The sequence below is a fragment of the Lissotriton helveticus genome, chromosome 3_2 (assembly GCF_964261635.1).
Source record: "Lissotriton helveticus chromosome 3_2, aLisHel1.1, whole genome shotgun sequence".
Lineage (NCBI taxonomy): Eukaryota > Metazoa > Chordata > Amphibia > Caudata > Salamandridae > Lissotriton > Lissotriton helveticus.
The window spans coordinates 218,236,923-218,525,280 of record NC_136062.1 but is presented as its reverse complement, the minus strand read 5'-3'; positions in this window follow the sequence as shown (position 1 = coordinate 218,525,280).

Below are 288,358 nucleotides of genomic sequence, written 5' to 3'. Positions count from 1 at the left end.
ATGGTAGGGGCATGTGCCAGTATAATGTTTCTGACGTTCAATACATCAGTGAGCCTTCAGAGTATTTCTTTTATGATATTCTGGAAATCGTCAGTGCACTAGAGATACCAAACTCAGTCTCTTGTACTGCCATAACCCCATGTGTGATGGCAAAGTAGTTATGTGTCATGAGTTGGGGTGCTGGGGCATCTTGTTGTACCCCACCCACAGGTCCAGTGTGTACCAATTTGAACCAGCTAGTTCCTCTATGATATAATCAATAGTGGGGGTCAAATGACTCTCATGTTTGGTTTCCAGGTTGGGTATCCTCATTTTGCACTTATTCTTACAGCCTCTGGTTGTTGTTTTTTTTTTAGCAACCACGATGAGGAAGTCCCAGGGGTGGGTCTGTGACTTTCTCAATAATTTCTGTGTCTTCAAGTTGTTTTAACTCCTGTTCGACTTCGGGTGCAGTTGGGATGCCACCCTTCAGTGACGGAGGACTATGGACTGGACTGATTTTTCTATGTGAAAGCACTCCGATTTGTTCTTTAGGCGCCTAATTCCTTGAAACCGCAAGGAGAACTCTTGCAACAATACATCTATCTCAACTGCATGGACGGAGAAGGAAAACTGGAAAAGACCCAGATCCTGTGCAGTTTGGCAGCTGAGTAGGGACCTCGTTCCTTCTTGTGATACGTACACCTTAGCTCTTGTGTTGGAGTCACCATGGCTGAGGTTAGCAGATATTTGCAGAGATATTGCATTTCCGAATGCATGACCCTTATTCTCGTGGGCTGGAGAGGTAGTGACGCATATTTTTCTGTGGCCATCAGGTTGATGGATCCCCCCGTATCTTTGAGGGCCATTACTGGGGCACACTGTAGGCGGAGCTGGCAGCTCGATGTGCACCAGGTGTGCTTGGAGCCTGGTTCGACTGCATGAATAACATGCACTACCTTGGTCATCATCATTCATATCACTGTCTTTTAAGAATTCTGGTGAAGCGTTGCCGGCTCGCACCTGCTTCTGGCAAGGTTTTGCTTACTTCTGGCTTAAGTGGCACACATTTCCAAAATGATTTAGCTTGCCACATGCCATGCATCTCTTTCCAGCCCCTGGGCATTTCCCCAGGTTAAGTTATGCACCGCCGCACCACGGACATGAGTGTACAGTCAAGGGTGTCTTGCTAGGCTGTGCTTGGGTTTTTGGGGCATCTTTATGGATTGTATTAACTCACCCGGTTTTCACAGACCGTTGTAAGACCGTTTACATGTGTGATACCCTGGCCTTGGACAGCTCTTTCGATCAACCCACTGCAAATATATCCTTCATTGGCATGTTGGGAGGTTGAAGGATATGCGCTCGGAGCTTGGATGGGGCACAACACTATATGAATTGAGCCCAGATCTCGTTGTCTTCAACAGGCAGGGTGCTGGTCCTGCCCAATTCTTTAGTTGTGGGTGAAGAAAACATGGATGGACTTCTCTGGACGCTGGCGTGCCTGGTGGAGGGGCATGTTAGGCGTTGCCACTGATCTAAATGTGGAGACCGGCAGAAGGTAAGCTTTGACAGGGCGCCACTGTCGGAGGAGAGGCCTGCTTGGTGTTGCAGCCATTGTCTCCCCCCTCTTTGCCGTATGGTATGGCTGGGCTATTGTTTTGTTGTGGTGTGATGAGGCTGCGTGGGCGGCCAGAAGTCAGGCAACGTGAGAGCGAGTGCAGGCACCAGCACTTGCTCAAGATGCAGAAGCACACTAGCCACCGTGTGTCAGGCTGTCAGCCGGCTGCACGAGCCAACAACTCCAGATTTGGATCCCTGTGGGCACCACAGCGGGTGTCAGTGGACCATGGTAAGGGCAGATAGTGTCGAGCAGAGGAGGCGTGTAGCCAGGCCTCCTTGCCACCAATGTAGAATGCGGCCTGGACAGTAGTTGCGCAAACAAACCAGACTCACTCCAGTATGCTGGTTTAACTTGCCCCATCTTGTGCCAGGGGAGTTTATTTTAACATCTTCAGGCAGTGCGTCAGGCCAAACTATAGCCAAGACGTTTTAGGGTGGGGTCATCCAACTCCACTGGTGAGGGCACACAAGTGGGGGAGACGTCTCCCAACTCTAAATGCGTCTCCAAAGGTGTGTGCCAGACTGCAAGATGAGAGTATTTGCGGTTCAGTGACTTGGCCATGCATTCAGTATGCTGTCTAACTAAGCCTCCCTCTAGCAACTGGCCATAGTCCGGACCCCATTTTAGACTCCATGCTGTACAGGTGGCACTTTGGAGTCATGCAGCCCAGCATTCATATATATGATATGTGTGTCCTAAACAGTGCTGAGAAGTTATTGACCTCACCCTGTGTCGCCTACAATAAAAAACAATCCTTCTAGACTTCATAAAGACTGCAAACCATCTACAGGAAGGACATCGGTTTATGTGGGTATCCCAGACAAAAATATCTGGTGGTTTCTTTCGTCCTCTGCCTCCCCCCCCCCACAACCCCCAAGGCTCCACTCCCTTATAACCAAAGAACCCTATCCCTTGCTAAGAAACAAACTGTGTAGTAATGCTAAATTGGTATGTGTTGCACAGTATTTATTACACTATCTCATTAATTCTCTACAGTCATTGCATACTTTTTTAGCAGCTAAGGCTTGGAATCAGCTACCTCTGGAACCTGTGTCCCTTGGGTCAAAATTGTTATTCGAGAAATAGCTCAAGACATGGCTTTCTCCCTGTGCTAAAGCTGTGGCAGAGGATGATTGAACTTCATATTCTTTAGCACGAGCCACTCTTTGGAGTAACTGCTTTCTCTACAAAACAACTTCATTCATTTATTTATTCATTAATTCATGCCAATAAGTGCCATAAAACCCACATAACATAGCATAAAAGTTGGTGTCTGAAAGTTGGACTACAAATTCCAGTTCTGAATTGCACCAAGCAAAGGATCCGGATGTCATCTGTGAGGTTTGGGCGTTCCCCCTTATAAGTTTTGATAACACAGTGCCAAACTGGGCAATTCACACCACTGTTCTCACGTATATTTCCTAAAAAGCCGTAGGATTTGAAAGGGCATTTTGTGAAATATTCCATTATTTTCATTGTCTGCCAAATAAGCCTGGCCATGCTGAGCCCCAATCCCAGGCAATTTGTGAAAAAATGGTGGTAATAATAGAAGATAAAAACAGTTTGACAGTCAGATATTTGTAATTCTTAAAGCGAAAAATGCAATTTTATTACATTTGTAGTAAAAGCTTCATAAGCATGGAGGTACCTGCTGGTCTCAAGCTCCAATCCCAGCAGGGTCAGCTCATTCTTCCATCCTTTTCAACCAATCACAGTATGTGTACAGAGCACTATTTACCCGTGAGGGTCTCAAGGCGCTGGAGGTGAGGGGGTGCTGCTACTGTGCGAAGAGCCAGGTCTTGAGGAGCCTTCTGAATGTGAGTAGGTCCTGGGTCTGCCGTAGGTGGGTGGGGAGGGTATTCCAGGTCTTGGGGGCGAGGAATGAGAAGGATCTGCCGCTGGAGGCTGCCCGTTGGATGCGGGGGGACTGCGGCAAGGGTGAGGCGGCGGAGCAGAGATGGTGGGTGGGGGTGTAGAAGGTGAGTCGTCTGTTGAGGTAGGCTGGTCCGGTGTTGTGGAGTGCCTTGTGTGGGTGGGTGAGGAGTTTGAAGGTGATCCTCTTGCTGACGGGGAGCCAGTGTAGGTGTCTCAGATGGGGAGTGATGTGGCTGCGGCGGGGGGTGTTGAGAATCAGATGTGCCGAGGCGTTCTGGATGCGTTGAAGCCACTTCAGGAGTTTGGCCGGAATTCCTGCGTAGAGTGCATTTCCATAGTCCAACCTGCTACTAACAAGGGTCTGGGTGACCGTTCTTCTCGTTTCGGTGGGGATCCACATGTAGATCCTGCGGAGCATACGGAGGGTGTTGAAGCAGGAGGAGGAGACGGCATTCACCTGCTTAGTCATAGAGAGGGTGGAGTCGAGGATGATTCCTAGGTTGCGTGTGTGGTCGGTGGGTGTTGGTGCTGATCCCAGTGTGGTCGGCTACCAGGTGTCATCCCAGGCTGAGGGGCTGGATCCGAGGATGAGGACCTCCGTCTTGTCCGAGTTCAGCTTCAGTCGGCTGTTCCTCATCCATTCTGCGACGGCCTTCATTCCTTCATGGAGGTTGGTCTTGGCAGTCTGAGGGTCTTTGGTGAAGGAGAGGATCAGCTGGGTGTCGCCAGCGTAGGAGATGATGTTGAGGTCGTGTTGTCGGGTGACGTGGGTGAGAGGGGCCATGTAGATGTTGAACATTGTCTGGCTAAGGGATGAACCCTGGGGTACGAGGTTGGTAAACAAACTACTATTAAATTCGGTAACTGGAACACTTGATCATTTGGTGCTAAGAAGTTACAGTTTGTGGAGTGACTTTTTTTAGGGCATTTGATCCACCAGCTTCTGGAATCTGACCACTGGAGATCGGTGTAGGAAGCTGATCTTGCTTCATTATGAAATAATACTCATTTCATGGATAATGTATACTTGAAACTAATTCCTTTTAGGTGCACAATCTTGTGGCAGATAGGTGAACTGAGAAAAATGCAGACAATAATTTGTCACAATATCTTTCCAGATTTGAACCTAGGTCGTCTTTTCTCGAGGTTACAGTGTAGAAGCTTGATGTGTATCTCCACCATCCGAAGATCCGCCATCCTTGTCCCTTTCAAGCTGAACATTTTGAAAGACACGAAAACGGCTACAATAAGTGAATTTCATATTTTTATGTGCTTTCCTCTTGATATCAAAGTTTTGTAATTCACAATTGTAAAATATGATATTTCAATATTGCTCAGCAATGCCTGTATGTTCTTGAAGCTAATAGTAGCTATAATGTATTTGGTAAAACACACACCACACATGTGTAAGTGCGCCATATTTTTCAAGTGAATTTCGTGTTTTCATTTTTCCATGGTGGGCATAATCTCTACAGGTGCAGAACGTTCAAATCAATCATGGAAGAATGTTTGGCAGACCAGCCTTGCAAATCCTTCTAAGAGTTTCTTGGCTTTTATGATCTGATCCATGTGGTAACTTGAATATTATTACCTTTACATACTATCATTATATGGACGTAACTATGATGTTCTCCAGACACTCTGTTGGTAGGGACTTGAACACCGGTATAATCACACACCACCTTTGTGAATCAGGTCCAATCTGTGTAGAGAAGTTATCTACACACACTGTCTTTATATGAACTTGAACATGCTTACCTTCACATATGATCTCTGTGAGGTCTTAAAAATCTTCATAACCACACACTATCTCTGTTGGGACTTGAACATCCTGTGTAACTACACACTATTACTGTGGGAAATTTGAACATTCCAATAATCACACACTATCTCTGTGGGGACTTGAATATTACTATAATAACACACTAGCTCTGTGGGGACTTGAAAATCCCAGAAACAACTAACTATCACTGTCGGGACATGAAATCCCAATAATCTTACACCATCTCTGTGGAGACTTGAACATCACTATAATAACACACTATCCCTGTGGGCACTTGAATACATTTATCTTTACACACAATCACTGTATGGACCTGGCCATGATAATATCCAAACGCTATGGGAGTAATTGCAGTAATTTCATGTTACTCTGCCCGTTCGCGTATTTATGGGTAATTTGCCACAGACATCCTGCCGCAGGAGCACCAGAACGACGAATATAGCAAGCATGAGTGGATGCGGACTGCTGCTGTTTGGTTTCTGATACATTTAAAACCATTTTTGTAGCTATTTTCTTAGCATGAAATGCATCCTCAGGTCCATTTTGTGCATTTGCCTTCTGAAAAAAGTGCTAAATGCTGGGATATGCTCCTTGTCCTTGCATAATTGTGTGTGTGTGTGTGTGTGTGTGTGTTCTCGTGTGTTCTCTTGTGTTCTTGTGTGTTCTCTCGTTCATGCATGCATAAAAGGAGGAAGTGCAGTGGACCGTAACAAGTCTTTTCCAGAAGGGAGTTTGTCCATGTGTTTAACTTGAAGAACTCAGCGTCTTAAAGGTCAAAAGAAGTCTCAAAGGTGGCAGGCAAAGAAGGATCGATCTGATTTATCATAATTACCAGTGAATTAAATGGCATTAAATTACTTCTTTTTGGTTTAACAATTTGCATCCATAAAGTTGTCCACATGGAAAGTCCTTGGAGTAAAACAACTTTTCGGATATCTGAGCATGGTTTGATTTTTACCCACTTTGCCTAGAAATTCCAGCATCACTGTTTGATGTGTTCCTAAACTTCACTCAAGCTTTGATTTAGTCTCTTGAGTAGTTCTGGTTGGAACTCACAGTTTTACTCCCGCTGAGTTGCATAAAAACTATAATACTGCTCCGATTCAGGACTAATAATAAACCAAAAGGAAAACACACATGTGAGCTCAGATCGCTGAGGACTCTTGCAACACATCCCTTTATATATGGGAGGGTAAAAAGAGTGTACTTAATAATCCGAGTAGCACTGAAGAAAAATCCTTTGTGTTGTACAAATCAACAGTGAGTGGTTAGCCCACATTACTAAGTTGGTGGTGCCGTCTTACCTCCTTCACTGTGAGCGTCTTGAGATCCAATATTCCTTTTGCAGCATCCTGGCCAACAATCCTGCTGGTCACAAGGTGGCCCTGGATGAAAAATGTTCTAGCTAACGCGACAAAGAATTTTCAATTCTATTAAGGACACGGAGGCGAGAATTATGTTTCCCAATCTTTACTACAATACAGCAGCAAAAGAGTTAAACTTTAAACTGCATACCCCGGAAGGACAACCCCCTCCAGGTCTGCACCAATCAGTATACAATGTCACAAATAAAAGATCACGAAGTTGTCGTCACTTCCTCTTTCTTTGCGAATGTCCATAAACTGTAACAAGACTAAACCCAAAATTGACGCCGAACCGCGTCAGCGACCATCCTGACTTGGTCGCCTGAAACAAGAAACACAGCCATAACACCAATGTCAGACTGAAAAGAACAGTCACAATTTGACAAATCGGGTGGGAAAAAGAAGAAATCAGAGCATTGACATTGAAATATGCAGTCAAGTATCATTATATAGATCATGAAAAACATAATGTATTAAGTAATCCTTCCTGGGTGGGATAATTCTTGCCTCCGTGTCCTTAATAGAATTGGAAATTCTTTGCCGCGTTAGCTAGAAATTTTTTCATTCTATGTCAGTCCACGGAGTGTTGGACCTGGCCCTTCTTCCAAAGCTAACCCCTGAACTTTACGACACATTTACCCTTTTCTCGAGCCTATCTGGGTTCCCTTTTCGACCTACCGGCACCCCTATGGTCGACCCTTGGGCAGGGCGCATTGTTAGTAGAAGGTAGGTCCTGCCCAGGTGCGGGTGGCATGACCTCGTAATATTTTACAGCCATCTTCGTTTTAGTAGCTTTTTGATTCATACCCCTTATTATTTATCTGACCCAGGGAACATGGGAAAAATACGAGACTAACATCCCTAAAATCAGAATTACTTAATACACTCTTTAGCAAGAGTGCTCTCCACCTCCTAGGTCTAGAAATAGGACTTCTGGGCCAGGACTGTTCTCCAAGCAATCTTGCTGGACGATAGATACTGCCAGGATGTGCATTCCCCGTCTAGAGATAGTGACAGGGCCTGGGGAAACTCCGCCATCTTGTGTCAGCTGTCTGCCCTTTAGATTAGAGGGGAGGAGTAATTTCGGGGCTGCATCCTGTCCTCCACAATACTGACGCCGCTTCCTGCTGGGCGGCTGACGACCCTGCCTTCCTGCTTCAAAGGATGAGGTGGCCCATGACGGGATCCACCCCCAACCGGGCCCAGGGGAGGGAAACTCCCAGCCTACATGAAAGGAGATCAAAAACATTGTCAGGAATAAAAGAAGGATGCTGGGACTAGAGAACCAGATCTGTTGGGGGAACCTCCGAAGGTGCACCCCGGGAGCCCTCCTAAGGCACGACGAGACCTGAGCCCTGCTGACGCTGTCGCGGCTCCAAGCTTTCGCCATCACCTGAGCCCTGCTGACGCTGTCGCGGCTCCAAGCTATCGCCATCACCTGAGCCCTGCTGACGCTGTCGCGGCTCCAAGTCTTCGCTATCACCAAGAGCCCTGCTGCCGCTGTCGCGGCTCCAAGTCTTCGCCTCCACCAGAGCTCTGCTGACGCTGTCGCGGCTCCAAGTCTTCACTTCCACCGGAGCCCTGCTGACGCTGACGCGGCTCCAAGTCTTCGCCTCCACCAGAGCCCTTCTGACGCTGTCGCGGCTCCAAGTCTTCGCCTCCACCAGAGCCCTGCTGACGCTGTCGCGGCTCCAAGTCTTCGCCTCCACCTGAGCCCTGCTGACGCTGTCGCGGCTCCAAGTCTTCGCCATCACCTGAGCCCTGCTGACGATGTCGCGGCTCCAAGCTTTCGCCATCATCTGAGACCTGCGGACGCTGTCACGGCTCCAAGCTTCTGCCATCATCAAGAGCCCTGCTGACGCTCTCGCGGCTCCAAGCTTTCACCATCACCTGAGCCCTGCTGATGCTGTCGCGGCTCCAAGTCTTCGCTATCACCAAGAGCCCTGCTGCCGCTGTCTCGGCTCCAAGTCTTCGCCTCCACCAGAGCTCTGCTGACGCTGTCGCGGCTCCAAGTCTTCACCTCCACCAGAGCCCTGCTGACGCTGACGTGGCTCCAAGTCTTCGCCTCCACCAGAGCCCTTCTGACGCTGTCGCGGCTCCAAGTCTTCGCCTCCACCAGAGCCCTGCTGACGCTGTCGCGGCTCCAAGTCTTCGCCTCCACCTGAGCCCTGCTGACGCTGTCGCGGCTCCAAGTCTTCGCCATCACCTGAGCCCTGCTGACGATGTCGCGGCTCCAAGCTTTCGCCATCATCTGAGCCCTGCGGACGCTGTCACGGCTCCAAGCTTCTGCCATCATCAAGAGCCCTGCTGACGCTCTCGCGGCTCCAAGCTTTCACCATCACCTGAGCCCTGCTGACGCTGTCACGGCTCCAAACTTTCCCCATCACCAGAGCCCTGCTGACGCTGTCGCGGCTCACACCTGTCTTCTACCCGTACTGACCAGCAGCTACATAGAGTGCGTTCCGCACTCCTGCCCGCACTGCTGAGGGCGCCACAAACTGTGAGAACCCAACCACGAGTACCCAGTGTACTCCTACCCGCACTGCTGGTGCGCCATGAACTTAGAGGATAGAACCGCGAGTACGAAGCATACTCCAGCCCGCACCGCTGGTGCGCCACGAACTTTGATAATAGAACCACAGCCTCGTTGAGGTACTGTGTGGATTATATGGTTATACACCTAATGAGAAAGTTATATAAAGAAGCCAATATTTTTACTAGAACTCTGTGTCATGTCTATTTTGTAGTGGGTCTCTTCTACTACCACGTGCAGTCCGAAATGCTTGGCACGCTAAATAGGGAATAAGCCTGCCTGCCCTAGCTACCATCCTACCAAGGGGAGCAGGCGTCATTTTGGGAAGGGCACCTCCCTTCCTTTACGTGGAAGTGGGGTTCCTACTGGACTGGGGTGCGACCCTCAGCCAGGGGGGATCCCATTTCCAACACGGAGGCTCAAATTATTCTAGTTTAAAGTTGCTCCACTACAACAGACGCAACATCCACAATATGTTTGTGGTAAAAAGTCTTAAAAGTGGACTCAGAGGACCAGTCCGCCGCAGTCATAATATCTTGTAACCTGGATCCAGTCGCTAAGGCTTTTGAGGCCATGGACCCTCTCACAGAGTGAGCACCAAAAATGGAGGAATCAATTCCCGCCTGGGCCAATAACCAGGTAATCCATCTGGCTAGAGTAGTGGAAGAGACTGGGCGGAAAGGTCTCTGAAGCGATATCAACAGTTGACCTGCCACATCATTCCTGAACTCTCTAGTACAATCCTCATAGACCTCTAAACATTGCACAACACACAGATTGCTATGATGAGGAAAGGCAGGATAAGAAATGCATTTAGAATGAGTCTTAGTACGACGCGAAATTGTGAAAGAAACTCCAGACGGAGTAAACACTCTACCTGCTAAATCCAGAGCACGTACGTCCGACACACGTCTGCATGAATAAGGCATAACAAAAGTGTCAATTTGGCAGACAATTGTTAGCGCGACAGCCCTTCATTGGCTGGCCATGTTTTCAAGTACCTTAGAACAATGGAAACATCCCATAATGACTGATATCTAGGTTGAGGGGGATTCACCAATCTGATACCCCGTACCACCTTACAGACCAGGGGGTGTACCCCCACTGGTTTACCATCAACGTGCGGATGTCCTGCCGAAATGGCCGATCTAAAATTGTTTACCGTCCTATAAGCCATGCCTGACTTAGCCAAGTCGGATAAAAAATTCACAATCACAAGGATACCAGATCCTAAGGGATCACTCTGCCGTTCACCACACCAATGCACCCATCGTCGCCAGGCGGACTCGTATCGTTTGTGCGTGGAAGGTGCCCAAGACTGAGAGAGAAAAAAGAGAGTGTCCTGTGAAACTCCCGGCACTTGCCAGCGTCGCCGGAAAGTCTCCATGCCATGAGATGCAACTGACCTTGCAGGATTAAGGGATGATGAAGGCCTACTGTATCCGTCAACAACCCTGGGAATGACCTGATCCGAACCGGTGGAGGACATGATAAACTCATTGCCACCGGAAACCAAGCTTGCACTTTCAACATGGGGACACTAAGATTAATTCTGCCCCCTGCCTGCGTGTCTACGCTAACAACCTCAGAATCATTACGAAGGGGGGAAAGGCATATAGAATGCCGGTCGTCCATGATTGAAGAAATGCGTCCGAGCTGATCTCCAACGGATCCGGACGCCAACTGTAAAACAGGGGAAGTTGTCTGATGAGTCGGGATGCAAACAGATCCAGCGCACATGGTCCCCATTTGGAATTCAATGCCTGAAACACGCTGGGATCAAGTCTCCAATCGCTGGAGCTCCTCAGAAATCTGGAATTCCAATCTGCCACCACATTGGACGAACCCGGAATGTATTCCGGCAACGCTGAAATGTGGTGAGCCAGGCAGTAGTGCCAAAAATCCTTGGCTATTTCCACTAGAAGTGGGGATCTGGTACCGCCCAGGCGGTTGATATAATGAACCGCGGACACATTGTCCAGACGCAGAAGAATACAACAACTCGCTCGCTGAGGAGACAGAGTTCGAATCGCAAAAGACCCTGCCAATAGCTCCATGCAGTTGAAATGGAGTCGCAGCTCCTCCTGGGACCCCCAACCCCTGGTCTCCATAGTCCCACAATGAGCACCCCAGCCCCATCGGCTGGCATCGGACTCTATGATGGCATCCGGACTCGCCGCAAAGATGGCCTTGCCAATCTAAGCGTCCATGTGCTCTAACCACCAATTCATCTCCAAGCGCGCCTCCCAGGAGATTGTGATCTGCACTGCATAGTGAAGACCTCTGCGGAGATGCAGAATCTTCAACCTCTGTAAGGCCCTGTAATGTAACGGGCCGGGATAAATCGCCTGAATGGACGCCGCCAACAAACCAACGAGGCGGGCTAACGTCCTCAATGATATAGTCTGAGAGGCAAGCGCTCTCCTCAATTCTTTCTTGATCGCTATCCTCTTTTTGAGAGGCAAAAGCAGTTGCGAGGTCAAGGAATTTACCTGAAAGCCTAAGAAGTCGATTACTTGCGAAGGTACTAAAAGAGATTTTGGAACGTTGAGGAGAAATCCCAACTCCTAGAGGAGTTGGATAGTCCAAGAAAGGTGGAGTTGCACCACTTTGACCAACTGACCCATGATCAGAATATCGTCCAGATAGATTATGAGCCTGACACCTCTCTCTCGTAACCACTGAACAACTGGTCTCATGAGTTTCGTGAAACACCATGGAGCGGACGAGAGACCGAAGACTCGAACCACTGATTGCGCCATTGAAACTGTAGGAAGCGCCGGTGATGCGGAAAAATGGCGACCTCCAGATAGGCGTCTTTCAGATCCAATCGAACCATCCAATCTTGACTCAACAACATGTCTCTCAAGAGATGAATCCCCTCCATTTTGAAATGGTGGTATACTACTCTCACATTGAAATCTTTCAAGTTCAGAACCAGACGAAAACATAAATCTTTCTTGGGAACCAAGAAGATCGTACTCACGAAACCGTGCGGATTTGGAGCCGTCTGCACAATTGCCCCTTTGTTCAATAGAGATTGAACTTCCTCGTCGATGAAACTCATCTCTACAGGGGGAAAATTTAGGGGTCTGGGAACCACTGTTTGCGAGGGAGTCGCATAAAATACTATGTGAAAACCTTGAACTGTCTGACGTATCCATGGGTCGGGAGTCAGAGCCTCCCATCTGGGAAGGAACTGCGCAATTCGACCTCCCACCATAACATCCCCACAATGTAAAATGGGTACCTGCATAGCTGGAATCTCCAGACTGGAACGGTTGGCCTCTGTAACCTCCTCGTTGTCCACGACCCCTGTCACCTCTGTTGCGGCTCGGATAGAACTTAGATCTTTTGGAACCTCCTCTATCCCGTTGTTCTGCACCTCTAGATGTCTGGTTACCACCTCGGCCGGACCCTCGACCCTGTTAAAAACACCTGAATGAAAAACACGTTTGATGTTGGCCTGAGCCTTATCCAAGGCAGAAAAAGTGGCCAAATATTTGCCCATCTTTTTGACGAAGTCATCGCCAAACAACATGCCATTTGCCAAGGAACCTGGTTCAGTAGTAGCCATCTCAGCCAATTGGGGATCGATACGCATAAGGAAAGACCTTCTCCTCTCCGTGGATAACGCCACATTGGCATTGCCCAGAAAACAAATGGCGCGTTGCGCCCATTCCATGACGTCATATGAATCCAGGGGAACACCTTTGTCTTTTGCTGTGAGAGCGGCATCTAATATCTTATTTTCGCATGAATGTCGCCATGTTAGGGTCCAATTCTGGCGTATCCGCCACCTTACCCAACAACGACAGTCGGGGACATTCTGAGCGTAAGGTGGCCCTGACCTGGCTCTCAAAACCCTGTTGTAAATTATTTTGCACATAGTGCGCCACCTCAACACAGGGAACCCGTTCAGTAGACCTAGGGTGAATTAAGTTCTGAGAATTAAAAAGCAGATTCTTTGGTGTCACATCCTCCTGTGCATCATAAAACATATGTTTTGTCTTTTTGACCTTTTTCTTGGGCTGCACTGATTCGTCCTCAGAATCCTTTGTATCCAGGGTAGCCGGAGAAAAACTCTCCTTGCGTATCCCTGCCTGCCAAGGAGCCATGGTCCATCAGAACATTCTTCGCCATATTAATCAGGACTTCAGCCGAAGCCTGTGAGGTAGAAGTGTTCTTACTAGAAGACCTAGACTTTTTTTTGCCAGAAGATTTAATGGTTTTTGTCAGGGGCGTCAATGCCTTGATAAGCGCCTTATTCACTAAACCCTGGACGTGGGTATCCTGGGCTTCCACAGGTTGCTCCTCCAATTCTTCCTCATAAGGCTCCTGATATTCCTCATATTCATTGTACTCAACCCACTTGTCATCCTCCTCGGCGTAATACGCCATAATACAGTAAAGGAGGTGTGAAGGAGATTCTAGGGGGGGAGTAACCCAAGGGCAAAAGACCCCCTAAAGTATCACTGTCAATAGAAAATACCAGGGTCCCAGCAATTATGTGGATAAAATATAAGAAGAAGAGAGAAATGAGAAATATTTTAAAGTTTAACTCTTTTGCTGCTGTATTGTAGTAAAGATTGGGAAGCATAATTTGAGCCTCCGTGGACTGACATAGAATCCGAAAACCCCAAAATGTATCCAAACAGTCCCTGGCGATTGGCTCACCTCGCAGGCCCAGCAAAACCAATCACGAAGGCAGAAACATATTCTATGAGAAGCGAGGAACCCTGATGACGTAGTATTAGTTAAAGGGACGTCTCATAGCATAGGCAAGCGCCGTTATTTATTTTGGCTCATTGGCTGTGTGTTATGCAATAAGAAATTGTAAGGAACTTGTGGGTTGGATCAGAAAATGCTTGCCGGTTGTTCATTGGCTGTGGCTCTCCAGTCCCTATACACTGGTCTTTCAACCAGCAGAGAATTTGCCTCTTAAACTTACTGTTATTTGCCAGCAATCTGCTATAATTTTGGAGTGGAGATGGCTTCGGTCAAATTGAGTTCTTTCACCAGTAAATGGTCACATTTTTATATTTGTGTAAAAAATGTGCAGACCGAATATTGGTCTGGGTTTCTGAGGTAAGGTTTCTAATTAAAGGGCTATGGACTGTGGGATCTATCACGTAATGCATATTTGATCGGATTGCAGTATATGGCTTTTTTTTTTGGTCCATGGCATGGAGGTGTTTTACCATTTGCTTTTCCCCTTGTGCTCCTCTCAACACACAAGACATCAGAAAGATGAAAACTGATAAGGGCAAAATCTGTCAGTCATTGCTGTACTTCTTTGTGAGATATATCATTTCGATGACAATGTCACATTTTGTGAACTGCCAATAAAATTATTTCCATAACCCGAAGATGTTGTTAAAGTATACTAAATTGTTTTAATGGAAGGCACAGTTTTAGTTCGATCCTTAATTGTAAAATGAGAAATGGTAAAATCGCAGAAGGAAATGAGGCTTAGCTGCAGGGCTGCTGCCGATGTTGGAGATGGGGGGCCAGGTTTGAGTCATGGCATCGGCTCAACATCCTGTCATTATTGGCAAATCATTAAGCTTCTCTTTGGCTAAAAAGAAATGAAACTGACCACCTGGACCACCAGACACTAATGCACACAAGCCACTGAGCTGCATTGTCCTCAATGTACGCTCCCAGCACAGACATGCTGTAGAAATCTGGGACCTCCTCAACACTCACACGCCCGACGTTGCCTTCCTCACAGAGACCTGGACCAAAGCCAGCTCTGCACCCGACATCGCTACCGCCATCCCCAACAGATACAAGATCCGGAGAAAAGACCGTCCCAACCGCCCAGGAGGAGGCCTCGCCATCATCCACAAAAGCTCCCTCCGACTGACAACCACCAACTCGGACAACACCTTGCCCCCCATGGGACATATCCACTTCCAGATTCAGCCCAACGCCAGAACGTTGCTCGGCGGAACACTCACCTCCGGGAGCCCACACCCCCTTCACCTACGTCATCACCGACCACATTCACCCCTCGTCTCTACGGACTACATAACACTCAGAGACCTGAACTTCCACCTGGACAAACACAGCGATCCCAACACCACCGCCCTCCTGGAGAACCTCACCAACATAGGACTGAAGCAACTTGTCTTCACCTCCACTCACACAGCAGCACACACCCTCAACCCCATCTTCGCTGGAGGAAACAGCATTCCATTCAGCCACTCCACAGAACTGCTCTGGACAGACCACCACTGCATCCATTTCTCCTTTAAAAAACTCACTGCACAGAAGCACAGTGCCACCTCCCATACAGAAGCAGGAACAAAGTCTCTGAAGAACACCTCACCTCTGCCATCACCAGCACTCCTCCCCCAACTACAACAGACGTCAACACAGCGGCAAGCAACCTCCACCAATAATACTGCGCCAACACTATCACCACCCTCACACCACGAGACAACACAACAAGAAAGCCAACCGGCTCACCATGGATTTCTGAGAATCCAAGCGCACCTGCTGACGACTGGCGAACACATGGAGAAACAGCAAAACCCTGGAAACACACTCCGCCTACAAAACAGCCATCACAGCACACCACCAACTAATCAAATCAACAAAGATAAACTTCATCCAAGACAGAATCCTCTCCAACGCCCACAACTCCACGGGACTCTTCGCCATTATACAGGAATTCGCCAAACCCAACAGCGAAAGAATCGACATCCCTCCCTCCCAAGACCTCTGCAACAAACTCAGCTCTTTCTTTTCAAGACGCTCTACGACAACTTTGACGACTAAGACCACGGCACCACCTCAACTCCTACCCCCACCACCCCCATTCAACAGACCCTTTTCACCTGGACCCCTCTCACCATGAAAGACACCTCAAAGACTATTAAGAACATCCACTCCGGAGCACCTTTTGATCCCTGCCCGCCACACATGTTCAACAGGGCCGCCACTGCCATTGCACCTAAGCTACGCCGAACTATCAACTGCTCCCTCTTGACCACCACATTCCCCAATAACTAGAAGTGCGCCGAAGTCAACCCCTCCCAGAAAAGCCCTCCGCAGACCCAACGGACCTCAAGAACTTCAGGTCCTTCTCACTGCTTCCTTTTGCAGCCAACGTCATTGAAAAGGCAGTCAACACCCAGCTAGCACACTGCATAAAAGCCAATGGCATCATAGACACCTCTCAATCTGGATTCCTCAGCAACCACAGTACTGAGACTGCCCTCCTCGCTGCCACCGAAGACATCTGCACCCTCCTCAACCAAGGCCCCACGGCAGCCCTCATCCTCCTGGACCTATCAGCAACCTTCGACACCATCTCTAACCACACACTATTCATCAGACTCCACGATGCCAGCATCCAAGGAAAAGCAGTGGACTGGATAAGTTCTTTCAGGCAGAACACAGACAATAAGGCTCCCGCCCTTCCTCTAAGAACCAACAGAGATCAGATGCGGAGTACCCCAAGGACCCTCCCTCAGCCCCAAACTCTTCAACGTCTACATGGTCTCCCTCTTAACCAGCGTCAGAAACCAGGGGTTCAACTTCGTCTCCTATACTGATGACACCAAGCTAATCCTCCCCCTCACCAAGGAAGCCGATATCACCAGGCGTAACTTCCAGGAAAGGATGAAAGCCGTCTCGGCCTGGATGAGCAACAGCTGCCTAAAGCTCAATTCAGAGTAAACACAAGTCCTCATCCTCGTCTCCACCCCCTCCACAATGGACATCACCTGGTGGCCCCCCCACCCTCCGAAACCCACCAACCCCAACGGACCATGCATGCAAACTCGGCATCATACTTAACTCTTACCTCACCATGAATCACCAGATGACAGCTATATCCTCTGCATGCTGCAACACCCTCCGATTACTTCACAAGACGTTTAAGTGGATCCCCCCTGACTCCGGGAAAACCGTCACCCACACACTCATCACAGCAGACTAGACTACGGCAATGCCCTCTATGCCAGAATCTATAAAAAACTCCTCTACAAACTCCAGACTGTCCAGAACGCCACAGCCAGACTTATCCTCGACATCCCACGATACGACCACATCACCCAACACCCCCGCGACCACCACTGGCTCCCTGTCAAAAGAAGAATAACCTTCAAGCTGCTCACACATGCCCACAAAGCCCTCCACAACATCTGACCCCAATACCTCAACGGCCGAATCTACTTCCACACCCCAAGAGAAACCTCCGCTCCACTGACCTCGGCCTCAGTTCGACAGGACCAGATCAGGGGAAGATACTTCTCCTACCTCGCAGCAAAGACCTTGAACAAACTCCGCCTTCCCCTCTGACGAAGTGCGACACTACATCCATTCAGAAAGGACCACAAGACCTGGCTCTTCGAATGACCCCAACGGAGCTGCTCACACATACCCCTGCTCAGCGCCTTGAAACCCTCACGGGCGAGTAGTGCTCTCTACAAAACCCTGTGTTACATTCTTTATTCACTTGTATATTATTATTTCTGTACCAACACCCTGATTGATGTAATGTAATCTGGTACTCATTAAAAGCGCACCAATATCTAGTGTTTATAACAGTGCACAAATTAAAAAATCCTGCAGGGTAAGGTTTAGGCAGGCAGATTATGTGAGGTTTATAGGGCCGTGAGTTGTCTTTTTTAGTTTGCGGTTTGCTGTAGCGCCTGCTCCTCAACCCCCACCACGCCCCCACTTGGGCAGGTATATAATTTGAGCAAACTATTTTCTTGCGTGTTTTAGTCAGACACGCCTCAACTGAAGTGTAAATCATATAAGGGGGTTCATATTCTAATTATATTAATAAAACTAAAAAGTCGCTGCCCTCGGATAAGAGGGAATTGCAAAACTATTCACTATTACTGCTGTTTACGGAGTAAAGAAATTCAAGTTGTTTTAGTAGGGAACGAGTTGGAACTGCCCTACAAGGTTTACGAGAGCAATTCGGAACATGATTCATGTGCATGTTTATACTTTCTGTTCATTTGGTTGGGTTGGTTGAGCTAGTTATACAATGCTTTACGTATCCATCTTTTTATGAGTTAAATCCTCACAAGTCACAACCCATATTGAAGGTGACCCGCAGGCCACGAATTTAAATCCCCGCAAAGCCTGTTCATCCTTCGGAGGGGGGTACATTTCATAATATTAACGGATGTTATTCACATATCTTAGCAAAGCACAAGTGTGATAAGAAGTGCTACATCAAAAAACACACAGTAAGAAAATTTACTAAAATGACCACTAAAAGGCAATTGGGGCCATATGTACAATGAAGTGGCGGAGAGAGGCGTTACCCTTCCTGGCTTAACGCCTCTCTCTGCCACTTCTGAAACGCAAGGCTGCACCATATTTACCAGAATTTGGTGCAGCCTTGCGTTTCCACCTAGGATGGCGCTAAGTTTAGCAACTTAGCACCAATGCAGGCAACCTTGCACCATAGGGCAAGAGTGTCTGCGTGCAGGGGAGGATTGTTTATGTGTAGGAAGGTGCCCCTTCCTGCCCATAAACAATCCTAAAATGCCATTCTGTCACATCATGTGTGCTGCTTCATGCAGCACACATGAAAGTGACAAAATTGCATATTCTTGAAAAGATTGTTTATGTACAGGAAGGGACACCTTCCTGTACATAAACAAACTATGGCAATTTGCTTTTTCCATGTGTGCTGCACAAGGCAGCAAAAACGAGGAGAAATAATTCATTTCTCCGCGTTTCGGCAACTTAAGACCAGTATTTACCTGGTCTTCATTTCGGCGCTGCCTCCTTTATACTCCACCCTTCTACATAGGGGGCAGCATCAAAATGAATGGGTGTTGCCGACGAATGGCCACCGCAACACCCACTGCCCACCCCTAACCATAGCGTGAAAGGGGGCCTTATTTACAAGGCAGCGTTAAGCCACTTTAAGTGGCTTAACGCTGCCTTGTACTTAAGGCGCAGCCCCTATTGCCACCACAATGTTGGTAAAAGTGACGTTATGGTGGCGATAGGGGCTTGTACATATGCCCCTTGGTATCTGAAAAGACCATACTGGCGATGGTTCAGAAAAAAAGTGGTATTTTCTTCTCACTTGGATCTAAAACTACTCCACAAAATCATCACTTATCACAACTCACACAGAGTGTGGCAGGTGCAGCTGGGATAAGAAAACAAGAACGTGCTCTATAAAGACAACAGTTACAACAAACATCGCTAAAATGGGTGAAAAATGTAAAAGTGAGTTATATACTCGAATCTTAGGTGTACCGAATCACCCTCCCCACCAACACCAAGAAATCATTTGTCCGAAGTACGGAACCAAGGGGCATATTTACAAATAAATTGGTAAAGCATGTCCTTAAGCCTAGAAGGCTAAGGACACACTCCGTCATTTTAGAAATGCATGGCTGCACCATATTTACAAGAATATGGTGCAGCCCTGCGTTTTCCCCTTCGCTGGCGCTAAATTTATCTGCCTAGCTCCAACGCAGGCACCCTTGTACCACAGTGCAAGGGTGTCTGCGTTGAGGGGAAGAATGTTTATGTGAAGGAAGGTCTCCCTTCCTGCACATAAACAATCTTTAAGTGGCGTTTTTTAACTTTTATGAGTGCTGCTTAGTGCAGCACACATATAAGTTGCAAATCGTTATATTTGTTTGGGATTGTTTACAAGCAGGAAAGGTCACCTTCCTTCACATAAACAATCAATGGCAATTTGTTGTTTCTATTTGTGCTGTACAACGCAGCACGCATGGAAATGGCAAATACTAGAAGAAATAAAGCATTTCTCCTCGTTTTGCCTGCTTAAGAACAGGTTTTCCCTGGTCTTAATTTTGGCGCTGCCTCCTATTTACGCCACCCTTGTAAAAAGGGGCAGCGTCACAATCAATGGGTGTTGCAACACCCATTTCCCTCCCCTTTCACGCTGAGTACAGAGTGAAAGAGTGCCATAACTACAAGGCACCGTTAAGCACCGTTTAGCAGCTTACCGCAACCTTGTAAATAAGGAGAAACCTCTATTGCCAACACAACGTCACTAAAAGTGACGTTGTGGTGGTGGTAGGGGCTCGTAAATATGCCCCCCAATTGATTAAGTGCATTTTTCAAAACAACTAGGTGTCCTCGGGTTGTGTACATGGAGTTGTGGTGTTGATGGGCTTTCGATCTCAAGGCAATACGGATAGAAACAAAATAAATGCAAACCAAAATGCAGATAATAAATCTAAATCTAAACTGCACCAAGAATCAGTGCCATACTTCAGCGGGAGGCAGCTCGTACAGCTGTGCTTACAACCTGAAAGTCATACTGAAAGGTCAGTGCATCGAGTGCCATTTTAGTTCATATTTAAAACAGCTGCCATTAGTGGACTGTACACATGCAGTTCAGATTGCTTCACTTGCAGGCTGATATTTTACAGGTCTTGTCTGGTCAAGTGTCACTTTTTGGTGAGGGCGTGTTAATTACCTACACAGTTCTGACTTTCCCAGGCTTCGTGGGCTCCTCTGAGATCATACACAGACCAACGCTGACATCTACAGGGGTGGCCTGCGGTAAACTCCAACATGCGGCTGTTTGCTGAACATCGCACTCCAAGCGGAGAGGCAAAACTTTGCGCACACTGCAGGCAGTGCGGAGTTTACCGCCCACTAGTGAGCAAACTGGCAAGTATGGCCAGAGCTCTTGAAAATTGAGGGACTCAACAGCTCAAGTCTGAATACGTTCAAACAGATCAAGGGCAAATACATTTACAACAAACTATGGAGTGAAACAGAGTTGCACCCTGTCCCCACTTCTTTTCAACCTATACAAAACATTAACACCAAACTGTTGGGAGCTTCTTACAATGTCCCGCTAATGCCGTACCTGAGTAACTCAGTATTACTCGCAAGAACAGAGAATGCTCTTTGCCATCAATTATACCCCATGGAAAATTAGGCATCAAACACTTCTAGTCATCAGCCATCGAAATCTAAGCTGAAGATTTCAGTGCCAGGATCAAAATGGAGACTAAGAAGACCAGCTATCTGGAGAATGCTACTAATAACGGACATCAACAATATATTGGCATAAAAATATTGAGGACAGACTATTGAGAGACAAAGTATCGAAAGGTAAGAGTTTAAAGGGAAGTATACAGGCCCGGACTGGCCGTTGCGGGCACCGGGCAATCCCCTGGTTCACCACAAGGGTGGGGGCCGGTTTTGGGCCACTGGGGGCCGTTTTTTGTTAAAGGGCCTTAAACGGCCCTGTAACAAAATAGGCCGAAAACCGGCCCTGGCAAAGAGCGCGGTCCCCCTGGGGGGTGGGGGGGCCGGCCGAGCACTTTGCCAGGGCTGGTTTTGGTTCTCAGTCCGGCCCTGGAAGTATAGATGTACTATTCACAACAACATACCACAAACATATATGCACTGTGCACATATATATGTGGAGCTGGGTATGGAAAATCAAAACTTACCTTATGATATTTTCTTTTCAATAATCTGACCTTGATATTCTGTCCCATCGTTATTGTTAATTCGATATTGAGGGGACACACCATTTGGAGAATAGTCTGGCAAAGGCACCAGGCCAGCGTAAAATATAAGAAAACTCGAAACATGGCAATGTGCATCGAAAAATCCTGAAAAGAGTCATCAGAGTTAAAATCCGATTGAACCATACTATGAAGCAGAAATCTGAGGAATCTGAGCAATATACCATGGCTGCCCTGAGAGAAGCAGTTGAAGACATACACATAGTCTTCAGCAACCATCTACATCATGTACTCTTGAATAAGACAGAGGGTATGGAATGATTGAAAGAATCTGTCTAAGCAATAAAGTAACAGTTCAGCACATCAGACCAGCTGATGGACAATTTACGGTTAAAGACATTTGCAATTTCTGATTAACAGATAATTGATGTTTAATGACATGAATAATTTGCAGTTGAAACTAAGCTGTTACACTTAACAGAACCATGTTTTCCTGAGTTGGCTAACCTAGGCCCCAAGTACGTTTTGAATTTAAAATATGACCATGTTTTCATTCTTACTGTTTCAAAATGTGCAGTTGAGCTAATGAAACATTATTGAATGTAATATGTATTGTGATTCTGTCGTTATCGTTCACAATAGGTTGTTTTTCTTTGTAAACTCTAGAGGAACCTCTTGTCTCACAATGTTGCTGTTCAAGGTTCCTGTTTGATGCTCAGTGTGCCTTTTCACTTCATAAGTGATTGTTTACGTGTTACAAGATTCATACTGTTACATCTGATGACATCAGGGCAAATGGGGACTAATTATTTTTCATTTAGGGGATGGTATTACATATTGTTTCATTTTATTCTGTACTAGCCTTCCCGTCACGTGTTGCTGCGATCTCAGAAGAAAGGAAATTTAAGGAAACTTGTTATGATAACGTTCAATTTACATTATGTCATTTTTATTGAAACTTATTCATTTTAATATGGAAAACATTTTAAAGTTTTGTTTTAATTCTGTTTATTTATTCGAGTGCTTGTGGATACACAATATTTTTTTTGTTTTTCCGTCTGGTGCGTACACGAATAAATCAGAAGGGTTTTCCGACGCGTGAGCTGGCCACATACAGTTGTCCATGTGATAAGCGCGGATTCTCCAAATCTAGTCCACACACTTGCAGCGATTGTCCTTGTGCTTTGTTGATGGTCATTGCAAAAGCGAGTCACACCGTAAACTGTAAACGTTCAGTATTGGAAAGATTATGAGGGCCCTGGGTGGCCGGGGGGCCGATATTTAACATATTTTTCTTTTTTTTTTTTTTCTTTTTTTTTGCCAGAAACCTTCGCGGGAGTGTACTCAACAACCTTTAACACATTTCTTTTTTTATTATTTTTTTAAACTTTTTTCTTTTTTTTTTTTTTTAGCCAGAAACCTTCGCGGGAGTGTACTCAACAACTTCCCAAAGTTTCATGCCAATCGGATGTACAGTGTAGTAATACATAAAGGACAAACGGACATACTTTGTTTTTTATATATATAAATTATGATTTGCTGAGCCTATGTTTTGTTTGCTTAACTCATATTGACTACATGCTTCTACTGTGTATATTGCCATAAAAGACGGTTCGTTTCAGTCCGACTTCATGCTGAGCTCTATGCTAATCTAATATGTGATTATTATGATTTTGACAGCAAAACTATATTTTGACTTCTATAAAAAATGTTAAAAATTTAATAATCGTTCATGGTTTTTAACTTCATCTTTCTTCAACAATTATTTTCATTTCTACTATTCGATTTAATGACAATCCTAAACTATTTAGGAGCACATCATATTTTCCGAAGGGCAACACCGCCCCTTATCCTGAATAGGTGCTTTATCTTTAACTTATATCCTAAAATAGCATCAAAACCATCAAATCTAGAAATCTAGAGACATTACTCTCAAACTATGAGACAGACTTGCAGGTCTAAACATGGATCACCTTTAGACCACATGGATGATGATAATGATAACGGCATTATAGGGTGACATCTTGCTGCAATGCTGGCTTGAGAATATAAGAAGATTGACTCCTGCTAAAGTGTACTTCAGTGTTTGACTATATACTGTTTAGCATGATCAACATCTTTCCAAGGAATACTAACAAAGAAAGCTATGATTTACTATGTAATTGTCTAGTGATGCGGTGTTGAATACGTTGCCGGGCTCCTTATCACACTCAACAAGGATGAAAATGTGGTCATTAAAACATGGCACAATGGGTCTTGCATAGTGCTTTAAAGTCTTCACTCGTCGTCACTTATGTGAGGGAGTCAAAGTAAGGTGCGCGCTCCCTTCCACTGACCCTCAAGACGTCATGCGGCATCATTTTGATCTCTGGCACGCCTTCGCCTTTGGTAACTGATGGTGTTAAGGGCAAACAACAGACAGTGGTGCGGGTGGGATGGGAAGAGAACCAACATTGTAGGAGGAGGGCCGGGGTGAAGGAGAGGGACAGCAGACACATACACTCTATAAGAGTTAATATGCAAAAGTAAAAACAAGTACTTGTAGGAGCCTGCGGCAAGTTGAAGGATAATGGCCGCAGACATGAAGCTGTGCTTGGTCCGTGCTCCATTTCAGGGACACAGAATAAGAGTAGGAAGCCTGAGACGCTGACCAACAGTAAGCACGGAAACAAGAATGACGTGGAAGACAACCAATGGTAAGTAAAGGTTATTTTATTTATTTATTTGCGAGTTTGTACCGCGCTGGACTCGACTCCCGAAGGAGTATCTCCGCGCCTTTGACAGCTACAGCATAAAAAGGGGGGACAGACCACTGAGTGGCATACAGACAATATTTATTTTTATATTTGTTTAAAAATAGGAAAGTTTTAAGCTGTTTTCTGAAAGGGAAGTGCTCTCTGCATTGTCTGAGAGACTTTGGGAGGCTGTTCCATAAGGAGGGTCCTGCCACAGATAAAGCTCTGGTCCCCTGTCTGGCTTTCTTAGCCCTGGGTACACAGAGCAGGCTTTGCTCACTTGACCTTAGGGAGCGGGTAGGGACATAGGGGATGAATTTATTTGCCAGATATGCTGGCCCTAGTCCATGGATGCTTTTGTGTATTATACAGCATATTTTAAATTTGGCTCTCTGTTTAACTGATAGCCAGTGTAGTTTCACCAGCAAGGGTTTAGATGGAGTTCGAGGGGGGGCGTTCAGTACCAGGCGGGCAGCGGTGTTCTGAACCACCTGGAGCCTAGCCATCACTCCATCACTTGCAGACAATAGTAGGCCGTTGCAATAATCTAGTCGGCTCGGGACCAGTGCCTGTACTAATGTCCTTCTGGTGGAGTCCGGAAGCAATGGAAACACTTTCCGTAGCAAGCCAATGATGTGAAAGCAGGAACCCACCACCTGATTGCCATGTTGTTTCAGTGAGAGCTCCTGGTCCAATCGTACTCCCAGGTTTTTTACTACCTGTTTGGGCTACCTGTTTGGGCTCAGGGACAGGTCTAGCTCTAAGCTCCTTTTGAGATTTTTTTATGTTACAAGAGATTTGCCAGCAAAACCCAAAAATAACCACTGACTGAGGTGTAGACAGTCCCTCATATTCTTTGGTCCCCGTGCCACTGCCCCGACTGTACCACTGATAGCTACGCCCTGGCTTCCACAGCCAAAGATAAAGGCTTTTGCAGTAGGCTGGCCTGCCAGAGTTGAATTGATCAAAAGTTGGTTGTCTCTCACTTTCTGTGGGAAAGGCAGACATGATATCACCCTCCGACAATATGTGCAATAGAGAGAAGCAAATAATTACAACTATCCTGACCTGTTACTCCCAAGATCGGATTTGTGATGATGGCAGAAACCAGCAGCGCTGTCTCTCTATGGTAGCGGACTGTTCTGTGGTCGGCAGGCTCTGTTCTCCTACCTTTAGCTGCCTCAGCGAGGGCAAATCAGGGATTCAAGGGTGTAACCTGCGCACGCTGGCGGCTCCTCCACTGAGGCAGAGGAGCAACGCCCCACTGCTTTTCATCAGAGTAAGGAAAAACAAAATGATAATAACTCATTATTATTATCATTTAATTTTTTGCAGTTGTGCAAGGCAGGCGGGGCTGCTCTGCTGACAGAGCAGGGAAGGGGAGGAGTGGTTTTCACTCCCTAAGTGAGCATGAATGTTTGGCCGGCCGTCATGGGTTGGCCAAACTTTCATGTGCACATAGCAGGTTCTCCACCAATATACCCAGGCTCCCAGTCCTCATCTGTGCGCCGAACCATGGTGCTGAGACCAATAGACCAATCACAATGCTGCATAGCAGAGTTATGATTGGCACAGGGGAGCCTGGGTGCTTCCTGGGTGTTTCCTATTCTGTATTTCCGGCCGAAAAGGAGAGATGCAACAAGGAGGACACGGCAGAGAGGTAAGTTTAATTAAAATTTGTATTTATCCCCTCCCCTCCTGCTTCCCCGCCACCCCCGATCCGTGCCGGCCGCCACTGCTGCCGCAAGACAACACACAGGGCATTCACCCAACGACCCGTTAGAAAAACGAAAGCTCCTGGCAGTCCCCTCTGTTTCTCTTCAGGTTTTAGCTGTAAACAAACGTATGAGTGTTGCAAATATAGCGGCTTTGATTTCAGTCCCTTTTGGTAGATGTTTGTTATTCCAGAGCCTGGGCTTCTCGCTGCAGCCCACGGACTTTAAAGAGCCCCCTCTGGGTGCTGGTGAGTTTTACCATGCACCGCTCAGCAGAATTTCATCAAAAAGAAAACACCATGGGTGCTTTATGTTGTTTCTGCCTTTGTGTACGACAGCCATCAACGAGGTCTCTTGCTTGATTCAGCGGGAAACGGCCTTTACAACGAAGCCGTTTCCACGAAATCTTTAACCACGCATGCAGTACAACGCATGCGTGGTTACCACTAATGCCTTTACCACGCATGCCTTTACTACGATGTTTGTAGTAAAGGCATATGTGGTAAAGGTAAAAAAAAAAGGGGGGGCTCGGGGGGGTCTCCCCCCAATAAAACAACTCACCAGAAGTCACGTCGGCATCAGAGTCGTTTAAGAGAAATCGGGAAAAAATGCCGTTTTCTCTTAAGACGTATGACGTCACCACGCAAATAGTCGAGGAAATGTTTATGCGTGGTAAACGAATTCCGTTGTAACGCATGCGTGGTAAAGGCATGCGTTGCAACGGAATTCGTTGTATCGTCATATATTCGATTCAGCTTTCTGTGACTAACCTCCCCCGCGAGTCATGTGCGTAACGCAAAATGAAGGGGCCTCCCTGCAGAATAGGATGCGGGGCGATATTATACAGATATTCATTAACCTTCAGTAAATTTGAGACCCACCTGTGCTGCAGGGGCCTGTGTAATGCCCTCCCTATATAGACAGTGAGACTGTTTCTGTGCAGGCCTGACTGCAGGAGAACAACCCCCCACCCCCCGACAGTGATGGGAATTAAGAGGAAGCACATGCAGCATATAACAAATTACATCCCTAGCACAGTACTGCAGGGCCGGGAATGCAGCACTGAGTAACAGGCGCCATCCCCAGCAGAGCTGCACCCCTACCACAGCACTGTAAGGCTGAAGGATGCAGCACTATATAAAAGGCATCTTCTCCGGCAGTACTGCACCCCTACCACAGCACTGTAAGGCTATAAAATACAGTACTGAGTAAAATGCGCCATCTCCAGCACAGCTGAACCCGTACCACAGCACTGTGAGGCTGAAGGATGCAATACTGTGTATAAGGCAGCTTCTCCGGCAGTTCTAAACCCCTACCACAGCACTGTGAGGCTGAGGGATGCAGCACTGTGTAAAAGGCACCTTCTCCAGCAGTACTAGCCCCTACCACGGCACTGTAAGACTGAATGATGCAATACTGTGTATAAGGCAGCTTCTCCAGCAGTACTGAATCCCTACCAGAGTACTGTAAGGCTCTAAAATACAGTACTGAGTAAAATGCGCCATCTCCAGCAGAGCTGAACCTGTACCACAGCACTGTGAGGCTGAAGGATGCAATACTGTGTATAAGGCAGCTTCTCCGGCAGTTCTAAACCCCTACCACAGCACTGTGAGGCTGAGGGATGCAGCACTGCGTAAAAGGTACCTTCTCCAGCAGTACTAACCCCTACTACAGCACTGTGAGGCTGAGGGATGCAATACTGTGTATAAGGCAGCTTCTCTGGCAGTACTAACCCCTACCACGGCACTGTGAGGCTGAGGGATGCAGCACTATGTAATAGGCATCTTCTCCGGCCGTACTAAACCCCTACCACAGCACTGTGAGGCTGAAGGATGCAGCACTTTGTAATAGGCACCTTCTCCGGCAGTAATAAACCCCTACCACAGCACTGTGAGGCTGAGGGATGCAGCAATGTGTAAAAGGCACCTTCTCCAGCAGTACTAACCCCTAACACAGCACTGTAAGACTGAAGAATGCAATACTGTGTATAAGGCAGCTTCTCCAGCAGTGCTAGCCCCTACCACCGCACTATAAGGCTGAAGGCTGCAGCACTGTGTAAAAGGCACCATCTCCATCAGTACTAAACGCCTACCACAGCACTGTAAGGCTGGGGTGTACGGCACTGTGTAAAAGGCACCTTTTCCGGCAGTAGTAAACCCCTATCACAGCACTGTAAGGCTGTAGGATGCAGCCCTATGTATTAGGCACCTTCTCCGGCAGTAATAAACCCCTACCACAGCACTGTAAGGCTGAAGGATGCAGCACTGTGTAAAAGGCACCTTCTCCAGCAGTACTGTACCACAGCACTATGAGATGCAGCACCGTTTAAAAGGCTCCTTCTCCGGTAGTATTGAACCTCTACCACAGCACTGTAAGGCTGGGGGGTACGGCACTGTGTAAAAGGCAGCTTCTCCGGCAGTACTGAACCGATTACACAATACGGTAAGACTGGGGCTAAGACATGGTGCACAGGACAGTTTCACCGGCAGTATGGAACTCCTAACAACACTGTAATGCTGAGGACGCAGCACTGTGTAAAAAGCATATTTTCCAGCAATACTGAACCCCTAACTGATCACTGAAAGGATCGTTGTGGGGGACAGCTTCTTCAGTGGTACTGAACCGCTCTTAGAACACCATAGGGCTGGTGGAAGATGGAACACTGTGTACAGGGAAACTTCAACAGCAGTACCGAAGCCTTATTACACCATTGTAAGTCTGGGGACAGGGCATTAAGTAAACAACAGATTCTCCAGCAGTTCTGAGCCACTAACACAGCACTGTAAGGCTGTGTACCCCGCCTTTTACGCCTCCAGGGGCATGAGCCATCAACCTGTACTCGCCAGTCACATCTGTCCTGGGCTTTTCTTTCAGTCTAACTCCTTGTGTAACCCATCTCCTTGCATTCAACCTCGAGGTGGAGCACTGTCTGAAAGACAGCTTCTCTGACAGCCTACAAGTTCCTGCCACCATGCTGCTGTTCTGAACGTGCCCCAAACGTGAAGAGCAGCTTTTTAAATTAACAAATGGCATAACAAGGTAAGATCTCTTCGTGAGCATCAGCACTATTGGACAAGGGATACTCAACGCCACCCTTATGGACATTGGGGCATGGTGCTTGTAGTGTTCCGGCGCGTGAGGTGGTGGTCTAGCATACCCGCGCTGCCGGAGTGCGCCAGCGCTGACGCGTGATGTCAGGCGCTGGGAGGTTAAATAAAGGGGCGTGGCCTCAAGGAGTTAGTCGGAGCCGCGTGTGAAAACCAACTACCGGCTCCTGTCCTCTTTAGCGTTACCGCGCCGCTAACAACCAGCGTGAGCGCCCATAAACGCTACACTGGCGACGAGGGTCGTTTTGAGCCCACAATGCTATGTGCACATCCCCTGCTGAGCTGTAGGTGTTTCTCTCTGGATCTTGGGTACTCGGGCCTTTAAGAACACATGTGGGCCCTGCTGGGGAGAATGCTGCTGAGACTGCTGAGGTGAGGCATGAAGTGCAATTACTGGGCCCCTGAAGCCTTGCCCCACGCCAATCAGTGGGCATGAAATGCACAGGACACTGCCGTCCCACACCACGAGGCAACTTTACGGCCAAAAGCGCGTCAAGGCCCCTGCAACCTGGGCTAGACACCTTGCAAGCACCCACTGTTCAGGGGGAGAAAGGAGACAGACCACGCAGGTGAAGGGCATCGTCTATCAAGCCATCCCCTTACCGCAAAGGAGGGAAGCGAGACACGGCCTACGCAGCGCGCTAATCACGCACCAAGATGGCGTCGATTCCCGCCCTAGAGCCATTCATCGTCAACGGAGCCCCATCGTCCCTTGCCCCGCGCTGGAGGGATTGGACCAATCGTCTCCAGATTTATTTCGAGGGGGCAGGAATATTGCGGGAGAGGCGCAGAGCCTTACTGCTCCACTTAGGAGACAAGGATATCCACCGCATTTATTAAAACACTTGTAGAAGCAACGCCGAAAACATACCACACGCTCCTGACTGCCCTGAATGCTCATTTTGAATCTATGGCGAATAGAGATTACGAACAGTTCATCTTTCGCCAAGCCAAGCAAGAAGCCGAAGAGTCGCTAGTCGCATTCCACGGCAGACTGAAGGAGCTGGCCAGCATGTGCGGGCTCTGGGACGAGCAGGAGGAGATCCGAGGACAGGTCATTCAAGGTTGCTACTCATCCAAACTTAGAGTCACCATCCTCCAAGAAGATGCCAAGCCCCTTGCGGACATACTCACACTAGGCCGCTCCAAAGAACTGGTGCAGGCGAGAGCATCCCACATGGAAGCAGCCCTACACCGACCCATCAAGACAGAACAAGTCCACACGACGGAGAAGGTGAATGTGGTAAGACCCAAAGCGAGGCAAACCGGAGGGAAGAGGCAGCCAGACAAGAAGAGGGAGTGTGGGTATTACGGAGGCCAGCCCCACCGCATGCAAGACTGCCCAGCAAAAGGAAAGAAATGCAGCGCGTGTGGGTAGATGAATCACTTCGCAGCAGTATGCAGGTCCACAAGAGTCAAGAAGGAGGCCGCACACGCAGTACAGGAAGAACAGGACAGTGAGGACATGGACGATGATACAGAAGACTACCCAGTCCACTACTTGTTCACAATCGACTAGCCACAAAGGAAGAAATGCCGCCTCCCGAAATGCCGCATCAATATTCACCAACAAGAGGTGAGAGCCACTATCGACACGGGGGCATCCATTGAGCTGATGGCTGCTAATGTATACAACCAACTGCGCACAAGACCTCCTCTACGCGAGGCAAGAATCCGAGTATTTGCGTATGGCCAAAAGACACCCATTCCACTGATAGGGTGCTTCAAGACAGAACTGCAACACCAAGAGTTGAAAATACCCACCACCATATACGTCACGAAAGAGGGCAGTGGCATGCTATTGTGTGGACAGTCAGCCGAAGATTTGAAGCTCATATCGTTCGCCATGGCAGTGCTGGAGGAGGAGCTGGACACCATCATGGAGGAATTCGGTGAGGTGTTCAAAGGCATCGGGTGCCTGAAAGGGAAGGAAGTGTCCCTCCATATCGACCCGTCCGTCCAGCCGGTTGTGCTGAGGCACAGGTGCATTGCTTTCCATTTGAGGAAGAAGGTCAAAGAGGAGCTGGAGGCACTGGAAAAACAAGGCATCATAGAGAAGGTCAGTGGACCCACTCCGTGGGTATCCCCGATCGTAGTTGCCCGGAAACCAAAACAGCCTGGACAGGTCCGCATCTGTGTGGACATGCGCCTCCCGAATGCCGCAGTAAAGAGAGAACAACACCTAACCCGCACCATAGACGACATCCTGGGGGAGCTGAATGGTGCAAGGTGGTTCTCAAAGAAGGACCTTCGTTCCGGCTATCATCAGTTGCCGCTCCACTCTGACTCGAGGTACATAACCACCTTCTCTACCCATGTAGGCCTCAGACGATATCGGCGCCTCAACTTTGGAATATCAAGTGCCGCAGAGGTATTTCAGAATACAATTAGAGAAGTCCTCAGTGGGCTTCCAGGAGTCTTGAACGTAAGCGATGATCTGCTAATATACGCATCATCAGTCGAAGAGCATCACCAGAGGCTGAGGGGAGTAAGCATGGGCGGATCTAGCGGATCTCACGTACGCGAAATTGCGGATTTACGGATTCGCAATCCGCGAAGATACGCGAACTCTAGCGGATTTGCGGATTTTCCCGTTTTTTGTGTTGGCGCGCGTTCGCGACGATTTTGGGACAATTTCGCAATTGCGAACTTACTTTTCGGCACGCAACGGCCGCGACTATGTTGTTTCTACGTCTGGTTTATCATCACAGGTTCACAGCACCCTCTGCATCACCACTGCCACCCTCTGGGACACCCATGCCACCCTCTGGTACATCCTCACTGCCACCCATTAGGTTTGTTTATCACTGTAGTTTATGGGGGGTGAAAAAAGCAAGCACACCTCCCCTACTTCAACTGCCATGAATTAATTGGGGGTTGATTAATGTGTCAGTTATTTAGAAAGTTCCAGTCTGGCTGGCACCTGCTTCCTTCCTTATCTGTAATTTGCTTTCTGTTGCAGTGAATTTTTTTTTTCACAGGACCTTTATGGTCTACTTGTAGCTATTCTATGAGCCTGCTGTTTGGGTCATAGCAGGGTCATAGAATAGTTGCAAACTCTGGAGGGGCCCCTCAGGAAGCACTACAGTGAATGTTACAAATGTTAAGTTTGAACTTTTGCACCTGCTCATTGCTTTCAGTTTAGCAAAAAACGTTTTTTCTGCAATTTCGCGCGTTTTTTGGGGCGCGAATCCGTGCGAGATCGATTTCGGGAGCCGCGAATGCTTGCGAATACACTTTTTTTTTTTTGCGACGTGTATGTTCGCGGGCTTTTGCGCGTGTTCGCGAGGCGCTTGTAGCTATACGTTTGCCAAGTTATCCTAGCGGTCGTACACGGGCGCGGCCATCTTGTTTGCGTGACGTAATTCCGTTTCCGTCCGCTATGTGTAATCTCGCAAACTGTGCTGCTCGCTAGTACAATTTCGCGCGTGCTCGCGAGGAAAATCTCGCGCGAAGTTACCCACGCGGTTGTGAACGGGCGCGGCCATCTTGTTTCTCATTCATTGCTATGGTTCTGAGCATGCTTTCTGTATCCTCTCTGAATCTCTGCCATCCTTTGCTTGTTTGACGTTTATTTAATCTATTTTACTTATTATCTATCCCTCTATTTTTCTAGTTGTATATTTTTGTGTTTTCTGCTACTTTTAGTTACTTTTAAACTACTTTTTTAAACTCTTTTCTTTTCTACTTCACTATACTATTTCTTCTTTATCATTTAAGTTTATTTCTGCCCAGACCATGGTAAAGGGAGCCGGGAAGCACCCTGAGAAGGGGAAGGGTCCCGCACCCCGTGCCCGGCTCCCGTGCGGGCGTTTGAGGGGGGAGCAAGTGGTGCCGCGGGAGATCTTCAGCGCGGAGGAAGTGGCGGCACTCATCTTCCACGTCCAGCGCCGCCTCCCCAAGACGATCCTGGGAGGCGGCAAGATCGCGACTGGCTATGGCATCCGGGAGCGCCGGAAGCGGTGGGAGAAGGTGTGCCGGGCCATGTATAAGCTCTCTGGGGTCCGGCGCACATATAACCAGGCCACCCACCGCTGGACCGATGTCATGGACCGGGAACGGGACTTGCTGGACGCGCTCGGCGTAGAGGTCCCCGGGCTTGGTGAGTAGTAGTAGCTATTCATCACTACTCTGTTTTATCCGGCTCTGTTATTTGCAAATCTTTGTTCTTTACCAAGAGCAATAATGCTGCCGATTACATTGTAGGTAAATTATATTTCAAAATCTTCTATGCATTTCAGGTGCACTGCTCTCCTTCTCAGTAGCCTTGCTTGCTACTATGCTTATTTGTTTTGTACATTGTGTTCATTTCATTGGCCTGAGAAATTATGTATGAGTGTAGTGTAAAGATAAGAACTGCGTAATGCTAGACACTAAGGGTCATATTTTCAATTAACGGCGCATCCCTGCAAAGTAGCAGGGATGCGGCAGTAATTGTGTGCCATGCCACCACCACCACCCATTGGCCCAAAACGTCACAGAAGCCTTACGCATCTGTGCCGTAAAGGCGGCGCATTGCTGGAGTTACGTGCCAACGATGGCGCAGCTCCAGCAATGCTCTGGGGTACCCTATCTCCCCAATGCTGCATCAAGCCGTACGTCGGCTTCAAGCGCGCAGGGTTTGACTCATGCATCATTGTCTTAAAAGTGACTGATTGACATCTTGTAGATTTCCCTCAGCCACTTTTAGGATTCGTCCCTGCGCAGGTACGCCCTCCCTTGCGCTGGAACGCCCCCTGATGGCGCAGGGCTTTACAACGTGATGCATCGCCCATAATTTCTTTTTTTTTAATATATACGCCGCACCAACACCATGGCGAGTCTTTTGTTCTGCCGCAGCGTCACAAAAGTCACGCAACAATGGAGGAAAATGAGCCGCAAGGGACTTCTAAATCAGCCCCAACAGACTGAAGTCCACTCCTTCCTTTAGACACATGGCTATAAGAAGAAATAGTGGTGGTGGTGGGTGGATTGATAGTTTGAGTATTCACTGATCTGCAAGCAGGATGGACTTTGTCTGTCACTTCGCGTGCTGCGGACTGCTGCCTGCAGTGCCAGGCCTAGGCAAACCTCTTTAGTAGTCTGTTTATTGAGTTACATAGGAACTTTCTAAGTCAACGTTCCGCAAATCAGGCAATACGAATAACGTAGTATACCACATGAGATAGATTTTTTTATTTTTTTTTATTTTATTTTTAAAAATTTATAAAGCGCGGCGTATACCCGTGGGTGTCTTGGCGCTATAATTTTGCTGAAAATCCCAGAATAAGGTGGTATCTTTCTTCAAACGTATCGTTTCTGAGCGGATTATTGATCGAATAACCAAGTTTTTACCAGTTTTCTAAACTGAAATAACGATGGTGCCAGTTTTATTTCCTTTGGGAGCATGTTCCAGATTTTGGCTGCGGCATTGGTAAAGCTTCTGTCGCCCCATGTCACCGTCCTGGTGCGTGGCACTACCAGTAGGTGGCTATGTTCGGAGCGTAAGGATCTTTTTGGTGAGTAATATTGAAGTTTTCGTTTGAGAAAGGCTGGTCCAAGACCCTTGAGAGCTTTGTAGGTGAGACACAGGGTCTTGAATCTGATGCGATTTCTCACTATTAGCCAGTGGAGATTTCTAATCGCGTGCCTGGTGGACTGAAACTTAGGAATGCCAGCTAGTAGCCTTGCGGCCGCATTTTGTATAAGCTGGAGTTTGGCCACCACCCTTGCCTGGGCGTTTACAAACAGTCCGTTACAGTAGTCGAGTGAAGAGAGTACTAAGGAGCTCACCACTGTTTTCTTAGCACTCTCCGGGAGATAGGGCAGGATTTTTTTAATTATCTTAAGCTTGTAGAAAGCAGACGAAGCAACCTGGTTGGCATGGTTGGAAAAATTAAGATTGTCGTCAAATATAATGCCTAAGTTCCTGACCTTTTTTACTGGTTCTGGAGGGGCTCCAAGGGGTGTCGGCCACCAAAGAGTGGACCACTGTGGTGATAAATTTCCAAAGATCACTACCTCGGTTTTCTCCGAGTTGAGGCGCAGGCAGTTTTCCGACATCCATTCCTTGATGGCAAGCATGCCTTCTTGGAATCTGGTGGCAACCTCCTCCCCGTTGTTCTTAATAGCGATCACCAATTGGGTGTCGTCGGCGTAGGAGGTAAGGCTCATCCGGTGGTTCTTAATCACCCTTGCTAAGTCCGACACATAGATGTTAAAGAGTGTCGGACTTAGGGATGAGCCTTGCGGGACGCCACATGGGAGGGCGAGCTGAGGGGATTGAAATGCGCCCAATGTTACTGCCTGTGTTCTGTTGGACAGGAATGATGCCAGAAGCTCTTTGGCTTTTGAGCAAATGCCCATCTCCTCGACACGGTCAATCAGAACGGTATGATTGACCGTGTCGAAGGCCGCCGAGAGATCCAGTAGGACCAGTATAGCTGTCCCTCCTTGGTCCCTAATGGCTCTGATATCATCGGCGGCCTTAATGAGGGCAGTCTCCGTCCCATGAAGTTTCCGGAATCCAAACTGCGATTCGTCCAGGAGACTGTTTTGCTCAATATATTCGGCTAGTTGAACGTTCATTGCTCTTTCCACTATTTTAGCCAAGTAGGGTAGGCTAGCAATGGGTCTGTAATTTTTGAGAATTGTTTTGTCAAGACCAGTTTTTTTCAGTAAGGGTTTCAGCAAAGTGTTTTTTAACTTATCCGGAAAGATCCCGTGGAATAGTTGTCTATCTATTTGCTATTTCTCCAAAAAATGTTGTTATTGTTCTTTTGAAATGGTTGATTTGGTTGACAAATCTCATCCATGTTTTCTGGTCTTTCTTTCTTTCATGTTGTACATCAGCTCCCCCCAAGGGCAAGAGGACACAGGAGGAGGAGGGTGCTCAGGATGCAGGCCAGGATCGGGCAGGCGAGGGCTCCTTTGCTGGCCCCAGTAAGTTTTAATTGTAATAAAGAGTACCTATTTTTTCCTAGCGTTCCTCATTCGATTTTTTCTAAATCGTCTTTGATCTTCTTGTACACTGGATATAAATTCTTATCCTGGCTCTAATATGACTCCCTGTGGTATTACTAGATTATTCTTATTAGTCTGTCTGTGTAGCTAACTAAGATTGGACATTTGGCAATTCCATTGGACTCCCATTCTATTCAGCAATAGCTCTATGCACTGTCTCCTTACTGACTAGATAGTGTGGCAGAGTCATTCAGCTCTGTAGTCACCGATTATTGATCCCCAATGATCTCTAGATTATCGTACGCAGGACAAGAGAGTACGGAGTCACAGCACAGTCAAGAAGTGTCAGAGGCACTCATGCTTGCAAAAATTCCAAAACCTTTAGCTCATCCACTCTAGTCTGGAGGACCAAAAACCACAGAGTCTATTTAAGTTTAAAAGCTTTATTAAAAGTAAACACATTTATTAAAATCTACTTTGTCATAAAACTATTTAACTGAAAACGGAAAAGTGGTTAGTGCTGACGATTAATTGGACACATTTCTTGTGGTCGAGCCGAGCTCTCACCTGGTTTGAACTTGATCCTGGTCGTGTTCTTAGGAGTCAAGCTTCTGTCTGTTAGGAGAAAAAGTGGTGCGTGTTAAAAATAAAAAGCAAGCATTCATCAGTTGTGCATAAAAGTGCAGCAAGACAACAGCCTTCCCTGGAAAAAGGGACATTTTTACTTTGGAGTAGACAGTCACAAATTATTACATTGTATTCAGTTTTTTTAACATTTCTCCTAGACCAAATATTATATAGTAGTGAGTGGTGTATTCTAACATTCTTAAATGTACTTTGTAGGTGTAACATCTGGTGACGGGGCCAGCGCGGAGGTGGCTGTGTTGGGCGAGGACTCGGAGGACTCTGGGGAGGAGGCGGTGCAAGAGCCGGCGGACGGTCCTGTGGGGGTTCAAACGGTGGTGGCGGAAACAGGTAAGCTATATATTCCTTACTTATTGAGATTGAAGACTGCATAGTGTGCTTTCTGCACGGGTGTATTACAAATCAACCAGGTAGTAGCCTCCTCGAAATGTACTTCGACTTAGCTGTGAAGTTTTTGGTGAGAAGAATCCCAATAAGTTCTTAGACGAACGTGATGGATGGGATGAACGAAAAGCGAAAGAAGGGTGTAAGTAAGTGGGACACGAAATTGTATGATGGCTGGCAAAGAAGAACGATATGTGTTTGCTTGGCCCCCGAGGTGGCTTGGAAGGAAAGAATATGGTATGGTGCATGGCTGGGTCAATGATGAAGCAAGGATGGGTGGAAGGACAGCAGCCTGGGTGGGTGAAACAGAAACTGTATGTGTGCGTATACTTTGACTGAATGGATGCCTGGAGCATGGTATTCTCTGACTCTTAGATAGCACATGTGTATCTAGAGAGAGTAGATGGTCACCAGATGTACTAAGTGTTACCTTGAAGAGCATGTACCACCGCACCCGCACGTCCGTTCCAGTGCAGGGAAGGAAAGGAAAAGGAATTGTAAATGTGTCCAATACTACCATGAATAGTAGCAGTACTTTGTATTGCGTCTGCAATCACAGCATATATCTGGTTATTACGGTGGACACTCCGTACCTCTCTTAATAACTTTAGTTTGCTTGTAGTACGTCATTCATGTGTGGGTGTATCACTGTTCACTCAATATTAAGCAAAGCACCTAAAGTCATCCCATATGTCATCAAATACGTCCCATGTGAAGTGATAGATAATCAAATTAGTTAGCTTCTTCATTGTCCTTTTCTAGTACTCATTTGCACTGTAGGGTGAAAGGTAAATTAATTAAGCAGTAGCCCTTGTAACAGAGTATTCTCAGTGCCACCCGTAATAGAAAAGTAATAGCTTCACCACCTGCATGTACTGGACCGGTACAGTAACGCAAGTCTGTCTCACTCATCATGGTGTGCAACTTTTTTTCTCGGGTGCAAGTTCACTGTGCTGTCCATGTCATTCTGCCGGCTTGCCTAAGATAACGTACCAATTTTCCTAAACAAGAGAGAAGAAGAAGAATAAGACTGGTGTACTGTCATAGTCGACTGTAATGGAAGTCCATAGTGGTCGTAGAATTTGTTCATTAAAGTACCACTAATGTTAGAGCAAGGATGCAGGAGTGGGAGGTTACATAGATACTGTCCTCAATAGTTATGTACTGTGCTTTCAATTTGCTACTTGTACTGTGACCCAACTTTCGGCTCAATCACTTTGTGTTATTAATGCTAAGGAGCATTGGTTACAGACTATGTCTTTCTTTCTTCATATAGTTGCTCCTTCCAAATCAACAACACGGAGGGAGCAGGCTAGAATGGCCCGGCAACGGAGGCTGGAGGCCACTGTCGCCGAATATCGGCGGCTGGTGGCCCTGGAGGAGGAGGAGGACACGCAGTCGAACGGTGCAACAACAACATCCTCGGCTGGGACCGCTGCATCCTCCTCCAGGTCCCGCAGTGCTCCAGCGGGACCGAGCCGGGCTAACAAAGCCAACCGCCACCGCCAAGCAACAGAAAAACCAGCTGCCCCCCACAGGAGCTGCAAGGAACGCCAACGCCGCCTACGAGTCCGAATGTCCAACCTGGAGCAGGAGGTCCAGAAGTATAAGAACTTGGTGAAGGGCCTCCGCTCCGAGCTTGCCACCCTCCGCAAGGAGTATGATGCCCATGCGGCAAAATGCACCAGCCCCAGCACCCTCCAGTAGTGGAGTGTCCCTTGCCCTTTTTTTATAGACTTTTGGGGGGTGGGATTTGGGAGTTGGGATCGTTTTGGGACGTTTCAAAGACAATCGTTGGGGTTAGGGTGGGTCTTGAGGGAGATTATTTTGTTAGGGCTACATAAATATACATTTTTAAACTTTATCTGACCATACCTGTTTTTTACTGCTTTTCAGTCTGGTGGGTGGGGGACGGGGGTGTAACAGTAACTTTGTTTTCCTGAACAGTCGTAGGACTTTAGTAGTACAACCGTCAATCTCTTGTCTACTCCGAAATAATACTCCATTATACTACCTCCCACCAAACGCTTATCTTACCTGTAATTAGTGTTAGAAATTAGGGCTAGGCCCAGGGCTGGCTCCACGTGAAATGGGGATTAACGTTGTCAATCCTGGGCGGGTGACATTTCCTCATTGCGGTGGTACTAGTGGTGTGACACAGTGGCAGTTGCATGCCTATGGAAAAAAAGAAAACGAAACCTTGTTTGTCCTTACTGTAGCATTACAATGGTTACGGTACGATCGAGAATATAGCAGGTGACAGTACACTAGAACAGTGCCATAATGTAGCCTAACAAATGGTAAAGTATTTGCTTGCAAGTATAACTAGTACTTGCGTTGAATTTATTTGACATTGGCTACTACTACTAGAAGATATAGTACTGAAGCTGAGTAAGTCTAGAAGATATCCTCGTATTCCTTCACCAGCCTGTTGCTATGACCTTATCCTCCCCAGCAAGTGTGTGGAATTATTGATGTCATTTTAGTCAGACATCAAGCAAAACAACACAGCCCGGGGGAAGAGGGTTAGGGTTTGTAAAATGGATGGGAATGGGGGTTTCTTTTTGGGTAGGTTTTGTTGAGAGAAGAAAAAAAAAGCAGAGCATGGACAAACAATAATTGAAGATAAAGACAATCTTTGGTTACAAACTAAAGCTAAGCACATGCAGTCACACTCATAGAATAAAACAATGGATACTGTATCTGTATTGCGTATGTTGTTGGAGTTGTCCTGTTGAATTTGGTAAGTAAGTTGCATGCAGCAAACAATTCCTCTTATTGGCGGCACTCCTCCATTCCAGCTGACGCTTCGTCCATCAATGTTGGTGACCACTGACAGAAGACACCCTGTCCACTGCCTGCCTGGCGGATGTTGACTGAAACCCGGCCTGTAATTATTGAACGGAAAACAGGAAGTGCTATTACAATACCACTGATAAATAAATAAAAGGTATGTACGCTGTGTGGTTCAAAAAGTGACACTTTGATTTCCCTAATAGACAGTACAATATTTTTGAAATTGCGTGCTCTGTCTGAGTCACCTTTTTAAGGATAAATAAGTATGGCCAAAATATTATAGCGGATCTTTCCCCTCAAGGTAGGTGTACTGTAAACTGTGTTTTAGAACAAAATTTGACCTTCCCAGCAATGCTCCCACCAAGACCCTTACTAAAGCCAGTCGCAAAAATGTAGAAGAACCCCAATCAGATCTCCAAAAACGATGCCTAGCAGAAAAATGGTTACAAAACGTACTTTGAAAGTAACAGTAGGCCCAAATACAGACCGTGCATTGTATTCAAACCACTTGCAAGCAAGCAAAAGTATCCATAGCCAGCATCGCTCCAACAGTGCTCTACAACACCAGAACTGCGTTGCAATAGAACCCCCCGAAACACATGCAATCCTGCTGCTAGGGCTAACCCTAACGAACCCTAACTTACAAAAAGTGCCAAAACTGGTGTTTCCTTATGGATTTTGTCCAAAACACTTCTATCCGGTATTAGACCTTCCCAGGAATGCCCCAGGCAAGACCCGCCAACCCACCCGGAAAAAACCACCCGACAACACCCCCAAACAGCGAAAAAGCTAAATCTCATACTTACAATATCTCTCGGCCTTCGGTCCAAACGCGGCGCTGTGCAGCTAGGTCATCATCATCAATCATCATAACTCCTGTTTTCCACCACGGATTTCCTGAAAAGCAAATGCAATCAAGATTAGATTGTCGCAGCAGTGCTTCGACAGAGACCCTGGCCGCAACCCACCCACGAACAGCAGGAAGCCCCCCAAAACGCTACATTGAGCAAGATGACAGAAGAAATAGCAAAAAAAAGGCTGTTCCTTAAGGATTTTGTCCAAAACACTTCTATCCGGTATTAGACCTTCCCAGGAATGCCCCAGGCAAGACCCGCCAACCCACCCGGAAAAAACCACCCGACAACACCCCCAAACAGCGAAAAAGCTAAATCTCATACTTACAATATCTCTCGGCCTTCGGTCCAAACGCGGCGCTGTGCAGCTAGGTCATCATCATCAATCATCATAACTCCTGTTTTCCACCACGGATTTCCTGAAAAGCAAATGCAATCAAGATTAGATTGTCGCAGCAGTGCTTCGACAGAGACCCCGGCCGCAACCCACCCACGAACAGCAGGAAGCCCCCCAAAACGCTACATTGAGCAAGATGACAGAAGAAATAGCAAAAAAAAGGCTGTTCCTTAAGGATTTTGTCCAAAACACTTCTATCCGGTATTAGACCTTCCCAGGAATGCCCCAGGCAAGACCCGCCAACCCACCCGGAAAAAACCACCCGACAACACCCCCAAACAGCGAAAAAGCTAAATCTCATACTTACAATATCTCTCGGCCTTCGGTCCAATCGCGGCGCTGTGCAGCTAGGTCATCATCATCAATCATCATAACTCCTGTTTTCCACCACGGATTTCCTGAAAAGCAAATGCAATCAAGATTAGACTGTCGCAGCAGTGCTCCCAGACACCAAAAATCACCCACAAACACCCGGAACCCCGCCAAAGAGCACCCCAAAGGCAAGCAAGTCAGCAAAAACGGCAAGAAATTTCCACCTCATATTTGGTCCAAAACACTTTTGTCCATTATTAGAGCTTCACAGCAATGGGCCCAAATCCGTCAACTCACCCGCAAAGAAGTACAACACCCCCACAAGTGCTGAGTCTTTCTTCATTGGGCGTAATCCAGCACTCTGCTTTGAGGGAAATCGCAGTCTGGAGGAGGAGGATAGAGGAGCATGTTCTTCAGAACTTGTGAACCTGAGGAATGTAGACTGCGGCACCTTCAAATCAATAAGCAAACAAGTGAAGACAGTTCTGCTGATGGTCTTGTTTTTGGGATTAGGTGATTAAAGTTTGAATTAAATTAACTGTGCAAACCAAAGAAAGAGAGACAAACAGGAATAAAAGTGAATAAGGACGAAAAAGAAAGTTCTTGATTCATTGTCTCATTTTCAGGGCTCGGTGTCAGGGAATAAGAAGAAGATTTCGTCATCATACTCTGCGAATTCAGGCAGGATGAGGTCAGTGCCACCGAACAGAGAACAAATCCCCTCATCTACGTTGCCGTCCTCCTCGTCTTCATGCGGCGTGCTTTCTCGTACTTTGTAATCTGGTGGTATGAGGTGCTGATTCATCTTGATCATTGTCAGCTGCTCCACATTTTTGGGCGAGAGGCGGCTCCGTTTGGGAGTTACAATGCCACCAGCAGCACTGAAAACACGTTCAGAAGACACACTTGCGAGTGGGCAAGACAAATAGTTTATAGCCAGGTTGGAGAGCTGTGGCCACAATTGTTTTTTGCCATGCCAATACTGCAATGGCTCATCATTAAGAAAGACCTCTGTTGAGTCATTCATATAGTCCTGCACCATCGACTCAAGGTCATCAACGGTTCCTCCACTTTGCTTACTTTTTGCTGTGCCTTTGACATTTTTTCGAGAACCATACCCAAGCAAACTTAGCCAATCCTCTACAACAGCCACTGATACTGTTGTGTGTGGTGCAGATGATCCAGTTGCCTTTAAAGGCTGAGAGGTCACTTGTGCCCCAGCCACAGGTGCAGAAGTGGATTCTTGTGACTGGGGATGGCCTGCTGATGCTGATGCTGATGTACTGTCTTCTCCTTCAATAACCTGCCGTTCTTTTTCAAACCTCTTGGCTGACAAGGCTAACCAATTTTTGTACTTTTGAACATCTGCATCAGCAAAAGGAAAGAATGCTTCGCCTGCCAGTGCCTTTTTGTAGCGTGGATCCAGAATAGTAGCACAAATGTAATGCTGTTCTGACTTGATGTTTTTAAGACGTTCATCACCACGTAGGCGCTCTAATAATTTCTCAGACAAAATAAAATGGTCTTTTTTTTTTCATCTTTTTCAAACTCAGAAGACACCGCCATCAGTTGGTGCTCCAGCATGCACAACAATGGGATAGCTTTTCCCAAATTACAGTCCTCCTGGCTGACTGCACGCGTGAAGAACTCAAAAGGACGAAGCATGTCTGTCAGGCTTTTAACTATGTCCCATTGCGCCGCACCCAACCGCATGTCCTCCTTCTGAGATGTACCCTCTGTGAAGAAATAGTGATCGAGTACCGTATACTGCTCATACAGACGCTCAAGCATGTAGAAGGTTGAGTTCCAACGTGTTGCCACCTCCTGGATGAGTGCTTTCACTGGCATTTGACGTTCAAGTAGCAGTCTCCTCAGATGCTTCCGGGCCTTAAAAGAATGGCTGAAATGGTTGCACATTTTGCGGCAGGTGGCCATTACCTCGAACGCTGGACTGTGTTTATCACTCAAGAATTTTTGAACTACCAGGTTGATACAGTGCGCCAAACACGGCACTCTAAAATAGTCACCCTGCCACATGGCCTTAACTACATTGGCGCCATTATCCGTGGAAACATAACCAATCGTGCGTTTTTGGGGGGATAGCATTTTCAAGACCTTTTTGTTAAACTCTTCCAAAAGGTTTTCTGCTGTGTGACTTTTCTCCAAGCCAAACATGGCTAGTGTTGCATGTTTCCGAGCAGCTTTAAAAACTTGGTCCGGGTCAACACCTGCGTTTAGCTTTGCTTTAACACCTGAAAAAGAGACCCAGTGTGCAGTGATGCACATGTAATCAGCGCCTGCGCCACTGGTCCACATGTCTGTTGTCAGATGTATTGTGTGAACAGCACTCTTCTGCAAAGCTGCCCCAATCGCCTCCAGCACATCTTCATGTAGTGCTGGAACCGCAACTCTGGCAAAATAGAACCGGCTAGGAACCTTCCATTTAGGGCAGAGCTTTGCCACTAATTCTAGAAAACCTACCGCTTCTACAAAAGAAAAAGGGAGAAGGTCCACAGCTAGCATTTTAGCCAGCTTAGTGTTATACAGACGCGTCAGTGGGTGGTTGCGTTCATATGGCACGTCTGAAGTAAGCATTGTTCTAATGTTGCCCAGGACCAAGCATTTACGGGCTGATAATGACTTCGTTGACCCAATTTTGCTCGCTGGTGAACTTTTGTGCGTTGGTGTCTCAGTCGCTCCAACACTCTTAGTGTGCCTCACATTGGGTGTGCTGCTGACAGGGGTACTGGGTGTAAGGGAAGTGTTTGACACGTCTTCTTCCTCCTCGTCGTCATCAGATGAAACATCAACGTTTCCTTGAATTCGGCCTTTCTTGATCGCATCTAGGTGCGCAAACCATTTGACAGTGTGCTGTCTCCTAAGATGACCTCTCTGGCCTCCGGTACCATAGTTGGTACCTGGCTTACCACGACTAACTGCTTGCTTACAAATGGTACAAATGGCAAACTTTGGATTTTTTGGACAAACAGTAAAGAAGTCCCAAACTGGGGACTTGAAGTGTCTGTGGGACATGGAGGAGGCGGCGATACTGGTGGTGGTGGTCATGAAGCTAATGCCAGATGAAGTGGAGGATCTGGATTGCCCAACTTTTGTACGTTTTGCACTTTCACCGCCACTAATTAAGGTCGAGGTTGACGGAGGTCTCTTCTTGCCAGAAAGAAATATGGAAGCGGGACGAGTTGGTGTACTACTTAACTCCAATGATTGTGGTGTTTCCACTGCCTCCTCATCGACAACATCATCATCATCATCACGCTCAGCAGCTCTTCGGGCTAGGGTCAAAATGTCTGTTTGCTGCATGCCCGCTGGGGCTGCAGTGACCTTTATGATGACTGGGTCGTCGTTGGCAGAGTCTTCATCAGCAGCAGTATCCGCCACTTCTTGTTGAGCCTCATCACACTCCATAACTCTGAGACTTTGGACGAGCTTCCTTTTACGCTTAACTACCTTTGTCGGATCATGGTGTGCCTCACTCTCAGACGGCTGTGGTGCTGGTTCCCAAGTTTGATCCGTATCATCAGAAGGAGGTGTGCTTGAAGAAGATGTAGACACCACCCTTGATCTCTTCCTTGCTAGGGGTGTGGAAGACAATGAAGGATCATCAGGAGGAGTGGCTTCCTCAAATGATACCTCGCCTTGATTGTCGATTTCCTGATGTGCCCCTACTTCGGGAGGAACAACTATTGTGGCCACTTGTGACCCTCCATGCACCTCTGCTTGCGCATCTCCTTGCGCTGCCTCTCCTTCCACATGTACTTGGGCTTGTACTTTGCACATGTGATTGTTGTTGCGGCTGTGGTTGTTCAACACTCGTCAGATGAGCTACAACAACCTGTGTTGATTGAGGGACATTGCTGCTGCTTTCTTGCGATGAGCCAACATCACTGGTCGATGGTGATTGAAGAACTATACTGGCTGCCTCTGCAGCACTCAAGGGCTTGGACTTAAGTTGGAGTGGTGGTGGTGGTGGCACTGAGCCCAATGGAGCGGGGGTGCTGCTGCCAGCTTGGTCCCCAGCAGATCCCGCTGCTGCTGCAGGCATACTTTTTTTTTTACTCCCAAAAAAAGGGGCGGGCGGCACACCAGTGTCCTTGGTAACTTGCTTCTTCTGCTCCTTACTGGCACCTTTCTTGCTAGAGGAGCTACGGGTTACTTTTTTTGGGGCCATCTTCTTCAGAGCAGGTCAGCAGGCAGCAGTTGCACGAGTTGCAGAGGGTTCTGTGTCCAGACGTGACGTCGCGTGACGTTATGCTGCACACACACACCGCTGCAGGACTTCTTCCTGGCACTGGTGGTTCTCTTGAGTCTTCTTGTGCACCTAAAAGCAATGGAAGACAGAGGAACATCAGTTCAGTTATACACCCCAAAAAATGGACAAAACACAGAAAAATGAGCACAATCACATGCCATCCATGATGTTTACATTGAAGACACCCCACAGAAAGACTAGGGACATGCAAGTATGCAACACTCACTACCCCTGGGCATAATGGATGAAAAGTAGGCAAAATAAGTGCATGCCTCAGACACTGCCTCTCTTCAAAATGGCCCCTTACACCCCAAGCACATGTTGCCTGTACCAGCCAGCACTCAAGATGGCCACCACCACCACCCACATGGCCAGTCCACATCAACAGTACACCCCCAATAAACAGAAAAACAGCCAGAAATCACCACAATCCAATGCCATCCATGATGTTTACATTAAAGAGAGTGAGACCAGACCACACCACAGGCACACTCAGTCCATGCACCACCACCCCTGGGCAAAAGGCCACACCAGCAGCCCCCAAAAAACGACAAAAAACAATAAAATAAGCACAATCCCAGCCCATCCATGGCCTCAATTATGTTTACATTCAAGAAGACACCCCACAGAAAGACTAGGCCCATGCAACACTCACCACCCCTGGGTAAAGGGCCCTAGCAGCAGGCCCAAAAAAACGACAAAAAACAATAAACTAAGCACAAGCCCAGCCCATCCATGGCCTCAATTATGTTTAAATTCAAGAAGACACCCCACAGAAAGACTAGGCCCATGCAACACTCACCACCCCTGGGCAAAGGGCCCCACCAGCAGGCCCAAAAAAATGACAAAAAACAATCAAATCAGCACAATCCCAGCCCATCCATGGCCTCAATGGTGTTTAAATTCAAGAAGACACCCCTCAGAAACACTAGGCCCATGCAACACTCACTACCCCTGGGCATAAAGGATGAAAAGTAGGCAAAATAAGTGCAGGCCTCAGACACTGCCTCTCCTCAAAATGGCCCCTTACACCCCAAGCACATGTTGCCTGTACCAGCCAGCACTCAAGATGGCCACCACCACCACCCACATGGCCAGTCCACATCAACAGTACACCCCCAAAAAACAGAAAAACAGCCAGAAATCACCACAATCCAATGCCATCCATGATGTTTACATTAAAGAGAGTGAGACCACACCACAGGCACACTCAGTCCATGCACCACCACCCCTGGGCAAAAGGCCACACCAGCAGCCCCCAAAAAACGACAAAAAACAATAAAATAAGCACAATCCCAGCCCATCCATGGCCTCAATTATGTTTAAATTCAAGAAGACACCCCACAGAAAGACTAGGCCCATGCAACACTCACCACCCCTGGGCAAAGGGCCCCACCAGCAGGCCCAAAAAAACGACAAAAAACAATCAAATCAGCACAATCCCAGCCCATCCATGGCCTCAATGGTGTTTAAATTCAGGAAGACACCCCTCAGAAACACTAGGCCCATGCAACACTCACTACCCCTGGGCATAAAGGATGAAAAGTAGGCAAAATAAGTGCAGGCCTCAGACACTGCCTCTCCTCAAAATGGCCCCTTACACCCCAAGCACATGTTGCCTGTACCAGCCAGCACTCAAGATGGCCACCACCACCACCCACATGGCCAGTCCACATCAACAGTACACCCCCAAAAAACAGAAAAACAGCCAGAAATCACCACAATCCAATGCCATCCATGATGTTTACATTAAAGAGAGTGAGACCACACCACAGGCACACTCAGTCCATGCACCACCACCCCTGGGCAAAAGGCCACACCAGCAGCCCCCAAAAAACGACAAAAAACAATAAAATAAGCACAATCCCAGCCCATCCATGGCCTCAATTATGTTTAAATTCAAGAAGACACCCCACAGAAAGACTAGGCCCATGCAACACTCACCACCCCTGGGCAAAGGGCCCCACCAGCAGGCCCAAAAAAACGACAAAAATCAGCACAATCCCAGCCCATCCATGGCCTCAATGGTGTTTAAATTCAACAAAACAGTTGTATCATGCACCCCTAACCAACCCTGGTCCTACTGGATACTGTGGCTACCCACAATATAATTTATTTAATGTTCTGAAAAAGTTCCAAAATTTTACTTGCAGCAACTGTAATGCCCCAAACAAACTTACTTGTGAAAGTTGATTTCTAATCCAAAAGTGATCCAAAGACAGTCAAAAAGGCCTCAAATCCAAATATCCAGCAGCACCCACAAAAAGTAATCCTTCCAGCTCCAGATCCAAATGAAAGTGACCAGGAGATGGACAAATCACTGGGAGGAGCCTGCTGGACAGGAACAGGAAGTTGGAGACTGTGGGGCACTTCCTTCCCACCCCCCCCCCCAAAAATGGACTCCTTGCAAAAAAAAAGGCCATGCAAATGTCAATCTGAGGAGTGATTCTGATAAAAATCATAATTTTCTGAAGGTTTATCCTGTTTGCTGGTGATTTTCTTGTTCAGAATTGCAAAAGCTCTATTTCGCGAGTGCGAGATTGTTCCTTTCCGCCGCAACTACGTGTTCGCAATTGCGAACTCTCGCGAGGTGTGCTGTGCAAGGTGGCAAGCCGCGATTACGTATTCGCGGGCGCCAAACTCCCGCGGGATCACGCAGCAAGATCCAAAATGGCGCGTCACTCGCAAAGAAAAACAACTCGGCAAACGCTAAATGACGGAAAGTGAACACCGTGCACCACGCCGCGCGCCGCAACCAAGCAAAAAATCCGCCGCGAGCGGATTCACGGATTTTCGACAAATTCGCGAGAGTTCGCGGATTGCGAATTTGCCGAAAATCCGAAAAATCCGCGATCGGAGCGGATTTTACGCCCATGCTTAGAGGGGAGTCCTCCAAAGAATCAAAGAGTCTGGCCTTACCCTGCACCGGGAGAAATGCTAATTCCTGCAGAACAAAATCAGCTTCTTTAGGTACACATTCTCAGACCAAGAAGTAGCCCCGGACCCCGACAAAGTGAAGGATGTCCAAGAAGCCCCCGCCCCAACAAACATTTTGGAAGCAAGAAGCTTCCTGGGTATGGTGAAGTTCTGTGGACGCTTTATCCCCGACCTCTCCAACCTCACAAAGCCTCTCAGGGAACTGACAAAATCCGCTGCCACGTGGCAATGGGGCCCAGAACAAGAGCAAGCCTTCCGAGCAACGAAAGCAGCTCTGTCCGTGGATACCACCCTGTCATACTTTGACCCAGCCAAGCCCACCAACGTGGCAGTGGACGCCAGCCCCTACGGCTTAGGAGCAGTGCTAGCTCAACTTCAGAGCAACGGAGAATGGGCACCCATCGCCTACGCCAGCCGTTCCTTAACCGACATGGAGCAGAGGTACTCGCAGATAGAGCGTGAAGCCATCGCCATTCATTGGGCCTGCCGACATTTTCATGTCTATGTCTATGGCCACTCCTTCACAGTATCGACGGACCACAAACCCCTCATACCCCTGTTCCAGGGCTCGGTGTCAAGACCGTCACAGAGAATTGAGAAGTGGATACTCCAACTGCAAGGGTATGATTACCGAGTTGAATACAAGCCAGGGTCCACAAATCCGGCAGACTATCTGTCAAGGCACCCACGAGAGGCCACAAAAGAGGAGAAAGAGGTGGCTGAGGACACGGAAGAGTATGTCCGTTTAGTGACAGAGAGGTCACAGCCTCTCCCAATGAGTCTAGCCACCATCATTGAGGCGTCCCAGAGCGACGAGTGCCTTCAACTAGCCGCAGACGCAGTCCGGTCAGGAGACTGTCGCCCCAACCAAGACTCGTTGAGCCGTAGGACACCGCACGCCCGAATGACACTGGAAACCATCCTGAAAATAAAAGGGGTACTGTCCCTCGACAGCCAAGGATGCCTTCTACGAGGTCCCCGCCTTGTCATGCCAGCCAGCCTAACCCAGCAGGCAGTGGAACTAGCACACCGAGGACACCAAGGCATGGTGAAAACCAAGAGCAGGTTGAGAGCTAAGGTGTGGTTCCCTGGAATGGACGCAATGGTAGAACAGACTGTGAGAACCTGCAACTGGTGTCAAGTGGCGGGGCAGGCAGATCGACCCCACCCAGTCGTGACCGAGGACAACCCCCAGAGACCGTGGGAATGTGTGAGTGCTGACTTTGGGCACCTCCCTGATGGACGCTATGCCTTAGTAATCATTGATGACTTCACCAAATACCCAGAGGTAGAGATCGTGGGAAGCCAGACAGCCACGGATGTCATTGCCAAGTTTGAAAAAACCATAGCCACTCATGGCATATTTGAGGTGGTCAAGACGGACAATGGACCCCCTTTCCATGGTCAGGAGTTCGCGGAATACCTGAAGAGCTGGGTAATTCATCATTGCAAGATAACTCCACGCTGGCCCCAAGCCAACGGAGAAGTGGAAAGGTTCATGCGAACACTCAACAAGACTATACGCATTGCCCTAGCGGATGGATCCCCCTTGGAGAAGGCCATCTACAGCTTCCTGAGAGAGTACAGGATGACCCCACACCTCACAACTGAGGCAGCGCCGGGACCGGCAACCATGGGCCGAATAGTAAGTGACACACTCCCACACCACCCAACCTAGGTCCAGGCACAAGCCAATGAGGAGAGGACCCTAGCTAATCGGACTCACTCAAATGACCAAGCCAGCAAACGGAGAGGGGCCAGAGAGTCCAACATCCAACCGAGGGATCAGGTAAACGTCAAGGATCGATACCCCGGAAGCAAGTTCCGACTCCCGTTTGAACATCAACCATGGACTGTCACCCGCCGGACTAGCACTATGGTGACCGCCCAGAGAGGAGCCGAGACTATCACCAGGGATTTATCATTTTTCAAGAAAGCACACCCCGGAACACCACCTCCTCCAGGACACGATCTTGTGCGACCGAGACCGAGTCAACCGAGAGAGGAGGATGAGGTGGATCAGTACCCAGTGGATGGAGAAAACCTGATGGACCAAGACATCCAACCCCTACCAGCCTCCCCCGTGGGAAGCCTGCCAAGCTCTCCCTCACCCATCGGGGGAAACATCACCTCTACTCGGATGACCTCGGTGGTGGCCCTGTCCAGAGGTGGACAGTCCCGATATGGTCTGCGAGGAAATCCCGCACCATCTTCGCAGCTAGCCGACTATCTGGTGTAATGATCCCAAGAACTGAGACTGGCAGACTGGTAACAGATCCATCGATTTTTTCGTTACTGTATTTTGATATATTTGCTGTTTGATTAAAGGTAAGAAGGAATGTAGTGTTCCGGCGCGTGAGGTGGCGGTCTAGCATACCCCCGCTGCCGGAGTGCGCCAGCGCTGACGCGTGACGTCAGGTGCTGGGAGGTTAAATAAAGGGGCGTGCCCTCGAGGAGTTAGTCGGAGCCATGTGTGAAAACCAACTAACGGCTCCTGTCCTCGTTAGCGTTACCGCACCGCTAACGACCAGCACGAGCGCCCATAAACGCTACAGTGCTCATGATGAGGAAAGCTTGCGATGCCTTTCAGGGTGCACCGGGGGTCAAGTCTTTCTTCGATGTTGTTCATTCTTTGCATGTAGCTACTGACGGATCTGATCATCGAGTATGCCGATTGGGGTTGCCACTTGTCCGTGTTTGATCCGACAACATTTAACGGCATCAGTTTGGTCATTACAGTTCTCAGTAAGAGATCAGTAGGAGCCACAGATGGCCAGCATCCAGCCAGTAGTGAGAGATTGTTTTCATGGATTCAGAATCACTCCACTAACTAACCACCCATGCCAGATTCTGCCTAGTATTGGCTTGCCCTTAGTTAGCTTCCATGCCCACTTAATGGCCCAGCAGTATTCCTTGGTGTATGGAGAGGCTGATTTTTCCACATGTTCTACATGTCCTATGTTAGATCCCATGAGGGCCAGTCTTGTGGGAAAGACCGCCATTGTTTAACAGGACTTTGTGTTCAGTTACTCTGTGGTTAAGAAGGTGGAGGCTGCTTTGAAATGGTGGTAAGCTGCTCTCGCCTGCTGGTGAGGGCAGGCACATGCATACTATACCCATTCCCAAAGTTAAAAGGTTTTTACTATTGATTTTCAGTGGCAGAAGGATTGTTTAGGGATGCTGGCTAACATGTTGACACAGGCGAGGAACATATCCAATGTTTCCTTCAAAAGCATGCGAGGTACAGTGTTGATAACAAGAACTAAAGTGGCATACCAAATGTAGGAGGGTAGGATCTGCTTACTATGGTTACCCCCACTTTTTTCTGGTGTTTCACAGTTTTTCAACTTTAGTCTGGCTGGGGCCCTGCTATCCAGGACCCCAGCCTAGCTGCTTCCTCTCTAAATTGATTGCATGTTCTTTAGGTACACTCCAGTTTGGTTACTGGGTTACCCTTGTGAGTCCCTAGTATATGGTACACTAGGTACTAAGGGCATAGGTACCCCGGAGGCCTACCAGGGGCTGCAGCATGTATTATGCCACCCCTGGGAAGCCTTCCAAAATGGCAGCACAGGACTGCTACTGCAGCCTGGGTAAGTTGGTGCATGCACCCCTTACTTAGATATATGTTACCTATATCTACTTTTAATCATTGACACATATAAACCTATCAGTCACTCCTATGGCAGGACTTATCAATCCTGAAGGCGGAGTGCTTGGTCTTCAGTGAGAAGGTGCCCATGCATGAGCTGGGCCCCTCTGCAGCTTTCAGAGCCTAATCTCTGAGGCTGTTCTGTGATGCAGCCAGACCATATACTCTTAAGTGCATTATAACCTTGCGGTAAATGCTAACTTTGGAATGGCTGCATGGAAACATGTCTTGTTTGGTGTCAAACACTTTGGAATCCTACCCAAACCCCCCCCCGCCAGTCCTGGTGGTGGAGGTAAAATTTCACCATTCTAGAGGGAGAGACATGTATGCACTGGTCTGCCCGGTAATAGTTTAAAAGAGCCCTGGCATCACAAAACGGATGCTGCATCCACAGACACAAGTCTGGCCTCCTGCTGCTGACCGAAACTCCGGCTGGGGAGGCCTGGACAATAGGTTTCCTGTCACAGGGAGGTGTAACCACCTCCCAGATAGGCTTTAGTGTATTGGGGCCGGGTGGGTTTGAAGTCAGCACTGGGGGCACATTTGGTGTCCCTGTGCATAGCCCAGTTCAAACCGGTTGCAGGGGCTTCCAGCCCCGGCTTTGGCACGAAACTGAACAAAGGAAATGGGTGTAGCCACCCCTCTTTCCAGACCTTGCCCTAGATGGGTTACCCAGAGTATGTCCAACCCGCTTTCTTAGTATAAGTAAGGGGCCCCTGGCAACAGGACTTTAGATTACACCTGGACGAAACTCTGAAACTGAATCCTGGAACTTCGACGCTCTACTAAAGACTAGAGGATGGAAGAATCTCCCTTGGGTCAAGGAGTGACTCCCCTGCTCAAGCAGGCACCAACAAAGCATCTGGCCAGTCTGCATTTCCGAAGCTCCCGCCAGACTCTGAAGTATGTTCAATACAGGAAGAGGATTTCCAGAATTCTCCGAGGCCGACCCGAGTCTGCAGCAAAGCTGGGACACGCAGCCCTCATGAGTGACATGGAACTGGAACTCCTGGACACTGTGCACATTTGCTAGTGCATTGACTTCTTGATGTCTCCTGGAGTTGTGATCTGGGTTTTTTTTTCTTTTTTTTTTTTGCAGAGTTTTATATAGCGCGAACTAGACCCAAACCGAATCAGGTATCAGAGCGCTTTACATATTTTCCAGTTACGTTACATGAGGACACACTTTCATTTTAGGCACGGGGAGATTAAGTGATTTGCCCAGAATCACAGGAGGTTTTGGCGTCGTTAACGAGACTCGAACCCAGATCCCCAGGTCCGAGGTCGAGCGCCCTAGCCGTTAGGCCAACTCCTCTCTGGGTTGCTTATAGCCCAAGCCCCGAGCACCATTTGCATCAAAGATTGTGAGCCTACACTCCACGAGTGTTCCGTGAGCCCACTTCTTGCATTTCTGCTTGAGGCCCCTTCACGATCCGTGGTCTGTCAACTGGTGGGTACCTGTGAAGGCAACTCTGATTTTCCTTGGACTTCCCTGGTTGCTCCAGACATGCCCTGACTCCCCACTGAGTGGTGAGTCCCTCAAACCTTGCCAGTCTGCACCGAAGCATTTCTTTGATTCCTGCATGGATTGCTGTTGCCAAGGCTTGTTGGGTCCAATCCGGGCACCAACACTGCAGCACTCAACATCCTTTGTGGGAAGCACAAATCTAGCTCCTGGTTGTCGTTGATGCCTTCGTGTCGTCGTGGTTGATGAGTCAAGCTTCACCTTCTTCACCTTCTTCACCTGACATCTGAGGGCATTTGACTGTCGTGCCCCTAGTCACTGGCTAGTGACCCAGACTCTGTCCCTCTGCTTTCAGGTTCTTCTCATCTTCAATCCAGGCTTAGATCACACCGGACACTTTCCACTTCTTTGGCAGCAGCACTTTGAAGCAGATAGCCATTGAAAACAACGACGAAACCCGACACCAAAGACACCCATGCACCCGGCTTCCCTGGGTGAGGTAACTCGAGTACTCTGGTGCTACCATGGGTGTTGGCTCTAGAACCCCATAAGTCTAAAGGGGTTTGCTCAAAGTCCTCTCCTAAGTGTTCTTTATCTTTAAATTTCCAACCGCGACTTTCCCCACAGAAGTTAATGGTGATTCGCGGCTGTGTTTAGACACTGCACGCATCCCCTCTGTCACTACCTTGGGTGGTTCCTGGTGGCCCCAGCGATTCTATAGGTTCTAGGCCTTGTATCTATGCAAGTCGTGATACTTATACCACTTTCTTAATATATAGTTTGGTACGCCCCTAGGGCTCAACGTATATTGTGCTAATTTACTGTGTGTTATTAAGTTTACTGAATGTACTCTTGCCTATAGCTTCATAAATAGACTAGTGGGATGTGTTTAGAATAAATACATATATTTTATATATATACCTCCACAGCTACCACTCGGATACCTTTCTATAAAGGGTGTCTTTAACCTACCATCAATAAGGTTCGTTTGGACTGGTGCAAAGTGCCCACTAGAATAGTGGACAGCATATGCCAGGCCAACTTCTCACATTGGTGTGCAGCGTGTGGGATTCCAGCTTGCCATTGTTTTATCAGATAATCTCAAGTGATTGACCAACTGAAAACCACTAAATGTACCAGAGGTACATATAATATAAGCTTAAATACAGTAAGTTCTACTGAACTTAGAGTTGTGGGTTAAGGGCTTAGCACACCATTTCTACAACTCAAGAGAGTTTAGTAGGTACAACTAGAGTAGGTAGGTGCATACACCACACCTCACTAGTAATGCCTTTAAGGCCTGGAACCATTGGGTCCCTGCCAGATACCAGTATGTTACAGACATCCAAGTATGACACATTCCCGTTCCTAGAATTGAGAGCCTTGTGTACTATGAGGAAATTGAAGACAGGCAAAAGTGCCAATACCAAACGCCTCAAGGAGGTACTACTGTTAGATGATTTAGAAAGGCTTCAGAACCTGAGGGGTCAGGCAGTTGGGATGGGGCAGCAGACAAGGGTCGAAGCAGACCAGGACCAGGACTCTGATGCTGGCCAGGAAGGTGCCAATGACCTTGACCTACACAATGAAGCTCCTCTTGGCAATGAGGATGAAGGCCAGGGAGGCCCTCTCTTTATTATCACAGGAAGAGCTGGGGTATACCTAGAAGACCCACATCTCCTTCTCAGGACTCTGATCATTCTGGTGTATCTGAATGGATCTCTGTCTCTTCTCATAGGAGGGATACCTCCCAGGAGAAGAGAGAAAGGCAGATGAGAATTGAGGAACACCAGCTGAGGATTAAAAGACAGCAGGTCGTCTTAGAAAGGTAGTCCCTAGAGCTTGAAAGAGCTAGAAAAAAGATGGGACTAGAGTCCCATGGTGGCAGGAACTTCCGTAGTGGTAGAGAAAGATCTCATGACCATAGGAATTTAAACAAGATTGTCCTTCCCTACCAGAGTGGGGATGACATCCACAAATGGATAACTGCACTGGAAAGGGCCTGCAAAGTTCAGACGGTCCCCCAGGAGCAGTGGGAAGCTATCTTGTGGCTCTCAGTTGCAGAAAAGGGTAGAGACAAGCTCCTCACTGTTAGAGAAGTAGATGCTGATGATTATACAGTCCTGGAGAGTGCTCTGATTGAAGGGTTTGGCCTAACCACTGAACAATACAGGATAAAGTTCAGAGATACCCAAAAGGCTCAGACTCAGGACTGGGTTGACTTTGTTGATTGTGCTACTAAGGCTCTGGAGGGCTGGTTACTTGGCAGTAAGGTGTGTGATTATACAGGATTGTACAACTTAATTATGAGGGAGCAGATGCTTAATAATTGTCAAAATCAGCTTTTGCATCAGCACCTGGTAGCCTCTGATCTGACCTCTCCCCAAGAATTGGGAAAGAAGGCAGGCAAATGGGTCAGAACCAGGGTGAAGCAGAAGGTTCAGAACCAAGGCGGTGACCAGAAGAAGCAAGATTCTAGTAAGGGTGGGAAAAACGGTAAAGGCCAGAAGTCTTCTCAAGGTCCCCAAAAATCTTCAACTGGTGGGGAATCCCAATCATCCAAGAAGAAAGGCCAAAAGAAATCATGGTGTAAAACCTGTAAACAGAATACCCATTGGACTAGTGATTGTACTAGGCCCAAAGACTCAACTTCTGACACCATTGCCCCTAAGGCAACTGTTCTCACTTCTCACCAGTTCAGCTCCAAGTGGTGGTACTCAGAATAAGGCTGTAGTAGGGTTAACCCTGGGTTCTGTGATGGACTCTGACCTAGTCAGAGTTCCAACTCAGGCTGTACTGATTTGTAATGGAGGCATGGATATGGCCTGCTTTGTGAGTCCCAGGAACTTGGGAAAATACAGACAGCAGCATTTGATCAATGGAAAGGAGGCTTTGGCCTACAGGGACACAGGGGCAAGTGGCACAAGCAGATCATACTTGGTGAACTTTACCAAGTGACTAATGCTAGCAATGTCAGGACTAACCATGCCCTGGCAGTTGTTAATTTCTCCTGGGGAGGGGTAACTGGTCTCAAGAAGGTTGTGGTAAATGCAGACCTCCCTGTTGAATGCTTGCTTGGCAATGATTTAGAGACTTCAGCCTGGTCTAAAGTGGAGCTCAGGACCCATGCAGAAATGTAAGGTATCCCTGCACATGTGTTTGCTGTGACTAGGTCACAGGCCAAAATGTCAAAAGCTGAACAGGCCCTGGATTCTGGAAGAATGGGCCAGGTGCCTTCCAAGAAAAGGAGCAGTAGGGTAAAGGCAGTGCCTCCCCCCCGCCCTGACTCAGAATGCAGATCAGTCTCTTGACGGAGATGATTGTAGTCCTGAAGAAGAAACTGTCCAAGATGAGCTTGAGCCTGATCAGGTTGAGTTATTGAGGACAAGGGCCCCTTCCAGGGCAGATCTGAGCCAGGAGCAGTTGAACTGCCTTCTCTTGAACTCCTCAGACAGCAGGCTGCTGCTGAAGCTGCTGGGAATGCTAGTGGAACCCATACGATATATTGGGATGATGTACTCGTGTATTCAGAGAGTAGGGACCCCAGGCCTGGTGCAGCCAGGAGGTTGGTTATACCTTTTAAGTTCAGGGGCTTCCTATTGACACTAGCCCATGATATTCCCTTAGCAGGTCACCTGGGCAAAAACAAGACTTGGGACAGAATTGTCCATCACTTCCATTGGCCCCACATGTCTGAAGACACTAAGGAGTTTTGTAGCTCCTCTGTCACCAGTCAAGCCAGTGGTACGGCAGATAGTACAACAAAGGCTCCCCCTGATACCTCTACCTGTGGTGGGGGTTCCCTTTGAAAGAGTGAGGATTTACATAGTTGGTCCCATGGATCCTAAGACAGCCTCTGGGCATAGATTTATCCTGGTGGTGGTGGACCGTGCCACTAGGTACCCAGAAGCCATTCCCCTTATGACCACAACTGCACCTGTGGTGGCAAGAGCCCTATTGGGAGTGTTCTCAAGAGTGGGTTTTCCCAAGGAGGTAGTTTCAGATAGAGGTGTACACTTTATGTCTAGTTACTTGACTGCAATGTGGAAGGAGTGTGGGTGAATTATAAATTCACTATACCCTATCACCCACAATGCAATGGTTTAGTTGAAAGGTTCAACAAAACCTTAAAGAGCATGATCAAGGGTCTCCCAGAAAAGCTTAGGGGGAGATGGGACATCCTTCTGCCCTGCCTTGTGTTTGCATACAGGGAGGTTCCTCATAAGGGGGTTGGTTACAGCCCTTTTGAATTTCTGTTTGGGCATCCTGTAAGAGGCCCATTGTATCTGGTGAAGGAGGGGTGGGAGTTACCTCTCAAAACCCCTAAACAGGACACAGTGGACTATGAACTTGGTCTCCGCTCCAGGATGGCTGAGTATATGAAAAAGGCAACCAAAAACCTTGAGGCTAGCCAGGAATTACAGAAAGCCTAGCATGACCAAAAGGCTGTGCTGACTGTTTACCAGCCAGGATAGAAAGTGGGGGTGTTGGCGCCTGTGGCCCCAGCAGCCCAGGACAAGTGGAATGTCCCCCATACAATTGTTGAAAAGAAGGGAGAGGTTACCTATCTGGTAGACCTTGGAACTCCCAGGAGCCCTCATAGGGTACTTCATGTCAACAGATTCAAACCTTATGTTGACAGGGCAGACATGGGCTTGCTCATGGCTTCTGATGAGAGACAGGTGGAAGAGAGTGATCCACTCCATGACCTGTTCTCACAGAACCCTGATGATGGGTCAGTTGATGGTCTAGCCTTGGCAGGCAGCCTCACTGCTGAGCAACAAGCTGATTGTAGACAGGTGCTCAATCAGTATAGGAACATGTTCTCTCTGACTCCAAGTCAGACTACCTGGTGCATTCATGAAGTGGACAATGGGGGCACTCTGCCTGTTAAAAATAAGATGTACAGGCAACCTGACCATGTCAGGGACTGTATCAGGACTGAAGTCCGGAAGATGTTGGATTTGGGAGTTATTGAACCCTCGGATAGCCCTTGGGCTAGTCCAGTGGTCTTAGTACCTATTCCTCACACCCAGGGTGGTAGAAGAGAGATGAGGTTTTGTGTACACTACAGGGGTCTCAATGCAGTCACTAGGACAGATGTCCATCCAATCCCAAGAGCAGATGAGCTTATGAAAACTTTGGCCTCAGCCAAGTTTCTGAGCACAATTGATCTTACAGCTGGCTACTGGCAGATCAGATTAGCTGATGATGCAAAGCCAAAGACAGCATTTTCTACCCCTAGTGGGCACTATCAATTTGTGGTAATGCCCTTTGGTTTGAAGAATGCACCTGCCACTTTTCAATGGTTGGTGAACAAAGTACTAACAGGCCAGGAAGACTATAGTGCAGCATATCTAGATGTTATTGCTGTCTTTAGCTCCACATGGGAGGATCACCTGGTCCACCTGAGAAATGTTTTGGAGGCCCTGCAGAAAGCAGACCTAACTATCAAGACTACTAAGTGCCAGATAGGGCAGAGTCGGGTTGTGTACCTACTCCAAGGAATTCATTGTCCAAACTGTTGGGGGTAGGGGCTGTGCTGTCACAATTGAATGATGAAGGCCAGGACCAGCCAGTAGCTTTTATTAGCAGAAGGCTGACCCCTAGAGAGAAACATTGGTCAGCTATTGAGAGGGAAGCCTTTGCTGTGGTTTGGGCTCTGAAGAAGCTGAGGCCATACTTATTTGGCGCTCACTTCACTGTTCAGACGGACCATAAGCCCCTCTTAAGGCTAAAACAGATGAAGGGTGAAAACCCCAAACTTTTGAGGTGGTCCATTTCCCTACAGGGGGAACATAGACCTGGGAGTAACAATGCCAATGCAGATGAACTCTCCCGATATTTCCACTTAGAACATGAAGACTCAACTGGTCAAGGTTAGTTTAATATCCCTGCGTTTGGGGGGGGTGTAGGAGAGCAGGATCTGCTTACTATGGTTACCCCCACTTTTTGCTGGTGTTTCACTGTTTTTTTACTTTAGTCTGGCTGGGGCCCTGCTATACAGGGCCCCAGTCTAGCTGCTTCCTCTCTAAATTGATAGCATGTATTCTAGGTACACTCCAGTTTGGTTGCTAGGGTACCCTTGTGAGTCCCTAGTATATGCTACACTAGGTACTAAGGGCATAGGTACCCCAGAGGCCTACCAGGGGCTGCAGCATGTATTATGCTACCACAGGACTGCTACTGCAGCCTAGGTAAGGTGGTGCATGTACCACTTTCTAAGATATAGGTTACCTATATCTACCTTTAATCACTGACACATATAAACCTATCAGTCACGCCTTTGGCATGCCTTATCAATCCTGAAGGCAGAGTGATTGGTTTTGTCTGAGAGGATGCCCATGCATGAGCTGGGCCCCTCTGCAGCTTTCAGCCAGACTATATACTCTTAAGTGCATTATAACCTCGCTGTAAATGCTAACTTTGGAATGGCTGCATGGAAACATGTTGTGTTTAGTGTCAAAAACTTTGGAATCCTACTCCCCCCCCCCCCCCCCCCCGGCAGGTCTCGGCAGCGGGGTAGAATTCCACCCTTCTTGAGGGAGAGGCACGTACACACTGGTCTGCCCGATAATAGTTTAAAAGAGCCCTGTTATCACAAAATGGATGCTGCAGCCACAGACACGAGTCTGGCCCCCTGCTGCTGACCAAAACGCCAGCAGGGGAGGCTTGGACAATAGGTTTCCAGTCACAGGTAGGTGTAACCACCTCCCAGACAGGCTTTAGTGTATTGGGGCTGGGTGGGTGCACTCTGAGAGTGCTTTGAAGTCAGCACTGGGGGCACATTTAGTGTCCCTGTGCATAGCCTAGTTCAAACCGGTAGCATGGTCTACTAGCCCCAACTCTGGCGTGAAACTGGACAAAGGAAATGGGTGTAGCCACCCCTCTTTCCAGACCCTCCCATACGTGTGTCCCCAGAGTATATCCAACCCCCTTTCTTAGTATACGTAAGGGACCCCTGGCAACAGGACTTTAGATTACACCAGGACAAAACTCTGAAACGGAATCCAGGAACTTCGACGCTCTACTAAAGACTAGAGGATGGAAGAATCTTCCTTGGGCTCAAGGAGTGACTCCCCTGCTCAAGCAGGCACCAATGAAACATCTTGCCAGTCTGCATTTCTGAAGCTCCCGCCGGACTCCGAAGTATTTGCAACACAGGAAGAGGATTTCCAGACTTCTCCGAGGCTGACACGTGTCCACAGCAAAGCTGAGACCCGCAGCCCTCGTGAGTGATGTGGAACCGGAACTCGTGGACACCGTGCACATTTGCTAGTGCATTGACTTCTCGATGTCTCCTGAAGTTGTGTTTTGGGTTCCTTGTAGCCCATGCCCCAAGCACCATCTGCACCAAAGATTGTGGGTCTACACTCTACAAGTGTTCCGTGAGCCCGCTTTTTGCATTTCCAGTTGAGGCCCCTTCTCGATCCCTGGTCCATCAACTGGTGGGTTCCTGTGAAGGCAACTTTGATTTTCCTTGGGCTTCCCTGGTTGCTCCAGACGTACTCTGGCTCCCCACCAAGTGGTGAGTCCCTTAGTCCTTGCTGGTCTGCACCAAACATTTCTTTGATTCCTGCATGGGTTGCTGCTGCTAAGGCTTGTTGAGTCCAATCCGGGCACCAACACTGCAGCACTCGACATGCTTTGTGGGACAGCTTGAATCCATCTCCTAGTTGTTGTCGACACCTCCTGGTCCTCGTAGATGAAGAGTCAAGCTTCACCTTCTTCACCTGAAATCACCCGACATCGGAGGTCATTCGACTATCGTGCCCCTGGTCACTGGCTAGTGACCCAGACTCTGTCCCCTCTGCTTTCAGGTTTTTCTCATCTTCAATCCAGGCTAGAATCACACAGGACACTTTCCACATCTATGGCAGCACCACTTTGAAGCAGATCCCCATTGAAAACGACAATGAAAAACCTGACACAAAAGACACCTATGCACCCGGCTTCCCTGGGTGAGGTAACTCGAGTACTCAAGTGCTACAATGGGTGTTAGCTCTAGAACCCCTTAAGTTTAAAGGGGTTTGCTCAAAGTCCTCTCCTAAGTGTCGTTTATCTTTACATTTCCAACCGCGACTTTCCCCATAGAAGTTAATTGTGATTCGCAGCTGTGTTTAGACACTGCATGCGTCTCCTGTGGATCCCCTGTATCACTACCTTGGGTGGTTCCTGGTGGCCCCAGCGGTTCTACAGGCTCTAGGCCTTGTATCTATGCAAGTCGTCGTTCTTATACAACTTTCCTAATATATGGTTTGGTACACCCTTAGGGCTCAACGTATATTGTGCTAATTTACTGTGTGTTATTAAGTTTACTGAATGTACTCTTGCCTATAGCCTCAAAAAAAGACTAGTGGGATGTGTTTAGAATAAATACATATATTTTATATATATACCTGGTGTGGTTCTCCTTTCATTTGGTCATTCACAAGATTATAGACTGGTAAAACAAGCTGCTTTACATTCCTCCAAGACTCAGCCCGAAGGCTGATCTCCACAGCTACCACTAGGATACCTTTCTATAAAGGTTGTCTTTAACCTACCATCAATAAGGGTCGTTTGGACTGGTGCAAAGTGTCCACTAGAATAGTGGACAGCATATGCCAGGCCAACTTCTCACACCAAATGCATGCCTGTCCGAGAGACAGGCTGATCAATCCCCTCAAGAGTTTTTTATCTGAATGACTTTACTATGCTAGAATTTGTTTTGGAATCAATAAGAGGAACTGTTAGATAATCTCTTCAGAACAGAAGCACATACAGCCTCCCAGGGCCAATTCGAGGTCACATATTGGGAGATATTCTTTTTCCATACAACAGTCAACAATATTCTGCTCCTCAGGCTCACACCCTTCCCTAACAAGTACAGGTTTAAGACCATGCCTTTTATGGTTGGGGCTTGTAAAAATACCTACACCTCTCCACAGATGGATTGGAAGTTCGAGACAGCCTACAAACTCCTCCTCCAGGTCAGGTAGGGGAACGGATCACCCCAAGATTTGGTGGGCGCTAAAGAGGAAAATGTTTTCCCTTCGGAGAATAATTAAACAAATACATGTGTGTGCATTAGGCTCTGTCCCGTCCGTGCATGGAGGCGAATAGGAGCTTACCAAAAAGTCAGTTGACATTCGGAGAATATATCAAATATCAAAAAGAGGAGGTCATAATTGGACATATAGTCCAGTTCAAGGTGTGTTCTATGGTGATAGTTACCTCTGTCATACTACCTATGGTACAAATCAAGGAAACAAATGGAAGAGGCACAACAGCCAAACAATCCAGGGTGCAGCTTTTTGTTAGACTCAGATTTATTGGTTTCCTAAATCATGTGATGACAGAGATAGGTAGATTCTTTTATACTCTCACTTTGCCATAATGATGATGTGTCAGATGATATTCCTTTACATTTTCTCCTTTTATTGTATTTAAAATTAGTTAAGGTTGTATTAATATGGTATTACCCTTCTGACTGCTTGTGCGCCATGCGCTCCTACCCCGGGGAAGGAGGCAGCTCCCTCGGTGTTGACGTGGGTGCGTGTCAGAAGGGTAATACCATATTAATACAACCTTAACTAATTTTAAATACAATAAAAGGACAAAATTTACAAATTATTGATAACTGTACAGCCAACACGAGTTTTACAACACTTGTTTCTTTTTTATGGTCCAGCAGTATGTCTACACCCATTAGGAAGAACAATCCGGGCCGGCACTGGTAGTGTATTCCAGAGACCCACGGCCTGATTCACTAAGGGCCCCGCACAAGTTGTGGGGGAGTCTCCGCTCTGGGGCAAAATCTCCGTAATGAGAATAGCTGAAATTTCGCAAAGAGCTGAACCCCCCCCCCCGCCCATGACTGCGGGGCTTCCGCCACAAGCGTGGAGGCCCTTTGTGAATCTGGCCACTTGAGTTTTACGTCGTAGCAAGAAATGAGAAAAGTTTGAACCCCTAATATTACAACATGGATGATTTAAAAGTTAGGGCCCTCTGGAACAGTGGCGGCTCCTTCATATGGGCATTTGGGCGCCACCCCCCTGCTTTCTCTCAGTGCGAGAAGGCAGAAACATAAATGGTAATTACTACCATTTATGTTTCTGCCTTCTCGCACTGCGAAAAAGCAGAGGTGCCTGGTTGGGGGTGAGCGGTCCTGTTTGCGGGCATGGCGGAGTGGCTTGGCCACTGTTGTGCATACGGACTGTTTGGGCAGCCTGAGTCCGCCCAAACAGTCAGTATGAACAACAGTGGGCAAGCCACTCCCCCCCTGCCCTCGAGGAGGACCGCCTAATCTCCCTTTTCTCTATGTAGGAGCAGCCTACATAGAGAAAATGGCCCAGGTGGAGCGCGCTCAGATTTGCCTCACCAGTTCTGATTGGCGGAGGGGAGGGGAGGAGAGGGGAGCTTTTAATGATGACGCGAGAGCTGCAGCCGGCTGGTGCCGAATTGAAAAACGCACAAGTCAAACGGCGGGAGTCGGGACGCATCCTGAAGATGGCGCGGCGCGGTAAGTTTTATTTTATAAATATTTTTCCATTAAAGCTCTCCTGCCTCCCCTTCCACTCCCCCGCGGTTTGACAACCCTATTTCAAATTCAACCCCCCAACCCGCCCGTAATGCAGGCCGCCACTGGCAAACGGTTGTTTGTTCCAGGACAACGCACCAAAAACAGATACCACCTTATGTTTTCTTTCTTTGCATAACATATTTGGGAAATACATGGTCTACATTTTTCAAATGTGAATGATTGGGCTATGGTGCAAAAGCAGTTACATTGTATTTCTATTACATAAGTAGAAGGAACAGTGCAATATGAGTTTTCTCTTTTTCCCCCTGAGTTTCTTCGTCACGTTGTCTGATTAATGTAAACCGTACTATGTGCAAAAATGTGTCACATATATTCAAAAAGTCCCCAAGTGCATATTCTCGATTTTTGCCCTGTCGCATAAACCTTTATGCAATCTGGACTGAAACATGCAGTCTGTTCTCCATTCCGCGTTACACAAACAGCAAGATAGTGCAGAATGGCCCAACCTTGTTATTTCACCGGTGCAAAGTTTCTATAACAAGCCCCCCTGTTCGTACCTGGGCATGGATCACCCACGGTTTCCCTTTTGCAGCGCACAGTGGTTGTTGGCCACTGATACTCCACCCAGGTTGGTCAATCTTAAGTTTTCATGAACTGGCCTTTGAGGCTTTTTGTCCTCGTTCTTGATGGAGGAACCGGAACCTGTATTTACATTTTGGGAGATAAGTCTCAGAAAGTGTCTGCTGTGCTGTTGTTTGTGCACATGCTCAGTGCACTGTGCACTAGGGTTACCAACTGCATGGGTGCAAATTCAGGACGGTCAGTGTAAAAATTCAGGACAAAGGGTCAAAATTCAGGACAAAAATTCAGGACAGAAGGTCATAATTCAGGACAAAAATTTGGGACAAACATAAGTTTTACAGACATATCAGAGGAGGTGGCACAATAATATATAAGAAAGTAAATAGACAACCAAAATAAATACGAGTCAAAATAAGTTTATATAAGGTTGAGGCAATCGTAAACTTCACAGTTTTTCTGTATGCACGCAGCTTAGCAAAGCGACATCTGGTCCTTTCTGTAGTCAAGATTTGTGCTAGTAAAAATAAACATTAATAAATAGTATCTTTTTATTTGTATGTTGAAATCTGTCTTTTAAATGTACAGTGAAAACGCTGTTAGTTCTTTTATTTTTATTTTCTCCAGCATGGCGCCAAGACAAAAGCAGAATGCTTTGCCCTAGTCCCATGCAGGAGAAGGCACACCACATGCTGTCAATACAATTGGGCCCATTGTCATTCTAAAGTGCTAATCAGCTGCAGTCTCAGGATGACAATGGGCCACTCCAAAGTCTGCACGAGGGAAGTCAGGGAGGGGCCTCGCAGGCAGCCTCTTCAGTTTAAAAGATAACTGCAAGAGGCCCCAAGTTAAATCTTTTAAACTCACGGGGCCTCTCACATGGGAAACAGCATTCCTGACTGAAATTTCCCATTTCAACTTTAGTATGATGTCTGTAAGGCGTCCGTAATTGGACGCCTTGTGGACATCATACTAAAATGACGGACGGTCCGTGAAATTTACGAACGGTTGGTCACCCTACTGTGCACTCGAATTGTCTATGTGCAGAAATGGGAGCGCCATGGCGCAGAGGCAGTTACGGACTGTCTGAACACTTTACAACCGGCACTTTTTCCCACCCTCGCCGTGGGTCGCTGGTAAAATGGCCTTAAAGAAAGCAGCAACAGCTTATTAGCATTTCAACATCTACATCGCACCGTGAAATCAACAAACATCAGGCACGGAAAAAGAGGAGGAAAGGGGGGGAGAGAAGGTCTTACACAAACATAATGTTGAAGAGAGAGACAGCATGCGGAATATAACATATTACACATCAGCATTTCCTATATTACTCACAATGTCCGCACATGACAGAGCAGTTTCAGGGCGGGGGGCCCAAGCACCATGGCAACACCAACTTTACATAAGAACATGTTATCGTACACTATTGATACAGGGGCTGGTTGTATCACACCACTGGGATTAAAGGTGGGGTGGGAGCTCGTGTACACAGGAACGATAGGACTGGATCCCAGATGAACTTCGGGCTGGACTGTGAAGGCATCATCTCTCAGAAGTGGGCCAGCTGATCCTGACAATAAGTAGCGTCACGCACCCACATCGACACCGAGGGAGCTGCCTCCTTCCCCGGGGTAGGAGCGCATGGCGCACAAGCAGACAGAAGGGTAATATATACAAAAAGGCCAGGTTGCAGCTGAGCACAGTCGCAGTGGTGCACAGAGCACCATCCATCGTACAGAGGTAGATTCATTAATCTGTCCGTGCCCACGGACTCTAGGAGCCTCTCCATAAAGTACTATACACACTGCTCTCCTCATAACTCTGGATAATGTGGGTATTTCCTGCGCAAAGTGCACTTCACAGCTTTGCAATGCTATGGTTAATAGCACATAGTCACAGGTTTGGACACACCGAGATCGGCCAAAGCGGTACAAAAGGGGGTGGTGATGGACAGTGCATCTGAACCAATCAAACACTCACACCCAGTCAAAAGATCTGGGTTTAATCCATCACCGTTCTTTAGCCCACTCTGCCACCCCAGTTCAGACATGGCTATATGCAAATCAGTCTGACCCTGTGCCTCATGGGAACAGTCCAGCCCGAACTGCCAAGCCATGCCTTCCCTGGACCGGAAACAAGCTTCCGAGGACTGGTTTCTGGCATTCCAGCCTTCTTCAGCCCGGCTTGCTTGAATCCAGTGGCAAAGTGAGCAAGGGACTCACGTCTGAGCATACCCTGCCACACTTATGGCGGCCAAAGCGGTACAAAAGGGGGTGGTGATGGACGGAGCATCTGAACCAATCAAACACTCACACCCAGTGAAAAGATCTGGGTTTAATCCATCACCGTTCTTTAGCCCACTCTGCCACCCCAGTTCAGACATGGCTATATGCAAATCAGTCTGACCCTGTGCCTCATGGGAACAGTCCAGCCCGACTGCCAAGCCATGCCTTCCCTGGACCGGAAACAAGCTTCCGAGGACTGGTTTCTGGCATTCCAGCCTTCTTCAGCCCGGCTTGCTTGAATCCAGTGGCAAAGTGAGCAAGGGACTCACGTCTGAGCATACCCTGCCACACTTATGGCGGCCAAAGCGGTACAAAAGGGGGTGGTGATGGACGGAGCATCTGAACCAATCAAACACTCACACCCAGTCAAAAGATCTGGGTTTAATCCATCACCGAGATCGGCAGCAGCTGTCTTTTTTTGCCTCTGCTAAAATAGTGCCGTAGTGATGCTTATGTTTGTCTCCCTCTGGGTACTGAAGGCAGCGGTTTTGCAATATTTTGGTTTCTGAAGAAATTAAGAAAATGTTATGTTTTGACTATTTCAATTTCAGTCACTCATGAGCATGATATTCTTGCAGTCTGCAGAGCACTAATATTAGCTGTATATACGTTAGACTGAGAATGCAGTAAATGGAGTGTGGGTGCTTCTGGGTGGAATGAGGTGGCCGGGTATCGTGATGGGACAGGTGGCCTCGAACAGTCTGCACGTCTTCCATCTCTTTACCACAGGACAGGAAACGCAGATAAAGGATAGCCCTTGTAGCCGTCTTTCTACAGAGTTAATGTTAATTGAGCAATATTTTATTGTCCCCTCATTATCCCACTGCACAGTAAATCAGCCGTGGCCCAGCGTATGTAACCCAAAGCAGCCGAGTGGCAGTCACCACTCACTATTGGACACTGCTAGGGCCCGGCCCTGCCACATCCGAGAATCGAGTGACGGAAAGTAGTGCTCCAAAGATGAACGTGTCCAGCATTTGAGATGTCATCAGTGATGTCATCAGTGATGTCACTGACCATGTCATGAATGATGTAATATGTGACATCATCAGCAGTGGATTGCGGGTGCGCGATATATAGTTAGTGCAACTAACTATATATGGAATTTCAATGGTTTTGTGTGAGTAAAATAAGGTTTTTTAAATGCTAATTCCTAACTATATATGGTCTATAACCTATGGTTTTTTCAGTGAATTTTCAAGGTTTTGTAAATGCTAATTCCTAACTATATATGGTCTATAACCTATGGTTTTTTCAGTGAATTTTCAAGGTTTTGTAAATGCTAATTCCTAACTATATATGGTCTATAACCTATGGTTTTTTCAGTGAATTTCAATGGTTTTTTAATAGCAAATATCATAAGCTGTCGAATGTCAAGTACGTGGTAAGTAAAAACATTTTCGTGTTTATGCACACTGATCTGCTTTGAATGCTGCCCCCCACCCCTCATTTCTATTAGGAGTACTCTCTCTTTGCAGATAGTGAAGGGTAGTTAACGCAGCCCTTTGCCCCCTTTGTAATCCGTCGTGCCTGCTTCTCTCTCCATTTGATTGATTGTTCTCTTTGGTTCATTCTCTATTTACAAACAAGCACAGAGTCGCAATACTCTGTTTAGTCTTTGCAGATAGCGAAAAATCGTGTAAAAAAACAAAAGGAATTGAGCAAAATCAGTAGGCCACTAATGGGATCTCTTTTTGACCTCGCTAAAATAGAAACATTAGGAACAACCTGTTGAAAATAGCAATGCGTATGTATATAAGCGGCGTTCATTTGTGTTCACAGTACCCCTTGTTGATTGTTTCAATCGAGCATTGAATTGTTCGAAGTTAATTCTCTTAAGGATCTTCTCTACCTGCAAACGAGGAAGAATAGGAATATTCTCTCTCCCTTTGCAGATAGTGAAGGGTAGGTAACGCAAGCCTTTAACACGTCGTACCTATTTCATTCCTCATTGATTGATTGATTGTCCGAACATTGACTGTTTGGGAATTAGTTCTTTTTGGAGGTATTCCCTGTTTGCAAATAAACGTAGGAAAATCTTTGCAAGTAGTGAAAGGGTACGTAATGCGGACCGTTCTCCCCCGTTGTAATCTGTCATGCCTATCTACTCCCCACTGATTGATGCACCTTTTTCACCCGGACCATTTACTAGAGATACGTCATCTGGCCCGACCAGAGAGCACCCCTAGTGAAAAGGACATATGCAATAATAACGAAGTGATCACTGTATCCTGTTAACAGAAACTTTACCATGAAACAACCTGGAAAGAAAAAAATAGGAAAACGAAAATCAGTAGGCCACTGATGAACATGAACTTTTATTAAACAACGAACAAAGAAACGATAACATAACATAATGATAAAACCTATTAATGTCCTAGAAACAAGAAAACGTTAAAATATGCCAGTGGTGAGAGACCAGAAAAACAGTAAGAGAAACCAAATCACCCCTCGCTGTCCCACCGCCTGCCACGCCAAAAAAATCGATAGACTAGGGAAAATGCAAGTCAGTAGAACATCCACCCCCACTCTGGAAACTTCCACGGTGGGGCAGGGTTCCGGCTACGCCCAGCCGGGAGCAGCCCATATAAGGCAGGTCCTGCTGCCACGCCTCGGCCAGGAGATCCTAACGTAGGGTGTAGCCGGAGGAGAGGCCGAGGCCAGCGGGACCCGGCCAGGGGATTGCCTTTACAACGCTGAACAGTTGCAGGGGGGGGGAATGTCTCCTCGACCCTCCCCTCTCTCTCCCAGTCCGGCCGCAGTGGCCCTTGAGAGTTGCAGGTAGTCCCGCCACATGCTCTTCCGGTCCGACCACCAACGGTCGGGGGGCCGAGGCCGACGGGATCCGGCTGCAGCCGATAAACCAAGAAACCCGTTCATGGGGCCAGAGCCAGGGGCGTCCGGCCGACATCCACCGGAAGCCCGGCCCGAAGACGGACGGGACACTTCTTTCTTTTATAATGGCTGCGACAACACTGGGGGGGGATGTCTTGCACATGCCTCCGACCCCCCCCCCTCGTCCTCATCGCCTGGTCCGGCCATAACAAATCTCAAGCGAGACGCCGTGGGGTGCACTGGGAGGGAGAGACGGTGCGAACAGGCCTCTCCCGCCTCCCCAGGTGGAGGCTTCCCAGCTGCACCCTCAGCGCTCCAGGCGCCCGGAAAAGGGTTCTTCCACTGTGGCCATGCTGCAACGTCTCGCCCGGCAGGGTGGAGCCCGTCCGCTCATGTGACCCCGCGATCGCCGGTAGCTGCCGAACTCTCAAAATGGCGGTCGACCTGGCAAGAGCGGGCCCAGCATAAAGAAATGGCCCGGTCACTGGTTGACTCCACCACCGTAGTCCTCCACGACCTTGAAGATTCTAGAGGAGCCGCGGGAGTCTCCGACCCCCGATGGGGAATGACTGCCATGATCGCCCGTGGAGTGACGAAACTGTATCCGCGGGACGTCGGCGCTCCCATGCTGGCGCCAGCCTCACTTTGAATTACTAGAATCCTGCAGACCTCACTTCCGGTGAAAGCACAGTGTGACCCGGTAGGAAAAATTATTGCACCCCCTCCCCTTTTTGACTGATAGTTCAAACCACCGATCCTTTCCTTTGCCCTTTTAACGGAACTTTGGACTGCCTCCCCCTCTTTTACATTTTCTAGAGAAAACAAAACATTAACCACTACATTAGCATAGCAGTTGACACCAGAACTGTTTTCAAATTGAAAACCAACAACATCTTCAACAGAATCCTTTTTGTTTCTGCTGTGACTCTGCTACAGCACAGGCATTGTCCCCAGCAGTAATTCTGCAATGCCGGTAAGAATAGCTGTGGTGCCTACTGGACTCACTCACCCCCGCGGCGCCCCACGCCGTTTTTTGCTGGGCGGCAACTTACTAGACATCACTTTCGTGCCATCTAGATTTCAGCGCGTTCTGCTGCCTTGGAACTATTCGCACAACAGACCGCTACTGACAAGAATATTTCATTATTGGTGCTGTCAATTTCAATAAATCTATTGGATAATTCAAAAGAAATTGCCACGGTCTCTTCGTTGTTTAAATGTTTTTACTGTTTTTGTTTTCTTGTATATATTTATATGTTATTAAAGTTTTATATTCCTACTACTTTGTTGGAGTGCTATATATTTTTAATGTGACACATAATTGTAAAAACTTTGATGTACAAAGAGTCATTCCTGGAATCTTCCGCTTCAGGCTCGGTCCCCTCCCCAATCACAATACAGGATGGTTTTCAGATAGTAGGAACACGTGTGGTGTGACGGATCTCATCGGGTGTGGGCCTTGATCTACTATAACTCCTTTGAAGAGGGGTGATTCTTTACAGCTGGGGCCATAAACTACATCTGCAGGGCTAGCTGATAGCCTGGACAATCGGACACAGAGAAAGAGGAGTGTCAGAGGGTGCGGTAGTGAATAGGGCGAAAGGGAGGTGTCGGGCGGGCACAGAGTGTGATTCTCAGGGAAGAGCAGCGCAGATGGGGGGAGGTTTATTGCCCATGCATAAGACAGAGAGCGGTGGTGACCAGTGCCTAGGGAAGATGCTTGCGTGGGTGAGGAGCCATGCTACGAATCGACAGCGTGCAGAGAGTGGGTCTGGTCAAGACATCTAAAATGGCTGCCGTGCACGACAAAAGTGTGGCATTTCAAAAAAGGCAAGATGGCGCAGACAATGTTTTTCAACACTTCCTCATTTCCTTCGAATCGAACGTTAACAGACGTTGGGGCATATTACCAAAGTTAAGCGATATTTATCGCTAACGATGCTTACCAACCAATTTTTTACCACTAAGCATCGTCAGAAATTATCGAAGATAAACCTTGCTATTATCAAGGTTTATCGCAAATGCGATAATAAACGGCCGCAATGCATGAATATCGCTAAAAACTCAGCGATATTCATGCATTACCGAGCTAATGCTCTTAGCCATGTTATCCACCTCCCATTGGATAACATGGCTAAGAACTGCTCAGGGCAGGTGTTACTTTTTGGAGATATTCGCGCTTAGCGCGAATATCTCCAAAAGTTGGTAATAGGAGATAGATATCTTGCATGTTGTAATGCAAGTTATTGTGGTATATGGAACTCATACCATAATCTCTCAGGAAAGCAGAAACTGATCCTTTTGGGACCGCCTAAAAAGGCCTAGGGGGTGAGGAGTACTCTACTTTGCCCCCTTTTCACGTTCCGAACTATTTTATTTTACTCTCTTCTGTAATTACACAAAATAGCAGCGATAAGATGCATCGGAGACACACAGTGAGAGAAAGGAGGCCGGAGATGAAGAAGAGATGTCAAATACACATTGGAGATAATATAGTGGCAGAAGGGAAGTAAATATGAGTAAACTTACCATGTAACATAAAAATGTTGCACTCTATACTATAAGTCTCATTTTATACTACAATCACTTCGCTACAACCTCATAAATTAAAAATAAAAATGAATAATGTCTCAAACAATTTTTGATTTCTAAATATAAATTTATTCTTCAGAATTTTCTAAATTTGAAAGAACTAGTAACATGTCCTCATCAGCAATGTCCTCATTAAAAGTCTCCAATGATGATTCTTGTAACTCTATGGTCTCCAAACACTCGATAAATTCGCCATCAAGAGATTGATCAAAAAAATCATTCAAGTCATCTCCTCCTTGTGACAATATTTCATTATTGGTGCTGTCAATTTCAATCAATGTAGTGGAATCATTCAAGTCATCTCCTCGTGACAATATTTCATTATTGGTGCTCTCAATTTCAATCAATGTAGTGGAATCATTCAAGTCATCTCCTCCTTGTGACAATATTTCATTATTGGTGCTGTCCATTTCAATCAATCTAATGGAATCATACAAGTCATCTCCTCCTTGTGACAATATTTCATTATTGGTGCTCTCAATTTCAATCAATGTAGTGGAATCATTCAAGTCATCTCCTTGTGACAATATTTCATTCTTGGTGCTGTCCATTTCAATCAATCTAATGGAATCATACAAGTCATGTCCTCCTTGTGACAATATTTCATTATTGGTGCTCTCAATTTCAATCAATGTGTTGGACAATTCAAAAGAAATTGCCATGGTCTCTTCATTGTGAGCCATTTTATTTTGAAATTGCTTGCTGTAAATTGCAGAAAAAAATAATCACTTTCATTTATCGTTTTTAGTAATACATAATATAAAACTAACTTTATCAAGTATTTAGTATAACAGAAGGACTGCAAATAAATAACAGAAAACATTTTTCAAATTATCTTCAAGTGTACAACATAGTTCCCCTTACAAATTAACAACTCACCTTTTTAAAAGTAGCAGAAGTGTTAGTACTGTGTAAATCAAACACCAGAAATTCACCACCAAAAATTCCTCACAAATGTACCTCAGACAGTAGTATCACAAAATGGCTGTGGTTTCCTCTCATTTGACATATATACATAACCAATTAACTTTCATCACACACAAATACAAAACCAAAGTAACATTTTAATTGGTTCTAAATTTCAACACTTTCAAATGTGTTTTCCCCATGCAATTTTCCATAGGACATTTACATACGTCTACAGCCTGAATGGCTGAACGGAATTACACCAAACTTGGCAAAATGGTACATCAAACCTAAGAGGTCAGGAAGGATCTACTATGCCCCCTTATGGTCATTTCCCCCTTCGCTTTGGCCTCCTCTTGTCTCTCAATCCTACCGAGAGACAAGATGGCGGCCGCTACGGACTGTTTGGAATGTTGACAGACGCCGGAGAACCAATCAGCTTCGCAAAGCTCCGTAACGCGAAAAGTACGCGAAGCGGAGCGCTGTTAAAGATATATATCTTTTTTTGAACGTTAATTTCTCAAAATCCACTGGAGCACATATATTGAGACCTAGCAAAGGCACATCGGGCTACCAGTCCCTAATATTTTGCCAAGTTTCGTGCAAATCCATTCAGCCGTTCGATTATTATTATTTTGTTTTTTTTTTGCCCCGCGGGGCCCTTTTAAAACCTCCACATCAAACCTAGGGGGTCAGCGAGGATCTACTATGCCCCCTTATAGTTATTTCCCCCTTTGTTTTGACCTCCTCTTGTCTCTCGATCCTACCGAGAGACAAGATGGCGGCCGCTACGGACTTTTTGGAATGTTGACAGACGCCGGAGAACCAATCAGCTTCGCTTCACAAAGCTCCGTTACGCGTAAAGTACGCGTCCTGGGACGCTGCCAGGTCCGCTGTTACAGATATATATCTTTTTTTAAACGTTAATTTCTCAAAATCCACTGGAGCACATATATTGAGACCTACAAAAGGCACATCGGGCTACCAGTCCCTACAATTTTGCCAAGTTTCGTGCAAATCCATTCAGCCGTTCGGGCTAAAAGTGAGGCCAACCGCCCTATGGAAAACCCAATGTTAAAAACACGTTTTGGGACCCCCCTTTTTTCTCGGCCCCCCCTTGACGAACCCCCCCCCAAATTTTCAAGGGCTGCTCAGAAACAATATGTGCCATTTTCCTGAAAATTTCAGCCAATTCCGTCCACAAACGCCAAAGTTATTAGACATAGAATTTTCAAAAATCCCATAGAGAAAAAATCCTAACTATATATACCTACTGGCGACCGCCAGTAGGTAATATATATATATATATATATATATATATATATATATATATATATATATATATATATATATATATATATATATATATATATATATATATATATATATATATATTACCTACTGGCAATAGCCAGTAGGTATATATAGTTAGGATTGTTTTCCATAGGGAAATCGCAACATTCTATTGGGAATAACTTTGGCGCCGGTTGAGGAATCTTCCTGAAATTTTCCTTAACTTTGCCTCGCGGAGCTCCGGTCCTTCCCTGAAAGTTTGGGGGGGATTCGTCAAGCAGGGGCCGAGATAAAAGGGGGGTCCCAAAACGTGTTTTCCCCATGTTAATTTCCATAGGGCGGTTGGACTCACTTTTAGCCCGAACGGCTGAATGGTTTTCCACCAAACTTGGCAAAATTGTAGGGACTGGTAGCCCGATGTGCCTTTGCTATGTCTCAAGATATGTGCTCTAGTGGTTTTTACGAAAATTAACTTTGAAAAAATATATATTGGGCTACATTGGGCTATATATATGTTAGAGCCCAAATGTAGCCCAATGTAGCCGAATGTAGCCCAATGTAGCCCAAAGATGGCCACCAGAGACAAAAAAAAACAAATGTAGCCCAAATATCAGCCAGATGTAGCCCAACTATAGCCCAATGACAGAATGTCCCAGAGTGTTCTAAAGAACAACTAGAGCGCTAACAGTCTTACTTATGACAAAAGTATGGCACACCTGAAGTCATCTTGATTGGAATAAAGTGTTAACACTTAAAACATTTAATTTGGAAAGGAACAAAATGAGGGGGTTCATTTTGCCATAGAAATTATGATTAGTGATGAAGAAAGAAAAATTAGGGCACATTTTGAGTGACTTCTCAAATCTTCTTCTATTTCATTAAAGAAATTCTGACATGCAGACTGAAACATGCACTTTGAATACCAGCAGCAGACTTCCATGGTGAGCAGTAGCTTTACTACAGTGATCTAATGAGCAACTAGAGTGCTAACATTCAGAATTTATGGCAAATGTGTGACACATCTGAATGCCTTCTTGATGGAACCAAACAAGCATTGAAAATGCAATAGATCTCGCCCTCATTTAAGTTAAAGCCATTCTGTTTGTAATGAGGTGGCTTTTTAGCTTTGCTTTTATTAGTGTTTTTAAAACTTTCATGTAAATAACATGCATATGTATGCATATATGTATATGTATGCATGCATTTATATTTGTATTTATATGGATATGCAGATTATATATGTTTATATATGTATATATATATATATATATATACACATACATATATAAATGCATATGCATATATATGCATATATATATGTGTATATGTGTGCGTGTAGAGAGAGGTAGAGAGGTAGAGGTGTAGAGGTAGAGAGGTAGATGGCCACCAGAGACAAAAGAGCCTGTGCTTAAAAACTCTGTTAGCAAAGCAGGCATTTCAGATTTAAAAAACGTTTTAATATATAAAAACGTTATCCGCTAATAGAATTAGCATTTAAAAAACCTTTGAAATTCATTGAAAAAAAACATAGGTTTCAGGCCTTATATAGTTAGGAATTAGTATTTAAAAAAACCTTGCAAATTCACTGAAAAAACCATAGGTTTCAGGCCTTATATAGTTAGGAATTAGCATTTAAAAAACCTTTGAAATTCACTGAAAAAACCATAGGTTTCAGGCCTTATATAGTTAGGAATTAGCATTTGAAAAACCTTGCAAATTCACTGAAAAAAACATAGGTTTCAGGCCTTATATAGTTAGGAATTAGCATTTAATAAACCTTTGAAATTCACTGAAAAAACCATAGGTTTCAGGAGTTATATAGTTAGGAATTAGCTTTTAAAAAACCTTTGAAATTCACTCAAAAAACTATAAGTTTTAGTGGTGTTATAGTTAGCTGGACGTTTTACTCATACAAAACCATTGAAATTGCTCCTATATAGTTAGTTGTACTAACTATATTTCGCGCACCCGCAATCCTCTGCTGATGATGTCACATATTAGATCATTCATGACATGGTCAGTGACATCACTGATGACATCTCAAATGACATCACTGATGACATCACTGATGACATCATCCACGTGACAATCACATACACCTTTTCATACACTATTACAATTTTTCATCACTCTTTGTAAAATACAGAGTATCATATTTAAATCCATTGTCACAGCAATACAAGTATCTAAAAATCCACTCAGTGATTCATAGATGTATACACACATCTAATCACTCACCTATGGATTCACTCATACATGCTGTCAATGAACAATATAACTCTATCAGGCAGGGCTTGCAGAATGCCCTGTCAAGGTTCGAGAGTTTCTGCAGCGAACATGAGCTGGAGGTGAACGTCTCCAAAACCAAATTTATGGTTTTAAGGGGGAGAAAGTTAATAAATGCCAGGGTCACCTTGGGGGGTATCCCCCTGGAGCAAACAAAACACTTCACCTACCTGGGTGTTACTTTTAGCGACACTCTGAGCTGGACTCACCAGATTGAACTAATGACCATGAAACAGAAACAGTTAGGCGGAGCATTGATAAAAGAGCACAAAGGGTCATTTACTAGGCCAATGTCTCCGCTCATTAAGATCTATGGTGGCAAGGTTCTACCAGCGATTCTTTATGGTGCCTTAATTATGGGGTGGCAGTAATCTGGATTCCTTAAAGCATGCGCACAACAAGTTTTTAAGACAGGCAGTAGGGCTTCCTCTGTCGACTCCAATAATCCCCCTCCTCTATGATCTAGGTTGTCATCCGGTGGTAGACCAGGCAAGACTCCGTCCCCTTACTTTCTGGCGCCATTTATGGACTACGCCAGAACTCCATTACTATGCAGAGGCTTGTTTGGAGGTTAAGAATAGCCCTGGTGCCTCTAACATTGGATGGTTTAGAGACCTTAAGTCTACCCTATTGGCCCTCGGTTATGGTGATCTGTGGTCCTCGCCCGACTCAGCCATTTTCCCCTCTAAAAGGGATCTTAAATTTAGTTACTGGAACTGGGTGACCCACAACATGTACATGGAAACTAACTCGTGCAGCCTCACTGGCTTGTTTATTGTACATAAGGATATACCCAAGCTAGAGGGGTTCTGGGACATCATTACTAAACCCCTGGACCGCAAATTATTTTTTCAATTTAGATGCGGTTCACTTCCCATCGGGGAGTTTACAAGAAAATGGGGAACAGTTAGTTCTGGCTTTTGTCTTAACTGTCAAGGTATCAGGGAAAGCGTAGAGCACCTGTTATATGTGTGCCCCCTATATTCTGCCCCCAGAGTCAAATGGCTAAAGCCTGTGTGCAGGCATCTAGGAACTAGATTGGCTGTCGAAGCCACAAGATTGTTAAAAGTTACCCTGGATCCCCTCATTGTTGTGGGGGTGGCTAAATTTCTCGGGTGGGCATGGGCGCTTAGAAGCAGGTCCATCAAAAACAATTGTATTGTGACCGCATAGTCTTCTGTAACATGCTGATGTTGGTTGTCTATGTGTGTTTATTCTTTTCTTTTAATTGTATAATTGTTTAAGAAGCTGATTAGTTTACTACTGATTCAATACCTGTATTAACTGTTTAATATGTATATATATTGTATTTTTTATTGTCTTTTATGATTGACTAATCGAATAAAGACTTCTTGAACTAGAACTCTATCAAAAATACTTATACATCTATATCGACATTAAACAACAGCACGCATCCTATTCACATATGAAGTCATCCTACTCACTTATGCAAACAATGGATCATACTTACATATTTACTTAGCAAAACACTTATACAAACACCACTTCTTCTATTCATTTAGATAGTAAGTCATACTTAGTGAATTATAAAATCATTATTACAAGTATACAGTTATCCATACAGTCACTCACACAATCATTGTGTCTTATGTATACTTATTTATATACAACAACTGACACATACACTGCCTTTTATTTTTCTAGTTTGTTGGACGTGTACCATTGAGAAATATATTTGCTCATCACCACACCCATAAAGATATTCACTCACCCACACAACTGTTAGAACATGTAGTTTTAACTTCATATATCTACTGAATCAACTATTCACACATCTTTGGACAGTCACACACCCCCCACCGAACCACACACACTTTCACACTCCCATACAAATACTCAGTTAACTAATCAATAACTAATATAGACTTTCACATAGCTAGTAACCAACTGTAGAATCAGTTTACACAACAACTGACAAAGTGATACAGATATCCACACAGTTTAGTCACTATGCACTATATTTAGTGAGACATTATAAATTGGTCAAGTAAACAGTCAATTACACTGCTACTAAATCCTCCATCCAAATATTTATTTATATATATCCACTTATTCTTCAATGCAAATTGCTATATATATAATGCATATTTAAATAACGAAGCAAACCACATTCACTGGATGATGTCATCAGTGATGTCATCAGTGATGTCATTTGAGATGTCATCAGTGATGTCACTGACCATGTCATGAATGATCTAATATGTGACATCATCAGCAGTGGATTGCGGGTGCGCGAAATATAGTTAGTACAACTAACTATATAGGAGCAATTTCAATGGTTTTGTATGAGTAAAATGTCCAGCTAACTATAACACCACTAAAACTTATAGTTTTTTGAGTGAATTTCAAAGGTTTTTTAAAAGTTAATTCCTAACTATATAACTCCTGAAACCTATGGTTTTTTCAGTGAATATATTTGTATATATATATATATATATATATATATATATATATATATATATATATATATATACACTTAATAGGTAGGAATCAATTTCATATTGAAGCTTATAAATTTGCACGCTTTAAAATATTGGTAGAAACATTTTCAGCGAATTCTGTCGACGTGTTCAATCTAATGGACTTAAGATCCACCACATTGTGAGTATTTTCATTGTACCAGACTTTCATATTCCACAGTAGTTACGGCTTTGTATATTATCCCTCATTCGGATTTTTAGGGCTTAGTTGTTATCGGTCAATTATCAAAAGATTTATTGTGGACAATATCAAAAGTTGCAGTGGGGCTTTAGGACAGCCCACTGCTTACCACTGATTGACCTGCATTTCAAACTCATTTACTTGCTTCTTATTTGAAGGTCCCATGTTCTCATCCAGTGTACATTCAGAGTGCCTGAAAACATTGGTGGCCTTCGTTGACATCCAATGATGACATTTCACAGCCCAGCAATCTGCAGTTCAGTACCACATTGGGAAACATGAACTTCATTGGCTCTCTTAACCGCTTCCGGGCTACCGCGATTTACCGCTGTGCGCTGATTTTTGAAAAACGCGCGGTTTGTGACAAAGCCAGCTCGTCATCCGCGTAGCGCAGGTAACGCCCATGACGAGCTGGCTTTGTCATTAGCGCGGAAGGGGTTAAAGGTGAACAATGTACCTTGCAGCTAAAGCCATAAAACCTTTCACTAAGAAAGTCTGCGACAGTGTTATCCAAGTATCATGACAACCCCTTATGTCAGGAGGCGCTGCTAGTACCAACATGTCAAATGGATCTGGTCCCTACCCGAAGAAGAAAATGATGCTGCGTTTGACATGTTGGACCCAAACTGCCAGGGAACTGCACCTGACTGACTGAAGGGCTGCCGAGGATGCCTACCCCCAATCACTGATAAAATCCAACTTACTGCGGGGCATATTATCAAGCCCCTTTTCGCCGCGTTATCGGCACTTTTCTGCCGATAATGCGGCGATATTTGCATCGCCCTATTACCAAGACAGCGTTAAGTTAATTAACGTGGCTTAAAGCCACGTTAATTGACTTAACACTGCCTTGGAAATAGGGCCCCTTTCACGATAAACTCATCGTGAAAGGGGGGCGTGCAGTGGATGTTGCGGTGGGCGTTCCAGCGCAACACCCATTCACTTTGACGCTGCCACCTATTATCAAGCTTGGCGATAATAGGTGGCAGCACCAAATGTAACACCTGAAAAATCCTGGTGTTAAGTTGGCCAAGTGAGGAGAAATGCTTCATTTGTCCTCGTTTTTGCTTTTTTCATGTGTGCTGCCTTGTGCAACTTTGTTGGGACTTTTGGTGATTACAAATACCCATGATACAAATAGCAGCTTCTGAGCAGGTGGAGGATACACTAGACCCATGATTGGATTTGATATTAGCTGCCTTGTCCTCAGATAATACGCAGTTGAACATTCGGTTCACCAAATTTGTCACCAGAGCGGCCAAATTGCTGGAGAAAAACAGGGCTTACAATCTTCCTCCCTCTGGCTGCACTGCTAAGTCACCCTACAATTATCTACGATCTCCTGATTATCCAGAATAGTTTACACGGACATTGTTTCTTGCCTAAAATACTTGCTGTTTACACTTTTCTACATGGCTTCTAGAAAATTGATATCTATCTGTTCCCCTCCAGTTTTTAAGCAACGCTACAATGGTTTTGTCAACTAAGGTTTTTATCATAGGCAACTAATCAATAGTTGGTTATTTTAATCACACTCTATTTTTTAGCATTTTTAGCAAGATTATTGTACTATGTTAGCAATAATGTTGTGCTTCTTAATTACTTCGTATTTTGGAGACATGAATTACGTGCTTTAAAACAAAATGTGTTATGGTTTTAAGTAATCACAAAATAAACTTGAAATTAAATTTTTTATTGGATTCTAGTTGTTGTTTCATACCCAGGTTACTAGAGTCAGCTTCCACATTAGTACAGCACACTCTAGCAGCGCACTAAGGATCCAGAAAATTCTGTATATGCTAGGTATGTAGGACATAATTTCCTTCAGCGCAGTCCCCTCTTACACTACATGTGGCTCTAGGAGATTTAAAAATGCTTGGCCATATTCTCAAGGATTTATTGCAGAGCTATTTGCACTTTATCTCAGCCAAAGTGGCGATAAATATACCACCCCATTCACAAGCTGGTGCTAACAGCCATATCACAAGTTTACCTGCGATAGCAGCCGCAAAAAAATAATGCCACAGATGACCCCGGCAACTATCGCTAATGAGATGCAGAGTAGGCGTATCCGTGCAGAAAAGCAGCAACAACACCACTTCACAACATTCTCACCGACCAGCAGTTTGGCAATAAGATCACAAAATAGGCGATAAAGCGCGTTAGCAGCAGGAATTTGACACATGCTCTGACCTGGTGTAAAGTCAGATGACAACCTGCACTGGTAAAGGGAGCCCAGCCAGAGCCACACCTGAAGAACAACAGATGCCATGGAGCTACTGAACATGCATCCCGGAGCCCCAAGAGGGCAACAACACCCACTGCCACCACCCCAGGCCCCCACCCCAGGGTCCTACCCAGGTCACCCCCCACCCCACCCCTGGACAAAGATATGTAACCTCAATGCCACAAAAGCATGCACAAAACAATTTGCATGACCTTGCACAATTAAAACAATAAACATGAATGTGTGTTCAGAAAAAGGAGAATCACTCATTCATATTTGAATCACCAAACAAAACATTGTATTCAATAAAAACCCAAAACAACTTTTATGAAGAGTAATAGTGGGTCTTCTCAGGACAATCTGTAGGTCACAGCCTGCAAGACAAAATACTAGATAAGAATGTGTGTCCTGCGCTTATCAAAGAACAGAGAGAGTGAGCGAAAGAGATAGAGAGAGAGAGATAAAGAGAGGAAGAGAGAGAGAAAGAGAGGGAGAGATGGATCGAGAGAGAAAAAGAGGGCGAGAGAGAGACAGTGAAAAGAAGTGAGGGAGAGGGAGAGAAAGTGCCTACACTGCAGACCCAGGCATCACTGCTCACCTGCTGCCACCGGTGTGTTTCCAACCACGTGCCAGTATACACTGCACTCCACCAGGTCTCTTATCTGAAACAGAGTCCAGATTTATGAACGTCAGAGTCCATACAATTGCACACATATCATCGTTGCCTGCCCCAGCGCACCCAGGCTGAAGCACCCCAGCCCATCCCACTGCCCAGCAGTGACTGCCCACCCCAGCGTACCCAGGCCTCACTACTCACTGTCTGCCCCCTGAATTGTCTCCAAGCGAGACACCACGTACTGGGGCAAGCCCCAAGCCCGGGCCAGTGTACGTGGCACCCTCCACATCAAGTCTGTGCCCCGCAAAACATGGACCCTTTATGATTGAGTCCCATGGTGCGGATGCCATCATGTCACCTCCGGCACTGGGGAATGTGAAGTGGCAGGGCCCTAGGCCCTCATGCATGAAAAATAACCTCACGGATACACCCAGATAGAGAGTTGAAATGGCGCAGAGCATGTGCTTATAGGCAGGTTCACATGTCTTGTGACAACACGTGTGCTGGATGGGTGTGGTGTGGGTGCAAACCAGCCGTGCGGGAGTGGCTGTGGCATACTGACACCTAGACCTGTGATCGGCAGATCACTACAGGGAAGACCGGGGACATGTAGCGTTGTTGTCTTCCCCCTGCCCTGTTAGCGTAAGTGGAGTGGTCTGGCCTGGCGTATGCCAGTACAGCGTAAGGGCGTAAACAATGACCCCGGGGCTCTGGGCATGGTTCCGTCCTGGACTGGACAAGGAAGTAACTAATGCATGTGTCACTATTGAGGTGTCAGCGCCACCCGGACTGCAATAGCCAATGTGCCACCCTGTGACCCAAGTCCCACAACATGGGCAACATGGACGTAAGCGGGAATCACTGACCCTACATTTATCCATTCTTCCACACTTGAAAGATCAGAGTCCTTACACATTGGCGTGAATAAGAATGTTTAATGCATATTCAGTGGAGTGTTGTAGCTGGAGCAGTACAGGGCCATGCAAACCTCACTTTACATTGATAGCCCGTGGAGGGACAGCCAGAGTCCTTCAGGGAATGACAAGATGCAACGGAAGGGGAAGAGCTCAGTCCGCAATCTGATTGCTGTGTCATTGGTGACCAAACAGAATATGGCAGTACATGTCGAGGTCCAAGGTGAGTGTCGCAGAGTATATCAGGGGATAGTGGAAGGTGATGATGCAGAAAGCAGAACCAAGCAGAAATAGGCCATATGGCGGAGATGAATGCTACTGCATCCTTCTAACCAGAAAGGCATATTCTTCCGCATCTTCGTCCTCTGCAGTTTTTATGTGCCTCATGCCCTATATTTGGGGGGCCCCCAATGCGGTGGTTACGAGACTCTAGATTGTTCAGAACTCTGCGGCAAGACTGCTTACTGGTACTGGTCATCGCTGTTCTGCAAATCCAGCACTGCGCTCCCTGCCCTGGCTCCCGGTGCAGGAGAGAATCAATTTTAAAGCCATCTGCATGGCCCACAAGTCTCTGGAAGGGAACGTACCACCCATTATCAAAGCCTTGATCCGACCTTGTGAAGCTTCCAGAAACCTTCACTCTGACACACTCCATCTGGCGCCAGTACCCAGAGTCAAGAAAGCTAGAAGCAGGGGCAGGCTTTTTTTATATAATGCTGCTATACTTTGGAACACTCTCCCACTTCACCTCCGTAGGGAACCTAACCATCTAATTTTTCGTAAGCGTTTGAAGACCTGACTCTTCCCATAATCTCTAGTTACCCACTCTGGTTCTGCTCAGCGCTGGGATGCTCTCGGGTAGCCATGCGCTTTATAAGAACCCATTTCATTTCATTTCTTCCTACTCTTCATGTCCTTACCCTTCCCTGACCCCGAGGTCCCAAGATGGTCCTCCGGGGGGCTTGTGGGGTACTGGTTAGCCTCTGTACTCGCTCCGGCTACCTCCATTGTGCTCCGTGGTTTTTGGGATTTTGTTTGTATGTTTTTTTCTACTTTTATAGTGTTTTTTCCAGCATGCCGCTTGGGAATTGCAGGCCTGTTACTGGTTTTCGCTGATTTTTGTATCGCTATTGGCCTCATCGCTACTATTTTCGCGTTCGTGTTTTGTGTTTTTTCGGCATCGCGTTAATTTCTACGCGCCCATTTGAAGCGTCGGCGTGAGACTATCGCATGATACCGGCATGTTGAGAATAAGACGTTAACACAGCATTATTTTCCCACGATAAACTGCGATGTGAAGAGTTGCGTTAAGCTAATTTTGCTGTAATTATCACACGTTCTTGAGAATATGCCCCAAAGAGTATTGAGAGCAGTTTCCTGCAATGTGTAGCACATACTTTAGCATTATGGTGAGACTCTTGAAGTTGCTACATAGGCATTGCATAAAGAACAGAGTCCCCATCTGTGTAGCATGCTCTAGGAATACACTGGGATGTTAGGAGTGAGGTTATGTTAAAAAGATTTGTAGATCGCTCGTTTACCCAATAATATCTTGGCGCTGTTACATATTCAACAGGATCATTCTGAAGCGATCATTCAAAAAGCCAGCGCCCAGCTGGATGTTTGCCCTCCGAATATTGTAAGGCAGGTGGCCAACTTTTTAAAGCTGCAGATGAATTCAATATTTCATCTTTCCCTAGAATCTTACTCTGAGCCCACTAGTTGGAAAAAGGCACTGGTGCTTCAACTTATAAATATATTTAAAACAAGCATTTGCAATGCAATAGGTCCCGCACTTGCGAGAGTTTGATCTATTTTTATTGTAAATGACATTGCCTTTTGTTTATGTTTTGGTTTTTGAAACATAAATGAAAGCCATTGTCATTTACAATGCCAATTGGTCAAACTCGCGTAAATGCGAGACCTACTGCATTGCAAATGCTTGTTGTTTCCGAAAAGCCCTTTCTACAGCAAATACTGGCTCTTTTAACATTTCTCACAAAAACAAACAAGTACAGGTAAAGCACGAAATGGCTTTGTGTTACCAAAAACACAATACTCCAGCACTGGAATGAACATAGTGGCAGAACTTAAATCCCAATGGCAGGAGTTAGGAGGCCTCACTAGGAACATATTAACCTGTAATAATGTGCTAGAATCTGTTGGAGGAATATGGTTAAAGACCAGTGTGCAAACCGATGAGAGGCATGTGAGTCTAGGACAGTGTCTCCTATGAAAGAGCTGTGCGGACCCTGAGCAATAGTCTCTTAATCATGCAGTTTTGCCATCTGCACTAGTCCTGTTATCATCAGCGCTATTCTTATTGTTGTCATCAGCACTAATCTAGTTGTCATCGGCACTAGTCTTGTTGTCTTCGGCACTAGTCTCATTGTTATCATCAGCGCTATTTTCGTTGTTAGTATTGTCATCAGCAACAGTCTCAATGTTGTCATCAGCGCTATTCTCACTGTTCTAGTTAGCACTAGTCCCACTGTTATCATATAGCTATAGTCATTGTTATCATCAGTGCTATTCTCATCGTTGTCATGAGCACTAGTCCCATTTTTATCATCAGAGCTATTTTCAAAGTTATCATCACCACTAGTCCCGTTGTTATCAACAGGGCTATTCTCATTGTTGTCATGTTGTCATAAGCACTAGCCCCATGGTTATCAGTGCTATTCTCATTGCTGTCTTGAGCATTAGTCCTGTTGTTATCATCAGTTCTATTCTCCTTGTTGGAATCTGCACTAGTCCCATTGTTATTATCAGTGCCATTCTCATTGTTGGCATCTGCACTAGTTCCATTGGATTCATCAGCGCTATTCTCATTGTTGGCATCGGCACTAGTCCCATTGTTATCAGTGCTATTCACATTGTTGTCATGCGCACTAGTCCCATTGGTATCATCAGTGCTATTCTTAATATTGCCCTCGGCACTAGTCCCATTGGTATCATCAGCGCTATTCTCATTGTTGTCATGGGTACTAGTCCCATGGTTACCAGCGCTATTCTGATTGTTGGCATCAGCATTAGTCCTATTGTTATCATCAGTGCTATTCTGATTGTTGGCATCGACACTAGTCCCATTGGTATCATCAGCGCAATTCTCATTGTTGTCATCGGCACTAGTCCCATGGTTATGAGTGCTATTCTCATTGTTGGCATCGGCATTAGTCCCATTTTTATCATCAGTTCTAGTGTCATTGTTGGCATCAGCACTAGTCACATTGTTATCATTAGTGCTGTTCTCATTGTTGTCAGGAGCACAAGTCTCATTGATATCACCAGCGCTATTCTCATTGTTGTCACGGGCACCAGTCCCATGGTTATCAGTGCTATTCTCATTGTTGTCATGGGCACTAGTCCCATTGTTATCATCAGTGCTATTCTCATTGTTGGCATCGGCACTAGTCCCATTGTTATCATCGGTGCTAAACTCATTGTTGGCATCAGGACTAGTTCCATTGTTATCATCAGTGCTATTGTCATTGTTGGCATCGGCACTAGTCCCATTTTTATTATCAGTGCTATTCTCATTGTTGGCATGGGCACTAGCCCCATTGGTATCATTGGCACTATTCTCATTATTGTCAAGGGCACTAGTCCCATGGTTATCAGTGCTATTCTCATTGTTGGCATCAGCACTAGTCACATTGGTATCATCAGCGCTATTCTCATTTTTGTCCTGGGCAGTGGTCCAATTGGTATAATCAGCGGTATTCTCATTGTTGGTATGGGCACTAGTCCCATTGGTATCATCAGCACTATTGTCATTGTTGGCATCGGCACTAGTCCCATTGGTATCATCAGCGCTATTCTCACTGTTGTCATGGGCACTAGTCCCATGGTTTTCAGACTATTCTCATTGTTGGCATCAGCACTAGTCCCATTGTTCTCATCAGCGCTATTCTCATTGTTGGCATCAGCACTAGTCCCATTGTTATCATCAGTGCTATTCTCATTATTGGCATCGGCACTAGTCCCATTGAAATCAACAGTGCTTTTCTCATTGTTGGCATCGGCACTAGTCCCATGGTTATCAGTGCTATTCTCATTGTTGACATCGGCACTAGACCCATGGTTATCATCAGTGCTATTCTCATTGTTGTCATGGGCACTAGTCCCATTGTTTTCAACAGTGCTATTCTCATTGTTGTTAGGAACACTAGTCCCTTTGGTATCATCAGCGCTATTTTCATTGTTGTCATGTGCACTAGTCCCATTGGTATCATCAGCGCTATTCTCATTGTTGGCATCCGCACTAGTACCATTGGTATCATCAGCGCTATTCTCATTGTTCGCATCGGCACTAGTCTCATTGTGATCATCAGCGCTATTCTCATTGTTCGCATCAGCACTAGTCCCATTGTTATCATCAGCGCTATTCTCATTGTTCGCATCGGCACTAGTCCCATTGTTATCATCAGTGCTATTCTCATTGTTGTCAAGAACACTAGTCCCATTGTTATCATCAGTGCTATTCTCATTCTTGACAGGGGCACTAGTCCCATTAATATAATCAGCGCTATTCTCATTGTTGGCATCAGCAGTAGTTCCATTGTTATCATCAGTGCTATTCTCATTGTTGGCATCGGCACTAGTCCCATTGGTATCATCAGTGCAATTCTCATTGTTGGCATCGGCACTAGTCCCATTGTTATCATCAGCGCTATTCTCATTGTTGGCAACGGCACTAGTCCCATTGGTATCATCAGCGCTATTCTCATTGTTGTCATGGGCACTAGTCCCATGGTTATCAGTGCTATTCACATTGTTGTCATGTGCACTAGTCCCATTGCTATCATCAGTGCTATTCTAATTGTTGTCATGGGCACTAGCCCAATTGGTATTATCAGCACTATTCTAATTGTTGGCATCGGCACTAGTCCCATTGGTATCATCAGTGCTATTCTCATTGTTGGCATCTGCACTAGTCCCATTGGTATCATCAGCGCTATTCTTACTGTTGTCATGGGCACTAGTCCCATGGTTATCAGTGCTATTCTCATAGTTGGCATCGGCACTAGTCCCATTGTTATCATGAGCACTATTCTCATTGTTGGCATCGGCACTAGTCCCATTGGTATCATCGGCGCTATTCTTATTGTTGTCATGGCACTAATCTCATGGTTATCAGTGCTATTCTCATTGTTGGCATCGGCACTAGTCCCATTGTTATCATCAGTGCTATTCTCCTTGTTGTCATGGGCACTTGTCCCATGGTTAGCAGTGCTATTCTCATTGCTGTCATGAGCAATAGTCCCATTGTTATCATCAGTGCTATTCCCATTGTTGGCAACGGCACTAGTCCCATTGGTATCATCAGCGCTATTCTCATTGTTGTCATGGGCATTAGTCCCATGGTTATCAGTGCTATTCACATTGTTGTCATGTGCACTAGTCCCATTGCTATCATCAGTGCTATTCTCATTGTTGTCTTGGGCACTAGCCCAATTGGTATCATCAGCACTATTCTCATTGTTGGCATCGGCACTAGTCCCATTGGTATCATCAGTGCTATTCTCATTGTTGGCATCTGCACTAGTCCCATTGGTATCATCAGCGCTATTCTTACTGTTGTCATGGGCACTAGTCCAATGGTTATCAGTGCTATTCTCATTGTTGGCATCGGCACTAGTCCCATTGTTATCATGAGCACTATTCTCACTGTTGGCATCGGCACTAGTCCCATTGGTATCATCAGTGCTATTCTGATTGTTGGCATCTGCACTAGTCCCATTGGTATCATCAGCGCTATTCTTGTTGTTGTCATGGGCACTAATCTCATGGTTATCAGTGCTATTCTCATTGTTGGCATCGGCACTAGTCCCATTGTTATCATCAGTGTTATTCTCCTTGTTGTCATGGGCACTTGTCCCATGGTTAGCAGTGCTATTCTCATTGCTGTCATGAGCAATAGTCCCATTGTTATCATCAGTGCTATTCTCATTGTTGGCATCGGCACTCGTCCCATTGTCATCATCAGCGCTATTCTCATTGTTCGCATCGGCACTAGTCCCATTGGTATCATCAGCGCTATTCTCAATGTTGTCATGGGCACTAGTCCTATGGTTATAAGTACTATTCTCATTGTTGTCATTGGCACTATTCCCATTGTTATCATCAGTGCTATTCTGATTGTTGGCATCTGCACTAGTCCCATTGGTATCATCAGTGCTATTCTTGTTGTTGTCATGGGCACTAATCTCATGGTTATCAGTGCTATTCTCATTGTTGGCATCGGCACTAGTCCCATTGTTATCATCAGTGTTATTCTCCTTGTTGTCATGGGCACTTGTCCCATGGTTAGCAGTGCTATTCTCATTGCTGTCATGAGCAATAGTCCCATTGTTATCATCAGTGCTATTCTCATTGTTGGCATCGGCACTCGTCCCATTGTCATCATCAGCGCTATTCTCATTGTTCGCATCGGGCACTAGTCCAATTGTTATCCTCAGTGCTATTCTCATTGTTGTCAAGAACACTAGTCCCATTGTTATCATCAGTGCTATTCTCATTCTTGTCAGGGGCACTAGTCCCATTAATATAATCAGCGCTATTCTCATTGTTGGCATCAGCAGTAGTTCCATTGTTATCATCAGTGCTTTTCTCATTGTTGGCATCGGCACTAGTCCCATGGTTATCAGTGCTATTCTCATTGTTGACATCGGCACTAGACCCATGGTTATCATCAGTGCTATTCTCATTGTTGTCATGGGCACTAGTCCCATTGTTTTCAACAGTGCTATTCTCATTGTTGTTAGGAACACTAGTCCCTTTGGTATCATCAGCGCTATTTTCATTGTTGTCATGTGCACTAGTCCCATTGGTATCATCAGCGCTATTCTCATTGTTGGCATCCGCACTAGTACCATTGGTATCATCAGCGCTATTCTCATTGTTCGCATCGGCACTAGTCTCATTGTAATCATCAGCGCTATTCTCATTGTTCGCATCAGCACTAGTCCCATTGTTATCATCAGCGCTATTCTCATTGTTCGCATCGGCACTAGTCCCATTGTTATCATCAGTGCTATTCTCATTGTTGTCAAGAACACTAGTCCCATTGTTATCATCAGTGCTATTCTCATTCTTGTCAGGGGCACTAGTCCCATTAATATAATCAGCGCTATTCTCATTGTTGGCATCAGCAGTAGTTCCATTGTTATCATCAGTGCTATTCTCATTGTTGGCATCGGCACTAGTCCCATTGGTATCATCAGTGCAATTCTCATTGTTGGCATCGGCACTAGTCCCATTGTTATCATCAGCGCTATTCTCATTGTTGGCAACGGCACTAGTCCCATTGGTATCATCAGCGCTATTCTCATTGTTGTCATGGGCACTAGTCCCATGGTTATCAGTGCTATTCACATTGTTGTCATGTGCACTAGTCCCATTGCTATCATCAGTGCTATTCTAATTGTTGTCATGGGCACTAGCCCAATTGGTATTATCAGCACTATTCTAATTGTTGGCATCGGCACTAGTCCCATTGGTATCATCAGTGCTATTCTCATTGTTGGCATCTGCACTAGTCCCATTGGTATCATCAGCGCTATTCTTACTGTTGTCATGGGCACTAGTCCCATGGTTATCAGTGCTATTCTCATAGTTGGCATCGGCACTAGTCCCATTGTTATCATGAGCACTATTCTCATTGTTGGCATCGGCACTAGTCCCATTGGTATCATCGGCGCTATTCTTATTGTTGTCATGGCACTAATCTCATGGTTATCAGTGCTATTCTCATTGTTGGCATCGGCACTAGTCCCATTGTTATCATCAGTGCTATTCTCCTTGTTGTCATGGGCACTTGTCCCATGGTTAGCAGTGCTATTCTCATTGCTGTCATGAGCAATAGTCCCATTGTTATCATCAGTGCTATTCCCATTGTTGGCAACGGCACTAGTCCCATTGGTATCATCAGCGCTATTCTCATTGTTGTCATGGGCATTAGTCCCATGGTTATCAGTGCTATTCACATTGTTGTCATGTGCACTAGTCCCATTGCTATCATCAGTGCTATTCTCATTGTTGTCTTGGGCACTAGCCCAATTGGTATCATCAGCACTATTCTCATTGTTGGCATCGGCACTAGTCCCATTGGTATCATCAGTGCTATTCTCATTGTTGGCATCTGCACTAGTCCCATTGGTATCATCAGCGCTATTCTTACTGTTGTCATGGGCACTAGTCCAATGGTTATCAGTGCTATTCTCATTGTTGGCATCGGCACTAGTCCCATTGTTATCATGAGCACTATTCTCACTGTTGGCATCGGCACTAGTCCCATTGGTATCATCAGTGCTATTCTGATTGTTGGCATCTGCACTAGTCCCATTGGTATCATCAGCGCTATTCTTGTTGTTGTCATGGGCACTAATCTCATGGTTATCAGTGCTATTCTCATTGTTGGCATCGGCACTAGTCCCATTGTTATCATCAGTGTTATTCTCCTTGTTGTCATGGGCACTTGTCCCATGGTTAGCAGTGCTATTCTCATTGCTGTCATGAGCAATAGTCCCATTGTTATCATCAGTGCTATTCTCATTGTTGGCATCGGCACTCGTCCCATTGTTATCATCAGCGCTATTCTCATTGTTCGCATCGGCACTAGTCCCATTGGTATCATCAGCGCTATTCTCAATGTTGTCATGGGCACTAGTCCTATGGTTATAAGTACTATTCTCATTGTTGTCATTGGCACTATTCCCATTGTTATCATCAGTGCTATTCTGATTGTTGGCATCTGCACTAGTCCCATTGGTATCATCAGCGCTATTCTTGTTGTTGTCATGGGCACTAATCTCATGGTTATCAGTGCTATTCTCATTGTTGGCATCGGCACTAGTCCCATTGTTATCATCAGTGTTATTCTCCTTGTTGTCATGGGCACTTGTCCCATGGTTAGCAGTGCTATTCTCATTGCTGTCATGAGCAATAGTCCCATTGTTATCATCAGTGCTATTCTCATTGTTGGCATCGGCACTCGTCCCATTGTCATCATCAGCGCTATTCTCATTGTTCGCATCGGGCACTAGTCCAATTGTTATCCTCAGTGCTATTCTCATTGTTGTCAAGAACACTAGTCCCATTGTTATCATCAGTGCTATTCTCATTCTTGTCAGGGGCACTAGTCCCATTAATATAATCAGCGCTATTCTCATTGTTGGCATCAGCAGTAGTTCCATTGTTATCATCAGTGCTTTTCTCATTGTTGGCATCGGCACTAGTCCCATGGTTATCAGTGCTATTCTCATTGTTGACATCGGCACTAGACCCATGGTTATCATCAGTGCTATTCTCATTGTTGTCATGGGCACTAGTCCCATTGTTTTCAACAGTGCTATTCTCATTGTTGTTAGGAACACTAGTCCCTTTGGTATCATCAGCGCTATTTTCATTGTTGTCATGTGCACTAGTCCCATTGGTATCATCAGCGCTATTCTCATTGTTGGCATCCGCACTAGTACCATTGGTATCATCAGCGCTATTCTCATTGTTCGCATCGGCACTAGTCTCATTGTAATCATCAGCGCTATTCTCATTGTTCGCATCAGCACTAGTCCCATTGTTATCATCAGCGCTATTCTCATTGTTCGCATCGGCACTAGTCCCATTGTTATCATCAGTGCTATTCTCATTGTTGTCAAGAACACTAGTCCCATTGTTATCATCAGTGCTATTCTCATTCTTGTCAGGGGCACTAGTCCCATTAATATAATCAGCGCTATTCTCATTGTTGGCATCAGCAGTAGTTCCATTGTTATCATCAGTGCTATTCTCATTGTTGGCATCGGCACTAGTCCCATTGGTATCATCAGTGCAATTCTCATTGTTGGCATCGGCACTAGTCCCATTGTTATCATCAGCGCTATTCTCATTGTTGGCAACGGCACTAGTCCCATTGGTATCATCAGCGCTATTCTCATTGTTGTCATGGGCACTAGTCCCATGGTTATCAGTGCTATTCACATTGTTGTCATGTGCACTAGTCCCATTGCTATCATCAGTGCTATTCTAATTGTTGTCATGGGCACTAGCCCAATTGGTATTATCAGCACTATTCTAATTGTTGGCATCGGCACTAGTCCCATTGGTATCATCAGTGCTATTCTCATTGTTGGCATCTGCACTAGTCCCATTGGTATCATCAGCGCTATTCTTACTGTTGTCATGGGCACTAGTCCCATGGTTATCAGTGCTATTCTCATAGTTGGCATCGGCACTAGTCCCATTGTTATCATGAGCACTATTCTCATTGTTGGCATCGGCACTAGTCCCATTGGTATCATCGGCGCTATTCTTATTGTTGTCATGGCACTAATCTCATGGTTATCAGTGCTATTCTCATTGTTGGCATCGGCACTAGTCCCATTGTTATCATCAGTGCTATTCTCCTTGTTGTCATGGGCACTTGTCCCATGGTTAGCAGTGCTATTCTCATTGCTGTCATGAGCAATAGTCCCATTGTTATCATCAGTGCTATTCCCATTGTTGGCAACGGCACTAGTCCCATTGGTATCATCAGCGCTATTCTCATTGTTGTCATGGGCATTAGTCCCATGGTTATCAGTGCTATTCACATTGTTGTCATGTGCACTAGTCCCATTGCTATCATCAGTGCTATTCTCATTGTTGTCTTGGGCACTAGCCCAATTGGTATCATCAGCACTATTCTCATTGTTGGCATCGGCACTAGTCCCATTGGTATCATCAGTGCTATTCTCATTGTTGGCATCTGCACTAGTCCCATTGGTATCATCAGCGCTATTCTTACTGTTGTCATGGGCACTAGTCCAATGGTTATCAGTGCTATTCTCATTGTTGGCATCGGCACTAGTCCCATTGTTATCATGAGCACTATTCTCACTGTTGGCATCGGCACTAGTCCCATTGGTATCATCAGTGCTATTCTGATTGTTGGCATCTGCACTAGTCCCATTGGTATCATCAGCGCTATTCTTGTTGTTGTCATGGGCACTAATCTCATGGTTATCAGTGCTATTCTCATTGTTGGCATCGGCACTAGTCCCATTGTTATCATCAGTGTTATTCTCCTTGTTGTCATGGGCACTTGTCCCATGGTTAGCAGTGCTATTCTCATTGCTGTCATGAGCAATAGTCCCATTGTTATCATCAGTGCTATTCTCATTGTTGGCATCGGCACTCGTCCCATTGTTATCATCAGCGCTATTCTCATTGTTCGCATCGGCACTAGTCCCATTGGTATCATCAGCGCTATTCTCAATGTTGTCATGGGCACTAGTCCTATGGTTATAAGTACTATTCTCATTGTTGTCATTGGCACTATTCCCATTGTTATCATCAGTGCTATTCTGATTGTTGGCATCTGCACTAGTCCCATTGGTATCATCAGCGCTATTCTTGTTGTTGTCATGGGCACTAATCTCATGGTTATCAGTGCTATTCTCATTGTTGGCATCGGCACTAGTCCCATTGTTATCATCAGTGTTATTCTCCTTGTTGTCATGGGCACTTGTCCCATGGTTAGCAGTGCTATTCTCATTGCTGTCATGAGCAATAGTCCCATTGTTATCATCAGTGCTATTCTCATTGTTGGCATCGGCACTCGTCCCATTGTCATCATCAGCGCTATTCTCATTGTTCGCATCGGGCACTAGTCCAATTGTTATCCTCAGTGCTATTCTCATTGTTGTCAAGAACACTAGTCCCATTGTTATCATCAGTGCTATTCTCATTCTTGTCAGGGGCACTAGTCCCATTAATATAATCAGCGCTATTCTCATTGTTGGCATCAGCAGTAGTTCCATTGTTATCATCAGTGCTTTTCTCATTGTTGGCATCGGCACTAGTCCCATGGTTATCAGTGCTATTCTCATTGTTGACATCGGCACTAGACCCATGGTTATCATCAGTGCTATTCTCATTGTTGTCATGGGCACTAGTCCCATTGTTTTCAACAGTGCTATTCTCATTGTTGTTAGGAACACTAGTCCCTTTGGTATCATCAGCGCTATTTTCATTGTTGTCATGTGCACTAGTCCCATTGGTATCATCAGCGCTATTCTCATTGTTGGCATCCGCACTAGTACCATTGGTATCATCAGCGCTATTCTCATTGTTCGCATCGGCACTAGTCTCATTGTAATCATCAGCGCTATTCTCATTGTTCGCATCAGCACTAGTCCCATTGTTATCATCAGCGCTATTCTCATTGTTCGCATCGGCACTAGTCCCATTGTTATCATCAGTGCTATTCTCATTGTTGTCAAGAACACTAGTCCCATTGTTATCATCAGTGCTATTCTCATTCTTGTCAGGGGCACTAGTCCCATTAATATAATCAGCGCTATTCTCATTGTTGGCATCAGCAGTAGTTCCATTGTTATCATCAGTGCTATTCTCATTGTTGGCATCGGCACTAGTCCCATTGGTATCATCAGTGCAATTCTCATTGTTGGCATCGGCACTAGTCCCATTGTTATCATCAGCGCTATTCTCATTGTTGGCAACGGCACTAGTCCCATTGGTATCATCAGCGCTATTCTCATTGTTGTCATGGGCACTAGTCCCATGGTTATCAGTGCTATTCACATTGTTGTCATGTGCACTAGTCCCATTGCTATCATCAGTGCTATTCTAATTGTTGTCATGGGCACTAGCCCAATTGGTATTATCAGCACTATTCTAATTGTTGGCATCGGCACTAGTCCCATTGGTATCATCAGTGCTATTCTCATTGTTGGCATCTGCACTAGTCCCATTGGTATCATCAGCGCTATTCTTACTGTTGTCATGGGCACTAGTCCCATGGTTATCAGTGCTATTCTCATAGTTGGCATCGGCACTAGTCCCATTGTTATCATGAGCACTATTCTCATTGTTGGCATCGGCACTAGTCCCATTGGTATCATCGGCGCTATTCTTATTGTTGTCATGGCACTAATCTCATGGTTATCAGTGCTATTCTCATTGTTGGCATCGGCACTAGTCCCATTGTTATCATCAGTGCTATTCTCCTTGTTGTCATGGGCACTTGTCCCATGGTTAGCAGTGCTATTCTCATTGCTGTCATGAGCAATAGTCCCATTGTTATCATCAGTGCTATTCCCATTGTTGGCAACGGCACTAGTCCCATTGGTATCATCAGCGCTATTCTCATTGTTGTCATGGGCATTAGTCCCATGGTTATCAGTGCTATTCACATTGTTGTCATGTGCACTAGTCCCATTGCTATCATCAGTGCTATTCTCATTGTTGTCTTGGGCACTAGCCCAATTGGTATCATCAGCACTATTATCATTGTTGGCATCGGCACTAGTCCCATTGGTATCATCAGTGCTATTCTCATTGTTGGCATCTGCACTAGTCCCATTGGTATCATCAGCGCTATTCTTACTGTTGTCATGGGCACTAGTCCAATGGTTATCAGTGCTATTCTCATTGTTGGCATCGGCACTAGTCCCATTGTTATCATGAGCACTATTCTCACTGTTGGCATCGGCACTAGTCCCATTGGTATCATCAGTGCTATTCTGATTGTTGGCATCTGCACTAGTCCCATTGGTATCATCAGCGCTATTCTTGTTGTTGTCATGGGCACTAATCTCATGGTTATCAGTGCTATTCTCATTGTTGGCATCGGCACTAGTCCCATTGTTATCATCAGTGTTATTCTCCTTGTTGTCATGGGCACTTGTCCCATGGTTAGCAGTGCTATTCTCATTGCTGTCATGAGCAATAGTCCCATTGTTATCATCAGTGCTATTCTCATTGTTGGCATCGGCACTCGTCCCATTGTTATCATCAGCGCTATTCTCATTGTTCGCATCGGCACTAGTCCCATTGGTATCATCAGCGCTATTCTCAATGTTGTCATGGGCACTAGTCCTATGGTTATAAGTACTATTCTCATTGTTGTCATTGGCACTATTCCCATTGTTATCATCAGTGCTATTCTGATTGTTGGCATCTGCACTAGTCCCATTGGTATCATCAGCGCTATTCTTGTTGTTGTCATGGGCACTAATCTCATGGTTATCAGTGCTATTCTCATTGTTGGCATCGGCACTAGTCCCATTGTTATCATCAGTGTTATTCTCCTTGTTGTCATGGGCACTTGTCCCATGGTTAGCAGTGCTATTCTCATTGCTGTCATGAGCAATAGTCCCATTGTTATCATCAGTGCTATTCTCATTGTTGGCATCGGCACTCGTCCCATTGTCATCATCAGCGCTATTCTCATTGTTCGCATCGGGCACTAGTCCAATTGTTATCCTCAGTGCTATTCTCATTGTTGTCAAGAACACTAGTCCCATTGTTATCATCAGTGCTATTCTCATTCTTGTCAGGGGCACTAGTCCCATTAATATAATCAGCGCTATTCTCATTGTTGGCATCAGCAGTAGTTCCATTGTTATCATCAGTGCTATTCTCATTGTTGGCATCGGCACTAGTCCCATTGGTATCATCAGTGCAATTCTCATTGTTGGCATCGGCACTAGTCCCATTGTTATCATCAGCGCTATTCTCATTGTTGGCAACGGCACTAGTCCCATTGGTATCATCAGCGCTATTCTCATTGTTGTCATGGGCACTAGTCCCATGGTTATCAGTGCTATTCACATTGTTGTCATGTGCACTAGTCCCATTGCTATCATCAGTGCTATTCTAATTGTTGTCATGGGCACTAGCCCAATTGGTATTATCAGCACTATTCTAATTGTTGGCATCGGCACTAGTCCCATTGGTATCATCAGTGCTATTCTCATTGTTGGCATCTGCACTAGTCCCATTGGTATCATCAGCGCTATTCTTACTGTTGTCATGGGCACTAGTCCCATGGTTATCAGTGCTATTCTCATAGTTGGCATCGGCACTAGTCCCATTGTTATCATGAGCACTATTCTCATTGTTGGCATCGGCACTAGTCCCATTGGTATCATCGGCGCTATTCTTATTGTTGTCATGGCACTAATCTCATGGTTATCAGTGCTATTCTCATTGTTGGCATCGGCACTAGTCCCATTGTTATCATCAGTGCTATTCTCCTTGTTGTCATGGGCACTTGTCCCATGGTTAGCAGTGCTATTCTCATTGCTGTCATGAGCAATAGTCCCATTGTTATCATCAGTGCTATTCCCATTGTTGGCAACGGCACTAGTCCCATTGGTATCATCAGCGCTATTCTCATTGTTGTCATGGGCATTAGTCCCATGGTTATCAGTGCTATTCACATTGTTGTCATGTGCACTAGTCCCATTGCTATCATCAGTGCTATTCTCATTGTTGTCTTGGGCACTAGCCCAATTGGTATCATCAGCACTATTCTCATTGTTGGCATCGGCACTAGTCCCATTGGTATCATCAGTGCTATTCTCATTGTTGGCATCTGCACTAGTCCCATTGGTATCATCAGCGCTATTCTTACTGTTGTCATGGGCACTAGTCCAATGGTTATCAGTGCTATTCTCATTGTTGGCATCGGCACTAGTCCCATTGTTATCATGAGCACTATTCTCACTGTTGGCATCGGCACTAGTCCCATTGGTATCATCAGTGCTATTCTGATTGTTGGCATCTGCACTAGTCCCATTGGTATCATCAGCGCTATTCTTGTTGTTGTCATGGGCACTAATCTCATGGTTATCAGTGCTATTCTCATTGTTGGCATCGGCACTAGTCCCATTGTTATCATCAGTGTTATTCTCCTTGTTGTCATGGGCACTTGTCCCATGGTTAGCAGTGCTATTCTCATTGCTGTCATGAGCAATAGTCCCATTGTTATCATCAGTGCTATTCTCATTGTTGGCATCGGCACTCGTCCCATTGTCATCATCAGCGCTATTCTCATTGTTCGCATCGGCACTAGTCCCATTGGTATCATCAGCGCTATTCTCAATGTTGTCATGGGCACTAGTCCTATGGTTATAAGTACTATTCTCATTGTTGTCATTGGCACTATTCCCATTGTTATCATCAGTGCTATTCTGATTGTTGGCATCTGCACTAGTCCCATTGGTATCATCAGCGCTATTCTTGTTGTTGTCATGGGCACTAATCTCATGGTTATCAGTGCTATTCTCATTGTTGGCATCGGCACTAGTCCCATTGTTATCATCAGTGTTATTCTCCTTGTTGTCATGGGCACTTGTCCCATGGTTAGCAGTGCTATTCTCATTGCTGTCATGAGCAATAGTCCCATTGTTATCATCAGTGCTATTCTCATTGTTGGCATCGGCACTCGTCCCATTGTCATCATCAGCGCTATTCTCATTGTTCGCATCGGGCACTAGTCCAATTGTTATCCTCAGTGCTATTCTCATTGTTGTCAGGAGCACTAGTCCCATTGTTATCATCAGTGCTATTCTCATTTTTGTGAGGGGCACTAATCCCGTTGATATCATCAGCGCTATTCACATTGTTGGCATCGGCTCTAGTCCCATTGTTATCATCAGCGCTATTCTCATTGTTGTCATGGGCACTAGTCCCATTGTTATCATCAGCGCTATTCTCATTCTTGGCTTCGGCACTAGTCCCATTGGTATCATCAGCGCTATTCTCATTGTTGGCATCCGCACTAGTACCATTGGTATCATCAGCGCTATTCTCATTCTTGGCTTCGGCACTTGTCCCATTGTTTTCATCAGTGCTATTCTCATTGTTGTTAGGAACACTAGTCCCTTTGGTATCATCAGCGCTATTTTCATTGTTGTCATGTGCACTAGTACCATTGGTATCATCAGCGCTATTCTCATTGTTCGCATCGGCACTAGTCTCATTGTAATCATCAGCGCTATTCTCATTGTTCGCATCAGCACTAGTCCCATTGTTATCATCAGCGCTATTCTCATTGTTCGCATCGGCACTAGTCCCATTGTTATCATCAGTGCTATTCTCATTGTTGTCAAGAACACTAGTCCCATTGTTATCATCAGTGCTATTCTCATTCTTGTCAGGGGCACTAGTCCCATTAATATAATCAGCGCTATTCTCATTGTTGGCATCAGCAGTAGTTCCATTGTTATCATCAGTGCTATTCTCATTGTTGGCATCGGCACTAGTCCCATTGGTATCATCAGTGCAATTCTCATTGTTGGCATCGGCACTAGTCCCATTGTTATCATCAGCGCTATTCTCATTGTTGGCAACGGCACTAGTCCCATTGGTATCATCAGCGCTATTCTCATTGTTGTCATGGGCACTAGTCCCATGGTTATCAGTGCTATTCAAATTGTTGTCATGTGCACTAGTCCCATTGCTATCATCAGTGCTATTCTAATTGTTGTCATGGGCACTAGCCCAATTGGTATTATCAGCACTATTCTAATTGTTGGCATCGGCACTAGTCCCATTGGTATCATCAGTGCTATTCTCATTGTTGGCATCTGCACTAGTCCCATTGGTATCATCAGCGCTATTCTTACTGTTGTCATGGGCACTAGTCCCATGGTTATCAGTGCTATTCTCATTGTTGGCATCGGCACTAGTCCCATTGTTATCATGAGCACTATTCTCATTGTTGGCATCGGCACTAGTCCCATTGGTATCATCGGCGCTATTCTTATTGTTGTCATGGCACTAATCTCATGGTTATCAGTGCTATTCTCATTGTTGGCATCGGCACTAGTCCCATTGTTATCATCAGTGCTATTCTCCTTGTTGTCATGGGCACTTGTCCCATGGTTAGCAGTGCTATTCTCATTGCTGTCATGAGCAATAGTCCCATTGTTATCATCAGTGCTATTCCCATTGTTGGCAACGGCACTAGTCCCATTGGTATCATCAGCGCTATTCTCATTGTTGTCATGGGCATTAGTCCCATGGTTATCAGTGCTATTCACATTGTTGTCATGTGCACTAGTCCCATTGCTATCATCAGTGCTATTCTCATTGTTGTCATGGGCACTAGCCCAATTGGTATCATCAGCACTATTCTCATTGTTGGCATCGGCACTAGTCCCATTGGTATCATCAGTGCTATTCTCATTGTTGGCATCTGCACTAGTCCCATTGGTATCATCAGCGCTATTCTTACTGTTGTCATGGGCACTAGTCCAATGGTTATCAGTGCTATTCTCATTGTTGGCATCGGCACTAGTCCCATTGTTATCATGAGCACTATTCTCACTGTTGGCATCGGCACTAGTCCCATTGGTATCATCAGTGCTATTCTGATTGTTGGCATCTGCACTAGTCCCATTGGTATCATCAGCGCTATTCTTGTTGTTGTCATGGGCACTAATCTCATGGTTATCAGTGCTATTCTCATTGTTGGCATCGGCACTAGTCCCATTGTTATCATCAGTGTTATTCTCCTTGTTGTCATGGGCACTTGTCCCATGGTTAGCAGTGCTATTCTCATTGCTGTCATGAGCAATAGTCCCATTGTTATCATCAGTGCTATTCTCATTGTTGGCATCGGCACTCGTCCCATTGTCATCATCAGCGCTATTCTCATTGTTCGCATCGGCACTAGTCCCATTGGTATCATCAGCGCTATTCTCAATGTTGTCATGGGCACTAGTCCTATGGTTATAAGTACTATTCTCATTGTTGTCATTGGCACTATTCCCATTGTTATCATCAGTGCTATTCTGATTGTTGGCATCTGCACTAGTCCCATTGGTATCATCAGTGCTATTCTTGTTGTTGTCATGGGCACTAATCTCATGGTTATCAGTGCTATTCTCATTGTTGGCATCGGCACTAGTCCCATTTTTATCATCAGTGTTATTCTCCTTGTTGTCATGGGCACTTGTCCCATGGTTAGCAGTGCTATTCTCATTGCTGTCATGAGCAATAGTCCCATTGTTATCATCAGTGCTATTCTCATTGTTGGCATCGGCACTCGTCCCATTGTCATCATCAGCGCTATTCTCATTGTTCGCATCGGGCACTAGTCCAATTGTTATCCTCAGTGCTATTCTCATTGTTGTCAAGAACACTAGTCCCATTGTTATCATCAGTGCTATTCTCATTCTTGTCAGGGGCACTAGTCCCATTAATATAATCAGCGCTATTCTCATTGTTGGCATCAGCAGTAGTTCCATTGTTATCATCAGTGCTTTTCTCATTGTTGGCATCGGCACTAGTCCCATGGTTATCAGTGCTATTCTCATTGTTGACATCGGCACTAGACCCATGGTTATCATCAGTGCTATTCTCATTGTTGTCATGGGCACTAGTCCCATTGTTTTCAACAGTGCTATTCTCATTGTTGTTAGGAACACTAGTCCCTTTGGTATCATCAGCGCTATTTTCATTGTTGTCATGTGCACTAGTCCCATTGGTATCATCAGCGCTATTCTCATTGTTGGCATCCGCACTAGTACCATTGGTATCATCAGCGCTATTCTCATTGTTCGCATCGGCACTAGTCTCATTGTAATCATCAGCGCTATTCTCATTGTTCGCATCAGCACTAGTCCCATTGTTATCATCAGCGCTATTCTCATTGTTCGCATCGGCACTAGTCCCATTGTTATCATCAGTGCTATTCTCATTGTTGTCAAGAACACTAGTCCCATTGTTATCATCAGTGCTATTCTCATTCTTGTCAGGGGCACTAGTCCCATTAATATAATCAGCGCTATTCTCATTGTTGGCATCAGCAGTAGTTCCATTGTTATCATCAGTGCTATTCTCATTGTTGGCATCGGCACTAGTCCCATTGGTATCATCAGTGCAATTCTCATTGTTGGCATCGGCACTAGTCCCATTGTTATCATCAGCGCTATTCTCATTGTTGGCAACGGCACTAGTCCCATTGGTATCATCGGCGCTATTCTCATTGTTGTCATGGGCACTAGTCCCATGGTTATCAGTGCTATTCACATTGTTGTCATGTGCACTAGTCCCATTGCTATCATCAGTGCTATTCTAATTGTTGTCATGGGCACTAGCCCAATTGGTATTATCAGCACTATTCTAATTGTTGGCATCGGCACTAGTCCCATTGGTATCATCAGTGCTATTCTCATTGTTGGCATCTGCACTAGTCCCATTGGTATCATCAGCGCTATTCTTACTGTTGTCATGGGCACTAGTCCCATGGTTATCAGTGCTATTCTCATAGTTGGCATCGGCACTAGTCCCATTGTTATCATGAGCACTATTCTCATTGTTGGCATCGGCACTAGTCCCATTGGTATCATCGGCGCTATTCTTATTGTTGTCATGGCACTAATCTCATGGTTATCAGTGCTATTCTCATTGTTGGCATCGGCACTAGTCCCATTGTTATCATCAGTGCTATTCTCCTTGTTGTCATGGGCACTTGTCCCATGGTTAGCAGTGCTATTCTCATTGCTGTCATGAGCAATAGTCCCATTGTTATCATCAGTGCTATTCCCATTGTTGGCAACGGCACTAGTCCCATTGGTATCATCAGCGCTATTCTCATTGTTGTCATGGGCATTAGTCCCATGGTTATCAGTGCTATTCACATTGTTGTCATGTGCACTAGTCCCATTGCTATCATCAGTGCTATTCTCATTGTTGTCTTGGGCACTAGCCCAATTGGTATCATCAGCACTATTCTCATTGTTGGCATCGGCACTAGTCCCATTGGTATCATCAGTGCTATTCTCATTGTTGGCATCTGCACTAGTCCCATTGGTATCATCAGCGCTATTCTTACTGTTGTCATGGGCACTAGTCCAATGGTTATCAGTGCTATTCTCATTGTTGGCATCGGCACTAGTCCCATTGTTATCATGAGCACTATTCTCACTGTTGGCATCGGCACTAGTCCCATTGGTATCATCAGTGCTATTCTGATTGTTGGCATCTGCACTAGTCCCATTGGTATCATCAGCGCTATTCTTGTTGTTGTCATGGGCACTAATCTCATGGTTATCAGTGCTATTCTCATTGTTGGCATCGGCACTAGTCCCATTGTTATCATCAGTGTTATTCTCCTTGTTGTCATGGGCACTTGTCCCATGGTTAGCAGTGCTATTCTCATTGCTGTCATGAGCAATAGTCCCATTGTTATCATCAGTGCTATTCTCATTGTTGGCATCGGCACTCGTCCCATTGTTATCATCAGCGCTATTCTCATTGTTCGCATCGGCACTAGTCCCATTGGTATCATCAGCGCTATTCTCAATGTTGTCATGGGCACTAGTCCTATGGTTATAAGTACTATTCTCATTGTTGTCATTGGCACTATTCCCATTGTTATCATCAGTGCTATTCTGATTGTTGGCATCTGCACTAGTCCCATTGGTATCATCAGCGCTATTCTTGTTGTTGTCATGGGCACTAATCTCATCGTTATCAGTGCTATTCTCATTGTTGGCATCGGCACTAGTCCCATTGTTATCATCAGTGTTATTCTCCTTGTTGTCATGGGCACTTGTCCCATGGTTAGCAGTGCTATTCTCATTGCTGTCATGAGCAATAGTCCCATTGTTATCATCAGTGCTATTCTCATTGTTGGCATCGGCACTCGTCCCATTGTCATCATCAGCGCTATTCTCATTGTTCGCATCGGGCACTAGTCCAATTGTTATCCTCAGTGCTATTCTCATTGTTGTCAAGAACACTAGTCCCATTGTTATCATCAGTGCTATTCTCATTCTTGTCAGGGGCACTAGTCCCATTAATATAATCAGCGCTATTCTCATTGTTGGCATCAGCAGTAGTTCCATTGTTATCATCAGTGCTATTCTCATTGTTGGCATCGGCACTAGTCCCATTGGTATCATCAGTGCAATTCTCATTGTTGGCATCGGCACTAGTCCCATTGTTATCATCAGCGCTATTCTCATTGTTGGCAACGGCACTAGTCCCATTGGTATCATCAGCGCTATTCTCATTGTTGTCATGGGCACTAGTCCCATGGTTATCAGTGCTATTCACATTGTTGTCATGTGCACTAGTCCCATTGCTATCATCAGTGCTATTCTAATTGTTGTCATGGGCACTAGCCCAATTGGTATTATCAGCACTATTCTAATTGTTGGCATCGGCACTAGTCCCATTGGTATCATCAGTGCTATTCTCATTGTTGGCATCTGCACTAGTCCCATTGGTATCATCAGCGCTATTCTTACTGTTGTCATGGGCACTAGTCCCATGGTTATCAGTGCTATTCTCATAGTTGGCATCGGCACTAGTCCCATTGTTATCATGAGCACTATTCTCATTGTTGGCATCGGCACTAGTCCCATTGGTATCATCGGCGCTATTCTTATTGTTGTCATGGCACTAATCTCATGGTTATCAGTGCTATTCTCATTGTTGGCATCGGCACTAGTCCCATTGTTATCATCAGTGCTATTCTCCTTGTTGTCATGGGCACTTGTCCCATGGTTAGCAGTGCTATTCTCATTGCTGTCATGAGCAATAGTCCCATTGTTATCATCAGTGCTATTCCCATTGTTGGCAACGGCACTAGTCCCATTGGTATCATCAGCGCTATTCTCATTGTTGTCATGGGCATTAGTCCCATGGTTATCAGTGCTATTCACATTGTTGTCATGTGCACTAGTCCCATTGCTATCATCAGTGCTATTCTCATTGTTGTCTTGGGCACTAGCCCAATTGGTATCATCAGCACTATTCTCATTGTTGGCATCGGCACTAGTCCCATTGGTATCATCAGTGCTATTCTCATTGTTGGCATCTGCACTAGTCCCATTGGTATCATCAGCGCTATTCTTACTGTTGTCATGGGCACTAGTCCAATGGTTATCAGTGCTATTCTCATTGTTGGCATCGGCACTAGTCCCATTGTTATCATGAGCACTATTCTCACTGTTGGCATCGGCACTAGTCCCATTGGTATCATCAGTGCTATTCTGATTGTTGGCATCTGCACTAGTCCCATTGGTATCATCAGCGCTATTCTTGTTGTTGTCATGGGCACTAATCTCATGGTTATCAGTGCTATTCTCATTGTTGGCATCGGCACTAGTCCCATTGTTATCATCAGTGTTATTCTCCTTGTTGTCATGGGCACTTGTCCCATGGTTAGCAGTGCTATTCTCATTGCTGTCATGAGCAATAGTCCCATTGTTATCATCAGTGCTATTCTCATTGTTGGCATCGGCACTCGTCCCATTGTCATCATCAGCGCTATTCTCATTGTTCGCATCGGCACTAGTCCCATTGGTATCATCAGCGCTATTCTCAATGTTGTCATGGGCACTAGTCCTATGGTTATAAGTACTATTCTCATTGTTGTCATTGGCACTATTCCCATTGTTATCATCAGTGCTATTCTGATTGTTGGCATCTGCACTAGTCCCATTGGTATCATCAGCGCTATTCTTGTTGTTGTCATGGGCACTAATCTCATGGTTATCAGTGCTATTCTCATTGTTGGCATCGGCACTAGTCCCATTGTTATCATCAGTGTTATTCTCCTTGTTGTCATGGGCACTTGTCCCATGGTTAGCAGTGCTATTCTCATTGCTGTCATGAGCAATAGTCCCATTGTTATCATCAGTGCTATTCTCATTGTTGGCATCGGCACTCGTCCCATTGTCATCATCAGCGCTATTCTCATTGTTCGCATCGGGCACTAGTCCAATTGTTATCCTCAGTGCTATTCTCATTGTTGTCAGGAGCACTAGTCCCATTGTTATCATCAGTGCTATTCTCATTTTTGTGAGGGGCACTAATCCCGTTGATATCATCAGCGCTATTCACATTGTTGGCATCGGCTCTAGTCCCATTGTTATCATCAGCGCTATTCTCATTGTTGTCATGGGCACTAGTCCCATTGTTATCATCAGCGCTATTCTCATTCTTGGCTTCGGCACTTGTCCCATTGGTATCATCAGTGCTATTCTCATTGTTGTCAGGAACACTAGTCCCTTTGGTATCATCAGCGCTATTTTCATTGTTGTCATGTGCACTAGTCCCATTGGTATCATCAGCGCTATTCTCATTGTTGGCATCCGCACTAGTACCATTGGTATCATCAGCGCTATTCTCATTCTTGGCTTCGGCACTTGTCCCATTGTTTTCATCAGTGCTATTCTCATTGTTGTTAGGAACACTAGTCCCTTTGGTATCATCAGCGCTATTTTCATTGTTGTCATGTGCACTAGTCCCATTGGTATCATCAGCGCTATTCTCATTGTTGGCATCCGCACTAGTACCATTGGTATCATCAGCGCTATTCTCATTGTTCGCATCGGCACTAGTCTCATTGTAATCATCAGCGCTATTCTCATTGTTCGCATCAGCACTAGTCCCATTGTTATCATCAGCGCTATTCTCATTGTTCGCATCGGCACTAGTCCCATTGTTATCATCAGTGCTATTCTCATTGTTGTCAAGAACACTAGTCCCATTGTTATCATCAGTGCTATTCTCATTCTTGTCAGGGGCACTAGTCCCATTAATATAATCAGCGCTATTCTCATTGTTGGCATCAGCAGTAGTTCCATTGTTATCATCAGTGCTATTCTCATTGTTGGCATCGGCACTAGTCCCATTGGTATCATCAGTGCAATTTTCATTGTTGGCATCGGCACTAGTCCCATTGTTATCATCAGCGCTATTCTCATTGTTGGCAACGGCACTAGTCCCATTGGTATCATCAGCGCTATTCTCATTGTTGTCATGGGCACTAGTCCCATGGTTATCAGTGCTATTCACATTGTTGTCATGTGCACTAGTCCCATTGCTATCATCAGTGCTATTCTAATTGTTGTCATGGGCACTAGCCCAATTGGTATTATCAGCACTATTCTAATTGTTGGCATCGGCACTAGTCCCATTGGTATCATCAGTGCTATTCTCATTGTTGGCATCTGCACTAGTCCCATTGGTATCATCAGCGCTATTCTTACTGTTGTCATGGGCACTAGTCCCATGGTTATCAGTGCTATTCTCATTGTTGGCATCGGCACTAGTCCCATTGTTATCATGAGCACTATTCTCATTGTTGGCATCGGCACTAGTCCCATTGGTATCATCGGCGCTATTCTTATTGTTGTCATGGCACTAATCTCATGGTTATCAGTGCTATTCTCATTGTTGGCATCGGCACTAGTCCCATTGTTATCATCAGTGCTATTCTCCTTGTTGTCATGGGCACTTGTCCCATGGTTAGCAGTGCTATTCTCATTGCTGTCATGAGCAATAGTCCCATTGTTATCATCAGTGCTATTCCCATTGTTGGCAACGGCACTAGTCCCATTGGTATCATCAGCGCTATTCTCATTGTTGTCATGGGCATTAGTCCCATGGTTATCAGTGCTATTCACATTGTTGTCATGTGCACTAGTCCCATTGCTATCATCAGTGCTATTCTCATTGTTGTCATGGGCACTAGCCCAATTGGTATCATCAGCACTATTCTCATTGTTGGCATCGGCACTAGTCCCATTGGTATCATCAGTGCTATTCTCATTGTTGGCATCTGCACTAGTCCCATTGGTATCATCAGCGCTATTCTTACTGTTGTCATGGGCACTAGTCCCATGGTTATCAGTGCTATTCTCATTGTTGGCATCGGCACTAGTCCCATTGTTATCATGAGCACTATTCTCATTGTTGGCATCGGCACTAGTCCCATTGGTATCATCGGCGCTATTCTTATTGTTGTCATGGCACTAATCTCATGGTTATCAGTGCTATTCTCATTGTTGGCATCGGCACTAGTCCCATTGGTATCATCAGCGCTATTCTCAATGTTGTCATGGGCACTAGTCCTATGGTTATAAGTACTATTCTCATTGTTGTCATTGGCACTATTCCCATTGTTATCATCAGAGCTGTTCTCATTGTTCGCATCGGGCACTAGTCCAATTGTTATCCTCAGTGCTATTCTCATTTTTGTCAGGAGCACTAGTCCCATTGTTATCATCAGTGCTATTCTCATTTTTGTGAGGGGCACTAATCCCGTTGATATCATCAGCGCTATTCACATTGTTGGCATCGGCTCTAGTCCCATTGTTATCATCAGCGCTATTCTCATTGTTGTCATGGGCACTAGTCCCATTGTTATCATCAGCGCTATTCTCATTCTTGGCTTCGGCACTTGTCCCATTGGTATCATCAGTGCTATTCTCATTGTTGTCAGGAGCACTAGTCCCATTGGTATCATCAGCACTGTTCTCATTGCTGTCATGGGCACTAGTCCAATTGTTATCATCAGTGCTATTCTCATTGTTGTCATGGACACTAGTCCCTTTGTTATCCAATTCCAATTCCAAAAATTCTTTATTTCGGCCACATGGGCCATAAAAGATGCAATAAAAATACATATAAATAAAGCACAATATATACAGTAAAAAATCCTACTGGTTCTGCAATGTTAGAAAATACAGGGTAATATGAATTAACCAGACATTTTCTTCCTTATAATCCATGCTGCCATTAAGAATTTGGAAACCGCAAACACAATGTGGCCCAGGGTGTTATTTGTCATAACCCTGTAGGCCTGTAAATACTTCCTGAAGCCCAGGTTCCGACATAGAGGAGCTAACCAGCGCCTCCTCGGGCTCCGATAGGCATGGCAACAGAACATTATGTGCAAATCGTCTTCATCATTAGCTTTACAGCATGGGCAGAGCTTGTCACCCCCTAACGACCATTTATAGGTAAAAACTTTAGTAGGGAGCGTGCCAAACCTCCATTGCAGGAACAGTTTCCTCGCCAAAAGAGGATAAATAAAATCCATAAAAGGTTCAAACACATAAGAATTTTTGGATACCATAAAACGTCCCGTCAAGGTGCCACTATCATAAGCATTGTCCATATCAACAAGGCTTTTGTTCTTATAAAGCTGTGCAAGGGTTTTACGCGAAATCTTTCGGCAGCCCTGAGCTGGGTCATCCCATAAATCTGGCAAATTCAGGCTAGACAGTTCCGACTTAATAAATGCCAGCCAAGGGATCTTGCCGTTAACGTCCAGCCTCATGACGTGTATAAGGTCCTGCCTATAGTGATACAGTTCCTCGGTGGTCCATATCCGGTGCCAGAACTTCACAGGTTTCGAGCGTAGGTCCTCTGCAATTGACGGAAGGCCCAGGTCGAGTCTTAAGGGGAGGAGTGGTGTGCCTTGCGGGAGAGCAAGTAAGCGTCTGAGAAAACAATTTTCCACCCCTGCCATGACCTTCCCAGCTTTATGACCCCACAGCTCACTGCCGTAGGTGGCTGCTGCCTTCGCCTGGGTCCTATACGTTTCCAAGGCCGGACTAACAGGCTTGAAGGTGGACTTATTGGACACCCTCAAGAGTGCGCCCGATAGCTGGGAAAGTTTCAACCTAGATCTTGCTACCTGGGAGTCCCATGTCAGATTTTCTTGGAGTGATACTCCCAGATATATAAAGGTCGAAACCCTTTCAAGGCTAGTTTCCCCCAGTTTTGGATTGGGTCTGGTTTTGGTGGGGGGGTTGAAGATCATGAACTTAGTTTTTTCCGTGTTCACCTCCAACCCATGTTGTCGACAGAAATGGCCAAAACCGTCCACAATCCTCTGGATCCCCATGGGGGATTTGGAAAGAAGGAGGGTATCGTCGGCAAACATAATTGCCGGGACCCTCCTTCCTGCCAAAACTGGGGCATCATTGTCCCCAACAGCGTCAAGATGTTGAATGACGCTGTTAATGTACAGACAGAACAGTGTCGGAGCCAAAACACAGCCCTGTCTGACACCTCGGCTAACCGGGAATTTGCCCGAGGGCTTACCATCCCTCCCACACCTCACTTGCGCAAAGTTGTTCTCATGCAGCCTAATGATGATACTGAGGAGGTGGGGGGGAACTCCTAGCTTCTGCAGAACCTCCCATAACTTCCCCCTAGGGACCAGGTCAAAGGCTGACCTCAGGTCCACGAAGACCATGTACAGTCGACCTCCCTCTAGCGTGACCGTCTTCCAATACAGGAGAAGGAGGCGAAGAATTTGGTCCATGGTCGACGTGTTCTTCCTGAAGCCAGCCTGGAGGGGGCTCATGATGTCATTATCCTCGACCCAGTCTAGGAGATGGTCTAAGATGAGGCGCGCAAAGAGCTTTTGGGGCACATCTATAAGGCTTATAGGCCTATAGTTGGCGGGGAGCAGAGTAGAACCCTTCTTATGGATGGGTACAATCTCTGCCCCCAGCCACGACCCAGGGATCGCCATACCTCCAAGAATGGCATTGAAGAGAATAAGAAGGTATGGGCCCCAGATATCCGGGTGATGCCTGAATAGATCCCCGGGTAACCTATCCAGTCCTGGCGCCTTCCCCACTGGTAAGCGTTCTAGGGCAAGCTCCACTTCCCCCAGGGATAGTTCCATTCCAAAATCCTGAGTACCCAAGGGCAGTTGCAACTCTGCGTCCGGGCAGGAACTAGTATCTTGGTAAAGAGCCCCAAAGTGGGCCTCCCAGACCACGGGGGCTATATTGGGCTCGATCGCTTTACTGAATTCCCCTGTCCCATTGTTTACAAGGGCCCAGAATTTCCGGGAGTCCCTGACTTTTAGGGCATCGTGAAGATCCTGCCAGTGGTTCCAGTCCCACTCGGTCCTTGCAGTCGCCAGCACTGATTTATAGTGCTTCCTAAGGTTACGTACATTGGCCTTATCTGACCCCTCTTTTATTGCTGCAATGAGCTCAGATTTTACTGCCCTGCAGTCTGAGGTGTACCAAGAGGGAGTAAGGGTCCTTTTCTTTCTGGTTGGGACCTCCGGATGGAATACCTCAGCCAGATCCCTCACTAAATCCTGGTGTATGCTTCCCAGTTTCTCGTAATAATCTGGGGTTCTTACTTCATTCAGGAGAGCATCCACCTCCATGAAGCTGGGGAGTGCCAGCTCATATAATTTCTTGATGGACTCTTCCGAGCTCACCAACTTTCCCCATTTGACCCGGCGCCTATTTGTTGTGAGGAACAAATCCCCCGGATCTTCCCCTTGGCCAACTGGGGATGAGTCCGTCATAGGCAGGGGGCACAGGATATTTAGGCAAAGGGCATTGTGATCACTATCAGACCTCTTAATTACCCTGAAGTCAAGCACTTTAGGCCAGAGTGTAATGTCCACCATGATGTAATCTAGCCTCGACTCATGGCCCCTCCTGTTGAAAGTACACACTGAGGGGGTATCGGAGGGGGTGCGACCATTACACGCCCTCAGTGCGCAATTCAGGGTAAGGGACATGAGTTGTAATGCTAGAGGGGACCAGGCTTTAGGGTGAGGAGAAGATGAGGGTGGAACCCCCCAGTGGTCATCCTCAGCCGTAAGGGCACCATCCAGTAGACCTTCCAAAGGTTCAAAGTGGCAATTGAAGTCTCCTCCAAGCACCACCTTGAGGTCACCCGGAAGTTGGCCCAAAAAGGAGGCCAAATCATTTAGGGTTGGTGATTCGTTTGGCGAGGCCACTGGTCGCGAGTAGACGTTGACAATGGCCCACGGAGTTTTACCAGGCCATGTGAGCCGCACACACTGGATGTCCTGCGAACACGTGTAAACCTGCTCCGCCTGGCACCCAGTGTGACTCGCAATCCAGATTGCCAAGCCACCTGATGGCCTCCCCCTCCCAGCCCATTTGGCAGGGATTTCGAATACTTCAAACCCTCTCCTAGACTTGGTGGCCCTCGCCCAAGTCTCCTGGAAGAGGAGTATATCACATCCACCTACCAGGCAATCCCATTCAGGAGAGCCTTCCTTGTTTGCGATTCCTGCCACATTCCAGGAGAGAATTCTCAAACCTGGATCAGGTGGCAGGTTGCCCTGGGCTCCAATGGGAGGTTGCGGAGTGACCATGGGTGAACCAGCGTCTAGGGTGCCACTTCCGCAGACCGCGATAGCGGCAGGCCCAGCCAACTCCAATGCCCCTGTTTGCAGAATATGGGCAGACCCGGTGTTAGGTGAGGGTCCCAGTTGGCACAGATTGTTGTCCGTGTCAGCCCCTCGCTCATTCACAGTATGCAGCCGGGTTAGTTCCGTCATAGGGACTATACCCGATCCTACCCGTCTTTGCACGTCATCCACCATCTCCCCAGGACCAGACAGGATTGCCCTGGTTTGTGGTCAATCGACCTGATCCAAACAGGAAAACCTGTTATGATGTATGAAATTTGCCTGGGCAGTTGGTAAGGAGTGCCTTGGTCTGTAGCGGGAGCCATCCACAGCAAAGCCCACCCTAGTCCACCCCTTCTCACTCCCTCCCACCGTGTTGCTACCACTAGGATAGAAATATGAGAGGGGTACAAGTTCTATTTTGGACTTATCAGGCCTTACAAGCCAGTTGCAGATATAGTTTGCAACGTGTGGGCTCTTAAAACTTAGAACGATACAGTCCCCTGCCCTGTTCTTTATAGTAGGGCCAATCCATGGAATCCTCCTTACCATCAGAACCTCACCTTTCAAGTTTGGAGGCAGCGGCCTATTAATGCTGAGCCAGCTTATAACCTTATTGCGTAGGGAGTCTTGAGTCTCCCTAACACCACCAGTTAGCTCAGGAACTCCCACCATGATTGCCGTATATGGGACAGCTTCTGGGGGCAGGTTAACCACCCTGCGCCTATCAGGGCGGGGGGCAAGACCATCGCTCGGGGCATTTGTAGGACCCACTGTCGCCCTTGACTGCGGCGCAAGTTGCGGCGCCGGGGGTAACTTGGATCTCCTGGGAGCCGGAACAGGGGGCCTAGGTGCTGGAGGTAACAAAGTGCGCGTCTGAGAAACAGACGCACCATTTGTACTCAGCGATACCCTACTGGAGACCTGGGGCAATGTGGAGGGAAGTGAACTATTCCCAGGTGGTTCCCCGGTAACTATAGGAGCATTTGTAGCTATACCAGGGCTTTTCCTAGTATAGTTGTTTTCCCGGGACTGGAGTAGATTCTCTATAGCCTCTAGTCTAGCTGAGATGGGGGTTAACAGATTCTTAATAATAACTGTAAGCGAATTAATTATTGTATCTGTACTATTGGAGGATACCCCACCAAAGATAAATGGACCCGCCGCTGCTGGTGATAACACAGGAGCTGGCGAGGCCACAAGATCCGGCCCAGACCCAGATAGAATAAGCTCAGGGGAAACCGAGATGTCTGTGCTTTCTTCGAGGGATGATTCAGTTATATCAATCTTTGCCCTTTTTGCCCTCTTTATTTCCCTGGGCCTTTTCCTTTTTAAGGGCTGTACCACCCCACTATCTACAGGGTCTGTTAACAGGACCGCTTGACCCGCTTCAGGCGTGTTTGATCCCATGTTGTCCAGAACAGCAGAATGATCAAAAGTCCCAGATGGCCGTGAGGAATTTCGATCCCTCTGCGTTACAGGAGTTCTTAGCTGCTGAAGGACCGACTCAATAGTCTGGTCAATGCTGTCCAATAATGACATATGGGTAGCGTCCATAGTGATGGGTGTACTAACATCATTTGAGGCGGATTCCCCGTGGTCCAAGAACACACTTTCAGGACCCATCTCAAGGTGAGAGTCCATGGTTGAATGACACTTACTAATTTGGGAGCTCGCCTTGGGGAAAAAATTTTCCAAAGTACTTGCGCCTTGATGTACAGTCTTACTCCTTAAGGCTCTGGACGCCATACAGGGGTAACTGATGGGGTAATTTAGTGGGGGCGTTAGAGGAGGGGCCCGGTCCGGTCTCTACCGGCCTCTAACGGCCTAGAACGGCCCGCTCTTTGCCCGGTCTTCGCCCCGGTGACCACCCCGCGCGCGTCCCGCTGCGCGCGTGAGGAGGTTCTCCTAAGTATGACAATGGGGCGTGGCACTGGGAGGGGGCGCGAGGCGCGGCGGGAAGAGGAACCAGCTGGCGATGACAGATGGACTACTGGTCCTCGCAGTCCCGCTCGCCTGCGCCTCTCACCTCCGCTGCGGCCGGACTTGCAAATAATGGTCCCCCAGATGGCGTAGGCTCCCAACCACTCCTGTGGCGAGCAAAGCAGGAAAGCAGAACAAACTCCTCACTCGAGCGGCTCCCGCGAAGCGGGGGCCGCGAGGAGTAAAGAGCACTTGCAGGCAGGGAGGCGTGGCACTGGGAGGGGGCGCGAGGTGCGGCGGGAAGAGGAACCAGCTGGCGATGACAGATGGACTGCTGGTCCTCGCAGTCCTGCTCGCCTGCGCCTCTCACCTCCGCTGCGGCCGGACTTGCAAATAATGATCCCCCAGAGGGCGTAGGCTCCCAACCACTCCTGTGGCGAGCAAAGCAGGAAAGCAGAACAAACTCCTCACTCGAGCGGCTCCCGCGAAGCGGGGGCCGCGAGGAGTAAAGAGCACTTGCAGGCAGGGGGGCGTGGCACTGGGAGGGGGCGCGAGGCGCGGCGGGAAGAGGAACCAGCTGGCGATGACAGATGGACTGCTGGTCCTCGCAGTCCCGCTCGCCTGCGCCTCTCACCTCCGCTGCGGCCGGACTTGCAAATAATGGTCCCCCAGAGGGCGTAGGCTCCCAACCACTCCTGTGGCGAGCAAAGCAGGAAAGCAGAACAAACTCCTCACTCGAGCGGCACCCCATTGTTATCATCAGTGCTATTCTTATTGTTGTCATGGGCATTAGTCCCGTGGTTATTAGTGCTATTCTCATTGTTGGCATCGGCACTAGTCCTATTGGTATCATCAGTGCAATTTTCATTGTTGGCATCGGCACTCGTCACATTGGTATCATCAGCGCTGTTCTCATTTTTGCCATGGGCACTAGTCCCATTGGTACCATCAGCGCTATTCTCATTGCGCATCGGCACTAGTCCCATTGGTATCATCAGTGCTACTCTCATTGTTGTCATGGGCACTAGTCCCCTGGTTATCAGTACTACTCTCATTGTTGTCATGGGCACTAGTCCCATTGTTATCATCAGTGCTATTCTCATTGTTGTCATGGGCACTAGTCCCATTGTTATCATCAGTGATATTATCATTGTTGTCATGGACACTAGTCCCATTGTTATCATCAGTGCTATTCTCAATGTTAGCATCGGCACTAGTCCCATTGTTATCGACAGTGCTATTCTCATTGTTGGCATCGACACTAGTCCCATTGTTATCATCAGTGCTATTCTTATTGTTTTCATGGGCATTAGTCCCGTGGTTATTAGTGCTATTCTCATTGTTCACATCGGCACTAGTCCCTTGGTTATCAGTGCTATTCTCATTGCATTCATGAGCAATAGTCCCATTGTTATCATCAGTGCTATTCTCATTGTTGTCATGGGCACAAGCCCCATGGTTATCAGTGCTATTCTCATTGTTGGCATTGGCGCTAGTCCCATTGGTATCATCAGCGCTTTTCTCATTGTTGTCATGGGCACTAGTCCCATTGTTATCATCAGTGCTATTCTCATTGTTGTCATGGACACTAGTCCCATTGTTATCATCAGTGCTATTCTCATTGTTGGCATCGGCACTCGTCCCATTGTTATCGTCAGTGCTATTCTCATTGTTGGCATCGGCACTAGTTCCATTTTTATCATCAGCGCTATTCTCATTGTTGTCATGGGCACTAGTCCCATTGTTATCATCAGCGCTATTCTCATTGTTGGCTTCGGCACTAGTCCCATTGGTATCATCAGTGCTATTCTCATTGTTGTCAGGAGCACTAGTCCCATTGGTATCATCAGCACTGTTCTCATTGCTGTCATGGGCACTAGTCCCATTGTTATCATCAGTGCTATTCTCATTGTTGTCATGGACACTAGTCCCTTTGTTATCATCAGTGCTATTCTCATTGTTGGCATCGGCACTTGTCCCATTGTTATCGTCAGTGCTATTCTCATTGTTAGCATCGGCACTAGTCCCATTTTTTATCATCAGTGCTGTTCTCATTGTTGTCAGGAGCATGAGTCCCATTGGTATCATCAGCACTATTCTCATTGTTTCATGGGCACTAGTCCTATGGTTATCAGTGCTATTCTCATTGTTGTCATGGGCACTAGTCCCATTGTTATCATCACTGCTATTCTCATTATTGTCATGAGCACTAGTCCCATTGTTATCATCAGTGCTATTCTCATTATTGGCATTGGCACTAGTCCCATTGTCATCATCAGTGCTATTCTCATTGTTGGCATCGGCACTAGTTCCATTTTTATCATCAGTGCTATTCTCAATGTTGTCCCCGGCACTATTCCCATTGTTATCATCAGTGCTATTTTCATTGTTGGCATCGGCACTAGTCCCATTGTTATCATCAGTGCTATTCTCATTGTTGTCATGGACACCAGCCCCATGGTTATCAGTGCTATTCTCATTGTTGGCATCGGCACTAGTCCCATTGTATCAACAGTGCTATTTCATTGTTGGCATCGGCACTCGTCACATTGGTATCATCAGTACTATTCTCATTTTTGTGATTGGCACTAGTCCCATTGGTATCATCAGTGCTATTCTCATTGTTGGCATCGGCACTAGTCCAATTGTTATCATCAGTGCTATTCTCATTGTTGTCATGGGAATTGGCCCATTGGTATCATCAGTGCTATTCTCATTGTTGGCATCGGCACTAGTCCAATTGTTATCATCAGTGCTATTCTCATTGTTGTCATGGGCACTGGTCCCATGGTTATCAGTGCTATTCTCATTGTTGGCATCGGCACTAGTCGCATTGGTATCATCAGTGCTATTTTCATTGTTGGCATCGTCAATAGTCACATTGGTATCATCAGCGCTATTCTCATTTTTGTCATGGGCACTAGACCCATTGGTATCATCAGCGCTATTCTCATTGTTGTCATGGGCAGTAGCCCCATGGTTATCATTGCTATTTTCATTGTTGGGATCGGCACTAGTCCCAATGGTATCATCAGTGCTACTCTCATTGTTGTCATGGGCACTAGTCCCATTGTTATCATCAGCGCTATTCTCATTGTTGGCATCGGCACTGATCCCATTGTTATCACCAGTGCTATTCTCATTGTTGGCATCGGCACTAGTCCCATTGGTATCATCAGCGATATTCTCATTGTTGTCATGGGCACTAGTCCCATGGTTATCAGTGCTATTCTCATTGTTAGCATTGGCACTATTCCCATTGTTATCATCAGTGCTATTCTCATTGTTGGCATCGTCACTAGTCTCATTGTTATCATCAGTGCTATTCTCATTGTTGTCATGGGCACTAGTCCCATTGTTATCATCAGTGCTATTCTCATTGTTGGCATCTGCACTAGTCCCATTGTTATCATCAGTGCTATTTTCATTGTTGGCATCGGCACTAGACCCATTGTTATCAACCGTGCTTTTCTCATTGTTGGCATCGGCACTAGTGTAGTGTAGTTCCGATATTCCCAAAAGGCTCTGCGCAGTGGAATAATATATCCTATAGATGTGACGTAGGACTTACGTCTACTAGGTCTCTATCGAATATATTAGACTTAATTGTGAGTGCCAGCTAGCTCAGAGGTCACTAGAAACTTTCTCAAATTCACAAGAAGGGATTAGTTTCTGACAACCACATAAACATGACAACTTTGTTTCCCCAAGATAAAACTGATCTTCAGAGTCATTGAAACAATAGATAGATATTTTACTCTGTCATTTGTGCATGCTTTGTTTCACTAGAGGTGCAGAGAAATAGAGAGACGGGTCTTTTCAATAAAAATATTTTATTGAACAGTTTTCTTTCTCATGCAAAAGAAATGAACTGCTACAATCGTAAGACTGGCTGTAAAGTGTACTGCGTACAGAAAGAAGAGTATTATAATATAATCCTGTAAAAGCATGGTATGGTTTCTAAGCCATAAAATACATACATCAATAAATAAAGACTAAAAGTACTCATCTGGGGATTCTAAAATACGCCTACCCCGATGTACCTAACCTAAGTCTAGTACAAGGAAAGAAGTATGTGTGGTGTAGCATAAGTTTAGTATTCTTTTGCCAAGAATCTATCCAAGATTTCTCTTAGGGTCTAATTAGCTCCGTACCTTGATTTAGAATGAAGGAGGTCTGGTATCTCTCTGTCTCAGTACTCGATTTCTTCACACCTCGCAAGGGGAGCTTGGAAACATTGGAGCTGGATTTCTCGGCAAGAGAAAAGACAGCGTCTCTCTCAGTGCGTCTGCTGGAGGGTCGGCTTCCTACGGCACTTGCTGTAGCGAGATGCTTCGGGCAAGTAGATAGTCGAACTGCCCCAAACCACCGTGTGTTTGCTTGGGCAAGTGTGGGCATATTTATACCTTGAAAGTGAGAGTTGAACCACTTCGTTAAGTAGATCAATCGTACACAGATGAGAAGCATCACCGTCAGTGTCAGTCGCATTAGCAATGTTCGCAGTAGATGGTACCTGTGTGCCTGTTGGTCCAAGTATCCCACCCTCAGCTGGAATTGCTGGTGATACCTCAATGAATGCCGTCATCAGGATTAGTAGCCATTGGGGACAACACAATGCATGAGCCGTTACCGAACCAAGCAAAGCGTCAACATCCGTTGGCAGTGCTGATGGAAGTGTCAGACAAATATCCAACACGCATTCCTCTCCACAAAGCAGGCATCGTAGAACAGGTAAGATGCAATCTTGCCAGATTGGTCTGAACGATAGGAACCACGTGGTATTCAGATCTCTCAAACGAGCCAAGTCAAGAATCCGTGTTATGCGCTCACGATACTGCATTGCCAGAAGAGTGTTCTCCATGGTAATCTGGGTATCGCTGGTGACTGGACTTGCCATATCGGAGCAGAAGGAACACAAATAGTACCCCCGCTACAAGTCCCAAGATGAGAGGCAGGCCGCCGAACACAGAGTGCACAAAGTTTGGAAAAATGCCTAGGACTGCTCAAAAGGGTGCTAATAGTCCCGAAAAAATTGTCTTAAATACATGTACAATCCCACTGGTATGAGACATGTTTAAGATATGACCTAACATTTCCGCGAAATGTATGGGGCAGTTTGTTGATAATAAGGCATGTATCTCTGCAGAGGACCTTGCAACTTGCAGATCATACGTTTCTCTGGACGAGGTCAGTGGCACAGTTTTTTGTAAAATAATGGCTTTCATTCTGCTTAAGGTATCAATTTGTATAGAAGAGATGTTCAGTGAAGGCCGTAGCGTTGACTCCCAGTCTGTCTTAGTTTTTGGAAACAATACTTGCATACAGCAAGTGACCCTGGCTGACACACTAACTAGATAGGCTATTCCTGGCATCATTCCACAACAGCTGTGATCATTCAACAATATGTAGCTCCCATTGGATAGCTGCCTAAAAATTGGATCTATCACTGCTGCCGGGGAACCCTGCAGGTGGCATGATAAGTTGGTTGAAGAACCATCACAGGCTCCATGTAAATTTATACCCTGACTTGGAAGTGTATCGCTCAATGTGGTTTTGCAACTTTTACCACTAAAAAATACCTCCTTTTCTCCACTCCAATATTTGTGTGTGTATGGTAAATCCCAGGTCGACTTTATGTATTCTTTACCCTTACCCAACCTTTCATACAGGTCTGCTGGTATGTGTTTTAAGCAATACTGAAACTGAAAATCGTCACCGGTATTGTGATGGTGCCATGTATTATCCATTCCACAGCTGGTTTCTCAGAAACGGTTAATGGTAATCTTTCCAGTTTTTCTATGCTCAGCACCGTATAGTCTGCTCCCCTCTGTACCAAAGAGATTTGTTTATCTGTAAGGTTAAATCCAGTAAACAATGACGTGGTGTTGATTAGACGCCAAGGCACATAGCCTGAACGAAGGTTTTGTAACATCCAGCCTAGCAGCATTATAGAACGCAATTGAGACGGTCAATGTTGTAACATGAGCAAGTCCTGTTCCATTATGTCTATGGCAGAGGACACAATACTGTCCAAAGAATAAACTCTGGATGACAGAGTTGTTAACCCATTGTCAACTACAGAGAGAGCTTTCTCTAAATTAATTCGATCAATTTCTCTTATTCGTTCTGCAGTTTCCATTTGCGTGACTTTCCATGCTTCATTATAAGCAGCCTAAATACCGGCAAATATGGAACGTTTATGACGTTGTTTGCGTGGTCCTAGTAAGAATTCTCTCAAATCAATGCCATCTTTAAGTAAAGTTAAGTGTTGTTTTATATCTGGGAGTGTGGATTTTTGTAGCCACTCAAGGCACAATTTTCCTACACTGTAAGTTGTTACTACCCCTCGATGTTGTCTCTGGATAGATCTTGGATCTGGCCTAGTTACTGTAAACCCTTGTGTCTTGTTCAGGAATTTATCTTGACAGTTATTCGTGTCTGTGGGCCAGATTAACCATTTCTTCCAATCAGGATTAGTTCTGTTCTGTTGTAAAATATATTTTAAGTCTACCTCCTCATCTGTAGTTCTATTACTATCAGGTGTGGGCTTAGGTATGGACGGTTTATTTAAGTCTTTTATCTTAGTCAGGCCAAGACAAGATGTCTGTTGTACAGTTTTCATTTCAATCTTTATTCGGTTTAAAAAACCTTATAAGATACAATACATTCAATCATAATACATGATATCACAATTTTAAATACATAAAAATAGCGAGTAAATAAAAATATCAACACACTTCCTTTGTATATAATACATAGAATTCAATTCATTTCCCAGTTTGTCCACTTGGGGGTGGCTTGGTCCTAGTTAGCCCCTCTAATGTACAAGAACACTGAATAAATATACATAATAATAAAACAATAGATTAAACATCTGTTTTTGTTAAAAAAAAAAAAGTGTACACCAGAACATTAAAGCAGACAGCACTTTAGCATTCAACAGGTGACTCAGTAACATGGTAAACTAGCCTATTTCCTTACGTTTTTTGGTCTTTCATCCTCCTAATCAAGGCTACGCATAAGAGGAAACGGCTCAGGCTGAACACAATCGGTTGGGCAGTGTCTCCCTTAAAAATTCTAAGTCCAACCTTAATTTGTCGGAGACCTAACTTTTTACAGATTGGCTTTAGCCATTTTTTCCTGGCTTTAAGATATGCTGGGCATATAAATAAAACATGGGATACATCCTCTTTCAGCCCCATCTCGCAAAACTCACATATATCGGATCCGTCGGCCCCGACCAACCCCTTATTGCAGTTCCAGCTAGATGTCCTTTCTTTTAATTGCAAAATACCATACCGGAACTTTAAGTATAGGCTTTTGGCCAATGGAGGGTAAATTTCATCCATAAGGGGCTCTAATTGCATGGTCACTTTAAATTCAAAAAATTTCGAGGTTAGAGTCCCTGTTCTGGGGTTTAATAGCACTGAATCTCTAATATAGTCCCAGTACCTTTGTTTCAGGATCCTCTTTGAGCTATTTGTAAGAGAATCAGGGTCAAACCAAAAATCGCTTAACCCTAGCTTTTCGAACCATTTTTTGACGTACTCTAACCATGGCAAGTGCGTGATATTCCTTATAGCCAATATCTCTTTCAATGCTTCTCTGTAATCAGTCAGCTCCTCAATGGACCATAAGCGGACCCAATAGAGCAGCGGACGGAGAGAAGCATAGTCATCTGTACGACGAAAATTAAGGTCCCATAGTACGGGTATCAGTGGTGTTGACCCAGGTATCCCTAAGAGTTGCCTAATAAAGGAATTTTCCCTCACTCGGAAAGTATCCTTTAAAGCATAGGCCCAGAGATCCGCGCCATAAAGTGAGGATGATTGCACTTTGTACTTAAATAGTTCAATGGCTGGTGAGACTGCTTTAAAATGGCTATTCTTATGCCTCTTTAAAATCGGACACTGGTTTTGAGTCAGCCTTAATTTTGAGTTCTCCAATTGTGTTTTCCATGTAACTTTACTGTCTAAAATGATACCCAGGTATTTAAAATTGGGGACTTCTTCAATAGGTTCGTTATTTATCTTAAAAACTTTGCTAAAACCTTTGTGAGGATTGATTGTCATAACTTTTGTTTTTGAGGAATTAATTTCTAGTTCCTTGTCATGACAATACAAGCTAAATTTATTTAAAAGGTTTTGAAGCCCCCTGGGTGTCTGAGAAATTAAAATAGTATCGTCTGCAAACAATAATGCCGGAACGGCTTGCCCACTCAATTTGGGAGAGTCATGCTCGCAGCCCAAAAGAGTGTCGGGGATGTCATTGACGTATAAGGAGAATAAGGTAGGTGCCATTACGCACCCTTGCCTTACCCCTTTCGCTATTTTTATCTTCTCACTGACTTCTCCGTTTGGTCCCCATCTAACTCGTGCGTAAATATTCTCATGAAGTCTAATTAAAATTTGAAGGATGTTCCCGGGGACACCCATCTTGTTTAATGTCTTCCATAGTGCTAACCATATCAAAAGCTGCCTTCAAATCGACAAAAGCCACGTATATATGGGAACTTCTTATAATCGTATATTTCCAGACTAAACATAAAAATCTAAAAACCTGGTCTACAGTGCTTATCTTTGATCTAAAGCCTGCCTGGTATTTTGTATAGATAGAGTGTTCTTCAATCCAAGCTGAAAGCCGGCTAAGGACTTGGCGGGCAAAATTTTTTTGCAACACGTCAATTAAGCTGATAGGCCGATAATGCGAAGGATTTGACCTGTCACCCTTCTTGAACAGTGTTACAATCACCGCCCCCTTCCAGGTTTCTGGGACAGGAGCTCCTCTAGCAATATCATTAGATAATAAATTGATATAAGGAGCCCAAATATAGTTCTCGTGCTTCCAAAGATCACCTGGTATTCCGTCAGGGCCTGGCGCTTTCCCTGGCTTAACTGCCTTGATTGCTAGAATTGTTTCTGTCAAAGAGAAGACAAGAGGTGTGTCATGCGCATCTAAAAGAGGCTGCAAGCTGTCCCAACCTTCAGCCTCGCCAGAGCTTTCACAAGCATATAACAAGGTGAAATGCTTGACCCAAATTTCCTCCTCTAAGAATCTATCTTTGCATTCAGTCGTCCATCTGGTGCCTCTAGCGATGAGGCTCCAAAAGGAGGTCTGATCTTTACACTTACATGCATCCAACAAATCTGACCAAACCCTTTCGTCCCACTCTTTTTTGGCCATTATTAATGTTCTTTTGTACTGAGCTCTCTTAATTCTCACCATGTCCGCTGAATCCCCCCTGACCGCTGTAATTAGGTCTGTTTTGGCTCTCCGGCATTCCTGGTTATACCAGGTGATCCCTATTTGTTTACTCTTTTGGGCGTTATATGATCTTTTTACCGCCCTAGTTAGGATCTTGCCAAGTTGATCGATTAAATGATCATGGGATTCTATCAGACAAGGATTTTGGGTAACAGTACTAATTCCTAAAAGAGGGGACATGTGCCTCACAAATACATTATAGATTTGACTAATGATTGTTATGTTACCCAAAACCACTGGCCACTTCAGGGATCTACGGTTATTTGCCACTAGAGGGTCCTGTGGTAAGGAAACAGTACTTTTAGCACTTTTAACAAGGGTTTTAAAGATCTGAGTCTGGACAGATAGAATCAATGGAAAGTGGTCGCTTTCCGTGCGGTCATCCACCATTAGATCGATGATCATGGGCCATACATTCAGAGAAACTATAAAATAATCTAAATGGCTAGGATTCGCCCCTCTGGTAAAAGTTGGTTTGCTGGGGCAATCTGAGGGCAACCGCCCGTTGCAAGCACATAGGCCTAACTCGAGGGTCAAATTCAATAGTTGTAAGGCACTCACTGTACAAGGTGCTTTATAATTTGTGTCAACCATGGGGATATTATTAGCACTGTCCTCGTCTTTGTGGATGTCTTCTAGGCCTATTATAGGTTCGAAACCTCTATTAAAGTCACCACCTATAAACATTATTGCGTTTTGGTCAAACCCCGCCACAGTATTACTCAAATGGGTTACAACTGATGATTCTTTACACGATCGATGTGGTCTACTGTAAATATTGATCACGTAAATGCTACAACCCCTGGTATTTTTTAACTCAAGTAATAAAATGTCGGGATTATTTGTATCAATTTGCCTAAAAGACAGACCACCTGTAATTTTCACCCATATTGCTAGGCCGCCAGAAGGTCTTCCCCCATTTGTGTTGACTGCGGGGATGAAAAAGGATCTATAGTCAACCTTAAAATAATTCTCGAGCCCCCAGGTTTCCTGGAACATGATTAAATCCCCACTAGCCAAATAGTCATGCCAGGCCGGGTCTGAAAGGTTTTTTTTCAAACCTGCAATATTCCAACAGATTATTTTTGTTATTTCTGGAACATCTGGTTTCCCTGTTACCTGCTGTTGTATAATAGGCCCATTTGCATCTAAATGTGGTGTTTGTGCCATTATGTCAACATAGTACTGTGGCTGTTGAGAATTTTTAACAAGTGCAATCTGCTTTGGTACAACTTCAGGATGCAAGCTAGGATGTGTATATTCTATGCCACATGACATTGCCAAAGCCCCACCATCAAGTCAATCGCAATCAACTAAGCCAGCTAGGGCCTCAAACCTATTTGAGGTACTAACTCCCCAATTATAAGATGGGGCCCCAAGACCCCAACCATTTACTGGTACATTCCATCTAGGTACAGGGGTAATAGGATATGCTGGATTCAGATGAGCACCCAACCATCCTCCGTTATGGTTGCCATTGCCTATGGGTGCAGGAGTAATAGGATATAATAAATTCTGCTGCACCCCTGGCCATCCTCCATTGTAATTGCCATTACCTAAGGCCCCACAGTTGTTGACAAATGTGCCCGGCCCTCGTCTGCCCATTAGATTCCAATTTTGTCCTGGAGTGGTGGAACAGGGAATGTTATGTTGGTTAACTTGCCATGGGCCGGCCGTATTTTTAACAGCATAGTTCGTATCAAACATTTTAGATCCCGCACCCCATCCATTATTTCTCACTAACCAAGCTGGCTTCAGGGGCTTATGATTGTTGGCTTTTTGCGACTCATTATAGAAGAATTCTAATGTAAGGGGGATTATAGAACTACTTCTTCTTTGTGGTGGAAGAATGTTGGATAGAATATCGGGAAGAGTAGCTGGGTTAGAAAGATTTAATATCACACAGTCGCCCTTCCATTTTTTTTGCTTATTTCCTATCCATCTAACCCTCCTTGCCATTTTAATTTCATCAGCCAGCCGCTGTTCACCCCCCTGTGCTGTCCGCATATTATTTGACAGCCAGTATAGAGCCTTGCTTTTTAGTGACGATGTTGACTCGGTTTGACCCGGTGATAGGATTGGTGTATTAGCTAAAACTAACACCAATGGCGATGCTTCAACTACAAATTGTGTTGGGTCTTCTTCAGAACTAGGGGGCACTGTAGCATGTGATGGATCAATTTGTTGAGCAATTGGGGTTTCTAATGGCAAATCGTTGATAATGGGGCCAGTTTGCGGGCATTCCGGAAGAGTTGGCCCTGGTGGAGTAGCATCTGATGTTGACCCAGATTCATTATCTTCCTTTGGACAGTCATGGCCCTTATTAACATTACTTAAGACAGTTCCTATCACATCTGCTAATGCATTTTGTGTACCTCCCAATTTCTTTATGTCCGCAGAAAATTTATCAATCTTGCTAATAAGTGGCTTAATGAGTGTCTGAATTTTTATTTCTAACAACTCTGCTATTCTTGACATTAGGTCCTCATCCGATATCTCCCTCGAATTGTTCTCCTCATCGTTCTGGCGAATATTTTTTCTCTTTGGTGGTGACATAACCTTATTTTTTCCAGAGCGTGCCCCCCGCGTTTATTTTGTAATCTACGACAGGCTCTAACTGCCCTCGTGGTCTGCTTTGCAGATGGTTCGTCCTCCACTTCTTCTTTTTCTTCAACCACAATGACGGCCTGTGCATCTGAGTCATTGTCCACATGTGGCTCGGTATCCGCCACATTTGCTGCACTGGTATCCGTACTAACATTTACTGGGGAGTTTGTTTCATGGGCATCATTGTTAGAGTCTATTAGCAGAGACACATTTGTTTGCGAGGAAGTAGATGGGCTCATGGGAGGGAGAATGGGTGACTGGGACAGTCCCAACGACTGTCTGCGCTCACTGTTTATCTTATTGACCACTTGAACAAGATAGTTTTCCATGGTGTTCTTTGGTGTTTCAGATCCCATGTGATTATTTTTTTTAGGCATAATTATACAAAGGGGTGTGATAGTCTTATACCCACAACTCAATAAAATGACAAAATATAAATCTCAAAGTTTAAACAAATGTCTTACTTCAGCGCCTTATACAGGTATCCAGCTGATTTATTCCTACTTCGTGGTGGTGTTGTATGTGCTATCAACTTCTCACCGAGGGCCCCCCTCCTCTTTCCAAGCTCCTGGGCGATTCGGTGGCAGCTTATACAGGCTACGTACCGACCCCCGTCTGGTGACTAGGACTTTGGAGGCGATCAACCAAAAGCAATAGCACTTCCACTGGATGAGCTGGCTGGAGCTAATCCCTGATATTCAGAGAAGATTTTTAGGGAGGTGGCCTAGCCTGGTCTACTCGTGCCGATGAGGGCCGTAGAGGGCCCGCCCTTTGCCCGGGCTTAGCCCGGCGCAGACCCGCGCGCGATCCCGCGACGCGGGGGCGGCAGTGATTTTATAGCGCCTCCGGGCGCCAAGCAGGCAGAGTTGCTTCCGGTGCTGGGGCGCTAGGGAGTCTGGTACTTGTGGTCTCCCTCCGCTCGGCGGCCGCGGGATGACGTGCTGCGGCGGCGGGAGGGAGACACAGCAAAGCGGCAGATTCACCGAGGGGCCAGGGATCCAAAAAAGTGCAGCAACAGGTACGTAGTGCCCCCAAAGATTCTCACCACCCGCTCCGCCGGGGCGGCAGTGATTTTATAGCGCCTCCGGGCGCCAAGCAGGCAGAGTTGCTTCCGGTGCTGGGGCGCTAGGGAGTCTGGTACTTGTGGTCTCCCTCCGCTCGGCGGCCGCGGGATGACGTGCTGCGGCGGCGGGAGGGAGACACAGCAAAGCGGCAGATTCACCGAGGGGCCAGGGATCCAAAAAAGTGCAGCAACAGGTACGTAGTGCCCCCAAAGATTCTCACCACCCGCTCCGCCGGGGCGGCAGTGATTTTATAGCGCCTCCCGGCGCCAAGCAGGCAGAGTTGCTTCCGGTGCTGGGGCGCTAGGGAGTCTGGTACTTGTGGTCTCCCTCCGCTCGGCGGCCGTGGGATGACGTGCTGCGGCGGCGGGAGGGAGACACAGCAAAGCGGCAGATTCACCGAGGGGCCAGGGATCCAAAAAAGTGCAGCAACAGGTACGTAGTGCCCCCAAAGATTCTTATTTAAAAACATTATTTGTTCTGGGATGATACAGGCTCTAAAAAAGGCTTCTAAACCTTGCACCTGCCAGTCTTTTGTGCTCCAGACATTTTTTGTCTCAATGTTGTCTTTCCAAAAGTCAACACCTAGGGGCTCATTAGGATGGCGGACGGAAGAGCCACCGCGGCCCTGGAGTAGGCGGAAAAAGCCCTTTCCGTGTCCGCCAGCCGCGGATACTCCGTCCGCCATATCAGGATAGGAAAACGTGTCAAGTTTCCGTCCGCGACGGAAAAGAACGCACCGCCGCCGAACTACACACGACCACGTGGCGGACGGAACACTCCCGGAGGCCCCGCCGTACGTACTGACGTCTAAGACCGTCCCCCAAATCAAGATGGCGGAAACTCCACATAAAACCGCAGCGGAAAAACAACCTGACTGAACACGGCGGAATCCACACAGCGAACATAGGTGACATAGCAGAGATACCCACCGCAAGCTGACCACCACCATGGACCCAGCGCTACACGCTTTCCCGATGCTCTTCGCGATCCACCACGTCCTAGTCATGGCCCACTATGGACGACGACGCAGGTAAGGCACAAACCATTGGCTGTCTGGAGGGGAATACCAGCAAGGGACGTGACGTAGGGAGGGGGAGTGTCATGTTACCGAAACCACTGATGAGAAGCATATTCGAATACACATTTGTAGTACGCAAGCAGGAATGACAACGACAGACCACGAGACTTGATAGACTACCTTTATTGTACAAAATAGGGGAATAATCACAGTGTATGCGTGAGCATGGGCAAAGTGGGCACCAGAGCAGCGACATCATAGGCAGGTAACGAGAGGGCAGAATGCAGTATCAGAGCATCAACAGGGCATTGTAGAGTACAGAGCAGGTACATCATAGGCAGGTAACGAGAGTGCAGAATGCAGTATCAGAGCATCAACAGGGCAATGCGCAGTACAGAGCAGGTACATCATAGGCAGGTAACGAGAGGGCAGAATGCAGTATCAGAGCATCAACAGGGCATTGTAGAGTACAGAGCAGGTACATCATAGGCAGGTAACGAGAGGGCAGAATGCAGTATCAGAGCATCAACAGGGCATTGTAGAGTACAGAGCAGGTACATCATAGGCAGGTAACGAGAGTGCAGAATGCAGTATCAGAGCATCAACAGGGCAATGCGCAGTACAGAGCAGGTACATCATAGGCAGGTAACGAGAGGGCAGAATGCAGTATCAGAGCATCAACAGGGCATTGTAGAGTACAGAGCAGGTACATCATAGGCAGGTAACGAGAGGGCAGAATGCAGTATCAGAGCATCAACAGGGCATTGTAGAGTACAGAGCAGGTACATCATAGGCAGGTAACGAGAGTGCAGAATGCAGTATCAGAGCATCAACAGGGCAATGCGCAGTACAGAGCAGGTACATCATAGGCAGGTAACGAGAGGGCAGAATGCAGTATCAGAGCATCAACAGGGCATTGTAGAGTACAGAGCAGGTACATCATAGGCAGGTAACGAGAGGGCAGAATGCAGTATCAGAACAGCAACAGGGCAGTGTGGCCAACAGAGCAGGTACATCAGAGGCAACATATGAGAGGGGCAAAGTGCATCAACAGTCCATTGCACAGAACAGCTCCATCAGAGGCAGCACGTGAGAGGGGCCACGTGCATCAACAGTCCATTGCACAGAACAGTCACATCACTGGCAGCACATGAGAGGGCAGAATGCAGTATCAGAACAGCAACAGGGCAGTGTGGCCAACAGAGCAGGTACATCAGAGGCAACATATGAGAGGGGCAAAGTGCATCAACAGTCCATTGCACAGAACAGCTCCATCAGAGGCAACATATGAGAGGGGCCAAGTGCATCAACAGTCCATTGCACAGAACAGCTCCATCAGAGGCAGCACGTGAGAGGGGCCAAGTGCATCAACAGTCCATTGCACAGAACAGCTCCATCAGAGGCAGCACGTGAGAGGGGCCAAGTGCATCAACAGTCCATTGCACAGAACAGCTCCATCAGAGGCAGCACGTGAGAGTGCAGAATGCAGTATCAGAGCATCAACAGGGCAATGCGCAGTACATAGCAGGTACATCATAGGCAGGTAACGAGAGGGCAGAATGCAGTATCAGAGCATCAACAGGGCAATGCGCAGTACAGAGCAGGTACATCATAGGCAGGTAACGAGAGGGCAGTATGCAGTATCAGAGCATCAACAGGGCATTGTAGAGTACAGAGCAGGTACATCATAGGCAGGTAACGAGAGGGCAGTATGCAGTATCAGAGCATCAACAGGGCATTGTAGAGTACAGAGCAGGTACATCATAGGCTGCACAAGTACGTGTCCCTACCAACCCGTCACAGGAACCACAAGAGTGCCACGCAGTTCTCAATGGACACACCATGTGAAATAACATTTGAGTGAAGTGTTCAGCACCTCACATCACAGAATCAGGGGGACTGCGTGAACTACCTGCCTCGGACACACTGCCAGCACCAGCAACAGGAGTGTGAGACACAGCCACAGCCCGAGTGACACACACATGGGCCACGGAACCAGACACACTGGCAGCACCAGCAACAGGAGTGTGAGACACAGCCACAGCCCGAGTGACACACACATGGGCCACGGACCCAGACACACTGGCAGCACCAGCAACAGGAGTGTGAGACACAGCCACAGCCCGAGTGACACACACATGGGCCACGGACCCAGACACACTGGCAGCACCAGCAACAGGAGTGTGAGACACAGCCACAGCCCGAGTGACACACACATGGGCCACGGACCCAGACACACTGGCAGCACCAGCAACAGGAGTGTGAGACACAGCCACAGATGTAGTCACTGACACGTGAGCCACTGACCCAGACAGACTGCCAGCACCAGAAACAGGAGTGTGCAACACAGCCACAGATCTTCTAACTCACACGTGAGCCATAGACCCAGATACACTGCCAGGACCTGCAACAGGAGAGGGCACAACTGACACTGTGCCACCATCTGATACATGAGAATCAACTGCACCAGCGCCACTGGGACAACTGAAATGATGAGCCACAGGGCTGTATGGGCCAGGAGGCAGGGTGGGCCTGGGAGCTGGGGATAGCTGACCTAGAGCCAAATCGGGGTTGGCAGGTGTCAATGGTGTGTGTCTGCGTTTCTTAGGGATGTGTGAGTGCACCCTGGACAGGACAGGACTGGCAAGTGGTGGGGACTCCAAAGAATCACCACCCACCATAGGTGGAGCATCTGCAGCCGGGGATCTGGTTTCTGGGGACGTGCTGGAGCCTGCTTGTCGTTTGCTCTGTGCCTGCCGCCTGGACTCGGAATCATGTGTAATGGGGGATGCAACAACAGTGGACACCCTCCTCTGCTTCTGACTGGCCTGGATGGGAGTGGAGGTATGGGGGGACTCCGCCGCGGAGACATCTGTTTGGCGTTCAGTAGAAAACATCAGCCTCAGTGCAGCCAGGGGTGAAGTATGCCTGTCCTTGATTGCGCCAATTTCCATGCTAGATGCCTTGTCTGTCGGATGTGCCTTATCCTTAGGTGGAGTGTTGTCTCTGGATGTAGCCTGTGCCCTGGTTGCCGCCCTGTTCCTGCCAGCAGACTTGTCGTCTGTGGTGCACCTGTCTCCAGTAGACACCTGCTCTCTGTGTGTGTCCCTGCCCTTGGGAGATGGACCTTGCTCTGCTGTGGGCCTGCCCTTGGGAGTCTCCCTGCTCCTAGGAGGTGCCTTTGTCTTGTCACTGTCCTTGGGAGTGTCCCTTTCCTCTGCTGTGGGCCTGCCCTTGGGAGTCTCCCTGCTCCTAGGAGGTGCCTTTGTCTTGTCACTGTCCTTGGGAGTGTCCCTTTCCTCTGCTGTGGGCCTGCCCTTGGGAGTCTCCCTGCTCCTAGGAGGTGCCTTTGTCTTGTCACTGTCCTTGGGAGTGTCCCTTTCCTCTGCTGTGGGCCTGCCCTTGGGAGTCTCCCTGCTCTTAGGAGGTGCCTTTGTCTTGTCACTGTCCTTGGGAGTGTCCCTTTCCTCTGCTGTGGGCCTGCCCTTGGGAGTCTCCCTGCTCTTAGTAGGTGCCTTTGTCTTGTCACTGTCCTTGGGAGTGTCCCTTTCCTCTGCTGTGGGCCTGCCCTTGGGAGTCTCCCTGCTCTTAGTAGGTGCCTTTGTCTTGTCACTGTCCTTGGGAGTGTCCCTTTCCTCTGCTGTGGGCCTGCCCTTGGGAGTCTCCCTGCTCTTAGTAGGTGCCTTTGTCTTCTGACTGGCCTTGTCCAAGGTACAGTCCATGGACATGTGAGTATCCCTTGCCTTGGGAGTACCTTTTGTGTTGAATGCCTGTGTAGCTCCTGAAGGCATGTCCCCCAACAACACTTGTGGATCCTGTGTGTGTACTCCAGTGTATCTGACGTCGTCTACGTGAACAGATTTAGCTGATCTAGGGGATGGGGTCTGTGCCCTGCGTGCCCTGACGTGCTGTCTGACGCTGCTTCTAGTGCAATAACCTGTATTTGAGTCCTGCTCAGAATAATCACTACCCCCTGAAACATCCAGTGGTGTAGATGGGGAAACAGAAGTAGCACCCTGTTCATGCGACTGTACTATTGCAGACGACACACTGCTTGCCAATGACTGCACTGTCCTGTGTAGACCTGCAAGATCGCCATGCATCCCTTCCATGAAAGCCACCACCTGGCCCAACTTCCTATCATGGTCCTGGAAAGCATTTGTCATATTGGTCTGCCCCACACACAGCTGTCGCAGCAGATCAACGGCCTCAGCACACAGTGCATTTTGGCTCACCGTGGCAGGGGCAGCGGTGCCTGCACCGAACGCCACTCTGCTCCCCCTACTCCTCCGGCCACGAACAGTACATGGTGCAGTTTGTGGAAGTGTGGGCCCTGTGTGCTGTCTTCCGACAGAAGGTGAAGAGTGCCCACTCCCAGTCTGTGACAACAGTGCAGGCTCACCAAGAGTGTCCGACGAGGAGGACGATGGTGTCTCCACATGCGAGTCCTCAGGGACGGTCCTGTCCCCATCTCCGGCGCTGGCCTCCTCTGTGTCAGTCTGCGTGTGTGCGAAGTCTGAGCCGGACTCATTTCCTCGACTACTCTCCGCCGTCTGTGGCTGAGTGTCCTCTGTCATACCTGAAATGCACATAAAAGATGTGTGAGTCATGGGCAGACTGACGTACAGAAGGAACAGGATTGCCAAATTACATAGCTGACAAAGATTTTGTAGCCCTCATCCTGCACATGGCCCACCTCTACCAGTCATCCTCACATTTCCTGCCATGGGGCCATGGACCACTAGGGGATGTGCCTCAACACTCAACTACTAAGCAAGTGGCGTGTCAACATGGCGGACCTGGATGTCAAATGAGAACCACCCAATGGGACCAAAATGGCATCACAGACATACATACGCAACACGGAACTCAATAGTGTGTCTGTGCACCAATACATGCATAGCACTCACAGGTTTCCTACACAGACAGTTTGCTCACCGCTAGTTTGCTGTTGATCGGCACTCAGACGTTCGGCCAGTTCAGGATGCGTCACTGCAATGATACGGTGCATGAGAGGGGTCATGGAGCGTCGGGCCAGACGGGGCGTCCTTGGAATCAGGCCCAGTGTTACTTCCGCTACATTCTTGCTTAGCCTGGAAATGTCGTCCCAGCGTTTGTGGCAGTGTGTATGTCGTCTGTTGCACACCCCCAATGCCCGTACTTCCCGTGCTATGCTCCTCCACAGGTCCTTGCGAAGGTGCAGCTTGACCTACCATGATGGGAGACAAAAGGGTTTAAGTCAGTGGACAGGTGGCCTGTCACACACATAGGGGCAAGACGTAACTGTCAGCAGCCATGCACAATCAGGAACATATGTCTAGCCCACACTACACAGCTAAGATAGGAATAGGCCACATCATTTGGCCCCCTCACGCACACCAACATGTCCCACACTGCACTTACCACCCGTCCTGGTGCGCCGTAGAGGCGTCCATAGTTGCGGAGTACACCGTCCACGAGGACATCAAGCTCCGCGGCGGTGAAGGGTCGAGACCGGATCTCTTTGCCTCCCGACATGGCAAGATCACGGAGTATGGCACTAGTGCAGCAGTCGGTGGTCAGCTCAGCAGCAGCAGCAGGTCGAGGTGATGGTCACAGGCAGCAGTCGGTGGTCAGCTCAGCAGCAGCAGCAGGTCGAGGTGATGGTCACAGGCAGCAGTCGGTGGTCAGCTCAGCAGCAGCAGCAGGTCGAGGTGATGGTCACAGGCAGCAGTCGGTGGTCAGCTCAGCAGCAGCAGCAGGTCGAGGTGAACAGGCAGCACTGGTCCCCAGGGTAGGAAGTGTCATTTTGGCCAACACACATATATAGGGCCCTCAGCACGTGTCAGTGGCATACGTCGCCAGCAATTGGTCAGCCCTGGAAGCGTGATCGTGAGATGGGCCAATTACTGGCCCTGTTGTTGCGGTGCCCAGCTTCCGCTACTTGCGATTTGCCATATGCGGCCAGCGGCCCTCTTCCCATTGGCTGCATGTGCGGGGACCGTCACGGGCACACATCGGCAACCGCACGTGCAAGCCTCAGGCACGGATGCTTCAGTTGCAACAATGTTCCATCACTGGCGCCACCATGGCGGTGCACGTACTCAGCGGGGGAGGTGCAGGCCTATACACCCTGTAGATGTACGCAATGGACATGCCAGGTCATGACCCCCCTTACAGTCACCTTGCATCGTCCACCGTACACCGGCCGGAGCGGCCGGGCCTAGGACGGCCGTGGCCGGCCATGAACACAACCGCCGTGGCCGGCCATGAACACAACCGCCGTGCCCGGCCATGCGGTTGTGTTCATGGCCGGGCACGGCGGTTGTGTTCATGGCCGGGCACGGCGGTTGTGTTCATGGCCGGGCACGGCGGTTGTGTTCATGGCCGGGCACGGCGGTTGTGTTCATGGCCGGGCACGGCGGTTGTGTTCATGGCCGGGCACGGCGGTTGTGTTCATGGCCGGGCACGGCGGTTGTGTTCATGGCCGGGCACGGCGGTTGTGTTCATGGCCGGGCATGGCGGTTGTGTTCATGGCCGGGCACGGCGGTTGTGTTCATGGCCGGGCACGGCGGTTGTGTTCATGGCCGGGCACGGCGGTTGTGTTCATGGCCGGGCACGGCGGTTGTGTACATGGCCGGCCACGGCCGTCCTAGGCCCGGCTGCTACGGCCGGTGTACGGTGGATGAAGCAAGGTGACTGTAAGGGGGGTCATGACCTGGCATGTCCATTGCGACAGGGTGTATAGGCCTGCACCTCCCCCGCTGAGTACGTGCACCGCCATGGTGGCGCCAGTGATGGAACATTGTTGCAACTGAAGCATCCGTGCCTGAGGCTTGCACGTGCGGTTGCCGATGTGTGCCCGTGATGGTCCCCGCACATGCAGCCAATGGGAAGAGGGACGCTGGCCGCGTATGGCCTTTGGGAAGTAGCGGAAGTTGAGCACCGCCATGGCGGCGCCAATTATGTTATCTTGTCAGACGCTGCACCGTGATGTGTTGTGTGCAGTTGCGTCATGAGGGATGTGAGCGTGATAGGGAAAGGTCATATGTCATACAATGTAGCATGTGTGTCCATGCAATGCCCATCGGTCGGCACACAATGGGCAACAGATGTGCATTTGTACGTGTTGACGTCGGGTGTGACCCTACATACGTTCTTACATCTTCACAACTACACAGTACATCACGGCTGTGTGCCCAAATTATGCATCTGTTGTCTGTGTCTTGTTCTGGCGAGGTGACTACAGTGGTGGTGGTACACATGCATTCCGTGTATGAGTTTTGTACGTTGTGTCACCATGCATGTAATTACCGTATGTACATCATTCTTGGTGTTGGCATGTGTGCTTGATGACATGGCGTGTGTATAATTATCGTTTGTGTGCATGCAGTTGCATGTGTGTCTGTGATGTGGCTACTAAACATTAGGGTGCAGACTGAAGTATTGTCAGTAAGGTTCACATGTGATGGAGTTGTACACGTATGCGTCGTTTGCAAGTTGACCTAAGTTACATCTCTCTCCCACACAGGAGGGCTCCAAATGTGCATCGGCCATACACTGTGCTGGAGGATATGGTTGACGAGGAGGTGATTCGGAAATTCCGGCTGGATCGACGTCGGTTGCTGGAGCTTGTGGCTCAATTGTCTCCTCATCTGCAGCCACGTAGGACGTATCCTGGGTCGATTACACCCACTGCAAAGGTCATGGCGGTACTCCATTTCTTTGCTACTGGCACATTTCAGTACACAGTTGGACATGCCGGGGGGATGTCACAGGCCATGTTCAGCACGGTTCTTCGGGATGTCTTAACAGCTATGATGCTGTACAAGGATGACTACATACATTTCCCACGTCCGGAAGAGTTGGCAGCTGTCAAAGCTGATTTTTATGCCCTGGGCCACATACCTCACGTTGTGGGCTCAATTGATGGCACACACATCGCAATCATTCCACCACGGGCACGGGAACAAGTGTTCAGGAATCGCAAACACTTCCATTCGCTGAACGTGCAGGTGGTGTGCCTGGCAAACAACATCATCTCACATGTGTGTGCAAGATTTCCTGGATCTGCACATGACGCCCACATCATGCGGAGCAGCAATGTCCCACGACTCATGGCTAATCTGCGACCCGGTCAAGCGTGGCTTGTTGGTGAGTGTGCAGTGGGGACTCTTGTGATCTCTGTGTTGCATGGGGTACCCACCATATCTTGTTGTGATTTTTGTCTCTGTCATCCCCCTACATAGGCGACTCGGCTTACCCAAACCGGCCCTGGCTCCTCAGTCCCCTACGTAATCCGAGGACAGCGGGTGAAATGCGGTACAATGATGCACATGGAAGGACACGGAGAGTCATCGAACGTACCTTTGGACTGCTAAAGTCTCGGTTTCGGTGCCTCGATAAGACCGGAGAGGCCCTGCCTTACTCACCAGGAAAAGTATGCAGGTTCGTGATTGCCTGCTGCATGCTCCACATCCTGGCAGTACGCAATGACATTGAACTGCTGTTGGACCCTGAAGACGAAGGAGTTCCTCGGCCTCCCATCCCACCCATGTCGACTGATGAGGATAGTGGTGAGGAGGAAGGTGTGGACCAGAGGCGCCAGCTCATAGATCGCTACTTCCCTTGAATGTGAGTTACTACCTCTAGTGGCGGTTGACAATGCCTCATGTATGTTTGCTGGTGTTGTGTGGATGTGGGGTTAATCAGCTGGGTGTTCTTGTTTGTGATGGTTGCTAATGTGTGTCTTCATTTCTTTGGACATACAAGTCTCCATGATGTGTGTGCTCTCATCCCATGCTTTTGTGATGGTTGTCGTTTGTGTAATGTTGCTGTGCATTGTGTTGTGATGTGTGTGAATCTGTTTCCTGACGTGTGTTTGCTGTCTCTGATTTTCTCTAGGTCACTCCCGCAGCGCCATGATCATGTACGATTGTCATCCCTGAACCTGTTTACGTCTGTTTCTGAAGGCAATCATGTGAATAAACATGGAGGCAAAACATCATTGTGTGAGTAAGTGCTATTTATTTACAGGTTGTGCTTCTGTGCTGGTGAATATTTACAAGTAAGTGGGGTGGAGGGAGTTGGAGTTGAAGGTAATGGCAGATGAAATGTCCGTGCTGACACCACATTGGGGGGTGTCAGGGTAGTCCAGCAGACCAGTGGGAATGATTGTCTGTGGGACAGGATACTTAGCTGGGTGAATGTCTGGCACAGGCGGTGACATTGTCATGGTCGTCCCCTCTTGGAGCGTGTGGATGGCGCTCCAACACTGCTCTCAGCCACTTCCTGCCTCGGCCGGCCCCTCCGTCTCTGAGGTGGTACAGAGTCAGCTGGGAGGGCAGGTTGTTGAAGGGCCACATCCGTCGCCAGGGGCACAGGTGGTGGTGGCGGCGGTGGAGGCGGAGGTGACGGTGGCGGTGGAGGCGGAGGTGGCGGTGGAGGCGGAGGTGACGGTGGCGGTGGCGCTACGACACTTGGTGGAGGGGGGGGGGGTTGTTCCGGGCAACCCATTCCCTCCACATCGTTGCCTGCTGGCCCATGATCTGCAACATCTGGCCAAGGATGCCACAGATTTCGCGCTGGATGTTGTTGTTGTCCACCGAGTCCTGGTGTGCACGATCTGCGTTTGCCTGGGACCGGTCGTATGACGCCTGGCACCTGGCAAGGGCTTGTAGGGACTGTGCCACTGGCTGGGGTAGCTGTCCTTCCTCTGCACGGCGGTGTGTGGCTCGCCTGATTGGCTGATGTCCCGTTGCCTGTGTCTGTGGCCCACTCACCCTGCTTGTGTGTGGGGCCGATGGACCAGCGTTGTGCGCTGGGTCATGCTGGGCGGCACCGGCAGGAGTCGTGGTGCTGGTGGTACTGGTGGTACTGGTGGTACTGGTGGTGGTGGGGACTGTGCAGATCACAGAGACAGGTGTCGCTGGAGTGACACTTGCGACGTTGGTCGGTCCCGGGAGTCCCTGTGAGCCGGATGGCCCTGGCTGCGTGCTTGGTCCCGCTCCATCCTCCGCACCGGAGCTGCCTGTGTCCTCGTCACCAGAGAGTCCTGTAGGTGTGGGAGGCGAGGCTGGCGGCCGGGTACTGGTTTCCCCAGTCAGTTGACGATCACCTGAGGGACAAGATAGAGCTGGTCAGTGATGTGGACATTACATGGTTATGTAGATTTTTAGACATTTCTGTTTCCTGTCGCACACACCCCACCCTCCACCGACACCACCACCACCAGCACCCTCCCCGTGTGCATGGGGGCCTGTTGGGAGTAGTAGTTTGGGCCTCTCACACACCCTGCCCTCCACCACCACCACCACCCTCCCCGTGAGCATGGGGGCCTGTTGGGAGTTGTAGTTTGGGCCTCTCACACACCCCACCCTCCACCACCACCACCACCAGCACCCTCCCCGTGAGCATGGGGGCCTGTTGGGAGTTGTAGTTTGGGCCTCTCACACACCCCACCCTCCACCACCACCACCACCAGCACCCTCCCCGTGAGCATGGGGGCCTGTTGGGAGTAGTAGTTTGGGCCTCTCACACACCCCGCCCTCCACCACCACCACCACCAGCACCCTCCCCGTGAGCATGGGGGCCTGTTGGGAGTTGTAGTTTGGGCCTCTCACACACCCCGCCCTCCACCACCACCACCACCAGCACCCTCCCCGTGAGCATGGGGGCCTGTTGGGAGTAGTAGTTTGGGCCTCTCACACACCCCGCCCTCCACCACCACCACCACCAGCACCCTCCCCGTGTGCATGGGGGCCTGTTGGGAGTTGTAGTTTGGGCCTCTCACACACCCCACCCTCCACCACCACCACCACCAGCACCCTCCCCGTGAGCATGGGGGCCTGTTGGGAGTAGTAGTTTGGGCCTCTCACACACCCCGCCCTCCACCACCACCACCACCAGCACCCTCCCCGTGTGCATGGGGGCCTGTTGGGAGTTGTAGTTTGGGCCTCTCACACACCCCGCCCTCCACCACCACCACCACCCTCCCCGTGAGCATGGGGGCCTGTTGGGAGCCATGGACATGTTAGTGAGTTGGTGTCCAACGTGCATGGGTTGGGGCATAGGAGATGTTTCTTCTCAGTTGTGTGAGCCTGACCATGTCGTGCTGATCGTGGTGCTTGGTTTGTACTCACCAGTCTCTTCTCCTTCGTCAAGTCCGTCTAGGCTCTCTGGGTGTAGTATCACCAGCACCTTCTCCTCCCAATCGGTGTAGGGTATGGGCTCCGGGGGTGTGCCACCGCCAGTATGATTGGCTCGGGCAAAGTTTTTAGCTCGGATGCCCTTGACCCTGGTCTTCAGGTCATGCCACCGCCTCTGGATGTCATGCTTGGTCCTCGGCACAGTCCCCGAGGCATTCACCCGAGTGACGATCCTGTCCCACATGTAGTTCTTGTGCGCCACGGACGTCTGCTGGACTTGGGCCCCGAAGATGTGGGGCTCAACACAGATTATTTCATCTACCATTACCCTCAACTCTGTCTCCGTGAATTTGGTTTTTTTTTTGGGTGCCATGGTGTGTGGTGCTCAGTGTGTGAGTTGAGTGAGTTGGGGGGTGCAGGTGTGTGGTGTGTGATGTGTAGGATTTGTGTGGTGGGTGTTTGTGTGGTGGGTGTGGTAGGGTGGTGGTTGTGTGTCTTCTATGTGAGTTTGCAGTATCTCGATTTTGGCCTCTTGCTAGCAGCAATGCTGTGATGCAAAGGATTGTGGTAGCGTGTGTGTGTCATTTTATAGTCGTGTCTCAATGGTTGTTGGCAGTCAGGTGGTAGGTGGGCGTGTTGACTAGTGTGCATTATTGGATAATTGGGACGTGTCATGGCGGCTTGTGCTTGATGTTGGGGGGGGGCATTGTCAATGTTGGTATGTTTGCTTTGGACTAGCGGTAGGCTTCCTGACATTTGTTTGCCGCTAGGGATGTTGTGCGTGTTGGCCTTCCGCAGTGATGCTGTGGTTATCGTAGCATTCTTTCCGCCGCGGACGTGGATGGCTGTGAGTTCCGTGGTCCGGGCGGATTAATCCTAATTGCGGCCACGGAGTATTCACAGGTATGGCGGTACATGTGTTATTTTCCACGGTCATTTCCGTCCGCGGCAGTGGTTGTTCATTGGACTCCGTCCGCCGCGGATGGAGTTGGATGTGTTCCGTCCACCGCGGACGGTGTTGGTTATGATCCGTCCGCCGCGGTCGGAGTTTCGTGACATGATTATCCTAATCCCAAACGCGGAATCTACGCGGCGCGGCCGGGAGTAAAATTTCCCCCACCATGGCGGACAGTACCCATTTCCGTCCGCCATCCTAATCGACCCCTTTATGTGGACAATCGAGCATAAAAGGCCACAGAATAAATTTGCTTAGTATTAGTCAACATACTTTTCATTCCTATCTTATTAACATTTTTAAAGTAAAATGTTTCCGGATTTGTGACATTAAAACCTGAGAAGTATGAACATTTTTCATACAATGTTTTAGAGCTTTGGACAATGTTCCCATTGTTTATAAGTTAAAATATTTCTAGGGTTTGCAGATTTGTGCAAATAATGGTGACCATAATTGTTTAAAACAATACATTTGTTCATAATCTGATGAACCTTCTAAGTATTTATGTTTTGTAAATTTCGCTGACATTTCTAAATCTGTCATCATGTTACTAACAGTCTCAAAGTCCCAATCATCAGAAAATGTGCAGGGTAAAACAAAATTACTCAAGGAAATCTTAAATTGGTGTGGAATCTTCAACAGCTCGACCGGACCATAAATGTCATAATCAGTTCTGTCCCATGTTATACCACCTGGTAGGGGAACGGCTGTGATGTTCACTGATGACAGGTCTCTTTGTTCATGATGAGATGATTTGTGTGGCTTCAGGAGCAAGTTGATGTTCTTACTTGCTGTGTCCATTTTACTATATTTTCCATCTATCAGCTTTCCCAAACTAAAAAACAAGAATGAGCCATAGTAGGAGAAAAAGTGCACCTAACACAATCCAAAATTCAACCCATGGTGAGACTAGATATTTATTTGCAAGCTGGTCGAAAAGTTCTTTTGTCTTGTTCCTTGAAAGTTTTATTTGCTGGCATCGTTTCGGGCTCACTGGGATCCTCAGAAAAGGTATCAAAGTTGATGAAATAGCCAGAGCCAGTTCTGTCAATTGTTGGAATTGCATCAGGATTTTTTGAAATCACTGGGGCTACCGGATCCTTTGTCATATTAGTATAGTCCGATGCTACATCATTGTAGACAGGAGTGTCTTGACGAACTGTTATTTGGGATTCAAGAGGCACAAGTTCCATAGCTTTATTGCTTAGTCCTTTATTTTGTGCTGCAGAGTCTTTAAATGTTATCAGTCTCTCAGTCTGAACCTCTTGGATAGTAGCAAGATTTGGTCTTCTGCTACATCTTTGGAGTCCACTGAGCCTACTACTTATTACCGGCCATATCGTGTGGTTTGACCAGGTCGATGGGCACGAACCTGTTCTCTTTTCTTCCAGCAAGGGGCGGCAGTAACACTGTTCTTGATCCGTGGATTGCTAGCACAGGTACTGGTTTTCTGTAAGAAGGCCCAAATTCCTGCTTATCCGCGATCTTTTCTCTGAATGGATCCCCTATCTTTGGAATCCAGACAGGTCTTGCTGGGACAGGTGGTTTTTCTTCAGTGGTCGTTGGCTTCTGAATGGTGTTGCTTAGACTTCTTCTTGTTTCATTTAAGTCGTGCAAAACAGCTAAACAGTCTTTGATATCAAAGGGTTTTTGTTTTACCACTGAAGTATGACGATCGAGGTCTTCGACAATCATTCTAGTACCAAAAAGAATTTCATATGGAGTGATTCCACCCAGAGATTTTTTGGGCAGATTGTTAAGACTATGTTAGACACTTACTAGATGTTTTACCCACCCGTCACCCGAACCTAATACCCTAGCTAATATAGATTGCTTTATGTTAAGTTTTTTTCTTTCCACAACCGAATTTCCCTCTGGATGGAATGAACTAGAGTACTGCAATGCAACGCCCAAGCTGGCCATGGCCTCCTTGTAAGCTCTAGAGCTAAACGCAGGACCCTGGTCAGAATGTAGCGTGCCGATTGCGTATGTGCCGATAAAGACTCGCAAATCTTTTATAACAGTTCGGGCGTCAGCCGAGCGCTGAGACCACCTCCAAATGAATCTTGTCCTAATAGTTGTGGGACCACTTTTGTCCATAGGGACGTCTGAGCGTGGATAGTCTAATGCTATCTAACAATGGTATGGTAGGGTAAAAATACCTCTATCAAAGATGAGGGAAGAGGATTTACGGTCCATTCAGTTCCCCTGGCTAGATCCGGAGTTAATCAAAAAAAGGAATGGACACTAGTGTCTACTGAATCATTGGTTCAAACTTGACAACCCTCATAGGCAGCCTGATTCAATCGATGCGGTGTATCTTTTATCCGCCCCGTCAGGTGTCATGGCATATTCATAGGGTAGTCAAGAAGCGTGTGGTATGCCTGCCTCACCCGAGGCTACCTCTGGTCCAGGTAGAAGTGTCCAGGAATAACAGGGAGGGTAAATTATTATAAAAGGCAGTGTATCTCCGAAAAAAAATTTTTTATGAAAAAGGGGGATGACACTGTCGGTTAAGAATAGTCGATATATATATGTAATCGAGTAACTAGATTACCATATATCTATGTATATATGGATGCGTCAACATGTTTCAGCTCCTTAGGCCCAGCCGGGTAAAAATACCTTCAAGGGGTTTTGTTATTGTACAATTCACATAGACTTTCCAACAATGTTTGAAGTCCTTATATGTATAAGACCAATAGTGCAAAGCAACAATCTCAAATATTCATGCAATTTATATCGGTCACTGCAAGTGATCCAAAATAGAAGAGAGGGAGAAGGTGTGTATGAAAAAAGTTCGTATTTAATACTCCAGAAATAAATTAGCAGCACTATAAGCTTGTTTTCCCCCAATTGTGTGCTGTGCTGATCCGTCTGTATAAATTATACATCTGTAATGTTCTAGAGACAGAAGCTCAGTGGGCAGAGGATATTCTTGTTCGTATTGTAGAAATTCTTGAGTGTTCAAGTAGGGGTCAAAAACGTATTCAACGTCTGTTGCCGGCAAGAGAATTAACCCATTGTATCCATCTCAGATGTAAAGCTTTTGCATTTGGAATGCTCGCTTTTGTCACTGCCTCTAAGGCAGGTACAGGAGTAACAACCTTTATGCGTTTTCCCTGCCTGAGGGCTCTCTCTTTTGCTACTGCACTTTGAACTGCTGTCAGAATTTTTTCTGTTGAAGTGAATTTCATTTCAGCTTGTGTGTACAAGTGTGATTTGTAAGCTATTGGTACCTTTTCACCTTCATTAAAGATTAGGCATGTGAATCCGCATCTCCCTGGGATGATTCAAATGACAAGGTTGCGTTTGTTTACGTGTGTCTGTTAATGGGTTGTTGCTAACATGTCTGTTTGCACTGAACGCAAAATTTCTGTGTGGTTTTCAGTCCAATTAGTAGGTTTGAAATCAGGTTTGATTAATTTGTAGACAGGTTTAACCCTTTCTGCATAGTTCAGAATGTAAGTTCTTCCGAAATTCAGGAATCCTAGAACTGACTGTAGGTATTTCAGTGTTTTTGGAGGTTGCAGCAGTGCACATTTTTCTAAAAAGTTTGCTTCCCGGCTTTTGCCTTCACTTGAAAGTTCGTATCCTAAGAATAGGACGTTGAGGTGGGCAATTCTTGATTTCTTAAAATTGAACTTGTACCCTTCAGAGGTGAAGCCAAGTATTATGGTGTTCACCCAGTTCAAGTGCTTGTTCAAATCATCGTCTGTAAGATAGATGTCATCGACATAAGATAATGCCTCATCATCATACGTTTGTAGTAACTCTGTTACTCTGGCTGAAAATAACCCTGGACTATTCTTGAATTCCTGGGGGAGACAACAGAACTGACGCTGTGTCCCCATAATTGAGAAAGCGGCCAAATACCTGCTTTCAGGTGCGATATTTTGACAGAAGAAACCGTTTGAAATATCTAATGTCGTTTTATATTTTTTGCACACAATGTTACTCATCAGTGCTGCACTGTGTGCATTTTGTACTGCAAAGGTTTTGCAACAAGAATTTAAATGTCTGTAGTCCAAAACTGGACGATATGTATTGTCTGGTTTGGAGACAGGAAACAAAGGATTGTTCATGGACGTGGTGCATGTTTCAATCACCCCTTGGTATTCAAGTTGATCTAAGATCTCCATGACCTGTTTCTTAGCTTCTTGCTTAACTGGATACTGCTTCTGAGCAGTAGGTTGATTTTTTAACTGGATCTTATAGTGAGGAGAGTCCTCATCCCATCCCACATGATTTTTTTATAATGCTGGAGCCTGGGCCACAGCCCATTTTCTGGCATAGGTGTATTTTTTATTAATAGGAATATGATTGGAGAAGGCTGGCATAATGATCTCTTCGCCATGTGGGCACTCCCTGACAAATTCTGGTGGCCAGTCTTTTTCAGCCAGAAGGATGTCATAACTCTTAGATAGTTTTTCCCAAAAGAGTGCTTTTATTTTTCTAGTAATGACCCTCTCTATCAGGAGTGTTACTACACATAACTTACGGGGTACACTAACCCTGGTATCGGCAGTTTCAACTTGAATGTATTCATTCAGGTTCACTGTCTCCAGATGATCCTTCAGGATCTTGCGAGCTATGGTAACATCTGCTGCACTGTCCAGCATTGTCTAGGCCCACTCCCCGTTCATGAGTTGTGTCCTCAAGATCCTCGGCATGTCTGATTTTTAGACTTGCTACCTTCTTCTTGGTGAATTTAGTTTTCTTATTTTTTGGAACGTGTTGATCGTCTTTGGACTTGATGCGTTCTTCCTTTTGTTCTGATCGTCCTCTTCTTTCCGATTTCTGTGAGGAAGTCTGCAAGGTACGAGAGGAACGTGTATCAGCATCTTGATATCTATCAGGTTTTCTCAAATTATCCCTATTTCTGAGGTTATACCTATTTTCAGAGGGCTCCTTTTGAGGAGACGTACCTCTGGATTGAGAAAGCTTCTCCTTAGGAATTGTCTGTCTACTATTTTCCCACTTCTTTTTAGGAGTAGTGAGAGTGTTTTTAATAAAAACTTTTTCAGGATTTTCTGTTAGTTCCGGTTTTACTGGTATCCCACCCAAACTGTCTCTTCCTAGTACTTCATAGGATTTTTCTATTATTCTGGCCAGTTCATATGGCTGCTCAGTTATTTTAGTTTTTGGCAGATTGCCACCAATGCTGCTTCACCTTTAATATTTAATGAACAAAAACAGTGCAAATGCCGCAAATTTCAAAATTAACCATTTGTTGTATAAACATACGAGTGAAACAATGTGTTTATTGAATAAGTTCAACTGATTTTTAATTTCTTTATATTTTCAATTTTTCCACTTCTATTTAGATAGTGATTTTCACAAATCTTATACAAATATTAAAAAACCTGGTGTGCACAACAATTATTTACAGTGCTTACAAACTCATTGTTTGTATATAAATGACACAACCTATTCACCATTCAGTCATCATTCATACATCACTCATCCCACTACAAACCACAACAACTATTTCTGCGTCAATTATTCATTTTTGAATATATTTGGCTTCTAGTAGCCAAATATATTAAAAAATGAATAATTGACGCAGAAATATTTGTTTATATTCAATTTATTGTGAAGAAAACATTGGCTTTAGTTGCTGTTTATCTTATGTTGACAGCATTTATCGAATCATTCACGTTTTGTTGTGAGTTGTTGTGGTTTGTAGTGGGATGAGTGATGTATGAATGATGACTGAATGGTGAATAGGTTGTGTCATTTATATACAAACAATGAGTTTGTAAGCACTGTAAATAATAATTGTTGTGCACACCAGGTTTTTTAATATTTGTATAAGATTTGTGAAAATCACTATCTAAATAGAAGTGGAAAAATTGAAAATATAAAGAAATTAAAAATCAGTTGAACTTATTCAATAAACACATTGTTTCACTCGTATGTTTATACAACAAATGGTTAATTTTGAAATTTGCGGCATTTGCACTGTTTTTGTTCATTACATGCTTGTGGCAAGCTATGCCGGTGGGAGCCCATACCCAGTGGTTTTGTTTTCATCACCTTTAATATTAGCTAATATTATAGCTGAGACCTGTTTGAAATCCCAACACTAAGCGATAAGAGTCACCTATTTTGTACACTGTGAGGAATCAAAAATACCTTTCACTGTCTAATAATAATTATTCAGACACTCAACTTGGAACGGCCCTCCACGAAAGCCACTAAAACTAAGAATTATATACAAAACCCAAGGAGTATTTAAATACTCCTTGGGTTTTGTATATAATTCCTGTTTGAAATCCTTCAGTAACTTCATACCGAGATTTAAAGCAGGTTCTGCCCCGTATTCTTTTTTAATCTATTTCAGGACGTCTGGTATTACCGCCATAGACGGAACACCATGTGTTTTTGTGTGAATTGCAGCAAAGACTATACCCCAAGTGTCACAGTCCGCCAGGTGTGGTGCGAGCCCCATTGGTAAACAGATTGTTAGAATACTGTGTTTCTCATGAGGTGTACTCTCGGGCAATACTGCCACGATCTGAGTAATTTTTTGAGCTAACCAGAGTGGAATCTGTTGCCTTTTTGTTGTTAATTTACCAATGACTGATTGTCTAGTCTGTGGTGTAATTTTGTTTGTGTTCCCTTGATGAAGGGTTTGCTGTGGAATCCTGATAGTCGGTTGGACTGTTAAAGTCCGCATGACATATTGAACCAATTGTCTATGTATTTTAATTAATTGTTTTAGCTGAGCTAACAGTTCTACATCTGACATTCTTTCAATGTCAGGATATGGTATATAGCTGGCTAGTACCGGCCATGTTTTTCCTGGTCTACCTAGTGGACCGAGCCTGGTAATGTGATTTTGATGTTGTAGGGCACCTTTAAACCAGAGCTGATGCTCTTGGTAAGTTAGTTGAATTTCAATGTCCTCGAAAAGAACGTATTCCACTGGAGGTTCCTCTATCTTGTAGAAGTGGAACACATGTGTTCTTGAATTTGCTTCAGGGAAGATAATCTATGAATAGAATACCTCTGTCTGCCGATATTCGTGTGCCTATATGACAAATATAACTCTACCACCTCTTGGTGATAGGCCATTTTCTATAAGCTTTATAGCTATTATTTTCCGTACATTTTCCGGGATGATTATAGCATCCGGGTCGGTTTCTTGGAACCCAGTAGCGTTAAAACCTGGCAGGGCATTATTGCCTGCGGGTCCACCGTTCTCGTCGTCTCTCATTTTGTTGACTGAAAGTTTGCAGAGCAAGTTTCAAGGAAACAAAGATAAGGTGCGCAATATTTTGGAACACTGTATCCTTCAACGTTGAACAAACTAAAAACTAATGCATAGGATTTTTCGGCCTACTCCGTTATGGCGGATATTTTATCCTTTAACCCACTCCAGACGTCTATTGGAGTATTTTACAGGAAAAAGGGGTCTCTGTGAAAAGTACGAATGAGTTACTCTAGTATCTAGTGTTAAATTAGTGCCTTACCAAACGTTGGGCGCCATGTAGTGTAGTTCCTATGGGCCAGATGTAGGTAGAACTTATTTACCGATTTTTAATTACCGAATTTTACCGATTCGGTAATTAAGAATCGGTAAATAAGAAGGGGGGGTATGTAGGAACATCCAGATGTTCCATTTACCGAATCGGTAAATATCTGTATTTACCGATTCGGTAAATTCCGACCGGTAATGCTCCATTCATTCCTATGGGCTTTGAAGCCCATAGGAATGAATGGGGCATTACCGGTCGGTATTTACCGAATCGGTAAATACCGATTTTGACAAGGGTGCAGGGGGTGTCACTTTGACACCCTCTAGCACCCCCAAAAAAGGTTCGGGGGCCATGTGGCAGGCATACCTGCCCTAAGGGCAGGTCTGCCTGTCATATGGCACAGGTGTGCATGCACACATGTGCATGCACACCGGAATCGGTATTTTACCATCAAATATATTTGATGGTAAAATACAGATTCGGTAAGGGTTGTGGGACTCAGAAGAGTCCCACCTACATATCAAATTTATCGAATAGGTAAAAATACCGATTCTGTATTTTACAGATTCGGTAAATTTACCGATCGGTAAATTTACCGAATCTGTATAATATGTGTCCCTACATACCAAAGCTCAAATACCGGTCGGTAACGGCCGAAAATACCGATTTTCGGCCGTTACCGACCGACTTACATCGGGCCCTATATTCTCAATAGTCTCTGCGCATTGGAATAATATATCCTATAGATATGACATAGGACTTATGTCTACTAGGTCTCTATCGAATATATTAGACTTCATTGTGAGTGCCAGCTAGCTCAGAGGTAACTAGAAACTTTCTTGAATTCACAAGAAGGGATTTGTTTCTGACAATCGCATAAACATGACAACATTGTTTCCCTAAGATAAAACTGATCTTCAGAATCATGGAAACAATAGATAGATATTTTACTCAGTCATTCGTGCATGCTTTGTTTCACCAGAGGTGCAGAGAAATAGAGAGGCGGGCGTTTTCAATAAAAATATTTTATTGAACAGTCTTCTTTCTCATGCAAAAGAAATGAACTGCTACAATCGTAAAACTGGCTGTAAAGTATAATGCATACAGCAATAAGAGTATTATAAAATAATACTGTAAAAACATGGTATGGTTTCTAAGCCATAAAATACATACATAAATAAATAAAGACTAAAAGTACTCAAAAGGTACTTCTAAAATACACCTACGCCGATGTACCTAACCTAAGTCTAGTACGAGGGAAGACGTAAGTGTGGTGTAGCATAAGTTTAGTATTCTTTTGCCAAGAATCTATCCAAGATTTCTCTTAGGGTCTAGTCAGCTCCGTACCTTGGTTTAGAATGAAGGAGGTCTGGTATCTCTCTGTCTCAGGACTCAATTTCCAAACACCCCGCAAGAGGAGCTTGGAAAGACTGGAGCTGGACTTCTCAGCAAGAGAAAAGACAGCGTCTCTCTCAGTGCATCTGCTGGAGGGTCGGCTTTCTTCGGCACTTGCTGTATCGATTTGCGTCGGGCAAGTAGATAGTCGAACTGCACCAAACCACTGTGTGTTTGCTTGGGCAAGTGTGGGCATATTTATACCTTGAAGGTGCCAAGTTTGACGTAAAGGTGGATATAATAACGTCATCAAAGAGTCTCAGTTCTTTGAAATCTCCATGAGTTCTTGGACAAATCAATATTCAAGCAAGGGGAAGTCCATAACTGCTGAAGCCGAGTTTTCCGAGAAATCGTTGTGGATTTTTCGGAATTAGTGGAAGTAGACATGCCGTATTGGGACTGCATAGGCTATGTCTAAATATGGTTATGATTTCTATAACTATATAAGGACAAGGTGATTTATACCTATTTAAGGGCATGAATCGGGAAAATTACACTAGGGTCCTAAAATGCTATACAACACTAGTCCCATGGTTATCAGTGCTATTCTCATTGTTGACATCGGCAATAGTCCCATGGTTATCATCAGCGCTATTCTCATTGTTATGATCGGCACTAGTCCCATTGTTATCATCAGCGCTATTCTAATTGTTGGCATTGGCACTAGTCCCATTGTTATCATCGGTACAAAAGGGGGTGGTGATGGACGGAGCATCTGAACCAATCAAACACTCACACCCAGTCAAAAGATCTGGGTTTAATCCTTCACCGAGATCGGCAGCCGCTTTGGCCGCCATAAGTGTGGCAGGGTATGCTCAAGCGTGAATCCCTTGCTCACTTTGCCACTGGATTCAAGCAAGCCGGGCTGAAGACGGCTGGAATGCCAGAAACCGGTCCTCGGAAGCTTGTTTCCGGTCCAGGGAAGGCATGGCTTGGCAGTTGGGTCTGGACTGTTCCCATGAGGCACAGGGTCAGACTGATTTGCATATAGTCATGTCTGAACTGGGGTGGCAGAGTGGGCTAAAGAACGGCGATGGATCAAACCCAGATCTTTTGACTGGGTGTGAATGTTTGATTGGTTCAGATGCTCCGTCCATCACCACCCCCTTTTGTACCCCATTGTTATCATCAGCGCTATTCTCATTGTTGGCATTGCTACTAGTCCCATTGTTATATTAGCACTATTCTCATTGTTCGCATCGGCACTAGTGCCATTGTTATCATCAGCGATATTCTCATTGTTGTCAGGAGCACTAGTCCCATTGTTATCATCAGTGCTATTCTCATTGTTGTCAGGGGCACTAGTCCCATTGATATCATCAGCGCTATTCTTATTGTTGACATCGGCACTAGTCCCATCGTTATCATCAGCGCTATTCTCATTGTTGGCATTGACACTACTCCAATTGGTATCATCAGCGCTATTCTCATTGTTGGCATTGGCACTAGTCCCATTAGTATCATCAGCGCTATTCTCATTGTTGTCATGGGCACTAGTCCCATTGTTATCATCAGCGTTATTCTCATTGTTGTCATGGGCACTAGTCCCATTGTTATCATCAGTGCTATTCTCATTGTTGGCATTGGCACTAGTTCCATTGTTATCATCAGTGCTATTTTAATTGTCATCAGCACTAGTCCCATTGCTGTCGTCAAGGTTACTCCCATTCACTTAGAACAGGTCTTGAAAACACTGAAATGTGGTGCCTGTTGCGGTTGCTGTTGTCTTCCCGCAGATTTTGAAAAGCCCTTGCTGTTGACTTTACTTAAAGAGCAGATCTGCGTTCCGAAGAATCAAACTCAGTCTGGGTATCTGCTACAGGTGATTCTGGAAGGAAGCCAGGCGCTGACCAAAGCAACCTCCATGGGTGACAATGTATATGCTACGAATGTTGTCTGCTGTGAAGCTTAACAATTTCACCGTCTGCCAATCACATAAAAATAGGTAGACTTTGTTTATAAACATCCTACTCTGGGAGGTGTGAAAGTGGCGCAGAACAAAACACGGCTTCTTTCATTTAGTTGCTTCTCTGAGAAATGGATCCAAAAATGAACAATCTCGTGAGTGGTGCGACAGGCGCGCCACTGTGAGCCATGTGGTTTCAATTATCGCGCCCGTGTCTGGGCACGATAATTAAACCACATGACGGCCGGTTGCGCGTAATAGACACCAATAGGCCATGGCGGAGCAATGCACGTGCTTTTGACCTATTGTGTGCTCTCTTGGTAAAAAACACGCACGCAAGGGCCAAAAACGTGCCACAAAAGGAAAAGCACACGCTTGTGCGCGTGCCATTACGAGGACAGTCTCCTAAATCCCATTTTTAGGTACTAAATGTTTCACGCTGCGCACTGCATTGCTAGGCGCGAGGCCTAAAAACAATTCTAGATCCACTCACCTGGGCAAATACAGACCCACCTCCTTACTTCCTGCACTAGGGAAGTTCTTAAGAGTCTTGGGTCAATCACCAGGTTTATTGATGAGAATAGTTTTCTACACCCCTCGCAGTCTGTGCTTCCGGGCTGGTTTCAACATGGAATCAGTCCTCTTAGAGGTGACACACTTCATCAAACCTCGGCTTGACCTGGGGAGGGTGCCGGGGGAATCGATTGTAATACTACTTGACTTATAGGCCGCTTTTGACATGGTGTCTCATGACTTCTGGTTGCAGTGGCTGGAAAAAGCTAGCATAGATAGTTAGCATTGTTTGGAGCTGGATAAAATCCTTTCTTTCCGGCAGAAAGCAAGCAAGCAGCATACTTACATCCCTACGTCTCGAGATACAACAAAGTCAATTGCCACGTGTCGCAGGTCTCAGCCCTCAGTCCAACTCTATTTAACTTGTCCATGACCCTTCTTGCCTCCATTGTACAATCATGCGGCTTCAACGTTGTGTCCTATACAGCTGAAGTATGGTTTCAATCACCTGGATGCCTTTTGAGAGTATCTGAAGGGATGCATTAGAGCTGCCTCTGCCTGAACTCAGATAAATCGGAGATCTTGGTTTTTGCTACACCCTCCACATTTGACATAACTATAATTTGTCCTACGGAGTTGGGAAAACCTCCAGCCCCCACAGACGTCACAAAAAATCTGGGGGTAAAAATAGGTACTGAACTTTCTTATAAGCCCCAAGTCAAGGAGACTACCGAGTCGGTTTCGTTGTGTTGAAATGACTAGAAAGACTCTCGTATTTCTGTCAATAAGCTGTCGGAAGGTCATTATCCATGCCTTAATTACATCATGGCTGCATTATGCAAATGCCTTCCTTCCTGGGTCTCCCCAAGAGCTGATCAACAGATTACAGCGAGTACAGAACGCAGTGGCCCGACTTGTGCTGAACATTTCACAACATAATTCAATTAGGAAGGGCCTGAGAGCCCTCGAGGCTATCTATTAGCCAAAGAATAAACTTCAAAGCCCTCTTATTAACGTTTAGGGCGAAGCAACAGACAGGCTCGGTTTATATTCAATACAAAATCAAAAAGTACCGACCCTTTAGAAATCTATGTTTAACTCACCAACATCTGCTTTGCTTCCCCAGGGCGCAAATATTAAGAACCGGAGGTCGCTCTTTTACTTTCCTGGCCCCCAAGTTGTGGAACTCTCTTCCTGAACACCTCCGAGGTATCTCGCTCGACCCAGACCACCTTCAAGGCTCTCTTATAGACACACCTCTTCAAAGAGATATAACCCTGGGATATTTTTTTTATTCCTGTGACCGGCTTGGATCAGCTGCCACGCTTTATAAAACACATTCATTCATTCACGGGCACAACGCAGGCCCCTGCACCCTGTAGGGCACAAGGGGACTCCAACCCTTCAGAGGCCCCAACCCTTCAGTGAGGTCCCTATTCCCCCCAAGGGCAATGAATATTTGTGACAAGTGAGAGGCTCGGGGGCTTCCTCATCACATTTTGCAAGGGGGGATTACTTTGTGTTACGTCACTGATAGTTAGGGTAGAACCAACAGCTTCTCAAGTGGTGAAGTGCACTCTAGCATCACTCTGGGGCTCGATGAATTGCTACATAGTCAAGGCATAGAGAACAGCTTCCCCTACCCATCAATGCAGGCGCTAGAGCACTACAGTGGGACTCCACAAAGGGCATAAAGAACAGCTTCGCCATCAGTGCAGCACGCTCTAGCACCACGGGTCGCGGGGGAGGATGGGGGCTAGGCTCTCGAGGGGTTGTTTATTTATTTTATTTATTTATTTAATGCGATTTTTAGAGCGCGCAAATACCCGCGAGGGTGTCTCGGCGCTAGTGCTGCTGAACTCACTCATGAGGTGAAGACGGATTAAGACGAAAATAGCCAGGTTTTCAGATTCTTTCTGAAATGTAGTAACGTAGGGGCAGTTTTAATGTGGAGTGGTAGTGTGTTCCACAATTTAGCAGTTCCTATGGTAAAACATCTGTCTCCCCAGTTGGTCCTCCTAGTCCGTGGAACCATCAGTAGGTGTGCTGAAGATGATCTTAAAGTTCTAGCATGCTCCAGGGGACGGAGAGCTGTTTTTAAAAACTGTGGGCCAGGACAATTAATAGCTTTATAGGCTATACATAGAGCCTTGAATTTGATCCGACTCCGTATGGGGAGCCAATGTAGCTCTCTGATGTAGGAGGAAGTGGGGGTGAATTTGGGGATGGCCAAAAGGGCTCTGGCTGCAGCATTTTGTACCGTCTGTAGTTTGTGAAGGACCTTTTCTTGGGCATTTAACAGGAGGGCGTTACAATAATCTGTTCTCGAGAACACCAAGGAGCTAATTAGGGTTTTGCCCGCAGACGGCGGTAGATAAGGTAATAATTTTTTTATCCTTTTTAAGATGTAGAATGATGAGGATACCACCGCGTTGGCGTGTTGAGCAAAAGTCAGTTTGGTATCGAAGATTACTCCCAGATTGCAAACCTTGACTACTGGTTGAGGGGGGTTCCCCAATTGGGGAGGCCACCACTGCGGGGACCAGCTGGGTTGCAAGTTCCCGAATGTCATCACCTCCGTCTTATCGGAGTTTAATTTAAGACAGTTTGATGACATCCAGGAACTTATTGCCTTCATTCCCTCCTGAAAGTTGGCAGCAACTAGAGTGCCATCGTTATGTACAGATAACACTAACTGAGTGTCATCCGCATAAGTTGTGAGGGCAATTCCATAAGATTTTATTACCCTCGCCAAGTCCGATACATAGATGTTGAAAAGCATCGGACTTAGCGAGGAGCCCTGCGGCACTCCGCAAGGGGGAGAGAAGGTCTGGGAGGTGTAGTTGCCCATCTTAACTGTCTGAGGACGGTTGGCCAGGAATGAGGCAAGAAGATCTTTAGCTTTGCCTCTTATTCCTAAAGCCGAGACACGGTCGATCAAGGTGACGTGATCGACCGTGTCAAAGGCGGCAGAGAGATCCAAAAGTATAAGAACTGCGGAACCTCCCTTGTCCATCGTAGCTCTTATTTCGTCTGCTGCCTTAAGTAATGCTGTCTCCGTTCCGTGGCCTTGTCGAAAACCGAACTGGGTATCGTCAAGGAGATTGTTATCATTAATGAATTTCGAGAGTTGAGTGTTCATTGTTCTCTCGAAAATCTTGGCTGGGAAAGGGAGACAAGCAATAGGCCTATAGCTGGCCGGAAGGAGAGGGTCAAGAGTTGGCTTTTTTAAAAGGGGCTTAATTATAGCCTTCTTCCAGACAGAAGGGTAAATGCCTGTTGAAAACATTGCATTGCAAATTGTTGATAGGGCCGGAGAGATTGCTTCCGGGATGCGGTTAAGGATTGCGGGAGGGCAAGGGTCGAGAGGGGATCCTGATTTAGTACGGGCCACAAGCTGTTGAATTTGCTGCTGCGTGGTTGATTTGAAACATGAAAAACTCGGAGAGTTATTATTGATGGGAGGTGCCATAGGAGTTGGGGAACTGATGGAGTGGCAGAAGGTCAAAAAGATCGAACTAACCTTATCCTCGAAAAATTTGGCCAGGGAGTCAGAAAGAGCTTGTGATCCTTCTAGGCGTGGAGCAGGGGGGTTAGATAGATGGGTAACTACCTGAAATAACTGCCCTACCGAATTTTTTGCCTGGTTGATTTGGGAAGTGTAGTAAAGCCTTTTTTCTGATATTATGAGTTTTTTGTAAGTAAAAAGAGCATTTTTATAGGTCAGTTTGTCGGCAGGGTTGTAATGTCGACGCCACTGCCTTTCCATGTTCCTGCAGTACTGTCTTTGAATTCGCAATGGCTCTGTGAACCACTGTGCTGAAGGAGATTTCCTACTCCGATGAGAGGTTTTAATAGGGGCTAATTTGTAATAGGCCTTATTGAGATTACTTAGGTAGTTTAAGGATGCTGAGATAGGGTCCTGTTCGTCGGGGATGTAGCTATCTTGCATCATTTCCGCTAAAAGGTCCAGGTTAATATGTTTCCAGTCTCTGTAGGAAACTGGAACCGAAGATGTGGGAGAAGGATTAACGGAGGTGGTTTCAATAGAAAACAAGCATTGGCATAGCCAATAGGTTTCGCTTTTAGGACCTTATAAGTGTTTAGCCGTGCAGCACATTATCCTGGGTGCTGTGCCGCCAGGGATTGAAGTGCTATACAATTACTATACACTGGGTCATGCAGTCTGATTCAGGAATACATGCTTGATCTGTTGACGCTGATCCCCTGGGCATAGTTTTTACTGCATTCAGTTTGTCTGTCCTTCCAGTTTTTGACCTTCATACACCAACTCACTTAACAGCAGATATAACCACATTGCTATTTATAATTCACTCCATCCATCTATTGTCTACTCCCAAGCATCCGTACCAGACAGCAGACTTAAAAATAAAAGTTAATAGGCAGCTGGGTTGTTTCATAATTATAACCACGAACCCAGCACTGCCTTCTCAAGACCCCACCCATCAATCGATAAGAGCAGGATATCCAGGTGCTGAACTGTTCAGTGGGGATTAAACAGTCCACTTACATTTTTTTTTGCTTATTTCATAGTGCATTTTTAAGTGCTTGTGTAGCGCATGGGCACCAATAATTTGCTTCCACAGAGTACATTTTGTCTTTTTTATTTGTGCACTAAATATAGAATACCACATTTACATACATTGCAGTATTGATTAATTTAGTTCATTTCAGTAATGGTTTTTGTGGTTGGTAAAGCTGTGCTTGCCAGCGAGACTATTCCTGAGCGATCAAGTGACCTGGCACCAGTTACGGAGAGCACACCACTTACACAAGGTAGTATTCCATGATGCAATACTACCTGGTAGGCATGCGTCTTTTGGTGCACACAGTTTAAATTCTTAAGATGTATTTGACTGTGCCTAGAAGTACTTCCAGAGCTCTGAGTACATGAACCGGCTTTGGAGAAGTACACTTGCCTGCTAACCCTGAACGAGTTATAATAACTACTGGGTCAGTGCAATGCCCACAGCAAACAGCGTGTGCTGGTGTGATGCAGCGGTAGGCATTCTTGGCAGAGTGGTGCAGTGGAAGGTCACCACGAGCGCAGTGTGACAGGCAAGAGAGTATGTCACGAGTACAGCACCCACCATGGAATTAAAAGCCTCTGGACACAGACTGGGCGAAGAAGCAGTGACGTTTTCAGCTGTGCATGCGGGTGCTAGGGGTGGGTTGGGCTGAAGTCTGCCACCTTCCTTACTTGACTTTATCATGTGATCTTGACCCTTTTCTGGCATCAGTTTGCCTCTCAAGTGAGCATGGGAGTGCAACATGGCACTGTTGATCCATTGATTGCACGGGCAAGGCTCGGCTCACAGGTCACACAGGCTATTCTTGGCAGAGGCCTGCACACATGAAACCGCAACCCTCTGACGTCAGCATGGTCTCCCGACCACGTGGAGTAAAGTATGTCCACCACACAGGAGGTTTCCTGGAAAGCTCGCAGGAAAGCTGAGCCGCCCCCACGGAGATATCCGAAGACAAGGATGCAGGGGGAGCGGAGAAGGTTAATCCTTCCAATGACTACAACAAGACCCTCCAAGTACCCATGTTTGACAAATGAAGCCAAAATGTCTGAAAATATCGCAAGACGCAATGAAACTACAAATAAAATATGCCCAAGAACCCATGCTGAGTTGGAGCATATTCGCAAAGTAGTATTTTTATGTAAACCTAACATTATTGGAACTCTACAACTACAGTGCGTCTAGTGAAAACAAAGCTCCAAATCATCAAAACAAAGCACTTACCTCGGAAGAAATATGACATGCAAGGGATAGCTGTCGCACTGGCCACATGGGCCTGCTGGCCGCGGGCGGGGTTCCTCTCCTCCTGGGCTCTCCTAGATGCAGCAGGGCTCCCTCGCATCACGGGAGCCCTGCAAACCGGCCGCCATGCTTCTTCTTTCTTCCCCCCGGGCTGCGGGGGGCGGGCACTTCCGGCCGGCCGCGCTGGGATTGGCCGGCCGGCCAACCACTTCCGGGTCGCTGCGGGCAGCGCAGCGGCCCTTCTCCTTAGGTAGGCAGGCGGGGGCTGATTTTTACGGGCAAATGCCGGGTGGGCACCGGCTTTAGATAACCATTAATCGGGGCGGGAGTGGACACGGACGGCGGGAGGGGGCGGGAGTGGACACGGACGGCGGGAGGGGGCAGGAGTGGACACGGACGGCGGGAGGGGGCGGGAGAGGACACGGACGGCGGGAGGGGGCGGGAGAGGACACGGACGGCGGGAAACGTGCACAGGACAGCGAGGGGGGCGGAAATGGACAGCGCATCAGTGAAAGGGGAGGGAACGGGAAAAAACGTAACTCCGCCCTGGGAAAAAATCTCGGGAACGCCCCCGAATCTGGTCCGGCCTTGACGGACAGATGTCTGTTCCAATGGCTAGCCTCCATTTATGGAGCTAGCCAATGGGACAGGGGGGCGTTTTCCATTTTCCTTACTGGAATCAAGAGATTTCTCTGGAGGCGGAGCTAAGAGCTCCGCCCTCCAGCGAAACCTAAACAGATGGCTGTGTGATCCGTCCAAGTCAAGGGGATTACCTGAGTAACAACAATATGTGGATAGTTGGTAAACAGGCCATCTAGAGTGTGGCCCGCTTGATGAGTAGGTTCTTTTACCAGTTGCAACAGGCCGACAGCCGCTAAATCGGTCGTTAGCTGTAATGTGTCCGGGTCATTAAGGGATTCCAAGTGAAAATTAAAATCTCCTAGTAAGGTAAAGTGTGGAAATCCTACTGAGATTTCTATCATATTGCCTATATTGGCAAGGAACTTGGCACGCGAGCCGGGCGGGCGGTAAATTAGCATACCCTTAAATGATGCTTGGGCGAAAGGCCTATAGTAAAAAGAAAGGCCTCATACTCCGCACAATTGGCTTGCGTCGTGGTGAGTTTAAGCTGATCGCTATGAATTATTGCTATGCCTCCACCCTTCTTTTTGGGTCTGTCCAGTCTACAGACACTGTAATTGATTGGAGTGGCGGCTGTGAAATCAGGTCCAGATGATTCATCCCCCCAAGTTTCTGTAATAAAGAGCAGATCTAGCTTATGTGAGTCGATCAAGTCGGCTACTTCCAATTTATGTTTGGGAAGGGATCTAGCGTTTATTAGTGCAGCTACCACTTGTTTTGTGGCAGTTTTGATGGAAGGTGGATGAACATTTGTACAAGTTGGGCATTTGTGCGGGCCTAAGGTAGAGTTGGTATATCTGAGATGTGGCGGAGCATGGGGAGTTTTCCCTACCTGTCTGAGTTTGAGTAAATCAGCGGATGTGTAGACGAGTCTCACTGTCTCGACCTGCAGGGATGGGGGTACAGCAGCAGGGGAGGTGGCCCTAGGCCCGTCCTCGGCGCGGACGAGCGCAGACGAGCTTGCCTTAGGCGCGCCTTCGGCGCGCAATCATCGCGCCCGCTGCGCTCGTCCGCTGCCCTTCCTGTTGCTGCACATGATATATCTTGCAGCAGATGGCGCGGGAGGGAAGGCGTGGTCAGCGCGGGTGGGCGTGAGCGCAAGCCTGAATGGCGGCGTTGCCCTAGCAACACTAGTCTTCAGCTGGCTTCAGTGGGCTAGGCGAGTGTGACCAAATATCAACAGTAGCCTGGAAAGTGCTTTAAAATCAAGTCAAATTACACAGTAAAAACGAAATACAGCTCCCGGCTATTTGCCTCAGGAGTAGGTGCAGTGAAACGCGCGCAAAATATCAAGGGTATAAAGAACATCATTACCATCAGTGCAGTGTGTTCTTGCAGCAAGATGGGACTTGTTGTTACATACCAAGGGCATACAGAACAGCTTCCCCGTGAGTGCAGCTCGCTGTAGCACCGCAGTGGGACTTTAAACAACAGCTTCAACATCAGTGCAGTGCGATGTGTGTTTGTGTGAGCTCTGTGTGTATGTGTGTGTGTGTGTGAGGGGGGTCAGACTCTAGAGTTGTTACATACCGAGGGCATAAATAACAGCTTCCTATCAGTGCACCGCTCTCTACCGCCACACTGAGGGCGTGAGAGATACTGGATATCTGGGGTAGGGAAGACCGACTGCCCTTCATCATACCCCCTCGAGCACGCGCAGCCTTTATGAGACGTTACGTGTGCAGAGTACGAACGTCATCTCCCTAGGCTGAGCTCTGAAGGCGACAGGCTGCGATCCAGGGAGAGTGAATTAGAGAAATCAATCTGCTCTTTATTTCTACTGCGAGATTAAAGGCAGGTGCGTCGTTTCAGTGATTCGGACAAAGATACAGAAGAACAGGAGGGGCCGCGGGAGGGATATCGCTGAGAAAGAAATTTTAATTACTTAACTTTAATCAGCCAGCTTGCAGCCCCCCGACTGGGCCGAGTGGCCCACAGGAGCCCCTCGATTTCTATTAACCTCATTAAGGAATAGTCTAAATTCCAAAGACTCCCTCCGCAGTCACCCTCGGTGGATGAGGAACCAGGGACGCCATTATAAAGCAAAGGCTGTGTTTTATTAAAAAGCCAGGCACAGTTGGCATTTTAGTTTTTCTACATGCATACATTAGCATGTAGAGAATCAATGATTATGTAAATGCCAAGAGTATTCTTGCAACAACAAAAATTGTTTCTTTCTATAAAGATATTTCCTAGGAGACAGTACCGACGAGTGATTGTTTTTTTTCCAATGAGAATACGCTGCAAATACAGAAGAACCAATGAGTGTGGCCTGTGAGAAAAAGGAAGAGGAATTAACATCATCCATCCTTTGACCTTTGATGACGCCACAGCGTTGAGTACTTGTCCCACCTTCAGCTCTTCTCCGCCTCCTATTTGTTACTGAAAAGCTAAAAAAAAACTGGTAAGGCGTAGAAACTAAAGAAAACAATACATAGCAGTTACAGCCCTATTTATGTTTGGTTTGTGTGGATGAGAACTTGACCTCTGAGTAAAGGGCTATCAAACGAAGTCACATGGTACCAAAGGACAAGTCACTTGTGGCGACTAGAACACCCATAGTTGACATGCTTTCTCACCCAGGTGTCATTGTGAATCTGCTCTGTTATAATGTGTTTGCGTGTCCCAATTCCTGAGACTGTAGGTTGAACAGGAAATAAGGGCTTTTCCACACATACTTGGAAAACTAAACATGTATGTATCCAACAGAATTCAATGACCCTATGACAGGTAAATGATCATGTCCATAGTAATGGGCATAGTTTTAACAGTAACCCAGCTATAGTACGCATAGGAGTAACAAAGCAAGAAGTAGAAACAGGCACTGGTAAAGCCAAAGGTCTTGCTTACGCAAGGTGTTGGATTTGTTTTTTTGTTTTAGCCAGCCTGCAAAACTGCCAGGCTGATGTGCAGCATGGTGAAAAGTTAATAAATAGGCTTTGGTTTTCCTTATGTTGCTGGTAGGAGGGCGGGTGGGGCAGAAGGCAGCACGGAGGGAGTGGGAAACAACATTGAAAGTGGAGAGTGTGTGGGGAAAAAAATCCTTATAATGCATCCTTATGACGCAATCAGTGGTGTCCACATCCTAGTGTTTTTTTCTTGTTGTTATAACAGATATAGGGGGGAGAGCAACACGGACAATTCAAGTCAAGTCAAAAACATTTATTAAGCACACATATCACCCAGGGGTCTCATGGTGCTGGCGTAAAAAGTCCTTTAAAGGGACGAAAGTCAACTGAAACAGAGAGGGCCATTATAGATGATCAAATAGCCAGGTTTTTAATTCCCTGCAGAACAGCTTGTGGCCCGTGATAATGCGGAGCTGTAATGGAAGCTCATTCCAAAAAGCAGGAGCAAGGTGGGAAAAGGATCTACCACCATTCCTGGCGGTGCAGATCCTATGAGGGGTAAAGAGAAATTTGGTACTTGACCTAAGCGTCCTATTGAGCTGATACCAACTGAGTTTTTTTGGCAAAGTAGCTTGGCTCAGTCTCATACATGTTCTTGTGTGCTCCAGGCAGAGTACTTTGAAACAAATTCATTTCCTGATGGGGAGCCAGTGGAGGGTCTTCAGAATGGACACAGATGGAGATCACAAAGGGAGGTTTAGTACCAGCCGAGCAGCAGTATTCTGCAGGACTTGAAGTCTGGAATAGTACACCTCATTAATGGATGCCAATAGGGTTTTTCCGTAGTCGAGCCAACTTACAATTAGTCCCTGGATCAGTGTCTTCCTTGATTCGATTGGAATCCATTGAAAGATTTTACGTAAGCTACGCATTACTCCGCAGCAGGTACCAGTTATGTGATTTATGTGATTTTTCATGGATAACTGGTTGTCATTCCTTACTCCAAGGTTCAGCACCATAGGCTTAGGAGCAGGTCAGTGACCTAGGCTCTAAGCCCACCAGCCGTTTGACCAAAATTCGAGTGCCTTACTAAAGAGGATGACCTCTGTCTTACTAGCATTGAGTTGGAGATGGTTAATATGCATCCAATTATTAATGTGCGTCATACAATTTTTGAATCGGAGCCTCGTGACGGTAGGGTTGGGGCCAAGAGTGATGAGTAACTAGGTGTTGTTAGCATACCACACCACTTCAAACACGTAGGACCTGATCCCTTTGGCCAAAGGTGTCACATAAAGATTTAAAAGCATGGGATTTAGAATGGATCCCTGGGGTTCTAAGCCAGTCTAGAGATGATCCCCTGACACCCATCCCCCAGAGCCGTTGTTCTAAAATACCCTGAGTGATGTTGTTGAAAGCAGCCAACATGTCCTACAGGACAAGCATTGCTGCCTGCTCGTTGTCCTAGGCAAGTCTTATATTGTCGACAACCTCCACCAGCGAGGTTTCAGTGCTATGGGCAGCCCTAAAGCCTGATTGTAAAGGCTTCAACAATCCATGGCTTTCCAAATGGGTGGTGAGATGCTTGTTGGCCAGGGACACGAGTTCCTTTCCAAAGTAAGGAAGCAGAGAAATTGGGCGATGGTTACTGGATTCCTTAGGATCGGTAGAAGGTTTTTTTCAAAATGGGTTTAACCTTTGCTGCTTTCCATCTGACAGGGCCTGTTGCTTGAGCTAAAGACATGTTAAATAGATCGGTGATGTTCTTGCGGAGTAAGGGGGCCAGGAAAGAAAAAAGATGAGGCAAGTTCGGATCTACTGGGCAACCCGACTTAATTTTAAACAAGGTAGTTGAAACTTCATCTGAGGTAAATGAAGTGAACTCTTCCAAAAGGGGGATGGTAGGTTTAAGGTTGATGTTAGGATCAATGTCAGACTTTTTAATATCATGATGCGGGAAGGAACTATGAATAATATTGATGGTTTCCTAAAAAAATTGGACCACGTATCCATCCTTTCTTGTGAAGATGGATTACTGGGCTGACATGGGGAAGGGTTTGTACCTTCCTTTAGTATTTTAAAGAGTTCCTTGTTAGAGTTGGCAGCTTTATCGATCCTGTTTTAAAATATTGTTTTTTGGCTAGCTTGATATTGTCAAGGTAACCTCGGTGGGTACGTTTATACCTTTGTCGATATTCAGTGCTTTTGGTTTTTCTCTATTTCCGTTCGGCTATCCTACTGGAATGTATTTCAGTTTTAGTAAATCGGTAAATCAGGGCGATAGCTTTGGCTGAAACATAACCCTAGACAAAGGTACAATGGTATTCAAGGTCAGTGTGATTGCTGCATCAAAGGCCGTTGGAGCAAGGTTGATATTCTCAGTGCTTAGTGGGGGCGAGAGACTAAAATGGGCTCTAAAGGATGCAGGGGTGACTTTCCGCCACGGCCTACTCCATCTGTGCTCACTGTTAAAATTATTTTTGATGGCGACTATTTGTAAGGAACATTTCAGTAGGCTGTGGTCAGACCAGAGCAGAGGAATGGGGGACTCCACTTTGACACTGGCTGTATTCGTGGTTAAAAGGTCAAGGGTATGACCTGCCAGGTGGGTGCATCCTGACACTATTTGAACTAGTCCCAGTGTATTTAGATTAGAGATCAGTTGACTTGTATCAGTGTTTGAAGAGAGTTCCGTATGGTAGTTAAAGTCTCCAATGAGGAGAAAACTATCAGCTGCAAGTACATGTGGGGCAATTGTCTCAGTCAGATGGTTTACAAAGTTGTTTTTCGGGCTGGGAGGTCTGTACACTAACCACCCTCACCAAGTTCCTTTGGGTTGTTTTTTAATTCTAAAAATGCACAGTTCGGACCATTCCACGTTAGTTGTCTCCAATATAGTGATCTCCAGTCCAACCCTGGCGGCTATTGCTATACCGCCTCCTCTCCTGATGTTTCTCTCTAGTTTGGTTAAATGGTATTCAAGAGGGAACTCGTTTGCCACATCAGGGTGGGCAAACACATGGAGCCAGGTTTCAGTGATGAAACAAGTGTCTGGCTTTTCTATATCCAACAGGCTCCATTGCATGGTTGGGGATTGTACGGGCATTAAAGTAGAGCTCTGTTAGTTGATTAAGTGTCTGAGGAGTGTCCAGGCTGTTATGTTTTTAGGCAAGGGTTCGGGCCGGTGACGAACGGATTAATGTTGATTGGTTTCAAGGTCTACTTAAGGAATGAGTGTGGGTACAGGGGTTGCCATGCACCCTTCAGACAAGATGGTTGTATGAGATTTGTTTAATGATTTGAGCTCTTGACTTGCATAGCGAAGTGCAGTCATTGCCTGTAGTAGGGGGAGCTGATTCTAGCTAAAGAAAAAAAAATAAGTATTAAAAAAACAGACAGGGGTCCTGCTGATTCTCTATTAAATTACTAAGAAAAGGCTGAGGTCGTGGAAGTTTGACCTTCAGCGAGGAGTCCGCTGCGGATCCGTGCCCTTTCCTGCCTTAAGTAGGTAGGCCGGGAGGGAAATGTGGAGGCGGCAGAAGCTGAAACGCTGACTCTCACTTTCGGTACACACACTGGAAAGACCAGGAGACCATGCCCTTCAGCTCAAGCGACACAGGCCATGGCAGAACGGGGATGTGTCAGGAAGGGAATTAAGTGTGGGAGGTGAGTGAAAGCCGCAATTAAAAATTTGTCACAGAAGACTGCTGGTATTGTTTCAAAAAGAATTAACGAATTAGATGAAAAGAAAAACAGTACCAACATAAACAGGCAGGTTCCTGCCGATTCTCTATTAAATTACTAAGAAAAGGCTGAGGTCGTGGAAGTCTGACCTCCAGCAAGGGGTCCGCTGTGCGTCTCCGCAACGGACTCCTCACGGACGGAGGGTGGGGGCAAGCCAACATAGTCAGAGAATAGAGAGAGGGAAAGAGGGTAGCACTAAGCCAACATGGACAACAAACAGAGGATCATGAGGGGGCAAGCCAATATAGGCAAGGGAAGGAGTAAGGGGAATGGTGGCAATCCAACAATGACAACGAACTGAGGAATGAAGGGTGGCGGCATGACAACTGCACCTCCTGGACCATTGTCAATCTAGTTTCCGCGCGGGCCATAGTACAGAGTCAGCGTTGACGCACATCGTAGAGGATGCACTTAGAATGATGGACCATAATGAGGCCTGCCTTTTGATCCTTCTCGACCTGTTGTCAGCCTTTGATACGGTCAAACACAATAACCTAACTGACCTCCTGGAACACAGGATGGGGTTGTCTGGGCCTGTACTTAACTGGTTCTCCTCTTTCCTTCACAATAGATCACAACGCTTCAAGGTGAACCAATCCCTGCCTCACCCGACCCCAGTTACTCTTGGAGTTCCACGAGGGTCAGCACTATCTCCCACGCTCTTTAACTTGTTCATGGAGCCTCTGACAGAAATCTTGAAATCATCCAACATTCATTATCACAGGTACGCGGACGATACTCAACTTTACCTGAAGATCGCTTCCGCTGAGGACGTTCAATCCCTCAACTTAATCCTGTTGGAAACACAATGCTGGATGACACGCAATCACCTGTAGCTTAATGCTTTAAAAACGGAGTTCCTCCTAATCTCTCCCCAGAAAAAATCTATGGACATGGACCAATGGCTGTCTCAGATTACTGCCTTGAAATGTAGACCTCACCTCGTAGATTCAGCATCCTCTCTGGGGATCATTTTAGACAAAAGCCTAAACATGCAGAAGCACATCAGTTCCCTCACTAAAGGAGCAAACTTCCAACTCAACATCCTCAGAAAACTCAAACCCTACCTTCCTGCTCCTGACCTTAAGGTTGCAGTGCAAGCCCTAGTAATTTCAAAGCTGGACTATGGAAGTGCTATGCTGTGTGGCTTGCCCAGAGTGAAGACGGCTCCTCTTAGGGTTGCCCTCAATTCTGTTGCTAGACTCATAACTGGCACAGAAAAAGTCAACCATATAACTCCGGACCTGTTAGCCCCTAATTGGCTTCTTTATGAAGACTGGATATACTTAAAAATTGCATGCATTGATCACAAAGCCATCCACTACCAGACTGCGCAATACCTTGAGCAGAAATTGGAGCCCTCATGTGGTTCGAGAGCCTCCAGAAGTGCAAGCTCCCTATTACTCAAACCCCATAAATTTAGGAAGAAAAAGACCTACAATTGTGCCTTTTCTGGTATGGCTCCAAGGATCTGGAACTCTCTCCCCCCCCCAAACTCAGGACAAATCCTTCCATGTTCCTCTTCAAGAAAGAAGCCAAAGGGCTCCTAATGAAGAAATTCTTACCTCAGTCTGGCCTCGCCACTTGATGCCGTGGCCTAACCGTTGATCCGTGGTCCAGAGGCTTGGACAATTTGAATGCTCAAACTTTTCATGTCTGTGAATTTTTGCTTTGTATATTACGGCCTTGACATTTTATGACTCAGGAGAATGTTTGATAACTTTTGACAGTGAAATTTTCGCTGTGTTTACCATGTTGTACATTTAAGGGTCATGAGGATGTTCGGACATCTATGACTGTGCACTTATCACTTTGTTTATTTTCTCCTGCTGTGATATTTGTGTATATGATTCCCTCTCTTTGGTTACTCTTGGTTGTTTACATGTACCCTCTTTCCACATATATTGTAAAGCACTCTGATACCCCGGTGGTCATGTTCACGCTATATAAAACTTTATAAATAAACACAGACAACCGAAGGGTGGAAGGTGGGTGGAATTAAGAGCAGGCGGAGATGGAAGGAATAGAGAGAGAGGAGGAGTACAGAAGGGAGCCATCTGGAAATCCAAAGAAAAAAGAAGCACCAAAAACAAATGAGAATTGGAAATGTCAAACTCCCAAAGCCATGCTCTATTTTGAGCACATTAGGTTATTCTGTCTGCCTTTAGTTCACATTCAGCACGTCATTATCTTTTGCGGAACTCATGAAAAGTGTGAATTAATTTAAGCAATGACTTTGCTAACACATAAGGCGCCACACGTCTCCTGCATTTGGAGGTCCGAATAGTGAATATCTAAAATGCAAAAAAAGTTACTTACCTGTATACTGTGGTTCTCCAGTTTTGATATTTTTTATAGATTCACATGCTTTTCTTCCCCGTCATCATGGTGGGAGTCCCACGGTAATAGTATAAAGAGCAGTACTGAAACATTGCCATAGACCTCCATAGAACTGAAGCCCCGCTTAACTAACCTTTCAACCACATTTTATAACATCCAAAGTTCAGCCAAACACAGAAGAGACCTCAGAGTACCCTTACCCTACAGAGGCACTATTCCCCAGATTTCGAGCACAAGTGTAGATATATAAAACTGTGAGGTAACTGGTGAGCCTAATCGGGGAGGAGGGAGGGTTTCATGTGAATCTATAAAATATATGAATACTAGAGTGTAGGAGAGTAGGGTCTGCTTTCCTATGGTCACCCCGTTTTTTTGCTTTTTGCTTCACTGGTTTTCAACTTAATGTTGCTGTGGGCCTGCTAATCAGACCCACAGCCCTGCTGTTCTCCCTCTAAATTCACACCATGTACTTTAGGTACATCACCAATTGGGAAAGGGTCACTCTTATGAATCCCTGTACAGTGTACCATAGGTACCCAAAGCATAGGTGCACCCATGGCCTACCAGGGGCTGCAGCATATCTTATGCCACCCCTGGCTGGCCATCCAAACTGACACAACTGGCTGATCACTCAGCTGGGGCAAGGTCATGTAATCACCCCTTGCTTAGGTATAGTATTCCTATACCTACCATTATATATAGACACATATGCACCTATAAGTCACTCCTATGGCAGGCCTTAACAATCCTGAAGGCAGAGTGCTTGGTTTTATGTGAGATGGTGCTCTAGCATGAGCTGAGCCTGCCTGCAGCTTTCGGAACCATGTCCTTATAGCTGTTCTATGATATAGCCATACCATATACTCTTAAGTGCATTATAATCCTCGCGGTTGAATGCTAACTTTGGTTTGGCTTTATTAAAACATGTCCTGTAAGGTGTCATACGCTTTGGAATACTACCCCCTTGCCAGTTCTGGCGACGGGGGTAGCATTCCACCCTTATAGAGGGAGAAGACATGTTATTCCTACTAATCCTGGTTAAAGTTAACCAGAGCCTCAGCATCACACAATGGATGCTGCTGCCACAGACACAAGTCTGACCACCTGCTGCTGGGAGTCCTTCCAGTGAGGGAGGCTTGGACAATAGGTTTCCTGTCTTGGGAGGTGCTAGCACCACCCCAGACAGGCTACAGTGTATTGGAGCAGGGAGGGCTGAATGAAATAAGACACTGCCTGGGGCACACAAGGTGTCCCATGCATAGTCCAGTTCAAACTGGTGCTGGGACACTCCAGCCCCAGCTCTGGCATGAAACTGGACAAAGGGAAAGGGATGTAACCACCCCCTTCCTGGGTCCCACCCATAGGAGGGACCTAGCAGGTAATCCAGCCCCTAAATTTGGTATCTAGGTAGGAGCTGAGTCCCAAGACTTCAGATTTAGCCTGACAGAAACTTTAAACGAAACTCTGGACCTTCGACATTCCACTCGACATAGAAGACTGAAGAATCTCCCTTGTGGTCAAGGAGTGACCACCCTGTGCAAGCAGGCACCATCAAGCGATCAACGGTTTGCTTTGTTGACGCTCCCGCCGGAGCCCGAGCACAAAGCCTGACAAGACCTGGACTTCCAGACTTCCATCAGCTCGATCCACAGTCACAGCAGAGCTGAGACCCGTGGAGGTGACGAGAGACGTGGGACTGGCCATCTTGGAAAGCCAGCGAATTGCTTTCCGTGCAACTTCTGAGGCACCCTCGAAGTTGTGCACTAGGGATTGAGAAGCCCCAGCCCAGAGCACCAACTGCACCGAAGATCAGCCCTCCACACACGAGTTCTGTGTGGGACCCTTCTGCATTTTCCTGCTTGACGCGTCTGTCCGGTCACTTGCCCGTTGGCTAGTGGCCTCTGTGACGACAAACCCTTTGCTTTACACCACTGGTCTGGTTGCTCCAGACTGGCCCTGCTTTCCTGAAAAGGAGAAGCCCATCAGACCTTGCTGGTCCGATCAAGAGGCCTTCTTCGATTCCTGCGTGGGTTACCTTTGCCAAGGCTTGTTGACTCCAATCCGGAAGCTGACACCGCCGACAGCGAGAGCCTTTGTGGGACAGTCCGTATCCAGCTCCTGGTTGTCATCAACACCTCCTGGTCCATATGGCTGCAGAGACAAGCTTCACGACATCACCTGATTGCTTTGCGACATCGCCTGGTTCCTTCCTGGCTCCTTCCTGGTCACTGGCTAGTGACCTAGACTCTGTCCCCTCTGCTTTCAGGTACTCTTCATCCTCAATCCGCCCTTGGATCCACCCGGACAATTCTCTCCTGGTCGCCTGCAGCATCTTTCTCCAAGGCTCCATAGGAATCAGCTACGAAACCCGACACACTTTGACACCTATGCACCCGCTTCCTGTGGGTGAGGTAACACAGGTATTGCGGTACTCCTGTGGGTATTGACTATCCTAGTGTCCTAGTTTCAAGTAGCTTTTCCCTAGTCCACCCGGAAGTGTCCTAAAAGAATTAGTTTCCAATTCTTTTGTTCCCATTCTAACTCTATGGTAACTTGCGTACGTGTAAAGACACTGCACGTGCATCCCGTGGGCCTCCTGCTCACTATCCTTTGGTAGTACAGCGTAGCCCCAGCGATTCTCCAGGCCCTAGGCCTTTCCTTGTCCGTTACGTGGTTCTTATACCACTATTTTAGTATATGGTTCGAAGTGCCCCTAGGGCATTACTGTATATTGTGCAACTTATTGTATTTTAATTAAGTATCTTGTTATGTGCTGGTGCCCCTGACCTCATATAGAGTTCAGGGGATTGTGTTAGAAATAAATACATATATATTTTGATATACAACCTGTGTGGTGTCCTTTCACTTGGTATTAAAGGGGTTACATATGGTAAAACAGCTGGCTTCACATGCCCTCTTGAGTTTAGCCTAAGACTGCTTTGTCCATGCTACCACTAGGATAGCTGGTCTATAAGGTTGACTTTACAACCATCACTATAAGGGTTGTTTGGACTGGTGCAAGGTGCTCACTAAAATAGTGAACATCATATACCAGGCCAACTTCTCACATAGAGAACCAGTCTACAAGTAAATAACTTATTTTATCTCCAGTATTGTATCTTTTATAGATTCACATACTTGAATCCGACTAGTAAGCAGTTTACCAGCAATAAAACAAAAGAATGGCAGTGGGTAGGCGAACTGTCCCACCGTGATGTAAAATAGGAACATTGTACAACAACAACAAGAAATACAGTTCAGTTATATGTATATATATCCCAAAACCACGTCACAAACTCCAACTCCTCGGAAAAGCGAGCGTGGACCCAGATAAGTGCTGCAATTATTTTATTTTGCCATTGTCTGCCGTTACGCGTTTCAGCCGAACAAGCGGCCTTGATCACATGACAATGCTCAGATTTTACCACTGCTATTTAAAGTGCCAGTGCTTCACATAAATTCGATTTGATTTTTCGGGACCACTTGGTGACCCGCAGTATAGGTGAGCTAACTTGTTGATTGAGCACACATAGACTATTGTATACTTGGAGATGATTTTGATATTTGAATCCTGATAGGTTACAGGGTTCTACACATCTCATCTACGTGCCATCTCTGATCGTGTTCGAGACCACGATTGAAGAGTCCATTGCTGCGTTTATACTTAGCTACCTGCATTTTTAGGTGAGCATCTATCTGATTAAGTGCATATTGACTTAAGTATACTAGATACCCCTCAGATATTAAATCCTGAATTATTACAGGGTTCTACATGTCGGATCGATGCGCCATTTGTCCAGTAGAACTTAGGATTGATATTCACCAGCACGAGGTTAGTACCCCATGTGTGGCGTGTAAATCTATTGATATTGAACAGCAGAACAGCAGAAATAGTGACGCTCATCATTTTTTCATTTTTAGAACCGCAAGCAGTTCTTCTGCAGTGTCGTGGTGTATATGGTCGATACTAATTGGTATGTCATTCATGTATAGCTTCAAAAAATATGTGTTGATTATTCAGAATGGTTTTTCATTACAGTTTATTTATTTATTTATTGCGTGTTGTTAACATTGACAGATGGTCTGGTGAGACCCCCTACAAGAATTCCGTAAGTGTTGTGGACATACAGAGACACTTTATTCACTGGTGGTGAAGGTAGAACAGTCGACTTCCTTAATGTGTACGTCTGTTTGATACTAACAATGCATGTGCATCTTATGAATACGCTTCCTTTTTCTTTTCCAACAGAAAACCCCTGACGAAGGGACCTAGTGTCCCGAAATGCATTGGGTTGAAATCAATTTGGAATATCTATGTCTGGATATGAATACCTTTGTATTTTCATTTCTTATGTTGATTTAATGATGGTCATCATCACAATGTAATTTGAGATATTATGATGAAAATTGGTTTATTGCGTTTGTGAATAATTTGAAATTAAAGTGGTTGTTCAAACATGATTATGGTTTAAAATTGTTGGTGCGTGTTGGAGTCCTAGCTGCCATCACGGGGCTAGGCCACTTTCATTTATTCACATAAATCATGGACATAGAAAGTAGACATTATCACTTCAGTAGAATTCGTGCTTAAATGCTCATTTGAAACAAAGAAGACATAACATTCCAGATACCATACATAATAGACGTAAAATACCATGGTATTTCAGAATATTCCGAATTAAATGTCTTTCCATGAAGTCCCACCTATTTGTTATCCATGCTTAAATACTGAATCAAATGAATCTTATTTCCAGTCCAAAATTCAGAAATAAAGTGAACATAAAAAGTGCCCACTCATAGATGTGGGAATGAAAACGATAAAAAAGAAATTAATATTTAAAATAAAACAATAGGTGCATGTTCACCCTGTCACTTAGTGCTTTGGAATAACAAATAATGGGATTTTAATATATTCCAGGAGTTATACAATAATGAAAAAATACCAATTTCTATTGTATAAGAAATTCCTAATATATTCTGCGGGTTTCCTTATATTCAGACCCTACAGTACAAAAAACCCTGCTAATTTCCTTTGCACATATAAACTGACTCAGTGCTACAGTACCTAATTACAAAGTGCCTAAATCTCATAACGTGCATAAGTGCTAGGGGATCCAGAGGCTTTTAATGTGCAAATGTTCAGAGGCCATATATTCAAATATAATGTGTCCGTTATAGCAAGTACTACAGGGATATCTAAAACATCGACAACATTATGAGTCTTAAAAATCATCAATAAATATCTTCCTAATTTAATTTAACCATAAAAACCCTGTTTCAATGATTGGCAATACGACACATAAGATAAACCAATATGCCCTAGACCAATCCTAAAAACAACGTTAATATATAAATATGTACATTAATATTGATAATACCCCATAAAATCTGCTAATTTAGCATACAGAAAAAACAAATGTACCAATTTGTTAGCTACTACAGATTACAAGTGACCTAAACAATTATTATCTTAAAAGAATTTTCTTCAATTTTCTTCAATATTATAAAAAGGTGTGAAGATCTTCTGTGGTGTTGAGACCACCTGGATGCTTAGAATCGAACTTCAGTATAAAGCTAGTTTCCAGGCGCCTCAACTTAGCTTCTCTATCACCACCTTCTTTTGTAATGGGGATAGCTTCAAATATTTTAAATGTCTTGGATTCCTGCATGAGTGGTTTGAAAATGCCTGGCAACCGCTTGTGGATGGACAGTATTATGCTTCTTACATATTTAAGGTTGCAACTACATTCCAGAACATAAACAGAAAACACATGTAAGATGTTGTTTAATCTTTCTAACTTTAGTAGAGAATGCAGTTGTATAGGTTATGACATTCAAGCCAAATTGACAAGCTTTACACGAAAGGCATTTAAAAAAAAAACTTTCTCGCCGTTAACCACATATCCTTGTGACGTTCCTCATGACTATTGCGCACCATACTCATGGTTTTTCTAAATGTGATAGAGGGATAGGAAGGCACCAACCTCCTAATCACTGGATCATCTTGAATAAAATGCCAATTACACCTTACTATAGTTCTTAGGTGCCTTTCCTGTCTAGAATACGATAACATGAGTCTGGTAGGCTGGGGGACTTGAGTTTCGTTGTTTGCATCATCATGTGTTGTTTCGACCTTATATGTTAAAAGTTCCTCCGTGGCCCTTGCTTTGGACCTTCTAATGGCGGCATTCACAATTTCTGTCCTGTACCCCCAGGCCAAAAACCTGGCCCGACTTTCTGCCTGCTTAATCTCAGCATCCTCATTATTGCTGCAAATGCCTCGAATGCGTAACATCTCCCCATAAGGGATACTCTTGATTAAATGGGGAGGGTGAGCACTTGACGCATACAGAACCATATTTCCTGCAGTTGGCTATCTAAAAAGGGTAGTAGTTAAAACATTATTCTCAACCAAGACCTGTACATCTAAAAAGGTCACTGTATGCCTGCTGATAGTAGATGTAAATTTCAATTTAATATCATTGTGGTTAATCTGATCAATACATTTCATGGCGCTTTCCTCACTTCCTCTCCACACAATAAATAGGTCATCGATAAAATGTAACCAGGAAATAACTTTAGTATCATAAATTTCCTCAGATTGCCGTATGAGGACCAGCTCCACCCACCAGCCCATAAACAAACAAGCATAGCTAGGGGAGAAGCTGGCCCCCATTGCTACTCCCTGAATCTGCTGAAACATTTGGCCATTAAAATGGAATAGATTGTTTTCCAAACAAAAGAGCAGCATATCTAATAATATTTTTGTGTGCTATGCATAAATAATAGGTCTAGTGCGTAAAAAATACTCCACAGCTCGTACCCCATCCTTATTTCGAATGCACGTATATAAGGAGAACACGTCTAAAGCTATGAGCAGATACTCAGAGTTCCAGTTTAAGTCCTTTATCTTATTCAAAAACCGCATGTATCCTGTACATATGACTTTAACTTTTTCACACACACCTGCAAAAAATAGTCAACATACCTGGATAAGTTCTCTAATGGACCATCACAGGCTGCGATAATAGGCCTGCCCGGTGGTCTATTGATGTTTTTATGAATTTTTGGTATAAAAGAGTTCACCGGAACCAAAGGATACTCTTTTTTGATGAACTTATACTCCTCCCAACTGAGGAGCCCCAGACTTTTTCATGCCAGTAGGTGTTTGAACAAAGAGTCCTGAGTATTTTTATATTTTAGTGGAAAACATTTTCTATAACACTGTTGGTCATTTACTTGACTGTATGCCTCTTTCATATATTCCTCCATTAGCCATAGGACGATATTGCCGCCCTTATCAGAGTTTCTTACGACCACATTTTCCTTTTGTAGTTTGGCAATTAGTTGATTGTATTTCCTTTCTCTATTGGTATATTTTCTATCGAATCCATTCATGACGAAGTTCAATTATTTAATTTGAATCACAACATGCTCGCTGAAAACATCCAAGTTAACTCGGGCCATTATTGGGACAAACTTAGATTTCATCTTGAAGGGGGTCACAGGTCTTGCATTGGCTCCCAAGGGGGGTGGAGGTAGGTCCTGATTGCCACCTTCCATACCGCTTTCTAAATCACACGGATCCTGACATAAGCCCATATGAAAGACCATTAGGCCAGGGGCGCCGTCACTATTTAATACAGGTACCACAGTGTTGATTTGATCCGATGTGGACCTTTGCTGATGAAATTTCCGGAGTTTTAGTTTAGTAATATACTGGTAGATATCAGCTCTAGTCCTAGTATATTAGAAATTGCATTCAGGGCAATGAGACAGTCCTAAAGATAATAATTGGGCCTCCGATGCAGATAAATCAATATTAGCCAAATTATTGATGGTATTAGCATCCTGCTTGCTGGCTCCATTTCCAGAACTTGTAATGCCCTCACCGATAGAATCAATTATTGACGCTTGCCTCAGCCACGACCCCGTTTCTTGGCCTCCACGTCTCCTGCAGGCCTGGCGTCTCCCCCTTATCCTTTGTGATTCGGTTTTGCGAAAGGAAATGGAAGGATGTATTAAAGAATGGAATGAAGTAAGTAAGGATGTAAGGATAGAACAGGAGAGAGAAAGGTGGAAGAATGGATCAATGAGAGGAAAGGTGGGAGGAAAGATTAAATGAAAGATATAAGTCATATAAAATGCTATGAAATGCAATAATATGACCTACATGCGATGACGCCTCTTCTCTGTGCTTGCTTATTGCCATTCAAGGTATGGTTCTGAATTGGTGCTATTTTATTTCTCTGGCTTCTCTCTTAGCATTGGTCCAAATGTTTCTATTTCACTGGCGAAAATGGCTGTGTAAAATTCTCTGACACAGGTTCAATCTGAAATATATATGATTACATCTTATATAAAAGAATTCCCAGGAACCCTTCGGTGGGGATAGTAGCACCACCATTGTGTTTGTGTGTGTGTTTTTTTAACCAGTGTTTGGAGAGCTTTAAAATGACTGTTAGGACACTTCTCAGCACTATGCCTCTAAACAATAGTAACATTAAAAAAAAAAACACTGAAAAAAACAACTCAGGTCTTAGTTGACAGATGACTCATTTTGAAGACAAACAGTGGCCCGGGAATTGACGGAGGCAGGTAGATATGCAGTGTGTGGGAGGAAACCTCCCCGGGCAGAGCGTCAGCAGGATCACAGCACATAAAAGCGCAGAGCCAAGAATTTGAGTTACCTAGCACCTTCCAGCCAGCGCCTCAGCTCCTCAGAGAAGAGTGTGCGCGAGGGAGAGCAGGCGCGCAGGTCACTGTGTCACCAGCCCTCTGTTGATGATGGCCCCTTGCCACTTGCCAGGAGACAGTGACTTTATTACAGGCTCTCATAAGCTATAGAATGGCGTGCTTTAATTTTCCCTGTCGTCGTGGTGGGAGTCCCACGGTAACAGTAGAAAGAGCAGTACTAAAACATTGCCATAGACCTCCATAGAACTGCAGCCCTACTTAATAACCTTTCAACCACATTTTATAACATCCAAAGTTCAGCCAAACACAGAAGAGACCTTAGAGTACCCTTATCCTACAGAGCCACCAAACCTCAGATTTCGAGCACAAGTGTAGATATATATTAAACTGGGAGGTAACTGGTGAGCCTAATCGGGGAGGAGGGAGGGTTGCATGTGAATCTACAAAATAAATTAATACTAGAGAACCACAGTATACAAGTAAGTAACTTATTTCATCACCAGTATTGTATGTTTTATAGATTCACATGCTTGAATCCTACTAGTAAGCAGTGTACCAGCAATAAAACAAAAGAATGGCAGTGGGCAGGTGAACTGTCCCACCATGACGTAAAATAGGAACATTGTACGACAATTCATATATATAATGGAAGTATAAAATAGCCTATCAGCATATGAAGAAAAGGAGGCTAACAGCCGCATACCTTAAGCAAAGAGGCATCGAAGTGCATCTTGCCCAACAGTTATATTTGCCTTCTTCCAACCATTGAGGCAGTAATGCTTTGTGAATGTGTGAGCGTTTGCCCACATTGCCGCCCTGCAGATGTCAGGGACAGATGCTCCTGCAAACAGGGCAAAAGTAGTTGCCTTTTCCTTGTTGCGTGAGCCTGCATTTTCACAGGGAGTGAACGGCCAGCCTTTTCATGACAGAAGACAAATATTGAGGTGACCCAACAAGTAATACTGGCCCATGTTAAGGCCTGTCCTTTTCCGGGTGCAGAGAATGAAATCAACAACTGAGAGGATTTATGAAAGACCTTCGTTCTTTGTGGATAACATTTTAAATAATGTTTAATGTCCAATGAATGCAGAGCTGTCTACGCCGCTGAGGATGTATTAGGAAAAAACGTGGATAAGACAATAGGCTCATTGAGATGGTAAGTTGAGGGCACCTTAGGTATAAAAGAAGGATTAGTGCATAGGTTAACCCTGTCGGGTAGAAACCGAAGACATGGTTCTTTCATGGTGAAAGCTTGGATGTTACTGATACATCTAGCTGACGTAATGGGCAAGAGAAAAGCCACCTTTCAAGAAAGGAACTTCAACTTGCATTTGTGCACTGGTTCAAATAGAGGACGCATTAGCTGCAACAGGACTGTATTCAGTTGCTACAGTACTGGAAGAGATTTAATAGGGCGAAAGCTCTAAAGAGTCCTTTCATAAATTCTTTGATGAGTCGATTGGATCACAAGGAAGATTGATCTGAACCTCTCCAGTATCTAGAAATTGATGCAAGGTGAACATTTAAGGAAGAGTTTGAAGCCCTGACTAGGCTAGGTGCAGGAGATAAGGTAGCACCTTAGATGAAAAGGGATACAATGTGTGAGAGATATACCATGTACAGAATCTCTTCCATTTAGCTGTGTAACATTTGAGCGTGGAAGGAGCTCAAGACTTTGTAGTATTAATTTGTATTCCTCAGATGGGCTCAAGTCTCCAAATTCAGGGGCCGATTAGGATGGAGGATTTTCCACCTCCTCCGGGCCGGCGGAAGCCACCTCCGGCCCGGAGGAGGCGGAAAATCCTCTGCGGAGTCACCAAAGACCCACCGCCGCATTACGATGGCTGGTGGGTCTTGGTTTCTGTCCGCTGCTTTTCCGCCGCGGTCGGATTACAACCGCGGCGGAAAAGCTCTCATTTGGCTGGCAGTGTCTATCAGACACCGCCAGCCAAATTAGGAATCATTAGTAAACATGCTTTTTCTCGGCGGTTTTTCCGCCGTGGAAAAGCATGTGTACTTTTGATTTTGGGGGCCCGTTGCGGGCCCCCAGGGTGTTGGCGGGTGGGGAGTGCACATGGGGGGTACCTATGGTACCCCCCTGCAAATGTATGCAGCAAGCGGCAGGCACCGTGCGGTGCCTGCTGCTTGCTGCATACATTTGCAATGTATGCATTTTTAACATTGCGGCGGATGCAGCTTGAAGCTGCACCCGCCGCAATGTTAAAGATTGAGGATGTGACCGCCTGCCTGGCGGTCACATCCTAATTGCACTGGAGGGACCGCCGCTGCCCCTGCGGACGGTCCCTCCTCCTCTAGGGTGGCGGACGGACGCAAGTCCGTCCGCCATCCTAATGAGCCCCTCAGTGTGGTGAGGAGCCAAGCTGACAAATGAAGAGAGGGAATTTGCAGATAAAGTACTTCGCTTTGGATCATGCAGAGAAGATCCTCCTCTGGGTGAAAAGAGAATCGGAGCACGCTCTAATAGGCGTAGAAGCACAGTGTACCAGAATTGTCTTGCCTACTCGAAGGCAATGAGAATGAGCCAACATGGCTCCTGCTTAACTTTCTGGAGGACTTAGGGGATAAGCGGAAACTGGGGAAAAGCGTAGGCAAAGATTCCCGCCCAAAAAAACTGGAAGTCATCTCCCCATGATTTCGGGTGAGGATTCCTACTTGCGAAAAGAGGGCACTATTTGTTGAGGGACATTGTGAACAGATCTAATTTTGGATAACCCAGGACTGAAAGACCACCTGCAACTGCTGGTCGTTGAGCTCCCATTTGAGGCATTGCTTGGGAACCCTGCAGAGAGAGTCAGCCTGCTCATTGGAGACACCTGGCCCATGTTCCACTCGCAAGGAGATGTGGTTGGCAAGATGTGGTTGCCAATTGTGGTTGGCTCAAGGTCTCATGCCACCTTGCTTTTGAAGGTAAAACGTTGTAGTAGTATTGTCCATCCCGACAAGAACCGACAAACCCTTCATTTGAGGCAATAAAGCCTTTAGGCCCAGGAATACTGTCTTGAATGTGTTTGTGGCTCTCCTACCCCTATTTGGACCATTTGCTGTGAACCTGTAATTCCTGAAGGTGAGCCGCCATCCATCAACACATCCGAGGTTATCATTACCTGCAGCACAGTCTGAATAAAAGAGAGAAATTGCGAAATGTTTTCCTCAACAATCCACAAGAAAATTGCTGCTCTCATTGCTGCTGAAATCTGAACCTTGTAGTTGAATGAACCTTGAGATTGAATCCACTGCTCATCGAGCAGCTCCTGCAGCAGTCGCATGCGGAGATGGTAGGTAGGGATTAGCGGGCTGCAAGAGGACATCATACCCAACATGGACTAGTATTGTCTCACAGAAACAAGCTTTTCTTTTGAGAGAAGCCTTGTTGTATCTTGATTGCGCAATATTCTTTTGTGAGTGAGAAAGACTTTGCTGAGATCCGTGTAGAAGCGTGCACCTAGAAAAGTCAGTGACTTGGAAGGAATGAGGGACGATTTTTCCAGATTAAGGTAAAGACCTAAGGACTGGAAGAGATTCCAACAGGCTTTTGTTGAAATGTTTGCCGCCTGAAAAGTCTGAGTTTTTATGAGCCAGTCGTCCAGGTAGGGAAACACCAGGTGACCTTAATGTCTCAGGAAAGCTGCTATTGGTGCCATGCACTTGGTGAAAACTCTGATAGCAGATTTTTAACCTAATGGAAACACATTGAATTTGTAATGGCACCCTGCCACTTTGAACTTGAGAAATGTTCAATACTTTGTGGATGTGAATATGAAAATAGGCATTGAAGAGATTGAGAAAATCCCCTTTTTCAATGAGCAGAAGAATCTCTTGGAGAGAGAGAGCATCCCGAAAGATTGTTTCTTGATGAACCTGTTCAGCATTCTGAGGTCTATGACCTGCCTCCGTATTCCGGTCTTTTTCTCGATGAGGAAGAAGTGTGAATAAAATCACTTCATTGCGCTGGCTGGGGGGTATTAGAAGAAGACATTTTATCTTCTTTTTTGGGATGCGGAAGATGACGAAGCTGAACTTTCAGCGGTGGAACATTTGGAGGATGCTGAATGAATTCCAGGGTGTGACCGTGCTGGAAGATGTCTAAAACCCATTTCTCTGAAGAAACGGTGTTCCATTTGAGAAAGAATTTAGAGTAAGGCAGATCAAATTGTCCTGGGACTGTGGTGGCAGGGGCCTGGCGTATTTTATTGCCTCCTATTTGAGTCCTAGGATTTTCCGGCATAGTGCTGCCTCTTGGTGTCCTGTTGGTCTTGAATAAGAGTGAGCAGTTTTGGGTTGAATAATTCGGCTGATAGTTATTCTGCGGATATGGCTTGTACCACTGTTGGAATCGTGGCCAGGATTAGTACTGCCTCCGAACTCTTCCCTGAAAGGACTGAAAACAGCATTGCTGGAGACTGCCATGAAGCTTTAGCCGTGCCTGTGTCCCATTTTATGGACTGTAGTGCTTCGTCTATGTGCTTCCCGAACAAGCACTCTCCGTCAAATGGCATATCAAGTACTTTAGCTTGTACTTCTGGACAGAAGGTGGCCTCCCTCAGCCAACCCTGATGACAAAGCACCACTGCTCCTGCCACCTGGCGAAAAGCAGTAGATGAGACATTCATGGTGGCAATCTCAATGAGCACTGAAAATACACTTTTCCCTTCCAACAGACTGTCCTTAGCCTTTTTCTTTTTTTTATCTGGAAGATCCTCCAACAGTGCAGAGATGTCTAACCACATCTGTAGGTCATATCGCCCTAGGATGGTCATAGTATTGGAGGCTCTAACGGAAGTGGCGGTGGAGGTGGCCACCAGTGCACCAGTGCCACCTATGTTGTCAAGGTGGCATCCTTCCTTGTCAGGGTGAGCTGTGCTTTGAGTCACAAGGGGGCATATTACCAAGGGCCTTATCGCCGCTTTAGCGGGAATCTTTCCAGCTAAAGCGGCGATAATTTAATCGCCCTATTACCTAGCTGTCGCTAACACCAGTTAGTGACAGCTTATAGGCGATAGCGGGCATTTAGGGGCCCACTTTGCATGTCAGCGATAGTTATCGCTAATGACATGCAAAGTGGGCGTGCCAAGATGTTAGCGACTGGAAACAGTCGCTAACATCGCTATCCCCTATTACCAACTTTTGGAAATAATCGCGCTAAGCGCGATTATCTCCAAAAGCTTACGCCTGCCCAGAGCAGTTCTTAGCCATGTTATCGAATGGTAGGTGGATAGCATGGCTAAGAGCATTTGCTCGGTAATGCATGAATATCGTTGACTTTTCCGCGATATTCATGCATTTCGGCCGATTTTTATCGCTTAGGAGATAAACCTTGATAATATCAAGGCTCCTAAGCGATGAAAATCGCCGAAGCTCGGCGATATTATGTTGGCCGCTAACCAAGCTTAGCGATAATTATCGCTATAGCTTGGTAATATGCCCCAAGATTCTTGGCTGTCCTTTGTGCTGCCTGCATGTTGACCGAATCTGGCCTCGGATAACCAGTGAGGCATGTGGGTGAGTGGTCAGGGGCCTTGTACTTTTTATGCAGTTTTGGAATCACTGCTGGAATAGAAGCAGGCGTGTTCATTAGCTTGAGACCTTCTTGCCATAAAAAATCGACTATAGGGATTGCTCTGTGCCTGGCTTGAAATCATATAAAAAAATTCAAAGCACCACTGCTCCTGCCACCTGGCGAAAAGCAGTAGATGAGACATTCATGGTGGCAATCTCAATGAGCACTGAAAATACTCTTTTCCCTTCCAACAGACTGTCTTTAGCCTCTTTCTTTTTATTGTCTGGAAGATCCTCCAACCGTGCAGAGATGTCTAACCACATCTGTAGGTCATATCTCCCTATGATGGTCATAGTATTGGAGGCTCTAATGGAGGTGGCCACCAGTGCAGAGAACCTCTTTCCTATGTTGTCAAGGTGGCACCCTTCCTTGTCAGGGTGAGCTGTGCTTCGAAACACAAGATTCTTGGCTCTCCTTTGTGCTGCCTGCATGATGACCGATCTGGCCTCGGATTACCAGTGAGGTATGTGGGTGAGTTGTCAGGGGCCTTGTACTTTTTATGCAGTTTTGGAATCACTGCTGGAATAGAAGCAGGCGTGTTCATTAGCTCGAGACCTTCTTGACATAAAAATCGACTATAGGGATTGCTCTGTGCCTGGCTTGAAATCATGTAAACAAATTCAGTTTGCTTAGCCGGCCCTGGCAGATTAAAACTCCTGGAGGCATTCTACAAAAGATCGTGAAATCCACTAATGTTTGCAGGAAGAAAATCCACAGAAGGTGGGATAGGGGATGGCGGCATGGGGGCATTGTAGTCATCCAATTCATCATGGACATCTGCAGTGAGAATTTCGCCTTCCTCTATCTGTTGCTGGTCTGCATCCTGGATGTCCACTGTGATGATTAATTGGAGGAGGCAAAAACCTTTCCCTGGTGGATTTGGTAGTACTTTTGACAGGGAGATTACTAGGAGCCTCTTGAGGAGGCAGAGGCCTTTGAGGAGCTTTAGCATCTGTGAAATGTCTATAATAATCGTTAATCATATTCGTAAATCTGACATTAGGGAAACTGGAACGTTCAATGCTGGTTCTCAAAAAGGCATTGCTCCTCCCGATCATCATATGGGTAACCCTCTTGAAAGGAATCAAGCTGCTGCATAGAAGGAGGATCTCTATCCGTAAAAGAATATTTCTCTGTAAGGTGAGAAGATGGATCATTGGTCTCAATGTCCTCATCATCTGAATCTTCGTACTTGACCCTTACCTGTGATGGACTGTATCCAGGGCCAATCAAATCTTCATCCTCCGACTCTCGGAAATCCAAAAGGCGAGCTATGGGCAAAGGGGAAATCCTAGTGAAATTCTGTGTTTGCATGGGAAGAAGAAAGCTGTTTTTTCCTTCCGCAAACAGGCCTATTGATGGGCTCGATATAGTTGTATGTGACACCGTTGATGCTATATGGGCGTTCTTCGTCTGCGGGGCCCTCGTCACCAGAGTCCTCGACGGACCAGTGATCGACGATGAAATTTCGTCAACGATGAAGGGCTCATCGACGATGACGATGTCACATTTGAAGCATTCCCGCCGACGTTGCTGCTGTTGACGTATTGACCATCATCGTAGTAGCTATCGCCGGCGAGGCGGCTGACAGTGCAGAAACCTCAGGTTTTCTTGTGGAAACTGAAATCTTCAACAATGAAGCCATCTATGGATGAGATGACTTGTTCCTGACAGTAGTCAGAGGAGCAGGAGCTGAAGAAGATTTTGAAGCCTCTGTCTGAGGTTTTTTGTGGTGTTTCACCACAAATTTATCCTGGGACTTGGTTCTTTCTTAGTCCACATGATGGGAAGAGGATCTGTCTTCCTTTCTCTTTCTTGAGGAAAAATTAGATTTTTCTTCAGGCTCAGACTCCAAATCTGAGGCTGCATTCTTCTTCTAGAGACAGAGGAGTAGCCTACCCTTGCCTGTCCTTGAGGGTTTTGGCTGAAAAAGTGCAGCAATATTTGCATTCCCTGGGTTTGTGGTCAGGGTAGAGGCAATATAGGCACTGTTTGTGGTGTTCTTCAGAGAACAGCCTACACTTCCCACAGGTCTTACAGGGCCTAAAAAGTCCTTTTTTAGGCTCTGGCGTCTTAATAAAAAGGAGAGGCAGAAACAAAGTCCAGAAATACCTTGAAATTAACCGCAGCTGGAACTGGAGGTCAAAAAAAAGTTGAAGATAGAACACTGTAACTGAGCAGAGCTCAGAGAGGCTCCCTATCACACAATATGTGGTAAGAAATGTGAGGTTTGGTGGCTCTGAAGGAGTAGGGTACTCTGAGGTTTCTGCTGTGAATGGCTGAACTTTGGATGTTCTAAAATAAGGTTGAACTGTAACTAAAGTGGGGTTTCTGTTCCATGTTCAAGTTCTGTCCATAGCGTTTACAGAGATTCACTCACAGTGCCCGTTAGGCACTCTCCTGTTCTTACCCCTTGCCTTTGTAAAGCACTCTGATATCTGCAAAGATCTTGTTCGCGCTACATGAAACTTTCAAAATAAATAAAAAAACAGATGTTAAAGCAATCAGAATTGAATGTTACAAATAGTAATACATGAACGATTGTGATAACTGTACATAGGTCGTAGAACTCACAGTCCATACATTACGTACATAGAGAAGCATGAACTTTCATTGAAACAACTCAACCATGGCATGCTGTCACCCGCATCCAGGTGAAGTGGGTCAGGGGGAGAGGCATGGGAAGGATGATTAATGCTTGCTGGTGTGGAGATGTTGACATGAGTGTCATATAGGTAGGAAATTATTATTACCGGGTCTGCAGTCTGGGTTGTGTGTCTTTCCATCTATTGAAAGGGAGTGGGTTTAAGACCAGTGTCCCTGAATCAAGCATAGCATTTCAAGTGCTCAGGGTGGCCTGTCGTCAGACTTGGCCTCCACCCTCCCCAAGTACTTTTGCTAACCCGGGATTGTGGGGTGGGAGAGGCACCGAACCCCCATATCTACTGTTAGGGTAAGAAAAGAGGAGGAGCGGAGACGGGCGGACGTGGACCGTCTCGGCTCCCGGTCCGCGCGATGCTCCGGCCTGGAGCCCTGCATCCTAAGGAAGCCCTCCGCGATGTGCACGCTCCCTAACTGAAGCGGAAGGTGTGGGGCACCTGCAGGACTGCCCCGATGGCTGCTGGTGCCACCGGAGCGGCGTTGATTGCTCCCGATCCCTGCTCCCGATCCCTGCCTCGGATCCAACATGGCGGCCGCCCGTTACCAGCCCGGGCTCAACAATGACGAGGAGCGGAGCCTATGGCGTCCTGCCGGGGGCAAGTCTGACAGGCGCTGGACACCCGAGCGGTACATAGGGCTCTAGCCGCATCCCCCGCTGCCACCCGCCGAGACTCTGCAGTATTCCAGGGGCACACCAGAAAAGGGCCAGTGATTGACGGCGGCGCCCTCTGCTGACGACGGCGATGCCTCGAGACCATCTTCACTCACCAGCTCCGGGGGCCATACCTCCGCTCTCCGCGACAGACGGGCCTGGGCCCGAGGGCAGAGATGTGCCCCCCCCTTGCTGGCCGCGCTGCTTCGCGCCAACGGTGCCTGACTCCAAGATGGCGCCCTTGGGGACACGCTTCCGACGACCAGCAGCCACAGGCTCCAGGGTCATCAACGCATGCCAGGGCCGATGAACCCACACACAACTCTCCGGGAACCAGCGCGACCGCATCCATAGCGTCAACACGGCCTTCACCCCACACGCTGAACGCCACCACCCACATTGTGCTTAACTGGGCTCTGGTGAGAGGCCCCTCCTTCCCTTCAAACTTTGCTGCCTCCCATCTCTGCCTGGGTGTCTGTGGTCTTTCTCCCCTGACCCTCTGGTCTCCGGATTGATCTCCTCTGCCCCAGCTCCTCTTGAACGATGAGGCTGCGACTTTGCTGCGGACTGCCCTTCTCCCCCTGGTCCTGCTGGCTATGTCAGCCCTCTTCCTGGACTTTCGGACTTGGACCTTTGTGCTCCCCGCCATTTTCTCTGTATGACTCGCCTCTTCTTCTACCTTTCTCCTCCGCCATTTTAGCGATCCTGACCTCCCCCTCTGTCCTTTCGACTTTCCTATTGTCTCTCCTGTTGCCTCTGACACACTCCTCACTGTCTTATTCACCACTATCTGCTTCCCTCTCTCGTTTATCTCACGTGCCTGCCCTTCTCTGACTCTTAGAGTATATCCAGTCCTTTCCCTTCTCTATGTATATAGAGATAACTCTAATCACTAGTATATGCTGTAGACCGTTGTGCTCTCCACCATTCCTATGTGACTCTTAGAGTATATCCAGTCATATCCCTTCCCTATGTATATAGAGATAACGCTAACGACTAGTCTCCTATGTGACTGTTAGAGTATATCCATGTGTATCCCTTCCCTATGTATATATAGATAACTCTAACGACTAGTCTCCTATGTGACTGTTAGAGTATATCCATGTGTATCCCTTCCCTATGTATATAGAGATAACTCTAACGACTAGTCTCCTATATGACTCTCAGGGCCAGATGTAGGAGCCATTTACCGACCGGTAAATGGGTTTTTGGTATGTAGGGGTACCTTTTTACAGAATCTGTAAATTTACCGATTCTGTAAAATACCGAATCGGTATGTTTACCGATTCGGTAAATCTCAGATGTAGGTGGGACTCTTCAGAGTCCCAATGGCCCTACAAATTCGGTATTTTACCACCCAATCCAATTGGGTGTTAAAATACCGAATTCAGGTGTGCATGCACATGTGTGCATGCACACCTATGCCATGTGACAGACAGACATGCCATTAGGGCATGTCTGTGTGCCACATGGCACACATGTCAATTTCTGGGGTGCCAGAGGGTGTCAAAGTGACACCCCCTGCACCCTTGCAGAATTCGGTATTTATTTACCGATTCGGTAATTACCGAATCGGTATTTCCCACAGCCCATAGGAATCAATAGGAAATACCGATTCGGTATTTACTGAATCGGTAAATACCGAATATTACCGATTCGGTAATTCCACATCTGGAATTACCTACATCTCCCCCCTCTATTTTACCACTTCTTAAATACCGAATCGGTAAAATTCGGTATTTAAGAAGTGGTAAAATAGAATTACCTACATCTGGCCCTTAGAGTATATCCATGTGTATCCCTTCCCTATGTATTTAGAGATAACTCCTACGACTAGTCTCCTATGTGACTGTTAGAATATATCCATGTGTATCCCTTCCCTATGTATATAGAGATAACTCTAACGACTAGTCTCCTATGTGACTTTTAGAGTATATCCATGTGTATCCCCTCCCTATGTTGATAGAGATATCACTAGTATAGGGCTAGAGTATATCCATTTGTATCTCCTCCTTGTGTGATTTTATCTCTTGTACATTTGCAATTTATTCTGTTTGTACCTTTTTTGTAACGCATGTAATCCTAAGTCCGTATGCCTTCAACTGGTTCTTATGTAATGCAAAAATGTGCTATCTTTTTACGCATGTAACCGTCAGTCCTTATGTTTTCAACTGGATCCTATGTAAAGTGCTCTGACACCTTCGGGTAAAGTTCGCGCTATATAAAATTGCACAAATAAATAAATAAATAAATAGGGTCAAGAGTGAGCGTAGCTCTGAAAACAATCTATGATGCAACAAGACAGTGATGGCATAGAATAAATATAGCAACCGAGGCAACATCTTGGAAATGGTGATCCCGCCCACTGGTGAGAGAGGTAGGGACGTACAAAATGGGAGGGAGGGCTGCACCCCAGTTAGGGCACTGCCCATGCTGCTGTCTATCAGGGCTCTGTCTGAGTGATAAATGCAAATCCCAACATATTTAATGAATGTACAAGACCAAGAAAGCTGGACACTAGGTTGTTCTCGCTGCTAAGCCTCAAACAGGGTTGTCAAGGGGAATAAATGAGACTTGATTCAGGTCACGCTCAGCCCAGAGGCTGCACCAAACTGGCACATGAGCTCAATGAATCTAGGGAGTACTGTAGCATCATTCCTAAGATACATCAAAGCTTCATCAGTGAATAGTGAGATTACATGCCAGCTGGCATCCGCTTGGATCAGGCTCGCAATCGGAGAGACTCCATAGCGCAAGAATTGTTGGTGACAAGGGGTAGCCCTGATGAGTGCCACATTCAATTTTGAAGGGGTCTGATATGTACTGTCCAGTTTTTACCCATGCAACTGGGGCATTGTATAGTATAGCCATCCAAGGGAGAAACTTGGGACCTAACCCAAATCTCAGAAGGACCTCCATTAGGTAATCCCATGCAAGGGTGTCAAACGCCTTCTCAATGTCCAGCAATGCTACTCAGGGGCCCCTGCCCGATGACTGCACCCAACCCATCAACATACACAAACGGCGCAGGTACAGGAACGTGTTCCTGCCAGTTATAAACCTGTTCTGATCGGGATGTACTACATGCTGAGCTATAGGTATCAGCCTATTAGCCAACACTTTTCCAAGGATATTATAGTCCGGGTTTAGTAAAAAGAGGGGGCAATATGATCCCCGCTGCAGAGTATCAGTATCTGATTTGAGCAGGACCATCAGTACCACCTCCCGGAGGGTGGAAGGGAGAGCACACACTTTGTAGGCCGAGTTGAAGACCTTCAACAGTTGTGGAGCAAAGCGTAATAAAACTCAATCAGTCAGCCATTGGCCCCTGTGCCATCTGTTTAATCACTTAAGAAATTTGGTACACTTATAAGAGGGCTTCCACATCCGTTTGTTGGGAGGCCAGTAACTGCAGGAGGCATATTTTATCCATGAATTGCCCAATCAAAGCTGGATCTGCCAGCTGCGGGGTTGCATACAGCTTATCATAGTAGTAACGGAAGGCAATATTGATTGCAACTTGGGTATTGTGTAGAAGACCCTTCTCGTCACGCATGGCTGTAATTGGGACCTTAGGTTGAAGTGGATTGAGGAGCCAGGCCAAGAGTCTGCCCAATTTATTGCTCTCCATGTGGTTTCTCATCAAGTGCTCTCTGTAATCCAGGCTGCCCAACGCCTCACGTGTCATCTGGTGCTCAAGTCTCACTTACGCCAGCGAAGCAGCGACTGTGCACTATGTGGGCAACATGTGCTTGTACTGTTGAATTTCTGTTTCTAGTACACAGCGCAGGGCTAGTTTGGTGCTGTGTACCATCTTAATTGCATGACAACAGAGAACAGTCGGGTTACAATCACAGGTTCATGCGACTCGCAAGTCTTGGAGCAGGGAGAAACTGGGTTTAATTGGTGAGTTCCTGAGTAGGTGTGCTCATGTTTGGAACGTGCTCGAAAATAGAGATAGTACTTGTCTTAATTGTAATTGTAGATTTACTTATATGGAGGGCTCTCCCCCTTACCTAATCTTACTTCTCCCACCCCTTTTGTCGGGCAAAATATTAAAGCTTCTCTGATTAATGCACTGTTTATGGTAAAGCGCGTGTCTGACTTTTTTGAGCTTTTGGTCGATAACAAGTTGGATGTTTTATTTATAACTGAGACCTGGTTAAATGAGTGTTCTGCCCCAGATATTACATTGGCTATCCCAATAGGGTTTAAAATTGCCAGGGTGGATCTTTTCTGATTTCATGGAAGGCGAAGTGTTGGATTTTTCCCTCACTATTTCTCCTCATTTTTGATGGGTGGTACTCTTATATATCGGCCCGCTGGGTCCCCTAGTTCCTTTCTTAAAATATTGGATGAAGCCATTGTGAATAGAGCGTTGCAATATTCTAACTATTTATTGCTTGGTGATTTTAATATTCATTTAGATTGTGGTGAAGCTCTCGATACATGCACCCTTAATGAGTCTTTGGATCTTGCCCAACTGACACAGTGTATCATCTCCCCCACTCATAGTGGGGGACACACCATTGATGGGATCTGTTCTAATTTTCCTTTAACGGTACTGGACCCTGTCCCGGTCACTTGGTCAGATCATTTTTTAATTCAATTTTCTTGGTCCATTCATCCTTCCACTTCCGCTACAAATACTCATGTTGTTAGACCTCCGCTTCGTGTTGAGCCGGCTGCTTTTGGAGAGGTCTTAACCGATACTCGTCCAGATATGTCAGGGGATTTACTGGAAGCAGTTGGCAGATTTAAGAGTTGGTTGACTGGTGCGGTTGTGAACTTCTCTGGTTCTTTAGTTCACAAATGAGCAAGTAAGTCCCCATCCCAACCTTGGTTTTCTAAGGAATTCAAAGAAAATAAATCTGCTTGGAAAAAGCTAGAACGGGATTGGAGACAGGCCTACTGCCCTCTAGCTAAAATAGCCCTTAGGAAAGCGCAGAACAGTTATTACTCTTTGGTGAAGGTTGCCAAAGGTCACTCTTTCGCGGAGCATATTGCCCAGTCAAAAAACAATTCTAAAGATATATTCTCAATTGTTAAGAGCTTCCTATACCCTCGGGCAGAACAGAGGTCCTTTTCGGGGTCCAATGATTGGTATGAACAGCTTTTAGCTTTTTTAATTGATAAAATTAAAGCCATACAGGACAGCTTTGGCTGTGTTACCCAGCCTCAGGAGACCCAATTCCATCCTAAAACCATAATGCCGGATTTAGTGTGCCCTTCTTTGGCTATATTCTTACCTATTCCGCTATGTGACACCTTGACCATTCTTAAATCGCTCAAATCTGGTTCTCCGGCAGACCCTTGTCGTGCTAGGCTACTGGCAGCAGTTGCGGATATAGTTAACCCGGAAATGAACAACATTGTTAACATGTCCCTTCGAACTGCTATGGTTCCTCTTGAGTGGAAGCAGGCAAAACTTGTTCCCTTGTTGAAAAAATCCTCACTCAATCCCACAATTCCTGCTAGCTACCGTCCAATCTCACTCCTCCCGACTGTGGCGAAGGTGTGGGAGAAAGCTGTGCATAAGCAGCTTTCTGAGTTTGTTGAGACCTCAGGCATCCTCTACCACGCCCAGTTGGGTTTCAGGGTGTCTCACAGTACTGAGACGGCCTTGGTTGAGATGGCGGAAGCTATTAGGGAGTCCCTTGACGCGGGCGGTAGAGCAGCATTAGTGCTTTTAGATCTCTCCGCCGCGTTCGACACCATGCCGCATCAACAACTTTTGGCACGGTTGTCTCATATCGGCATCTCAGGGCAGGTCTGGAACTGGATTGAATCCTTCCTAGCCAATAGATCACAGCAAGTTTGGCTGCCCCCGGTTTCATCTACTCCTAGAAGTCTGAATACGGGCGTTCCCCAGGGCTCTACATTGAGCCCGCTTCTGTTCAATGTTTATATGATGCCCTTGATCTACTTGGCAGAGGAGCTGGGTGCTAAGGTCATAGCTTATGCTGACGACATCCAGCTCCTCTCTACGTGGAACAAAATGGACTCCTCTTCAACCTCTGCAAAGAACTGCCTCACTGAGGTCTTTAAGTGGCTAGCAAAGGCCCAACTGAAGTGCAATGAGGAGAAATCGGAAGTACTCCTCCGTGGTTCTTTCCCCTCGCATTTCAGAGAGGATATTTGGCCGATGGGCTACCCTTTGCCCTGTTTTTCCAGATGTCCAGCAACAAATCTGGGGGTTTGGTTTGGGGAAGATCTGAAATTTCGACCGCAGATCAACAAACTGGCGGGGTGTGCTTTGGCACACTGAAACGCATAAAGAAGTTTCTGCCTCTTTTACCTAAAAGTGCTAAGGAAAGGGTGACCCGTGCACTCATTCTGTCAAGATTAGACTACGCCAATTCCTTGTACATTGGTCTCCCGGCGTATCAGTTAAAAAAGCTCCAGATTGTCCAGAATGTGACGGCTAGGGCCTTGTTGGGTATGCCGGGTAGATCCAGTGCCAGTCAGAACCTTCGCGAGCTGCATTGGCTTCCGGTGGAGCAGCGAGTACGGTTTAAGGCTCTGACATTAGTCCACAGGGCCCTTTACAAGGTAAGGCCTCAATATCTCAGGAGACGGTTTTCGTTCTATGAGCCGTCGCGCTTTCTTCGTTCCACAGGAAAATGCCTTGCTGTTGTTCCCAGGTTCCACCATACCAGGCTAGGCGGTAGTTCCATTCTGTTAAAGCAGCCATGGCTTGGAATGCCCTGCCTCTGGAATTACAAAACATTGAGAGCCTCAGGGTATTCAAAAAACAGTTAAAAACCTTGCTATTTAAGTAATCTTATGTTTGGTTATTTCCTTCCCTTCTCTACCATTTGGCTTCCGCACCGGGACACTTCAGAGTAGCCGTACGCGTTATAAGTGGAGGCTAACATAACATAACATAACATAACATAACATAACAGTCTTAAATGTGTCCCATTCTTTGCCAATGTTTGATGCCATGCCTTCTTATTCCTTAAAATATGAGGTAAAATAGTCTGGTAAGGTGGTGCGGAACACCATATCTCTCAAGGCATCTGCGGGAAGCCACCATGTAGGTATATACAGACGGCCTGGTCCCCATGACAATTGTAGTTGTAAGGGGCAGTAATCTGATGTGGTTCACCCCAAGTACTCGGCTTGTGAGACCTTCGATAGCACCTCGGCTACAATAGAAGAGGTTGATTCTTGTGTAGAGGAGATGTAGACCAGAATGGACGGAGTTTTCCCTGGCCGTGGGATGTAAGCTGCACCAAGCATCTATTACCTGAGTATGGGAAGCCCAGCATTGTAGATGATGTTTGTGAGCTATGGATTGCACAACTGAAATCGGTGGGTGGGAATGATCTAGGGTTAGATCAGAGGCGCAGTTAAAGTCCCCAACCCAGTAGCAAGGGGCCAGCGCATCAAGCAGCAGTGCAGAGGTGAGGGAGCGTAGGGAAAGGGTCTGATTGGTATTGGAGGCATATAGCAAAAGGAAAGCCACAGAGAGTCCATCTAGTGTCCCCTCCAGGATCGTATATCTTCCTTCAGGATTAGTTCTGGTGTGCAGCACCTCCAGTGGCACCTCTGGGGCATCCAGATAAGGGCACCTCGGGTGTATCAGGAGTACACGGTCCCCAACAGTGTACCTTACCAAAGTTAATGTATGCCCTGCAAGGATGGGGTGGTGAGATGGGACCCCTGAGTGCCACGTGGACCCTGCACCAGCGCAAATATTGATGTAAACAGTATCTCTTGACATAATGGGCCAGTCCTCTGACATTCTAAGACAGTACCAGGTATGAGTCCCAGCCATGTCCCCTGTAGCTGAACCCTTGTAGCAGAAAAAGGAGCAAATTTCCTCCACAACTCCATGACACCTCTCCACCCACGATGCAACAATTCCCCTTGCCCCAACAGATCGCATGCTTCTGAAAACTGTGAATAAAAGAAAACTTAAGAAATCAAACAAACTACCAGTCATCCTTGAATAACTATTCCCAGGCTGGTACACCAACGGGTGCCTGGCCAACAGCACTGTGATGCAGTTCAGAACAAAGATAAATAACAGTCAATTACGGTATCCCGAACACGATGTGGGCTAGTAGGGCATATGTTAATAACCACAATAATGGGAAACGGTGCTCGCAACCCTCGGTGAGCATATCAATAGTCCACTCATCCCTACTATCGTGGTACTCACAGCAGCGTAGAGGGACAAGGGTGCAACCCATGTTGACAGACAGTCATGTTATTTCCTCGGCAGTCTGAGGGGTGACCCACCCCACCAAAACAACGTGTTCAACAAAGCCAGGTCAAAATCCTCTGGCTCAACATTGAGTCTCTCTGCCACTGAGCCAGAGGGAGAAGGGGTCACCACATGCTGTTCCACTTCTGTGACTGCCTGGGCCCTTTCTATGGCCACCTGTTCCCGTGTTGGACCCAGCACAAAGTTTCTGTTATGAGGTTTCCATCATCACTATGTCTTCCACCCGGTGGAGAGGTCTATCATCTACATAAGGTGGGAGGCAAGACCCTTGCACTACACCCAATCCCAGGGCTCCTTGGGAGTTGGGCAAAATGTGATGCTATCCCCATGTAATATCCTGAGACTGGCAGGGAATTGTAGAACATATTCTAGGTTATGTTCTAGTAGACACCAGGAAGGACGTTCTGCAATGCTGCACCTCCATGGTGTAGTCGGGAAAAATGAGAACTTGGGAATTCTTAACCGTCCACGAACCTTTAACTCGGGTGACTTGGATGATATGATCCCAGTCTCTGTAGTTGAGGTGGGCAACCACTGGCCGAGGGGGGGCATCCAGTGGAGTTGGTCTGCCCGGGACCCTGTTGGATTATTCCATGGAGAAGAAGGTTGAGTGCTTGCCCTGCAGTATCGTAGTCACAGACCACTCCTCTAGGTAAAGTTCCATACCAGGGCCCTCAGCTTGCTCCAAGAGGCCCATGATTCTCAAATTATTGTGCTGGGCCCTACCTTCCTGATCATCAACCCGTTTCCTGAAGTAGTCACCTTCATCTTGCAAGGCCTTGAGAAGTGCGCTAGAATTCATGACCGTCGGTCTGAGAGTAGCGAAAGCGGATTCAGCATTCTCTACTCGCTCATTCAACTTTTTGTGAATTTCCCTCATGCGGCCCATGGTGATCCTCAGGGCATCAATCTATGGCTCAAGTGAGCTTTTAACATCCAGCACAGCGGATAAGATTTCATCAAACCTACGGGAGTGGGCTCCCAATGTGCTTTTGAGCCTACCTTAAACTGGCCGTGATAGTGCCCCCAACATCCCTCTGCCCTGGACACTAGGTGCCCCCACAGCTAATCTATGGCTACAGGCGCACCATGCGGGCATGTCTGAGCTCTGATTGTGGCAGAACTGAGGTAGTTGTGAAGGCTCTCTCATCATCCTCCAACAGCAGGCGTTTTGTGGGTGCCACTCAAAGGATGCAGCAAATTATTAAGGCCCGATGAGGGGAGGAAGAGGGAAATATGTGGATGCCCGTAGATACTTTGGTTCCTCCAGAAGTCCCTTGTTCAGCCGCTCCCCGTCATATCCTGCTACCACCAAGCACCAGGGGTCCAGTTCAGCTGTGGGCAGTTGTGAGGAGTGGATGAGGCAGCAAGCAAACCATGTGCTGGTACACCGTTACTTCAGTGCCCCATGTGGCTCAGGTCTCTCCACGCGGATGCAGCGTCACTGGGAGGAGGGACCCCCTGCCTCCCTTAGTCTTCATTCGTGGATTGCGAAATCCCAGCGCAGGTGTTATAATACTGGTAACAATCAGGAGACCCCATCAGCCTGGAGTGCCTATAGTGTGGCTAAGTTCTAGGCCATAGGAGGAGATCGGCACAACACGTTATCGGCTCTTCTGGCCACTACAGTCCCATCAAGAGCAATTTTATGTAACAATGGGGACCCCAGCTCGTTCACTCACTGCATGGCGCGCCAATTATGACAGAAGGCGGCTGCGCCATCAACGTAGCCTCCCCCGATCTCTTTGAGGCTCCTTAAGTGCAGGCACTCATGTCCCTAAGATGGCAGCAGTCTACGGAGCGTTCGGGTAAGAAGGCAGACACACTCTGGTGCCAACTGGACACACTTCGCTCATCATCAGGGAGATTAGCAGGGCGAGCCACAAGGGGTTTTCTCCCCCATCTGAGGTCCTGGGTGGGTGCTGGACTTCCGCGCAGGTCGATCAGAGGCACAGTAAATATGTGGCGCTGAAGCACTCCGCTGCCACAAAGGTCAGAGGCCACGGCCGCATGCAGTTCAGGCAGCTGTTGCTACCAAGATCTGTGAGGCGAGATGAAGGGCTCTTTCAGATAGCTGCTGGCTGCTGGGACCAGCAGACTATGCCACATGCAGCAGAGAGCCCTGAATGTCCTTCAGAGTGACAATTCACTCTTTATTAGTACTTTCAATGTAAATATACGTATAATAAAACCAACCGGCAGTCTATAGGAAAAGTGTTTCTTGACTTGCCTATATCTTTGGTGCTGGTTTACAAATGTTCCCGAACGTTTTTTTTTTAAAGTGCCGGTTATTCTAGTGGCGCTTGGAAAGTTTTGGGGTGAGCTGTCAAGCAGGGGCCAAGAAAAAGGGAGGGGGCGTGTCAAAAAATGTGTTTCCCATGTCAATTCCAAGTGAGTCTTTAGCATGCCTGCAGCCTGAACCCGCTGGACGGAATTACTCCAAATTCTGCAGAAATATAGATTTTGTTCTGCAGATCAGGCTGTTTGATATTTGGTGTAAATCCGTTCAGTAGTTTGAGATATTAACCCCTTTCATGCTTATTACGGAACCATGCCGTGGTTCGCTCATGCTACGGGCACTCCGCACACACGGCACTGATTCCTCCGCCTGTGCGGGTGAATTAGTGAGTGGGCAGAGTCGCGATGGAACCACACCGTCATGAGCACAACTCGCCCGTGACTCATGACGGCGTAGTTCCGTCATGAGCATGGCTCAGCCCCAACCCCCCAGCGCCACAACGGTATTACCGCCGCGGCCAAGGGGTTGAAGGAAAAAGAAATTGTATATCTGGGCGGGGCCTAAGCACAGATCTCATTGTGAGATCTGACTTGCTGCCAGTCCTTCAACCAGGAAGGGCTGGCAGCCATCTTGGGACCACTATCCTCAGGGGAACTGTATAGTTGTTTGTGAATGTCATATTTTCCCTTTATGTTGTTAGCAGGAGAAATAGAATACTTCTCTTTTTTCATAAAAGTGAGCATTTGGCTGGACAATGATTTACTAGTACACGCATTCTAAGTTGTGAGCATGTGTTCACACAATTGTATCCACCTCGCCTCGAGGGAGCCTTGGACTGCTTGGACTTTGCTTGAGTGATGAAGTGGTACCGAGCCCAGTTGCTCAGGATTCATAGAAGGTCAGGCCGCGGGACATCAGGAGTAAATGGCCTCAACCCCTACAGCTGGGCCCAGTAACAGCTGCGTGCCTCATGGTCCACGGAAAATGGTTCTGACACTGCTTTAGTGCCAGCGTTACAAGAGACTTAAGCACAGGTTAATTTAGTGGCTTTTGTTGTTCACCATGACAAGGATTGTGGTTGTTGCTTACAAAGGGTTTACACCTCCCTCAACGAATAACCTAATTTCTATGCCATAAAACTTACAGAGAACGACAGAGTTTATAAACTCAGCAGTCTAGGCCGCGAGTATGGGATACTTGTTCCCCATGGAAAGAAGGCACCATCTTGGATGTGCGCTTCTAAAACATTAAGGGCTGAGTAAAAAGACTGTGGCAAAAAGATTAGCCAGGAAGGCCAAAAGCATAGCCATTAATCAGGCCGCAATGTAACAGGTACTGCCAATGTGATACACAAGTTGGAAAAACTGCATACAGTGATGCTATGTTTGTCAGTCTTTCTGTGTACCTGAGTGGCATCCCACACCTGGATGCCTTCTTGGCTGATTAGTGCACCATACAAATCAATATAACAAAAAATAACATCCAAGGGCGGCTCCTCCTCAGAAGTGAAGTAGCATCGCCACGCCTGCTGCAGCGCGGCAGGCACACATAAATAAACAAAATGCTGCCGTAATGCCCTTTTATTGCCATTTTATTTAATTTTATACTATGTTTTATATTTTATACTGGTTCCCGTGAATGAGCGGGCAGGCTGAGTTCTGCATTGTAGGATTACTGCTGCCTCTGCAGTGAGCATGCCGGGTTTGCGGGCTCTCTTGCTATGGCCAGCCTGACATGCGCACTGTAGACCCAGCAATCCTCTGGCTGTGAAACAACCAAAGGATTGCTGGCACAGGCCCCCAGCCTCAAAATGAGCGCTGGGTTAGCCTGCTCCCATCAATCCTAGAGCTGCTCTCAACATGAGAGCAGCTCCAGGATTGGCTGGATTTGCATTCCACAAGCAGAAAGTAAGTCCTTCCCTTTCCTGCCCATGGACACAATCGGGGATAGAAGTGCTCCACCGGCAGCAGCAGTACTGGTGAGTTTGGGGCCAGAACCACATTTTTAGGTCTCGACTATTCTATCCCGCAGGGATAAATAGACGAGAGTATAGTAGTTGAAACAAACTCTTTGGCCAAGCGGATTCCTTCCAATGCATGTGATCTATTGAAGTGTGACGCTTCGCCAGCGCGCGCTTGGCCTCACTCACACCCCATATGCTGGTTCCCTCCCGCTCGCTCGCTCCCCCTCCCCCACCAGGCTCTTGAAGCGCGACGCTTCGCCAGCGTGCGCTTGTTTTGCTATTACCGCGTTTATCGTCAACAATGGCTGACGCGCCTTTCATTTCCCTGGAATGGCTTGTGAAATGCTTTCACTTTAAAACAATGGCTGAAGCGCCTTTCATTTCTCTGGCACGGCTTGTGAAATGCTTTCACTTTAAAAAACCACCGCGTTTATCATCAACAATGGCCGACGCGCCTTTCATTTCTCTGGCATGGCTTGTGAAATGCTTTCACTTTCGCGCTTAATAAAGATTCAACACATGCACGCATAGGAATGTGGTTAAGTAGCATATGAGTCGATATTGCACAGTGTAACTCGGTTTCCCCCGTTTATCGTCAACAATGGCTGACACGCCTTTCATTTCTCTGGCATGGCTTGTGAAATGCTTTCGCTTTAAAAAACCACCGTGTTTATCGTCAACAATGGCGACGCGCCTTTTATTTCTCTGGCATGGCTTGTGAAATGCTTTCACTTTATCTCGCTCGCTCCCCCGCCCCCGCCAGGCTCTTGAAGCACGACGCTTCGCCTGCGCGCGCTTATTTTGCTATTACCGCGTTTATCTTCAACAATGGCTGACGCGCCTTTCATTTCTCTGGCATGGCTTGTGAAATGCTTTCACTTTAAAACAATGGCTGACGCGCCTTTCATTTCTCTGGCATGGCTTGTGAAATGCTTTCACTTATATGAGAACAGACACACAAACCTACCCTTCCCTCCTCTAAAGCCAATTATCTGTGCCTCCTTCAGTTATGCCAAGCACCGGCGATTACTCTAACTTTTCATTCAGTACAAAGGCGCAAGTGCTGAAAGCTAATGGCGGAGGTCATTCAATCACAGCCTGTGCATGATGCTGGTTAGAGAGTGGCATCTAAACCCACTCTGCCTCCCCCCCAGGCATGTTTGATTGCTGGATTAAGTTCTCAATCCAAAATGCACTTTTGTTAGTTGAGGGAGGCTAGATTGCTTGAGCCTGATAAAGTCTCCTTCTACTCCTCCTCTGTTGTATACAGGTCACTTTTATTCGGAGTGTTTAGCAAAGCAAGTCCCATTGAAACTTTTCAAACGGAGACTTCTTTTCCTCAGGAGAGGACATTACTTTTCGTTCGGCACAATGGCCATTTACTTTGATGTGGACACAGAATTCGTAAACACATGATGTGAGGACTGTGCGTATTGGACACAGCCAGCACGCCCTGATGAAGTTCTTTGAACGAAACACGTTGGGTGCTTAAAAGAAAACTGAATAAAGAAGAAACTAAACAAGACACAACAATTCTTGGATATTCTTGGGCGGTGGGAGTGCACACCACAGGAGCTAATAGCTCTGCATCAGATGTACAATTGAGACGGGTGTGCCTAAGGCCAGTAGAGAGGTGCGGCACACCCAACATTTCTTTTTGGGGGTCGAGTTGAGTTGCTCAGGAATTGGGTTATATACAATAAAATACACTGAACATAATCTTCCCAAAAGTTATTTACAAAACTTTAAGCTATTGCCATTATAAATTACAATAACATTTATTTAAGTATTAATTATTTTAAAAAATAAAAACCATTGTTATTTGTAATATTAAAACATCTAAGTCATGTAAATACAACACATATTGCATTACAAATGCTATAGGTGTCACGTTTGCGAAAGTTAAAACTATTGGCATTGTAAATGACAAAGCTAATATTTTTGCTATTTTCAAAACCGACACATAAATAAAAAATGTGTCATTTACAATACCAATAGCTCAAACTTTCCTAATGCGAGACCTATTGCATTGCAAATGCTTGTTTTATTGGTAGTCGCCACTGATAACATAACCATCGGATCAAATTCGACAGGAGAAAACTGGGTTAAGGGGTTCAACTGTGTGGTCTGCGTAAAGCCGTATGGGAAATAGAGCACCATCTTAGAATTGTGTACAGAAATTTCAAGGAGAAAGAAAAGCGGTCAAGAATGCTCAAAGTATGTCCGCAAAACAGTGTAGAAGGGACACAGCACTGAAAAATATAACAATATGAAGTATGTACAATGCTGAATTCTGAAGAAACATTGTTATTTAAAACTAAACAGCTTCCTTTGATGACAGAGTTAAATTGGGGAGTGAAAGGGATAAAAGGGCCCTGCTATTTGAACGTGATGTTGGGCAAATCTTCAAGTTATTATCACGTCATCGTGAGAGCTTTCATGTTTTGAGTTTTGCCACCAAAGGGCTTGACTACTATGACACAAGTTTGGCAGTAGTTTTGTCAGGCCATTGCTTGGCGTTTAGGCATTCTGGTACACTGATTGGGTGATTGATCAGGAAGTAGAGTGGTTTAAGAGGGATTGTCCATTACCTTGATTACTGTCTTTTTGAGTTCGAAGAGTAGAAGGGCATGTTAAGGGGATGGGCAATTCAGAAAGACCACCCTTTATTGAATATTCTATTGTCCATGACTATGGAGGTGCCTTCCCAGTGTGTTCTGGCAGTTTGAGTGTTTACCATTTATTGCAGTATTATCCTTGTACCTGTGTATGGTACCCTTTTGTAACTTGCACACGTCACTTTTCTCTTGTAATATACTGTATGCTACCTCTCACTTTTTGTTTGCTTTAGATACTTGCACAAGTGCCACCATTGCCTATGTAACGTTTGTTCTTGTGCTGGAGTGTCTGCCATTTATTGCAGTTTTATACCTCTACTTGTACTTTGTACGCTTTTGTAACCTGCACACATATCACTTTTTTCTCCTGTAATGTACCGATTGCTACCTCATGTATTTTGGTTGCTCACTATTGTCACTTTTGATTCATGTAACTTAACGTTTGCTTTTGTAATTTGTTCACTTGTAATTTTTCTCCTCATGTACCATTAATGTTCCTTTTGTGAAGCGCTCTGACACCTTCGGGTAAAGTCCGCGCTATATAAAATCGCATAAATAGAAAGGTGGTGCAGATCCTATGGGTGCAGCTCGCCCATGAAAAGTGTGATGTCTCTCCAAATCAACTACCAAGCATAGAGACTGAGAGAACTGCAATAAAGTACGAATGAAAGGTGTCACTAAATCAGGCATACAGGGCAGCTGGGGCGAGCTGCATGACACTGAAGCAGCTTTTGCGGCAACGACACCTCCCTAATGGGGTGATACCAGAAGGTGTCTTTGAAACCCGTCACAGGGGCTCCTGTGGGCGTATGAAACAGCTGGCATACAGCTCAACTTTCCAAAACCCTAAGCAGGAATCTGGAATGTGAGTGGTTCATCATTTTGGAGAGGAGAGAAGAGTAGCAAAGAGTGGGAGGTGCACACAAAGGCAGCAACCAACATCAGTTTGGAGCAATAGTAGGCAAGGTGTGGACACCATGAGTTGGCTGGACATTTGGCAGGAGTGCGGATTGAGAGCAACATTAATTTCTTGTTTTCCTCCTATTCATGTGGTGGTGGTAGTCTGGGGTGATTTGTTTGCAAATCAACCTGCTGCCTTTTGATTAGACCGCTGGAGTATCAAATGGGTACTAAACGCGAGGGTGACTGCTTGCATGATCTTAGATTGTTTAGAATTTTTGGTGTGTGTTTGAAATAGAACTTTCGGTTTTATTAAAAATAATTACAAGGTTTCAGGAGTGAGAGCACGGATGCACTACTGCTGCCTAACGGGTGTCAAGAGGTGCAGGTACACAGTTGATGGACCACAGCTTCAGTTTGACATGCAAGATCATCAGACCACATGGTGCCTGATAGCAGGATGGAGGGGAGTAAGTAGCAAGCTCATCTTCTGTCATAGGCCATCCATGGGGGCGACTATTGTCGACAGATGAATGGTCAATGGTACTTCTGTGCTAAAGATGACAAATGGAGGTAGGCTGCTAATACACCGGGTGGGGGGGGGGGGGATTACTCCTGCCACATACTCCTGAATCTCCACCATTTACTATGACGAGAGTAACACATTCTTCCATCTGGTGGGATATACCTGAATACAGTGACCACAGGGACTTATTAAATGGCTCTGCTGCAGAGTTGTTAGTGGGTGGAAGGTAAATACTCTCGCTGCCTGTGCTGCTTGCTTCATGTTACCTGCTGTGTGATCTGGGTATGGCAAGTTGAGAAACTGTGATGTAGACTTTTTAGATCTTCCTCTCATTTTGTATTCTCTCATAGGCAGGGTTACCTTTAGGCACTGTTAGTGTTAGTGCCAGATTTAAATATATAGGGGCAGATTTACAAGCCCCGTACGGCACATTTGCGCCGCCGTTGCTTCATTTTTGTGACGCAGCAGCGGCGCAAAGCCAGCGCCATGCTGCTGGGTATTTACAACGTGACGCATCTAGGGAGATGGATCACGTTGCAAAACCCTGCGCTACATGTGGGCGTTCCAGCATGGGGGAGCGTTCCGGAGCAGGAATGCCTCCGAAAAGTGGCTGAGTGAAATCTACAAGATTTCACTCAGTCACTTTTACGGCCATGCTGCGTCAAAACCCTCTGCCTGCTTGAAGCAGGCGTAAGGATTGACGCAGCATGTTGGGAATAGGGGCACACCGAGCCTTGCTGGAGCTGCGATGCGGCTCCAGCAATGCGTCGCCTTTCCGCCGGGGGATGCGACACGCATCTGCCCATCCGTGCGCCATTGTAAATGCGGTGCATCAGTGGGGGCGCATGGGTGGGCAGATGCGTCGCCACTCTTCTGGCGCAACCCTGCTGATTAGCAGAGATGCGCCAGAAGTAGTAAATCTGCCCCATACAATTTACATTTTTTCGCATAGGTCTTATCTGACCCCTACAAAACTCAATAAAATATATGGGGGGCAAAGGGGCACCCGACGAATGCCCCTGTTCCCATGAAATGCTTGTAGGCTTCATACCCATGATATCGAGCTGTCCAAGAATCACATGGGTTGTAAATGTGCAATATTGAGGGATGCATTTTGGGGCCGTTTAAATGCACTAAGGCACGTAGAGCTGAGTCCAAGTTCTTGGACATGGCCCTAATTGTGGCATGATGAGCCCTCACAATGTCCCGGAAGGCTCCACACACCTCGGCAGATGGCGAAGGGCCACAGCACAGTGGACCGAAGCTGAAAGTGCTGCGCTACATAGAGAAATGAAAAGGATGCTGAGAAACCCTCTACCAGCTCATCAGTGGCCTGAACGTGTTATTACAACCCCATCAGGCGACGCCGCTGTCAATTCGAGGCCATCAGAGCATCATTGGAAAAAACATCTTCAAAAATCCCCAGAACAGCGAAGCATTACTGAACCTTATTCTTGCAGTCTGTCTATTTATATCTGAATGCTTGTATGATCTTTTGTATATTTTATTCATGTTTACGGCGCATTGTAATTGGTTTTATAATGCCAGTTTGCGGATCTGAGGCCTGCTTTCAGAAATTGCCTTGAGCGATATGTAAGCACCGTGCAACTAATAAAAACCAACACACATTATGAAGCGCAGCACCATCTCCTTAACATCACGCTGAGTTATATGATATGTGTCTATTATCAGGAACAGCACTTCACTCGCGCAGTACTCCACACATCATGCGCCACTGCAGACCATCCACTTGAATCACAGAACACCCATCAGCCTAGCATCCCTGCCACAACGACAGACCATGGAACATGTGTACAAAATGATACCTAGAACAACAGCTTAGAGGCCACAAAACACACAGGAAATGAAGCAAAGCACCCACTACATGATGGCACTTCATAGAACATGAGAATGAAAGGCATAGAGCACCCCATCTCTGGAGGACAGCACACCAATACCATCCAAGGCTCTTCTAGATGTGCAGTGTGTAATGTTACGCATCTAAGCAGATGTGTCACGTTGTAAAGCCCTGCGTTACATTATACCTGCATCAGGTATAATGTGTGCAGGGTGGGTGTTCCGACGCATGAAAGCCTCATAAAAGTGACGCAATGAAATCTACAAGATTTCACTGAGTTACTTTTACGACGCCGCTGTGTCAAAACCTTGTGCCTGCTTGAAGCAGGCATAAGGAGTAATGCAGCATGATAGGAATAGGCATTCCTGACCATTGCTGGAGTTGCGTCATGCTTGCGACACGACAACAGCAGTGCGCTGCCCTTAAGCCACAAGATGCGTCACGCATCTGTCTATCCTTGCGCCACAGTGTGCCGCATTGTAAATGCTTCGCATCCATGCTGGCGCAAGGTTTTTTTTGATGTTGCAGAGTAACTGGCGCATCTCTGCTAATATGCAGAGATGTGCCAGTTCTTGTAAATTTGCCCCAAAACGTCTAAGAGCTCAGCAACCCTAAAGCCATGATGGGTTGTAGAACACGCACACAAAATAAAGTTTAATAAAACCGGCATCCACAGTAATGCCGTACTACTGATAAATAATGCTAATTAACAAGAATACCAGCAGCCCTACACTCCCACACCATGCTGAGTTGTAGTAGATGTGTGTACAGTGGAACACTCCCTAGATGATGGGTTATGCCACTTGGGCAGCCTATAAAGCATAGCAGACCAACACCATGATAACGTCTAGTAGACGCGTGTGTAAAGCACCAGATACCCTACAAGTTGGGCACCCTAGAAAACACAGCAGACTGACTCCTTGAGAGGTTATGGAACACACAGAGTGTAAGGAACTCAGCAGCTCCGCCTCTGCAGAACAGCACCTTGGAAAGTTGCAGTAGATGTGAGGAAAGCAGCAAACTTAATATATTGAGTCTAAGATGCACAGTACTCCAGCACTATGATAACTTGTAGTAGATGTGTGTAAAGCATCACAATCCCTAGAAGATAGGCAGCCTAGGGAGACAGGTGACTGAATCCATGAGAGATTACAGACATACAGAGTGAAAGGAACTCAGCAGTCCTCCAGCTACAGAAGAGCATTTCAACACAAAGATTAGATGTAGTATATGTGTGTAAAGCATATTAGACGACTTATTTCACATGGTCAATTGATGAACTACAGTACCCTGACAACATGATGGGTTACAGTACTATATGAATCATACTCACATCATCACAGCACATCATAACTCCATAATGGGTTAAAGAAAGGCCCACAGCAACTTGTTTATATCACATAAAATGTTCAGAAATCAGTAACTGTTTTACAGGTTCTGGTACAGATTTGTAGCTCAAAAGTGACTAAACTGGTGCAAAGTGTTGAGTTGGGATTTCCTTCACGGCGCAAATCCTGATTTGCATTTGATTCTTTAAATTAATATTTAACGTTGAGGTTGGGGTGGTGGTAGAGAGGAGTTTGGGCAGTCGCAGCTCGCAATACTCGGGAAGGGGAGCATCGTGCAGGGTGTTGCACAGGGCTTCTCACGGGGTGGGGAGGACGTTAAAATAAAAATAAAATGAAAACTTACCTGACCGGATCCGCGCCACCTCTGCTGCCCCTGAACAGGAATAGGCATGCTCCCACCCTCCTGTAAGCCATTCACAACACTGCAATGGCAGCGTTGTGATTGGTGGGGAGTCCCGGACAGCGCCCAGCGGCGCACCTGTAGGGAGGCCATTTTCTCTATGTAGTGTGCATGCAGCCTACGTAAAGAAAATATAGAGTACGCAAGACTGCTTTGGTCGGCCCAGGGCCGACCAAACAGTCAGGGCACTCAGAGTGGTGCAAGCCACTCCTCCCCGACCTGCCCACCCACCCGCCCCCAACTAGGCATACCCTCCCACCCACCCCCAACCAGGCATACCCCTGCCTTTTGCTTTTTCGCAGCGCGAGCTGCAGAAAAAAAAAATGTTATTTAAAATACCATTTTATTTTCTGCTTCTCGCACTGAAAGACAGCAGTGGGACGATGCTCCAATGCCCTAATGGAGCAGCCGCCACTGTTTACTCTGATCCCCAGACTCAGAATCTTAATAGCATCAAACTAGGAAAACCCCATCTCAAACATGATGAATGAATGGGCGGAGTGCAACTTAGAATCTTCGAAAAGACTAGTACAGATCTTAGTGAACTATGCCGAATCCGAAAGAGTGAACTTTCAAAATCAAATTGATAAACTAAACGATGAACTACGTGCAATGGGGCAAAGTGATGACATAACAAAAATGAGTGAGGAAATGACCAGCAGACTATGCGGGGGTGAAGAGAAAATCAAGGAGAGAAAAGCCTACAGATTTCAGCACGATAAAATAGATTATAAAAATGGGCAAATATTCATGTTTTCCAAGAAATAAGATTCACTAAAAATCTCTAAATTTAATCCCAGAAAGGACAACATATCTGCCGCAGCAATGAGTAGAGAACATTATGCTAACACCTTAAACTCCGATCTTAGCTCTGCCGTGGAGAGTGAGTCTGAGTCAGATCTACGACATGTGACATCAGGACTGGTACCACCGAAGCTCTCTTTAACCAAAGAACTGGGGGCATATTATCAAGGGATTTATCTCCGCTTTTTTGGCTTTAAAAGCCAAGAAAGCGGAGATAAAATTATCTCCCTATCAGCAACAGGGTGCTAACACGCAAATTCGCATGTTAGCACCCTTTTTCTCTACGCTTCCCCTTGCATTTCTAATGAGATGTAAAGGGGGCATTCCAGTGAAAAATAATAGGAGAAATCTTGTTAAGCGACATTTCTCCTATTATCAAGGATTTCGCTAACCCTGTTAGTGATAAAAAAAGCAGCGCTAACCGCGGTTAGCGCTGCTTTTTTTACACCTGGTATTTTCCTGACTTAGCCATGATATCCTGTGGAAGGTGGATATCATAGCTAAGTTTGTGAGCCCCTATCATCAAGCTAACGCCAAACTTCGAGAGATTATCGTTGGTTTTCCAGCGATAATCTCTCATTTGGCAGTTAGCGCGAGGATTTTTATCACTTCTGAGATAAACCTTGCTAATAGCAAGTTATCTCTGCAATAATTTCCGGTGATGCTGAGCGTTAAAAAATTCCTTGCTAAGCCTCGTTAGCGATAAATATCGCTAATCGTTGGTAATATGCCCCTGGATTTTTTATGGCAAGATCGGAGGCAAACCGTCCTCCCAAGAACACCGACAACTCAGCAAACACCATAAAACCAAGGACTGGGCGATGGAAATGCAAACAATAAAAAGCCCAGAAACCAACCGCACCCTAATTAATCTGGCCAACATTGACCTAAACAGCGCTGAAAGATAGAAACTATCATTACTACTATCCTATTGTGCTGAAAGTAATTTCAATTACGCCCACATAAGAATGGATGTTTTCCGGTTCGTTCGGAAATTAAAACTGAAAAAATACCACCTATGATGGATTATGGAAAATTTAACAAATGAGGACCACCAGCTAGGTGAGTATTCATCACCAATGGAAAAGGGAGGAAACAATGTTATCAGGACAAAAGAATGTTACAGGAATGAAGCCCTATCTCAACTTAATGATTGGACTTGTTATAAAATAATTAACGTACTGTCACTTCGGGCAATTTAAAATGAGTTCTTTGCTAAACTGTTAGCATGGAAGAGTGCAGGCCTGATCCCCTTGGAAGAATATAAATCCCTTAAAAAGGAAAATCCAAAAGTACCAGTCATCTACTTTATACTGAAAGTTCATAAGGACCCCGAGAAACCGCTGGGAAGACTGATAGTTTCGGCGTGAAACAGTCTACTTGAAATTACATCTCCATGTGTAGACTTTTTCCTACGGGAACAAGTACAAACGTTACCAACCTATATGTATGTATGTATGTATGTATTGCGACTTATATAGCGCACGTATCACCCGGAGGTATCAAGGCGCTTGCTTAGGGAACCCGTCCTGGTATTCCCCTGTGAGATACCCCGGCAGGGTATCCACAAGGTGAAAGCCAGGCATCCCGCCGCGAGGGGCCGTAGTGGAGATTAAGCAAGCTATTGCCCAGAGTCGCAGAGTGTGACCCCGTGAGTCGAGTAGGTACCAGAGCGAGAATTGTCGAGTCCGTGGAATTTTTGAGCCCGAGACCCGCCGAGGCGGGGAATCGAACCCTGGTCCACGGCCGATCTCAGCTTCCGGGTCTGCCGCCTCTAACCACTGAGCCACGCTTCTCCACAAGGACACTAGTGACTTTCTTAAGTAATTGAACAACTTTGTCTGGCAGGAAGACTATCTCCTGATGACACTAGACGTAACGTCACTATATACTAGTATAAACCTCAAGGATGGATTAAGAGCATTAGAATTTTACCTGGACAGTAGACCGATGCAAATGTCCTCACAGAACAAGATGCTAATTAGTATGGTTAACTTTTGTTTGAAGAACAACGTGTTCATGTTTCGAAATATGTTTTACCAGCAAATGCGTGGTGTTGCCATGGGTGCCAGCTACTCCCCCAGCTACGCGCGTTTACACATGGGCTGTTGGGAGGAGCTGGTCCTGAGAAACACACACGATACCTCTCTGAAGAATAATGTAAAACTATGGCTTAATTTTATTGACAATTCATTTATAATTTGGAAAGGTACACAATCAAGTGCAATAGAATTTGTATCTGCAATCAATACTCATGAAATCAATTTGAATTTTACTGCTACGATAAGTGAGAAAATGCTACACTTTTTAGATGTACAGGTGTACATTGAAAATTAAAATAATAGAATCTAGGGTATTCCACAAAGAAACTGTGGACTATTCAGTCTTACACGCAACAAGTTTTCATCCCAGACATTTGGTGGAAAGCATACCCTATGGGGAAATGCTTAGAATAAAAAGAATATGCAGTAACCACCGGGATTTACTGAACATGCAGCAGGCTAGCAAGTGAGATTTTAAGAGCGGGGTATTCGAAAAAAAATCATAGATGCCGCCACTGCCAAGACCAATACCCTCAATAGGTCAGACTTATTAGCACCAAAACTATCAAATCTTAGCAGTATAAGTCAAACATTTTCCTCAACCGCTGAAACCAATGAGAAAATCAAAAGAACTATAACCAAACTCGGAATTATATTAGCATTTAATAAACAAGACAAGGCCCTGGGAAACATCATCTGATGCAACTGGCCGGTAGTTCTCAATTATCCTACAATCGGCCCATCCTTCCCCCAAAAACTGTCAATCACATACAGATGGGCACCCTCTATGAGCAATTGCCTCGTAAAAAGTAGCCTGGAGGTAGTGGAGGGGAATACCTGGCTTACAAAACGGAAGGGCTACCCAAATGCAAAAGCTGCAAGGCCTGCCCATATGGTACAAACAAAACATCTTACAACATTCCATTTGGCAAGAAAGAATGTGTAATCTCTAAACCACTAACATGCTAAACGTATCATGCTATCTTTGTGCTGGAGTGTTCCTGTGGCTTACGCTATGTGGGTAGTACCAAATTACAAACCCACAAAAGGATACTCCAGCACATACGTGCCATGGTCAACCAAGATCCGACCTACCCTGTGGCCCGTCACTGCAAGGAAAAACACAATAAAAACCTTGAGCATTTCAAATACTATTGTATTGATGCAGTGCCACTCAACAGAAGAGGGGGCCATAGAGAAGGGGCGTTGAGTAAACTGGAAACACACTATATCCTGGAGTTAGACTCCAAACACCCAGGAGGTCTAAATACAACAGAAGATCTGTTTACTTGTCTCTAACATCCATATCTCTAAGATGGCACCAATATTACCATCTATGGCCACTTGTGATACAACCAAAGATACTACCAAGCAACATACTAATGGGGAGGGGCTAAAAAGTGATATATACATTCATCTTCTATTAACGATTTAAGAAAATGTAATCATTTCAGAAAATAGATATTTAGACCAGTATAACCAAAAGAAGCTATGAGCACATATGTCTATATCTGCTGCTCTACCCCTAACCTAATATACAATGTTTTTTTTAATATTAGCACTTGAGCACTTTAATCTATTAGTAATAGGTGAAGAGGTACACAATGACACCTTTTGCACATTTTTTTGCACTTTCACTTCAAACAGTCATTGACATGCAATGTTGATTTGTTAAATAGGATTCAATGTCAGAGAGAATAGTCTGGCACTAAACAAATGGAGAGCATTTGCCATGATAGACAAATGACACTGTGAAGACTATAACCATTCACTAACAACTATGTTTGGGGGAGAAAAAATATGCATTTAAGCCAAAACTCAAACTGACGTTCTTATCAATATATTATCAGGAATGTATTTATCCAACAACATTTTAACTACTGATTTAATTATCAATGTTAAATGAAGCTCATCAACAAGTCATGAACGAATGCTTAGTATGTTTTCCCTTTTTATGACAGTTTTTCTTTCAATATGCACTTGTCACTTTAAAAAAGAGTATAAAAAGGGTAAAAAAACATAAAAAGGCGGATCGTTTGTCATGTGATCAAGGCCCACATGGGCCGAAACGAGTAATGCGACTAAATACATTGATTATTTTGCACTCACTGTGAGGTCTGCGCCCTTTTTTGCCCAGGATTGGTGGAAAGGAGCGGAAGAAATGGATATATATATATATATATATATATATATATATATATATATATATAGATATATATATATATATATAGATATATATATATATATATCTATATATATATATATATATCTATATATATATATATATAGCAATATACAAAGCAGGAAACCCATTCGGAAGAAACCACACGAAATGGATCCAAAAAACTTCATTTATTCTTTCCAGCAGCTTGCCAGCAGGCTCTGTGTCACAGGTGTCCTTGATACAATGAAAAGCCAGACGCGTTTCGAGAGACGTGGCTCTCTTCTTCAATGGTATCAAGGACACCTGTGACGCAGAGCCTGCTGGCAAGCTGCTGGAAAGAATAAATGAAGTTTTTTTGGATCCATTTGGTGTGGTTTGTTCCAAATGGGTTTCCTGCTTTGTTGGATGTTTTATCGGCCGTTCCCGGTCGTGGAATGAAATCCACTGCAAGAAGCAGGTCCAGGCTGACACTGACTCGTGTTAACCACGGAACGAAAAGATTTGGGACCCTGCAGGGGGGCCCCAGGGACACTTCACCAGCAGCTATAAAGCAGGGCAGGCCCCCGTCCCTTGTGCACTTGAACTCCACTTGGATTATGAACTGGTTTTAATCTAACAAAGAGATGCATCCACTTGGAAATTACCTGGCACTACAGATCCCAGACAGCAGCAGTGGAAGGACATGGCCAGTGGGGCGGGATCTGTTTGAATATGTGCATTAAAGAAGGCGTCCCTTTGGTATCTTAACCTATGCCATTGAAGAAGAGAGCCGTGGCTCTCGAAACGCATCTGGCTTTTCATTGTTTCAAGGACACCTGTGATACAGAGGCTGCTGGCAAGCTGCTTGAAAGAATAAATGAAGTTTTTTGGATCCATTGCGTGTGGTTTCTTCCGAATGGGTTTCCTGCTTTGTTGGATGTTTTAACAGCCGTTCCCGGTTGTGGAATGAAACCCACTGCAAGAAGCAGGTCCAGGCTGACACTGACTCGTGTTAACCATGGAACGAAGAGATCTGGGACCCTGCAGGGGGGCCCCAGGGACTCTTCACCAGCAGCTATAAAGCAGGGCAGGCCCCCGTCCCTTGTGCACTTGAACTCCACTTGGATTATGAACTGGTTTTCATCTAACAAAGAGATGCATCCACTTGGAAATTACCTAGCACTACAGATCCCAGACAGCCGCAGTGGAAGGACACGCCCAGTGGGGCGGGATCTGTTTGAATATGTTCATTAAAGAAGGCATCCCTTTGGTATCTTAACCTATGCCATTGAAGAAGAGAGCTGTGGCTCTCGAAACGCGTCTGGCTTTTCATTGTATCAAGGACACCTGTGACGCAGAGCCTGCTGGCAAGCTGCTGGAAAGAATAAATGAAGTTTTTTGGATCCATTTCGTGTGGTTTCTTCCGAATGGGTTTCCTGCTTTGTTGGATATATATATATATATATATATATATATATATATATATATATATATATATATCCACGCTCCAAACTTGCCCTCGCAAAAGCAGCACTCCAAACCAGCGTTTCCTTCACAAGGCTTTTATTCAGGTACAAACATCCCTTGCCTCACGATGCGGGTATCAGTTGCTCCATCCTTCATTGCCTGACGCGTTTCGAAGGAGTTTCCTTCTTCCTCAGAGACTCAATGAAACATATGCGTGCACGCCTCCCACTTGTTTTTAAATGCATGTTTCCACACCCCCTGGATGGGCGGGGCATATTGTACCGTGGAACATTATGGGAGACGTAGTCTACTTCAAATCTCGACAGTCACACTTGATGCTGTCCCTTAAAATTACAAGCCCGCAGATGGGCCTCGTGGGGTAGTGTCCGTTTTCAATCCTGCACTGGTTTCCGCGACAGGGTTCCGTTATATACACAACCCACGGCCCCTTTGTTAGTCGGGTGGTGCAAGCTCGGCGGCTGGGTCGCCGCTTAATATCCACTCTCCAAACTTGCCCTCGCAAAAGCAGCACTCCAAACCAGCGTTTCCTTCACAAGGCTTTTATTCAGGTAGAAACATCCCTTGCCTCACGAGGCGGGTATCAGTTGCTCCATCCTTCATTGCCTGATGCGTTTCGAAGGAGTTTCCTTCTTCCTCAGAGACTCAATGGAACATATGCGTGCACGCCTCCCACTTGTTTTTAAATGCATGTTTCCACACCCCCTGGATGGGCGGAGTATTTTGTACAGTGGAGCATTATGGGAGACGTAGTCTACTTCAAATCTCGACAGTCACACTTGATGCTGTCCCTTAAAATTACAAGCCCGCAGATGGGCCTCGTGTGGCAGTGTCCGTTTTCAATCCTGCACTGGTTTCCGCGACAGGGTTCCGTTATATACACAACCCACGGCCCCTTTGTTAGTCGGGTGCTGCAAGCTCGGCGGCTGGGTCGCCGCTTAATATCCACGCTCCAAACTTGCCCTCGCAAAAGCAGCACTCCAAACCAGCGTTTCCTTCACAAGGCTTTTATTCAGGTACAAACATCCCTTGCCTCACGCTGCGGGTATCAGTTGCTCCATCCTTCATTGCCTGACGCGTTTCGAAGGAGTTTCCTTCTTCCTCAGAACCTCAATGGAACATATGCGTGCACGCCTCCCACTTGTTTTTAAATGCATGTTTCCACAACCCCTGGATGGGCGAGGCATATTGTACAGTGGAGCATTATGGGAGACGTAGTCTACTTCAAATCTCGACAGTCGCACTTGATGCTGTCACTTAAAATTACAAGCCCGCAGATGGGCCTCGTGTGGCAGTGTCCGTTTTCAATCCTGCACTGGTTTCCGTGACAGGGTTCCGTTATATACACAACCCATGGCCCCTTTGTTAGTTGGGTGGTGCAAGCACGCCGGCTGGGTCGCCGCTTAATATCCATGCTCCAAACTTGCCCTCGCAAAAGCAGCACTCCAAACCAGCGTTTCCTTCACAAGGCTTTTATTCAGGTACAAACATCCCTTGCCTCACGATGCGGGTATCAGTTGCTCCATCTTTCATTGCCTGATGCGTTTCGAAGGAGTTTCCTTCTTCCTCAGAGACTCAATGGGACATATGCGTGCACGCCTCCCACTTGTTTTTAAATGCATGTTTCCACACCACCTGGATGGGCGGGGCATATTGTAACGTGGAGCATTATGGGAGATGTAGTCTACTTCAAATCTCGACAGTCGTACTTGATGCTGTCCCTTAAAATTACAAGCCCGCAGATGGGCCTCGTGTGGCAGTGTCCGTTTTCAATCCTGCACTGGTTTCCGCGACAGGGTTCCGTTATATACACAACCCACGGCCCCTTTGTTAGTCGGGTGGAGCAAGCTCGGCGGCTGGGTCGCCGCTAAATATCCACGCTCCAAACTTGCCCTCGCAAAAGCAGCACTCCAAACCAGCGTTTCCTTCACAAGGCTTTTATTCAGGTACAAACATCCCTTGCCTCACGATGCGGGTATCAGTTGCTCCATCCTTCATTGCCTGACGCGTTTCGAAGGAGTTTCCTTCTTCCTCAGAGACTCAATGGAACATATGCGTGCACGCCTCCCACTTGTTTTTAAATTCATGTTTCCACACCCCCTGGATGGGCGGAGCATATTGTACCGTGGAGCATTATGGGAGACGTAGTCTACTTCAAATCTCGACAGTCGCACTTGATGCTGTCCCTTAAAATTACAAGCCCGCAGGTGGGCCTCGTGTGGCAGTGTCCGTTTTCAATCCTGCACTGGTTTCCGCGACACAGTTCCATTATATACACAACCCATGGCCCCTTTGTTAGTCGGGTGGTGCAAGCTCGGCGGCTGGGTCGCCGCTAAATATCCACGCTCCAAACTTGCCCTCGCAAAAGCAGCACTCCAAACCAGCGTTTCGAAGGAGTGTCCTTCTTCCTCAGAGACTCAATGGATATTAATATATTAGTATATAACGGAACCCTGTCGTGGAAACCAGTGCAGGAATGAAAACGGACACTGCCACACGAGGCCCATCTGCGGGCTTGTAATTTTAAGGGACAGCATCAAGTGCGACTGTCGAGATTTGAAGTAGACTACGTCTCCCATAATGCTCCACGGTACAATATGCCCCGCCCATCCAGGGGGTGTGGAAACATGCATTTAAAAACAAGTGGGAGGCGTGCACGCATATGTTCCATTGAGTCTCTGAGGAAGAAGGAAACTCCTGCGAAACGCGTCATGCAATGAAGGATGGAGCAACTGATACCCGCATCGTGAGGCAAGGGATGTTTGTACCTGAATAAAAGCCTTGTGAAGGAAACGCTGGTTTGGAGTGCTGCTTTTACGAGGGCAAGTTTGGAGCGTGGATATTAAGCGGCGACCCAGCCGCCGAGCTTGCACCACCCGACTAACAAAGGGGCCGTGGGTTGTGTATATAACGGAACCCTGTCGCGGAAACCAGTGCAGGATTGAAAACGGACACTGCCACACGAGGTCCATGTGCGGGCTTGTAATTTTAAGGGACAGCATCAAGTGCAACTGTCGAGATTTGAAGTAGACTACGTCTCCCATAATGCTCCACGATACAATATGCCCCGCCCATCCAGGGGGTGTGGAAACATGCATTTAAAAACAAGTGGGAGGCGTGCACGCATATGTTCCATTGAGTCTCTGAGGAAGAAGGAAACTCCTTCGAAACGCGTCAGGCAATGAAGGATGGAGCAACTGATACCCGCATTGTGAAGCAAGGGATGTTTGTACCTGAATAAAAGCCTTGTGAAGGAAACGCTGGTTTGGAGTGCTGCTTTTGCGAGGGCAAGTTTGGAGCGTGGATATTAAGCGGCGACCCAGCCGCCGAGCTTGCACCACCTGACTAACAAAGGGGCCGTGGGTTGTGTATATAACGGAACCCTGTTGAGGAAACCAGTGCAGGATTGAAAACGGACACTGCCACACGAGGCCCATCTGCGGGCTTGTAATTTTAAGGGACAGCATCAAGTGCGACTGTCGAGAATTGAAGAAGACTACGTCTCCCATAATGCTCCACGGTACAATATGCCCCGCCCATCCAGGGGGTGTGGAAACATGCATTTAAAAACAAGTGGGAGGCGTGCACGCATATGTTCCATTGAGTCTCTGAGGAAGAAGGAAACTCCTTCGAAACACGTCAGGCAATGAAGGATGGAGCAACTGATACCGGCATCGTGAGGCAAGGGATGTTTGTACCTGAATAAAAGCCTTGTGAAGGAAACGCTGGTTTGGAGTGCTGCTTTTGCGAGGGCAAGTTTGAAGCGTGGATATTAAGCGGCGACCCAGCCGCCGAGCTTGCACCACCCGACTAACAAAGGGGCCATGGGTTGTGTATATAACGGAACCCTGTCGCGGAAACCAGTGCAGGATTGAAAATGGACATTGCCACACGAGGCCCATCTGCGGGCTTGTAATTTTAAGGGACAGCATCAAGTGCGACTGTCGTGATTTGAAGTAGACTACGTCTCCCATAATGCTCCACGGTACAACATGCCCCGCCCATCCAGGGGGTGTGGAAACATGCATTTAAAAACAAGTGGGAGGCGTGCACGCATATGTTCCATTGAGTCTCTGAGGAAGAAGGAAACTCCTTCGAAACGCGTCAGGCAATGAAGGATGGAGCAACAGATACCCGCATCGTGAGGCAAGGGATGTTTGTACCTGAATAAAAGCCTTGTGAAGGAAACGCTGGTTTGGAGTGCTGCTTTTGCGAGGGCAAGTTTGGAGCGTGGATATTAAGCGGCGACCCAGCCGCCGAGCTTGCACCACCTGACTAACAAAGGGGCCGTGGGTTGTGTATATAACGGAACCCTGTTGCGGAAACCAGTGCAGGATTGAAAACAGACACTGCCACACGAGGCCCATCTGCGGGCTTGTAATTTTAAGGGACAGCATCTAGTGCGACTGTCGAGATTTGAAGTAGACTACGTCTCCCATAATGCTCCACGGTACAATATGCCCCGCCCATCCAGGGGGTGTGGAAACATGCATTTAAAAACAAGTGGGAGGCGTGCACTCATATGTTCCATTGAGTCTCAGAGGAAGAAGGAAACTCCTTCGAAACGCGCCAGGCAATGAAGGATGGAGCAACTGATACCCGCATCGTGAGGCAAGGGATGTTTGTACCTGAATAAAAGCCTTGTGAAGGAAACGCTGGTTTGGAGTGCTGCTTTTGCGAGGGCAAGTTTGGAGCGTGGATATTTAGCGGCGACCCAGCCGCCGAGCTTGCACCACCCGACTAACAAAGGGGCCATGGGTTGTGTATATAACGGAACCCTGTCGTGGAAACCAGTGCAGGATTGAAAACAGACACTGCCACACGAGGCCCATCTGCGGGCTTGTAATTTTAAGGGACAGCATCTAGTGCGACTGTCGAGATTTGAAGTAGACTACGTCTCCCATAATGCTCCACGGTACAATATGCCCCGCCCATCCAGGGGGTGTGGAAACATGCATTTAAAAACAAGTGGGAGGCGTGCACTCATATGTTCCATTGAGTCTCAGAGGAAGAAGGAAACTCCTTCGAAACGCGCCAGGCAATGAAGGATGGAGCAACTGATACCCGCATCGTGAGGCAAGGGATGTTTGTACCTGAATAAAAGCCTTGTGAAGGAAACGCTGGTTTGGAGTGCTGCTTTTGCGAGGGCAAGTTTGGAGCGTGGATATTTAGCGGCGACCCAGCCGCCGAGCTTGCACCACCCGACTAACAAAGGGGCCATGGGTTGTGTATATAACGGAACCCTGTCGTGGAAACCAGTGCAGGAATGAAAACGGACACTGCCACACGCGGCCCATCTGCGGGCTTGTAATTTTAAGGGACAGCATCAAGTGCGACTGTCGAGATTTGAAGTAGACTACGTCTCCCATAATGCTCCACTGTACAATATGCCCCACCCATCCAGGGGTTGTATAAACATGCATTTAAAAACAAGTGGGAGGCGTGCACGCATATGTTCCATTGAGTCTCTGAGGAAGAAGGAAACTCCTTCGAAACGCGTCATGCAATGAAGGATGGAGCAACTGATACCCGCATCGTGAGGCAAGGGATGTTTGTAACCGAATAAAAGCCTTGTGAAGGAAACGCTGGTTTAGAGTGCTGCTTTTGCGAAGGCAAGTTTGGAGCGTGGATATTAAGCGGCGACCCAGCCGCCGAGCTTGCACCACCCGACTAACAAAGGGGCCGTGGGTTGTGTATATAACGGAACCCTGTTGCGGAAACCAGTGCAGGATTGAAAACGGACAATGCCACACGAGGTCCATCTGCGGGCTTGTAATTTAAGGGACAGCATCAAGTCCAACTGTCGAGATTTGAAGTAGACTACGTCTCCCATAATGCTCCACGGTACAATATGCCCCGCCCATCCAGGGGGTGTGGAAACATGCATTTAAAAACAAGTGGGAGGCGTGCACGCATATGTTCCATTGAGTCTCTGAGGAAGAAGGAAACTCCTTCGAAACGCGTCAGGCAATGAAGGATGGAGCAACTGATACCCGCATCGTGAGGCAAGGGATGTTTGTACCTGAATGAAAGCCTTGTGAAGGAAACGCTGGTTTAGAGTGCTGCTTTTGCGAAGGCAAGTTTGGAGCGTGGATATTAGGCGGCGACCCAGCCGCCGAGCTTGCACCACCCGACTAACAAAGGGGCCGTGGGTTGTGTATATAACGGAACCCTGTCGCGGAAACCAGTGCAGGATTGAAAACGGACACTGCCACACGAGGTCCATCTGCGGGCTTGTAATTTAAGGGACAGCATCAAGTCCAACTGTCGAGATTTGAAGTAGACTACGTCTCCCATAATGCTCCACGGTACAATATCCCCCGCCCATCCAGGGGGTGTGGAAACATGCATTTAAAAACAAGTGGGAGGCGTGCTCGCATATGTTCCATTGAGTCTATGAGGAAGAAGGAAACTCCTTCGAAACGCGTCAGGCAATGAAGGATGGAGGAACTGATACCCGCATCGTGAGGCAAGGGATGTTTGCACCTGAATAAAAGCCTTTCGAAGGAAACACTGGTTTGGAGTGCTGCTTTTGCGAGGGCAAGTTTGGAGTGTGGATATTTAGCGGCGACCCAGCCGCCGAGCTTGCACCACCCGACTAACAAAGGGGCCGTGGGTTGTGTATATAACGGAACCCAGTCGCGGAAACCAGTGCAGGATTGAAAACAGACACTGCCACACGAGGCCCATCTGCGGGCCTGTAATTTTAAGGGACAGCATCAAGTGCGACTGTCGAGATTTGAAGTAGACTACGTCTCCCATAATGCTCCACAGTACAATATGCCCCGCCCATCCAGGGGGTGTGGAAACATGCATTTAAAAACAAGTGGGACGTGTGCACGCATATGTTCCATTGAGTCTCTGAGGAAGAAGAAAACTCCTTCGAAACGCGCCAGGCAATGAAGGATGGAGCAACTGATACCCGCATCGTGAGGCAAGGGATGTTTGTACCTGAATAAAAGCCTTGTGAAGGAAACGCTGGTTTGGAGTGCTGCTTTTGCGAGGGCAAGTTTGGAGCGTGGATATTTAGCGGCGACCCAGCCGCCGAGCTTGCACCACCCGACTAACAAAGGGGCCATGGGTTGTGTATATAACGGAACCCTGTCGTGGAAACCAGTGCAGGATTGAAAACAGACACTGCCACACGAGGCCCATCTGCGGGCTTGTAATTTAAGGGACAGCATCAAGTGCGACTGTCGAGATTTGAAGTAGACTACGTCTCGCATAATGCTCCACGGTACAATATGCCCCACCCATCCAGGGGTTGTGGAAACATGCATTTAAAAACAAGTGGGAGGCGTGCACGCATATGTTCCATTGAGTCTCTGAGGAAGAAGGAAACTCCTTCGAAACGCGTCAGGCAAGGAAGGATGGAGCAACTGATACCCGCATCGTGAGGCAAGGGATGTTTGTACCTGAATAAAAGCCTTGTGAAGGAAACGCTGGTTTGGAGTGCTGCTTTTGCGAGGGCAAGTTCGGAGCGTGGATATATATATATATATATATATATATATATATATATATATATATATATATATATATATATATATATATATATATATATATATGAACCAGAACTCCGTATTACCACCTCCGATCACCCAGGACCAGCGAAGCAGGAGACAGACCACAAGTTCTTTCAGGTAGATTTATTTTCAGTCTTTCGTGGTCCAACCAACCATGACGCGTTTCGGGATTTGCAGCCCTTGTTCACATGCAGGGAATAGCTGATTTTTTTGTGACATTTAAAGTGCAGTTAGTGCCCCGCCTACCACCCGCCTTCAAAGATGGTCATGTGACCAAACTGTATAAACAACAGACTATGGTTGTCGGTGTCCAATATTGCGAAGACAGACTCAATTCTGAATGATATTAAAAGCAATTGTGCAATAACAACCACAGTTCGAAATTGTCATATTAACAATGCTTTGCATAAATGCATTTTGTACAAATCATAATGTATATTTTTGACTTTTCGCAAAAACCTGTAATTGAAACAGTTTAAGCTTTGTTGATACGGTAACTGGTTAAATCCATTAAATCATGAAGAAAAGACAAACATAAATGTTTGTACATAATAACAAAATAATAATACCGACTTACTGTGTGTTTATTTGGATACAAGAAGGGCGAGCAAAATTGTGCAAAGGGGGCAAAAAAAGTTCTACAGTGCTAACGACCAAACATCTAAGGCAACCCTGCCTAGTGTGCAAAGAGGCTATGTATAAAGTGCATACTTTCAATCCTAAAAAAATGATGATAATAAAATTCATGATATACATTGTATTGCTAAAAGAGAATGCACTCTAGAAAATGTTTCTATTACCTGAATTAAAATCAGCATCTAAGCTATATTGTTCAATTGAAGGTAAATATAAAATGCAATTCTAAAAACATTAATTTCATCATGATTTCTATTTTTTTTTTTAAAAGAATGTAAAAGTAAGTGTGGTGATAAATACCAAAGTGCTAAGATTTGATTGTAGTGAGGGGAAAAGGAGTGCCATAGATGGAAAAATGGCCAAGCGAGCGGAAAACAGAAAAGACCAAAATAATTCATTCTATGTACATATAAATATTGATATTGTCATATTCATATATCAAGTACAAAAAATGAAAAAACCTTATAGATAACAGGGAACCTATCTATTAAAAATCATAAATAGTAGTGATCACTCAGTTTCATTAACTACAGGTGAAACAATGGGCAACAGGGAACCTGACTACCCATTTTAACTGAAGTCTAGCAGATCATAATTGCAGAAATTGGCCAAAATTATTGGATTCAGCGTGAGAGCAAAACTGACCATAAGTGGGGCAACAAAATCTAAGGGACTGCATCCTAGTGATGAAGTACTTAAAGAAAGTTGTGAATATCTTCAGTATTATTCAGGCCATTTGGCCATTTACTGTCGAATTCTAGAATGAAGAGCGTCTCAAGTTGTCGCAATAACAACTCTCTGTTGCCTCCTCTGCGTAAGGGCGGTACTGATCCCACCACAAAATATTTAAGACAATTGAGATCTTTGTTATGTCTTAAAGCAAAATGGCGGGTGAGATCATTGTGTAGTATAGCCCAATGATGTTGCAGAATTCTGACGTGCACCTGGGCTTTTGTACTTCCTATGTAGTAATCCACAGGTGCACGTCAGAACATAAACTGCAAAGTCAGTTTTGCAATCATGACTGCCTTTAATTGGAATGTCTGTTAGGCTAAAAGGTGTCCGATAATGTGTCCTATTCTCACCGAATTTACATGCCCTACAATGTGTGCACTTCCGAAAACCAGGCTTAGCCTTCAGCCATATATCTTTTTGTTTCGGTTCCGGGCTACCAACATCTAAAGAGGCTCCCATGTTTCTAGCCCTGCGGAAAGTTATTGTTGGTTGTTGTGGTAGGGTAGGATTAAGAATATTGTCAGTGAGAACTATCGGCCAATTCTTTTGAATGATCTTTTTAATAGCATTCTCCTCACTGCTGTAAGCAGTGATGAATCTAGGACAGGTATTGGTCAATATATCTGAATCAGTGATAGGCTCAATGGTGTTTGTGTCAGAATTGACTCTAGGCAACAAACTCTCTCTGCATCTTAACCTTGCTTTAGCCAAAGCTTGGTTAAAGATGCGTTTAGAATAGCCACTTTCTTTGAAACGGCCCTTGAGATCAGTAACACAGCTCTCAAAATCTGCAGTGGTGCTGCAGATTCGTTTAATCCGTAAAATTTCTCCAAAAGGGATGCTGTGTATTGTGTGCTTGGGATGGAGACTGGAGGCATGCAATATGGTGTTGCCTGATGTAGGTTTGCGGTGTAAAGTCGATTCTAATCTATTGGCTCTCACATACAGTTGGACGTCCAAGAATTCAATCTTCTGGGGACTAATGTGAGAAGTAAAGTGGAGATTGAGGGAATTAATGTTGATTTCATCTATAAAGGATTTTGCCTCATCTTCACTGCGTGCCAAAGAATGAAAATATCGTCAATATATCGTAGATATTTGACGATTTTTTCTCTGACCCACACTGCATGCGTGACACCAAGGACCTGCTCCTCCCACCAGCCTACGTGCAAGCACGCGTAGCTGGGGGAGAAGCATGATCCCATGGCCACGCCTCATAGTTGTCTCCACAGTTCTTTCCCAAAAACAAAGTAGTTATTGTACAGACACCAACTTATTAATTCAAGAATGACTTTGTTGTGTTTATAAAAGTCAGCTGATCTTGTGTCCAAAAAATGCTTAGTGGCCCTTAGTCCCTCTTCATGTCCAATACTTGTATAGCGGGACTCTACGTCCAATGTAATGAGAAGCATGTCCTCTTGCCATTCTATATCCATGATTTTTTAAAGAACGTCACTGGTGTCACGGACATAACTAGGCAATTTGGTGACCAGATCTTGTAAAAAGAAGTCGATATACCGACCCACATTTTTTCCGGCACTATTAATGGCCGAGATGATCGGTCTTCCAGGAGTTGGCAAGGTCTCTTTGTGGATTTTAGGAATTAAATAGAAAACAAGGAGTACTGGGAATTCTATGTTCATACATTTATATTCCTCTCCTGAAATCAATCCCTCTCGCCGGTATTTGCCCAAAAGTTTTTCCAAGGAGATCTTTGCATTGGAATATTCTTTCTTATTTGCTTTACTGTAGCAAGAAACATCGTGCAGCTGTCGCAAAGCCTCTATTACATAGTCACTCTTGGCCCAGATTACCCTATATATATATATAATATTCACTGAAAAAACCATAGGTTATAGACCATATATAGTTAGGAATTAGCATTTAAAAAACCTTATTTTACTCACACAAAACCATTGAAATTCCATATATAGTTAGTTGCACTAACTATATATCGTGCACCCGCAATCCACTGCTGATCATGTCACATATTACATCATTCATGACATGGTCAGTGACATCACTGATGACATCACTGATGACATCTCAAATGACATCACTGATGACAACATCCAGTGACTGTATTTTTCTGTAAAGTTAAAATATGTCTTGAGTGGATGTATAAGTGTCTGGATGAAGGATTTAGTAGGTGCATGACTGACTGTATGAGTGAGTGATTAAATGTGTCTCACTGAATGCATGGGTTAGTGACTAAACTGTCTTAATTTGTGCATCATTATGTCTGTTGTTCTGTAAACTGCTGCATGTGTTGATCATTAGCTATACGAGAGGCTATATGTGTTATTAATTGGTTGCCCAAGTATTTCTATGGGAGATTGAGTTTGTGTGGGGGTGGCTGGAAGGTGTGAGACTCTATGCATAGATGTGTGAGCAGTTTATTCACTAGGTGTATGAGTTCAAGAGTGCATGTGGAAACAGCTACATGGGCAGTTGACTGTGTGCATGAGTGTATTGATGAGTGAATGGATATCTCAATGCTACATGTCATAGTAAGTACATATGTAAAACACAGTACATGTGAGAGTTGGCATATATAAATAACTGTGCATGAGAGCCACTGAATGAGTGAGTGGTTGTATCGATCATTGTGAACTTGTATCAGGGATTGTATAAGAGAGTAAATATGTGTTAGTATATGTTTCAATAAGTAAGGTGTGTTTAACTGTATAGTTGAAGAAATGGAGGTGAGATTGTTTCTTTGCATGACTGACTGGGTGTGTGAGTAACTCCATGGATGAGTGGCAGTGTGTGAGTGTCTGTATACACTGAGTGTATCTAAGGTTATATTAGAGTCTGAAGAGGTTTATCGTATTAGCACAAGAATGATGTCAAATGAGATGTCATCAGTGATGTCATCAGTGATGTCATTTGAGATGTCATCAGTGATGTCATCAGTGATGTCACTGACCATGTCATGAATGATGTAATATGTGACATGATCAGCAGTGGATTGCGGGTGCACGATATATAGTTAGTGCAACTAACTATATATGGAATTTCAATGGTTTTGTGTGAGTAAAATAAGGTTTTTTAAATGCTAATTCCTAACTATATATGGTCTATAACCTATGGTTTTTTCAGTGAATTTTCAAGGTTTTGTAAATGCTAATTCCTAACTATATATGGTCTATAACCTATGGTTTTTTCAGTGAATTTTCAAGGTTTTGTAAATGCTAATTCCTAACTATATATGGTCCATAACCTATGGTTTTTTCTGTGAATTTCATTGGTTTTTTAACAGCTAATATCTGTAGCTGTAAAATGTATTCTTCTTTAAATCCAAAAATATATTTTATATGTTTATGAATAATTTTTTTTTTAAATATTTTTTTTTCTTCGTTCCCGCTTCGCAAATCGGGAAGCTTCCCGTTAGCTGACCTTGATGCCGCGAAATAGACCGCGAGCCGGTAAACGTTTCTTTACCGCAAGTGCCGCGTTACAAAACAACATCGTGACGCCTCCCGTCCGCATGACGTTTCACGTTGTCGCGTGATACGTCATATGACGTACTACGTTAGCGAACTGGTACGCGAAGCGAGTCGCAAAGCGCAGGTTTCTGGAAGCAAACCGGGAGGCCCTGCAAAGCGCTTAACGTAAACACAGCAAGTCATGTGACTTGGTAATAACACTTTTCATTGGTTCATTTCACTTTTGGTTTCCTAATGATGTAAGACTAGGTCATATAATCTAAAATGAACACTTTTGATTGGTTGAGAACTCTTGTTTTTCCCAAATGATGAAAATCCCTCCTTCTTTCCTCACTCTGACTTTCATCATTGTGAGAGAAAGACCCTTTGTGATCACTGAGCAATGGCTTCTTTAGTAGCTTCAGCTGGTGCTTCCCCACCACCTCCACCACATCCAAGGAAGAGTGGACCACCTGCTCAAGTTATAATTCAACAAGAAGAAGAAGAAGAGGAACAGGAGGACGAGCACGAAGAGAGGCAGTTTTTGCCTGAGCAGCCCAGGACGTCTCACCGGAAAGAAAACTTCATTTGGCAATTTTTTTAAATTCCCAAAGGTCAGAAAAAAGTAAATGCAAGATACGTAACTTGCCTTATATGTCAAGATAGACTGTCCAGAGGGACCGACAAAAAATACAGTTTCGGAAACTACACAATGCATCGCCATATGACTAGGTGGCATCCTAACAACTACAGTGCTGCACAGTTTCGGAACGACCTAGATAATCTCCCTATTATGGCCAGAAGATCTGTTGTACCGGAAGTAACGGGACCAGAGGGCAGGGAGATGGTGACAAATATACAAATGAGATTTGGTGAAGTAAAACACACCTGCGTATTTTGCGATGGATTCATTTCCTACGGAGAAAGAAGCATCACTCTGATCAACAGAGCTATTGACTATCATATGCAAGTTTGTCCGAAACGCCCAAAATAATAAATACTTCTTTTTTTTGTTTTGTTGCTCCTGTTGAGCCCTTTACAATGAATCGTTTTCATTGCCCCCTCCAAGAAAAACCCCAAAAAATATAAAACTGTTCCGAAAAATTCAAAAACAGTAAAAAAATGTTCAGAAAAATAAAAAAAAAAGTTCTTTTCAGAACTACCTCCCCGTTATTAAAAAATTGGTACAATATTTGGAACTGTGCCAACCTCTATTTCTCTTAGTTCGCTTCCTAGTTCGCTCGCCGGTACGCGAACTGGAAGCGAACCAAAAACAGTAAGTATAAGGGAGGGAAACACACACTTATGTTAAAATAAAGACAGCTATAGGGGAGTAAACTAGAGATACTATTACCCGTAATCCACTGCTGATGATGTCACATATTACATCATTCATGACATGCTCAGTGACATCATCAGCAGAGGATTGCGGGTTTTTTGACAACATGCCTTATCCACGGTTTAATAACGCTGCCTTTTGCTTTATATAAGTTTTCAAATTGTATGAAATATATACCAATAGGTCGTTATGAACCTTTAGGTAGTGCTTTTCTTCATGAGGTCTGGTCGCTTCCATACACATACAGATGTTTCAAAGATGATCAAGAAGTTTATCTGAATGGAGAGGAATGCACTGAGACGCCAGATCATTCACTAATGTGTAGGCACATACAGTTACACGGTTCATGCAACAAACACCGACCAAATATGGCTTGCGTGTTGCAAGGCACGCCAGTTCCTGCTATCATCCCCACGTTCAAGTTGTTGGAAAATGGTAGTTATTTGATGCTCAATAATGAAGATTGTTCTGAGTTAATTAAAAGTATTCCTTTTATCGTAACAGTAAGTGAACGGGTTATTTGCTGCAGAAATGTTCTATTTCCTCCCACACATGAACATAGGGAGTTTTCAATCTGGCCACAAATACCAACCTTGGGACACGTTTCAACGGCATGGCAAGAATAAGAGCTCTTTTGTCTCAGAGAGAGGTGGCCTTGAGTTCGGCCCGTGAAACTTTCGTACTTCACATAGCGAACACCCGTACAGAGGTGCACACCCTTTTCAATTAAGATTTGCCTTTCAATTTCAGCAACATGTTTCCGACTATCTTTAACGCATCCTCCACAAAGTCCCTGACACACTTTTTTAAAGTTGTTACCAGTGGCCTCGTGACTTCATTTGAGAAAATCTTTGGAGTCATCCCTGCTTCCTTTCATTGTATTTTCTGCACTCTGGTTCGTGGATTGGCATTTTTACTTGCATTACCAGCGGACGCTCTTGTGCTTTTTTACATTTTTAAATATGGATGTCCCTCCTATGCAACCTCCGACCCTGCAGCTGCTGACACTGTTCCGCAATCGCATGCTAGAATATTATGGCACAATGCCGTTGGCGATATTAAGCACGGCATATGGATTATCTTTTCGGTTCTCCTACTTCACCTATATCCAGCCTGTATTTCACTGCCTGACCTGTGATTTCGATTGGGCCATTGATTTGTGTCTCTGCGGACCGGTTTCTCCTGACGTCGACTTTAATCAGCTGATGACTCCTATCATTACTCACGAGTTGGTTTGTCCTGGCGAAAGGATTATGGCTGTGGCATTGATGCATGGACTACTTGGTCCCTGGAATTTACTGGCGGCAGCACAGTCTTTCTTGGAACAGAGCTTTCTTGAAAACCCACCGAGCTGTCCTCTGATGGTGATAGAGGATCCGGTGCTGGGAGAGCACGTATGTTCTTTTCCGCTTTTAAATTGGATGGCTGAACTGTTTTCGGATGAAGACGGTGACTTCCTATTGGAGGCTGTTGCAGCTTATTTTGCATACACAGTTATGTCATAGACCTTTTTCATGTTTGATATGCTGAGTACTAGCATTTCATTGACAATTCATTAACTTATTTGTCAAGTTTTTATTATTTACCTTGCCTATTGGCTTAAGACTCGATAAAGTACTTGGCTGTTTTATTTTTCTTTAGCATTAAATTTTCCTAGTTTTTAATGCTTTACCTTGCGGACCGTCCACATATAAACTTGCAATCTGCTCTCATGAGATGGCACTTCTATTATCTTATTCAGTTCGTTTCCGGATCATGAGGAGGTGTCATCTAGGTCCTGGATATCTTTACACCGTGTTAAGTTAGCATGGGCTCATTACCGGTTTAAACGCCATTTTTCCTTTTTTGCAACTTCTGCACACGACACTTAGTTGTTGCTTTAGCTTTCCACCTAGTAGTTCATCGTGGTTTACATGAGAATAATATGTTATTGGTCTACTATCTGCTTTACTTGTTAAACTATATCTGTACAGCGAGTGCTAAAGTTTCAAGAACAACACGATACAGAATTGTTATGAGGTCTGATCTCCACGACTTCATACTCATAACATAAGTGCAACTTCTGCCAATTCTGGGCATGAGGCGGGTTTTATATTGCTTTGCCGAACACACATACACAACAGTTGATGCGGTTCACATGAAGAGAGAGCTGGTGTATGCTGATGTGATTCCTTCAAATCTAAGACACTAAAGTATGGGCACGCCCTAAACCAACACAAAGAGACCTTCTTAGCAAATAATATAATATGTGTATTAGGGAGGGTGAGATATAAGCAGCCGCGGGCCGTGGAGGGAGTTACGGTGAGGCAGGGAGGCGGGGAGGGGGAGAAGCAGGGTGGAGCCCTCTCTACCTTGCCCCTCCCCCTCCCCGCCTCCCTGCCCCACCGTAACTCCCTCCACGGCCCGCGGCTGCTTATAAGTGTTGCTAACTCTTATTCATTTACAGCATGTTAACATACTGTCACCATTCGCTTTTTATGTACTAGTAACTATGCTGGTAATTTTGCTACTGATAATATGTGTACTTGTATTCTCCACCCTGCTTCTCCCCCTCCCCGCCTCCCTGCCTCACCGTAACTCCCTCCACGGCCCGCGGCTGCTTATAAGTGTTGCTAACTCTTATTCATTTACAGCATGTTAACATACTATCACCATTCACTTTTTATGTACTAGTAACTATGCTGGTAATTTTGCTACTGATAATATGTGTACTTTTATTATCTAAGGTACTACGCCTGAGAAGACGGCATTAGTAAATAAACATTTCAAATACACATCTGTTCTTCTTAACTCCATTTTCAGGTTTCTAAGAAATCTATAACGACCGACTGTTCATGAGTTCCACGTATCCTGAGGTACTATAAGTTCATATTCTGGATTGTCTAAACATTGAGAGTTTGTTATATCCAATGTGACACTGTACCTAGCTTGCTAAGGAGTTTTTGATTACTAACGTGAGTTTTGGGACACCCTAATTCGCCGAGGTTCCAATTCTCTGTCCACAGTTCTGTGTGAGAACAGAAACCCTGCGACAGGGGCACCCCGACCCTTGCTGGAGCTTCATCACACTTGCGATACAACTCCAGCAATGCATTCGCCGAGGTTCCAATCCTCTGTCCACAGTTCTGTGTGAGAACAGAAACCCTGCGACAGGGGCACCCCCGACCCTTGCTGGAGCTTCATCACACTTGCGATACAACTCCAGCAATGCGCCACCTTTACGGCACAGATACATCACGCATCTGTGCTGTTTTTGCCCCATGATGCGCCGCATTGTAAATGCAGCACACCATAGGTGACGGAACAGCGGCACAGAATGACTAACACATCCCTGGTGATGCGCCAGTCATCATAAATGTATCCCTATGCTTCTTATCTTGTTAGAGATGAACCGCCATATATATCATCAAAGTTTTTTGCATTTCCTAAATAGCGAACTTTAAGGAATAAATAGCGATTCTTTACCATTCCTAGTTTGCGATGAGCTATTTGCTAATTAGCCGAATGTAGCCCAATGAAGCCCAATGTAGCCCAATGTAGCCCAAAGATGGCCGCCAGACACACAAAAAAACAAATGTAGCCCAAATATCAGCCAGATGTAGCCCAACTATAGCCCAGTGACAGAATGACCAATCAGCTTCGCAAACCTCCGTTACGCGAAGCGGAGCGCTGTTACAGATATATATCTTTTTTTGAACGTTAATTTCTCAAAATCCACTGGAGCACATATATTGAGACCTAGCAAAGGCACATCGGGCTACCAGTCCCTACAATTTTGCCAAGTTTCGTGCAAATCCATTCAGCCGTTCGATTATTATTATTATTATTTTTTTTTGCCCCGCGGGGCCCTTTTAAAACCTCCACATCAAACCTAGGGGGTCAGCGAGGATCTACTATTCCCCCTTATGGTCATTTGCCCCTTCGCTTTGGCCTCCTCTTGTCTCTCGATCCTACCGAGAGACAAGATGGCGGCCGCTACGGACTGTTTGGAATGTTGACAGACGCCAGAGAACCAATCAGCTTCGCTTCACAAAGCTCCGTTGCGCGAAAAGTACGCGTCCTGGGCCGCTGCCCGGTCCGCTGTTACAGATATATATCTTTTTTTAAACGTTAATTTCTCAAAATCCACTGGAGCACATATATTGAGACCTACAAAAGGCACATCGGGCTACCAGTCCCTACAATTTTGCCAAGTTTCGTGCAAATCCATTCAGCCGTTCGGGCTAAAAGTGAGGCCAACCGCCCTATGGAAAACTCAATGTTAAAAACACGTTTTGGGACCCCCCTTTTTTCTCGGCCCCCACTGGACGAACCCCCCCCAAATTTTCAAGGGCTGCTCAGAAACAAAATGTGCCATTTTCCTGAAAATTTCAGCCAATTCCGTCCACAAACGCCAAAGTTATTAGACATAGAATTTTCAAAAAACCCATAGAGAAAAAATCCTAACTATATATACCTACTGGCGACCGCCAGTAGGTAATATATATATATATATATATATTCACTGAAAAAACCATAGGTTATAGACCATATATAGTTAGGAATTAGCATTTAAAAAACCTTTTTTTACTCACACAAAACCATTGAAATTCCATATATAGTTAGTTGTACTAACTATATATCGCGCACCCGCAATCCACTGCTGATCATGTCACATATTACATCATTCATGACATGGTCAGTGACATCACTGATGACATCACTGATGACATCTCAAATGACATCACTGATGACATTACTGATGACATCTCAAATGACATCACTGATGACATCACTGATGACATCTCAAATGACATCACTGATGACATCACTGATGACATCTCATTTGACATTACTGATCACATCACTGATGACATCATTCATGTGATAATACGATGAACCTCTTCAGACTCTAATATAACCTTAGATACACTCAGTGTAAACAGACACTCACAGACTGTCACTCATCCATGGAGTTACTCACACACCTAGTCAGTCATGCAAAGAATCAATCACACCTCCATTTCCTCAACTATACAGTTATACACACCTTACTTATTCAAACATATACTAACACATATTTACTCTCTTTTACAGTGCCTGATACAAGTTCACAATGATCAATACAGCCACTCACACATTCACTGGCTCTTATGCACATTTATTTATATATGTCAACTGTCACATGTACTGTGTTTTACATATGTACTTACTTTGACATGTAGCACTGAGATATCCATTCACTCACCAATGCACTCAGTCAACCGCCCATACAGGTGTTTCTACATGCACTTTTGAACCCATACATCTAGTGAATCAACTGCTCACACATCTATGCACAGAGTCATACACCTCCCAGCCACCCACACACACACACTCAGTCTCCCATACAAATACTTGGGCAACCAATCAATAACCCATATACTTACTCATATAGCTACTGATCAACACATGCAGCAGTTTACAGAACAACAGACATAATGATGCACAAATTAAGACAGTTTAGTCACTAACCCATGCACTCAGTGACACACATTTATTCACTCACTCATACAGTCAGTCATGCACCTACTAAATCCTTCATCCAGACACTTATACATCCACTCATTCTTCAACATGTAAGACATATTTTAACTTTACAGAAACATAGTCACTGGATGTTGTCATCAGTGATGTCATCAGTGATGTCATTTGAGATGTCATCAGTGATGTCATCAGTGATGTCATTTGAGATTTATTTATTTATTTATTTATAAAGTTTTATATAGCGCGAACAAGTCATCAGTGATGTCATCAGTGATGTCACTGACCATGTCATGAATGATGTAATATGTGACATGATCAGCAGTGGATTGCGGGTGCGCGATATATAGTTAGTACAACTAACTATATATGGAATTTCAATGGTTTTGTGTGAGTAAAAAAAGGTTTTTTAAATGCTAATTCCTAACTATATATGGTCTATAACCTATGGTTTTTTCAGTGAATTTTCAAGGTTTTGTAAATGCTAATTCCTAACTATATATGGTCTATAACCTATGGTTTTTTCAGTGAATTTCATTGGTTTTTTAAAAGCTAATATCTATAGCTGTAAAATGTATTCTTCTTTAAATCAAAAAATATATTTTATATGTTTATTAATAAAAAAAATTATTATTATGTTTTGGTTCGCCCACCCTGCAACAAAACACCTATATGAAACCTGATGCAGGTTTCATGTGGCACAGGACTTTACAGCATAACACATCTGCCTAGATGCATCAAGTTGTAAATATGTCGCCACATAGCAAATCTTTTGCACCGCCACTGCGTCACAAAAGTGACGCACAGTGACGCAAAAGAGGCATACACCTATCATAAATCTGTCCCTAACATTTTAAATGATTGATTCAGGATGACGATAAGGTGTGGCCTATCCAGAGGTTTGTTTAAGGTGAGGCCTACTCAGGGTTGCAGATGAAATTTACGCTTGTTGAAGAGTACAGAGGAGATAATACATGTAAAAGCCTACCAATGAAGTAAGTCATGTCCACTTCACTCTTGAACAAAGGCCAGACCTCTTCTGTGTCCGTGGACAGACCTAAACCTCATCTGCACAATGTCATTCGTAAACGTAGGAAACACAGGTGATGTAATTGAAAAATGTGGAGTTTCTTTTCCTCATTTCACAATCACATCACATGTGTTTCCTTTGCTTAGGTATCTCATAGTGCAGATGGAGTCTAGCATATCAAAGACTACGCAGAAGGTTAGAACTGTATGGAACATGGCTATGTAAGTCAAATAATCAAAATCTAAATTTGCCAAGCACACATGGGGGCGTATTTACAAGGACCTTGCACCACAGGGAAAGGTCTTAAATTAAAATGGGAAAAATAACATCAGAGAGACACAAAAGCCTTATAAATATGCCCCAAGCAACCTATGAAGCTCTAGCAGTACATATCAAGAAACCTAATTGTTTTCATAAATCGTTTTTAAATGTGGAGTTTCTTTTCCTCATTTCACAATCACATCACCTGTGTTTCCTTTGCTTAGGTATCTCATAGTGCAGATGGACTCTAGCATATCAAAGAGTACACATAAGTTGAGCAGTGTATACAACAATTTTGACATTTACAGAAGATTCAGCTTCTTATCTTGTTGGAGATGAAATGAGGCCTGTCTTGCAACATGGTGCATCTTTTGCATCACTGCTGCATCGGTTTCATGTGGCATGGGACTTTACAGCATGACACATCTGCCTAGATACATCAAGTTGTAAATATGTCGCCACATAGCAAATCTTTTGCACCGCCGCTGCGTCACAAAAGTGACGCACAGTGACGCAAAAGAGTCATACACCTATCATAAATCTGTCCCTAACATTTTAAATGATTGATTCAGGATGACGATAAGGTGTGGCCTATCCAGAGGTTTGTTTAAGGTGAGGCCTACTCAGGGTTGCAGATTAAATTTATGCTTGTTGAAGAGTACAGAGGAGATAATACATGTGAAAGCCTACCAATGAAGTAAGTCATGTCCACTTCACTCTTGAACAAAGGCCAGACCTCTTCTGTGTCCGTGGACAGGCCTAAACCTCATCTGCACAATGTCATTCGTAAACTTAGGAAACACAGGTGATGTAATTGAAAAATGTGGAGTTTCTTTTCCTCATTTCACAATCACATCACCTGTGTTTCCTTTGCTTAGGTATCTCATAGTGCAGATAGACTCTAGCATATCAAAGAGTACACATAAGTTGAGCAGTGTATACAACAATTTTGACATTTACAGAAGATTCAGCTTCTTATCTTGTTGGAGATGAAATGAGGCCTGTCTTGCAACATGGTGCATCTTTTGCATCACTGCTGCATCGGTTTCATGTGGCATGGGACTTTACAGCATGACACATCTGCCTAAATACATCAAGTTGTAAATATGTCGCCACATAGCAAATCTTTTGCACCGCCGCTGCGTCACAAAAGTGACGCACAGTGACGCAAAAGAGTCATACACCTATCATAAATCTGTCCCTAACATTTTAAATGATTGATTCAGGATGACGATAAGGTGTGGCCTATCCAGAGGTTTGTTTAAGGTGAGGCCTACTCAGGGTTGCAGATGAAATTTACGCTTGTTGAAGAGTACAGAGGAGATAATACATGTGAAAGCCTACCAATGAAGTAAGTCATGTCCACTTCACTCTTGAACAAAGGCCAGACCTCTTCTGTGTCCGTGGACAGACCTAAACCTCATCTGCACAATGTCATTCGTAAACTTAGGAAACACAGGTGATGTAATTGAAAAATGTGGAGTTTCTTTTCCTCATTTCACAATCACATTACGTGTGTTTCCTTTGCTTAGGTATCTCATAGTGCAGATGGAGTCTAGCATATCAAAGACTACGCAGAAGGTTAGAACTGTATGGAACATGGCTATGTAAGTCAAATAATCAAAATCTAAATTTGCCAAGCACACATAGGGGCGTATTTACAAGGACTTTGCACCACAGGGAAAGGTCTTAAATTAAAATGGGAAAAATAACATCAGAGAGACACAAAGGCCTTATAAATATGCCCCAAGCAACCTATGAAGCTCTAGCAGTACATATCAAGAAACCTAATTGTTTTCATAAATCGTTTTTAAACACATCATCTAAATTAATTATATACCTACATTCAAGGGTAAATGACTTAAAATGGCCTAAGACACATGAAAGCGTTTTTTTTAAGGCCCTTGCAACATTTTTGGGTCACTTTTAACATGGCTATGTTAGTCAAAGAATTAAAATCTAAATTTGCCAAGCACAGATGGGGGCATATTTACAAGGACCTTGCACCACAGGGAAAGGTCTTAAATTAAAATGGGAAAAATAACATCAGAGAGACTCAAAGGCCTTATAAATATGCCCCAAGCAACCTATGAATCTCTAGCAGTACATATCCAGAAACCTAATTGTTTTCATAAATCGTTTTTAAACACATCATCTAAATGAATTATATACCTACATTCAAGGGGAAATGACTTAAAATGGCCTAAGACACATGAAAGCGTTTTTTTAAGGCCCTTGCAACATTTTTGGGTCACTTTTAACATGGCTTTGTTAGTCAAAGAATTAAAATCTAAATTTGCCAAGCACAGATGGGGGCATATTTACAAGGACCTTGCACCACGGGGAAAGGTCTTAAATTAAAATGAGAAAAAGTACATCAAAGGAACTCAAAAGCCTTGTAAATATGCCCCAAGCAACCTATGAAACTCTAGCAGTACATATCAAGAAACCTAATTGATTTCAAAAAACGTTTTTAAACACATCTTGTAAAGCAATTATATTCATACATTCATGGGGAAGTGAGTTAAAATACCCTAAGACACATGAAAGCATTTTTGTAAGACCCTTGCACTTTTTTTGCGTCACTTTTAACATGGCTATGTAACACAAAGAAACAAAATCTATTTGTAAAACACTTGACACAAAGCAACATTTTAAATACACAACTTTCTTCATAATGTTCTCCCTAAACCATACTATTCTCTATCTAAATTAAATGAATCTTTTCTCACCTTAGCAAATACTTTATGAGTTTCAAAACAGTCTCAGAAACACACCAAATTGTCTTTAGCAGAGCAAAAGGTATGCACTCCAGAGTCTGCAGCTATAAAAAGCACAGAAAAGCTGTAATTCATCACACATATCTCTCATGTCACCCAATCAAAACTCTTCCCTCACTTTTTTCAAATCAACACCCTTCCCCCCTCTGCCCTTTCTTCCTTTTTTGCATAGCAACCACCTCCTGAAAGACCTCTCATGTTTGCAAGTTCACACAACAATGTTTCAATTGAACTCTGAACTCTCAGTACACCTGCGTATCCAGTGCAATCTTTCATAAAATGATTTTTTCTTGACCATTCAAATTACATCTTTCAAAGAACTCATCCATGCACCCTAACTTTCTGTTTTCAGCAATCAAAATCCACCAATCACTGCTACTGCTTCATTAACACAGAACCTCCACAGTTTTTTTCATTTTAAACTCTTATTTTTTCAACTGCCATTTCATTGCCACACTTCATCTGACTGCAGCAGAACCTTCTCTCACCATGTTTTCTGTCTGGATTGTTGGACATAGTTACATCTACTGGGCTCAGAGGTATGCTGATAACAGAAATTTACCTAACCTCAATTTACAAGATGTGGAAATTAAGTGGTTTGGCCACAGAGGATTAAAATGTCACCAATTGATACCATTGGTGAAAACCTTTATGCATTTGCCTAAACCTGACCTGTTAATTGTGCATTGTGGAGGAAATGACTTGGGCACTTTGACTGGGTTAGGTCTGGAAATGCTTTTAAAGGACACCTTTGAGCAATTGATGGCACTTTTTCCTCAAACTGCCTTGGTATATTCAAATATATGCCAAAGACAGAAATGGAGGTGGTCGAACCAATTTTGTCCACAAATTGAGAAATCGAGGAAGCATGTAAACAAATCTGTTTCAGCTTACATGAGAGACCATGGAATGGGCTCCATCTACAACAATAACTTACGTTACTACATGCAAGATACCTACAGAGGAGATGGAGTTCACTTCTCAGATGAAGGGAACAGAGTTTTCATTCTGAATTTAAAACTGTGCATTAGTACCTACTTATAAGTACCTAAATGTACCATAAACCCAAAAGCTCTTCTCAGAGCTACCCTACATCTGATCACTCACAATTATTATTTTACTCTAACTTTTTTCACTAATTTTCAACAAAGTACGCTCCCCGGAGCGCTACCCGGTACGCGAACCGGAAGCTAACCACGTGAATTTTTTTTAAAAAAATTTTTTTTTCCGCACATATAGGCCTCCTCAGCCACCCTCAGAAAACCTAGGGGGTCAAAATACGTCTACCGTGCCCCCTTCTACCCATTCTGAACATTATTTGCCCTCCATCTTGTATCTTAATTCGACCGAAACACAAAATGGTGGACTCCCGTAACGCTGCCGGTTCGCGTACCGGGGCGCTCACCGGGAAGCGCTCCATTAAAAAAGGTGGGAAAGTAATTTACAGAAGAAACCCTGGAGACACTTTCACCAAATATAGATTAGCTCATACTACATACCAATCCCTACCATTTTCACAAATTTGATTGGAATTCCATTTAGCCATTTAGCCTGTAGACCTCCCTAAATAACCTGAGGTAAATTACTTCACAAAACACATCTGAAGTGTTGGAATTGACAACCAATTAAAATGTTACTTTCATTTTCTACTTTTTTTACCTGACATTTGATTGGTTATGTACCTGAATATATATAAAAAAGAGAGAGAAACACAGCCATTTTGACTACTACTTCCTGAACTACATTGCAAGATCATTTTCACTCACAACTTAAACTTGTTTTTAAAAGGTAAGATATTATTTTATAAATTTGATAACATTTTCAGATAGTTATATACTATCCCTCTGTAAGAGTTAGACATTAAGAAAGGCTTGTTTATTATAATTATGGATTGATTTAGGTTTCTGTGGTATTATTATGAATTTACATAGGCTTTCTCACAGGCACTTTTTAATAGTACTAGTTCATGCCTCAAAAGTACCTGTCTGAACTTAAACCCAACAGTGCCCTATCTCTACTGATATATTTATTTTTTATTCAAATTTCAGCACAAAAATGCAAGGAGAACAGAACGTTTCCTTTGAAATTGTCCTAGACATGAATAATGAGGAAATAATTGAACCCATTGACTTGGAATTCATGGATGAATCACGAGACCATGAACTTCTACAATGTGTAGAATCTGTGGATTATTTACTTCATTATGATGACGGTCAAATGTGGGAAGTTATGTTCACTCAACAAGAGGACATATCGGACAGTCAAATGTTAGACGTTCTTTTAAATTTTGAAAAAGAATCAGAAAAATAAAATTATATTTAATAATAAAAAATTGTTTGAGTCTTTAATCATTTTTATATGTAATTCATAAACTAGTACCAAATTGATTATAATGTAAAGTCAGACTTATAGTATACTGTGCACAATTCCAAAAATACATTTATATTTAATAATCATTAATACTGCTACTTAAATAAAAAAATAAAACAACAACAAAAAGAACATTCAATAAACATACAATATTTCTAATTATCATAGTCTATCATTCTTTTTTCCTTATAGTACGCTCCCCGGACCGCTTCCCGGTGCGCGTACCGGGCGCTACCCACGCAAAAAAAACAAAAAATGTTTATTTTATTTTTTGCCCCGCGGGGCCCTTTTAAAGCCTCCACATCAAACCTAGGGGGTCAGGGAGGATCTACTATGCCCCCTTATGGTAATTTCCCCCTTTGTTTTGGCCTCCTCTTGTCTCTCGATCCTACCGAGAGACAAGATGGCGGCCGCTCCAGACTGTTTAGAATGTTGACAGACACCGGAGAGCCAATCAGCTTCGCTTCGCGAAGTTCCGTTACGCGTCAAGTACGCGAACCGGGGCGCTGCCCGGAGCACGCTTACAGATATATATATTTTTTTGAACGATAATTTCTCAAAATCCACTGGAGCACATATATTGAGACCTAGCAAAGGCACATCGGGCTAACAGTCCCTACAATTTTGCCAAGTTTCGTGCAAATCCATCCAGCCGTTCGGGCTAAAAGTGAGGCCAACCGCCCTATGGAAATTAACATGGGAAAAACGCGTTTTGGGACCCCCCTTTTTTCTCAGCCCCCCCTTGAAGAACCCCCCCAAATTTTCAGTGGCTGCTCAGAAACAAAATGTTCAGTTTTCCTGAAAATTTCAGCCAATTCCGTCCACAAACGCCAAAGTTATTAGACATAGAATTTTCAAAAATCCCATAGAGAAAAAATCCTAACTATATATACCTACTGGTGACCGCCAGTAGGTAATATATATATATATATATATATATATATATATATATATATATATATATATATATATATATATATATATATATATATATATATATATATATATATATATATATATATATATATATATATATATATATATATACATATATATATATATATATAGTGTTGAGCACTCCAGGCATCTTATATTTTTAGAGGTCTATTTCATGCAGAAACCTTGTGTAAAAATAAACTAACAGACGTGTCATGGCTTGCTTTCGTCAGTGTCAATTCATCGAAGTGAGCTGTCTTATTATAAATATTAATCTCATTGGTTCGGTAGCCCATTACATGTGACGCAAAATAGAAAATAAAATTAAAAAAGGACTCAGTCTGTCTACAGCATTGTAGGTGGTCCTATTGATCCGTTGGTGGCTTTGTTTGTCTCCCAATAATCTTGTTGCTTATTTAGAAGGAATACGTTACCACCCTTATCTGAGGGCTTAATCACTGAAGACATATCATTTTTGAGTGAATTAAACTCAACTGTACTGTGTAGACTGACTACAATGTAGTAAAAAATGCAGCCCTTGAGAGATTTAAAGAAAGATGGTATTCGGAGGCAGTATTGAATAAGGCTAGCATACCAGTACATGAGAAGGAAAGGAAGGATCTGCTGATTCCCAAAACAAATTAAAACTAGTGAAGACAAAACTGATGGGTATGCCCAGAAGTGGGTACCTTGCTCACTGAGCCACTGGATTCAAGCTAGCCTGGCTGATGAAGGGTAATACACAGAAACCGGTCCCAAGATGCTTGTTTCCGGTCCAGGAAGGACCTGGCTTGGCAGTTCGGTCTGGATTGTTCTCATGAGGCACAGGGTCAAGACTGATTTGCATGTGGCTGGGTTTAAACAGAGGTGGCATGGTGAGCAAAAGAACTGTGGATTTAACCCATATCTCTTGACTGGGGGTGAATGTATGATTTATTCAGCATTCTGTCCATCATTTGTTTGCGCAGTCAATATCTTTGTGGCAGGGTTTAAAAAAAATAAATGCATTAGTTGAGGTCCAGATTTTGCATCAGAACTGCGCCACTTTTTTGGCACAACCCCAACGTAAAATGTAATTTGTTAAATCTCATAATGTGCTTAAATGTACTCATGATATACCTGATAAACATATGTGTGAGATCTTAATATCTAATGTCACTTCCTATGATGTCACGTGCAATGTCACGCATCGTGACATCATACGCTGTGATGGCATGCGTCATGCTGCCTAACTTGGTTAGTCCCCGCCACTTCTTTTTTTAGGACTTGTGCTCTGCTCTCCTGATTATAGGGAGGTAGTAGATCCAGAGTCCATGATGCAGGTAGGAGCCGCAGCCCTGTTAGCCTCCCGAAGCCAGGGGAATGACAGCCTACTTATCCTTGGAGGGAACTGCAGGCCACATACGTCACAAGTGTAGCTGCACAACTACGGACCTGGAAGGGCCGCCATCCTCACATTCTGTGCAAGTCAGTAAGGAGTATTTCTGTTTGTTTTGGAGCGGCCTTTGGTAGAGCTTAGCTTTAAGATGCTATCTTCCAGAGCTCATTACGCGTGTGCCTCTTTGTCACTTTCAGTATCAGAATGATATCATGAGGATATGCGGGTGAGGCACTTCAATAAGGCAAGGTACGGAAGCAGTCTTATCACTAAGTGGAGACAAAGTACGACAAAATGTCTATTTTATTAAATGACAGGGACGAGATCCAACTGTGAAATTTAATTTTGCCAGGAGCGCTGAAATACCTTGATTCATTTCCCGGTATGAAGTGCTTTAAATGGGCCGGTACTCACCGGTACGGAGTACCGCTACTTTTTATTTTTCTCCCTTTGAGTACCGGAACTTTTCCTTCGCCAAGGACAGTACTGGTACTCTTAGGGGAAAGTTAGGAAGTGCAGGCTTGATGGCATTGGGGGCTGTGCAGCTGCGCAGAAACTGCTCTTCTCAGCCGCTACCTAAAAAGAGAAGGCAGAATGGAGGGAGGGGCAGTGTATACCTGTGAATGGAGGCGCTGCTAAGCAAACCTGCAGCGGCTCATTTGCATCACTCAAGGGCTGTTTAGGGTTGTGGATGCCCTGTGGCCCTCTGTGAATAAAAGTTAATTGTCAAATCAGACCCTGCCCAGTAAATATCACTGTAGGTGTGGGACTCTGAGCCTATCCCCTACCCCACAAACAATTACAGCGTGACACCGGAGATGAATGCACCTCTCAGTAAAAGTCTGCGAGGAGGGGGAGGGGGGGTTCACACACTACCTAGCATCAGAGTGGGAAGGCCGACATTGGGCGATGGGATGGTGCCTAAGGGTCTCTCTGCTTTTCTTGTCCAGAATAGCGCCCTGAAGCTATAGTTTGCTGGGAAAGGGGGAGAGTTAGTAAATTGGCCTTGCTGTGTGCCTCTTGTTAGCACCTTCGCTCCAGTGTCTTTCAGGCCTTGGTGGGGGGGGGTTATGTTTGCATAGACTGTGAGGTATCTTTCCCAAATAGGAAAATTGAGAGGATATAATGTTAGGGTCAGAGCTGCCTAATAAGGAACTATGTAAATAGGTGTGAGTCCCAGCTTCAGCTCAACGTCCTGTGATTCTGGGCAAATGACTTTTATGTTTCATATGTGCCTAGGCTCAGAGACAATCTGCATTGATATGACATTCGCACAATAATAAACGTAACCTTTTGCACATCGGAGGAAAAACCAAATACTCTACAGATAGCAGAAATATTTCTGTATTATCAAGCACAATTGGCACTAAGAAAATGTGGCCCCCATTAAATGACTGCCTCCAAGCTCCGCCTCTAGCCCCGCCCACATTAGCCCCTCCTCCATTCACTGCTTAAATTGATGAGTACCTGCACTTATTTTTTCCCATTTAAAGGACTGCCGGTGTGGGGTATGGGGCAACTCTCTACAGATGTCCGGGACGGAGAGACGTCTTGTGTTTTTATGAAAGAATTCTGCTGTGGTTTCAAAAATCAGGATAGTAACCTCGTGCAGAGGGGAAATGTAGCGCAGGGGTGGGGGGGCAGACCTTCATGGGTCCCCAACCATTCACGGGGCCCCATCCTCCTGACCCCAATGAATTTCTGAGAGATCTGGGGGACTCAGAGGCTCCTCATCACATTCTGCTGTGTGTATTTAGGAGGAATGGAGAGTTACGTTCCACCGCAGGCCTTGTGATATGTAATAATATGATGTCATCTTCGCGTGTTAGTAATGGGGCGAGCCCGTGCCGTACTATCGTAGTCAAAAACAACTCAGAGCATCAAAACACGCATACACCGATAGCTGAATACCATCAAGCCAGCTGTGGGACACAGCAATCAGAGCCTCCAAACAGCAGACAGTGCACACTGGATGTACAGCTAGGAGTGGCTCCCCCAAGAAAAGTGTTTTATAGCGCATCCACTAGATTGTATTGTTTACTGTATCACAGGCACTCGGAGGCTTCTGGGCGCTAGGCACAGAGAGGAATGTAGAGGTTAAGTGTCTGAAAAGGAATCGTTTATGCATGGTGGGGCATACCAAGAAATAACTCCCTCACATAAGCCAATGGAGTAAATAACCTTTCTGTAAGCAGATCCTATGAACAGCAGCGCAGCACTGACCCCATCAGCTGCCATGTATCACCTGCTCGTGGTAAGAACACCCCTAGCGCGCGCCCTACTGAGCGCTCCTACCTTGAGAAAGGCGCGGGCGCAGAAGGTGATTGCCTGCTTTTATCGGCATTGTTCATTTGGATTCCTCAGCAGTCTTATTCCGCCAGAAAATCCTCCTGACATGCAGAAGTCAATTCCCCAGCACTGGGTGGAGGGAGGCGGGGGCCTTGCTGTTATTATATTCTACAATGTGTTTGGAGCGTGAGTGATTGATAGCAATGTTGTGTTGAATACTGCTCACAGGCCCTGTTTACTATGGAAATTACTCTGTTCCCTCACTCCTGCTCAGTCTCCGCCCCTCCCCCATCCTACAAGCACATGGTTAGAATGATGCCCCAGGCAACAGAGGAGCTGCAGTCCTACAAACATATCCCGTGCAGCACAGAATGCGCAGCTCTGCAACAATACCCCTCACGAGACAGGGCATGCAGTCCTATAACAATGTCACTCATGGAACAGAGCCTGAAAGTCCCACAAGAACACAAGACGTGCAATGCTATAATAATTCCTTTCGCCTCCCCACGAATGCAGTCCTATAACAGTGCTCCTCACAGGGTGCGCAGCCCCATCAAAATAGCAATCAAATGCTATGGAATCCTATATCCATGCCCCTCACAAGGCCTGTCGACCTATAATATATCCTCTAGATGACCTGCCTGAACTCGAAGTGTACGATCCTATAAAAATACTCCCCACATGCCTTGCAATTATTAAGGCAATGTCTATGACAGGGCCTACAGTTTATAACAATGTCCCCCACAAGGATTGGAAACAAGTGATATAACAATCCTGCGCACAGGACCCGCAGTGCTATAACAATGGCCCTTTTAGTGCTTACAATCTTAATGCCCACCAGAGGGTTTGCAGTCCCATACCAATTACCCTCGCAAGGCATGCAAACATATAACAAGGCCCTTCACATGGCTTGCAGTCCTATCCTTAATGCCCACCACCCTGGCTGTTTTGCTTTACCTTGCTGCATTGGAAGTCGGTGGTCCTGGGCAAAGGCAGCATGTATGCTGCCTTTGTCGACCTAAAGTCAGTATTTGTCCTCGTCCCTCGTTCTAAACTATGGTTGATCCTGCATGAAATGGGGATACCACCCGAGCTCCTCACACTAGTCATGAGATTGCATGAGGATAACTACAAAAAAATATAATAAGGAGGCCCCCTAAGTGGCTCAATTGGGACCAGGGGAAAGATACTTAAAAAAGATCTATAGTGTCCCTAGAGCATGTAACCTATGGATTACTTGAATAATCCAGAGGAGACTATGCATCCATCATATGATGGATGCATAGTCTCCTATAGATTACTTGAATAATCCAGAGGAGACTATGCATCCATCATATGATGGATGCATAGTCTCCTCTGGATTATTCAAGTAATCCATAGGTTACATGCTCTAGGGACACTATAGATCTTTTTTATGAGGATAACTACGCCACAATCCGATGGGGTTCCCAGGGTATGATTACCAGCTCTTTCCCTGCAGAGAGATGTGTACAACAGGGCTGTGTGATGGCACCTATCCTTTTTTTCCCTATTTATTAATGGGATAGTAAACTATATGGAAGAGGTGACCACTGATGCCCCGTCACTTGCAGGTGAAAAGATAACAATTTTAATGTTCGCGGATGACACATTGAATATCTCTAAGACCCCGAGCATCCTTCAGTGGGCCCTGATAATCTTCGAAGAGTTTTGTTCCGCTCGGGGTCTGGAAGTCAATGTGTCAAAAACGAAATTCATGTCTTTTAACCCACACAGAGCTTTTAAACGTAGTATACTAACAGTGCTTAATTTGTGCTGGTGCTTGCCGGTGCTTAGCACCGGCACTTATTTGACAGGGCCTGGGCTATTAAATTATGCTCCCGTATACGATGGGCCCAGAAATTACTCAAAATAAATGTACCTACCTGTTCTGCATCGTATGCATGTCTGCCTGAATGTCAAGAGAATGGCCCACCCCGGTCCAGGCACAATTGAGGATGTGACGCAGTCATACACAGACAATGTAAACGGCATGTGCCTCGTACGTAGGATAGGACCAATTTAACCCCTGGGCTGCCACGCGTGGTGAAATCGGCCGCCCGCCGGAGATTGTTTCTTGTCAGGGGTTGTTCTGCTTTGTAATGGCCCGGGACATCTAGTGGGAAAGATCGTCCAACCCAGCTGCAGAGAGAGGGAGAGGATCGCTCAATGACATCATGGCCCATACAAAGATGTTTCCGAAGAACAAGAAGCTGTCTTCACTTTCGCCCATTTAAACCTCAAGTTCTTTCTATAGTGAGGCACTGTGTACTTCTATCTGCACCAATGCTGCCATCTATTCAAAAAACGATAATAGAGTCCGAGGAGACCGTGCCCCTGTCTGCGGCCCCTGTCCGACAGGCAGTGCCCTCCGACGAGACCGCGACCCTGTCCGCAGCCTCAGTGAGCCCCAGAGCTGCTGAACGCCGGACCGATGCTCAAGCTGCAGGGGACAGGTGAGGAGGGGGCAGGAGGGGGTGGGTGTATCCGGGGTCCACCCAGCGCTTTCAGTGTACTGGTGATACCACCCACCCTGTACAGAACAGGGAGCACCAGCACTTCTCAGCGGGGTCTCTGTACTTTAAACGTGAGCACAGACACTTTTCATCAGGGGCTCTGTACTTTTAACATGAGTGCCGGCACTTCGTCAGGGGCGCTGTACTTTAAACGTGAACACAGACACTTTTCGTCAGGGGTTCTGTACTTTAAATGTGAGCACAGACACTTTTTGTCAGGGGCTCTGTACTTTAAACGTGAGCACATACACTTCTCAGCATCTGTACTTTAAACGTGAGCACAGACACTTCTCAGCATCTGTACTTTAAACGTGAGCACAGACACTTTTCATCAGGGGCTCTGTCTGTACTTTAAACATGTAATCAACATGTCCTGTCTTGTCCTGCTACAGCCGTCATCAGTACAGCTGAAAGGGTAGGAGAATATCGTGTTTTTGTTTTGCAGATTTAAGTAGCACAAACTTGATAACCCGAAGGGATAGTGATGTATGTTTTCAATATTTTAATACAGCAGCTAACTAAAAGTATTGTAAATAATCTCTTTGACCATTTCCTGTTTTGAATATGTGAGGTCTTGTTTCAATCTAAAAGAAGCTTCATGAATGTTACATGGTGTGTATGATCAAAGTCCCACAGGGTCAAGGACTGTGTGATTAATTCTTCTGGTAAAGGTCTTGTGGTAAGACACACATGTGGGAAAAGCTGACAAATGCCAGTGTGGTAAAGTTCCCAGTGGAATGATTCAGTTCCGTATGTGTGGTAAAGAGGCTGACGTGTGGCAAATGTCTTTGTGGTAAAGTAAGTCACTGGGTTAAGATGATTCTGCATTGTGATTGTGTGTTAAACAGCCAAGTACAGTGTATTAAAAATGTCTTGTGTGATGCATGGTTCCTTCCATGTGATAAATGTTCATTTGGATAAAAGATCTCCCTTGTGCTGCAGGGTCACACTGGGTAAAAGTGTGTTTAGAGTGTTGTGAACTATTACTTACTGTTCATCAGGCAGACTGGCGTCGTAGCACTACATGCGACTTGATGCGCTGGGACCCACTGTAGCCATATGGTAGTATTACATCTGGCTTTTGGCAGTGCCAGTTGAGGATGTGCGTGAAGCCAATAGAGTAAGTGGATGAGGCCAGTGGAGGAAGTGGGTGGAGTTGGGGGAAGTAGGTGCGCCCTCCTAAAAATCTTTTAGCACCTGGACTTATTATTTTACAAATTAAGCACTGTATAGTAATGAATAATCGCTCATTGGAACAAGTAAAAGCGTTCACCTACCTAGGAGTCAACACCCAAGGGGACCTAAAATGGAAGCAGCAAATTGACCTACACTAAAGCATCGGCAATTAGCAATATTACTAATCTCCCCCAAAGCACTCCAGCGTGTCCCCTACTCTATGACCTAGGTAGACAGCCCTTCTTGGCTGAGGTTACTAAACTACGCCCTCTATTATACTGGAGTAGACTATGTACCACACCAGAATTGAAACACTATGCTGCAGGCTTCATGGACATAATAAGGGCTGATACCTTTCACAAAATCAAATGGGTAAAATAAATTAGAGATGCCCTAACAAGCATAGGCATGAAGTCATTATGGGAAGAACCAGGTAAAGCTTGCTTTCTTTCGAAACAGATTCTGAAAGAAAAATACTAGGAGATGGTCATGCATAAAACACTAAGAACCAGTGACCCTTCATCACTCACAGGAATCATTTTGGAAGCTAAGCTGATCCCGAGCCTAGATCAGTATTGGCATATAATAACTAAACCATACACGAGAAACTTATTTTTCCAGTTTAGGGTGGGCTCATTGCCCACTAGGGCTTTTACAGCTAGATGGGCCAAATCATGTGTTAACAAGTGTCCTATATGCCAGACCCATGTTGAATTGGTGGCACATATGCTGTTTGTTTGCCCAGCTTATGCCGCTCCTCGTCGTGTATGGCTAGTGCCAATTTGTAAATCACTAGGCACCAGAAGGAGTGAAGTAGCTGGAAGAATTTTACGTACTAATACTTCAACTCCTATCGTCACAGTAGAAGCAACATTTCTAGGTTGGTCCTGGGTCATAAGGTCACATCTTTTATCCATCTGACATGTGTGTCTTCTTGTACAATCACCAGGAGGACTCATAGCCACACCTTAGATCAACTGTAGCTAGTCCTTTTGTGCAGGCCCTAATTAGCCAGGATTAAAAGTGTATCACGTGTGCGACAGAGAATTTTTAATAGTGTGTGTTTATAGCGGTATCTACTGATGCTGTGTAATGTATTTTATGGAATTCTAGTCTGCTATGTTGAGCCAATTGTATTCCTAAAAAAAGCTCTATAATCTCGCTTTGTATCTTTTGCACGTTGAATTATTTTATATATATATATATATATATAGAAATATTTTTGTAAAATGCTTTTATGACTAATTGTTAAATAAAGCTTATTTGACTGACTGGCTATAACAATGCTGCACACAGGGCCTGCATTCCTATATCGATTTCCCTCACACGGCCTGGAGTGTTATAATAATGCTGTACACTGGCCCGGGCCGCCGAACATGGCAGCAGCATCGTAGAGCAGCTCTCATCGCAGCCTGCCTAATCCTGACTCCACATAGTTGAGTGGAGCCATCAAAACCTCCTGCTGAACCCAGGGGGCCCTGGGGCGCACCCTGGGCACCAATCAGTTAATTTTCCTGGTCCCATCCTCTGACGGACATGGAGGCCTGGAGCCTCAAACTGCGCCGTGAGGCCAACTTTCTTCTGTGGCCAGGACCACACATCCTCAATCGGGCCCTACTCTTGCCTCTCCGGGGCCTTGCTGATCATACAGGGGAGCCGTAGAAAGCACAGTCCTGGCAAGTACCTCGCATCAGGCATTAGACTAACGCATTTCAGTGTGGGGAACCGCATCACCGCCGTGAAATGCAAAGTCATGCATTGTAGGCATAGCTTCTGCCTTGGCTGTCAAGCTGTAGTGCTGCTATGCTGACTGTAAAACTAGTAGCTGGAATGGCGCTGTAATGAGCACGCTGCTCCTGGAAGGATTCTGGGCCTGGTTGAAGCGGAGCTGGGCTACAATGTATTAAGTATTTCTGGGTGCTGCATTATCTTCTGACAGTGATCTGAGTCAGGAGAGGCTGTGCCCAATTGCTACTTCCGCTGCGCAGGACGTTACGTACTGCTACTACCTCCTGCGGCGATGAGAGATGGCTAAAGTTTTAAAAATCTAGAACTCAGGCTGGGCAATTGGCACTGCTCTCACAGCCAGGCAGTACCGTAATTGAATCCCACCAACCGCCGCTGGAGCTCAGGTACACGCTACAGTGCTGCAGCTGCTGTTGGGCCGGGCCGGGCCGAGGAAGTACAGTAGTTCATTGTCGTCTGGAGGACTCACTCTGAAGAGGCGGGCGACCCGGCCTTAAACAGCATTTCCAGCCGCTGCTCGCCTTACAATGTAAGTATGTTTACGCAACAAATACACTCCACGCTGTTCTTGAAGCGTAAATGGCCATCTATTAGGACAGGTTATAAACAGAAAACCTTAACCAAAACATCAATTTAAACTCAACAATCCACAAACCCAAACATTTCATTCACCTCGTCTATTATGCCCTCACGGTTGCTGTTCACTTCCGATTCCACTCTGTGCGTCTTCAAGCTCTCCATTCACCTCCTCACTTATCTTTCAACATCCTCTCCTGTATCTTCCGCCGACACACTCATGCATCCCGCACCCCCATCATTCACCCGTTTCTCCCCCCCAGAGGTGTGGGTGTGCCCGTCGGAGACTCCCCACCCCTTCAAAATATTGCCAACCAGGTAACCCCTATAGGGCGGTTACCTGCCCCACCTCTCTCTGCCTAGCTCCTTTAGCCCTCACTCTTTTCTTTCCCTACAACACCAGATAGATTAATTCCACAACTTGCTTATCACGTCCCGCATCTCCATGATATAGTACACGAAAGGTGCAGGTCATCATACCTAAAAAGCAAAGGCTCCTCCAGTTGTAGCCCAATGTGACTAATTACTTTGATGTCCTTAGAGGCACAAAAAACTCTCATTGCCCTGTTGAGCTTCCTGCGTGCTTTCTCAATTGCCACCGGCTTCACCGCCCCTTTCCACACTTTACGTGGTACGAACTCAGTCCACACAATGCATGTTCCTGCCATATTTCTTTTCAGGATCTACAGATCCCTCTGCATCTGCTGTAGTATTGCCAATCCTGACAGATGTATCAAGTAATTTCCCCCCAGATGCAGGACCAACATATCCGGGCACTCCCTGGTGGCTGCTCTTCAGACCCAGGTTACAGCCGTAGACCTGTCGATCTGCATATCTGGCTGCCCAATGTACGAGAGAGTGTCCAACAATCCAGGCAACCGTCTTGGTCCCTGGGCCCCCAACACAATCTATGACAAGAGAAATATGTTAGACCACACATGGAGGCTGTCGTCCTTATGTGCCGCACGCAATCTTCCCCCCAACCCCATACCCCGTCTCCCCTAATTTGCGCACATTTCACTCACAGCACTTGGACCCCCAACTCCCTATCTGACATATCCTGTCCCATGACCAACACAGCCCTGCTGCAACAATGCAAAAAGAGTGGGTGCCATACCTAGCTGGTCCTTACCCACCGCCACAAAGCTATGCGCAGTACCGCCTACAACTGGAAAGCGGTCACTTTCTCCCCAGACGCGTGACAAAAAATGTTGCCAGGCAGCTCCCTTGACCCACACAAGAAATCTCGCCATTCTTGCACTGGACAAACCCACACAACCTGTCTCATTCAACCACACCCATTTTCCCCTACCCGCCTGGTCCGTTGTGGAATGCCCAGCCAAATCCCCAACTAACAACTCCGAAACCCGAAACGCCCCAAAAATCATCCACAGCATGCATAGCCAGAAAACAGAAACCTCATATCTATCATAACAAGAAGTGGGCCAAACCACCAACAACTTCTAAAGTAGTTCAAAAGTAATAGCCTCCCTAGGTGCTCCCCCAACACCTCCCTTCCCCCGCTCCTGACCCAAACCTTTTAGCATCCTACGTAGTTTCTTATCTTTCCCTGGGTCAAAGCCAGCGTACAACTTACAGTAAAAAGAAATCCCAGACAACTTGCTGGCTATCGTCGTCTGTGACAAACCTTTTTCAATACAACTGAGAACAAAATATATAACTCCCTGCTCAGTGTCCTGACGCAACATGTTCCACGTACCCTTGGTCCAGCTCAAAAACTATCCAAATTCAGTCCAAGCCAGCCTGTAGCTATGCCTCTTAGATTCCGCTATAGACTTCTCAACCAGGCCTATCACTCTCACCCCCACCAAGCCCAGATGCTCTGTCTTGCATGCATCTGCTCCAGGTGCCAGTCATCGGAATCGCCACCACTGCGAACGAGACAAAGCATCCGCAATGTCATTACTTGCCACTGGGACATGCTTCACCTGAAATACTACATTCAATTGCAAGCATTTCAGCATGTAACTACGCAGCAGCCACAAAACCCTTAGGTACTTTGCTCTCTGTTTGTTCACTAGCTATACTACCGTCATGTTGTCCACATGGAACAGCACCGACCTATTCTGAAATTCTGGGCCCCCTTACAGCCAAAGCCGCCAACAAAGGAAAAAGCTCTAAGAAAGCTATACTCCTCCCTTGCTTCAACCACTGTCGTGGCCATTCTTCAGCGCACCATCGGCCATCCCAAAAAACACCAAAACCAGAAGCCCCTGCTGCATCAGAGAAGATTTGAACTTGCCAGTCCAACGACACTCCATTCAAGTCTGACAAAAAATGTCTCCCATATTCTCAAATCTGCCCTGACTGCCATTGAAATCCTGACTCTGTGATGTGGTAGCACTGCCCTAGACATGGCCATGCCAAGGCATCAGCAAAACGTCCTCCCAGCTCTCACCACCCGGCAAGCAAAGTTCAAGAAACCTATAATTTGTTGCATTGTCCTCAAATCAATCTTATTTCCACCAATCACGGCTAATAGGAAAGTCTGTATTTCAAGCACCTTCTCTGCGGGCAAAATTCTCAACCAGGCCTATCACTCTCCACATGACCAAGTCCAGTTTGATACCTAGGAACGTCAATCTACAGTGGGCCCAGCTGGTTTCTCCAGCGCCAAGGAACCCAAAAAAGCTTTACCATGTCTTGAAACTGTAGTAAAGCCCTCCCGCAATCTCCTGACTGTCCTCTGCCAATTAACAAGTAATCATCCAGATAGTGTGATACCTCTCGATGACCCCTTATCTTCATGAAAGCACACTGCAGAAAAGTGCTGAACATCTCAAACAAAATGCAAGAGATTGGCAAGACCTTGTCACAAAAATGGCCCCCTCAAACTGCATCCCCAGCAGCGAAAAATCTGAAGGGTGTGTTGGTAGGAGCCTGAAAGCTGATTTCACATCCCATTTAGCCAGTTCTTTCCCATGCCCACACAACCGTATGAGGCGGATCACGTCCTCCAAGGCATACAGTTCCCTCGAATCCTCTTCTGCAATGAAGTTGTTAATGGACCTCCCCTTCGGCCAGGACAAGAGGTGTATCATCCTATACTCTCCTGGTTCTTTCTTAGGTGCCACCCCTAGAGGTGAAATAATCAAGTCTTCTACCGGCCAATCAACAAACAGGCCTGCTATCCTGCCTTCCTCAACTTCCTTTTTCAACTTCACCGCCACCACTTCAGGTAACTCGCTGGCCGATTTAACATTTTTTGCCCACCTTCTTTCCCTAAGACCTTGGTAACCCACCGGAAACCTTCAATAAATCCCCATTGAATCCTTAATGCAGCTTCTCTATCCGGGTCTTTTGAGAGCTGCGGGCCAATGGCCTCGATCCTAACTGGGGTAGGAGCCCTTTGGCCCAGCCTGGCCTCTGCCTTTAGTGGCCCACCACTGCTCTGACGGCGTGGCCAAGGTGAAACACTGCATGAGTGCGTGTCTTCCCCCACATTTGCAGCATTTGTGTTTGGATTTGCAGGGCTATCTTGAACAGTAACCTTTGTTGTAGTTCCAACAGACTCCTGTGTTCCCTCCACCTTGCTTAGGTGGATTACCTGTGTTTCCTGCAGGAAAGTTACTACCTTCCGCCCCGGCCGGGGCGGGACGCGCCGGAAAAAACTGATACATCACCAGCAGGCCAATTGCTGTGTGTGTGGATGCAAATGACTGCGTGGATGACATCCACTGCATCCACAGTTCCTGGTCCACCTCCCCCCAGGCTTTATCTTGGTTAACACTGATGCAGGGCCTAAACTCTTCATCATAGCTTAACCATGCAAGCCCCCCCAAAATGCATCTGTGCCTTCTGGATGATGTCCATGTATTTCAATAACGCTATGGCCCTATCAAGATGCTTTTCACGATAAATACTGGGGTATATCAGAATGGTCCAGTTCTCCATGTTAACGGAGACTCTTGGTCTCCTGGTCAGCTCCCACTCTTCTTTCTATGACCCTTCTTTCGCCTGTATCGCTCTATGCAATAGTTTGAAAACATCCACATAATTGTGTCGCCAGATTCTGCTTCTTGTTTCATCCGATAAATGAGACCCTAACGGCATAGCCAAGCCCATATAAGGGAGCTTCTTATGATGTTTGTCCTCTTTTGCCTCATCTTTCCCATCTAATCCCTCCAGTTTATCTGTCTGTACACTTGCCACCACTAAGTGTTTTGACCCATTCTCTTTCCCACTATTGCACTTGCCGCCGTACCCTTGTCTCTCACAGACCCCTCCCCCACACCCACCGACCGGCAAGCCTTCTTATGCTCCCCTTTTGTATCCCCTTCTCAAGCTGCCCACCAGTCGCCCTCACCTGTCAGGCTTGTCCGTGTCTCCCGATCCGTACCTTTGGTGCCTGTCTTCTTCTGGCTCACCGCCTTCGACTTGCCTTTGGCCGCACTTGCCTCCTGCAAAACACCAATTTTCCTTGTTGTCACATCCTGGCTATCCCCCCCAACATGCAGCAACTCATCATCCTCATCATCTCTCATTTCACCTTCCTCCAACTCATCACTATCCTCCCCATAATCCAATTGCAACTCAGACTCAATCTCCTCAAACGCCCACAACACTTCTCGCACTGCTCTCTTCCGTCCTTTTGCTTTCTTTCCAAGCGCACCACCAACATCATCCGTAACCACCGCTTTCGCCCAATCCCTCATTGGAGGGTGGGCTGCCGCAGACCCCACTGCTCCTTCTGACCGGCATCTCGGAACCGTCTTGCGTCTCGCCGGCCCCCCACGTTTCTACCAGGCTCAGCCACTGGTGTGCACCCCCCCAGGCTGCTCCAACCTGAAGAGGCCCCAACACCACTGGGTCTCACGCCATTTTGACTGTGCCTAACCCCATCTGGGGATGGCCCTTATCCTCCACCCACACCCACATGTCTTTGGGCTCTAGCATGCTATCATCCTGTGTTGCCGCAGCATCCTCTTCTGACATGACGTCCACATCCTTGTCCCCCCTGATCACACATAGGTCTGCCCACCTCTGTTTGGATTCTTGAATCAGCCTGTGCTGATCCAGAATCTTCTCGTCCAATGTCATACCCTCCCACCTGGGGAGCAAGGGAGGATGCCTCCTGCCCCTGCCCCACTGCCCCCTGCACCGGAGGTCTCCCCTGTGCTGTAAACCTGTCCCCAAAACCCCCAGGGCCCCCCTCATGATTGCTGACCTGTAATCAGTGAGGCCCCAGAAACCTCCCCCTTCAGCATGACCCCCGACCCTGGCCTCCCTGAAAGATCAAATGGGCAACCAGCCTAATGCCCTTCCTCATGGCCCTGCTCCTGCCCATGCCCAGAGAAGTTATGGGGCTGATCATCGTGCCAATATTCCTCTCACCCCTCCCCTCTCGCATTCAGTGACTGCCCGCCTCCACACCCGTCACCCTGCCGGGCTGGCAATTCATTTCCCCACCCTCCCCCGCTGCCGCACTCAAGCTCCGGGCCTCCGCCAGTGACAGCGCACCTGAGTCGTGCAGGCCTCCCCCCTGCCCGCCTACCTCAATGGCAAGACATGCAGACTCACGTCTGCCGCGCTTCCCTGCTACTTTTTTGGGCTGCCCCCACCCCCTACTTTGACCTGTCTTACGTCCCGGTGGTGGCTCATCCTGGCAAGCCAGCACCGCAGAGGCGACTCCCGGTGACGCCGACCTCGGTGCGCAGGTCAGACCAAATCAGGCCTGGTCTAGCATGCCCGGCTGCAGGAGGGCTTCCCGGACGGCCTAACCAATCACCCTGAGCTCGGCGCAAACGGCCTCCGCGTCAGGCACCGACATCACATAGTCTGGTAATCCGCCTCCACTCAGCACAGCCCTACACCTAGGAAACCAACTGCCCCGCCAATCGACCGATCTATAACTATGAAAACTATCTCTCTGGAGAACTGGGCCTTATGGGCCGAGCAGCGCAGGGCACGCCTGAAATCTCCGGGTTCACCTGCCTTATCAGGCAGAGACACGAGACACTCCGTTAGGCGTAGAAAATCGGGTTTATTAGCTGCAGCTAAGCACAGTTATCCAAGAAGTACACAAATGGTAGGTTCTCAGGAGACTGCCACTTCATTCCGTGGCACACAGTCTTTTATACCATATATATTTACAATACCCACTCCCAAAACATACAAAACTGACAAATGAGAAAAGTTTGAAAACAAGCTATCAAGTATCTCGTATACGCCCTTCTTTCAGACCCCGTGTTCTCCCCTCCCCTCAAGTTAATCAATGCTAGTGCATGTAATTCAATTTGCAGGTGGCGGGACGTATTTGCGAGCCTCAAGGGATAGTTGTGTAACACGAGAGTACACGGAGAGAATAGTGAAGGCCAGTCAAACAAGATAAAGTAAAGGAAGAATGGTGGGACCCAAACAGTCAACTAAGACAAGGATCAATCAGTCTAGACATGGATTAACTAACTCGGTCAGTCCCTGACATCGGTTTCACAAACAAGTACAAAGGGTTACTTTTTAACAGGAGAGACGAGCAGCTGGAAAGGCAAAAACACTATGTTCGCCGTGTCGCCTGAGTGAGGGCAACACAAAATGGCGGCTGTCACAAAATGGCGGCTGACTACGAAGCGAAGTCAAAAATCACGGAACCTCAGACCCTCCTTTTGCCATTACTCAGGCAAAACACAAAGGACTCACGTTAGTCTGAGTCAATGTCAATGGTCATGAGGTCATTGAGCTGTTGCTGCAACATCATTTTAATGTTCTCTGTTTTCTGTAACACAGGCTTTGGAACACACAAGGTGGCACAAAGACCACAGATGGCAGGGCCACACTGCAAACAGAGACAACAAGAGAAAATGATGGCTAAAATAATTCCAAGGAAAGTCAACACTTTCCATCCCCATGTAGACAGTAGTCCCCAAAACCATCCCATCACGGACCAATCTCCTGAGTCCTGATGAACAGACTCGGAAATCGCTTGTAACTTAGAAATGGCTTGGTATACTGTAGGGGCATTATCAGGAATGTAAATGCAGCAACTAGAACCAATCAATTTACAAACTCCTCCTCTATCAGCAAGGTCAATGTCTAAAACCATTCGGTTTTGTAAAGTCATGAGACGATCCGCCTGAAGTTCAGCCGTCAAGTTACTCAAAGCTCCGGAAGTTACATTTATCGTAGCCTCGACAACACGAACCAACTGTCTAATATTTCTGCTGTTGACCATTGGGCCCCAGAAGGGAAGAAACCCTTTAATAAAGTCTCCTCCCTCTTGTCCAGCTGTGTCTCCAGAATCAATAACCCCTCTGCCATATCTATTTCTGTGATGTCCTGAAGGAGCAGTGTATGTAGGGGGAAGAAGAAAAGCTATATAGCATGTTCCTGAAAAATAGGCGGGAAGCCATGTATAGGCCCTATCGCGACAAACAAAATATGTACCTTGAGATGGTACTAACGGAGAAGAAATCAAGGGGGAATAGACATAGGTATGAGAACAAACACTCTTTTCATGTTTATTCTTATTATTCTGAGCAGTTACTTGCAAACATAAATTACCTTTATGAGGTACAGTCCAAATTGGTAAGGATCTTCTTTCTTTAGCCCTATCAGTGAGGCTAGTAATGTAACGAGTCACATTCCAACCATCATATGCTCGTTTCTCGTCAACGGGAATCTTACTAATGTCGGTAATTTTAGCCATAGTCACTATTCCCTTTATCAAAGAACTATGACTATAGTCTGATCCACCAGTATATATATCACCAGGAGGATATCGAAGTTGGTTCTGATATGCATTGGAAAACATAGCCAAATAAGCCCAAGCAGAACCTTCATATGAAAATGGAAGAACTAAATATGGCATCCCTTTCTCAGCGTTATGGGGCGAAGAGGTCGCTCCCCCACGCTCTCTGCCTGTTCTTTGCAGCGCGTGGGTGCCACTGCCCGCCTGTCCTCATTTTGCTGCCTGGGTATCGTAGCTCCGACTATTTAGACATTTAATTATTAATAGCGCTTGGTTACATTTTTACGCTAACTTCCTGTGCCTGCTGCTGTGCGCTTTAGATCTGTCTGTGCTCGCATTTAAGGCCAGGCGCTCGCACTAGTAGAGTGTAAAATTACTTTCAGTGAGGGATTGTGCTGGTACCTCCGCCCATAGCGCCATCCTTCTGTGTGCCCCAATCTCGTCCTGCATGAGCTCCGTTTGTTTTCGTAGCCATTTTGTTAGTTGTTCCTCCTCGTGGACAGCCTCCTCGCCCCGCTAATGCCTTCCAGCTGCCCCTCCCTCGACCCCGCCCCCTCCACCATCCATATATGACAGATGCCTCCGCGCGCAGCGTTCACGCGCAGCGGTCGCGCCCCATGCGCGCCTAAGGTGCGCCAAAGGTAAGCCCGTCTACGCCCGTCCGCGCCTGGACCGCGCCCAGTGCCAGACGCCCCCGCATAGCGCTCCCCCACAGCATAAAGTATGACGCCGCCACCCTCCTAGCCCTTAACCCTGGACGCACACCTCTATGCTGCGTAGCTGCCCCAGGACTCACCCATGGACCCTTCGCCTGCCACTCCTGCAAATTTATCAGCATCAAGACCCATACCACTTCCACTAACACCAAACTCAGCTCCGACTCTAACCACCTGAAGTGCATCCTACTGAACACCCGCTCGGTCCACAGACACACCACCGAACTCTGGGATCTACTCGACACTACATCACCGGACGTCGCCTTCCTCACTGAAACATGGATGAACGCATCATCAACACCAGACATCGCCATAGCCATCCCGGACAACTACAAGATCATCCGAAAAGACCGCTCCATTCAAACTGGAGGAGGCATCGCCATCGTCCTTAAGAACACCATCAAAATCACGACCAGCTCCGACGACAACATTACAACCGCCGAACACCTCCACTTCCAGATCCACACCGACCCTAGGACCACACTCAGAGGCACCCTCATCTACAGGCCTCCAGGAACCAGTAAACTATTCAGCGAAGACATCACTGACTTCATCAGTCCACATGCCCTCGCCTCCGAGAACTACATTCTACTGGGAGACCTCAACTTCCACCTGGAAAAGAAAAACTACAGCAACACCACCACCCTTCTGGACAACCTGGCCAATCTCGGCCTCAAACAACTTGTTGACACCCCCACCCATGTAGCCGGACATACGCTCGACCCAATTTTCTCCTCCAGCAAACACATCTTCTTCGATCGCACCACAGCTCTCCATTGGACGGACCACAGTTGTGTTCACTTCAGCTACAAAACCACCTCGACCCACTACCCCCCACAACCCATTCCCCGAAGAAAATGGAACAAAATCACCACAGACCAACTCCTCACATCGCTCAACCAAAACCCACCCACCCTCTCATCGGACCCAAACCAAGCCGCCATCAAATTCAAACAATGGATCACTCACAGCGCTGACGAATTAGCACCCTTAAAAAACCATCACACCAAACAAGACAGCAAAAAGGCCCCCTGGTTCAACGATGACCTTAAGCAATCCAAGAAGCTATGCTGCACTCTCGAGAAAACATGGAGAAAAAACCTAACCACCGACAACATGACCACCTTCAAAGCAGCCACCCGCAAACACCACCAGCTGATTCAATCCACCAAGAAATCAGCATTCAAGGACCGACACGACAACAACGCCCACAACAGCAAGGAACTATTCAACATCGTCAAAGAATTCACCAACCCCACCGCAGCCTCAAACGACATCACTCCCTCCCAAAACCTCTGCGATTCGTTATCCTCCTTCTTCTACAACAAAATTGTCGACATACATAACAGCTTCGAAAACAGTTCCAACGAACAATCCTCTCCACCCCCCTCAGATCCCAATCCGACCTCCAACAACCTCAGCACCTGGAACCCAATCACCACTGAAGACACCATCCGCTTAATGAATTCCATCCACTCCGGCGCGCCAACCGACCCGTGTCCCCACCACATCTTCAACAAAGCAGACTCCATCATCGCACCCCATCTCCGTGATGTCATCAACTGCTCCTTCAACTCTGCTACCTTCCCCGAAAGCTGGAAACATGCCGAAGTCAGCGCCCTCCTGAAGAAACCCACAGCAGACCCCTCTGAACTTAAAAACTACCGCCCCATATCCCTCCTCCCATTCCCGGCCAAAGTCATCGAGAAAGCCGTCAATAGCTAACTCGCCGCCTTCCTCGAATCCAACAACTCCCTCGACCTCTCACAATCCGGCTTTCGAGCCAAACACAGCACCGAAACCGCCCTCATCGCAGCAACCGACGACATCCGAACACTACTGGACAACGGAGAAACAGTGGCCCTCATTCTTCTCGACCTTTCTGCCGCCTTCGACACTGTCTGTCACAGCACCCTCATACAACGCCTCAGCAACATAGGCATAAAAGGAAAAGCCTTGGACTGGATCACCTCGTTCCTAGCTGGGAGAACTCAGAGAGTCCGACTTCCCCCATTCAAATCAGAGGACACCGAAGTCATCTGCGGTGTACCTCAAGGATCATCACTCAGTCCCACCCTCTTCAACGTTTACATGAGTCCACTCGCTTCCATCGCGTGTCAACACAACCTTAACATCATCTCCTACGCTGACGACACCCAGCTGATCCTTTCCCTCACCAAAGACCCCAACACCGCCAAAACCAATCTTCACGAAGGCATGAAAGAAGTAGCAGTATGGATGAAAAACAGCCGCCTAAAACTTAACTCAGACAAAACGGAAGTGCTCATCCTAGGATCATCCCCCTCTGCCTGGGACGACTCATGGTGGCCTTCGGACTTGGGATCAGCACCCATACCCACAGACCACGCACGTAACCTTGGCTTCATCCTAGACTCCTCACTCTCGATGATCAAACAAGTTAACGCCGTCTCATCCTCCTGCTTCAACGTACTTCGTACGCTCAAAAAAATCTTCCACTGGATCCCCGCCGAGACAAGAAAGACTGTCACCCACGCACTGGTTACGAGTCGACTTGACTACGGAAACACCCTATACGCCGGAATTGCAGCCAAATTACAGAAAAAACTCCAACGCATCCACGACGCATCAGCGAGACTCATTTTGGACATCCCTCGCCAAGACCACATTTCCAGCCACCTGAAAGACCTCCACTGGCTTCCCGTCAACAAGAGAATAACATTTCGTCTCCTCACCCACGCACACAAGGCCCTCTACAAACTAGGGCCCGAATGCCTCAACACTCGTCTATCCTTCTACACTCCCACCCGCCAACTAAGATCCTCCAATCAAGGCCTCGCCGCAGTTCCACGTATCCAAAGATCTACTATGGGAGGTAGATCCTTCTCCTACCTGGCGGCCAAGACCTGGAACTCTCTCCCCACTCACCTCCGCCTTACACAGAACCACATCTCCTTCAGAAAAGAACTTAAAACCTGGTTATTCGATAAATAACGAACCCCCTCCCCAAGCGCCTTGAGACCCTCTGGGTGAGTAGTGCGCTATATAAATTCCTGAACTTGAACTTGAACTTAAGCTCACAAACCCAAAAGTCAGTAGTGTTAACTACCAGTTGATGCTGATGTAACAACTGGATGAATGAATTGTTAAAATATTCTGTTCTCCTAACTTGTTCAAGGTCTGGGAGTGTGTAGAACTTATGCGGAAAGTTAGTAGAAGAAGAGAGCAAAGGAACAGAAGTTGGAACAGGTGCTTGCTGGATAGTGTGGATAACCCATCCCACACAAGCTAAGAAACTACATAAACACACTAGAATACATAATGCTACGCCACATCGACTAAACAACAGTTTCTTGTAATTATTTCTTTTTACAATCTTAACATCATTCCCTTCCATTTCAGTATCCATTTCTCTAAAGGCGTTGCTCACGGTAATCTTCCTAGATCACTTAGCTGTGATTATTAGCCGTCCTATGACACTGCAAGTCCTGTTGACCTAGTCACTATTCAGGTCACAGCCTAAGACTCCTACCGTGACCCTGCAACTTGATGGATAGTGGAAAGGAAATGTCTTTCAAAAAAAGTAATCAAAGGAAAAGAAAAAAAAAGTGTTCAATTAGTGTTCAATTGTCTTTAGACAACCTGGATCTTAGGTTGTACCGTGTCTTGCCAGGTATCGTTTGGTCCCAAAACAAAGTCTCTGGGTTAGTCGTATCCAATCTTAGATGTGGTGGTACAGCTTCTTACAGCACGTCGTCACCTTCTTTCTCAGAACTTGTCCTGTCCAGGCGTGCACTACTAAAGGGTACAAATCGGGGTACTTTCTCACATTCACTATCACCAATGCCTTTTTGAACCCACTGATCATAAGGTAAAGGCAGGGGTACCCTCTTACAGTGCACGCCGTGAACCCAGTTTTTCTTCCCAACGACTTTCTCAGCTGTACGTGTCGTCAAAAGCACTTGTCGCGGCGGCCCCCAACGAGGTTCCAGATTCTTCTTCCTCTGGAAGTTTTTAAGGCAGACAAAATCACCAGGTCGAATGGAATGACCTGGATCTGAGGAGGCCTCCGGCAAAGCGTTTTGGACCTGTTGATGAATAACACGTAATTTAGTAGTGAGGTCATGCAAGTAATCAACCAACAATGGATATGGAATGTTAGAGTATTTCACTATTGGCCAGCCAATGTTTGGGGAGTCGAGAGACTCCCCAAACATTGGCTTGTCGTCCGAAAACAACTTCATAAGGACTAAGTCCTAAACGAGAATGCACAGTTGTTCTCGTAGAGAGAAGTGCCAAAGGTAAAGCGTCAGGCCAAGCGAGGCCCGTGCTGGCCTGAATCTTTGCTAATTTGAGCTTGAGAGTGCCATTATAGCACTCTACCAAACCCGCTGACAGAGGATGGTTTGCCGCATGGAATGTCTGTCTAATCCCAAGACCCGCACACACTTTCTGCATAATTTGACCCACAAATTCACTTCCATTGTCACTCCAGACAATGCGCGGCAATCCATACCTTGGGAAAAATTCCTTCAAGAGGACTTTAGCAGTGGACAAGGCAGTATTATCCTTTAGGGGGTAAGCCTCTATCCATCTGGAAAAGGCACAAACCACCATAAGGACATACTTGAAGTTCTTGGAACGTTCCATATGAATGTAATGTAAAACCTCAAAAGGATACGTAGGGGGAGAAAAATGACCTGCCGGAGTTGGGGTTCCCTTTCCTGGATTTTGCATCAAACAAACAATACAATGCTTCACCACATTTTCCGCACATTTAGGAATTCCTTCATTCTGCCATACTGGAGCCAGAAGCTTGCATATTCCTTTCGCACTGATATGAGCTGGATCATGTGCCATAGTAACTACAGGTAGTACATAAGCAACTGGTAACAACCAACGTTGGTGTTCCGACAATTCGGTCCAACATCCTGTCTCATCCAACATTCGCATACTTTTTCTCCACGTACTTAATTCCTTCTCAGTCGCTTCTGCTTGAATCATTTTCACACTTTCCACTGTGTCCTCACACATACCTGCTTCTCTGACCCAGTTTGCAGGACCTGCAACATACATATGGCTCTTAACATTTCTCGCTGTTTCTTTTGCTACTTCGTCTGCAAATGCATTCCCACGACCCACATCATCAGTGATCCTTTTATGTGCACTGCACTTCACAATCGCTATTTGGGTAGGCAAGGCAAGTGATTCAAGAAGGTCAGTAACCAACTGACCATGCTGTATTTTAGTCCCATGGGAAGTAAAGAATCCTCTTTCCTTCCACAAGCGACCGAAACTATGAGCCACGCCAAAGGCGTATTGGCTATCGGTATCAACAGTCACTCTCTTTCCTTTTGCCAAACACACACGCTCTCGTCAATGCAATCAACTCAGCTGCTTGTGCTGAATTGTTTGTAATACGTGCAGTTTCTACTACTGTATGCAAAGTGGTAACAGCATAGGCTGCAGTCGTATCCCCATTAGGAAGCTTAAAACACGACCCATCTACCCATAGGATCCCATCCGGATCCACGAGCGGTGTATCTTTTAGATCTATTCTGCCTTTGGTTTCCTCCTCTGTACGAAGAAAACAATCATGCTGATCTTGTATATTCTCTTTTTCTGGAGTAGGTAACAACGTTGCTGGATTTAAAACATTACATCGTTTGATGTGTATGTGGCTAGCTAAAAGCGTCAACTCATACCCAGACAAGCAAGCACTCGTAAGATGTTGCGTTTTTGTTCTGTTCAAAAGAGTACCATAACAACAAGAGTGTGATCCAATACCAATCCAGCAGATTGACAAATAGAGATCGCCGCTGCTGCTGTTGCTCTGAGACAACTAGGCAATGCCTTGGCTACTGGATCCAAAGTAGCCGAAAAATAGGCACATGGCCTTTGTTTGTCTCCAAATTGTTGCGTTAAAACTGACAATGCACAACCTTCTCGTTCATGCACGTAGAGTGTAAAAGGCTTACTGTAATCTGGAGTACCCAACACAGGAGCAGAACACAAAGCAGTACGTAGATCAGAAAAACTCTTTTGACATTCGTCAGTCCAAGGAAGAGGTTGGGGTGTGTCTTTCAGAGTAAGGGCCAACAGAGGTTTAGCCAATAAAGAAAAATTCGGAATCCACTGTCTGCAATAAGAGCTAATGCCCAAAAAGGCACGCACTTTCTTTTATGTGGATGGTACAGACATTCGTGAAATTGCATGAATACGTTCTGGGGTAAATCGCCTTCCCTCCTTCGACAAGAGATGACCTAAGTAGGTAACCTCTTGGCGGCAATATTGTAACTTAGAAGGTGACACCTTATGGTGTAAATCAGACAAATGACGCAAAAGCGAAACTGTCGCATTTTTACAAACATCCTCTGAATCAGCAGCCACTAACAAATCATCCACATACTGAATAAGAGTAGCACCGGGAGGCAAAGAGAAAGCATCCAGTTGGGATTTCAAAGCTTGGCTATAAATGGAGGGACTTTCACAATAGCCTTGAGGTGCACGTTGAAATCTAAAACTTCGGCCTCCGAGAGAGAAACCAAAGAGATCCCTACTTTCCTCAGCAATAGGAATTCTAAAGGAAGCATTCTTGAGATCAATAACTGAGAACCAAGCAGCCGAAGCAGGTATCATTGTGAGCAAAGCAGTAATATCCGGGACAACAGGAAACTGAGGGACAACAATTTTGTTGACCTCTCGAAGATCAATCACAAAACGATATACAGGTGGCTTAGAAGGATCAGTACGTTTAAGAACAGGCAAAACAGAACTTTTGCAAACATTTCCTCTTGTTTCTTCGACAACACCTTTCGGAACTAAATCATGCACAATAGCCAACAGAGATCTTTCACCATCGCTAGAAAGCTTGTACTGAGGAATACGTGGCAATTGAACATCAGGTTTGACAGTGATCACGTAAGGTGAAATTTTGAGCAAACCAACATCATTCGGACCCGTGGCCCAAAGCGTAACAGGAAGTGAACGCAATTCAAGTGGCAGTTGATCTTTAGACAAATACACAGGGGAAACCAATTTATCACCCAATGTAAGATGTACACCAGAGGGGGAACAATACAACGTTGCATGTAGACATTTCAATAAATCCAAACCCAACAAATTCTCACTGCAACCAGTCGTTAAAATGAACGGGGCTTCCAAATCATAAGGACCAATAGAGATGGGCAAAGGGCATGAAACTGGGTTGCTAACTGGGGCGCCAGAGAATCCTACAGAAACATTCGTTAAGCCAGACAAAGGTGCCCCAGGGAGTTTGGAGTGAATAATAGAACTTCTCATCGCACCAGTATCCAAAAGAAACAGCTCTGAAACACCCAATGCAACAACGTTAACATAAGGCCCATCCTGATCCACTGGAACTGATACCACTCTCTTGCTTTGTCTACGGCTGTCCTAGCTAGTAGAAAAATCAGGACTTTTGTTCTCAACACAATAATCGTCATTATAATATTGTGCAGACTGAGAATTCTGCTGATAAAAATAATTCATAGTATTCTGAGGGGGTAAGGAACGCTGTCCTTGAGACGGGGCACCTCGCCCTCTACCCCTAGGTGCTGACTGAAAACCACCACGGCCTCGCGACCCTGGCAAGCCACCATTACACTGCAATAAAACCGGACAACTATTCTTGAAATGACCTTCCTCTTTACAATAGGCACATTGATTAGGACCCAATAGAGGTCGCGGAATAAAAGGTGCAGGTCTCTGTAACAATCTCTGAAACTGTGGAGGCTGTTGCAATTGACGCTGAGCAGAACGAGGGGGATAGGCTTGTTGCAAAAGAACCTTCATTTTCAACTCTTTAGTCTTTTTCTCTACTTTATCCTTTTCTTCCTTATCCCTATTCTCGTAATAATGAGCAGTGGCTAATATCTGCGCAGATGAAAAAACAGCCCACAAACATTCGGAGTCTTTCAATTTATGCGATAATTCGGGAAGCAAATTAAATACAAATTTATCCACAAATAATCACTGTCCACCCTCCGTACTCATATCTTGACCACTGTGGTCGATGAACGTCTCTTCGAAACGAGTAAGAAAATCAGAGACACTCTCATCTTTCTTCTGTTTACACGCAGCTAACTTATCCCAATTAACTCGGAGGGCAGACATCATCGTTTTCATTAGAGTTATTATTCTACCAGGCAATCCTGTGATCAAATCATCTGGTTTAGCACCACCTATTTGTGCAGCATCTGCTGCAGTTAAAGCAGCCCAAGTACCACCCAAAGCTTAATCGTGGTCTTCCTTACGAATCCGAGCCCATAATGCTTGAGGGACTACATTTCCCATCAGCAAATCAATATTTGCCAAATTCATAACGCACGCATCAACAGCCTGGGACAATTCATTGTAATATCCAGCAGGATTCTTACGAGGGTCCGGTAGAGACTGTTTAAGCGCCAGAACTTCAGATCTTTTACAAGGAACATGTACCCATATACGCTGAAAATGAGCAGGGATAGGCAGATTAGCAGCCTGATCCCCTTCCCTCCATATCGGAGGTACTTCCTACATAGGATAGTGTTTCACTTTATGCCTTACTGCAGGATCCGGTTCAAGAGAAGATTGAGAGAAAAAGGAAGACCTAAAAGTGATAAGTGTTCGAACAGCATCCTCGACATCGGAACCCACAATAAGTCCCTTATCAAATTTAGCTTGTATATCAAACAAACCCTAAGGAAGTAAATCCAAATCCATATCACCCCTTCCTTTAACAAGAGTATTACACATAACATTAAAAACATATCTTTGTGTAGGCGCATTCCATTGAAGAAAAGTATCCAGGATATCGCACACATTATACTGTGGACCACTCATGATCCAATTGTGAGCGAGAGAGTCCAACCTAATTAGTTCGTCAGTATCCGGAATTTGACTACGGGATTGTCTTCGGGACGAAGCAGGAGTCAAATTAAGAGACCCGAAGAAAGGCAACAAAAGACCGGAAACGGTATCAACTAAACGTTGACGAGCTGTAGGAGAATCAGACAGTAAGACTGGAGACATCGTGTTAAGCACAGCAGGAGAAGAACTGTCAGTAGTAAAGGAAACTGACGGTGAAGGAGACTGAGGTACAGAAGTCGGGGGCAAAGGATGTGGGGGTGGAATTACTGGAAGAGGCAATTGCGGAGGAACTGGAACAACTGGTTGGACAACAGGTTGCTGAATGACAGGTTGTAATGGGGGTGCATTAGCACCTAATACATGAGGTGGAGGTAATCTCAACAAATGAGACATTAAAGGATCTTCATCAAGATCTTTACTCTTTGTAGAAGGAGGCAATACAGGATAACATCTATCTATTGCCGTATGATGCTGTCGTTCTGAAATTTCTATCATTTGGTCAATTTCATTATTCTTAATCTGTTGAGCAGCCTGTAGGATCGTCATATCCTGTGCTTTCTTATCTTTCTTTCTCTGTTTAATTTCTTTCTGTTTGGCTTCCTTACGCCATAGGCGGAAAGAGTCAAACATTGCCAGCCGGGCTTTTCTTTTAAATAAAATTGTTTCTAAATTATCTAATATGTCAGGCTCAAAGCTACCATGTTGTGGCCACTGCAGAACACCATCTTTCTTTGTATATCGAATCCATGTTTCATTAAAAAATAATTGGACCAAGACCATGTTTTGAATAGAGCTCATAAGTGGGAGTTCCAACCGGAGGAATAGGACAAGAGTCCTCTAGCTGGGAATCCCTATCACAAGTAAAACAGCAAAACTTCTTAAACTTACTAAGTCCAGGCATTTCGTAACGAACTGGACTATTCTCACACTTCAAGGGGTTTAAGGCAATTAATACAGCACAAACATACTTACCCCTTAGCTTCGACTAATGCATTTGTCGAATAACAAAAACCCAAAACTAAAGAGTGGGCGCTACCCATGAATACTTAACTAAATATTTTCTCATGTCAACAGGTGTCCGTCTAACGTCTCGCGATACCAATCATCACCAGAGGGCCAAGGCAGGGCGACAGTCAGGGCAGCAGTCGTCTGCAGCCGTCGGAAAGGAGTAGCCGTGCTGAAAAAGACCTTCGGTCCACTTTCGACATGCAGGGGTCGCTTGACGTGGTTCGCGAATCCTCCAGAATTTTCTTGCGAGGCTCCTCACGACCTTCGGGCTACCACTGAAGTTTGCCCCACGTGGGCGCCAATTGGAGAACTGGGCCTTATGGGCCGAGCGGCGCAGGGCACGCCTGAAATCTGCGGGTTCACCTGCCTTATCAGACAGAGACACGAGACACTCCGTTAGGCATAGAAAATCGGGTTTATTAGCTGCAGCTAAGCACAGTTATCCAAGAAGTACACCAATGGTAGGTTCTCAGAAGACTGCCACTTCATTCCGTGGCACACAGTCTTTTATACCATACATATTTACAATACCGACTCCCAAAACATACAAAACTGACAAATGAGAAAAGTTCGAAAACAAGCTACCAAGTATCTCGTATACGCCCTTCTTTCAGACCCCGTGTTCTCCCCTCCCCTCAAGTTAATCAATGCTAGTGCATGTAATTCAATTTGCAGGTGGCAGGACGTATTTGCGAGCCTCAAAGGATAGTTGTGTAACAGGAGAGTACACGGAGAGAATAGTGAAGGCCAGTCAAACAAGATAAAGTAAAGGAAGAATGGTGGGACCCAAACAGTCAACTAAGACAAGGATCAATCAGTCTAGACATGGATTAACTAACTCGGTCAGTCCCTGACATCGGTTTCACAAACAAGTACAAAGGGTTACTTTTTAACAGGAGAGACGAGCAGCTGGAAAGGCAAAAACACTATGTTCGCCGTGTCGCCTGAGTGAGGGCAACACAAAATGGCGGCTGTCACAAAATGGCGGCTGACTACGAAGCGAAGTCAAAAATCACGGAACCTCAGACCCTCCTTTTGCCATTACTCAGGCAAAACACAAAGGACTCACGTTAGTCTGAGTCAATGTCAATGGTCATGAGGTCATTGAGCTGTTGCTGCAACATCATTTTAATGTTCTCTGTTTTCTGTAACACAGGCTTTGGAACACACAAGGTGGCACAAAGACCACAGATGGCAGGGCCACACTGCAAACAGAGACAACAAGAGAAAATGATGGCTAAAATCATTCCAAGGAAAGTCAACACTTTCCATCCCCATGTAGACAGTAGTCCCCAAAACCATCCCATCACGGACCAATCTCCTGAGTCCTGATGAACAGACTCGGAAATCGCTTGTAACTTAGAAATGGCTTGGTATACTGTAGGGGCATTATCAGGAATGTAAATGCAGCAACTAGAACCAATCAATTTACAAACTCCTCCTCTATCAGCAAGGTCAATGTCTAAAACCATTCGGTTTTGTAAAGTCATGAGACGATCCGCCTGAAGTTCAGCCGTCAAGTTACTCAAAGCTTCGGAAGTTACATTTATCGTAGCCTCGACAACACGAACCAACTGTCTAATATTTCTGCTGTTGACCATTGGGCCCCAGAAGGGAAGAAACCCTTTAATAAAGTCTCCTCCCTCTTGTCCAGCTGTGTCTCCAGAATCAATAACCCCTCTGCCATATCTATTTCTGTCATGTCCTGAAGGAGCAGTGTATGTAGGGGGAAGAAGAAAAGCTATATAGCATGTTCCTCATCTGAAAGGGGAAGAGTCGGATGCCCCATCCCTGGCGGGGGAAAGAATCCCCACTCTACTCTTCGCCGATGACACCCTATTGATCTCCAAATCCCCAGTGGGTCTGCAAAAACTCCTGGACCGATTTAGCTCCTTCTGTACTAATAGAGGCTTAATTATCAATACCTCGAAAACGAAACTGATGGCATTTTCCCCCTCTAAAAGATTTCAAAATAACTTTCTGCTTAACGGGGCCCCCTGGAGATGGTCGATTCATTTGACTATCTTGGAGTTCGCATCAACAGTCGAATGACTTGGAAGGACCATCTGGCCAAAATGTTACTCAGTCACCAAAGAGTATCTGGGGTGACCCTGAGGGAGCTCCGCGAGTCACGTAGTAAACCTGTTACCCGGGCCATGGCGATTTATGAGGGTCAGATTCTCCCGGCGGCATTATATGGCTCCGAGCTCTGGGGATTCGAAAATGTATCAGATCTTTCCACAGCAGAAAATAGTTTTCTGAGGAAGGTGGTGGCTCTCCCCGCTTCCACACCACTGATCCCCCTGAGACTAGATTTGGGCAGAAGAGCCCTTAAGGATTTGGTGAGACTACGCCCATTGCTCTTCTGGACCCGTTTAAGAAGGACTGAGGAGCTTGCTAAATATGCTGAAGGGTTGGATGATCTTCTTCTGCTTGACACTGGAAACAAAATAGGATGGCTGAATAATGTGAGAAACCTGGTTCTCAAATTAGGACTAAGTGATGCTTGGGAGTCTCAAACGTCGCTGCCCAAGGAAGTGATCAAAAAACTATATTGGGACTGGGTACAGAGCAAGGCACTGAGTGGTTTGGATGGAGGTTCACTCACGGAGCGATTCTTGCAAATTAAATGGGTGAAAAAACTGGAACCCCTCCTCGACCTGATAACCAAACCTCTAGATAGAGCGCTATATCTAAAACTGAGGTATGGGACGCTCCCGGTGTATGACTTTACGGCGAGGTGGTCCAACTCTGGTGCCTCACCGCGTTCGTGTCCAGGTTGTGCAGCACCCAAGGAGACTGTGGCCCACCTATTCTTTGCCTGCCCTGCCTACAAAGTGGCCCGGAAAATCTGGCTGAAACCTGTGTGCAGGGAGTTGGGGTTGAGGTGTCATAGTCAGGCACTACGTGTACTTTCTTCAGATTCATCATCCACCTTTATGATATGCGGGGTGGCAAAATTTCTGGGTAGTGTGTGGGTGACGCGCTCCCGGTTACTGAAATTGCACTCTAGGGAACAAACGGTCTGAAGTTGTAACCGTTGTAGTAAGCTAGTGACTGTGGTGCATTTCGCAAATCCAGGACTTTTCTTTTATATGCTGCAGCATTTTATAGTTTTTAGTGGGAGAATTGATAAAATATAAAGTACTATGTATATGTATTCTTTTATGGTGATCAAATTTGCCGAATAAAGATTATTATCATCATCAGATAAAGTAAAGGAAGAATGGTGGGACCCAAACAGTCAACTAAGACAAGGATCAATCAGTCTAGACATGGATTAACTAACTCGGCCAGTCCCTGACATCGGTTTCACAAACAAGGACAAAGGGTACTTTTTAACAGTAGAGACGAGCAGCTGGAAAGGCAAAAACACTATGTTCGCCGTGTCGCCTGAGTGAGGGCAACACAAAATGGCGGCTGTCACAAAATGGCAGCTGACTACGAAGCGAAGTCGAAAATCACGGAACCTCATCTCCGGCCTAACTACAGTTCAAAAATCCTTTATTGCTCCCCAGTGATGTTGGGCGCATGAAGAGGACGAATCTTACCCCCGGCCCTTATAACCTTTGCTCAAGATCCCACCCCTAAATCCACCCCTTCACCTCTAACAGCTTGTCCTTCCAACCTGTCAGTGTTTAAACCCCGGGGGAAGACTGGTCTGCGACCGGACTTCCCCGAGGGCCGCATTTTGTCACAGTGCAGGTAAAATTTGATTTATGTTAAAGGGCGGCTTGCTGCAACGTACTTTAAATCATACAGCGCCCTGGCTCACTCCGCTGCTGCATTGTGTGTGTGCATGAGCACTTCTCAGCCTCTTCCCCCAAATGAATGATCGAACCGATGCTCTCTGCTGCCACGGCTTTTAGTCGGCAACTTTCAAGTGAGTTGGCTCATTCAGGCAACTCATCTGGGCCACTGGATATGCTGGTTCTGAGCACGTTTCGGCGCGCCAACTGACATGTGGACCACTTAATTCGGGGTAAGAGTTTGTTGGGGCCGCACACCTCCTGTTAGGGTGGCTAAGTCGTGAAGGGCACTGCCATATTGCCCTTCCATTTCTGTTGCTTTGCAGTAGCTAACTTAAGAGTTTCTCATTGCTCAGATGGGTGTTACTTCAGATATTTGTGTTTCCCTCGTCTTTATTCCTTGATTGTGCATGTGAAAATGTCTCACTCATATTTGTGGAAATGTCAATCATAAGTACACAAAAAATATGAAAATATCACTCATAGCAATCTGAAACCTTTCCAGCTGTGAAAGCACCAAGGTGCAGCCCCTATGGCCCCCCTTTTCCCAGCAGCTGACGAGCCTTGATTTGGGTGGATTCAGGGGACAGGCCAGTGCAGAATTCGGAGCCCTTCCCCCCTCAAGCACCACACGGTCATCCCTGAGTTATGGATCTGCTGGGAAGTGGGAGAGATCATCTGTAGGGTGACTCCTCTTTCTCCTCCATCCTTACTACTGACATCAGCATTTTCCTTGCTTCCCCCCTTTAAGGCCTCTGGATGTGACACACTTTGGGCTGCTCGTGCTCCCTGCTGCAACTACCAAGGGTGAGCTGGACCCACTGAGGGACTGGGATTTCCAGGACGCCCTTGAATTCTTGGCAACCCACTGAACTAGCCACTCTTTACTGGGACTTGTTACCTTGCTAAATCAGATGCCTGATCACCATCCTCCTGCTGCTCAAACTTTTTCCCCTGGAGTCCCAGACTGCCTGTGTACCCCACTGTGCCCCCAGAACATTGTGGTGGGGTGAAGTAGGTCGGGACATGTACAGAGCACCAGGTTCTCACTAAAGGAAGTCCTTGCTCTATACATCGGGGATACTAAAACCCTGCCATTTAGGGGGCAGCAGCTTGCATGGGCAGAATGCACGGCACACTGAAGCGCGCACAGCAACCTACGGCTACCACGCTCTTTGATTCCCAGAGCAACCATGACTTTGCCAGATCCTTCTCTCAAGATTACTCCCCAGCTGCAACCAGTGACACTGAACACTCTCCTGACGGCAACTACTGACTCCTGAGCTGCACTAGAAAACAAGGTAGATGCTCTAAATGTAGACTTTACTTCAAGAAAAACAGAATCAACAAAGAAAGTTGCTGCAAACACTGCAACCATTGACAAACGTAATCCTCTCACCTAGGACCTATCACAATGTACTAAACATGCACTGGAACACCTCAATAGTTTGGAAGACAGGCTTGAGGAGCCAGAAAAGCGGTCCCACTGCAACAATATTTATCTTATCGGCCTCCCAGAGGTGACGGACCCCCTAGTTTCATGGAAGACTGGCTGTGAAGGTCTTCTTATCCTTCTGTTTTATAGTTGAAAGAGCACACAGAGTTCCAAACTCAAGTCCGCCGCCTGGAACACCCCGAGGCCTTTGGTAGTGTGGCTGCTCAACTTCAAAGACCATGACCTGATATTGTCTGTAGCCCAATAAAAGGAACAAATCTGGGTTGATAATGCAAAAGTTTTTGTCTTCCCTGACTATGCTCCTCCAATTCAATGCAAACATTCTTCTTTTATGCTGGTCAAACAAAGATTGCACTTCATGGAATACAGATAGACCTTACTCTTTCCACTAGACTACGAGTCACAGCCAATCAGCAAACCCATTGGTTCACAGAATCAGTCTGGGAATGGTTGGAAACTCGAGCAGGACCGGCACCGCCCACTTCACCAACTCCAACTTCTCAAGCCCCCCTAATGAACAGAGTCTCGGCAACAGTTTGGACATTTTGCCACAGGTGCCAGCGCCACAGGGGCTCCCACACCTTCCAGGTTCGGCGAGAACAATGTGCAATCGAAATCCTGGCATCACTACAGGACTTATCCACCACCCCTCCAGTTGTCAGTATTAGGTTCCAGCACCTTCTACGTCTATGCTTCCTTAGAAGTATTCAACTTAGACCCAATGGACACCCCAGTGATCACAGCGTAAACAGCGGATGACTTGCTTTAGTTTCTCCCATATGTGGCCCTTTACATCCAACTTTCTTCAGTTGTATTTCTACATCTGGGGGTTTCCCACCCTTCTCCCTCAGAATCAATACCTGTATGTTATTACCTTGTGAATAACACCTTACAGGACCTCAGTGATCTCCACTCCCTTTGTCTACCCACCCGGGCATCCCTCTGTGACCACTATGAATGTGAATATGCTGTTCCCTCTGTTTCTCCACCTGACTGAAGTGGGCTTGCTGCTCTCTCTGCTGTCAGACTTCACCCTCTCCGATATATTCCTCTGCTTGGTCTTAGCTGAGGAACTAGATTGTAATGGGTGACATATTGGGCATTAGTCCTTGGTTTTTGGTTGAAGATTGTTTTGTTGGGGGTTCCTTTCACATAGATAGTTTCCACTTTTAGGGCTCCAGGCTAAATCTATTGAGACCAACCGCCTCGCCCTGACTCACTCCATCTTGGCCCGATCGGCAGCCATCATGTAGTCCCCTGGTTCCCTCAAGCATACCATTCACTTGTTGTTTGGACCATCTGGGGCATGAATTCCCCTCACAAATGCCACATAATCCATACTACTTTGTTCTACTGGATCATATAGCCACCCTATAAGAAACTCACTTACTGGCCCGAGGTCTCCAAACTCTGTAATACATGGCAAGGCTAAGTTGCCATGTAACTACAGGGCCGATTAAATGGCTCCATTTTGGTTCTCAGAGGCATTTAAGCCCGCATGTAAGCCATGGTAACTTTTGGGCTGCTTTGTCAGACTATCTACTCAACTGGGCAGGGATCCCTTTGGTGCTGGGAGGGGACTTTAATTGTGTGTTAGATACATCTCTCAAACTCTCTATATCCCTGCTCCCACAATCCTGGGCCATCCCACCACTGAGAGCCCTCCATGCATGCCGCGAGGCATGGCAACTAGCAGATATTCAACGGTTAAAATTTCCTCTCAGTAGAGATTTCTCCTATTACTCTCCAGTTCATCACATCCATTCCAAAATAGATAGGTTGGTAGGAACACCAGACATTCAGCTGCATACAATAGCTACCTCTTACTACGCCAAGACGTTGTCTCATCATAACCCTCCATAGATCAGTCTAACCTGGGGGTGGCGCCTTGCACCAAGTCCGACCTGACGTTTACAGTCATCATTACTAGAAGACAAGGTGTTTTGCCAATCTTTACATGAACATATTGACTCTTATTTTGTTGACAAGAGCACTGCCTTGTCTCCCTCAGCGGATTGGGAAGCCTTTAAGGTGGTGATTTCTGGGTTTTGTATTAAATAAGTAGTTTGAGTATGCAAAGTTTTAGCAGCAAAGCCCACCCATCTAGAACGCTCAATACGAACTCTCGAGCAGTCATACTCACCAGTCTAAACGGAGCGGCAGATCTTCAACCCATTAATAAAAACTCTCCCGTATGCCCTAGAAAGGTTACTCTGTTTCGATTATAACGCCTGCCAGATTAGGTCTCATAACTGGGACAACAGAGCAAGTCAGCTTTTTGCTCACCTTGCCAGGCCGAGAGGCAAATTGGGTATTAAATATATTCAATTTAATATTCTGATTATCGTCTTTCCAAGATTTACAAGGGCACTGCCCTCGTTGTCGCCCCCAAGAAGCAGACCTCCCCCATATATTAAGGCAGTGTGTAGTATTTTTATTAATGGGCCACACACTGACATTTTCCTTAGATGTCCCTACACTGCCTGGTCCTGAAGAGACCCAATACCCTGACTGGGTCAAAACGCTTTCGACAGGTTAAAGAGGCGAACCAAATAGCAACATTTCTAATTGTTTAAATTGTTGTTGGTCAACTGAATATAATTTACATGGTCACCTTACTTGTTTGAAAAATTTAAACCTTACTCATATGTCACTGTAATGTCACTAGTTTAGCATAGGTTCAATTGTATTTTCACTGGGACACCAAGCACTTTTTTCTAAATGTTTAACTTTTGTACAGTCACGATTGTATATCTGAACACTCATATATGTAGTGCGTTAACTACTTGATTTCTGCATAAATTATGCAATAATTTACTGAACCATATCGTGTGCAGGCAGCTTTCTTTCTGACATCCTCCTAACCCTTTGTATCGCCATTGTGCGTACTTATACTACAAGTTTTTTCATACAATTGAAAAAACGTCCAAATTCCAATTGAAGCCCATGTTAGATGTCCTTCACATCTAACACGGGCTTCAGTTGGAATTCCATAGAGCACATTATCAAGGCCATTATCGCCGTTTTAGCAGCAGTTTTCTGTCGCTAAAGTGGCGATAATTTTATCGCCTGTCTTGAGAATATGCCCCAATGTTCCTTGTTCATCACAGTATTCTCTTTTGCGCATGTGCACACTGGTTTTGCCTGCACATAAGATTAGTTTTGATTTCTAGTGTACATAATGGAAAGCAAAGGGAGTTGAAGTTTGTTTTATTTGGTAATTGCTGTTGTGTTCATATAACTTTGTGTGATGGGGAAACACTCTGAGAAAAGAAGACATAGCTATTTGGGCTAGTTTGCACTTAGGGCTCCATAACTTATTTCCCACATAAGGTATCCGTGCTAAATTTGCGTCCTATTTTTCCAACGTTCTGAGGATTCTACCCTACGTTTGTATACTCTCCTGGAGGGGACCAAGAAAATAATCAAAATGCGCCCTGGATAAAAGGGTCTTTTTTTGTTGTTGTAAAAATGGCATCAATGAACAGTTTGCTCTGAAAAAACACACCATCTTCCCAGCTTTCAGGAACATGCAGAGCTGAATAAAAAAAATGTTTTTTTTTAACTACAGTTTTAGCATTTTTCAATGAGGTAGCTCATTTTTCCTATTTTTTGTGCTCTCAACCTACTGCCAATTTGTAGTGGAAACCATTGTGAAACCATTGGGCGATCCAGACAAATAACAGATGTTTGAAAGGTAGACAAAATTCCATATTCAGCAAGGGGCCATATGTGCAGCTGGGTTAAATTTTTTCCAAAGAAACTAACTGTTGAACTAAAGAATTCTTACAAAAAAGGGTAGGAAAAATCTGCCATTTGTGACAATGTTTTCATCTTTAACTTTATGTCACAATGCTTGATTTACAAAAGCAATATACCATTACGTCCACAAGACCATTCTGGTCGTGGGAATATATAGGGTTTGTTGGTTCGCCAAGAATCCAAGTCACCCAGAGTAAACAACTGAGCTAAACTGTACAATGGTTTTTGATTGTATACAGAGTATAGACCAATTCATATGGTGAAAAATGTAGAGTGAAAAATGGGTATGAAGGAAACCAATGTATTTCTGAAATGGGTGCAAGATTTGAAATTTTGGAGCATTGGGTATTTGTGCATCTCTGAATTTGTAGGTACCCATACTGCAAAATGTATTCTTTCTTACACACTGGCTTACATGTTGAAGAAACAAATGCAGCAACATCCAATTGGTAATAACAAATGTTCTACTATCCTATGCGCCCACATGTCTTCCAATAAAAATGGTATCTCACTTGCGTGGGTAGGCCTAATACCCACAACAGGCAACGGACCAAAATGTAAAATGGATACATTCCATTTTTCCACTCAAAACTGACCCTTTTTTTGCAGAGTGGGTAGCTAGTGATGGAGCAAGGTTTCATACGTAAAGAAACTTGCTCGGTTTCAATCCTCTCGAAATAACATGTAATAAATTAATCAACATGTTTTGTGATTACTAATAATTGCACCACACAACATTTTTTCATCTAGAGGAAGCTTTCCTAAGTGCTTTACTAACCAGGAACCCGAGTGTCTTAAAATGGCTGCTGATAACGCGGGAACTCTTCTACGCATGAGTCTACTGCATCTACGTAGTATGACATCCCTTGCTTTTGGTGGGAATTCATTGCAGCTGCGCAGTAGCACCAAAAATGGGCGCTATGAAACTCACATGCTAATGCATATGGCTATGCTTAAACTAAACTTTGTATGTTCTGCTTAACTGCTAATGCAATAGATACAATAAATTGATGGGATTAGAGTAGGAATACGCGGTATACAGTGCATTAATTTATTTTCGTATTCTGACATGTTCTTCTTTTACTTTATTAATAGTTCATATTTGGGCCTGAAGGGTGACTGAATTCTCCATCTTGTCTGAACTTTACACATGCATATTGAAGTCATGCGACTCCTGAGATTATGACATTGAAAGTCAGCCAAGAACTGTCACACAGGCAATGCGTTGCGAACTTTACCTCTTGACCCAAAGAGAGCCAGAAATTGAATTAAAATTGTATACATTGAATTAGTTCTAATGTGAATGTTGCTGGGAGGATTAAAGCATGGAAAAGTAAATTCAGGGGTAGGAACTTAGAACAATTAAACTAAAGAAGATGACTTCACATTAGTATGGTGTGATGACCTCTCCCCATCCCACTGACCAATCGAACATAGGGAATACACAAATTTTGAAACATTGGAGGGTGGTAGATACACCGAGAATAGTATAACTAAGGTAGGCTCAGATAGTTAGATTGTCCGACTTGTCACAGACCTGCCACTGATCCAACTTTGCGGGAGAAGATTGTAGATGCCACTGAGTTCAGAAGGCTGGTCGAGCACAGAATAATCAGGAATTTGCTAATGAAGAATAATCGATCCATCTAGAAGGGAAAGAGAGTAGCACCAGATAGGGGTGTGACGCTGGCGTTGCACTTAGAAGAGGTTAACTGTCCTGTCCTGCACCTGTCCTGAAACTGCTGGCTCCTGATTAGTCAGGAGCCCTTTCTTTCCAGCCCTTGGCCACGGGTTGGTCCTCGCACCATTCTAGGTAAATATAAATCTATGTGGTATGTCCTTGTACCGTTTTCCTTTGCCACCCTTCCCAGGTACCAATGTCTAGAGATTTTACTAAGTCTTTAAAGATTTTTGTTTTGATCATTATTTTTATTCTTGAAAAATTGGTGATTGACATGTATTGGTATTTGACTCACAAAATATTGCATAGATAAAGTTTTTAAAACTCTCCCGAGTCTGTGGTCATTCAAGGAAATAAAAGTAAATGTCATTTATGCCTATTATACTAACAACCTGATCTATCGACAAGAGGAAATAAAGAGCCATCAGTGAAGGTATTGGTAAGAAATAGTGTACAGGTATAAGTCATTATAAGGTAAAAATAATTCCTGATCGGCAGAGGGTGATTATAAGCTTATTGAACGTATGTTTATGGGCCCAGGTGAGTATGATGTTTTAGAAATAACCCAAGCTGGTAATCCCGTGCCATCACTTACCCAGCCTGCATGTAGGGAAACCTAGCAAACATGAACATTTTCAAAAACTAGACACCTGAGGGACTCCAGGGTGGGATGACACTCGTGGGTCTGACCAGGTATTTTACCCAGAATCCCATGCAAACCTCAAACCTTGACTAAAATCAAATTTTCCTCATATTTCTGTGATGGAAAGTTCTAGAATCTGAGGGGAACCACAAACTTCCTTCCACCCAGCATTCCCTCAAGTCATCCAATAAAAATGGCACCTCACTTGCATAGTTAGGCCTAGGGCCAAATTAAGAGCAAACCTCTGGTCTGCCCCTAGAGGGGCAAAAAGACTGGTCCATCCTTTTTTAGATGGGGTGGGGTGAGGCCAATGCCAGAGGGAAACACCTGCAACATTGTCTTTTACCCCAAAGGCAAGATATCTGGTTGCAGGGGTGCTTTATTCCCCCTCCTTCATCCCCTTCAGGGTCAGATTTGGGGAAGCCTCCACAAATGAGACAAACCTATCTGCTCCCAGGGAGGAAAAAAGACACAGGTGCCCCTTCTTGGGCTGGGGTATAGGTCGATGCCAGAGTAAGCCACCCCTCCTTTTGCTTGTTTTTGTGCTGTTTTGATGTTCAGTTGGTTTTCTGCTCACACTGGAGAACAGAATGGAGGTAAATACCCTTATCTACCCCACAGGGAGACAAACCATTTAAAGGTTGGCGGGGAGAGTACAGGCTTATGCCCAGGGGGTTCTCATCCCACCCCAAATACTGCAGAAATGCAGTATTTGGTCCCTGGTGTCCAATTGTCTGCGTGCTCCTCTGTCAGGGCAGATTGAGGGCAATCATCCCCATTCACCCCCCCCCCCCCAAGGTGGGCAGAAAGACTGTCATAACATTTCTTTGGGGCATGGCAATGCCCATAAAAGGCAGTCTCCACGCCTATATATTTGTTTTTAATCAAGCCCTGGGGTTCATAGGGGGTTTAAGGTCTCTCGGGGGGTGGGGGGCTGATGGGTGTAATTGCCCCCATGGTTCCCCAGGGTGGCAGAAAGACTGTAGTCATCAAATGTGCCAGGGAGAGCACAAGCCCTTGCATAAGGGGCTGCTCCCCATCCCTGGTGTCTAGTGAGTTTATTCCTGCTTGGGGATTGCTCTCCTGGGGTGATCCACAAGCAGGAATTCACTGGGCAGGGATATCACCGGAAAGGAGGGAAGTCTCCCCTTTCCAATGGTACCTCCCCCCCCCCCAATAAATGCTTGGGGGGGGCTGTAATATGCCCCCAAGCACTGATACAGTGTAAGTAAAATGAGCCCATCAGCTCGTTTTACTTTCACTTTAGTGTAATGATTTGATCATCATCACACTGAAGACAAAAAAGACTTGGGCTGCTCGGGAACCTCTTCCCAAGCAGCTTGAGTTAAAAAAATATTAAGGGAATCCCTCTGGCACTCTGCAGCAGAGGGGGCTTTATATACCTCGCCAGTGTCGGCCAATAGCTGACAGATGCACTTGGGGTTGGGGGTTAGCTCAAGGCATTAAAGAAGAGTGTCAATAGCAGCATCGGGTTTGACAGATGAAACATTGTCTTCTCCACCAGAAGAAATGGGGAAGTATATTTTAAAAGATGTATTACCTGATTTGCTGAACCATGTCAAGGAAAACTTGGGTTTCCCTGTAGAGGTGGCTCTTCTAAAGACACTGTTTTGCACCATTTTAAGAGACTTTAGAGTGCACACCTGCAGATTGAATGAATGGAAGGATCCAGACCAGAGTAACTTCCCGAGGTTTATGGCAAAACTTGTACCCTTGGAGTCCATGGAAAAAAGCTGACAGATACATTCCATGGTGGCAAATATAGTGGGTAGATCCTCTATGACAGATGAGAACATCCCACAAACATCCGGCAGACAAAAAGGGGGATGCTGCTCTCAGGAAGGTCTACTTAGGCTCACATCTTGCTATATGCGTTGGGATGTAAGGAGGAAATAGTGCAATCTCTGCTTCATGGAACTCATCAAGGTACTTCAGGAAGGGCCAGTGTGTGCCTGGCTGTTAGAAAACATGGCTGATTTTACGTTTCTTTCTTTTAAAGCATATTTTCTGGTAGCAATCACTACAGCACGAAGAATGGGTAAACTCTCTGCTTTCCTTTTTCCGTCCTCCTTATTGGTGGTATTTGGATGATGCTATAATCTTGAGGTCTGATTTTTCTTTTTTTCCTATATTGTTTCTAAATTTCACTCCTAACAGGAAATTATCCTACAAACTTTTTTTGCATCTCCTTCTCCTAAAGAAGAGAAATGTGTATGCTTGTTGGATGTTAAGCATGCTGTATCAAGTAGAGTTTGTTTCAGAAATTTATTTTGATTCGGTTAGAGTAGCAACACTTTGGTTATGCAGCATTGACAACACCAAGACGGAACTTGTTCCTCAAGGACTGGACAACTGATTTGGCCCAGTGATCTGAGGCTTTAAGGATTCCTTTTGAAGCAAGACACTTCCAATAAAGACCAGCATTCCTGAACTAAGCTGGGTACCAGGAGACAGATGGTACAGAGCTAGAGGTCAGCCGCGGCCCGTGGAGGGAGTTGCGGTGGGGAAGACAGGCGGGGCGGGGATGGGGCAGGGTAGGGGGTGCTAAAAACTGGAATATGGATAATTGGAGGTAAATAAACAATGTAATAAATAAAACGAGTTTCGTAGCACCCTGCATCGCAGAATGCGACGCAGCGCGCGCTACGTAATTCGTTTTATTTATTAAATTGTTTACCTACCTCCAATTATCCATATTCCAGTTTTTAGCACCACCCACCCTGCTCCTCCCCCGTCCCGCCTGTCTGCCCCACCGCAACTCCCACCACGGGCTGCGGCTGCTAGAGGTTGGTGGCACGATCCATTATTTCCTGGAGACTTGGCAAGGATCTACTTCGGACAAATAAGTTCTGAATGTTGTCAATAAATTATATGGATAGAGTTCACCTCTCCACCAAAGGACTGAGGGATCATACACCTACTCCATTTCCAAAATCCAATATTAAACAAGAAGCCTTTGGAGAAGAAATGTGGTCTGTGTGGTTGAAGAAAGCGATTCTACTAGTTTCAGAGAATGAGAAGAGGAAGGTTGTATACTGGATAGTGTTTCTGGTGCCAAATGTTAAAGGAGGTTAATAGTTGGCCATAGAATAGAAAGTTTGCACCAATTAGGGTAGAAAACTCTATGCAAAATGGAAACATTACAGTGGATAATTCTGATAGTACAGAAGGATCACTTGCCTGCAACCCTGTATTTGGTGTATACATCTTTGAATGTTCCGATGGCATAAGTATTTGCCGTTCTGTGTGAAGAAGCAACACCTGCAGTTCAGAGTTGTTTTCTTAATGTTGAGAATATGTCGGAGAGTCTTTGCGAAGGTTGTATGAAGCACCTCTAATTGCAGACCTGCATCTGCAGGGAGTATTGGTTTTCCCGTACCTGGACGACTGGCAGCTAGAAGCACCATCACATCAGCAACTGAGGCAGCATATAGATCAGACCATACCTATGCTAAATCAGCATGTCTTTCTACACAGATCCAAGAGTGAATTGGACCCATTGAAAAATCTCATCTTTAGTGGGGCAGACTCATGTATGGAAATGGTTTTCTTTCACTGGAAAGATTGGATCAACTGGGGGGATATCTAAGGCCATATGGCAGCCTGCGTGTTTATAGCCCAGTGTGCAAGATTAGACCTACGCCATTGCTATGACACTTGATTCCGGTAATTGAAGATATCAAAAAGGCGCTTCAATGGTCACTGGTGTGAGACAGGTGTTCCATAGGGATTCCTATGTAGTCAGATCCACCACGGGTCCATCTTCTCTCAAGATTCTCTCACTGTAGCAGAGCACCTATAGGCATCGTACAATGTGGAGGCCGATCATTGGAGTGGAGTGTTCGCTTCCTCTCAAAATCTGACACTGTCAAAAGCAATCTTCCCAGAGCTATGCTTAAGGTTCAGCACCCCTTTCATGGACCTTTTTGTATTCAGATCAAACTCCCTTCATTAGATGATCTGCTGATTCCCAGAACAAGGGAGTTGAAACCTTATTTTTTAAATGGCCAAAGATGATGTTGTATGCCTTTCCACCATTTCCACTAATCTGGAGCCTATTAATAAAGGACAATAATCCACACATAGTGCTGGTGATACTATACTGGCCACAAAGGACATGGTTCCCACTCCTCAAGCAGATTGCATTGCAACCCCCTTATATTCTCCTCTGCTTATGGCTGTGTTGAAAATCTATAGTCCTCTACCTTATCAGACTCAAAGTTGAACCTTTTAAGACAAGGGTTACCTCCTCATTTGGTGGACGTCATTCAATCCTCATGAAAGCCACATACTATGAATTCTTATTGAAGACATTGGGGTACCTTTGACTCTTGGGTTTCTTAGCACAATCTGTCTTCAATTCCTTGTCCTGTCTCTGCTATTTGGAAATTCTTAGTAGATGACTTCAACAACAAGTTGGCATTATCCACCTTGAAATTACAGTGGTTTGCTAGTAAGGTTTTTCGTGAAGCAGACACTTCAATTCACGAAACGGAGACTTTAGTAACATGAATGTCAAGCTTTTCTCACCAACCTTCCACTGGTGTTGAAAGCTTTACAGTCCCTTCCATATGAACCTTTGGAGGTGACTGATCTTAAGTTTGTTTCTTATAAAGTATGCCTTCTGGCAGTAATCACTTCAGCACAAAGCTTGGGTGAACTCTCTGCTCTCCTTTGTAATCACCGTTCTTTGAGGTTCTTAGATGATGCTGTAATCGTGGGGCCAGGTTTGTATTTCAATCCTAAAATTACTTTTAAATTTCACTCTTGCTGGGAAAGTATCTTCCCAACCTTTTTCCCCATCTGCTTATTCTAGAGAAGAGAAATTAGTAAGTTTATTACAGAATAAGCATGCTCTATCTGTCTATCTTGACAGATCGAGAAGGATTCAGAAAGACAGAGTCTTTTTTGTTACATTTGGCCTTTCTGGATAGAATAGGCTCTGAATAGGTGGTAAAAGGTAAAATTAGATTGGAATATTTTAGTCAAGAATAGGCAATGCCAGGAAATGCTAACAACAAAAGAACCGGGGGTCTATAACGGAGCTTCAAGTACTCCGAGCTGCTGCAAAACTCCTACATAAGTGAGTTAGGCGCTAATAGAGCTACATAAGTCTCTATATCAGAATGTGTGCCAGGACAAACCTGTCGAAGGACCTACTGAGATTGTTGGTAAGACCCGTACAGAGATGTGTTGGATTCCCATCAAATAGGTATGTAGATCAAGTGTTCTCATTTGGTCATCCAAAAATGGGGTGGTATGTCTCTTGATCAATGAGACCCATCCATCGCCCTTACTCAATTGGGTCGCACCATCAATCGCTAAGTTACCCATGAACAAATGATAAAGATGGGATCGAGTGCAGTGCAAAAATCAAAAGATGTGTAAGTTAAAAATAAGGGGTAAAAGGATCAATAGGCGAAAAACTCGAATGTAATTTGTCCTTTCCCTCAAACAAACAAGAACAATGCAGAGGAAGCAGTCTAAACATATAACTGCATTTACAAGGCCAACATGTTTCAGCCGGTAGGGACAAGATCCCATGGCTTTCTTCAGGGCCAGAGTTCTAAGCATTAGCTACTGCATACATAAAGTGAACGTAACGACAATCTGTAAAGGATATACATAAATAGTCCGAAATCGTGTTCCTCTGTACCAAACGGTGTCTCTTACATCTGTTAACAAGAAACAAGAAATAAATTGTAGTAAGTCCTATCAAAACAGAAAAGACCTGCCACTGGCTTCTACTAATTAAGCCAATTTATTTTACTAATGTTACTCACCTGAATAGTACAGGGAGTGTACCTCACCTCTCCTGGAACCCAGCTCAGGAAAAAGGAGGCCCCGCTCTGTGAAGGCAAGGAAGGGGTAATGAACGGAAGGGTGGACAGTACTACTCTATCTCTCCCTCCAATACATAATATAGCCCCTATAACAGTCAAGCTTCACAGAGCCACAAAAAATCCTAAGGGTGGAATAAGTCACAGAGCCCATAAAAGCCCCAGGTTCCCAAGATCCATCACTTAATGTAAAAAGCTTTCCTCTAAATATGAGTGTCCTAAATAGGATGGAGCTAAACTGTAGCAGGTTTAGATCTAGGCTAGCAAAAGTTTGACAGACCAAGCCTGGTCTCATATCCCAGAAACATAGGTGAACCAGTCTATGCCACCCCAAAAGAAAAAAGGCCAAGAATAAATCCTAATGAGCCACTAACCTGTCCGGCGTCGTCTCATCGCAGGACCCGAGCTTGGTGGAAGGCAAAAAATGGCTGCCCACAGGAAGCTTATAAAGGAGATAGGGGCGGAGTATCACGTACTCTCGCGGGATTCGATTGAACTACAGAGTGATGTCACAATCCACTGTGTTGTAGTTCACCCAAGAACTACAAGATGACATCATTACGGCCATCTTTGTAGTTTGAACTAGTTAAAAAATAAAGGTGCTTTATTTAACCATAGCGCAAGTGTTTGCAAGCGCGAAATAGTCGACCGAGCTGATGTCTATTTATAAAGATCCATCAAAGTGGTCTCTGATAATGATCCCCAAATGAACCCAAAGAAAGGTAGCCAATGGTGGGAAGGGGGGAGGAGGAAGAGGGGGGCTGAATCATCCGCCCCTCACTTCAAAAACTGAAGTGGTAGAGGGCTGTTAAAACAGTGCAATATTGTGCTGTGCCTGCCATATCAGAATAATGATGTTGCTTGTTAGTTCAAACTCACATATAAGCAAACAGTGTGCCAAGGGTACATCTGTAGAGAGCCCTAAAGGACCAAAGTGAAGGTGGGTGACCCTAGACTCAAAGGAAACTAAACCTAATACCTCCCCAGAAGATTCAGTGGTGCAGACTAGAGCACACAGTGTCCCTAGCGAAAGAACTACCTCCATAAAGTGTAGTCTAAGAGAAAGACCCGCAGCTGGCAGCTGCTCTAAACAGTAAAACACAAACAATTGAAGAAGGGTCTGAGGGAAATTTAAAGACCTGCCCAGTTCGTATCCCCCTAACTGTAATCCTAACAACAAAAGAACCGGGGGTCTATAACGGAGCTTCAAGTACTCCGAGCTGCTGCAAAACTCCTACATAAGTGAGTTAGGCGCTAATAGAGCTACATAAGTCTCTATATCAGAATGTGTGCCAGGACAAACCTGTCGAAGGACCTACTGAGATTGTTGGTAAGACCCGTACAGAGATGTGTTGGATTCCCATCAAATAGGTATGTAGATCAAGTGTTCTCATTTGGTCATCCAAAAATGGGGTGGTATGTCTCTTGATCAATGAGACCCATCCATCGCCCTTACTCAATTGGGTCGCACCATCAATCGCAAAGTTACCCATGAACAAATGATAAAGATGGGATCGAGTGCAGTGCAAAAATCAAAAGATGTGTAAGTTAAAAACAAGGGGTAAAAGGATCAATAGGCGAAAAACTCTAATGTAATTTGTCCTTTCCCTCAAACAAACAAGAACAATGCAGAGGAAGCAGTCTAAACATATAACTGCATTTACAAGGCCAACATGTTTCAGCCGGTAGGGACAAGATCCCATGGCTTTCTTCAGGGCCAGAGTTCTAAGCATTAGCTACTGCATACATAAAGTGAACGTAACGACAATCTGTAAAGGATATACATAAATAGTCCGAAATCGTGTTTCTCTGTACCAAACGGTGTCTCTTACATCTGTTAACAAGAAACAAGAAATAGATTGTAGTAAGTCCTATCAAAACAGGAAAATGATCATGGTCATTAAACAAGATCTGTGGCAGCTTCTTGGGTGTGGATTAAAGGAATTTCACTGGAAAATATTTGTAGGACTGGTACTTGGGCTTCTGACCGCACCATCAAAAACACTATAGATTTCAAAATGTTCAAGAAGTATCGAAGAACTTTGTAATTGGAGTATTACAAACAGCAATGATGTGATGGCTGTCTACTCTGGTTAGGGTTCATTTATTCTTTATTCACTATGTAGAAATTACAAATTCACTGTGAATTGCACAATACTGCAATCTATGTGGTGATTTTGAGTCCAAGACTTATTCTTGCTTTGGTATATCTCAGGGCACAAGTCCCAAAAGATTAGTGGGGGGGGCTCACCAGGTAAGATAGAAGGGCGTGACATCGCTGGGAGTGACATTGCCATGCGTGACATCAATGGAAGTGACATGCATGTTCAGTTGATCTATCATGAGTACACTTGAATATATTAAGAAATCTAACAAGTAATATGCTGATCAGTACTTTAGTTTGTGGCAAACTAAACTTAGAACCAAGAACAACGCAGTTAACACAGTGCAATAAAGATGCTAGAAACTGCAATTATGAACTACATAATGTATTAATCTACCCAAGATAGCACCATTGTATACACCAATAATTACAAACACTCTGGTCATTATAAGAAGAAATGCACATTGTAGTTGATATTCTGAGCATGGTGAACGATATTCTAGACACAGAACATTACAGTATAATAGACATATATTATTACAGATATCATGGGCCATGCTATATTGCCATGGGATATTTAACAATAAAAAATGCCCTCTTACATTACTAAATCCATACCAAATGGTAAATAAATCACTTTTAAAAATCCCATGCATTTGCATATTTTCTATTGTGCTGGGTTGAGGGATCCACCTTCCTAGGCCGAGTATCATGTGCATGGTGATGAGCAGTCAGCCACCTGTTAACGAAGAAAGATACAGGATAAACATGAATGGAATTTAACACACTGAGCGATGACTAGCCCAGTGTGTTAAACCAGAAACATGCATAACAGATCACGGGTTCCAGTGCCAACAAGTTTAGAATTTTAAACTGGGTCACAGTGACATGGTATTGCTCAGTGTGAACAGTTTATCATTAACAGGAGAAACATGCATAGACGTTTCTGCAAATGTAGGTGAATAACTAAGAAGGTTTAGTGTGGAAATGTGCGTGACAAAGCTGCTCTTTTAAGTGCTTTGGTCACACTTCATACATGGCGGCTCTGTGCTGACTGAGAATGTTACAAACAAAATGTATAGCTCAATACCCTGAAAATAGCACAAAGTTATTTTAAAAATATTCCAATATTCAGCATAGATCAACGTTTTCTCCAAGACCTTAAAAAAAGAAGTGGGGCGACTAACCAAGTAAGGCAGTATGCAAGTGACATCACGGTGCGAGACATCGCATGCAGCATCACAGGAAGTAAGATGAGATCTTAAGAACTCACATATATTTAGCAGATCTATTATGTGTACATTTGAGCGCATCACAATATTTAACAAATGATATTTTGCACTGGGGTTTTGCCAAAATATTAACACAATTCCAACGCAAAATATGGGCCTCAATTTATACATGTATGTTTTTTTAAACCCTGCCACCAAATTTGACAAGGAGAAACGTGCCAGTTGCAATGTCTGTATTTTAAAATATCTTATAGGGGTAAGGCACCTATTGCAGAGATCTTTGTAAACCAGGTAAATCTTAGGGAATAATAATAATAATGGAAAGATAACTCTAGAGGATAAAGTATTTTCTGGAGAGATCTGTGTTTTGCCTAGTCATAGTTTTGCATCAGATTAGCATAGAGGGTTAATATGTCTCCTGCAAAGCACGTTATGGAACATGCAGATGACAGATCTTTTATTCATTTAAATGGTTAAGTAGATTACTGCTTTTAAGACAGTGATCCTTTTTTAACATGCAGTTCATTAATTGTAATCCTCCTAATATAGCACAGTGAGCTATGAAGGACATATGACTCCTACAGCTTGTAACCCTCACTGTCATTTATATTGATGTACACATATATGATTCATTGTCAATATATAATGTTCATGTGTGATATAAAGCGCTCCAACACCCTGCATTGGGATGCGCAGTGTTATAAAAGAAATAAAACAAAATAGTGGTATTTAAATTGTTATTTGTATAAATACCAGGCGACCAACACATCTGACATTCTTACTGTGTATGCATATCTGCTTGGCAGTTTGGGCTGGACTGTGCCCATGAGGAACAGGGTCAAGACTGATTTTCATATGGCTGGGTCCAAACTGGGGTGGCAAAGTGAGCTAAAGAACGATGGATTAAACCCAGACGTTTGTGACTGGGTGTGAATGTTTGCATAGTTCAGCATTCCATCTATCATTTGGTCCCTATGCATATCTTTTCTATATAGGGACTGAACAAAGTCAAAAGCATTTCTCTTTTAAGTACCTGTGAAGTTTTAAGATGTGAGCCTTTATTTCCTCTCTATTGCATCAAGGTGCGAGCTTCCCAGACAGGCCTGATGGCCTCTTAACTTCGGATTTGTTATGGGCTATGCTGAATCTGATAAGTACCTTCCGCGCATGCACGTTGCTGCTTAGAAGAAAAGCAGACAACCTGCTAGCGCTGCTGAAAGTGTCCCAGTGTCCGAAAATTACAACAGGACGAGTTTAGCATATTTCAATGAG